Source organism: Protomyctophum parallelum (genome assembly GCF_964188405.1).
Source record: "Protomyctophum parallelum genome assembly, chromosome: 8".
Classification (NCBI taxonomy): domain Eukaryota; kingdom Metazoa; phylum Chordata; class Actinopteri; order Myctophiformes; family Myctophidae; genus Protomyctophum; species Protomyctophum parallelum.
Window position 1 is genome coordinate 15,535,848 of NC_139703.1, and position 271,839 is coordinate 15,807,686.

At 41.9% G+C, this 271,839-nt stretch overlaps 2 protein-coding genes across 7 annotated transcripts; one reads left to right on the forward strand and one right to left on the reverse strand.

Annotated features, from left to right (window-relative positions):
• Window positions 1-5,696: 5,696 nt before the first annotated feature.
• cadpsb (Ca2+-dependent activator protein for secretion b) lies at window positions 5,697-105,189 on the forward strand (the record flags this gene model as incomplete). 5 transcript variants are annotated; one of them, XM_083771521.1, is made up of 29 exons in its annotated part: window positions 5,697-6,038; window positions 24,120-24,233; window positions 26,311-26,643; window positions 48,776-48,856; window positions 49,945-50,178; window positions 53,321-53,442; window positions 61,443-61,554; window positions 66,413-66,552; window positions 67,028-67,094; window positions 67,731-67,839; window positions 67,997-68,209; window positions 74,853-74,989; window positions 75,231-75,418; window positions 76,383-76,484; window positions 76,760-76,823; window positions 76,921-77,044; window positions 80,633-80,701; window positions 81,694-81,726; window positions 84,224-84,330; window positions 87,633-87,789; window positions 87,898-88,039; window positions 90,551-90,706; window positions 91,128-91,275; window positions 92,825-92,899; window positions 92,993-93,076; window positions 93,205-93,237; window positions 94,026-94,133; window positions 102,638-102,742; window positions 103,688-105,189. In XM_083771521.1, the coding sequence occupies 29 exons, from the start codon at window positions 5,697-5,699 to the stop codon at window positions 103,862-103,864; spliced, it is 3,876 nt and encodes a 1,291-aa protein (XP_083627647.1). In that variant the 3' UTR covers window positions 103,865-105,189. The 5 variants fall into 5 exon arrangements, with proteins under 5 accessions (XP_083627647.1, XP_083627646.1, XP_083627648.1 ...); XM_083771520.1 differs by lacking the exons at window positions 80,633-80,701; window positions 81,694-81,726 and adding an exon at window positions 88,821-88,982 and having other exon boundaries at window positions 76,921-77,077; XM_083771522.1 differs by lacking the exon at window positions 81,694-81,726.
• Window positions 105,190-111,741: 6,552 nt separating this feature from the next.
• On the reverse strand, window positions 111,742-228,555 carry LOC310863092 (receptor-type tyrosine-protein phosphatase gamma-like). 2 transcript variants are annotated; one of them, XM_083771216.1, is made up of 29 exons: window positions 227,912-228,554; window positions 207,430-207,534; window positions 176,741-176,920; window positions 168,168-168,316; window positions 155,845-155,940; window positions 152,652-152,718; window positions 150,050-150,207; window positions 147,915-148,107; window positions 142,410-142,603; window positions 137,649-137,757; window positions 137,438-137,487; window positions 135,461-136,193; window positions 132,668-132,806; window positions 127,574-127,665; window positions 125,753-125,844; window positions 124,755-124,851; window positions 124,525-124,607; window positions 124,068-124,202; window positions 123,356-123,490; window positions 122,680-122,852; window positions 122,163-122,298; window positions 121,634-121,780; window positions 121,014-121,107; window positions 119,894-119,970; window positions 119,440-119,568; window positions 117,009-117,155; window positions 116,347-116,489; window positions 115,380-115,515; window positions 111,742-114,539 (listed from the first exon to the last, which is right to left on the reverse strand). In XM_083771216.1, the coding sequence occupies exons 1-29, from the start codon at window positions 227,994-227,996 to the stop codon at window positions 114,393-114,395; spliced, it is 4,221 nt and encodes a 1,406-aa protein (XP_083627342.1). In that variant the 5' UTR covers window positions 227,997-228,554; the 3' UTR covers window positions 111,742-114,392. The 2 variants fall into 2 exon arrangements, 1 of the variants encoding a protein (XP_083627342.1); XR_014569636.1 differs by lacking the exons at window positions 111,742-114,539; window positions 115,380-115,515; window positions 116,347-116,489 and having other exon boundaries at window positions 117,015-117,155; window positions 119,440-119,507; window positions 227,912-228,555.
• Window positions 228,556-271,839: the final 43,284 nt, after the last annotated feature.

Here is a 271,839-nt window from a genome sequence, read left to right on the forward strand (position 1 = left end):
TGTCAGATGCAATATTGTGTCAGAGCAGAGGTGAAGAAAACAGATAATCATCAGTATGCAGAGTGGAGAGGGCCAATGGGAAAGGAGAGGAAAATGAAAATATAAATAAAAATGGTTTTCACACGCACACATATGCACGCACGTGCACACACACACACACACACACACACACACACACACACACACACACACACACACACACACACACACACACACACACACACACACACACACACACACACACACAGTTGTGATATAGACAGACTGTTGAATATAGACAGATACAGTAGATTTGTATTTATAGTGTACTAGTCTCTCGAGACAGACTATTGACTCATCATGGGTACTGTTTTCCCTTTGTTTTTCAGATGGGTTCCCAGATTGTTAGTGTGTTGGCGATATACTGCAAAGAAGTGCATTACATCATTATAATAAAAATATCTAAAAGTGTGAATATTCCATATAAATCTGCATTTGTAACTGCTATATTATGCTGGTTGCCTGTCTGTTTTAGGATTTATTCCATGATTTAATTCCTCATTACTTTTAAGGCGCTTAATTGCCTGGCCCCTAATTACATAAGCATAAGCATTGCGGTCCAAAAATAAATAAACTGTCTCAGCGATATTGTCAGGGAGGTGTCTCTGTGTCGTCACAACAGTCAATCAATTATATTTGATAGCGTCTGTGTTTATAGCGAAATGTTAAATTATTCGACGGCAGTAACATTAGCGTTTTCTCTCATTCAGTTGATTCTTTATATGAGTCAAACCACCACGATCATTTGTTTATTTTGGAACACTGTTCTTATTTGACACGATATGAAAAAGCTGTCACTTTGGGGCTACCTCCGTACAAATAAACTTCTCGGAATGTACAGAAACAAAAGAATCGCCGGCGTGTGTGTAGGAGCCGATCTACAATAGGCCATCACATCATGTATGTGCCATGTCTAACATCCCTGTTCTGCTGTGTGTGCTTTGTCACCCTCTACAGACATGGAAGAGAGGACATAAGAACCTGGCCATCAGAGGGCCAGGTGTAGTTGATTGGAGGTTCACAGCTTTTTACTGGAATCCATTGTGGATTTCTGGATTGGAGGAGGGTGTGACTCAGTTTGGAGTGACATACTGTATGGACCACAGCAGTGAAAATGTTTGAACAGGCAGCAGCGCATTACAGCCATTGGTGAGAAATACAATCGTATTGTATAGCAGGTTCTTCTCTTCTGTGTATTTGGTGGTTGAATTTGAACACAGTTGGAGGACTATTGTTTGGTTGTTGGCTGGTGTTGTGTATTCTTGCTGTGAATTGTCCATGTTGGAAAATGTAAAAATAAGTGACAAAAACGTCACAAGCACAGACAAAAACAGAATGGATCAGGAGGATCAAATGGAGGAGGAGACACGGAGGACGGTCAAGCTCACAGTCAAAGCACTGGCTAATAAATTTGAAAGGATCAGAAAGACCGCCACTCACATGTGAAACAAATGAAAGAGCTCACAAGAAAAATGTAAGTCCTAATGAAAACTTATGCAGATGCAAAGGATGTTCAAAGCACAATGGGTAAACTGATACATGTGTATGAAAATGCAAAAGCAGCACATGATTCACTAATTCTATTGATTCCACAGGAATCTGATTCCATCAGAATGTGTGGTTTTCACGTGTTACAAAACACCATACAGATTTCATGGACTATGTGAAAGTGTGGTTTGTTAAGCTTGGAATGCCAATGCATGAAATGAGTAATGTGGATGAAACAATTGCTGCAAAATCAGTAGTAACTGAGCCAGTTACTGAATCTATGTATTCAACTGAAGAGGTGGAAAGTTAGACCGGGGGTGGGAATGAATGTTGGACATGAACAGCATATCGAAATGCCTGCTAGACAGGAGGTGGAAATATATGGTGGACAGCAGGATAAAATGCCACCTACTAATGCTCAAATGCACTCCGATCAGTCACAACAGGTAACTCAGTCACAACAGGCAACATCATAAAATTCGCAGACGACACAGCTATTGTTGGTCTGATTGAGGATGATGAGATAAACTATCGAAGAACAGTGGATGAGTTTGCCGGTTGGTGCAGGAGTAACTTCCTTCAGCTGAATATAAAAAAACTAAGGAGGTCATATTTGACTTTATACTTTAGAAATAGTCATTGGTGGGGATGGAAGATGTCAACTACATGCATGAGCTTGATATTGATGTATATGGAAATCACAATTCACAATAATATAGCTTAAATAACCATGTTTAAACTAAAGTGGATCTTTGTTTCTCTCATGAGTGAGAGACAGGCATGTTTGAACAGGATCCATGGGCAGGAGGGATTTTTAGGGGCCCTAAAAGATGGCTTGCTGATAGCAGCTGCAAGCAGCTATACCTACTGTGCTCGTGCTCCTGTTGTCCTTCCTGATGACCACTACCATATAAGGGAACAATTTGGGAGTGGGGGTTTGGGAACCACCTTTTGCCATTTCCCTTTGATCTCTTTGTTATGACCTGTATAAGACTCCACTGAAATGTCTGTAACTGTGTTATAGTCCCAGGAGCCGCGAGGCTGCCTGTTGGAGCTCCATGGCTGTGATCTGCTGTCTTTGTACTCTCTGATAATAAAATGGACTTGGAAACTTTCATTGGCCTGTCCGTCGTCAGACTCTTCTCTCTTAAGTTGCTAGGAAATATACGTCAATATGCCTTCTAATTTATTGATCATCATCAAGAAGTTGCCTTACCGTCTGAGAGACAAATGGAGAACTGTGGTATGTGATTTCCAGGAGAACCACAGCCGAAGAGCAAGCTTCAAGGACATTGTAATTTTTCTTGAAAAACAAATCAAGATTATTACAGATCCCATTTTTGGTGACATCAAAGACGATCCAGTGAACAAAGACACAAGAAAGTCCACGTCACAACCACTTCCCAAAATAAAAGGAAGTATCTTTGCAACAACTGTGACAGCTGCAAAGGAGAAAGGAACCCAGGAACCCAGTGTGTGAAGGAGAACATGCTCTAGAATTGTGCCCAGAGTTGGAAAAGAGGACACATAATGAAAAATTCACCTTTCTAAAAGAAAATGGAATATGTTTTGGCTGCATGTGCAAAGGACATGTCAGTGCAACATGTAGACGGAGACTCAATTGCAGCATTTGTGGCTTAAGGCATCCCAAAATGCATCCCAAAGACCCAGCTGAAATGAAGGAAATCACCAAAGACAAAGCCATAGCTTCTGTGTTGACAAGTGGTCTTACTGGCGCCGGTGAAGACAACTGCAAGCTTGCAATAGTGCCGTAAAAACCAGTAAAGGGAACACAAGTTACACAACAGTGCATACTTATGCATTCCTTGACCCAGGTAGCACGGCATCCTTTTGTACAGCGGGGCTAATGGCTAAACTCAACCTTCAAGGAAGATAAATTACCATCTTGTTGAGAACTATGGGTCAGAAGAAGGTTATTGAAACACACATTGTTTCAGGCCTAGAAGTGGCTGGACTGAACACCAATGACTTTTGTATTATTCCAGGCATTTACACACAGAAGGAAATGCCTGTAACTAAAGATAACATCATCAGAAAGGAGGATCTTTCCAAATGGCCATATCTGAACAAAGTGCACATCCCTGCCATTGATGCTGAAGTGGAGTTTCTGATTGGAACAGACACCCCAAAAGCCATGGAACCATTGGAGGTAATTAACAGCAAAGGAGATGGACCGTTTGTTGTGAGAACACATTTGAGGTGGATTGTCAATGGACCGCTTGGACATCACAACGTCACAGACACTGCCTGTCATCCAACTGTCCAATGCAATATAATTTCAATTGACAAAATAGAGCAGCTCTTGATCAGCCAATATAATATATATATATATAAAGACTTCAGCAAGAAGGCATCTGAGGATAAGCCTGAGATGTCAATGGAAGACAGGAAATTCATGAAATGTGCAAATAGTAGTGTAACACTGAAAGATTGACACTATATCTGGATTTGCCTTTCAGGAGAAATGACCTTATCATGCCAAATAACCGTTCAATTGCAGAACAGCACCTCCTAGGGCGCGTCCTCTCCTGAAAGGCAAATCCAGATATAGCGTGTGCGCGATAGTTCAGATTTTTTAAATGTAAGTTGTATGAAATACTTGCCATTAATATAATGGTTGCAACTGTATTAATTGATTGCTCGAATCCAACTGTATTAATTGATTGCCCGAGTCCCGTGGTGGGAGTGCTGCTCTTGGTGAAATATTAAGTAGTTAAGTCATTCATTTAGTTTGAATGCGTGGCCCCCTGTGTGCCCCACAAAATGACCGGAACTACTTAATGCAGGCATTTGAGCAATCAATTAATAGTTGCAACCACTATATTAATGGAAAGTATTTCATACAGCTTAAGTTTAAAAAAAATCTGAACTATCCCTTTAAGGAATGTCAGGACACACCCGTTCACCTGGCCGCACAATATATCAATGGTTTTTGGCTATTAAAGGTATATTTAGTGATTTCACTTAATTCAAATATCACTTATTTTTTTGTTTTGTTGTGATAATCCTCCCTACTATAGAGTGTGCTGGCCATATAAGGAGTTCCTCCCTGTCCCCAGTTAACCCCTGGGGGTCAAAAAACCTTAGGTTTCGTTTTTGACTCTCTATCCTGATTGGACGAAAGGCTGGGTCCCACAGCCAAAAACGAAACCTAAGGTTTTTTGAGTGAAATCACTGAATATACCTTTAATTTACATGCACTCAAAGGTGCCAAATCATAGACTTTAGTCTATAACCCTTTACATTTAGCAAGGTGCGTGTAGCTACAAATTGACTGCATTTATTTATCTATTTGTTTATTTGATTCTCATCAAGAACAGAAGCCGATCACACGCGGAGCCTATACCACAGTCCACACCCTTCAAGTTGCATGGTGATAGGGCAGGGCAGTTGCAATCTCAGAAAAATAATAATAAAATGCATGCCATGTCAGGTGAAACCAATGCTCGCATCCATGGCAATATTTACATTCTATGGCAGCCATCTTAGGTGTACCGCTGCAGAATATAGTATGATGAATTTACAGTTAAAGCCCATCTTTTACTGTGCTCATAGCTATGTTCAGGACCATGGCCAGCTCCTCGCGCCTGCTCCCTGAATTTGCTGGCAGCAAAAAGGCCATCCTACTTTCACTGGAAAAGCCACTCAGTCGCTCATCTCCCGTCCCCCCAACAGCGCGCGCACACGCACGCGCACGCGCACACACACACACACGCACGCACGCGCGCGCACACACACACACACACACACACACACACACACACACACACACACACACACACACACACACATCCCGTGCCCCCCGCCCCTGCACATCCGCAGCGGTGACTGGCGAGTAAAATACAGAAAATACGTAAGCATCGACGAATCTCGACGCAGGCGGAGTATGATGCTGTGCGTGCAGCGAGCTATCACAGACCTCTTCAAGCAGTGTTCGGGTTCCTGACATCGCTCAGCAAGCGAGTAGAATTAGGCCCATCTAGATTTCATTCATATTCTACTGTAGGCCTACCTGCTGCCTGAGGTTCGGACAAATCTACGGCAAAACTATCTTGACTTGAGGACATAGCCGAACCAAATCATTATTTCCATTAATACTAGGCTACTGCATCGGGACATTTGCAAGCGAGACTACTCTCGAGAGCAAGATGTTAGATCCATCATCCAGCGAGGAGGAATCTGATGGCGGGATAGTAGAGGAGGAAAGCAAAGAGGTGATGGCACCTCAAACCGGATCCCGCATTTCTCCGAGCAGGACCAGCGAGAGCTCTGGTGGACTTGCGCCCAGCAGCAGCCGCAGTAGCGGCCGCCCGACCAGCCCAAGCCCGTCGGCTGCGAGTGGCGAGCACGAGAAAGAGGAGGTGGAGAAGCTGCAGCGCGAGGAAGAGGAGCGTAAAAAGAAGCTGCAATTATATGTCTTTGTGATGCGATGCATCGCTTACCCGTTCAATGCTAAACAGCCCACGGACATGGCAAGGCGACAACAGAAGGTAAGGGACGTCACCTCTGTGCAAAGGTTAAAAAACAGGACAAGAAATAATGACCACATGCTGGCGAGCCCTCTTTTTTTACACGCTGTCATTGATGACCTACATAAGCCATAGCACTGTGTAGTTTTGACCGCTAGGCCTATTCAGTAGGGCACGCGTATTTAAAACTGGTTGTTTTAACTACTTTTCTTGACAATAAAATTTAAATTTAAATCATGCGTCCATACTATGTGACTGAGTGCCATAAGGACATTATCACGCTTCGAAGCCCTTGATTGTGACAGGAGACATGGCACTGCAGAGATGCAGACACTGTGCAGCCAGTGTCCCTCCACAAATAAACACAAAGTAAATCAGTTGCAGAGCTCAGCAACCCCATTCATTGATATAGGGCTTTCAAGAGATGTTGGATTGATAATACAAGTAGGCCTATCATTGACCTGCTTGCACATTCTCGTTAAAGTCTTAAGGTAGGTCTACCATTCAATTCGCCCCCATTAGGTCGGCAACGACCAGCCATATGCTCTTTCCTGTTGGCGGATGCACCCAATTCCAACAAATTTGCGCCATCATTTATCCAGTCATTTGTTTTTCTCCCAAGGTGACTTTTTAGGCACAGATCTTCTGGACATGGAAAGTCAAGAGAAAGGGAATGGGGGTATTTTCTACTCCAGATGATGTCCATTGATAAATGAGTGCACTTCAGGGTTGCATGACATTTAATCTGATGTCTGTTTGGAAGTCAGGCTGTTATGAATCAGAAGTTGCTCAAAGGCACAAGACAGGCCTTTGCTTTTTAGTTTTAGTTTATTACAGTAGGCAGTGGCTATAGATATAGCCTGCATATGGCATTTTCTTTACATTGTTTTTGTGAAACGTATAGGCCATGCTACAGTTATACAAACATCCATTAAACTCCTATGTCCAGCTTTAGGTATGTGTACACAAACTTTGTCCTACACAAACATTAAATCCCATTGATAATGAATGGACAATTCTGAGTGTTCGTGTAAACACAAACATTGAAGACGATGGTGCATGAGGACGCAAATTCTGATTGGCCGGAATGAGATGATGTATGATGATGTACGATGATAAGATCGCCCCTCACTTCACACAGGTGTGATTTTTAAGCAATAACCAGTTTGATTTATTACTAGCCTACTGCAGGCATGGTCCTATATTCAGGCCTAAATGATATGCTAGTATAACGTTGAGCAATATAGGCCTACTTTAGTCATTTTTCCAAGGTCGATAACTTCCCATTATTTTTGCTATTTGGGCCTATTCATTATATTTAGCTTAGCAACATTATCTATATAGCTTGGCAACATCTGGCTGATAACAACCAGCTATAGTATTCTGATGTCAAATAAATGTCTGCTACATCAGTGAATATGATTGGTCAAACTACTTAGCCTGTTATCACATGAGAGGCTGCATCACAGAGGATGTCTCCTTTCCAAGTTTCCATATGTGCTCCATATGGACCATTCAAGTACTGTTTCAGTCTACTATCACGTCTTATTGATGCAATGTAACAAAGTACATGCATGGCAAGTACATGGTAGCGACCAACTGAAGTTTGTTCTTTTTTAATCCAAAGAATGTTAAGTAATGCACTCTTAGAATCCCCATCATGATGACACACACGCATGCGCGTGCATGCGTGTGTGTCATCATGATGGGGACACACGCACACGCACATGCATGCACATACTCAAGTACTGTACAATTTTGAGGGACTTTTACTTTACTGAGTATTTTCCACATTTCTAGTTACTTTGTATATTTTGATTATTATTACAAAACAAACATTAACCACTTCAGCCCGATTTAAACTTTGGCTATTTGAAAATCGCTGCTTACCAGCTTGTAGCTTGTATTTAAAAAATATTTATATACAATTTGAACATATGATAACTTGTGAATTGGGAAATCGATACTTTAAGTAGGCTTATACATTTTTATGCCAGTACTTTAGTAGCCTAGTTTTACTCAAGTAAATTGTGATCACTGAACTTTTACTTGTAACAGAGTTACATTGCTATTGTCATAACCCGGCCCGTTGGGGAAACTTTTGAGGAGGACGCAGTAGCAGTGTTCAAAATAACAATAATTTATTCAGAAGAGATAACTAATATTAACTTAATATAAAGAATAATGCTTCAGATGTATGAGATGTGGAAGTCAGTAAGATCAGTGGTGTCAGTGTGGTTAATATGGTGAAGGTGTGTTGTAGTGTGCAAAACAAACAGTAAAGAGAAACAAGCAGAAGGGTGCTGTCATCTGGAGAGGGACACAGAGAATGGCTGGCAAGCCCTCTTTTATAGGGTTTCAGGAGCACTGATCAGGTGCTCCTAATGCACCTAATGAGGAGTCTCAAATGGGCCGACGCCCACATGATCTGTGGGAGAAACACACACAGGGCAGTACACTATATATACACAGCATAGGCCCTGCAGGCCAGGCCAAGGGGCCGTGACACTATACTAAGTAAAAAATAAGTTCTTCTTCCACCACTGAGAAATATGTAAGCAGGACTGCTGCTTTGAATTCAATTTTGGGCAAGGCTGACATAAGCAAATTAATGCAGGCTGTCTAGTTCCCTTTTTGAGGGAAACAGTTGATCTTTCTCAATCTGAGCCCTGTCGGGTGCATGCGTTTTGTCCGACATACCACTGGTCCGACTCCGAACGACAACCTATCTCAAACCCTCACTCTAACCCTAACCTCCCACGGGGCAGCACACCTAAACCTAACCATAACCCTCTCCCAACCCTTAACGCACCTCGGACCAATGTTCCTTCGAACCAATGATATGTCGAACCAAAGTATGCCTCCCAGCCCTGTCTCCACTCCAGCTGTTCATTGGCAATATAAGCCACTGTATCATAAAGGATGCTGTCCAGATGTTTTGTTGGTCACATTAATCACCACAATTATATTATTAAGCCTTATTTAAAGGTGTCATTTAAATACATACTACAACAACTAGTCATTGTTGAAATGTATGGCCATTATGGATTCTTTGATAGTCTTGCAATTTCGTCTTTGTTGATATACATTATATTTGGATCATGTTTATTCAGCCAATTTTATTTGGAAAACTAGTGTACTACACCAGTGGTAATTGTTCTGGTGAGGAACAGAATTCTTCAACTTGTCACAGCACCCGTTTTAACTGTCTGTCTTTGTCCCACATGGAGAGCTCTGTATCTTCCTGTGTGTGAAGAGGGCAAACTGACTGACTGTGACTGTGGTTAAGTAGGCTAATCAATTGTCAGGTGTGGGGTTGCCATGGCAATCAATTGGCTGAGGCAGAGGCTGGAAATTGCACAGGTGAGGGGATTTAGGCTGATTAGGCCCACTGGCAGAGCCTGACCAGAGCCTTTTGTGGTGGTTTTGGAGAACGGTGGGTCCGACCACCTCGAGTCCGGGCAATGCACTCCCTGCGGAGGTGTGGAACGTGTGTGTCAAATATGAAGTCGATGGGGCAAACGGTTCTCGAGTTACGTGCATTACAACCGTACACACACGCAGACATGCATGCACACACGCACGCAGATACGTGGAGCATATATAGTATAGTAGGATGAAAAAAATCACACATTTTCCCTTTCATAGTTTTACTGGGGTTTAAGTTTAGGTATAGGGTTAGCCTTTGTCGTGTTCAAAGTAGCTCCACTTCTGATACCATGTCGTGTTCTTGTTTAGAGGCAAGGAATACTACAAGAGCTTGGGTAAGTATAGTTTACTGAACGATAGTTTGCAGGCATCAAATCAACGTGTGTTACAAGTAGGTACAGCTTGTCACATAAAACCCCATCCGGGCACTTGAGTATGACGTCAACATTAATGTGTTCACCAGGTAATTACATTACACCACAGCCTTTAGGCATAGTTTTACTGAGGTTAAGGTTAGGAATAAGGCTAGGTTTAACCATTTAAGCATAATTTACTTAGATTACTTTAGGAGTACCAGTAGCATTTTGTACTAAGCAGATGAAATATGATACTGTACAGTGGTGGACATGTCATGTCACTGTCCAACTCTGTCCAATCGATTCACACCTCCTTGAATTACTAACACAAGTCAGGCTTTTTAAAGATTATGCAAATGATTCAGGGAGATTGATTTAACTGAAGTGGAACTACCCAAGCTCATTACGTTCATAAAAGATAGGGTCACATGCACAAAAGAGGAGAGTAATGAAGTAATGAATGAGTTTTCAAGTATGAAATCAGTGATTTGCACACGGGGAAGAGCTTTAAATATCACAACAACAAAAAGACAACAGTACTTTCAAGTGGCTAAAACACATGAATACTGAAATGTTTTTCTTACAAGCTTTGCTTTTTCAAAATGTTCACTGGACAAGGCCCAAGAGTAAGACACGTCCTCTTTACTGTGATTTTGTCTTGCTGATTTGTCTTCCTGCTACTCTGTTTTATAGAACAAAGCTACATCTGTCTGTCACTATTCATAACAATAAGGTGTGTGGTAGTTAGTTAATTACCGGGAAACCTATATGTCTGAGCCAGTGAATCTGGTGAACATCCACTTTCTAACAGACAAAAGACAACTCAATTAGGATAGATAAATGGAGACCACTGACAGTTAGAAATGCACTCAAAGAATGGAGGTCTTAACCTGGTTCTCAGTAAGACGGAACGCTCTCACACACAAAGCACAAATCAAGAGCTCTCTTTTGTAAAGAATACACAATTTAGCATTGGTGAACTCTATTTAGCTGAAGTGGAAAGATGCTTGGCAGTTTTTTCAGTCATGTAAAACAATGGAGAATAGTTATTTTGTCTGGTTCAGTTGTCAGTTGGGTAGAAACTTTAATTGACAAAACGTTTGTACTACAGTAGCTAGTGCTTTGTGCTTTAGAATTTGGTATTGTAGATGCATAAAGGCCAGATTACTGTAGCATTTGTAATAAAAGCCAGTGGAAATCAATAGGGATCAAATTATGTTTTTAAAAATGACATAACGTCTGCTGTGTAGTGTTGGGCAATGACTTTGTTGTTGAAATATTATACAATAGAAATTAAAATAATTCCTCTTGATTGCCAAACAGAATGATTAGCTAGACCCATGTAAGCTTAAGCCTAAACCCTAAGCTCTATATATACTAACTAACTATATATGAATTATCGCAACCAGGCGGCAAGGTTTCACTCTTGAAAATTAAGCCAATGCTGAAGTAATGAATGAGTATAGTTCTCATTAATGGCCCAGCAGCTGGCGCAGATTTCCCTCCTCTGGCTGCAAAATAATTTGCATTCCATCGAAGTCAATGGGAACTTGACACAACTTTACACATGGTTTTATTACAGTCAGGAAGTCATGAAGACGTTATGGTTTCAATCACTACAGTAGTGTCAATTGTTCTTTCACCCAATTGATACACGTGTCTAGGGCAGGGGTAGGCAACCTTAGGCACCAGTGCCAACATTGGCACAAAGGAGGGTGATCACTTGCAAGAGGTCAACAGGGTTTTGGGTCTTCCAACATCATACCCCTCACTCAGGCGACCTAGCCGGGGTTGATCAAATCCCGATTTACGTCCCAGTAGCTACCCTTGATCAGTCCATCAGGGAATGAGCAAGGCCACACAATCCTTTGCTCTGGAACTACTCTGCCGGTACTGGGAGAACCAGGACTAGTCGCGTGGAAGGACTAGTCTCTGTGGGTTGACTCCTGACCGGGCCCCTCCTACGTCTCACCAGGTCCACTCCTGCTCTCACCAGGCCCAGGACCTGTGCGTTGCACCAGACTCCCAGTACCAGGCACTGTATTTAGGAGTGGTGGATTATAATGGCCCTCCTAAAGGCCTCACCAAGGTTTGTTTCGGCTGTCACCCGTCTCTCCGGTGGTCACCAGACTATACCTGGTTGTCACATAGTCTATTCCTATGAGTCACTATAAATAGAATAACTATAACTAAAATATACATCACATGGATGCACCTGGGACGTATCTTATTTAAAAAAGGCAGTCAAATAAATGGCCATAACTCCACGGGTCCGCCTGCAGTCTCACCTCTTCAACGTTGGTGAGCTGCACTGGGGGCTTGGCCCAGCGTGCCACGTGGCCGGTTGGCCAATTGGAGAGCTGATCAGACTGTCACATGATCAGACGGCCCTCCCTCAGGATGGTAAGCGAGAGGGGACATCACATCCTTTGCAGCAAGGAGGAAACAGAGCAACAACACACGCACTAGCCACAGTAGACGTCATTAGACTAGTGCGGCATTGACAAGTGCTCAGTAGGCTGTCAATATATAGACATTAGTTATATATATATATTACCAGTAACTCACTAATATAAATATATATATGGATGTAGCCGTAAATACATACTACTTACTAAACAACATAATAAACTAGAAAAAGTGCCCTTCTGGGCACAGGTCTCCACCAGGATAGGAATGTAGGACATTGCAGCTTGCCTTCATCTGCCCTTCAAAAGGGCAACAAAAGTAAAAAATTCCAGGCAAAGGGTTTTCCTTGGCCTCTAGGGAGTTGGCATACAAAGTTATCCACAGATCCGTGCAGTTAGAGGTAAAAACACTTTTTGGCCAGTTATAGAGGCTGAGTTGAAATTGTTCATGTGGCATTTCGTCCTCGGCCTAGTGGGAATGTGGGTGCACAATTTCACGGAAATCACCCGATGTGTTCATGATTTGCAGCATTTTGTTTGAAACTGAGCACTCCTGTGAACTTTGGAAGCCAATCTTAACCAATCAGGATGGAGTCTGAGAAATCTGAAAGACTGGTTTCGTTGAATGGCTCTAGAGAGACTGTGTACCAATTTGCGTGATGTTTGGACAAAATCTGTAGGTGTATTGTGCAAAAACCTGTTTTGCACAAAGCGGCCTCCTGGTGGCGCTATAACAGGCCGTTCTGGAAAGTTTGGGGCAGAGGTTCATCGTTGGCATCCAGGGAGTGTGTGTGCAAAATTTGGCATCGACCGGGTTAACGGTGGCCGAGATTAGCTGCTCACGGACACACACACGGACGGACGGACACACGGACGGACGGAGTGCAAAACATACTCTCCCCCCATGCCTTCGGCCTGGTGGAGACAATAAATGCAGCCAACGGCTGTTACAACTTTTACTAGCTATCACTATACTGTAATTCCTAGCTGTCAGTTTTAGAGTCTTTTGGGAAGTGTATATGGGAGAAGAGTAAGTTAAGAGAAATATAATTTATGGCTAGAGTCGGATGATCAATCTGGCTTGTGTAGTTTATATTAGCTAATGATGCTAATCTATCTATTGCACATCTTTCCCTCATTGAGACATACAGATTACAAACAGCAGCAGTATTGAACAATGGGTTTGAATGTGAAGTAGAGAAACACGTAATTCAATTTCATACTTCAGAATATCAGACACATTCGACAAACAACACCATCATAAATAAGCCTCTTTTCTGCCTTATCATGGGTGCCGCATCTTCCTGAGCACAGTGAGCAGTGCCTTAAAAACAGACTGCTCACCTCACGTTAGCAACTCGACCTCAATCTGTGTCTGTGACCTTCCATCTTCCTTGAAGGCAGATGCTGGGTTCAATGTTTCTTCTGAGATCATTATCTGTGTCATCAAATGAAATCCAACTTGTTGACTTTCTCTGTTTTCTAAAGGTTTTCCCCTCTGTGTTTAAGGACAACACAATTGTGTCTGAATGCACAATGCATATATTAATATTAATGATTCTTAAACAAACAGACTCACATTCATTTTGCGGGGGCGGCAGTGGCTCAGGAGCTAGAGTGGCCGTCTAGGAAGTAGGAACCCGAAGGTTCCATGGGTGGTAGCTACAGTATGTGTCGAAGTGTCCTTGACCATCAGTGTGTGGATGTGTGGGTGAATGTGAAATACATTGTAAAGTGCTTTGGAGAAAAGCATTATATAAATGCAGTAAATGGACTGCAACTGCATTTATATAACGCTTTGCAGTAAAGGGTCAGGGTCAGGGAAATCTGGGAACCCATTGGCAAAAAAGAGGAAAAACAGCGTCCTCTTTATTTGGAAATGATGGAGTCAACACTGTCTTGAGAGACTAGGAGGGTAAGGTTTATCATAGCAAGTGATTGTGTATGGCTAGAGACACATCAGGTTGAATAGATAAGTTCTGTAAGTGGTGGATCAAGCAGCATGTTTCAAAGACAGTTATCCTATTTGTATGTCTTTATTAATTCAGCTGTTAACATTCAAGTTAGTACAAAATAATTTACGTATAGTCATCACATGTATTCATGTGTATTCTTTTTTATTTCCCTACCATTTCTTATTGATAAACATGCATGAAGCAACCTTTCATGTTGTTGAAGCCATATCAATCAAGGCTAACAGATTGGCACTAAAAAAGAAAATGCTCAAGAGATGGATAACCAACTTCAAAGTTGACATACTGTACAAGTAGACATAAAAAGCAGTAGATAGGCCATTGTGTGGTGGAGATAGAGAGAATCAGCAGAGAATAAGGAGTAAGTGGTGATTTGTGATTGGGGGGGTGTCAGGAAAGGGTACAATTTATTTTCTAGATTCTTGATGAGAGTAATGCACCAGCATAAGACAGAGGTGCCAATGCCCAGTCAGCTTTGTGTCCTGTGTATGGACGCATTATGGTATTGCACTGGCTACTCTTTAATGCAATTACTCTAGTAGAGCTTCAGGCATAGCTCTGTCAAGATTGACTCACACCAAAATTACTGTCCCAGCTACTTACCGTATATAAGGAAATGTCATAACATGTACTTTTCTATTCCATATCATGACTCATCTTTCATGTCTGCCTAGGTTCGGTGCCTTTTTCAAACTCACAATGAACAGAATTAAATTAAATTAAGCTTTAAGTGTGCGGTTCCTTAATAGTTTTCTCCTCAGGAGGTAGCCTAAGCCTGCAAAGGTTATTTATGTAACAGAATTTTTTTGTATTACTTTAACTTATTATTCTTTCAGTGACTACAAATTGAGCAATACTAAAATAAATGTAAATGTGCCAGTTTAGCATGGATAAATGATACCATGTCTTATGTTTGACTGTGTGTTTTAGATTATTGCACTCAGTTAATAAAATAAAAAATATAAAAACAAGTTCAACATAGTGTTATAGACAGTACATACTTTAATCTGCTTTCATGCCACAATTTGCCACACTGCCTTTCTTAGCATACTGGTGTATTTTGAAACACTCATGACCCCAAGACTTGAAATCAAATCAAATCAAAGTCAAACCTTCAACTTAGATCCCAAAGGATCAGTAAAAGTACTAGAAACCAACCAGTTGTTTCTGTTTGTTTCTTTAAGGCAGATGCTGTTGGCAGAGATATTGCTGTCTATCACATAATCATTAAACATCAACACATAAATCCGGTTTAAACCATCCTTACAGACCTGGTATACAGAGGCATATTTTCTGCTCAGTGAGCGTTATAAGGAATCAGCTGAGACTAGCAACAGCTTTGTAGCTGCTGCCTCCGACTCTGCAAGTCAGGTCTGTGAAGACGGAGGTGTCTAGGACTGAACACTGTTCTCCATATACAAGTAGCACTCCCATAGTGCCTGAATATGTCATCAACCTATAGGAGCTGATATGATTTATAATATCCCTCTGTCTGTATCAGACTCTAACCACTTAAACCCTCTATATACTTTGTATTAGTTCAGTTGACCAGGTTCGGCTCTCTACTACAGTATGTCCACTCTCTTTTTTTACACCAAATCTCTTCAACAAAAATAACCGATCTACAAGCTGACAATGCATCATGTCACGATGCGTTTTGATCTTGTAGATCTGCTATATTTGGAGAATGTTTCCCCATGAATAGGGATGCTATAGGGTTCAAATGGCTAAAGCAAAGCATACACCTGGCTTTTTGTTCACCCTTTGCAGGAGTTATTTACTCAGACAACGCTGTGTTTATGTGTCAGAACAAATATAAATGTGAGCCCTCTCTGGCTGGGGATTTTAGGCTATGTGCATCTCTCTTTGATTATGACCGCAGCTTTTTCACTCGAACCTGTGTGTTGTTCCTTGTTTGCCTAAACCTGCTATGAGTGTATTTTGTGCAGCTGCCATGCAGCACTTGTTTCCATACTTGTGTTTGCTGTTTACTCAGATGCTGGCTAGTGGTGTCATCTATAATGTGACTGAAATGTCCATTGTCTGGCTGCTGAAAGCAATAGCTGTGATCTGTACTTTATGGCTCTTTTCAAGCACAATAGGTTTACACACAATATAAAGCCTTTAGGTTGCATATTATTCTTGCTTCTGGTAGCCTGTTAACAAACTCTTGTGTTTCAATAGAAATTTGACTGGGGCTGGCTCTGTAGTCCTACTTCTCCTCACTTTCCCCCCTCAGCTATTTAACACTGTTTTTGGAGGTGCCTGTAGCTGAGAGTGTAGAGAGTCCATGTTTCCATTTATAGCAAAAATAAACGATCTACACACTTAGAATGCGTCACATCGTGGCACATTCTTAGCTTGTCGATCGGCTATTTTCACAATTTTCGCCTACTTTTGAATGATGCAAGTCAGGAACAATGCAAATCGGAAAAAAGCATGCCCCATCCAATTATGCAATACCCATTGTATCCGTTGTCAGAGTACCCGTTGTAGCTGTGCTGTCTGTGTTCCTTTTATGCCCATGCATATAGTGGAGATTTCTGAATTTGTTTGTTTGTTTGTTTGTACCATGACGTCATAACATCAGCGCATGTAGTCCATATGGAGATGTGCGTTTTTATCTGTTTTTGGGAGACCCGCTTCCCATTCGAAACATCGATGCATTCAGGTTCTCTGCGATACACACGGTGCATCAGTGGTTGCGGACTGCCTATTGACATATCGATCAAATTGGTGGTTCTGGACTCTGACTCTTCACAATCAATCTCATACTTAGAAAAGGTTAATAAAACAACTCCAGACCATTGTACAGGCTAACTCAAGGTTATATAACTACTGGAGAAAGCCTTCGTGTCTTAGGCCAGTTTGCAGACTTCATGGAAATGCACAAGCTATACTGCAATCAATTAGCTAATCACCCCACTCATCTCTACACTCGAAGAGGTAAAGGACAAAGTGTAGATATACTGCATATCACAACGCATGTACAGTATTACAAAGCATATGTTGACACATTTACAGAGATAGCTGCATGAGGCACTTATGTAACAGTCTAACAAAGAATGCATGCATGCAGCAATAGCCTATACTCATCATCACATGCACAGATAATCCACACACAAAGGAACGAAACACAATCAACCTCACATAAACAACCCACGCTCACTTCCAAACTCTGTCTCTCTCACTCACACACACACACACACACACACACACACACACACACACACACACACACACACACACACACACACACACACACACACACACACACACACACACACACACACACACACACACACACACACACACACACACACACACACACACACACACACACACACACACACACACACACACACACACACACACACACACACACGTTATGTTGATGTATCCAGTTTTTCGCATGCCAAAATGAACCCACCAGGATTTTAAACGCACATTTTGTTCCTTAACACCAACTATCACCCACATAGTGTTACCTCAGTAACAGAAACTATAATCCTTTTTAACGCCCATGCACATTGTAAACACCCTGATGTTACTGTATATTATATTAAGGCTGTGGAATGTATGTTTGTGCCCCCTGTGTTGACAGGTGAGGGCTGATTAATGTCACCGCCCACTTTATTGCACATCAATGAATCACTGGGTAACGTTGCAATCTTGATAAGAGCCAGAGAGAGGGAATCGATAGGAGCAAAGCAGAACAGCCAAGCTTGGGGGTCTAGGAATACTGATGAAAATGGAATACCCTCCCCCAGCCCCCGATCTATCAGGATGTTTACCAATCAGCAGAGTTCTCAAATCAATGATGGGCAGGAAGGACGTGAAATGAAGAGCATGTAATTGTGGAAAGTCATAAATATATTATGTTGAGTAGTCCTTTGTGATGTGTGAGCTGAGCCTCATTTTACCTGGTGCCATGTGAATATGTAGGCCTACTGGTATGTCGGACAAAAGTCGGCCTACTGTACCATGCTGTCTGCGGCCACTATACAATCTCTCTCTCTCTCTCTCTCTCTCTCTCTCTCTCTCTCTCTCTCTCTCTCTCTCTCTCTCTCTCTCTCTCTCTCGCACGTACGCACACACACACACACACACACACACACACACACACACACACACACACACACACACACACACACACACACACACACACAGGCTTTCTGGTGTGTCACTTAAAGCCAACACAAACTGTCAACATAAGCAAAAAGTATTATTAGATTGGGGCTTGGAGATAGACTGCAGACATGCAGTGTATGAATAGTAACTGTCTGCCACCACCATCTTCAGTCCCCATTATTAATCTCTTACAATCTCCAGGAAAATATAGCTGCAGGGGAGGTGATTCAGCTGGAACAACAGGCAGTCATCTGGTGGTTGTATTCAGTTTGTTGAAAGAAACTCATATTGCCTTCTCCCGTTTCTCTGTACAATAATTTGTGTGGCCTTGTTACATGGACTCTCACTCCCTGCCGTAATCCAATGGGAATTAATATAGTATACAGTACAATCAGGTTACATTGAAAAGAACATTGTATAAAATGCCTTACAATAGTGGATTTGTTTTTAATACAGAAAGGCTATTTAAAAATATATAGGCTATGTTTTGTATTGTTTCAAGATGTAGCATAATGGGATCCGATGGCAATTCCGACGGAGCAGACTACCACTCGAACATGCGCTGATCCCGTGCTTGCGATTATGGTTAGGTTAGGATTTGAGGTAGGTTGTCGGTCTAATGACTGTCGGACCAATAATAGTGTGGGAACTAAAGCCTGTACCCTAGCAATAGCATAATAAGAATTCTGCATCTCTAGTTTTCTATTGGATAGCATTATTCATATCTGGCAAGCCAGAGGATCTAAGGACTCATGAAGGAACATAAAACAACAGGGAATCTGTGATGTAGGCTAGCCCGGCTAACCCTAACCCATTGAAACCAAACAGTGTTGCCAGTTGGGAAATGTTGAACTATCATAATCAGAGGCTTAAAATTATCATATTTGAGAGAAATCACATGTTGTGTATATAAATGTAATTTCACTTAAAATTGCATTATTATAAAAGAAATTAAGGTCAGGTCAGGAGTAATCATCATCCATACTCCAAAACAGTGACACATGTGACATCACCATTCATATACAATGGACATGCGCATGCCATCTGATATTTAACATACTCATAGTCATTACTTTCTTACTGATTTATTTTTCCTTGGTCAAACAATCAACTCCAGCAGCAAGCCACAGAACTGGTAACTCAAGAAAACTAGAACTTAATGCAAATTACCGTAAATGACGTTTGATAAAGCAACTTGATAACAAATAATAACAACAACAACCAAAATACTGTACTGTAGGTCTCCAACATGTTTTTGCTGCTGCTGATGTGGCCATCACAGATATGTAAGCTAATATTATCACCTATTGGAATATTTAGGGAGAAAGCAAAGGCACAATAGTAACACCAAAAGTTACGTCTGAAACAAAAACTGTTCTGAGAGGCCAACTCATCTCAAGGGGATTTATGATGATTTCATTATTTGTATTGAATCCTGCACTTACCGGTAAATCAAGACAAGAAGAACCAGATCAGATGTCTGATTAGCATTAGAACTACAGTTAAGTCTCTGATAATATTAGGTACCTAGAGTTTCTGTCCTACAGGATTAGCTCTGAAACCTGACAGACATATCTAGATCAGAAGATTGTTCTCATTTAGAAAGATGTTTACTTTGTTTGGAGAATATAACCTTTTCAAGTATCTTGTTTAGACAGGGGAGGTTTGATATGGGTCTGACTTGTTAAATTGGTTCATGTCTTTTTTCAATCATCAGTTCAGCAAAGGTTTTGGTGAGTTAAGTTACAAAGGCTCAACTTATGTAAAGGTAGCTCCAGATAGCACAGACCGTCGGCTAGTTTGGAAGCGCCGCAAGCTTGTCGGTAGGAGACTCCCAGCAACAAGCTCCCGGTGCTTGCCGTCCATATCGACTTGCCGACGCGTTTGAACCAAGCCCCCAGTGAGGCTTTCCAACATTGAAGCACTGGGCCCTAGTGGTAAGAGGTGGGACTGCAGGCGGACCCGTGTAGTTATGATGAGGTAATCCCGTGCAGCTGGGGTTTAACATTGAGCGCTCGTTTGCACTTCCGCAAAAAAAAAAACGTTTGAAAAAATGCGGAAGTAGGCGGTTCTTCCGGGTGCTTCAAAACTCTATCCTTATATACTCTATGGTTGGAACCCGTTGATGAAGAACCGAACATGTTCGGTCGGTCGGCTGGCGACCCTCGGTAGTCGATGCTATCCGTGTTGTAGTGGCTTTGGCTATGGACCAGAGCTACTGTAGAGTGAATCTCTAGTCTGCTCGTCATGTTTCAGGGCTGGTAGTGTGAACTAGATACCATTATTCTCAATCTCAACTCTGTTTTGTTTTTGTTGCGGGATGCAGAGATTGCCAGATTCTTTGAGTGAAACAAGCGACCAGGTCTATTTAAAAAATAATCATGAAACCAAGCCCAAATAATAACTACCGGTACACTTCAGAAATAAGCCCATGTTACAGGAAAACTAGTATAGCCCAAAGGCGCTTATAATGAGCAGAACTGGCAAGACTGCAAACCAGCGATGCAGGCTGCTTTTTGCAATTTTCATTGGGATAAATAATGTGTCTGACATCGTTTCTGCTGATAAAAAAATTCTAGTCTTTTGTTTTAAGTAGTCTTTGACTAGTCTGAACAAGTTTGTTTGGTCTGAAGTCACCTTAACTTAGATAGCATTTTATGTAGATATATATATATATATATATACGTACATATGCATAGTTTCATAATATAGATTTTCCACTGTTACAGTAGGTTCTTAGCTTACGTATGATTCATGATGACTATTTTTATGTATATGATGTATTACCATGTTTTTTGTTCTTGCTTACTGTAAATCGGTCTGGATTAAGAGCGTCTGCTAAATGCCTAAAAGCTTTAACCATGCTTGTATCTGTATTCAAGGAGGCTTTCTGCGTGGGTGCTCTGGACTTTTGTAATTGAAAATCAGTTTTAGTACCCCCTTCAATCCAGTGTCCAAGGACATACACAGCAATTTAAGTCTTGGAAAAATGTATACCCATATGGACACATTTCTACACTAAAATAACTTTTTATCCAATTATTAAGAATGCAGATTCAATGTTTGATGTCTCTCATTGAAGTTCAGTTTAATGACGCTTCTCAGTTTGAATAAAAGGTGTTCTTAGAAATGTAAGGAGTTTGGAAGAGGAGCTTCGATCATAAATCAATTGTCTGTGTGTGCAACTGTTGTGTGCAACTGTGCATTATAGTGAACTATGGTGCATTAATTTGAAGCACGGTATTCTAGAGCCAAGGCAAGCAAAGTGGAGCCCATTAGTTGATAGTAAGGGCTGTTATTTGTCCTCTGTTCAGAAGATACTCCCTCAATTTCACAAGGGGACAAACAGCCAAACAAGCCAAGTTGTTGGCTTGAGCCTCTCAGTGTGGCCCAGACTGATTTGCATATTATGTGAATATTATCTAAGATTAGTGTTTTATGTCAGTTTGTATAGATTTATTTTGTCCTGGCTGGGAGTCATTGCAGTTAGCATTCGTATAGTGACTGAACAACAGCAGGGACCGTCAGCACATTCTCTCAGTCTTGCTGCTCCGGTACTGTATACAAATAAACTTGTCTTGTGAAGCAGAACCTGAAGTATTGATCTTTGATGTTTTCCTTCCACCTAGTTTGTCTTGCTTTGTTATTTGTTGCAAGATAGTGTTTTGTGTTTGAACATGACTTGAGAGTCACATGAGAGAGAGAGAGAGAGAGAGAGAGAGAGAGAGAGAGAGAGAGAGAGAGAGAGAGAGAGAGAGAGAGAGAGAGAGAGAGAGAGAGAGAGAGAGAGAGAGAGAGAGCTTACAGCCACATTACGTTACTGAGCTGAAATAGGTGGTGGGTTCTCCTCTCTGTGCTGCAGTATGGAATTTGAATTCTTCCATGTATTTAAGGACAGTTTGAGTGACAGTGTTATGCACTGAAAAGAACCCATTGATCTACAAGTAGATACAATGTAGATCAGCTATTTTCAGCACACCGTCGTACGGCAGAATACTATGGGATTAACTTGCCGTTTCCTTATCCGGTCTAAAGAGAATCAGTGGATGGATGGACATTGTTTAATTTGGTGTTAAAAGTCATTGGTTTCTTTCATGAGATTTATTAATACTCTCAGCAACTCATTCTTATTGCGCAAAATTAACTATGATTTTTCTCTCTGAGTTTTCATACCAACAACATGAATTTTGCATGATGTTCCATTTTTGTATTGAGAGTGCAGTAAGATACACACAGATGGTGATGACAGTGCCGCATAGGCACATTGATATGTGGTACTTTTCCATCTCACTCCCACACTGAAGTCTGTCACTTGAAATACTTGAACACATACATAAAGTACTGTGTGACCAAGGCCTTGTTCTGTGTTAACCAGCCCTATACCTACCTTGTCATACAATGAGATTTGTTGAAAATATCCTGACATAATGGTAAATGGTGCATTTTTATATAGCGCCTTTATCCAAAGCGCTTTACAGAGATTGTGCATTACATTCACCCATTCACACACACATTCATACACCGATAGCAGCGGAAACCATGCAAGGCACCAACTAGCACATCGGGAGCAATTAGGGGTTCAGTGTCTTGCTCAAGGACACTTCGACAGTAACTCTGGGGGAGCCCGGGTTCGAACTGGCAACCTTACGGTTACCATCCAGGCACTCTACCCCTGAGCCACCACCACCCCCCACATCGTTGCTGTCGGACAGAAACCATGCATCTCAAAATGTAAACTTTGTTTCTTTTCTTTTCTTTTTTAAGTAATGCCCTACAAGAGTGTTGCGCAAAAGTAGAGAAAATGGCAAGTGTACATCTGCTCATAATGCATTGTGAGCTTGTAGATAGATCTGACATTTTCACAATTTCATAAAGAATATAATAATGGAACGGTTTTGGACATAAGGTTTCCACCCAACAGCGACAACATGCATAAAACACATAGCAAATAAGCATCATGAAGACAGCACTATGGTCACTGGGTCACTGGCTCTACTAAACCATCTATGAATATCAGTCCAGGAACGCTTTCATCTTGATACATGTGAGTGCACACAGAACATGAAACACTGTTAAACCTAATTTATGGTTTGGAGGATTTTCAGGATGAAAATGTGTTGTTTTTTCTCGAGCAATGTGTTGTGTGTTCTTTCACTGATGCATAAATTACTGAACAGCAAATTGCCTTGCGAGTAAAAGTACGTGTCACCTTCAGAAAATAACATGCAGTCTTTAATGTATGTAATAATCAAGGACTGGTTGTTGGATGCTCAGGTTTATTTGTCATGTGTATAGAGTATAAATACAATGAAAATTATTTTGCTCAGAGCACTCTCAGTCTTACATACACAGGACATAAACAAACGTCTATAATGCAAGAAAAAGACAAAAAGAAAAACAGGGAAAAAAGTGCAAGTGACAAAACAGTGCAATACAGTTCAAGGTCAGCTGTTCAGCAGCCTGACTGCCTGGGAAGATCAAATATAAAATATTGAACTTTGTTCAGGTACAGAAAAGAAAAATCTTTATCAAACAGTCTTTGTTCATATCAGATGATTTGTGTGTATGTAAGTAACACAACACAGTAAACGTTTTATTTGTCTCCACTAGGCCGACCTGTATGGCACTCCGTCCGTGTGTGTGTGTGTGTGTGTGTGTGTGTGTGTGTGTGTGTGTGTGTGTGTGTGTGTGTGTGTGTGTGTGTGTGTCCGTCCGTTATCAGCTAATCTCTGGTCCCGTTAACCCGGTTGATGCCAATATGAAAAGGGTTGAAAAACATTGTTCTATGTGTCCTTGCTTCCACAGATCACTGAGCAGCAGCTCAGGCAGACCAACGATCGTTTCAAGGCCTTCCTCAATGGAGACACACAGATTGTGGCAGACGAGGCATTCATCAACGCTGTGCAGAGCTACTATGAGGTAAAACCATATTCTATAGGGCTGGGCAATATTTTTATCGATATTACATTGATAAAGTGATATGAGACTAAATATCGTCTTTTGGATATTATAATACAATTTAGGCATTTAGCAGACGCTCTTAATCCAGAGCGATTTACACTAAGCAAGAACAAAAAAGCATGGGAATACTTCACATGAAAAGCATTTATCATGAAACTGTCAGGAGTGAGGTTTAGATTGAATCCAGGATGCAAAGCCACAGTAGACAGAGTAGATTTAAGAATTTAATAACAGAAAATAGGCAAACTATACAGACTGAGGCTGAGAAGATGACGTCAGGTGGACGGCCAGGATGCTGGGACGAGGCAGCATCGATAGGGGAGGGGAGGGGAGGGGAGTAATACGAACATAAATTTCCCCTAAAGTATGGATTTAGGACAAGTGATTCATTATTGTCTAGCTGGACCTATATCCACTCTGGTTGCTTTAATTTTGTAAAGGTTGGACCAGACCAGAGTTTCCTGTTATATAGGTATGGAAGATGGACAGGTCTAGAACATACATATTTAGACCTCAAATGAAATAAACCCATGCCTTAAAAGTAGTTAATAAGTTACTGTAAGTCAAGTCAGTTGGGAAATTGGATCATTAATTTTGTCTAGTTAAACACAGTTATGGTTTACTGGTTACTTTGTCCTTTTCAGAACTGGCTGATCGACTTCCACTTCATGTTACAGTAGTGCTTCATTCACAAACTGCACACCTAATATGTGCTATCTACTGTACAGAGTATTAGGATTAGTATTAATTAACGCTGGACCCCCCCCCCCCTCCCCGTATAGACAAAAGAGTGCTGGAATAGATCTCTTTCTTTTACTTTGAAATTGTTCCATTGGGATTGTTATTTATGAATGATAGTTCGCTACTGCAACTGTAGAGGTTCCTCAGAAAATGTCCGCCCGAATGGATATTCAGACAGTAATTCAGAGCCCTATCAATGTCTCCCTTCAAAACAGAAAAAACACTTTAAAGTGAGAACACGGTAGTGCTGTCAAACCTGACTACACAGCAACAACAAACATCGTAAATTAGGCTTTGCTAACGACCTATAAACTAAGTTTTAGACCTTAGGTGAGAGATTGTTTTCCGACAAGGCCATCTGTCCTCACTTCACTTCCCTATTGGATAGTGAATGAGAAACACCCTTTCAGAACTCTCTCACAATGTTACGAGGAGTAGAAATAAACCTGTACGGAAGAAACATTTTTGGGCATCTTGATACATTTCTATGGCATCATATAATTTCTCAGCATGTGAAATACTACCAACTGCTTCTTTTATATCAGTTTTATATCACTACAAAGGAACTGCACTGTCTGGAGTGTCTGCATTAGTAAACTAACAATAAAGTAAGTAGCCTAAACTAAAATAGTCCTGTGTAGTCCAGAAAAAGTGTAGTCCAGGGTGGGACTATGAGGGGTACTTGGCTTCCAGTGGGTCGCCAGCAAAATGAGGAACCATTTAGTTTCACTTATTATTTTGTCTAGCAGTTTAAAGCCCAATTCAGGTCATATAGGTTGCACTCTCTCCACTGTTAGCCTGTTTTCCTCACCTGTAAAATTCATGTATTAAAACACATGCACGCACGCACGCACACAAGCAACGCACATTGGCCCTGCAATGCTCTGGGCTAAGCCCCTGATATTGTCAAGTCCTTGCTCCGCTCCTGCTTATTTTAATGAGATTGTACCCTCAATCAGTGCACAGAGCTTGCCATCTTATTTGTAGGTCCATTAATATTAATGGAATTTGAAGTACTGGTGACACGTTTCTTGTTTCTGCTTCTGCATATCTGTATTAAACTATCCCGAGAGTCACATTATGTAATCAATATTTAAGATGAGTAGTATTGAGTAAATCATTATGTTAGATGCCATGTTACAAATCATATTGTACAATAACTACAATCAAGAAATCACACCCTATAGAACCTAAACTCCTGCTTTGCCTTTGGCAGGATTCACCGTTGTTCTGCTTCCACATGAACTTGCTCTTGTCCTGAAACAATCGCTGACATTAGCCTCTGTCAATACAGGTGTTCCTGAAGAGTGACCGTGTGGCAAAGATGGTCCAGTCAGGGGGTTTCTCAGCCAATGATTGCAGGGAAGTGTTCAAGAGGCACATTGAGAAGCGTGTGCGGAGCCTTCCAGAGATCGACGGCCTGAGTAAGGAGACGGTGCTCAGCTCGTGGATGGCCAAGTTTGACACGATCTACCGGGGCGACGAGGATCCACGCAAGGCACAGCAGCGCATGACTGCCAGCGCAGCCTCCGAGCTTATTCTCAGCAAGGATCAGCTGTACGAGATGTTCCAGAACATCCTCGGCATCAAGAAGTTTGAACACCAGTTGCTCTATCAAGCCTGTCAGGTGAGTCCTGACACCTAGGTTTCACTTACGTAAGATGCAATGCATCTTTCTTTGTATATTTGACACAATTGTACGGTGACTATCTGTATCATTACAGCATCTGCCTTACTGATGCAACAGACTTATTCTCAAGAAAATCAGACCCGTCTGAACTGAGTGGTGCTGTTGGTTGGGGTGTCTGACTAGTGGTTGTCTGACTGGGGTGCATACTTAGTTTAGACTAGTCATTGGTTAGACATGGGTTAAGGTTAGGTTTAGGTGTGCTGCCCCGTGGGAGGTTAGGTTTAGGATGAGGGTTTGAGATAGGTTGTAGTTGTAGGACTAATGACTGGTCTAACCAATGACTAGTCTAAACCAAAAACTGTCTAAACTAAGTACTGCACCCGTCTGACTAGGGGGTCTGAGTAGTGGGTGTCTGACTAGTGGGTGTCTGACTAGTGGTTGTCTTACTAGTGGGTGTCTTACTAGTGGGTGTCTGACTAGTGGGTGTCTTACTAGTGGGTGTCTGTCTACTGGTTGTCTGACTACTGGTTGTCTGACTAGTGGTTGTCTGAATAGTGGTTGTCTGACTAGTGGTTGTCTGACTAGGGTTTGTGTTACTAGTGGGTGTCTTACTAGTGGTTGTCTGACTAGTGGTTGTCTGACTAGTGGGTGTCTTACTAGTGGGTGTCTGACTAGTGGTTGTCTGACTAGTGGGTGTCTGACTAGTGGGTGTCTTACTAGTGGGTGTCTGACTAGTGGGTGTCTGACTAGTGGGTGTCTTACTAGTGGGTGTCTGTCTACTGGTTGTCTGACTACTGGTTGTCTGACTAGTGGTTGTCTGACTACTGGTTGTCTGACTAGTGGTTGTCTGACTAGTGGTTGTCTGACTAGTGGGTGTGTTACTAGTGGGTGTCTTACTAGTGGTTGTCTGACTAGTGGTTGTCTGTCTAGTGGGTGTCTTACTAGTGGGTGTCTGACTAGTGGTTGTCTGACTAGTGGGTGTCTGACTAGTGTGTGTCTTACTAGTGGTTGTCTAACTAAGGGTTGTCTACTGGTTGTCTGACTACTGGTTGTCTGGTTGTCTGACTACTGGTTGTCTGACTAGTGGTTGTCTGAATAGTGGTTGTCTGACTAGTGGTTGTCTGACTAGGGTTTGTGTTACTAGTGGGTGTCTTACTAGTGGTTGTCTGACTAGTGGTTGTCTGACTAGTGGGTGTCTTACTAGTGGGTGTCTGACTAGTGGTTGTCTGACTAGTGGGTGTCTGACTAGTGGGTGTCTTACTAGTGGGTGTCTGACTAGTGGGTGTCTTACTAGTGGGTGTCTGACTAGTGGGTGTCTGACTAGTGGGTGTCTTACTAGTGGGTGTCTGTCTACTGGTTGTCTGACTACTGGTTGTCTGACTAGTGGTTGTCTGACTACTGGTTGTCTGACTAGTGGTTGTCTGACTACTGGTTGTCTGACTAGTGGGTGTGTTACTAGTGGGTGTCTTACTAGTGGTTGTCTGACTATAGTGGTTGTCTGTCTAGTGGGTGTCTTACTAGTGGGTGTCTGACTAGTGGTTGTCTGACTAGTGGGTGTCTGACTAGTGTGTGTCTTACTAGTGGTTGTCTAACTAAGGGTTGTCTGACTAGTGGGTGTCTGACTAGTGGTTGTCTGACTAGTGGGTGTCTGACTAGTGGGTGTCTGACTAGTGGGTGTCTGACTAGTGGGTGTCCTACTAGTGGTTGTCTGACTAGTGGGTCTGACTAGTGGTTGTCTGTATATTGCTTAGCAGGCAATAGTGCAACACTCTCTCTGTTTCTAGGTCAACAGTGCCACTTTAGCACTGTTGGTACCCTAAACATACAGACAGACAGACAGACAGACATAGGGTGGGACGGACATTGCTGTTCGTTGGAGTGGCTGCACAAATATATATAGCATCGCTCCCTCCTGATGTGAAGCACAACAGTGCTACATGGGGGGGGGGGGGGGGGGGGGGGGTGTAGGATGTTAATGGCAGGCTCTGGGGTGAATGTGTCATACTCATACATAACTCTCACTCTCAGATATCTCCATTAACAGCTTCACATCACTTTATGTGCATGTTGAAAGCACTGCTAATATATTCTCATTTCAGCAGCTTGATTAAGAGTCTTATCACGGCAGCGTTATAAGAGCAGAGCGTGGATGAATTTTCTTGTGCATTAGAAACCACACTTCTTTCTATCCAGAAAGAAGCTGAAGGAGTCGTTAAATTGATTGATTGATTAATTCATTGAGTACTTTTACATAAATGTGAAACAGCACAGAGGTACAGTATGACATTAAGGCTAAAGGAATAACAAAAAATAACTTCCATTGTGGTCCTAGCTATGTCCTGTGTTTTACACTACAGAACCGTTTTGAAAGAAACCAGTGTTTCACATCCTTTACAGAATGATTTCAGGGCATTCCACAGTAGTAGAATGTTTGTTCTAAATATGGAGGCACCAGATTGTGATTGCTCCCTCTGGTGTTTTGGTTGTGGGTGTTTCACTTTGGAGAAGTAGTTAGATATATGAGGACACTGTCCCCTTGAGTATCTGAAATCCCAATGATATTTGATATTTCCAGGGGCAGGCCGTCAGGGAGTCAGGGGGGGTTGGAGGTGTGGTGTCCTCATATTTTGTTTTTTTGCTGCTAGCAGTTAGCATAATTGTAGTTATCCCATTTTGACCTGAGATCAGATTCTAAAAATGTCTTCTACATCCTGACAGTTTTCTGAAAAAGCTATGTTTCTATGTCAGTCGTTCTTCGATTTTTCAAAACTAGCAGATGAGCTTGTAGATCTGCTATTTTTCAATAGCTAAAGCATAACACAATGCTAACATTTAAAAGGGGTTCCCGCCCCAAAATGGGTTAATCTGTGGCACAGCTGCGGCCACTTTAACAGGATCTATTTCCTCCCACTGCAACCATTTGCGTTCATTAGCATTATGCCGGGAGCGATGCGGTACAAAGTCACAAATGACATCCGAACTTTGGATGGCTGAAGATCCACCAAGGACAGCTCTCTTAGATTCCGACTTATGGAGGTTTGAAAATCCTGCTTTGAACTGTGGTAAACGGAGAGCAGTTGTAACGTCCCATAGCTGGTGGTGACGGAGGCGTTGCATAGCAACTGGATCAATGTTAAACGCTGCTGTGGGCCTCAACCATACACGGAGTATACGAGGGGGTATACGAACATGTTCGTACGTGGCTAATAACGTCCCATAGCTGGGGGGTACGAATATGTTCGTACTTCACAGATAAAGATTTAAGCAAAATGAGAATTAATTCAGTCTTATTTCATGCGTCTGGGGGTATAGATCACCCATAAAGAATACTTAGGCTATATATTTTTTCTATTAGGTTGATGCATAGAATGCTGAGGTGCAGCCCATCCTCAAAGTCTCCAAATCCATGTTTTTCTCCCCATCCTTTGAAGATGCTTAACCTACTTTTTATACGCTAGCAGCATGCGGTAGAACAGTGTCAGAAATCTGCATGCAGAACCTTCTGCCACTCCCCTGCACAGAGCAACTAGCAGATCTAACACCAGTTGTGCAATACCTAGAGTGGAGATTCCCATCATGTGGGCCACGAGGGTATTGTACGTGGGCCCCCAAAGAATTGGCAAAACACTAACATTTTTTATTATAATATAACATTGATATATACATACATATGTGTGTGTGTGTGTGTGTGTGTGTGTGTGTGTGTGTGTGTGTGTGTGTGTGTGTGTGTGTGTGTGTGTGTGTGTGTGTACATACCGGTGTGTGTGTGTGTATATATATATATACTAGAATTTCGCTCATCCTAGCGCATCCTCGATGCATGGCAAATGGGAAGAAGGCAATAGCGGGAGGGCGATGCGAGTGCTGTAATGTACCCCTTTGTACTGTACTGCACTCCTTAGTATTGTACTGTACTGCACTCCTTAGTATTGCACTGTACTGTAATGTTGTCCTCTGTACTGTACTGTACTGTACTGTAATGTACTGTTATTAGTGTTGTTAGTATTGTTGTTGTTATTGTTATTATTACATGGATTATTGTTCTGATCATCTGATGTGAGCTTGTTTGTAAATGAGTGAGTTTACAAAGAAGCTTATTGTTATTATTATGATTATTATTATTATTATTGTGATTGTTATTATTACATGGATTCCAAAATTGCTAAATATAAAAAATATATTTTTTATTATTGACATTTTTACAAACAAATAAATAGGCTAGTTACAGTAGCTAAGCTGCCCACTTAAGCACCCTGACCACACCCAGCACAATGACATTAGCACCCCTGGCTAGTTACAGTAGCTGCCCACTTAAGCACCCTGACCACTGCAACAATGACATTAGCACCCCTCCCCACCCCAAGGATGGCCTATAGGTGAGGAATGTTGTTTTTCCAGTTCTAGATGGGAGATCATTAAGATGCTGCTGCATCCTGTATTAAGATGCATCCTTACTTCCTTCCTTTCAAGCAATGGCATTTAATTGAATGCCTGGAAATGTACCATTGTTTAGTCTGTAACTATATACCCCCTTTGCCCCTCGTGGCGCCGGGCCTGCAAATCCAAAAGTAGTGTGAATATTTCCACAGCCTAATTACTAAAGGATAAACTATCAGTCTTCTCCGAAATCTGTCAATCTTTGTCAACTCAGCACGTGTTGACAACGCATTGTAAAAGTAGTGTGAATATTTCCACAGCCTAATTACTAAAGGATTGTGACTGTGGGGTGACAGACATACAGTCTGACATACAATAGGCTACACGTGTGCACAGTTAATAAACAATGACCTAATATGTCCAGAGTTCTTAAATTAACATAGTTGGATTTTAACAGAAAGACAATGCCATAAATCAGTCAAAGTGAGTGACAGACTCAACAGTAGCACACAGCATGCAAGGCAGCGTGCATGCAAACATGTTTTTCCAGCTGAGATTTAGTGTCTCCATCTCTCTCTGGAAGAGGTTGCACATGACCTATACGGCCACACTGAGGCGCTCCAACACAAACACATGAAGCTTCAGCTGACACAAAACAACACCATGCTGTTTGTCCAAAACACACAATAACTCCTGTCCCACCGACGTCATGTGTTCATTTATCTTTAGTCATATAGACTCCATTTGACCAATGCTAGCCTGTTTGTCCAAAACACACTATCTGCTCTCCATGTTTCTACTTCGCCGCAACCTAATGTTAGTAATAAATCTATTGTTGTAGATTGTGAGAAAGGGATGTCAGAAAGCCAAGCATTGTCAGTTTACTCACAGCACAGCACAGCACCATCACTCCTGTCAGCTAGGGTTGAGGTACAGGGTCGAGCTGCTTAACGACAACACTGTCTGTCAGGCATACTGTAGTAAATATAGGACCAGGGCTGCCATATTTCCGAAAATGTCAAGAGTGAGACTAGTGTCTTAATGTGTTCGACGCCGTCCGAAGGGCGTTGTCGAAAAAATTTGGCTTTTTTTAATGTCGATTTGGCCCGTTTTAACGTTGATATTTAACCTTAACACTGATGTCTTCACCTCCATGCCAGCTGCTCTCCCTGCACTGACAGCCTCCTCATGCTTAAAGTGGAAATGAAAAAGATATCTATCTATCTATCTATGCTCCTCAGACCCAGCCAGCCAGCCAGCCAGCCACACACATAGTGCTCAGACCCAGCCAGCCAGCCAGCCACACACATAGTGCTCAGACCCAGCCAGCCAGCAAGCCACACACATAGTGCTCAGACCCAGCCAGCCACACACATAGTGCTCAGACCCAGCCAGCCAGCCAGCCACACACATAGTGCTCACAGCCAGCCAGCCAGCCAGCCACACACATAGTGCTCAGACCCAGCCAGCAAGCCACACACATAGTGCTCAGACCCAGCCAGCCAGCCAGCCACACACATAGTGCTCAGACCCAGCCAGCCAGCAAGCCACACACATAGTGCTCAGACCCAGCCAGCCACACACATAGCTCCGCCACCACTCAAAAAATCTTCAAAAAACTGAAGAGGCTACTGGAGATTGGCGAACCTGATTTGGACATGATCTGATGCAGGACAATGTCACTATGACAGAAAGAGAAGATGGGTCTGGCCACATTCATTCACCCCATAATCTCAGTGGAAATTGGGGAATATGTCAGAAAACTGGAATGTGGGAAAATTCCTTATTTTTACATTTTCTTAGTTCAAACACATCTGTGGGCTCTCTCTCTCTATGAACAGAAACAAGTCGCGATGCGGCCCCTCCCCCTTCACTTCACTTCACTTCACACACACACACACACACACACACACACACACACGACTTTGTCCCTATAATGTGCACGGGCTATGGCACCGTTCCACTTCCTCATATCACGCAAGAGACGCCACACACCAGTATAGAAGAGAGATAGTCACAGGTCACTTACTCACTTGTTGTAACTTGTGGGGGCTATATTGTCTTGAAAAATATTTCGAAGCGATGTTAAACTCCGCATGGCTCATTTCCATGCGTCACACAGTCAGGGACCCTGCTGATGTTTAGGTCCACTGTTTACCCTCCTGCATAATATCAGCGCTGAATGCAGATTGGCTATTTTACCGTTTGTGAGGACGCACACATGAGCGTGCGTTATTACGCGGCGGAGCCGCAGAGAAAATTGTTATTTATCATTATAATGCGTGTGAAATGGCATGTGTGGCGTGGTGCGTGGTAAAGGGTTAAATTGCGTGACTGTCACACTCAAAGGGTGAGACATGGCAGCTCTGTATAGGACTATTATGTGCATGGAATGGATAATGTGTGAGTCTGGGTTCAGCGCACACTCGCAATTGCGGCTGGAGGGCGACATGACGGACACACACACACACACACACACACACACACACACACACACACACACACACACAGGGCGATGTGTGGATAAATCACTGAGAGTTGGGAAATGCGCACGCAAGAAGCACGCACAGGCAAATGTGTTCAGAAGTACAACGATTAAGCACGCACAGGCAAATGTTGTCAGAAGCATCTGTTTCGGTTTCGTTTGCGCAACGGTTTCTTTCGGATGGCTGGGCTCTGTACTGCTAGTGCTGCTATGGAGCAGTGTAGAGTAGGCGACAGGCTGCCTTAGAAGGGCGCGTTCACGACATTGAGGGGTAAGAAACCATCCCGGTCACGTGGTTCATGTAACGCGTGTCACTGTGAAGGACTGGCCAGTCTGGCCCCAACATGACGATTTTGACGTAGGCTGTTGAGCTTGCGCAACAACAGCGTGTTTCACAAAAGTAATTTCTGTGAAATAAATAAGACATTTGAGTAAATGCAATGTAGCCTAGAGAGATGTGTGGTAAAAGTGTGGTTCGGTCGGAGATAGAGCACGGATAAACGGCCATGTGCTCGTGTACCCCCTGTCTATTAGGGTAGCAGGATATATCTTAAAACCTTGACAAATGTGTCATGGTGATAAATAGCCAAATAGGAACTTAAAGTATACTACTATTAGTTCCATTGAAGTAGAAACACAATCGATTGATTGATTATACAAAATAAACATGCTCTGAAAATGCTCAACCCTGCCAGCTGCCGACAGCGTAGCACCAGGGGTAGCGAATAGCAATATGCACAAATGTATAACAGTATTTGATCAAAACGTCCACTCACTATACGCGAACGTATGAGGGGGAATAACTAGCATAACAAAAACAACCTTGCCAGCTGCGGACAGCGTAGCACGTGGGGTAGCAAATAGCCGTATGCAACACTTTATATAACAATATTAACCAAAAAACGTCTACTCACTATACACGCACGTATGAGAGGGACTAATTGTAACAAAAAACACACCCTGCCAGCTGCGGACAGCGTAGCACCAGGGGTAGTAAATAGCAGTAGCCTATGCACAAATAATAGCAATGTTAATCAAAAGTATACTCACTATACGTGAACGTATGAGAGGGAACAATCAGCAACACGAAAAACAAACCCTGCCGGCTGCGGACAGCGCAGCACCAGGTGTAGCAAATAGCAGTATGCAGCAATGTATAACAAATTAACTTAGCCAAAACGTCTCCTCACCATACGCGCACGTATGAGGGGGGATAGTAGAATAGAAAGTAACCAAAAACAAATCCCGCCTGCTGCGTACAGCGTCTGAGGGACTCAGTGGCTGAAGCAAATAAACAGCTTCTTCTCCCCTACTCACAATACACTCAGTATGGAGGGAGGACAAGTTAAAGAAATATCACCTTGTGACTCTACTAGAATTATACTAGTGTGGATAACTACATCGCATTGGGTACAACAATAACAAAAAAATAAAGTCGCCGTATCACGGCCGTTCCGCAACAAACGGAACTCTTAAGGTAGCCTAACTGAAGGGCAAAACCCTGTAGGCAAAACAATACAAGTATACAACAACAACAACAACAACGTGTTACAGTTTAGCTTTAGCAAACAAACACAGTAGGCTATAAAGTCACACAACACTGCAACCCACAGGGACACAAGGCGCCTGCACCGGGTTTCCAATGCAGTGTGGAAAAAAGACTACTAGCGAAACCAAGCAGTCAGCATTAACAGTATAGATCTCAAAGATACGATACCATCTTACCTACCGTAGGTCTCATGAGGCGAGAGAGGCAAAGAGGCGGAGCCGCTCTCACATTTAACTTATGTCCGGTGAGACCGCCTCCTACGGGTCATGTGGGCATGACATTTTTGATATTTGGTCTTGAAGAAGAGGAAGATGAGGGCATCATTCGTTGTTATGACCGTAGTGACGATCAGAGTGAGGTCGATATAGATCAGCAGCCCCTGGAAGAGACTCACATGCTGATTAGACAGCCAGAGACCAACCTGGGAAATGTTAACATGTTATCTGGTAAACATTAACAGATGAAAATATCACTCTAGCCTACTTCTGAATTTGTACCTTTTAGTTGCAAGAAAATATGATACTTTAATGACCTCTGCAGCAGAGTAAATAAGGTTTCACATAAAGGAGGGGGGGGGGAGAGACTTATCTCTTGGCATATTTTCTTTTGCAACAATAGCTCTTCTATTGTTGGGAAATGAGTAATTGGGAGATCATGAGATTAGGAATGAACCTGATTCATGAATGCTGTCTTTGTCAGAAACTGTGATGGGTTTTCTCTATTAGCCGCCCTGTATTTGAAAATACATGACTGCTGAGGCTACAGGCTTTTGATAAATGGTGAGGCTGCTGGCCCTCTTGGCTTATTTTACTCAATAGATGGGCTAAACGCTAAACAGTAAAAATGACATATTACTCTTGGGCTGTTGCATTTAAGTGCAGGATTCGGCCTTACTCTCTTACTTACTTCTCTCTTACTTACTCTGATATCTTCTTTTGCACAAAAGTATTGCTATTCCTCTTATGAAGATTATGCTCCAATGATTATAAAACCAGCTGTTACACATTTGGATGGTCTTAGACTGCTATCGGTTCACATGAGATTACTTCCAACTGGATTGTGTGTGTGTGTGTGTGTGTGTGTGTGTGTGTGTGTGTGTGTGTGTGTGTGTGTGTGTGTGTGTGTATCAATCTATAGATTGATAGATGGATGAGATGGAGATACATACAGTAGTTTAGTAATCCCTGTGGGGAAATTCAGGTGACATAAATATTGGTAGCAATGTTGATATTACAGTGTAAAATATGTTGCACTACAAAACTAGTTGGATTCAGCACCATGGACCAGAGCAAATAATACATTCTGTCTGTGCTCCTCCATTGCCCATGTGTGCGTATTTGGAAACTTCTGAATTTGCCACAGGGTTTGCCAGTATGAGTTGTAGTTTTCATAAGGGGAAAATTCCTCAAGTTGTGACCTACAGTAGTAGCCTACATAAATGTTCATCATGATTGGAATACTCATCATCACCAGGAAATGACTCCCTTCCCTGCAGTTCACACTAGACAAACAGTACGTTTGTTGACTTGGTTCATGATGTTTTGTATCAATAAAGACACACAAATCATTGTCCTCGACCCACACAGTCTTAATAATGCACATGAAGAGGGACAAATGAATTGATCCAGAGTTGTAATCATGAAATAAGTTAATGACAGTATTATATTTGCGTACAAATAAAACAAATTTACAAATTAAAGATCAATACCATTCCGCAGATCCCAAGCCGTGTGGCCTATGCATATATCTAAATGACGGAGCGGTTGTGCAAAGGCCCTGTTTAATGCAATTTATTTGTGCGAGTATTTTTGTTGAATTACTCATGACAAAGTTGTAAAAGTCAACAGTATGTATGTCCATAAAATAAGCAAGCAGCACCCTCAGACAATACACTAGTTCTTTCTTTCAATCATTTTGTTATTATTATTATTATTATTATTATCATATTTTCACGCCGGCTAGCCTACTTTCTAATGTTTTGATAATCTGCGCGACAGATGTATGCATATGACGGTAGAGTTTCAAACTATAGTGTATTTAAGAAGAAGATGATCAGGTAATATAATTGTGAAAAATAATAATAACAAAATGATTGAGATCAAAGAACTAGTGAATTGTTTGCTAGTGTGCTGCTTGTTTATGTTATGGATATACATACTGTACAACTTTGTCATGAGTAATTCAACATAAAATACTTATAACTCGCACAAATACATTGTATTAAACAGTGCTGCCGGGCGGGTGTTTGCGCAACCGCTCCGTCATTTAGATAGATGAGTGGCCTATACAGTAGGTCAGAAGCCTATCTCCTGTTTCTGTAGCTTGAGGTATCTTCATGTACAATTACACCTCCTGGACATGGCGCTAGTATGTCGCAGGGACTTACCCCCAATCAGCGCTTAATGCTGAGTGCCAAGTAGAGAGGCATTAGGTAAAATGTTTATAGTATTTGGTATGACTCGGCCAGGAATTGAACCCTAACCTCAAGGGGTGGACACTCTAACCACAAGTTCAGGTCCTACTTACCCTGACTCGCGATGATAACCTGCCATGTCCAGTGAGATATGCTGCGTAACACATTCATAATGCTGTACGATGCATGCTTGACCTGATTAGACCATCAGGAGGTTAAGGCATATGCGTATACTGTACTGTCCATATGTACAAATTGAACGCAGCGTGCAATTTATGTGGAATCTTTCACAGACTTTCCTACTAGGCTGAGGAATATATCCCACCATTTTCACATTGGCCTGTTATAGCGCCACCAACAGGTGGATTTTTGCAAAACACATTTTTGGAACAAAATGCCTCAAATCATCCAATTGCCATCCAAGGCGTGAGAAGAAATGGCACACATTTCACATTGGCCTATTTTAGCGCCACCAGGAGGCCACAACCTGACCTGCCCTGGTGGAGACCTGTGCCCCTAGGGGCACTTTATCTAGTTAATTTTGTTGTGCATAATTTACTAACAAATGTATCAAATATATCACAGTAATTCAAGCAGTGTTTTCACTTGCATCGCATCTGTTATCTACTCAGGCCTGTGTGCACCAGACAGTTATTACGTTTCTTGATTCAATATTTAGATATTTTATTTTAATTTGATCAGACCTGCCCCTGGCCTGGGCCCATGTATTTAGCAAGCATGGATCATGTTTAACTTGACAAATGCATCTGGTTCAAGTGAAAGTTTTAGGTCTAAAAAAAAAACCTGGCTGCTTTTGCATAATGTGTTAATGTGTGCACAGTAAGGTCAATTCAACCGTTTGCTCTATTTTCCTGGTCACAACAAGAACAAGAACAAGTCAATGACAGCTGGTGTCCAAATAAGGGCAGGCTGTGACTCATCCTGTGAATCTACACAACTCAAAGTAAACATCTTCACAGCTAGTGTCATCACTTACTTTCACGATATCACAATATCAAGTTACAGTAGTGAGTAATTATACTCACTGGATGCACCACTGCAACAGCTGTAGTTAAAAATGTATAAACTTTCTAATCGTTCAGCGCATTTAGAGCAATACACCTGGCTATCATAATGATTTTATTATTCAGTTCCTAAATATTTAAATACCGGTAAACGTATCTGTGGTTTTCCAACAGTGTGATTACTAGAAAACGTGGACTGTTGGTTGTATTTAGTTTGTACTTTCAAGGATGGGCACATTACTGATTAGATCTAAAGAAATCAGTCTCTGACAGACAGAAATCATTGAACTATCATTTTGGCTGTTTGACAAGGTGAATATAAGGTGTGTGTTATTAGAAGTGAGTCCAACACTGGCATGACGTCGGGCGTCAGCTTCTTCTGTCCGCGGCTGTGCGCTAAGGTGTAGCTGCGCTGAGAGTGTGTGTAAATTGTTGAATGTAATGCACATGGTAAAGTGCTTTGGATAAAGGTGCTATATACAGTAAATGCACCATTTACCACTTTGTTTATATAATGAAAACACATGCATACACACACACACACACACACACACACACACACACACACACGCACACGCACACGCACACACACACACACACACACACACACACACACACACACACACACACACACACACACACACACACACACACACACACACACACATACACACACACACACACACACACACACACATACACACACACACACACACACACACACACACACACACACACACACACACACACACACACACACACACACACACACACACACACACACACACACACACAATAACTTCTATCAGAATATAGAGCTAACAACACTTTCACTGAAGTGATCCCTATGTTTTGGAAACTATATTTAAAGAAAAAGCTATTCAACCTTATATATACTGTACTAGACAGATTCGGGACGCTACGCAGCCCTCACATCTAGAGTTCGGTCCACTATATTTTGTGTGTCTTAAAGGACCGCTTCACCACTTTTCAACCTATCTTCATATAATAGGTCCTCACTAATAAATAATAATGGCACAATTTCTTTCTACTCAGTCTGTGTCTCATAGGAGGGCTGTGTGCAGTTCAGAAACCCGTCCACCAGTGACCAGTGAAAAATTCATTCTGAGCATTCCTCAGCGGATCAAACGCTAGATATCTTCTTCAATCACGTGAAAATTATTATTTTTTATTTTCATCTGTTGTTGTCCCCTTCCTGCTTACGCTGCACGGCGTTTGACCGGTTTGAGACTGCCTACCTTTCTTTAAGGCGCACAGGGGTTCATTCATACATATGTACATTATGAATTACGTCATATGTGTCTGAGCAAATTGGCTGCCGGTATGTCGGTGGAAACCCTTGGCCAATAAGGGACCACCATTCTTGGTGACGTAACTAAGGTATGTTTCAAGGTTAGTATAAGGTCAATAAGTATTGATTAGAGCGCCCCTCACTTCACACAGGTGTGATTTTTACATTTCACTTTACTTAAAGCACACACAGTCACCACTATAAAGTGATTGATCCTGGCCAAAAGAAAGGTTCAGTGAGTGAGCAGCAATTATGTATTATACTTGACTTTATAAGTAATTATAAAAGGCTTTAAGGAATTATTAGTATGTATGACTATAATTATACAGCAGGGTTGTGAGTTGTGACAGTGACAGTGCCAGTAGCAGCAGGACGAAGGGGGAGAAGAAACATTGACATTTAGTTTACATCAACAAAAGCATACCAAATCAAACTGGAACGCTTCTTCATAGACATTGCAGTCAGTTGTCCTCCAGGCTATTGTTTGTGCATGAATCACACAGTGGCTGTCAGACTTGTGCGTAGGAGTCGCTATTTTCACAGATCACTCAAACTCAAGCAAGATTAAAGGGCCATCAACACAAATAATTATAACTAAATGAAGATAACTATAATGATAATGAAGTGAGAATCCAGAAGAAGCCATCAACACAAAGAATTATAACTAAATGAAGATAACTATAATGATAATGATTGTGTACAAATGTTGAAAATGAGTGATGTGTTGAACATGATATGTTGAACGTGACGCCCTGTACATTTTGAATTCACCACTGTTGTTGTCATTATTGTTGAGGTTTGGACTTAAAAGTATAGAATACAATATAGTGATAGTTATCTTTATCTTTATTTATAGCTATAATTCTTGGCGTGGAATAATGGCGTCCAAAAATAGTTTTTTTCTTTTCTTTTTTTAGCATTCCATTGTGATCAAATTGTCGTTCATATAACAAAGAATGTCACAGTGCTAACTGGCTTCATGAAGGCTACCTAGAAGCTATAGTAGTATTCATTTATATTGGTGGAAACACTGCTGACTGGTTGAAAATCCTTTATTTTTCATGCTCAGCGGTTGTGATCATGAATATTTATCCACATGGATGAGCTCTTATTCTGGCTGAATATATTCCCCAATCTCAGGTGGCTGCGCATTAAATTACTTGTGCCAGTGTGTCAGAATCACACTGGCAACTGAGCCAAGAATCACAGGCCATGCGGGCCCCCAGACAGACTATAGACAAATAAACCTTCCTATTAGTGAAGGCCCACCTTGTTTTCCTCTCAAATTTGCCTAGTCAGCAACTCTTAGTTAGGATTAGATTAGATGTGAGCCCTGTGCACACTGTATTGGGGTAAGGATCTAAACTCCTAAACCTCTAAACTGAAAAGGCTATGCCTGACAGCACCCGCTTAGCATGGAATCTGGACCATGTCTGATGTCTGTCAGAAAAATCAAAGAAAATCACTCCTTTTGATAGAGAAGCCAACGCTTCACCTAACCGCAAGGGCTTGAAATAATTACAAAAAAACAATTAGCGCATGCCTTGCATCTTAGACTCATAATAAAAGCAGGTCTCTCTCTCTGTGTGTGTGTGTGTGTGTGTGTGTGTGTGTGTGTGTGTGTGTGTGTGTGTGTGTGTGTGTGTGTGTGTGTGTGTGTGTCACACACACACACACACACACACACACACACACACACACACAGGACTGTTCAGTGTCTGTTCACACATACTGTAGCAAGTCTAAATATAGACCATTCCAGGTCTCATCCAGCTCCAAAAGGAGCGCTGCCTCCCCTATTTCTTGCACCCAAACAGGGTGGGATGCACTGTCTCCCTCTGTGCTGTCTGCAGCTAATGTCTTGTCCACCTGGGAAGCTGTCATCAGCTGTGCTGTTAACTACCCGCCTGCTTCTGTTCCAGCACCTTTGACCTGCTGTCAGCTTGGCTAACACTGAGGCAACGTCACCTTTATGTTAGCTGCAGTGATGCTGTCAGCTCCGTTAACATTGAAGGAGGTTTACATTTTAGCAGGGCTGGTGGTTTATGAAAATGCCTGTCCACCTGCATCATGCCAGTCGGACAGACGACAGCAATGACCTTTAGGCCTGCCTGATAAGTTTGGGGTGCTGTGGAGCGTACACAGCGACTGACCTTGGCTTTTGTTCTGTAGTGTACAACCTGCAAGGACCATGTCTGTTTCTCTACTGATGTCAGGAAAGAGGTGGAGTAATTGGAGGAACTGCCCACCCAAACGCACGCATGCACGCACGCACGCACACATTACATGCTACAAAGCCCCTCCTCTCATATAAGCTGTAAAACAGATAAGCAGCAGACATTCGTTCATTGCACCACACTGCTTGGTAGCCATGGTATTGGATTTCAGAATGAAAGCAACAAAGAGACAATTAACTTTTCCTTGGGGGGGTGTGGGTATGCAGCTTTGATGACAGGCCAAGCTGCTGGTCAGAGATCACTGGCAAAGCACTCTAGAGCTTGGTGAACGTTTTCAGGCGGTGCAGGATAGTAGTCACCACCACGCAGCAATGCACTCAGCACCATCAGCAGTCATAGCTCCCAAACCTGATGTTTTGGTTGTTGTTGTTGTTGTTTCTTTGCTTTGTTTTTCCCCTTCCTGCCACATAAGTCTCATGTCTTCTGAAGTCCCATTGTTTAGCAGAATTGCAGTCAGTATTTATGAGCTGAAAGTGCAGACGTTCTGCTGCAGCTGGTGGCAAAAGTCTGATTATGTGCTCTACTAAACAGGAACTCTGTGCAATGCAGCAGGGTGGCTGTTCAGTGGCCAAGACTGAAAGCACATGCACAGTACTGACAGTTCACACTGACAGTCTTCCATTTTAGATACCATCTGGCCAGCATCATTTCATTCTTTGCAGAACCAGTATGAGCAGAACCTGTATCAACAATTAGGTTAATATTGATGAACCACCCCCCCCCCCCCCCCCCCAAAAAAAAGAGAAAAGTGCAGCAGAGTGCAAATAATTCCCTCTAGGACATAGAAGCAAGGTACACAGGTGTTGAACTTGTCTTATCATTACCACATCCATGCATCATCCCGTGATGATGCAGCAGGTGCCATTTAAAGCTTTGTCGACCATTTCGGTGTGATATGATCTGCTCCACCTTGAGCAGGCATAAGCCCTACACACAGCGTCTGTGAACGCCGCGCGTCAAAACAGCCGCCTCCGTTATTTTCAATGAACCTATCCCACAACGGCGGCGTCTGACGCGCGTTCACGCCTCGCCTGACGCTCCGATACGCCACCGCTCTATTTTCCAGGCGTTGCCGCGCGGCAACGCCTGTGCCGCGTCGCTGCGCACCCGGTGTGTGCTGGGCTTTACTTGGCTGTGGAGAAACACGGTGCTGCTGTGGCAGTTGCTGGGACTGTTGATAGATCTGCACCGACCTCACCTCACTAAGAGTTGACTAGTTTGTGCAGAGTGTTATTGAGGGTGTTAACCATGGCTTTGGTGTTCTTATGATGGTTCTTGAAATAGAGTGTCCTGTACGTCGAGTGTAATAACCAAGACACACGGGGTGGTGTAGATTGGTATCCTGGGTTCCAGCCTGATTCGCTGCCTTCCATGATTTGTTTTGTCACTTTGCTACTCAGTCTGGCCAGCCTCCTGTTTGACTCTTTTTAATAACGTCACCTGTTACATAGCCTCGTTGTTGCTGATACGTCATCAGCCAGCACCACTCTGTCCATGCTTTTCTCAGCTGTTGAAAATAATTGCTCCAGTTCAAGACAAAAAAACTTGACGGCTGTGTGGGGTGAGTTTAGTGAATGATACTTGCGGTGCAGGGCAACAGCATTGGTGCACAGTGTGCATTGATACGACGTCAAACTGGTGGACCACAGACCAGCCACGGATCGATTATACCCTTTGTCCCTTTGTCCCACCTAATGTACCTCGGAGATAGGTGTCCAGACTCCAGAATGAGTATAGCGAGTGGGAAAACAAATCACGGAATGCAGCGAATCAGGCTGGAACCCAGGCTAGTAGATTGGAGAGTTTGTGGCCATCCCATGAGACATTGCATATTGCCTTTTTGATGTTTCAGGTTTCAGGTGGTTAACTTGTTACTATAATAGATTGACATATCTATGTCATATAGAGGGCACTGTTGAGGGCAGACTCTTCTGGAAGTCTTCTGGAAGCTCTAATAATAATAGTGACGTGTATCCAGTATGTGTTTGCACCATGAAACGGTAGTGCTGTCCTATCGTACTCCTCTCTCATTCTCTCTCTCTCTCTCTCTCTCTCTCCAATCATTACCTTGCTCCTTTTTCTCTCAGATTTCTCTCAGAGGTTTCTCAACTTTCTGCCCTGTCAATATGCACAAGAAATATATACCACAGCATAATCGACAGTTTTGAAAAGACATAGATTTCTGCATGATCAAAATTCAAAACAATTGGACCCAGGCTCCGTTTATCCATGGGACCGATTCACTAAGTATGTATACGCCCATATTTTGAACGCATAGGAATTTACGCAACTTCCCACATTAGTAGTCTGATTCATTAATGTTTTCTGATTACAGTGAAAGTTTTCTTTTAGAATGCTTTATTCTTCATGCAAAATCAATAAAAAATAGTACCAAACCTCAAATAACTGTATGTGCCCAGCATTTCTCAACACATTTAAAAAAGATTAAAAATATGTCAAACGATACTGTATATTGTTTGTAGCCTATGCATAATATACACATATTTAAATTTATTTTGTAGGCTATCAGTTGCATTTAGAGCTGAATTATGAGGTCCCTTTGCCAGTGTCGGCAGACTCAGCCAAAGTTTCATGTAATGATGACAATAGACATGCCTTAATGTCGCTGGAGGCACAGACACACCTCCAATGTCATTGTCCACATTATTAATTTATACTGTACTGTAAATTGATCACATGATTGCCCCTAATAAGTCTTAACATCTGAAGAGGAAACAGTGGATGGCTGAAGAAACCTAGCATATGTCCAGAATAGATCCATTCCCCATTCCGACGTAGGACAGTGATATCCAAAAGATGAATTTCTCCTCAGTAATCAATAAAGCTCTATCCATAATATAGCAGCGTTCCAGTATGCCCTGCTGGATTCTAGCATCATCTTTTTACCTCGCTATACTGTATAGGTGAGCAATATTCAGTAGAAAAGGTGGAGTGAAACTTTGTAAACTTCTTATTCTCATAATGAGCATCGTGCAATCAGGGACTTGCTTCCAGACAGAACAGATCTGTACAAGTTGTCAAGGTGATGCAACGCCAACAATCTGTTTATTTTTTTATTTTTTGACGAGAGACAAAGTTGAACTTCTTCAGCACGGTGAACTTTGTTGCACGTTAGGTGAAGTCAGCTTTAAGTTTCTCATTTGTCAGTCGATAGTTGCGTGGTGCTCCCAACTCTATGGGTGCTCCTAGGTGGATTTGACTGTAGATCCATCCACTCTTCCATCCACCATCCTGAGGCTGTTGAGAACCACTGTTCAATGTTGTAGCAACAGAGTAAACAATGTTCACTTATGGATAAAATCTTCACTGTTGTATGAAAGTAGCTTTAACTTTGATGGAGCAAGTTAAGTTGACTTTATGGGTAAGGAGTGACTGTATTTCCTGCTGCGCAGAGCCATTGTGTGCCATGTCACACACGCACGCACTGTCTGTCTGTCTGTCTGTCCGTCCGTCCGTCCGTCCGTCCGTCCGTCCGTCCGTCCGTCCGTCCGTCCGTCCGTCCGTCCGTCCACGTATCTTAACTATCAGGTAGAACCAAAAACAACAGCTTTCTCTTGGTTGCCGCCGCCCTTCCTGCTAACAGCCACACAGTGACTTCAGCTTGTTCTCTGTTACAGGGCATTGCTGGAAGGGGCAAGGAATCAATACAGTAAAGCCTGAGAGACAAGGCCTGTTAATGTAATAGGAGAGGGTGAAATAGCATCAGGCACAGAGAGGTCAGCTCTGGCTCCAGTCCCAACAGCAGGAGACCATAGCATTTTAGAACACTCTATCACAAAATAACAGCAGCTTGCTCATATAATATACCGTGAAATTCTGTCTGTCTGTCTGTCTGTCTGTCTGTCTGTCTGTCTGTCTGTCTGTCTGTCTGTCGTCTGTCTGTCGTCTGTCTGTCGTCTGTCTGTCTGTCTGTCTGTCTGTCCCTCTTAAGATCTCTTTGTGAGGGAATGTATGTAATGACTGTAATCACAATCAATGTGTAATGATGTTATGTCTAGTCTTGTAGAAAATCATGGAATAATGAGTAAGGTGACTTTTAAACACACAATTCCAAGAAGTATTGTATTTGTAATTGTCATTCCTGGTTGTAGTGTAGGCTAATGGTATTTGTTTTTGTTTGTCTCAAATCAGCTCAATTTCAATTTCTTTCAATTCCTTCAACTTTATTTGCCAAGCTTCTACAGGAATCAATGTACAACCGCTAGACTGTTAAATGGAAACAACAATATTATACAATATATGTATTTTTTTCCCCCAAGGAAACGAGAGATCTCAATTGATTTAATTGTCTCCTCCAGGCCAAAGGCATGGGGAGAGTATGTTTTGCACCGCCATTGTCGGTCTTGATTCTCAATATCATTCCTTAATATAATTTCATTCCCACTTGGTTGTGGCAAATCAGCGTATCTGTCAGTATGATACCATTCCTTTACGTTTCTATTTGCCAAGCTTCTACTAAAACCAATGCACTCAGTGGAATTGCTCTGTGGATTATTAAATACAATGTTGTTGGCTTGTCCAGGAGGTTTTTCTGCAGACTTTCATGACTCAAACTAATATATAAACATTAAACACACTAATATATATTTTTGTATTTAGTAGTATTTAGTATTTATTGTATAAGAAAGTGCATGGGTGAGAGTGAGAACCATCCATAGAGATTAGCATAGAGACAGAGAGAGAAATCAGCCCTTTCATCTCTTTCCCTGTATCAACTGATATACTGCACATTTCTCTCCATTCATTATTGATGCGACTGGGCCAGGAAGTTATTAGCTTTTCATTTATCTGAGCCAAAAATGTATGTCATTATAATTTTAGTTTTTTTTAATGCTCTAGTCTAAATAGTCACATAACTGCCATTTTGCTGTCAGGGAAAAAAATAAAATGAATCTATATCCTGTCATCAAGGCCACAGCAGCACATCATGAATGATAGTCCATTCCTCCATTCATGGTCTCTATGGGGATGGTAGCAGGATTCCTGTGGTGTTATGGGAATGATTCTGGTGTCATTGAACTGAAAATGTGCTCCTGGTTTGCATTGTGCACTGTGATCAGTGCAGTCACTGATCACAGTGATTCTAATTAGCCTCCATAACCTGTGACGTGCCTGATGTGTCTTAGTCATGACAAGACTGCATGGTCAGACAGACTCATAGCTGGCTTGCATGGTCACTTTTGTTTTGACCCGCAACCACTGCTGGTTAATTCTGGTTAATGTCACCCCAGGCTTCCATAATTGAAACCCTGCTACAACACTTAACCACCGTTTATGGTTGCAGCAACTATCTCGCCTCCACCTCCGTCTCACTCATTCATTCAAAAGCAGGCTGTTGGTGCACTGGAGAAATTATAGGAATTAGTGCTGCAGCCTCTCGCAGCCTCTAATAACAACATAAGCGTGGCAAGTGACACAAACACAAAGGGAAGCGCTGACTTCATGCGTTGTGTCAACAGGGCAACTTGTTTATTGCCTCTAGAATTAATCGTTTTATTTGCCCTCTGTGTATTCGTGGACAGCAGTTCTTAGTGCTTACTACACAGTGGATCTTCTCCAGAGGTCCACTTTCATCAAATTGAACGGCTCAAATTGAATTGTATGTGTCATGGTGCCTATGACTGGTTATTGTTACTGCATGGTAGCGCGTGTGTGTGTGTGTGTGTGTGTGTGTGTGTGTGTGTGTGTGTGTGTGTGTGTGTGTGCGTGTGTGCGTGTGCGTGTGTGCGTGTGCGCCTGCGTGAGTGCGTGCGTGCATGCATGCTGTATGTTCGGGGGAGGGTGAAGTGACAGGACTCAAAGTGACTGCTGCGTAGGCAACCTGGCCTGTGGTCTTGTTGGCTCTGAAGGACCGTGTTGGCATGGCCACAAACATGCTTTAATGCACTGAAACTCAGTGAACAGCAGCAGATGTCACAATAGTGGTCAATGAATGCATACTATTATTAATATTGAAAATGTTTCTATGCAGTGGATGACGTATACATTATTATTATCTCTATCAACACCATTTTTAAGTGTCACACCTCTGCATCAAATCCAGCTAACTCTTTGTAGCCTATTCTCTTGTTACATAGGCCAAACACTTTATTTTGTGATATACTGTACAGAGAGCCCATATATACTGTGTATATATATATATATATACACACCAATGTTCCAATCGCGATCACCGGATAATCACAACTGACCTCCGAACATCGGCGATTTGTTCAGTACCACGGACAGCGCCGTAGTTTCCGAGAAAAGCGCGTGCAAAGGCCGCAGCTAATACAGAAGCTAATGGAGAAGCAGAAGCAGTGCTGGGGCGAGGCCTTAGCAAGCGTCCGTAGCAACCGGAGCGCTTCCAAAAATGAAACACAGCATGGCTTTCTTATAGCGATATCAAACGACTTAAGACGAGCCTACTCGTCATAAGCGCCCTGCATAATTAATTTATAGGACGAGTATAACTGTCAATATGTGTTAACTTAAGATGCCTTTTGGGGCTTTTAGCCTTTATTGTTAGACATACAGTAGCTAGACAGGAAACGGGGAGAGAGAGGGGGGGGGAAGACATGTAGCAAAGGTCGTCAGGATCGCGACACCTAATTACCTAACATAATCTATTATAATTTTGACATATTAATGTGAATCTAGCTGTAATACCAGAACAAATACACAGAATACTTGGTTGTTTACATATTCTTTTCCTCTTTGTCTATGTGTAGCTGGACAACCTGGACGAACAGGCTGCACAGATCAGGAGAGAACTGGATGGGCGTCTTCAGATGGCTGATCAGATTGCCAGGGTGAGTCAGACATGGAAAATGGGCCCACATGAGTAAGGTCTGATATACAGTACATGTATACCTGATTGCTGTAGTCTAGCACGTTAATGTGTTAGATATCTCACTCTGAGTGAAACATATCCTGTAAAGATGTTAGAATTTGAAATCACACTGAATATGTAGTAAGTGATAAAGTGCTGGAGGTGTGTGTGTGTGTGTGTGTGTGTGTGTGTGTGTGTGTGTGTGTGTGTGTGTGTGTGTGTGTGTGTGTGTGTGTGTGTGTGTGTGTGTGTGTGTCGGGGGGGGGCATCAGGCTATTTACTCACCTTAAAGCACTATGTAACTTTCCTGTTTTACCCGCTTTCCTGCTGACATTTTTACCATTGAGCTAATAGTAGTAGACTTTGCTGCAATAGACCTTCTTGCTCTGGCGATATGGTCTTTTTAATGTTTGTTTTTAGCATGCCCACCCGGGGCATCATGTGTGGGGCGGCATGCCCCCCACTGAGTCAAGAATGGTGGTGTGTGTGGGGTGTTTTTTTCCATCCTAGCTCCTGTTCTTCTATACATTTTCAAGTGCTGTTTCAGTTTACTATTTCTTGTAATGCTTTTTCCACAAGTGAGCTTGTAGATCTGCTACTTTTGAGAAGCACTGTTCTAAATCGTTTTCTGACAACAACATTTTATTCATAAAAATAGTTACATACCGTATGAGGCTTCATGTACTGTACAGGTATTTCCTCAACTGACTTCCTTACAGTGCATTATGCACCTGCTTGTACCATGGCTAACTTGGGAAGTTAGCCATGGCATAACTGCCAAAGATATTTGACCATACATGGTTCTCGTTCATTCCTTCAATGTAGCTACAATATTTGTGTTGCCAGGTTGCTAATTACGAACCAGACTACCGGACTATCTATTCTCATTTAGCAGTTTGACAGACAATTAATGTAACATCAAATGTGACATGTCTCGATCAATCAGAATAGCGTATTTGCTGCTGGTGGTCTGTTATCTTTCAATTCCGTCGGTAGAACAAAATACATTTACCATTCACTGTGCATTGTTTAAAAGCTTTAAATGCAGTCCTTTCTGGTTCCTTACAGGGTGGAAAGTTCCCCAAATTTGTGTCCAAAGAGATGGAGGGCATGTACATTGAGGAGCTGAAGGCCTCCGTCAACCAGCTCATGGCTAACCTGGAGAGCATGCCCGTGTCCAAAGGAGGGGAGTTCAAACTTCAGAAGCTGAAACGGGGGCACAACACGTCTATCATAGACATGGGCCAGGAGGATGAGAACACACTGTCAAAGTCTGACGTGGTGCTCTCCTTCACTCTGGAGGTAAACCATGCACATACAAGGAATATGATAGATCTGCATGAAAACCACCATATAGGATCTTGGTATTTAACCATGTTCATGTGCTGCAAAAAACAGGGTTCATTTAATCTCTCTGAGCTGCGCTAATCTCTCTGAGCTGCACTACCGAATCTGTCAGCAGGGCCATTCAGAACGTGTACATACATTGTTGATAGTGGGAATGAAAACACAGGCGCACCACAGGAAGTGGTGGGCTGAGGGCATGCCAAAAGGGCCAACATCCTGTTATACACATTCTATTGAGGCCTGCGCCCAGAGGAAAATTCAACGGAAACAAACAACAGAAGGCGCCTTTCCCCCCCCATTTTTCCAATTGTGCTTTGGTCTAGCAGCACTACTAAAGGCAGACATGTGTAAAATAATGCATGTATTCCAAACTCTCAGTAGTATTCTGAATAAAGTGTTTACATGGTAAATATATCCTGATTCAAATGGTATATAATACCATACTGGAATGTATTCCAATTGTGGTGTTTACATCTATGGTTTACATGAGTATTTTTATTCTGAGTGAGCAGTCATTCTGAATACAAGTGGAATATATCTGTCCATGTAAACGCATGCAGTGTTTGTTGGTCTAATAATGGGACTTCAACAAAGAATATTAGCAATGCTCAGAGGCAGGAAAGACAAATCAATGACGCTCTACATCCCCTTAGTGTAAGAATACATGTGCATAAATCAGGCTTCATAAATCATGGCTGTCACAGGCCACCTCTCTACTCCAGACTAAATATAGGAACAGACAGCAGAGCTGCTTGGAGGTCTGAACAGAAGGTATGAGAGTACCAGACAGAGACACAGGAAAAAGCTCCTTAGCACAGGGAACGTGAGTCATCTTTGTTAACACTTATCAGCATGTCTGGAATGAGTTATCACCAGGGAAGCAGGGAAACATCTCACGTCTTGCATTACGATGCAGCGCTGTTTAAGACTCACAAAGAACATAACATGTATAAGGAATGAGGAATGCATTTCGGAGGTGTGTACCGTCCATTACACATTTCACAATACCGAGATGAGTTGCACTCCTCTAATCCAATAGTGTCAACTATGGTTTTGTGCAGTGGTGGACACTATATTTCTAGGAAGTGGATAAAGTACATTATGAATTAACCACTTAAGCCCTATTTTAAAGGACCTATAACATAAAATTCAACTTTTTAAATTTCTTTTGTGTTTTTTGGGGCTTTTTGGGGCTTTGTTTTCTATGCCCACAAATAACCAATCAGGCCTTCATGTCATATGGGTGTTTTAATGGAAATTGCTCTCAGGAACAGCTCGACAGATTTTGGCCTCATCGTGATGTCACCAATGTCACCCTACTTTGTATAATTCCTCCTCTTCTTCAGTCTTCAGTTCCAAATTTGCATTTCCACTTTGTTTACAATGTCCACCATTGTTGATTTTCCAAGCTGGCATGGAAACAAGCCTGGTTTTATCTAGCATCAGTATTATAATGACTCAAATATTAAATAATCTGCATATCAGCACCCCCACCACCTCAGGACATTGTGGTGCTGCAGCTAAAACTGCTTTCAAAGTCAAGAAATAAATGACAAGGCCTGGTTCAGAGTGGTGATTGAGGCTCAAACCATTAGAAATAACTTTGAGGGACATAGACAATATGATATTAAATATTAAAAGCAGTTTTAAAATGCATGTTATTTGCGCTTTAAGTAACATGAAAATAGCAGATACAAACTCGAGCTTGTAGGTCAGAGATTTTCACTATTCCTTTTTATATTCTTTGGAAATGTCATTTCATTATTGGGGGGGAAATGTCTAACAGCTACACATACATACATACATACATACATACATACATACATACATACACACACACACACACACACACACACACACACACACACACACACACACACACACACACACACACACACACACACACACACACACACACACATACACATAACATACACATATATAATATCAAAAAAAGAATAAAAAAAGACTACATGTTCTGTATCTCAGAGGATGGCTGTGGAAAGGCTGTGGAAAACCTTCCTACGAGCGACATCATCGATGGGAATCCAATCTAATAGAAACTGCAGGCTGACTCTTCCTGGAAAGTTAGCATAATACTGTATAATAGAAGCCATTGTTCTCACATTAACTAAATAATGTCACTGGTAGGCAGGTTTCTGAAATTTCTGAGTGAGTAGACAGAAATGGTACGTTATTATAATGTCTGTCCTGATGAAGGTCTAATCGACCGAAACGTCGACCCAATAAAGAGCAACATTTTGGCATGTGTCTGACAGTGTGCGGGACCCTTTCTTTGTTTTTCAAAGATACCCTTTTTACCTTATTATAATGAACATTAGTGAGGACCAATTATATGAAGATCGGTGAAGTGGTCTTTTAAGTATTTTGAAAAAGCAAGTACTCTTGCACTTTAACTCAAGTAAAATAAATAAAAAAATACATAATTAGGTCCCCTCTCCTTGGAGTGTTTTTGTCACTATGTATATTTGCACATTGTACAATTTACAATTTACAATTACAATGTAGGCATTTAGCAGACGCTCTTAATCCAGAGCGATTTACATTAAGCAAGAACAAAAAGCATGGGAATACATCACAAAAAAGCATTTATCATGAAACATGCGTAAGCTAAGAAAGTAACAGTGGAATATCTATATTATGAGACTATACATATAAACTATATATCTATACTACTATGCTATACATATGTACTATGGCGTGCTATGACTATATACAATGCAATTATAGTGCTGTCTACATAACATGCTATAAGTCTGTATCAAATGCTATCTAAGTGTACAGAAATGCTATCTAAGGGTGTAACCTACCCATCCTAAAGGAGCAGTGAACGTCATTAGTACGGCGCTTGGTTAGTGTCTTGCTCAGGGAGTGGGGACTTGGACACATTGCCATAGTACAACTTTGTGTACTGCCACACTATCAAAAGAGCTGCGCACGTTTTCGGCTGCGGACAGCCGAAAAACCGGGTTTTTAAACCGTTTTCCGCTTAGGTCTGGAAACGGGGTTTGACTGCTAAACTTGTAGTTGAGTAATACTCAATTTCTTCTTCTTCTTCTTCTTCTTCTTCTGGCAGGTGGTGATCATGGAGGTGGTGGGGCTTAAGTCTTTGGCCCCCAACAGGATTGTGTACTGTACCATGGAGGTGGAGGGAGGGGAGAAGCTCCAGACAGACCAAGCAGAAGCCTCCAAACCAACGTAAGGCCATTGGACGTTTTCAAGATTTCATTTAAATGTAATTTTAACTTACTCAATGATATAATAATAATAATAAGGGTAATAATAATAATAATTGTAATCATAATAATAATAAACTTTATTTATATAGCACCTTTTATGAAATAAATGCAGCTCAAAGTGCTTTAGAGGTTAAGACAGGTTAGACATAATTATTGTAGTCATATTTTATACTTAAAAATAGCAGATATACAAGCTCATGTGTGCAAAACTTTTTAAAGCAAACATTTTTAATTCAAATCTTTGCTTCTGGTGATCCCTGGACAAAAAATATTTTGGCCAAATATAAATTTTGGGGGTCCTTGACATGAAAACTACTGATAAAGCAACATACGTTTTTAGGATTTATAAGACATTTGTTTAATCGTTTAATATTTAAGTTTAAGGGCATGATAACTATATCATATAAATATATTGTCCGAATTTAGTTTGCAAAACTAATGCTTGGAATGGAATCAGAATCATGAAAAACCCCTAGTTTGACATCTCACATGCTACTTAAAGCATGATACAATTTTGCCATATATTAGTTGTTTATGGTGTGGTATACAAAAATGGCCATAACTTTTTTTCCCGGCAGAGCAGACCTCATGAGCAGACCTTAAAGGGACACTTCACCCTTTTTGCAAAAAAATATATGTTAATGACGTTTAGAAGCTTTAGAACACTTTCCTGGGGGTCTTTATGCATGTAATATGTGGTTTTAGATATTCCAGATTGTAGCAGTGAGCACAGTGTCTCTGATGTCATGGACACTGGTCTCACTACCTTCCTGGACTACAATTCCCACCATTCTTTGGTGCACTGCTCCTCCTTGTGGATAGGGGGAGAGCTGTCTTACTGAGACAACATGTAGTCCAGGAAGGAAGTGAGCCCAGTGTCCATGACATCAGAGACACTGGGCTCACTGCTACAATCTAAAATATCTAAAACCACAGATTGTATACATAAAGACCCCCAGGAAAGTGTTCTAAAGCTTCTAAACGTCATTAACATATATTTTTTTGCAAAAAGGGTGAAGTTTCCCTTTAATGACCAAGTGAATAGAAAGAACACAAATAAAAAGTATGTCATGACATCACAGGTTAATCTCTATTCCTTGAGTGGCAATGATAATGGTGTGAGTGTCCACACTAATAAACAGTTCTGTTCTGAAACAGTAGCACCAAACACACGCTGCACAGTATTGTATGTGAGCCTGTGTTAGAGCCCACGCGGAGGAAGAGAGCGAGAGATAGAAAGAGGGAGAGAGAGCCCCATCTCACTGCTGCTGAAAGACGATTGCATGGATAATAGGACAATGATTATTAATTCTAAGGAGGCAGTGTATTTGTTGCTGAGATAATGCCAGCTAGCCTAGTCTCCATATCTCCATCTCCAACATTTTCCGAGGGCGAATATGAGGAAAATTGCCTGTGCTTCTAATGAATTTTGAATGGCTGTCAAAATTTCTATCATTCATAAAATGTCTCTGAAAGTGATCAAAACTACATCATTTAGCCTACAACTATAGTTGTCATTATAGTTGGAAATGAAAGTATCGTTAAAGTAATCGTGCTTGGTTTGAACAAGGTAGGCAACTACTGGCTGGTATAGGCACCATTGTTTTTGTTATGGTTGTGGTGCGGACTCTGATATCGACTTGAGTTATGATTTTTAAAACAGTATCTTATAGTTATAAATGCTTGTGTGAATGGCCCTTAGTTTACACATGTTGTTATACAGAAAGTCATGCTATATTGAACTGGCAGCACATTATGCTGCCTGGCAGTACATAAAAGTGAAAAGGATTTCTGGATAACTAATTTTGCGTGCGTGCGTGCTTGCGTGCTTGCATGCGTGCGTGCATGCATGCGTGCTTGCGTGCATGCGTGCGTGCAAGTGTGTGCGTGCGTGCGTAGTTGTGTGTGAGGACTGAGAGGTTAAAAATGAACTGTATAACATTTAGACAGTTTCATTTAAAGGTGTTAAGTTGAAGCGCTACAGTATATTCTGATTGATTGTTGTTATAGACTATAGAGTATACTGCTAGTTCAGTAACAGTGGTTAATGTCCGGCTCTCTCCATAACATAACATATACATAACATAAAAATATATTTTGAGATGGGCCACCAATTTCACTAGGAAAGAACCCATTTAGAACCAATTCCAAATTTGACCAAATTTCTTGTTTCATGTCTTCCAATTTCACTTGGCCTAAGGAACAATGCTGGATAAATTTTGCTGGTTACAAACATAAACCTATTGTACAATATTGTTAGCTAGTTGACCAAGTTTCATTTACCCATTGAATGGGTCATGTTAGCCATGATTGCAGCAACAGAGAGATTTGCCAGGAGTCAGGACTCAGGACCCACCGCTGCCCATAAAGGTCCATTTGGTTTCATTTATACGCTCTCAGTTACACTACTTTTTGTTCACTGAGTTAAAAAAGGGTCCATCTGGTTCAATTTGAACACTCTCAGAGCTAAAATAACACTCAGAATGTGACAGTGTATACGTAGAAACCCCACAGGGGAACAGAACATTCACTGTGTAGGTTTTATTATAATAGTTTTGATTCATATCCGTAGACTCACACATCTTTATCCCCAGATTATTTCTGACTCAACTGATACTGTAAAACATCTCATTGTCTAATTATATTCTGAAGGATATTACTCACTACAGTCTTCTGAAAGTCCCTACAGTTGCCTCCCTACGATTCTGGGCGCTAAGGCCACCTCTACCAGATGACGATATAACACGGCTTGGCACGTGTTTGAACGATGGTGCTTGACCAGGCCTGAACGGGTCCTCCCATTTCAGGCTTCGGTGAGGCATATTCTAACCTTCCTAGACAGGGGTCTGGGTCTATCCTTCGTGAAGGTCAACTTGGCGGTGATTTCAGGCTACCATGTGAGTGAACACTTACTGATCCACCAGTTCATGAAAGGCATTGTGCGCCTTAGACCGGTCACCAGGTCACTGGTCCACTGTGAGCCTCAGACCGGTCACCAGGTCACTGGTCCACTGTGAGCCTCAGACCGGTCACCAGGTCACTGGTCCATTGTGAGCCTCAGACCGGTCACCAGGTCACTGGTCCACTGTGAGCCTCAGACCGGTCACCAGGTCACTGGTCCACTGTGAGCCTCAGACCGGTCACCAGGTCACTGGTCCACTGTGCGCCTCAGACCGGTCACCAGGTCACTGGTCCATTGTGCGCCTCAGACCGGTCACCAGGTCACTGGTCCATTGTGAGCCTCAGACCGGTCACCAGGTCACTGGTCCATTGTGAGCCTCAGACCAGTCACCAGGTCACTGGTCCATTGTGAGCCTCAGACCGGTCACCAGGTCACTGGTCCATTGTGAGCCTCAGACCGGTCACCAGGTCACTGGTCCATTGTGAGCCTCAGACCGGTCACCAGGTCACTGGTCCATTGTGCGCCTCAGACCGGTCACCAGGTCACTGGTCCATTGTGAGCCTCAGACCGGTCACCAGGTCACTGGTCCATTGTGCGCCTCAGACCGGTCACCAGGTCACTGGTCCATTGTGAGCCTCAGACCGGTCACCAGGTCACTGGTCCATTGTGAGCCTCAGACCGGTCACCAGGTCACTGGTCCATTGTGAGCCTCACACCGGTCACCAGGTCACTGGTCCACTGTGAGCCTCAGACCGGTCACCAGGTCACTGGTCCACTGTGAGCCTCAGACCGGTCACCAGGTCACTGGTCCACTGTGAGCCTCAGACCGGTCACCAGGTCACTGGTCCCGCTCTGGGATTTGGCCATCGTGCTGGATGCACTCTCACATGATCCTTTTGAGCCACTGGAGACGGTGGACTTGAACTTGAAGTTCCTGTCATTGAAGACTGCTCTGCTAGTCGCACTGACGACTAGTGACATGCGCTCTCGGGTAACACAAGTGGTAACGGCTCTAGGGCTCCATCTTGCGCCACCCTTATCCCTTATCCCTAAATGTATTTGGCATTTTTTACTATTTCGAAAAACATTTATTTGATAAGGGTTAAGGGATAAGGGTTAAGGGGTGGCGCAAGATATAGCCACTAGAGTAATGCTTAGACCGAACCTCTCGTTCCTGCCTAAGACCTTTCCTTCCGGTTGTACCCCGGTGGATTTGGCAGCGTTCCACCCACCTTCCTTCTCCTCAGTGGAGGACAGGAGGTTGAACTGTCTCTGCCCAGTCAGGGCATTGAGACTGTACAAGGACAGGACTGCTCCCTTCAGACAAGGCGATCACCTGTTTGTCGCATGGGGTTCCCAGTGGAAATGGAAACCCAATTCGAAGGTGAGGCTTTCACAATGTATTGTGAAAGAGGCATGTCTGCATCCTGGGCCCTTGCGAAGAGCGTCACTATCCAGGATGTACTGTACAGTACTGTATGTGCGGCGGCCAACTGGTCGTCCCCGTCGATCTTTGCCACGTATATAACCTCGATGTAGCAACTTCAGACCTAGGCCATGCGGTCCTGGGAGTTACCGCACGTTGAGTACCAGTCACTAGTACACTAAGCATTAACCCTGGGCTCATGAGATGGTTTGACCATCAGCCCATAAGGCAGCCAGAGCTGCCAGCTCCTTAGTTAGGGTTTCTTAGCTACCACGCCGATGGCCTGGTGGCGTGCATGCTGTGTACATGCTGCATGCGTGCGTCCCCTAAGTAGGGGGATCTCGGATCAGGTCCTGTCAGCCAGCGGTAGTCAAATGGGAGTTGTATGCTCCCCATAGTGACTCTCCTTGGAGAGGAGCTCTGTTAGAGCCATTTTCTATTTATGATGATTTATATTTATTCTGATTATTATTGCCTGCTTTATGAACTGTATGTTTTTTGTGGTTATTTAATTATCTAATTATGCTATGGATTTGACATGCTGAATGGAGGTTTCCCCTCCCCTTTTGAGAAAGGATATGTAGGTGCAGGACACCTGACGATAGACAGGTGACTCCCTGCTGGGAGATAGAATGTGACACAGACGGGGAAGCTCACAGTTTGTTGACCGCGCTCACAGTCTCTTTTTGTTTTATTTGAATACAAGTTTATGTTATGTGACGGAGAAATAAATATGATTTGTTCTGACAAAACAATAAGAAAGGCCACGATAAGCTCTTACTCACTACCCTTCTGCTTAACAAGACGCAGAAAGCTGGTTGGTAGGAAGGATGACGCAATGTGGGACCCCCGTTATATACCTGGGGGGCTGGGTCAGTGACCTCACCTTGAACAACAAAGTCACGGTCCGATAGAATTGTGCGTGAGAGTATGTAATGTTCTGTGTGTCAGCGCCACCTGGTGGCTGGACCCACATAGTGACTCTCCTCGAGTTGCTCAATTATTTTAAGGTCCAACGTCCTTCTCTTATGCACCTAATTCAAGCACCCTCTTATAAGGAGAGTAGGAGAGATGGAGAGATACATACAGAGAGAGATAGAGGGAGAGATTGATGGAGAGTCGTTGGGTAGGAGGGGTCTACGTAATTAGTGCGGTTGCCCTAACAGGGAGGGCAACCACACTATTGTTATTGTAAATGAGCGATACTACTCCTCCCACAGTTTTTGCCGCACGCACTGGAGCCATTATGTCAAATCGACCGGCTTCATCGGGAATCGTGTGCTTGCTCATTGCTAAGACATCCGTTGTATAGTTTAATTGATATTAATTAATTAGTTAAAGTTAGTCCATAGACTTATAATGGGAAGATCAAAGAATAATTAAGGCTCCAATTTAAGTATATTTTCCTTGCCATATTTACAAGATTTACAATAAGAGCCCACTTTACATTTTTCCCTATAACTCTTGAACTGTAAGTCATAAAATCTAACCCAATGAATCCATGGATTCCTTGGGTCATGAAGCATCTCCCCATATAGGCCACGCCCATTTCGACCTGCGAATAATTTCCACCAAATTAGAATTTTCTTCAAAATACACTTTTTGCTCTTCCACCTACAGATTTTGTCCAAATCTCACAAAAATCGGTACACTTGATCTCTGGACATATCCGATTAAAACCACAGGCGTAATGTTGGTAGTTCGTATCGTTCGGCCGTAATCGTCGTCCGAAGTTAGTGGGAGGGGCCTATTTTACAAAAACAAATTGCAAATCACGAACGGAATGTCCAATCCATCCCAAATTTGTATCACATGTCACGGGTGGTTTAATCAACGCAGAGCCAAAAGCTATTTCATTTTCATCCATTGGGGGCACCACAAATGTGAAAAATGTAAATGTAAGATTTTTGGGGGATAAATCCCCTCCTAATTACTTAAGCATGATCACAGGGGTGACGCAAGATTGTAATTGGCTGGCAAAATTAGTGGGAGGGGCCTATGTAAGCGACTGCGGCAACCACACTTTTCTAGTTTGTATTCAAATTATCTCTAGTCTGGACATGTCTAGGCAACAATATCATTTTTTATATACCGGTATATAATTATATGGAAATGAAGGAAAAGGCGGCTGTGCAGGTAGCACAATGGTATTGAAGAATCATTGCATCACAAGTGGAAGAGGTTGTCGGTCTAGATACAGTTTTGACTGTACTTGGTTGGTACAAGTACAACATAGTCTTATTAATGTATTTTTTTCGTTTTATACGGCTTATTTATTTGTTGATTAGATTCTGATGTTATTTTTACAATACTAAATGCCCAATAAGTATAAAAAAAAAAACTACATCATAAATGTACAACTAGCTCTATTAGCAATGCTCTGGAACCCTTTCTACTGTTATGTAACATTACAATGCACTTACCGGTATATTCAATTAATGATATAAGTGTCCTTGTGTGTTTATAGGGAGCTTGGGAGAGTTTATTAATTACTAGGGTGGATATTCCACTCCTGACAGTAGTTTAGTAGGCCATGGGAATTGTGGGGATTTGTCTGTTACAGTAAAACCCAAATGTCCAAAATATATACCTTTAATGTTTGTACAGTCTATCTGTGAATACACGACATGGAGCCAGGCACTGCACTGACTGATGTCACTCTTATCAAATTCTAACAGCTTTGGTATAGTGTTGCATGATGCATGTATCAGGATAGTTAGTTAGCACTGCCATTACATCACATTACAAGGTGTGATTTACAACCGTCATTATCTCCCTATCGACATACCTGCACATAAACAAATGTTTACTGATTAGTGCAGTTTGTGAAGTTAGCATTTATCACATTATTTATTTATTTATTTATTTAGTATAGACAGTGGTAAATTATTAGAGAATGCCAATGATCTGTTTTGTGTGAACATTAGAACTGCATGCTTTAAATAGGTTAGCAGCACCAGAGCTGTAGGTGAAATGCACTGCCCCATCCATTAGCAGACCGTGGCGATGATTTGATCCACAAGGTCACCTTCAATCCATAACAGTGGTTCCATCTGAAACCAGCACAGCCCACCAGAGAGCCACTGCCTTCATATAAACAGTGGCTATATTCTGATTCTAAAATGTCAAGTGCCCCCTCATCCCCCATTATAGATCATTTTCATACTGTTCATGCTCCATTACAATGGTAGGCTACAGCGGTTATACAACAATACAGAAAGGTAATATTGTGAGGTCGTATACATGACTAGATTACCTTAGAACTTGGGAAATGATGTGTTTCCTTTTAAGCCTTCCTCAGAGCATCCCCTAGTGGGGAGAATAGCAGGAACAGAAGCAGAAGATGACATGTTCATTCTATGTGCACCATATCTCTTTCTTATGTCTGCGCATTCACTCTCTTCTAATTTACACTTTGTCGCGTCAAAAATAACAGAGACGTGTTAACGCTTGTTACTTTGGAAGGCGATATAGTGAGACAGACTGTTGGATCTCAGCCAGCTTTTATCAACCTCACAGGAGTTACTGCTGTCCAGTGCTTGCTGGAGATGTTCCAAGCTGAAGTGATGCTGTCCCAGCAAGGCTGCATTATGGAAGATAACTTCCCGAGTGTCTTTTTGTTGTGTTTCAGTTGGGGAACCCAAGGGGACTTCACCACTACACACCCTCTGCCTGGTGTCAAGGTGAAGCTGTTTACAGAGAGTACAGGAGTGCTGGCACTGGAAGACAAAGAGCTGGGCAGGGTAACCAACTCTCTTATTTAACCACATTAACTCTGACATCCCTGTTTTGTGCATGGCATTAATGTTATTACACGTCATATCACACGTCATTTCATTGACTCACAGCTCGCTCAAATCTGGACCATTTAAAAAAAATCAACGTGCTGTGTAATCTGTAAACTGAAACGGTATCAAGCGAAAACGATCATTCGGGAAATCGGATTAATTAATCAGACTTACTGAACTATGGCAAAATCACATCGGAAATTACACCCATCTAGCGTTTAATTGCCTTTCATTTGGTTGACACAAGTATCAGCTACGTGTTACTGATTATGGGGAATTTTACATTATTTTTTAAATCCATTACATTGCTGCATAATGGGGTGATGAGGTGATCATGAAACTGAACGAGGGAATCGTGCACAGTGCGCCTTGGTACAAATCTAATAACTTCTTTGACTAGACAATTAAACACAATGAGCACAAGGAATTGACACTCTGCTGATTAGAGGGAAATTACAATCACAGATTTGTGGAGAATTAAGACGAGACCTGTGAATGTTTGTGAATGAATCTGAGGAGCGCATTATTCTATCAAACGGATTCGCATTACGGGTGGTTTGAAGAGGCTCTTTCCGTTGTCCTGAACTTGTCCTGAAATATAGGGAAAGCGCATCGACACGCCTGGAGACACCTCCACCCGCAAATATAGGTGTCTGCAAAATTAATAGTGGGTTGTGTGTCCGCAAGATAACGTTTACGCACAGTGGAAGCTCCTAAATGCGTAATTCACGGAAAATGTTTATTACTTGCGGATAAAGAATGGCACACGATCGAGCCCTAAGTGGTTAAACCATTTAAACCTGAGGCCGATTCTAAAAAACGTTTTCTCTTCGGAGCACAGTTCTCTGCCAGGGCAGGTTATTGTGGCCTCCTGGTGGTCCCATGTCATCAAGGTACTGGAGGACCATCGGGGGGATGCCCCTGTTTTCTAAGAAGTAACCGTGCATGGGGGGTTATGTCTGAAAGAACCCTGTGGATCTAATCTTTTACAGAGAAAAATAGTCAAGACGAAAGTTGTCTACACCCTGAATATGATTGAAACGGGGGGAGGCATGCTCCGTGGGGGAGGGCTAAAAAAACCAAAAATGCTTAAACGCTTGATTTAACCACCGAAAGGTCGAAAGTCGATGTTCAACCTTATCGCCCGTCAAGAATAACAGAGAATACTGTTTTTTTTGACAGGCGACGGTAAAAGAAAATGATGAAAATCACGAAAAACACGTTTTTCATGGTTTTCGATGATTACAAAATATATATTTAAAAAAGACTTTTGCTGCACAGGGTTCTTTCAGACATAAACCCCCACGGGTACTTTTACAAAACAGGGGGAGGGACGAGTTCCCCCGATGGTCCTCCAGTACCTTGATGACATGGGACTTGAACCAGAACCAGCCAACTGTCTGTAGCAGAGGTTGCAGAGATCAAGTACACCACACAGTGCCGGATTTACAGTAGTAGGGAAGCCGGGGGAAAAATCTTGGTATTTTGATTTAATTTTGGTATAATTTTGGAGTACCCAGCCCCCCCAAACAATGAAGAGAAACAGGCAGGCAGGCAGACAGGCAGGCTGCAGGCAGGCAGGCAGGCAGGCAGGCAGGCAGGCAGGCAGGCAGGGACAGAACAGAGACAGACAGACAGACAGACAGACAGACAGACAGACAGACAGACAGACAGACAGACAGACAGACAGACAGACAGACAGACAGACAGACAGACCATGGATGAATGCAGCCACTATGTGTCAATGTGTGTGTGTGTGTGTGTGTGTGTGTGTGTGTGTGTGTGTGTGTGTGTGTGTGTGTGTGTGTGTGTGTGTGTGTGTGTGTGTGTGTGTGTGTGTGTGTGTGCACGAGTGTGCGTGCGTGCGTGAAAGACCCTTTTCGTTTAATGGCTATATGGATGTGCGTGATGTTTGGACAAAATCACTGTTTTGCAGTCCCTTGCCCCTTATCCCTAAACCTCCATGCCTATTTTACTATTTTAAATATATTAGAAAATTGTTCAACTAGGCGATCTACATCGACACGTTGTGAGCTTTTAGATTAGCTATTTTAACTATTCAAAAAGGAGTTTAGGGATAGGGGGTAAGGCACTGGCGAAAATAGGGCCCTAGCTGCGTTTGTAGAACGTTTGTATATTTGGTACTGTATGCACTATGGATCAAGTCAAATCTTACTTGCGGCACAGTGACAGGACATGGCCACAACAAGAATGGTTCTTGAGGGAAGGGCTTCTCGATGTATTCAATCAATAATTATGCATGGGTGTTACAGAGTTGGGTAAACGCCAATGAAAGAAATGCTATCTTTCTTCTCAGCCTAAATGGAGTCCTTGCTTAATTATGCCTGCGATTGGTACTAATAGGGTTTCCAGGAAACAGATCCACGTCGTTGCTGTTGGGCAGAAACATTATGTTTTTTTTGTTAATTAATGTCCTACTTTGTCATACCACAGTGTCACAGAAAACATGAAAGTGGTTAAATCTGTTTTGGGGTTTTATAAATATTTAACCTATTCAAAGTATTCAAATGAGTGACAAAATAATAACTCTAGGCCGCGGCTGAGCAGTCCAGGGACCTAGGCCGGTAATCCAGCCTGACGGCATGTCGTGGGTTTGAGTCCCGAGCCCGTCAGCCTTTGCCGCATGTCTCCCCCTCATCTCTCTCCCCTTTTCCTGTCCAAAAATTACTGTACCAGTATCAATAAAGGCAAAAGCCAAAAAATTATAAAATAATAAAAGAAAATAACTCTGGATCCATTGAAAGTCTGTTGTGTAGAGTCTGTAGACTGACTAGCAGGACTTTGAAAGCAACGTATAGCCTATTGCTAACATTAGTATCTGCTCCAAACGCAAACCTACAAAAAAGTGGCTTTGTTTTAGTTTTGTGCACATGTTCATCTTAATAATGAATTAAATCACACAATGACAATGCGGTAAAGAAGTGACTCTCTTTAGAACACGTCCTGCAATCCAAATTAATTTATCTCGCATGCTGCAAAGCCCCTCCCTCACCACCTGTTCTAAACTAGGCAGGTCTCACCTGGGAGCTGGCCTAAAGAGCCAACCTGTCTCTTCATCTATCTCTGTCTATCTCTCTCCATCTCTTTGTATCTCTTTCTGTATAATGCACGCACGCACGCACGCACGCACGCACGCACGCACGCACGCACGCACGCACGCACGCACGCACGCACGCACGCAGGCAGGCAGGCAGGCAGGCAGGCAGGCAGGCAGGCATATACACGCGCGCGCACACACACACACACACACACACACACACACACACACACACACACACACACACACACACACACACACACACACACACACACACAGAGAGAGAGAGCACCATCAATTATGCTGACAGAGAGTCATCCATTTTTCCAGTATTTTCATTCAGTGTAATCAGATATGTTTACTGTACCACTAGACACTTTTAGATCTCAAGTCTTCTCTGTCCTCGTTCCAGTGTCTCTGTGGATGCTCATGCTTTGAGTTTAGGTCCAGCCAAAATCCCTTGTGACTCCTCTAACCTTGTGTGTCCTGGTTTCCACGTGGCGGTGGTGGAACGCAGGTCTGCTCTAACATGGACCGAAGCCTCCTGTGTTCAGTCACTTGGATGGGATTCAGAGATAACCTCCAGTAACAACAGGCCCATGCCATGTGAATGCATCCAATTTCCTAGCAAACGATTTCCTGTGTCCTGATTTAAACCACACGCCCTCTGTGTATTAATTATTCAAATGTGATGGAGCAGGAAAGATTCCTGCATCCTCCACTCGGCTCGGAAAAAAACCCAAGGCTGGCAGTCGTTTGTCCTACTGTTGGTTTTGGGAAGCGGCATCACGGGTCGGGGACTTAATTTATTCTTTGTCACATGGTGGTGTTGCTCACCATGTGTCAAAAATAACAGATGTTCAACGTTGTGAGCTTATAGATAGCGACCGACACTGTTGTACGCCAGGGTATAAATTAAGCATTACTCAGTGAGGAGAGCTGAGAGCTCCTCTTGTGAGAGGCAGAGCAAAAATGGTGCTCCACTTCTCTACACACTAACACATTATCACATGTCTCACACATACAGTGTCACACACATGCATTTGCAGGTGTGCAAGCATGAGAGTGTTGAGAGGTCTTATGGAATACTGTCAGTTATTGTTGAATATTTGTATTACACAGATCCAGGTCAGCTTAACCACTTAACCACTTAAGCTCTGTATAATTCTTCATACAACAAATAGAAGCTTTAACCGATCTACGGCACAAGCTCACAGCGCATTGCATATCGCAGCATGTTGTGAGCTTCTACATCTGCTACGCATTACCCAAAATAGGGACGCCAGGGTTAATGTTGTTTATACAAACAATAGGATGTCATGGCGTTGCTGCTGGGTAGAAACCTCGTATTTGCATATTTCAACTTTGTGTGTTTTTTTCATAAATTCATGCCCTACTTTGTAGTACAACAGTGTCTGACAAAAGTACTAAAAATAGCCTATTTACAAGATGCGCACGCCGTAGGCTTTTAAATAAGCAATTTTAGTTTTTCTGACAAAAGCGGTTAAGCATTTTATAAATGTTGAACTCTGAAAAATAGAAGAAGAGCTTGTGACTATTATAGTACAATCAATGGACCCATTGGAATGCAGTTATTTTTGTCTATTTCCTGAAACATAATGGTTTTAATAATGGTTTTGAACATGCAAGGTGTGTTGTGGTCGGGCTTCAACACGTCATCAAGTTCATGACAGCATTCTAGAGCCCCTAGTCTCTGAGGTGCTAAATTGTGCCATCTGTTTGATTTGAGTGCAGGTCGTCCTTCACCCGACTCCTAACAGCCCCAAGGCGTCGGAGCTGCACAAGATGGCTCTGACCAAGGCCTGCCCCGACCATGATCTCAGGATCAAACTTGTTTGTCGCATGGACAAACCACAGAACATGAAACACTGTGGGTAAGAGACTGGAAGCTTCTCTCTCTCTCTCTCTCTCTAAGCCAGTGGCGCTCTCTGCAAAGTCTCTGTGCGCTTATTCTTTTTCATGTATTTCTTATAGAACAGCAGCCCCTTCAGCTGCTTGGCCTAATTTCTAGGCACATACCGTGGAAAAATACTATGAAGTTTCCATGCTCCCCCTGGTGGACATCAATGTATATTTTAGGGTTTTTAAATCAGGACTGCAATTATTTAGGGCAACAGTGATGAACATGACATACTGTATGTTTAACAGTAGCCTATATATTCATTATGTTTTGTTTTGTTTATTACTGTCAACTAAGTTATATACGGTATACCAATGAAAAGAAAAAGAAGAAAAAAACATACTTTAGCTGTATAACAATTATATGGTCATGGTTCATCATGACGTGTACTTTCTTCTTTCTTGTTTGGGTTTAGTGTACCAACTTGTTTTGCACAATGTTTTTGACAGGTACCTGTGGGCTTTTGGGAAGAATGTTTGGAAGCGCTGGAAGAAGCGTTTCTTTGTCCTGGTACAGGTGGGTTTAATCCAAGAGCCAATGGCGAAATTGAGCATAATGGAACAAACAAACATTCTGCAGCCTAATTGGCAACTCAACTAGCGCTGACAATGAACACAAATTGTAGTGTTACTTCTCAGGTGGGAAGACAGTATGACATTGTGTCCCTGTCGCTGCACTAGCACCAGTTCAGTATAGGCCGTGTGGACCTGGGCTGGACCTCTGCATGTGTTATTATGCTCTCTGAGTGAAACCTCTCACTGTCACATGAAAAGAGACAGCCGGAGGCTCCATGTGTATCGCAGGAGGAATGTGGTTGTCACACATCCCAGGCCAACATTGGGGGTTGGCAGTGATAGGAAACATAGCAGCATACAGTACATTGGGGCAATTGGCAACATCTAGAATGGGGATCAAATTAAACCAATGGTAGAGGTTTATTTGCTGCATAAATGACTGCATGTATTTACAGGAAGGCATTCAATAGTGACATATTTTCCTCAATTGGATACAATCGATTATCTGGTGAAATCATATAATTGTTAGTCAACATAGCTTTTGAGCAAAGCCCTCATTTGAATAGAATGTAATGGTAGCCTATGCCAATTAAGACGCTCTGTGCAACTATTTTAAATGATGACCAATCTGTTTTAGGTGAGCCAATACACATTTGCCATGTGTAGCTACAGAGAGAAGAAATCTGAACCACAGGAGTTACTTCAGCTGGATGGGTACACTGTGGATTACACTGACCCCCAGCCAGGTGAGACAGCGCACGCACGTTATGCATGCACTGCACACACACACACACGCACGCACGCACGCACGCACGCACGCACGCACGCACGCACGCACGCACGCACATATACATACAAGCACACACAATTTTAACAAGAAACTGACACTTTCCTCCTACATAGGTTTGGATGGTGGCAGGGCTTTCTTCAATGCCGTGAAGGAAGGTGACACTGTGATCTTTGCCAGCGATGATGAGCAGGACCGCATCCTGTGGGTCCAGGCCATGTACCGTGCCACTGGCCAGTCCCACAAGCCTGTCCCACCCACTCAGGTCCAGAAACTCAATTCCAAAGGGGGGGCGTCAGCCCAAATGGACGCTCCCATTTCTCAGTTCTGTAAGTAACCCAGTACACAACAACGACAGCTAGACAGAAAACAGACTTCTGTCACAAACCAGTGAAAGCTGTAAACCCATGAATGTTGCACGCCATGCGCTCCACACTGCAGTCATAAACATGCTGGTAGAACTAACACACAAGCACGCTCCCCCCCCCCCCCCAGTATCCAATGGACTTCCACTCATTTTCACCAGTCACAGTGTTTAAAGGTGCAATTCTGTGCTACTTCACAAATCTGAGTACTAAATAACAACCAACCTCAGAAATGATAGGAATAGTACAAACCATGAGAGTGGAAACCACATGCAACAATTAAATAGGTCAACAAAACCGAACCGAACATTCAGTGCTGCTGGTGTTATATGGTAACTGAATGAAACTTCTTTAACTTATTAACAGTGTTAACTTGTGCTGCTCTTGCGCTTGTCATAGACCCATCAATAACAGCTCTAGACAGCAGCCGGGTGTCTCATGCTGAGGTAATCCTCAGGTGCTTCCCTTGTCAATGCATCCGTCTATCGACTGCCGAGTCAGACTTCTCTGTAGCTTTAACCACTCTGTCACTTTACTCGCACAGGTCAGGTAGAAAAAGTGAAGGTAAGACTGTCTATAGTAGTGTGGTATCTGTACCGCCTTCTGTTGTTATCCTCTCTTGTGTCCCCCCCATTAAAGAAACAAAAATCTCCTTTGCAGTAAAAGCCCTAACGTATGTGGGCAGCAGTTTTCTTGCCTTTACTTATAGATTGCAGGTGGCTTGTGACCAATGACTTAAATTATTTTCTACTAGTACTGTAGTACATTAGACAGAATGTCACGTGCAACAAACACATCATTCTCCAACAGTAACACTGGGAAAAAACATTGATCCTAATGTCACATACTACAAAGAATTCCACAATAATAGATCCTGCTATTCAAAACAAAACATGACTTTTGACTTGTGTGCATCTTTTCACTCTTTAGTTAACAAAATATTTATTTTACAACTCTATAATGACCAATGTTTTTGTTTTTTTCGTTTTTTCCTGGAAGGCTTGTAGGATGCATTGTTTTCCCAACATAATTGGCACGGCATAGCCATGAAAGATAACTCAATATTTTAATAATAATCGTAATAATCATAATAATAATGAAGATACAAATGTTTATTTCATTGTGTGTGTAAAATAAACCTGGGCATTGTAATAAAATACTGTGTATTTTAGTTGGGTCAATTAATTAATAAGGTCAATTATCTTACTCAAGAAATTTATCACATAAATCCATTGATTTATTTGTCTATTATGTGATCGTTCTTGTGGTTAGTTGACTCATTTGATGCCAGCTTTGCCATTCAACCCCCCTCCCCGCACAGTGGCACAACCCCTGTCCTCCCCTCCTGTAGCACACCATGCGTACATGTTTCCCCTTCCCCGGTGGTCTTGAATGGCACAGGGAGGGACCATCGCATACACACACCTCCCCTCCTGACTCTGCTGCAGTGGGACCGCTAGGGATTCCAGGAAGACTATGAAGGTCCTAAAGAGGTCATGGGAGGCTTTGGAGGAAGGACTTTCTGCTGCTCTCGCTCGACCGGCCAGATTGAATCTAACTGTAACTACAGTATACCCTACACTGTATGAGTCAGATATATTAGGAGCCTCTGTGCTCATATTTACTTGGACCGTGTCATTTAAAAGGAATGACATGCCCTATGTAATATATCCCCCCAAAATTAACAAAAATGTAGGATTAAGCAAGCAGGACACGCCATGAGCTTTAAATTATGACTTGTAACTTGGCACTACTGTAAACATTTTATTTTGAACCTATCATGGACCTTCATAGATTATTTCATGAGTGAAAAGGAACACTGGCATCTGCTAACACTTGAAACTGGAACTGGGTTGTTTTGGGGGTAAGTGCCTGCCAGTGTCTCTTTCATACACGGCAACAGGTGTAATGTAAAGATCAACACACCGGGTGATACCAGAATCCAGACTTAACCATCGTCAACCTGACATCCTTTTTTGAGCATGAGAAGGAAAACTAACCAAAAATAGCTCATCTAGAAGCTCACGGCGTGTTGCGATGTGATGCGTTGTGAGCTGGAATTGTAGGAATATTTTAACAGGGCTTAAGTGGTTAAGTACACTGCAGTAGACTGATGAGGATGTAGATTCCTCTCTCTCTCTCTCTCTCTCTCTCTCTCTGCTAATTTGTCTGTGTGTTTGTCTCTTTGTTTGTGTTTGTCCCGTTTGTCTCTACCTTCTGTTTCCATCAGTTCATCTTTGTCTTTCCAGCTAACTTAACACCTGTCAATCACAGTCACATACTGTATAGCCCCCTCCCACCACACACCACCCCCACACTTTCTCATCTTAGTATAGGTCAGTGGTTCCCCTTGAGGAGTGTACCTTTGTACACTCTCAGAGTTACTGGGGTCCTTGAAATGACACTAAAAGAGTTTGAGAGCCACTAGGTTGTTGCTGTTGTTGTTGTTGTTATTGTCGTTGTTGTTGTTGTTGTTTTTAGTTGTGTTTTTCTTCTTCATGCTTTGCTTGTACCCTCTTCTTCTTTATAGTGGAAATGCAGCTATAGGTCAGGGTCGTATTGCTAGTGGTCTTTATGTTATTCTGGTTCTGTCCCCTCTTACCCTGCTGTCTTCTAGCTGGACTCAAGGGTAAGTGCTTCCCTGTAGCCGGCAGAGCTCAGATAATCCCCGCCGATTATCTGACAAATGCAACGTGCTTTCTCTCTCTGTCTTTCTCCCTGTCCCTCTCCTCCTCTCAAGTCTCGCTTCATGTCTTAGAAATGTAGTTTGACGACCTTTTGTTTTGATCGGCCCCTTCTTATTTGAGGGACCAATGTACTTTTAAAGCATCAATTTTCGCCAAGTTAGGATGCATGTATTTTGATTAGAGTTTTATTATTTGACTCGGCAATGGTTAAAACTTGATATTTTGGATTATTGCATAATTGCCTTCTCTCTTTTATGCATATTGGTGGAAGCACCCCTCAGAGTAAAGCAACATATGATAGTCTATAGTGTTAATTGCAGGTACAGGTCGGCTACCTCTCAATATAATTGCACTAGTCTCAAATATTTTTCCACTACTTTCTCTACTTTGAAGATTATCTACATTTGGAAATTAACAATACCAATTAATTGATAGAGAATTGGAAATGTATTGATTACCATGCCCATTCAAATAGTGCCAATTGTGAAATATAGATGGATTTAGTACAGTCTATGAAGGTAGTATGAAGGTAGATATAAAGTATCATTGACCTTTAAATTCAGTTGATTGTTTGACATTTTCCAACCTTTGATAATAGCAAATAGCAAAAAATAGCAGATCTACAAACTCAAGTGGTGAGCTTGTAGATCAGCCTTTCCCCTATTACAATTTTTTTATCAGGGCTTAAGTGGTAAACATTGATCATGCTTTACTTACGAGGGCTCAATTGCTTTTAGTTTTTATTTCTTTCTGTTTTGCATCGCCTCATGAGAGTTGGCAAATATGTATGTGGAGTATTCTGAATGCCAATGACAAGGAGTAGCTAATGGTCCATTTATACTTCGGGGTACGACTTTGTCGCTCACTACAAAGAAGAGTGAACATCTCTTCTTTGTGGTGAGAGGCGCGGCTGTACGCCAAAGTATAAATTAGGCTTAATGCCGCCCCTTCTGACTATAAAATACTCCGGACCTCCCCCTCCCCCAGTAGATGGGCCTGTAGATAGAGGCTAGACCGGTTGTAGCACCTCCAGGGAGAGATATCATTTTGATTTATTTTGACTGCCCTTTGATTGCCTGAGCAGGAGAACACCTGTGTCGTGTGTCCATGGATTTACAGGAATCGTTATTCATTTACCCCTCATCTCCCAGAGAATGATACAGTTTTGCCTCTGTCGGCTTCCTGCTATATACCCATGTACTTGCACTAAATTGTATTGCTACCCTATTAAGGCTAATTCATACTTAGTCGCATGAGCGCATCGCTCGACAAAAAATACATATTTTCAACTGAAAAAACAAAACAAAACCAAAAACATGTCAAGCTCCACACTTTTCTTGGTTGAAAGTAAGTCGTTTTTTGTTGAGCAGTGCGGTCGTGTGGCAAAGTATACATTTGCCAGTAGCCTACTTTGGTAGTGGTATGCCTGTTAGTATGCTCTGTAGAGACCATGAATACACTGCAACATATTCAAGTATTGTCAACTTGCAAATACGTAGAGAAAAGGAATGCCAAAAAATCATTACATCCAAAATTGTTAATGGTTCTGAAGATGTGCATGACATTTGAACGCACACTGAAATGTCACACTGTCGTACAGCATGTGATAATATATGTATGCAATAGGGTTTGTTTGTTCACTTTAGCGTTTCAGTCTTTTTTGATGTTGATCTTTTAGATGATGAAGCCATAATCAACAAGCGTGGATTTAGTTTATAAAGTCCCCTTTTGGGATAAAAACCTAATTTCCTCATTGAAACCAAAGACATACTGTAGCCTCCTCTCACTCACTTTAACATAGACGAGCCTATGATATACCCTCTATTTCATTTTTTTTTTTTTTTTTTTTTTATCTTTTTTTTTTGCGGCTTGATTTTTTAAGGGACAGATAGTAGGCTGACAGGAAACGGGAGAGAGATGGGGGGATGACATGCGGTAAAGGCCGTGTCGGGTTCGGGAGTCGAACCCGCGGCACACCGCGACTGGATCACCAGTCCGGTGCCCAGACCGTTACGCTACGGCCTGGGCCTCTATTTCATTCTTTATGCCGGAGTTATACTTAGTTGCGTGCAGGACACAGGTGTTGCACGCGGGTGTCGCGCACTGATAATAGCAGATCTACACACTGAGCCTTTAAATCTGCTATTTCCGTTGCACGGCACTGGCGCACAATCAAGTCTAAACCACGCCCCCCTGTTGCTGGCTGTGTTCAAAGCTCTCTTGACACACACCGTGTGCATCTGACTTCGTCCGTACCTTCGCCCTTACATCCATCTTCGTGTCTCTGGTCGACCGATTTCCTCCCAATACTTTTTTCACAGGTTTTTTATTTCCCTACTTGATGGCTATCTCACCCACCAGATCTCCACTCGCCCCTCCACTCTCTTTCATCCAGCTGTGTGCTCACGACCGCTCACCACCAGGCTTCTATTGATGTTTTTAGATCTCATGTCACATCTGTCCTTCTCTTACATAATTACACCCCAATGACCCCATATAGTATCTATACTGTCTTGACCCCCCCCCCCTACACACACACAACCAATAGCAATCCCCAGTATGCACCTGAGTGTTCTTCTACGCCTGTCCCTTTCTAACTAGAGGAGAAAGTGCGGTACTTACACTAGTAGCCTGAGTGCTTCAGAGGGAGCACACTTTCCCTTTTCCTGTCAGTAACCTGAAGGCTGGTGATGGTGTTGCTGGTGTTGACAGTTGTGCTCTTTCTGGTACTCTCACCATGTTCAGCCCACAACGTACCAGCCCCCTGCACCCCACACCACCACCCCCACCCTCCCACACCACCCCTAACATCACTGTCACTCATCTCAATGTCACTCGGGCATGACACCTGTCACTCACACCGAGGACATGGCTGCATTTCTATTTCTGTTTCTCTCTATTTTGAGTCGCCCCTTATACGAAATCATTCCGTCTCTGACAGTATCCATTATTTAATGTAGGGTAGCATCAGGAATTCTTAAAATTGTTCCTGTCTTTATTCTTCTTTTTGTCCATCTACTACACCATGGGAGAGTAGACTATTCTGCCATTGTTTTCCTTACCGACCTGTATTTATATATGTTTCTTTCTTGGTTGATCAAGTTTCACATTATCACATTATTTTCTCATCATGAGTTCCACAAAAAAAAGCTATATAAATAAGTGTGTGTGTGTGTGTGTGTGTGTGTGTGTGTGTGTGTGTGTGTGTGTGTGTGTGTGTGTGTGTGCGTGTGCGTGTGCGTGTGCGTGTGTATATAGTATATGTACACATGCAGTACATATCTTTATACTGGACATTTTGTAATGAAATACTAATATTATTGAATTGAATTGAATTGAAAAAAAGTGCAAACTTTGGATTGATAAGAGGAGCCCTTTTACAATTACTTCTTTGGTCACGTGTAGAGCAACTCTTTTCTCCTATTTGTCTTCTTTTTTTTCTTTTTTTTTCAGCACACGTCCCAACATTTGTCAGGAACTGATTGACATTCACCAATCGCGAATGGCAGAATCTATTGAAAACATAAGCAACTAATTTAATCTAACAGCACTCTTTCAATTGTGGTTTTGGATCCATACAGACGTTTATCCCCTGTAAAGCAGGCAGGGGCTGTGACACAGCTAGCAAAAGAGATGCATGCACATACTGTATATTACAATGCACCCGCCTCACTGAGCTTAGCCACACAATCTTATTTTTCCAACACATCAGCTCAATTTACTCTGTCTAACACAATGCAAGTTGACAATGTAAGCTGTACGTGTTTATAATTTGCCCTAGAAGTAGCCAGAGATTCCCTATAGTGTTTTTGTGCTGTGATGAAGTCTAGACTAGAGACAGGCTGCTGGCCTGTTCATCAGTGATGACCGAGTCTCCTCTGAATCGTGTCCTTTCCCCCTGTGTGCCATTGGCCGGATAGATGCAGACAGAGCTCAGAAACATGGAATGGATGAGTTTATCTCCGCTAACCCCTGTAGCTTTGACCACGCGTCGCTGTTTGAGATGGTGCAGCGGCTCACTTTGGACCACAGGCTCAATGACACCTTCTGCTGCTTGGTAAGTGCCCTTTAAGCTCATCATATCTACCCTTTGCACAACAACGTCTCATTTTGGTCTTTAAAATACAAAGAGGGCAGTATTGCATGTGTGTTGATCGGATATGTTTGCCAAACGACACCATCATCCGATAAAATGGACAGATACAATAAATCTGGCACAAAAACAGTAGTTGTGGGCAAAGATGAAAGACTATAATGGCTCTTGTTCTTTTATTTTTCTGCTCTTTTGTGCAATGCAGGGATGGTTCAGCCCAGGTCAGGTGTTTGTCTTGGATGAGTACTGTGCCAGGAACGGGGTCCGGGGATGTCACAGACATTTGTGTTACCTGCGTGACCTTCTGGAAAGGGCAGACAACGGGGCAATGATTGATCCCACCCTTCTCCACTACAGCTTTGCTTTCTGTGCATCCCATGTACATGGGAACAGGTGTGGACTAATCCCATCTTGAGAGATATTGTGTTTTTCATAAAATATTTTTTTTTTGTCCTTTTACAAAAGGATTTCTATATTATATACAGTATTAAGGCCACTGGACTCCAACTGTCCAAAACTTAACATAAAGGTAACTGAATATTAACAGGACAACATGAAGAAAGCAAACACGACCAAAAGCATCAAGACATCGTGTGTCTTTGTGTTCTTTTTTAATTTGTGTTATTTTGCCATATTTTCTGTTATTTTCTGTACATTTTCTGTTAATTATGATGTTATTTTGTGTTATGTTGTTAATCAATTATTTGTGTCCTTGTTTCTATCATTTTTCTTTCCTCACTCTTCTCCTCTGTTATTTGTTGTCATAGTCTCATAATATCCATATTATTCATCCTCGCATGCGTCCCTTAAAGTCAGAGAGGGCAGCAATTACTGGGGTCCCCTGGTCGGGAGCGAGGGCCCATGGTCCCTAAAGAGCTCACAAAGTCCACATCCTGGCACTGCCTCTAAACGGGCAAGCAAATTCAAGTTTAGAAAGAGAAGGAAAACCAAAATTCCACTCTCCCAGGAGCCTGAAAGGTGAGATGTTGTCAATTATTTACATGTGTGATGCAATGGGAACCAGTTAACATGAAGAAAACATTGAAGATAATGTCTCACACAAGTTTACAGACAGTTCTTGGAGAGCTGAAAGCCATCAGCCAACATAGCAGGACAATCTGGAATGTTGATTTAACTTTGTTTGTTTGAACACTCTGGGTTTTACTGTATTGTGTTCCTTATCGTTGTCCAGTTGGACCCAGATGAGAGGTAGAACAACCAGAATAAATGCAAATGTTCAGAATAATTGGTTGAGTTTACGTGTGTGTGTGTGTGTGTGTGTGTGTGTGTGTGTGTGTGTGTGTGTGTGTGTGAGAGCGTGCGTGCGTGCGTGCGTGCACGTTTGTGTACTTCTCAGGCCAGATGGATTGAGCACAGTGAAAGTGGATGAGAAAGATCGCTTTGAAGAAATCAAAGAGCGGTTGCGAGTGATATTGGAAAACCAGATTGTACATTTCAGGTGACTGCCACTGCCTGAGCTGTACCCGGTGTACATTTACTAGAGTAGGCTACTGTACTTAAGTAAATGTTTTGAATATCTGAACCTTACCTGAGTATTTGTATTTTTGTAATTTGTACTTTTGATTATTTCATTGTTTTTAAAAGTAATAGTAGTAATATTTGACTCAATTGCTTGGGTTGAGTACTTGTCCATTATTGATTGTCGCTTCAAATCTTAAGATGTTTATAATTGCTGTTCACTGTTATTTATTCATTTTGTTTTTATTTTTTTAGATACTGTTTCCCCTTCGGTCGGCCAGAGGGTGCATTGAAGGCCACTTTATCCTTGTTGGAGAGGGTTTGTAATTTTTTATAAATAAAAAAAGCCTTTTGTAATGCTCAACTGTAGTATAATGGAAAGACGTGATATGATTCCCATATGATGTGCTCTTCAGGTCTTGATGAAGGACATTGTGACTCCAGTCCCACAAGAAGAAGTGAAAGGAGTCATCCGCAAAAGTTTGGAGCAGGCTGCGCAGCTCAACTACGAGCGTATCACAGAATATGCTCTAATCGAAGGTAACATTAGCCATATATCACAAAGACACAGTGGTGGAAAGCAACTGGCATTTACTTAAGTACTGTACTTAAGTACACATTTTGTATTTGTACTTTACTTGAGTGTGTCAAATTCTGTACTTTTAGTTCTACTCCACTACATCTATCAATTGCATTTTTATAGCGCTTTTCTAAGTGATCAAAGCGCTTTACAATGGTTCATTCATTCATACATTGGGACAACCTCTTAAGCCCTATATACATTTCGGCCATTTGAAAATAGCCGATTTACAAGCTCACAATGCGACGCACGACGCATTGTAGAATTTTTTAATATACTTTTATTCAAGTACATTTAGAATTCCGGACTTTTACTTGTAACAGAGTAATTCTACATTGAAGTATTGATACTTTTACTTAAAAATGTGAGTACTTTTTCCACCACTGATCACAAAGACACCATCAGCAGTCTCGGTCACACTACTGTGTGATTTCTTGTTTTCCCCCTGGTGGCCAATGACATTTCTTCATAATGATTTTATCATTGGATTTCAGTTTGACATCATATTTGATTGAATATAATCCAGCGATTATATATAGCATGGACTGTATGGAATCAAAAATAGTGAGAGACATTCTCATGAATTCTGTGTTAAAAGCAAATCAATTAAGTACCGTGCATAACTCCTGAAATAATTTGTCTCATCATAAGGTGCATGTTTTGGTGCAAAAAAATGAAGTTTCTTAAAAGGTTAAAGCTTTATATTTTCCAATAGCAATCACTTCTATATCATTTTTGTACAGTAACAGGTAACAGTAACATTTTTGTACAGTAACAGGGGTCTCTCTCTGTGTATCCAGCTCTTTGTACAGTAACAGGGGTCTCTCTCTCTCTCTCTCTCTCTCTCTCTCTCTCTCTCTCTCCAGCTCTTTAGTAACTAGAAAATACATTTTCCATTGGTGGTTATAATTTTATTCAATCAGGAAAGAGAACTCCACAAATGTTATAATGTCCCTGTTTTTTGTTTTGTTTTTTTGAGTGGTGCAACCACTCCTACAACCAGCAATGTCCGTGCCTATGCCTGTGCCTATGTGCCTATGCCTGGGCCTACAGTATGGCCCTCATTTATCAACCGTGCATACGCCAAAATATGGGTGCACGGCAAAATGACCGAAATTTTTGGCATTTACCATTTCCGCCAAAGCTTGAAATTGGTCGGGAGCTGTCGTACGCTTTGTCCTCACCTGTTTTACTGTCGTAGAACAGCGGAGCAGCATTGTTTGACCAGCTGAGAGGCTGTCACAGGCATCTAAACATATGTTTTCACTCCTAAAATTTATAAAACTAATAATAGCCTACATGTGAAAAAATATATATTTTGTATGTCATATGAAATTGGTAGGATATTTCCAAGTGTGCAAGCTTATTAAAATCGCGCAATTAAAAACAATGCTTTAAGCCATTTAAATAGTGTTTTGCATGAGCGCATACCGGTAGCCCCCCCGACCCCCCCTCCTAACTTCCATGACTGGATCGAGAGGCAATTGCAGTGCTGCAGCTTTAGATTTTCTTTTCGCAGATAAGTAAGCCTGGGACCGAAGCTATGCAGCTATAGTCAAGTCTACCAACCAACGGCAAGTGCAATCTACAGCCATGTCTTTCTCGCGTTACGTCTCGTCCTTTTAATTAAGGATGTCGCAAAAATGAGGGCGAGGCTTGATTTCATAGGGCGTGCCAGATAGATTTCAGCCGTCACATTTATTAATGTCGGAAAGAAATTAAGGAAGGATCAGCTGTTTGCGATCACTTTATAAATGCCGTGGCTGTACTACGAAACCTACACTCGAATCTGTGGCAGATTTTACACTCAATTGATAAATGAGGGCCAATTTGTCTACCTGCCATGAGCACGAGTATATGACTTATTTGTACCAGTAGGGGGTGCCAGAAACAGAGAGAGGGATAGTACTGCTGTGTTGCCTGCTAATGAGAGAGTGAGGTGTGGGGGGGGGGGGGGGGGGGGGAGTATCCTTTCTCTGTCCTGATTGGATACAATTAGTATCCTGATCCTGTGAAGATTTATTTTCTGTTTACTAATGAGCTGGAGAGGTGGGAAGACACTGTTACTGTACAAATATACTGTATCCAATATCCATGTCCTTAAGTATCATCATACATCAGTATCATGTCAGTATCAATGTTGTTAATATCATGGTCAGTTTTGAACACTTTGGAAGAGGTTTGGGTTGTAATTTGTATAATGTGTACGTAGCTTGTTATGATATAACTAATCCAATTGACAAGATATATTTCTCCGTTGTGCTGTTGCAACACCTTCTCATTGACTTTCATTGTATGGTGAAAAATCTCTCAAAGTCACTCTTTTAGCACATAAAGGAATGCAAACAAAACTGACAATAACACAAAGCACTGTACGGAGAATGTTTTAAAGAACAATGTAAACATCATTACAGTATGGTCAAATAGTTTTGCTATACAAAGTATCTCCTCTGTCCGTATTCCATATGAATTGTGACAAGCTGTCAGTCACTGTGTTGTGTCTCAGTCCAATAACTCTCTCCTTTGTTTCAGGCCTGCTTTAGCTCTGTGGTGTTCTATAGGTCAAGTTGGCTTTTGTGTAGAGGTGTGTGAGTAAAAATGCATTCAAATCCAACGCCCTGAAATCTGTTGTGCTGGTCTCTCATAGTGCCTCGAATACATAGTCAAACTGTGCAGCGTCCTAACCTCTGGTATGGACCGTTAAGCCTAATTCATACTTTGTCGCATGGCCGCTTCACTCGATGTTTGTCGAGCGTTGAGCGACAAAGTATACATTTGCCCAGAGTCGCTAAACGTCCTCTCTGACTACTAGCAAAATGATGCAACCCTCCCCCACCAACCCCACCCTCAGCACTTCTCTTTTCTGATTCCACCAGCTGACACTGTCCTCTTTACACGCTCCTCCTTGAAGTATACCTGCTCTCCTGTCCTCTCTGCCTTATCCTCTTGCTGAAGACTACTCTCCTCCTCTCCTGGCACCTCTGTCCACTCTGCTCTCTCTTCTCTTCTACAGTTGCTTGCCACAACTATCACTCTGACCACTTTTAATGTGATAATTAGTGGCTACTATGGAATGCTGGGAACCATGGTCCCCTGCATGTGCTATTAACACATAACGACAAGGTATTTCTTTATTGGCATGGACTGCTCAGTGCTCATTAACAATAATGTTAACTAAACAATGACTTGTACTGGTCCTGGTATACAGTACATCACGTAACCATCAATTGCATTGAATTGCACTGTGCATATATTTTCACAGTATATCAACTATATTGTTAGAGTTTATGCCTTAAAAGAAATCCCTCAGGGTGCCAAAGATACTAAGGTGTACAACCCTTACTATCTTGTATACCATGTGAATTCCTTGTGATACTCCTGGTGAAGGATAAACCATAGTAACCAGCATGTGGCTTTGTCTGTTGGGGCCTCCTGGCCCACCCAGTGTAGTATTCACCTGGACAGCCCCTTTTACCATCAGCTTCTGACCTCTAGCTTTCCCTAACCTCTGATCCCAGCTTCTTGCATGCCACGATCCTCTTTTATAGGGAAAAAGAGAGAAATGTTTGAGCACCCTGTCTACTGCTTGGCGTCACAAGTGATGGATTTAACCATCCGTGAGTACCTCCAACATCCCCCTGCGTAGCCTTGTTCATCTTTCATTCCAGCAGCAGTTCGTCTCATTCCACCCTCCTGCTTTTTGCTTTCCTCTGAGACGTTGCACCTGCCATGCTTTTTTTGTATCTGTGCCTAATGTCTGTGAGAGCGAATGGGGAGAGAATGCATCGGTCGAGAGGCCTTAGCAACGCACACTGAACTCTAGCCAGTCTGGAACAGTTAAGCCTAATTTCATGCTTTGTCGTACGACTGTGTTGTCCTCTGGAAAATAAGTTATTCTTTTGGTGAGTGATGAAGTTGCACAACGAAGCATAAATAAGCCCTTTCAGTTCCCTCTGCGATGGACATGAATGAGAGGTCTGGTCTTTAAGCTTCTTTCTTTTGGTTGGACACGCATCCCTTTGACTTGAATGCATTCTTACTTTGCTTCTGTCTGTGTTATCTTCTCCGGTCATCTGGTGTGATTATGTATGAAAAGTGTGATACAGGTAGGCTTCTTTTTTGCACTGTGGCACCAGACAAAAGCTAAAGTGTGACTTGTTGGTAGAGTCACTCTAGGACTGGGGGTCATAGCGGGGGGGCAGGGGTATTTCAATTTAAAAACAACAAACATGAAACAGTTCCTGTGTTGTAACTTCAGTTCTGTTCAACTCCAGTCACCACCAGTGTGTCCTGTCTTTGACCCTTACAGCTGTTCTGTGTTGTTTCTAACTGTTACTGTACCTGTCTGTCTGTTGACAAACATCCTGTTGTCACCTTTTACTTTCCAAACTCTCCACAGGAGGACGTGGTTCAGTGTCTCTGTTTTTGTAATGTTTGTCCGTTGCCTAGAAACCACACTCCCTGGAGCTGAAAGGTTGCTGGCAGAAGGACTCAAAGGGTCACATGACGATGAATAACATTGAGCTTTAACCCGTAACGTGAAAATAACCATAGATTACACACTAAATATCTCCTCTTCATCTCTCCTCTTCTCTTTTTGTCGCTGAAGTTGAGAAAGGTCAAAAGGATCAGAAGGATCCAGGTGAACCCATGTTTAACTTGTGGCTTAGGCACAGCGTGTGCACACACACACACACACACACACACAGAGACGCACACACAGATGCACACACATGTGCACGCACGCACACACACACACACACACACACACACACACACACACACACACACACACACACACACACACACACACACACACACACACACACACACACACACACACACACACACTCACACTGAACCATACACCGGTACACAGAAGTATGTGAATATACAATTATGTATTTCCACATACAGTATGTGTTTGCGAATGGCCACGCATGTTTTTAAGTAAGAAGTTTGTTAATTTACACTAATATTTTGTGGAGATTGTATTACTTTATCTACCGTAGTAGTAATTCAAGGCAGGCTATTTACTCCAGAAATGTAAAACATCTCATGTCAAGTCTTAAATTCATAGACATTTTCAGTAATCTCCTTGCTAGTTTGCAAGAAAGAATGTAAAGCAATACAGTCTCGTACAAAACCCATACATTATAGCTTTGCTATGTGTTGAGGTGAAACAAAACAGACGAAGATATGGATCAGTATTACTATCATCATTAGCACAATGCAAAGGTCCCACATTTTGGCACAGGAATGTATGGGAGTAGTTTAAGTTATTAATACCATATGTCATCAACACATGACCGCCTACATTACATTTAATAATACACTTTTCCTATCAGATCCCTCACATTTTGTAATTTAACTAAATAATAATCAACACAACCTCGATGTAGTTAAGGGTTTCTCAAACTAATTAATATCAACAACCTCACAGTAGATAGTTATTTACTATTTAGGCCAGTGGTTCTCAAAGGTTTTGAGAGTGTACAACTTTGAGAGTGTACAAATGGAACCAATTGGGCCTGTAAAGGTTGATTTGGTTCCATTTGTAAACTCTCTGACTTACAGACCTGTAAGGGTCCATTTCTAACCCCCCTCAAGGAACCCTGAGGGTCCATATGGACCCACTTTGAGAACCACTGGGCTAGGGAATAGTGAAATCTTTGCTACGACTGGCATTCTGAGGAAATTAGCAAAACATATAAACAATAGAATTGCAATACTCAGCTATTGCAGCTATTCACCTACAGTATAAGGTTGTTTGAATTCATGTAGCCTATCTTATATATGTGCTTTTGATTTGTGTCAGTCATTCAGTTACTGTACATGTTCAGATATCATTCCACATTGTAATGTTTAGGTAACCTCATTTCACCACATTCAAATGTCTATCAATTCATTTTGTCAGCACATTATGGATTTAATACAATTGTCTATATTAAGATAATTTCACCAATATTTCTGCCAACTTTAAGTAGGGCAGAAACAGCTGGTACATTTTGCATGGCTAACACCACTGTCTTTACACTGTAAGAATAGTCTCCAGAACCGTCACATACTATTACAATTAAAAGCTTTATTTTTCAGACTACTGGTTTGTTAGCTGCAATGATAACCCATCAAGGCAAAATAACAAACCACGCATTTACTTAATTTGCGCCTGTTCTTTTAAAATTAATTCAAAAGATGATCCTTGTATTTGAATGTCTGTTTTACCACAATAGTGATTTTTACCTGTGCCCTGCCACTACCAATAGGGTCACCACAATAAAGCTCTGTACATTCTCAAACAGAGCACAACTTGTAAAGCGTATTATCTAGTAGTCGGATAACAGCAGACTATTCTTACAGTGTATGTTTGCTGAAATAGCATATTAGCGTTCGATGGTTTGGGGCCATGCCATGAATCAGACCCTCATTTGTTTGGTTTATTCTCTGCACTCACTAGCTGCATGATCCTTGATGACTCACAGAGTCACAGTGCCACTGTTCTTGTGCCTGGTATTCTGCCAGCACAAGTGTCAAGGTCCCACTACAGACAATTCACTGTTGCGTCACTGTTTGCTTGCAACCCAAAATGCCCACACTAAAAGCATTTTGCTTGTGCCAATCACATAAAACCTACTAGCATCCCTATTCTGGGCATGTCATAATAGGCGAAAATTCTGAGAAAATAGTAAATTATCTTGTAGAATTGTTGTAAATCTTCTATTTAGTTTGAAGACATTGTTGTAGAGGGAAAACATTAGGATAGATGCCTGGGGGACCTGGACAAGAAGAATAATGGTATAACTTCTTAACTTGTGTTTGAGGGTAGGGTATAAGAACCTATTTTGTTCTTTGGCTATTCAAAAATAGCCGTTATGTTATGAACTTGATCTGATATTTTTGTAAGATTTTGTATTATTTCAATTTCATATTTGGAACATTTTCGTCTGTAATGACATGCCCAAAATATTGACACCTATAGGGTGAAAGTGGTTAACACTCAATTCTATCTATAATAAATCATATACAGATAAAATAGTTTCATGAATAGCGTACAAGAAATACAAATTATAATCTCCCCAGCATGCCTTTCTGTGCTTGACTAACCACACATTCCCCCCACCTTCATCCCTTTGCTGTAGAGAATGCAGGCCGATTAGTCACGCCTGCCAAAAAGCTGGAGGAAACAATTCGCCTGGCAGAGTTAGTCATAGAAGTCCTCCAGCAGAACCAGGAACACCATGCGGAGGTGAGTGGGAACCTTTTCCACCTCTCCTCCTCAAAACAGTCTCTCTCTCTCTCTCTCTCTCTCTCTCTCTCTCTCTCCTTATCTCCACCTGCCCAGCAGCGTGGAGAGTATGGTCTCATTTATACTTTGTCACACGACAGTGTCCCTCACTGAAAATAACTGATTTTCAACTGAAATCGTTCCGGTTCTCAGTTATTTCCGGCGAGCTGCCACTGCCATGCAATGAACTATAAATTAGGCTTTAGCTTTATTTTCAGATGTCTATAAATAAATCTGCTTTCATGCATGGGTAACTGAAGAGGGCCCCCTTTTAGACATAGATTACATTTTAAGAAGGCTTAATTGGAGTTGCGCAGTCCATAGCAGCGTGATATCAGAGCACAATCTTTGAGGAGACGAGAGACTGTAAATATGAGAGAAGTGATACAGTGTGTGCTGTTCCCTCCTCTGATTCATAATTCATGGCTCAGTGGTGCAATGTTACATAAACCACTCGGTGCCTTGGGAAAATGGTAATATTCGATTGAAGTAAGCGCGCAGTAGGTACAACGGTAATATCAAACTAGGTTATTCATAACTACTGCATGCTCTTTACATTAGCCCTTGTTTTGTAAAATATAGAATACTTTAATAGCTTATGATATCAAGATTATTAAATTCCTCCACAATGATCCTTTGTGCACCAGAGAAAAAAGCCACAAAATCGCTTTAAACATTACATTGATACTACAGTGCGAAACATAAATTGATAGGGAAGCATGACGAGCATGTATAGATGTATAAGGGTGATCCAATGCAGAGTCGTAGAGATAAAGCAGATTTATTGTATCTCTCTGAATATGCTTGACAGGCGGCAGTCACAAGTTCTGGAGATCAATCGGTACAGTATCATTATTTCTCTTTCTCTTCAGTCCCCATCACAATTCCCCCTGTATCGCATGTGCGTCAATAAGGCAAGAGGCACCTCCCAGGCAGGAACAAAGCAGTAGATAGGGGTGGTGGGGCAGTTTGGGCATAGATGTGAGAGAAATGAGTGAGATGAAAATGTAAACCATTGGAGCTTGCATAAACACATTGGGATCATATAGCATGCTCATGGGACCATGAAAAAAAAAGTTAAAAACAAAAATAAATCTTTCTCTCAGAGCATGCTGAACCGATAGTCTATCCCCGAAGTATGCTTCATGTGATCCTCGAGGTTGAATTCACCATGCATCTCTTTGAATCCTCCATCCAATGTTTGAGTTCACAGTCCACGCTCGTTACAGCATTATTTCCCAGCTTCTCTTCCATCAATACGCTTCCTCTCGCCTCAGTTTACAAAAGCCCTATGAAAGAAATGCCTCAAAGATACATATCTGTTGTGTACGTCTCTGTGTCCCCCTCCGTTCATATTGGTGACTGTCCAAGCAGGGAAAAGAGGTATGTAGTGAAAGCTGAATGAGAGTCTCCCCAACGCCATAATGGTTTGTGCATGTTCGATAGAGGGTGCCATATGCCCCCCTCAAGCATCAGCTAACTACTCCAGGACTGTTCCCTTGAAACCACTGCTTTGGCACAGCACCGCAGCCTGTCTGGCTGTCGGCTGAGCAGCAGGTGTGCTGTACAGCCAGGACCTTGTCTGTGCCCCTTAACAGCCGCCTCAGGGCTGAACCAGCCCTCTGCCTGTCTGCCTTTGTTCATGTGACCAATCCTCGCCTGTTGAACCCCCCCCCCCTCCCCCCAAACCCGTATATATCCACCCTGTCCCCAAAACCCACACAATCGCTCCTTGAATGTGATGGAGAGATTAGCTTCATTTTCTGCCTGTTGCTCTTCAACACTGTCGCATAGTCAGGCAAAGTGTGTGTGCGCATGTGTGTGTGTCTATGTGTGTGTGTGTGTGTGTGTGTGTGTGTGTGTGTGTGTGTGGGCGTGTGTGGGCGTGTATGCGTGCGTGTGCACGTGTGTGTGTGCGTGTGTGTGTGCGTGTGTAGGAGGCAGGTAAGTAGTCAGGTAAGTCTGGTTCCCACTACCATTCTAGATGATAAAGGCAATTAATGGATGAAACTGCAACGGAAACAAGAGCATGCTACGCAGCGCTAATGGAGAAAAGATTATGGCTTGATTTATAATTTGTTGCGCGAGTTGTTTGTCAGCTTGTAGATCGGCTATTTTCAGCATGCAACATTGTCACGCAACAAAGTATAAATTGGTGTCTACGTGTTTCCCCTCAGAAATTTGGCAACATGACAGTTTTTAAATGGAAAATGAGTCAAGCCAAGACTGCCTCCGTGCAACCTTCTCAGCTGCACGGAGCTGCACCACCAAAAATATTTATCTGAATGTCGTTACCAACTAATTGGATCTGCCACAGGAGAATACACTAGAGATGCTGTGTGCTGCAGTCTTTGGTGTGCCTATAGGCTTGATTATACTTTCTTGCAGTCTGTGTTGCGCACTGGAAATATAGCAGATCTAAAAGTGAATTCTGAGCTTTTACTGTAGTGTAGTGATATTTTATGGTGTGCGCAACACCGGCACACAACTAAGTAAGTCTGGCCTAAAACGGCATACTGCATGAGTCACATTCACATCAATTGAATAATGTGGATGGGTGTGTCACTAATGTGAATGGTGGAACCTCATCTCCAAGCTGGAAGGCAAAGCATGCTGGGAGTTCCACATTTGCATGATAAAAGCATTATTCCCTCTATTGATATGGTCATGAATAAAGCAAGGCACACATTCTCGACTCTTTTTTTTTACTTTATGTACAGATATGGATTTGAGCAAATGATGAGAAATGAGAAATAACCATGTACTTTGAAAGTTCTAATCAATAAGAGCTGTGGATTGATTCAAACTCTGAGCTTTCGCAGAGAGCGTACTGTAGTTGCTACATGACACAATGACATACGTGCACACACGCATGCACGGCGCACGCATGCACACATGCGCGCGCACACACACACACACACACACACACACACACACACACACACACACACACACACACACACACACACACACACACACACACACACACACACACACACACACTCTTATATGGCTTCTGGCAGTTCACTCAATATATGTAGACACGAATACATTTCTGACAAAGCCAGAACCCAGAGGACAACTAATACATGTTGAACTGGCGTAGGGCTTGGCAAAATCCCATTTGATTCCAGGAATTCACTGGCCTTTCCTTTTCAAATCTAATAAGCTCCAGTTGATTTTAGCTCAGTCCAACCTACAGCATACCTTCCATGTGTTCTGGGGGCTCCAGTTCTCACTCGCTTCCTCCCTTGTCTCTCTAGGCATTTGCGTGGTGGACAGACCTCATGGTGGAGCATGCCGAAAACTTCCTGGCCCTCTATGCCCTGGAAATGGACGCGGCCCTGGAGATCCAGTCTCCAGAGAGCTGGGACAGCTTCCCCCTTTTCCAGCTACTCAACGACTTCCTTCGAACTGACTGTGAGCTCTCGCTGGTGAACGCACACTGCACACTCAAGCCACTTTGTGTCACGATTGTGCATTCAAGTCAATGTTTCCTGTCTCTCTTTCTCTCTCTCTAATCAACAGATCATCTGTGCAATGGAAAGTTCCACAAACACCTACAGGACCTGTATGCTCCTCTGGTGGTTAGATATGTTGATCTGATGGAGTCCTCCATCGCACAGTCAATTCACAGGGGCTTTGAACGTGAATCCTGGGAGCCTGTGAAGTAAGGAGCCTTTTCTTCTTATTCTGAGCTCTAGCATGGTGGAAGACGCCAGGCTGAAAGACAGACTTCTGAGAGCCTGGGAGACGCAGTTGTTCATTCAATACTCCTCTAGGTCATTCTTAAAAAGTGAGCTAGATAGAACTTTTTTTTTTCCCTTTAAAGGGAGTATTTCTTTTTTTAATATTGGTATTCGTGTGGGACTCATGTAGCCTACAGAATGCATCTTACACACCGGGCGTTATGTTTACACATAATATTTCTCTGATTTTGTTTGTGAACTAACCCTATAGAGTGTTTTAACACGTTGCCAGGGAGAGACGATCTCCGGTCTGTTATCTTGACAGGTTTTTCAGCCTTGATATGCTTATTTATTTATTTTCTCATGGCTTTAACATTTTTACTTTTGCATTGTTTACTAAGATCAAGAAGACTGTAGGATGTGTTAAGCTAAATAAAAGACAGGGATTTAATTTATCTTAAATAATAATTATTAAATAGTAATTATGCTTTGAATAATTATGTTGCTTTCTCTTCCACTTCATATATGCAGTATATGTGTGTCTCTTGAGTCCAGCTGCTCTCTCTTTAGGTCTTTTTTGTTTTGTTTTTGTATTTGTATTACTTTAAGTGTGCCTTAGACAATGTCGGTTTTGTTTATGTGTGCTGTATTTTCTTTATGTGACTTCACCTGTTGTCAAATTTCATGACACATGGCTTGTTGCTGCTTCCATATTACCACTGTTATGGATTCTTTTTTTCTTTTTGTCTGTCTTTTCTGCAGGAGTTTAACAAGTAATCTGCCCAATGTGAATCTACCAAATGTCAGCCTCCAAATTCCCAAAGTACCAAATCTGCCAGTGCCAGTATCTGGACTATCAGTTAACCTTCCTCAAATGCCTAGCTTTTCTACCCCGTCATGGATGGATGCTATATATGCCTCTGAGTGTGTATTCAACAAGTTCACTGTAGAATTATTGCACAAGCAGAGACTGCCTTGGTATGAAGATGCATATAGCCAAAGGTCATTGTTAATTACAGAGGGAATTACAATACTGTCAAATATCTGTCAAATGTGGTACACACACATAAAAACATATTTGCTGCTCATTAAAATATCTGTCAATGCCAAGGAACCTTTTTTTTGGTATGTTACAGTATCGTATAAGTCATGTTCATGCCAAGAGCTCTCTAAGAGGTGCTAGAGTAGGTGGGGTTTTCTGCTTCTAAAATGAGAGGCTGAAGACCACCCTTTTTTCTCAACATGCATGTTGTTGAGCTGAGGTGCAGAGATACAGACCAAACGCAAAAGTCTTACTTTGAGCCTATTTGGGAATTGATTGTGCAGGATACCTGCCCACCCCCTCACATAAAAAAATAAAATAAATAAATATAATAGCAATCAACTTTCTGCTGAACAATATACGTATCTCTCAACCTTAGTATTAATTACTGTAAATTATAGCATAGATTTTCATATCATGGTCTGTCCCTGTCCTTGGCACAAAAAAAAGTGCAGAGCAGAGGCTTGTCTGATTGGGGTGCTATTCAAATGATGGTATAGGAGAAGTTGGAATATACACTGGACTGGGTCCATCTAGTTGCCAAACAGCCAGCATAAGACAGTAGAGAACATTCCCTGCTCCTGCTTTCCTCCCTAAATAATAACCCCTTACCCTCAACGCCCTCCCTGCATCACTTCTCCCCCCCCCCCAACCCCTCGAGTTCTGAGGATGGAAACCCCCTCAGAAATATCTGCATGAAGTGTTTGAAAAATACCCTCGGACCCCACACCCACCAGGGGTCATGGATGTTGAGAGAGAGCATGTGATGGTGATAAGAGTCTATTCGTCCATACGAAGTGATTTGGAGATCTGTTTATTTCATTTAGACAGAACACAATGTTCATGTGCTCTCCTTCAAATCTGTATGTCCCATTCCTTTGTTATGGCCCAGTGTGATTACACTGTATCTACAGTGATGTACTACCTACCTGTGATTACACTGTATCTACAGTGATGTACTACCTACCTGTGATTACACTGTATCTACAGTGATGTACTACCTACCTGCATCACTGCATGTGCTCAATTCACACTGGTCAATAATCATAGTCTACGCTGTTCAATACTGAGTGTTAATTAACAAATGGAAAAATTAACACTGAGGATTTGACTGTGTAAATGGCGTGGTTATTGATTTGTTTCAGTCAAATCCTATAGTAGCCTATACTCCCCCTCCACCCCCTATACACTGACTGCCTAAACGCCACAAATCATTGTATAAGTGGCATTGTGATTGTCCACTAGCTGGAACATTTTGGATTGGCCAGTCAGTGTATGGTCAGAGTACAGAAAGCTGGGGTGAGGTGTGGAGGAACAGCATCCTCCTCTGCAACTCCCTCCGCCATCCCTCCCTCCCCCCCACCTCCACTCCTCTTGTCTGGCATGGTGACCCTCAACTTCTGACCTCTGGGTGTGTTTGTGTGTGTATTTGTGTTTGGATTACTGGCAGCAATGGCTCTGGGGCGTCAGAGGACCTCTTCTGGAAGCTGGAAGCCCTGCAGACGTTCATCAGGGACCTTCACTGGCCCGAAGAAGACTTCGCCAAGCACCTGGACAACCGCATCAAGCTCATGTCCAGCGACATGATCGAGAGCTGCGTCAAACGGTGTGTGTGTGTGTGTGTGTGTGTGTGTGTGTGTGTGTGTGTGTGTGTGTGTGTGTGTGTGTGTGTGTGTGTGTGTGTGTGTGTGTGTGTGTGTGTGTGTGTGTGTGTGTGTGTGTGTGTGTGCGTGTGTGTGCGTGCCTGCGTGCGTGCGTGTGCATGAGTGTGCGTGTGTGTGTGTGTGTGTGTGTGTGTGTGTGTGTGTGTGTGTGTGCATGCGCAATTGCGCATGTGTGAGAGAGAAGGAGAGAGAGAGAGAGAGAGAGAGAGACAGATGTGTATGGAGAAAAACAGAAAGAAAGAGCCAAAGAATACGTACATGCACAATAGAGATACTGTGGAGAACACATCATTTTGGACCTTGTTTCTATCACTTCGGTATAAAGCACTATCATGTTACTGTACCTTTCTGATGACATTTCAGCACTCGGATGGCGTTTGAGAACAAGCTGACAAAGAGCAGCAGGTCCACAGACTTCCGCATCACCCCGACACTGTGCACCATGTACAACGTGATGGTCGATGCCAAGGATCAGTCCGCTAAGCTCTGTGCTATGGAGATGGGACAAGAGGTACCGTCCACTATTGGACCTTTTGACATGGCTCTCACATAATAACTTGTAAAGATTTGGCTTTTGGTGTTAGGTATGGGTATAAGGTTCTCAAAAAGGTATGCAAAATAGTAGTTACTATTGTGTGCTAAATAACATACTAACATTTTAGGAAAAACGAACAACTAGAAAGGCATCGTTTTCAAGATAGCGTCCACGATGGCTGCCATGAGCTAAAATACCTATAAAATGGGATTTAATTAATATTCATAACAATTATGCACTTGGTAACTACTTTTTGAATTTTGGTATGGTGTTAGGTATGGGCATAATGTTTTCAAAAAACATTGCAAACTAATTTTGCTCGCCCCCTTGTGGTCGGTTTACAATTAATCCAATAATAGATAGGTCTGGTTGAAATCCCAAATAATTGGTGTAGGAAATGGGCGTACAATTGAGCCTCTCCAGACCGTAATCTGCCGGCTACTATAGTCCATGGTCTCGGGCTGATTTTAGTCTTTTTTTTTAAATCAAAATTGATGAACGTCCAAGGCCATATGGGCTGAACTTGAAGGAACTCAGCAGGATTTGAACTCACAACCTCTGGCTCACATGGTTGTCATCTTAACAAGGGTGCCACCGAGCCCTCTGTGGTTTTAAGTTTTGAATTGTTCCTCTTGGTGTCACCTTTCAAATGGGGCCTTGGGATCATGTACAGAGCATTTGAATGGTGTTTGCTGTGCATCAAAGGTGTCTTTAGTGCATTTAAAGGTATATTCAGTGATTTCACTCAAAAAACCTTAAGGGTTATCGTGGATGTTAATCAGATAATAGAGGAGAAACCATGACAGAACCTGACAGAACACAGAGAGCCTTGTAGCGCAGTGTGTTAAGTGGCTGTCCACATGATCCAGACGTTGTGGGTTCAAATCCCACTCTCGTCTTTACTCTGAAACTTTACTTAAGATAAAACTGCACAGAGATCTCACTCAGTCAGGCTAAGGTTTTGATGGTGCAGTGGTAAAGGAAAGGGCTTTGAAGTTTATGCATCGTGGTGTGGCGAACTACTCGCAGGTTCAAGCCTAATGCCAGTATGCCACTAACTAACATGTCGTGATCCCACTGGTTGACCATGATCCTTGCGCAGTATTATATGGGAGTGGGTGGTGGTGCCCCCTGGTAATTTTGGACAATAAAATGAGGTGGGAAAATGATGCTTTTTAGTTGTTCATTTTTCCTAAAATTTTAGTATGTGTTGCACACCCAATAGTATAAAAATCTATTTTATCAATTATTTTGGTTTTCAACCATACCTATACCTATCTAATATTTGAGTCTACCCATACCTAACACCACCATTTTTTTTTTTTTAAGATATTAAATTGACACTTATTAGCCTATGGACCCCATAGATATACCAAGGACCCCCATGAGAGAAGATCTACTGTATACAGCTCTAGCAACCTCTGGGGGTTATATACTTGGTTGGCGACTTGGTGCACAATAAGTATAAATCAGGCATTATTATGATTGATCCAGATATTACATTTGTTCCATTCCTTCATTTTAGAAACAGTACCACACGCAGATAGATGAGCTGATCGAGGAAAGTGTGAAGGACATGATCCAGCTTTTGGTTGCGAAGGTACATTTACAGACATATATCAACAAAGAACTATTATTATTGCATGCCATGATGTAATGATGCCAGATTATTCCTTCTGTCCTTGTTTCTCAGTTTGTGGTCATTCTGGAGAGTGTACTGGCTAAGATTTCAAGATATGACGAAGGCACTCTTTTCTCCTCATTCATGTCCTTCACGGTGAGATTAGAGGTTCTGATATTCCATTGTCCCACTGTCTCAGAGTCTTTGATTCAGCACTTTATATAAAAGTTTTTTGTTAATAGGAGATGACATTTCTCAATTCAACATTTTGGTTCTGTTTGCAGGTGAAAGCCGCTTCAAAGTACGTGGACGTACCTGTAAGTATAACAACGGCTTGCGTTGTATGCATGATTCACAAACACATGCAGTGAAACTAATCAATAATTGTGATCTGATCATTATGCTATTATTATACCTTGGCTCTACCCTGCCTGTGATGGTGATGAGCTGCTGTATGCCATGATAACAGAAGCAACAATGAGTTTCTATGAGTTCACTAAGTACTGGGCTTAATTACTGTAAGTTTTCCTTTTTTGGTTTTCTCTCTCCTAAGGCCTAATTTATTCTCTGTTGTATAACAGTGTCCTGCGCCGAAAATAGCAGATCTACAAGTTCACAATTTGTCGCATTGCACCACGCTGAGAATTTTTTCAAGCACCTCATGGTGGCGCTATAACAGGTCGAGTCACACCTTTACCTATAACTGCACCGATCTGCGTAAAAGTGCCCTAGAGGCAGAGTAAAAATGTCTGGCCTGCATTTTTTCAAATCTTATAGCGCCACCAGGAGGCCAACTTATGTGAAACAATTATTTCATATTAGTCCTTCATATTTTGTCCAAATATCACGCAAATTGGTATAACACACTACAAGTTCCATCTACTGTAAGTCATTGTCTATTGGCTATTAATTGCTACTTGTATGACCACAATACCAAACAATGCACGCCCACAACAAATGTTCGGAGGAGCACTTTTTCTAGTTCCACATGTTTTTAAAAGCTGTATGTACCATTTTCTCGTAATTATTTGTTTTCATAAAAATGCAATCTGTATACCCTTCAAATCGTGACCCTTCCACGTTTCTGTCTGTGCTCTCATTGTAGAAGCCCGGGATGGACGTGGCTGATGGCTACGTGACCTTCGTGCGCCACTCTCAGGACATGCTGCGTGATAAGGTCAATGAGGAGGTGTATATAGAAAGGTTATTTGATGTAAGTAAGATGCCATTTCCTCCTCATCACAGGGGAGGGGCTTTCCAAAATGTGGCAAAACAACAGAGCAGACAGTGATAAGTTCCATTTTGAGACCGTGGGGAATGCACCTCCGCCTACCAGAAGAGGCCTGTTGGATTCTCCACATCTTTAGACCTTTCTCTTCCTTTTTCTATCTCTCTATTCTTTCTTCTATCCTCTCCGAACATTAGCTGCTGCCCTCTGTATTCTGGTGTGCAATATTGCCACTGTGCTTTTGGATCTTTGTCTATGAAATCATTGTTGTTTGCAGAACAAAGAGTCCATAAAAGCATCCTCAAGAAGGATTATCTAAGGCAGTGCTCTCTCTAAATAGAACAGAATTATGTGCACACCATGTGAAGCTATACACGTTAGCATTAGGATTTACAGGTGTTCGGCTTACTGCTGCACCCTGTGTGCTGTTGTCAGTGGTGAGCTGAGCTAAACCGACTTTTCCACTAGTTGGGCAGTCCTGCAGCATGTCATCCTGCTGAATAAATATGACATTCTGTCCTCTGACTGGAGTCATCACACAGTGGAACATATACCCAGAATTGTGGGTTCAGCTGTGCTAACTTAAAATGTTGAGTCCATGTTGTACACTTGTGGCTCTTTTCGAGTAGAAGAACTAAGCGAACCGTGTCGTTCCATTAATTGTATTTCACTGGTTCTGGGTGTGCTTACATACACTATGACTCGGGTTTCGGGTTTTTTAATGCACAATGGACAAAATAAAACCATCAGAGAACTCCACAGTTTCTGTAAAGTTACAGAAAGTCTTGTGGTCTTCGTAGATCGAAAAGAGACAAATTGTATAGAGCACCGAAGTCCTGACGTAACTCGCTCATCCCGACCATTCCCCTGGTTCGCGGAAGTGATTTCTCTATGGAGAATAACATGGGGTGATCTTAATATCGTCTACTATAAGCGTTGTGGTCCAAACATAAACAAGCTGTCTCGGCGTTATTGTCAGGGAGGTGTCTCTGTATCGTTTGCAACAGTCAGTCACTCATTTATGATACAGTCTGCTTCTAGCGAAAATCTAACTAATTCAGCAGCAGTAACATTAGCGTTTTCTCTCAGTCAGTTGATTCTTCATATCCATATGAGTGAAGCGGCCGGGGTGACATGTTTATTTTTTTAACACAGTTCTTATATGAGGCGATGTCAAATCGCCTCAATGGGGATTTCAATGCAACTAAACAAATACATGAACCTGGGGACTGACGCCCTCTACTGAAAGTGACGTCAGACTTCGGTGCTCTATAGGCAGGGGATGCCAGTGTAACCACTCTAGCAGTAGACCGACATCTGGGGCCTTGGCCAGGGAATCCCTCCTGACCAAGGGAGATATTAAACTACAGCCAGGACTATTCTGCTACACCACCCTCTTACCTCTCGATACCAATGACTGGATTCAAACCTGGGTCTGCCACATGGAACGCCAAACATCTAACACTCATCAAGGGGAATATTAGACGGTATAACATGAGACGAATATTAGATCAGGGTTACAGACTGCTAGTTACTAGTTTTACTACATTTGCTTACGTGGCATTTTATACATTATCACATGACTGCATCGCTGACAACAACAACCTGTTTCCGGGGCAAAATCACCTTTCTCAGATGAATTTCTGTCACTTTGCGTCGAACGACACAGTTGTGCAACAATGTATGAATTACCCGTAACCAACCTGGCATTCATAATTTGGACATGAGGAGAGAGGCAAAATATATTTTTTAATGTCAACAACATGTCAAAGCATTTCAAATATTTCAATTTTTTCAAAAATAGTGAAAATAGCAGATCTCTGCGGCTATTTTCACTCGCCACACAATAAAATATAGCCTGGGCTTAAGTGGTTAAGAGGCCAACATGCTGCATGCACATAGTACTTTCACAGCGTGAAGAGAGCACTGTCTTATGAAAACATAATCCTACAATGATACATTAAAGTAATGTGTCCTCCATGTGTGATTGAAGTACACATACAGCTGTGATGTGCTTGCTTTCATATTGTTCAAGAGACAAATTGGTTATTGTACACACCTGTGCCCTCACAGGTGTGCGATGGCTTTGTGTGGATGGAAGATGTGTGGTGCAGTGTGTGTGTGTGTGTGTGTGTGTGTGTGTGTGTGTGTGTGTGTGTGTGTGTGTGTGTGTGTGTGTGTGTGTGTGTGTGTGTGTGTGTGTGTGTGTGTGTGTGTGTGTGTGTGAGGGTGTGTGTGTGTGTGTGTGCGTGTGTGCGCGTGCGCGCGCGCGTGCGTGCGTGCGTGCGTGCGTGCGTGCGTGCGTGCGTGGCAGTATAGTGTGTGCATTGTACAATATATGTTTTAAAGAGGTGCTTGAGAGTGTACCGTCTTCCTCTGGTTTCAGCCCTTTTATTGGCTGGGAGCTGTGCAGTCCTGTGCAAGATATACAATATATACAAACAGTATATACGTATATATATATATATATTATATATATACATATATATACATATATGTGTGTATTTATATTTTAGAGCAAAGTGTGACACTGTTGTGGAGTGTGTTTGCTTTAGTTGTTGAGGTCCACACACTAGCTGTCTTGTCTCCTTGTGTTTCATCCTTGCTCCAGTGTGGAGCATCTCCTTCATGTGTCTTGCTCCAGTGTGGAGCATCCCCTTCATGTGTCTTGCTCCAGTGTGGAGCATCCCCTTCATGTGTCTTTCTTGTGATTCCCAAATGCATTCAGTTCCTACCAAGCTGCACACCATGTTAAACTGTTGTTAAGAATGCCTCAAACTATCAGTTTCAGTTTGGTGTTTCATATATATTTTTAATTGATTTTTTTGTGTTGATTCTTTATTAATATATTTATATTTATAATATATTTTGATGTCGCTACTCATTCGCATCTTTCATTACTAATATCATCCATTTTGCATGTATCTCAAAAAACACCTGAATATTGCATCAGCAGTGTACTGTTATCTCTCTGTCTTTCACTATTTATTTTACTTCTCTTGATCCTTTTCTTTCCTGATTAACTCCATTCCTGCTGCCTCTGTAAAAAAAAAGTGGCACTTATCTCTAAATGTTGCGTTGTTTTAACACATTATGTTGATTGGCATGATTTTAGAGTCAAATAATCTTCCTGTGTACATTTTCTAGCATGACCCTCCTTCTCAGAGTTCTGCCTCATTGGAGCATAAGCCTGATTTATACTTTGTCGTATATTGGTGTCGCACGTAGAAGATAGACAAGATAGACAAGCTTACAAAGGTGTCCCATCGTGACAAATTCTGAGCTTGTAGATCTGCTACTTCCTGCGTGGGATACTGGCGTATGATGAAGATAAAATTAAGCACTACAGTACTGTGCCTTAGAACCTGCCCACCTGCAATGTATGCATGCACTGCACGCTCAACTCCACTGAAGTGGGGACAGGCAACTGCTTATCTGGCCACAAGCAAACGCCGTAGGTCCATTTCGTCGCTGTCGAGTGGGAACCTTCTATGTCCAAAATTGTAACTTTTCAAGAAATGGAAAAATATTTAAGTGTTCCAATGGATAGTTATTATTAAGCTCTTGTTAATACATTTCATTGGTTTAACATTTTTATAAAAACCCACATACAGACTTAACCACTTTCACTGAAAATAATCACAAAAAATGCAAAAATAACAGATCTACGAGCTCACAAAATGAAATATGGAGATACAAGGTTTATGCCCGACAGTGGCGATTTGTCTGATGCTAAAACACACAGCTAAAAACACTCAAACCCAATCAGCCAGACAATCCTTGCCCAGTTTGGGCCATTTAAACCTGTTGTGGTCCTGCCTCCTCACGCTACATAAAGTTGACATTTTATTTCCCTTAATATCGGGGGGATGACAACTGTTTCTATCACTCTTGTGTGCTGTTCTCTTATAACTTGGAATCTGAACCACCTGGAGCTAAGCTCTGACCCTGAAAGGTTGTGAGAAAGTATAAGAAAATAGCACCAATGCCTGCCTGCTGACCATCTACTCACTCTCATTCTGTTTTTTGTTTTGCCGATTAATTCTTAGTCGAAAATGAGTATGGGTTCTTTTTTCAAGCACAAACTTTAATTATGGCTCTTAGTTAGAAGCCCTCATATATGAATTATCTTTATATGCATAGTTGCATACAAAATAATGACCCTGTGGTCATTTCAGTGACTTTCTATACACTTTCAACAGCACTTGTTAGAAGTGCTCATCGTGTGGCACTGGGGTAAAGTATCTGTCCATCATCGCAAAGCCGATATTTGTCCCTGCAAGTAGCAAGGGGCAGTCGCAACACAGAAATGTGTTAGCCTTGCATAGCCAGACAATATCACACTGCGTGGTAATTTGCATTGCAAAGGCTGATAAGTCTGGCTATGCGAGGAAATGTGTGGGGAGGATTAATTGGAAAACCAAGCGGCGGCTTGCAACTCACTATTGGATGCTAAAAATAAAAATAAATCACACCTGTGTGAACTGAGCGGTACAACTATGCTATACATACTGTACTGAACTCTGTACTGAACTCTACAGTAGTGCAAAAGCACTGTCTCCGCCTGTCTCTGTCTCTCTCTCTCTCTCACACACACACACACACACACGCACACGCACACACACACAAACACGAGAGAGAGAGAGGTTTGCGTGGTTCAAGAGAGCGTGCATTAGAGTACCCGTCACTAAGTACCCGTGCTAATACTTCTGTGGGACGCAGCTCTGCATGTTAAAGGGATGTAGCTGACGATTCTGTTGCCCTACACACAACAATCTTTTGGTCCCCCTTCAGCGAGGGAGAAACAACATGTTTCTCCAGCTGAGTTTTAGTGTCTCCATCTCTCTCTGGAAGAGGTTGCACATGAACTCTGCAGCTGAGGCGCTCCAACACAAACACTCTGACATGAAGCTTCAGCTGACACAAATCAACACCACGCTGTTTGTCCAAAACAAACAATATCTCCTCTCCCAGACTGCGTCTCCCACAGAAGTGTTCATGTGCCGTACAGACTCCATTTGACAGATCAAGACCACACTGATTGCCCAAAACACACTATGTCCTTTCCACGTGTCCTTCTCTTGTAACCGCGGGGAGGTGGGTTGGCGGGTGAACTGTCGAAACAAATGCATGTGCATTACACGTACACGTGGCTAGTGCTATACTGCCAGACTGGGGAAGAGGGAAGGGCGTTCTGCTGAGCAGAGCACTGTGGTTGAGTGTGGAAAAACAAAATAGGCTGCTGTAGCCAATCAGCGGCAGCTAGAGGCGGGATCAAGGCAGGACTATGTATGCCTTGATCCCACCTCTAGCTGCCGCTGATTGGCCAGGCCGTTTGGTGGCCGGTGCATCGACTCTGCCTGAGAGTTCCCAGATGGGAGCAGAAGGGGGGGAACCCTGTGTACTCTCTGCTGCCCCATCTGGCGGAGTCAGGTTAGTAGCCTACTAAATATGCGTGGAAAGGTAACTACCTTTCCGTGCATATTTTTGTGGTTCAACTCCTTTGAACCACAAGTTCATGGATTCGATCCCAGGCACCGCCAACTCAGTGTATGAGTAGCACGGCTTGGGTGCAGCAAAGTCGTGCGGGAAGTACTGGGAGCTGATGGTAGGTGTTGCGCTTCACCTCATAAATCCATCTCCCAGGGGTCTAGCGCATTGTAACGGGCACAGACTCCCGTGTGCTACTGGCTGATACCGACAATAAGGCACTCCCGACCTACTTCTTTTAGACCCGGTCCAGATCCTATAAACACTGGAAACAAAAAACAACAAAAAGCTAAAGGTAATCCAAAATGAAAACATTTGAAGACTAGTCTACAGTGACACAACCATCTCCCTCCATCAGCTTGATTACAGAAATGGCCAAATATCTGCTGTTTGTCCATTTTTTGAGCATTCAAAAGTGAGTTGTGAGCCCCCGCTTTGTTTTTCATGATTCTGTTTTTACAGTTTGGCTCGGCATCAAGAAACGGAGGATGTGCATAATTCTTTCTTGGGAGGATTAATTTGGCACATCAGCTAATCATTGCAGTTCAGGGTTCCCTTAGCTGGCATGTAATAGCATAGCTTTTCAAAAACATAGATTTTTATAGGTTTCATCGTTTCAAAAATAGTAGAATTGGACCCATTTGAGGGAGGCAAACGGTTTGGTTTGATATATTCTACTGTCTTTTGTTTCCTTCTTTTTCGTACAATGGTTTATTGAGGCAGCAAGGGAACTATCAATGCATTTTCTTTGCAATATTACTCTGTTCCCTTTAGAAATACTGTATACCGAGCTGAGACTGAGAAAATGATCCTCTTCACACTTCAAAATGGTGACATCACCGGATTTCTTTCAATCATTTGCCGCCACTTCATGGTGAAGTAGCGGCAAACGGTGCTCTGAGATGGTGCCGTCACGTGTTATGAGTCTATCTAATAGTGGACCTCTAACTTTCTATAGTTAACGAAAAATTGTTCTACACCAATGGATGTGGTTCTCAACCTTTTCTGGATCAGGACCCACTTGAAAATCTCAAAAGCATTCACGGCAGCCTATCATGCAGCTACTATATGATACTGTAAGTGTTCAGATGGATGGGCCACATGCATTTTCAGAGCATTCTTTTAATGTTCAATCAATATGAGCCCAGGCTCACAGGTTGAGAATCACTATTCTAATCTAAGCCACCAGGTGCCCAGTTTAGGAAAACGGGAAAGAGCATTGCAGCATTCAATCACAGAGAGGCGGTAGCTAGTGCTATCTAAAGTTTAGATAACATGTTACAGTATTTTGGACAGACCAGGTTCATTCAATGTAATGATTATTATTGTTTTTTTTATTTTTAAATACAGTATATATTATATTGTCTGTTTAGACTGATGATAGGTTATTGGTTTACTATTTTTATGCATTTGATGTACCTCGTGTTTACCTTGCTTACTGTAAATCGTTCTGGATTAAGAGTGTCTGCTAAATGCCTTGTAATAGATTTTCATATGAAGTATGGTGCTATTGCAAAGAGGCCTGTCTGGTAATCAGAAGGTAACCGGTTTGCATCCTGACCTTGGTCTACAGTAAGTGTCACTGAGTCCCCAATCTGAGAACCCATCGGCAAATAAAGGAGAAACAGCACCCTCTTTACTTCTACTAGCCTACTCCACTAGCTCTTTTCTCAAGTCAACAGTCTGTCTCAAGAGACTACTGAGTCCCTAACTGCTACTCCCCCATTGCACTTCTTACAGTATAACCAACTGATTAGCCATCTCCTGGATGAAGCTGAAAAGAAAACCTCATAAATGATCATAAATGATCAATTAATCAATAGATATGTGTAGATAGAATCAAACAATAGTAGAGTTCCTGGCAAAATAGGCCTACATTTTTCAAATCGGCAACCTGTCTTTTGTGGCTAAGGCTAGGGATCCTGATTGGCCAAGACTGGCTTCTAAAGTTTGCACGAGTGTCCCCGTTTTTACAAATAGATAAATAAATGCCTCAAATCACCCACAAGACATCAAGACCTGTGCTCCGAGCAGCACATTTTTCTAGTTTTATCTGATTTTCCCTCACAACATGTTGGTATTGGTAAAGATCACTCCCAAAACTGTATCGACCTGCAACTGCCGTCATTTCAGACCGCTGCAACTGGATGCACAATGCAACTAGTTGGGTTGTGAATCATTGGTGTGGACTGGGCTTATGACCCGAAAAAAGACTACGGTAAAAGCTGCTGGTCCAATACATCTATTTGTAATTTGTAACATTTTTATTTGCAACAATAGCATGAATGAATGACAATAGTGACTGTTTACAAAACTATTCATTCAAAACCTTTCACTCACTTTGGCAAACCTCGAAATCAGTTAGGTAATTAGGTAGGCTACACAATGTTACCTTCATAGTCAACCTAAATTAGTTAGGTGGTCTATTGTAATGTACTACAAATCAGATCACAGAGCAAGCCAAGACATTTCTTTTCACAAAGCCCTGGCACATTAAGTGGCAGCGCTTTGAAGCAAGGACCTTTGCATTTCTGGGGCACTCATATCTCCACCACAGAGGGATGGTGGATATTGATGATGTAAATATTTAACACCTGCGAAGTATCACCGTGGTGACAATGGTTGACCAATGCCTCTAGATGGAGACAAAGAATGCAGTTTAATCTGAAATGATTAATCTGAAGTGAAATCACATTCAACTCCATACATAAATACTTGATGTTCTTCCAGTTTACTACTGCAGAACCACTTGTCTGCAGTAGTTCCACCTATTATAGACCATTCATTTCAACCATTTTCTACAACCTACCATCATCTGGTAGAAAATGCAATCTTTAAACATACTTTGTGCCAACTGTTAAGTTTGTAGATTCAACAAATGTTTTGTTCACCGTATGTGTTTACGTGTTTACGTGCAGTACAACATGTGTTTAGTCTGTTTGAGTATGCATGAAGTGATTGTGTGTTTTGCTGGAGAGCGTTGTGTTTGTGTGTTTCAGCAATGGTACACTGCCACCATGAACATACTGGGAACCTGGTTGACTGAACGCATGGATCAACAGCTCCATGTATACCAGCTAAAAATCCTCATCAGGATTGCAAAGGTAGATATGCAGGCACGCGCATGCAGGCACGCACGCACACACACGATATGGCTTTCATGTTAATCTGATAATCTGGCAATGTCATGTTGGGGATGTCATAATATTGACACTGACAAGTTGCCTCTCCATTCACATCCAGTATGAAAGTATGTTTTAAAAAAGTGATAGGCCTATAGTAAGTAAGCCTTGCCAAGCCATGAGGCCCATAGGGCAGGAGCCTTCCTGATCTGTACACATGAGGCAGCTTGATGTACAAGTGCACCCCCTGGACATAATGCTATGCTAGTATGTCGCAGGGATTTACCCCCAATCCAACCGTTGATGCTGAGTGCCAAGCAGGGAGGCATTGCATTGGGGGCTATTTTTCAGAGTCGGACACTCAAACTACAAGGCCAGAGCTGATAGGCTAACCTCACCTCACCAGGCTTTTCACCTCGGAGGAAAGCCTGGTATCTGTTCCAAAAGTGCCGTGTGAACCAGTCTGGAACGGATGATATTGTTACGTCATGTTGTAGTATTGTTTTGTAGTCATCAGGCAAGAACAATCAAACTGAACTTCCTTTTCCCTCAAACCGGATGAATAACAATAAAAGCTCTCGTAGCCTGTAGCTTTTATTGAGAAAAATCGGTTTGAAGGAAAAGGAAGTTCCGGAAGATTGATGACTACAAAACAATACAACATGACGTAGCGATATGATCCGCTCCCGACCGTTTCATAAACCCGAAATGGAATGGTGCCCAGGCTAGGGATAGGCCTATCAGTGGCGTGCACAGACATTTTGAGGGGCAGGTGCTCAAGTGAAAAATGGGCACCTTTTGCGGCATGTGGAATTTTTGTTAGATTTTGGGTAATAATAATAATATATTAGCAGCTTTTTATCCAGAATTGGCATATGACATAACAAAATGGTGGGAATGATTGATAACTTCTCTTCCCACCTGTAGAAAAAGTACCGGGACTTCCGCCTGCAGGGGGTGCTAGACTCCACCATCAACAGCAAGATGTATGACACCGTGCGCACCAGGCTGATAATGGAGGAAGCCACGGCTTCAGTTAGGGAGGGAGGCATGGCCGGTATCTCCATGAAGGACAGTGATGAAGAGGATGAAGACGATGACTAAAGCACCTGCACAGACAATCCATCCCCACCCACCCACCAACTCCACCCATGAGCCCTTTTCCACTCCTATAGACCCCGCCCATCGCCCCCCCCCCCCTGCGAGTCCGACCCCAATCACACTTTTGACTTAGCCTGGTAACCAATGCATGTACCGACTCTGTTACTCAGATAGCCACTCTAGGACCTCTTTGTCAGCTCGAAATGCCTATGAAGGGACTATTAACTATAAAAATTATACTGAGGGGAAAAAAAGAAAATGTTGGAAAAAATAAACCATGATTGACAGTCTAGCTGTGTCATGATAAAGATAGCACCTATCTTTGACTCATTCATTTCTAAAAAAATCATTTCTGTGTTACTAAGCAATATGGAGTACCATTTGTTTTGACAATGTTGAGTGAGATTATTAAGTGTGTCCCTGTCCAATGCAAAACTATATGGCGCTTATTTGTCGTATTCTCCATTCATTAATGGTACATAGTTGTGATGAGTGTATGGACCCTTTTATAGCCTCGTTCATACTCTGTCATAGGATCGTGCTCCTGGGCTGAAAATAGCAGATCTACAAGTGTACACCGCGACTCGATGTGAGCTTCTGGATCTGCAATTTGCAGCACACGACACCACCCTATGACATAGTATGAATTAAGCATATTTGTCTCGTCTGTTTTTAAGTGAATGCCAACTGCTTCAAACTGAACACTAGACCTCTGTATATTTTCTTTCTGCTGTTAAGGATAAACATTTTCTTGTCTACTCACTGTTATCAACATCAACAGGACGTTCTAGACTTGCATTGTTATCATGTGTCAAAGCTATGTGATCTCATCTCAAACATTTACAAATTAGATATGGTTCAAAAGGAATCTTGAACCAGTAGGAGTGTATTCTAGAGATGCAATATTCTCATAGCTCCATTTTGATAACTTGGGAGATTCTATTTTTATTTCAACATTAAAAAAGGCCTTTAAACAGGTACTATTTTAATTGAGTTGCACTTTTACAAAGAAAAAGCTAAAATAATTTTCTTTTTTATTTAAAACAAAAAAATATATACAAAAGTTGGTCTGTCTTTGTTGTGTAACTGTGTAGAATGAGATGTGTGGCATTCGTTTGGGTCGTACTGTTGTTTTGTATATATATATAATGCTGTACATTGCATTCTGAGCCATTCTGCTGCATGCCCGTGGGTCTCCAACCTTCCCAAATGCTTTCCGTTTTCTGTGTGAATTAGCTGGTGGATTCATTCTTGCTTTTGCCTTATGAACAAGCCAACAGTTGTAATATGCAAGAGCTGTGGCCTCTAAATAAATTACTGTACATGTGTGTCCCTGGATGTAATTACTTACTGCAGGTTTTGTATGGACATCATCTCTGAGCCTGACCTATTAGAGGTAACTATTCCAAATCACTAAAACAAAAACAAAACATTTTAGTTTAGTAAACATTAAACAGGGCTCAAATCCATTTTTGAGGATTTGAAAAAAATGAAGAAAAAACGATGGATTATAGCCCATCGTTTTTTGAATTTTTGAAAAAACAATATCCTCGTTTTTCATCATTTTTGACCATGGGCCATATCGTACGGCATACTATAGCGCGCCGTTTTTCATCATTTTTGAGGATTTGAAAAAAATGAAAAAAACAATGGGTTATAGCCCATCGTTTTTTTTTTTTTTCTTTTTTTTTTATCCTAGTTTTTCATCATTTTGGACCATGGGCTATAGCCCATATCGTACGGCATACTATAGCACGCCGTTTTTCATCATTTTTGAGGATTTGAAAAAAACGATGGGTAGCCCATCGTTTTTTGAATTAAAAAAAATGTATCCTTGTTTTTCATCATTTTGGACCATGGGCTATAGCCTTAGAGTATATATGAATAGAGAAGGCACCCAGAGGAAACACTGAGGCGAAATGGACATAGTGGCCGAATTTGATATTGCAGAATGGCCCCAAACACATGAACGCGCTGGTCCGTTGACTATATCATTGTGCACGTTCACGACGGCAGCACGCTCGTGCGCGTTCAACGGCAGCGCGTTCATGTGTTTGTGGCCACTCACTATTGCAATCCATCCCAGAATGCACTCTGTTCCTACCCGGAAGGAGGAGTGAAATCGCCTCATGCGCTTTTGAGCAACTTAATGCAAGTGGATGGAAGGAGAACTCGGATGTCATCTCTATTCATATATACTCTAAGGCTATAGCCCATATCGTACGGCATATTATAGCACGCCGTTTTTCATCATTTTTGAGGATTTGAATTTTTTTTTTTAAACGATGGGTTATAGCCCATCGTTTTTTGAATTTTTTATTATTATAATTTTTTATTCTCGTTTTTCATCATTTTGGACCATGGGCTATAGCCCATATCGTACGGCATACTATAGCACGCTGTTTTTCATCATTTTTGAGGATTTGAAAAAAATGAAAACATGAAAAAAACGATGGGTTATAGCCCATCGTTTTTTGAATTTTTGTAGAAAAGAAAATAGCATGCCAAAGTTTGTGCTATTGCCATAGAGAATGCATTGGGTGTTTAAGTTAAATAACTCAGAAGCTATAAAACATTTCAAAGTAAAAAAGTTCCAGCATGTGTCTCCACAGTAAAAAATATATCCTCGTTTTTTACCATGGGCTATAGCGATCGTTTTTTGAATGTTTGAAAAAACAAATTATCCTCGTTTTTCATCATTTTGGACCATGGGCTATAGCCCATATCGTACGGCATACTATAGCACGCCGTTTTTCATAATTTTTGAGGATTTGAAAATAAATAAATAAACGATGGGTTATAGCTCATCGTTTTTTGAATTTTTGATTATTATTTTTATCCTCGTTTTTCATCATTTTAGACCATGGGCTCTAGCCCATAGCGTACGGCATACTATAGCATGCCGTTTTTCATCATTTTTGAGGATTTGAAAAATAAAAAATGAAAAAAACATGGGTTATAGCCCATCGTTTTTTGAATTTTTTTTAACCTTGTTTTTCATCATTTTTGACCTTGGGCTATAGCCCGTACGGCATACTATAGCACGCCGTTTTTCATCATTTTTGAGGATTTGGAAAACAAAAAACAAAAAAAAACATGGGTTATATCCCATCGTTTTTTGAAAATTTGAAAGTTTTTTTATCCTTGTTTTTCATCATTTTTGAACATGGGCTATAGCCCATACCGTATGGCGTACGTGGATGAAAAACGGCGTGATACTATAGCACGCCGTTTTTTCATCATTTTTGAGGATTTGAAAGAAGAAAAAAAAAAAAACGATGGATTATAGCCCATCGTTTTATTTATTTATTATTATTCTTTTTTAATCCTCGTTTTTCATCATTTTTGACCATCCCACTGAGCAATATCCGGCTATTAGACGTGTGTCTAAAAATGGGATAAAAAACGTCTAAAAATAGACGTCTAAAAAACTTCTAAAAATTGACGTCTAAAACACGTCTATTTTTAGACTTGTTTTAGATGTTTATAAACAGAACATGGTTAAATATAAGTTCCCGATTGCACCTCACATGCCAGTGTGGCACTGGGGATAAACCGGGGCTTTATAAACAGAACATTCAGGGTTCAAGACTCCTGAAAAACATTTTCACTGTCCATCTAAATTCTAAACGGCTGGTTAAATATAAGTTCCCGATTGTACCTTACATGCCAGTGTGGCTCAAAAGATAAATCTGAGGTTCGTAATCCAAAGGTTACTGGTTCAAAACTCAAACAAAACTAATACTCAACCAAAGCTGCAGTAATTTAAATTTTTCAAGGCTAGAATAGAAAATAAAAACTCAAAAGCACCAGGAGACATCTGCTGAATGCCCCAAGGTGCCTTGTGGGGCGGCAGTGGCTCAGGGGTAGAGTGCCTGGATGGTAACCATAAGGTTGCCAGTTCAAACCCGGGCTCCCCCAGAGTTACTGTCGAAGTGTCCTTGAGCAAGACACTGAACCCCTAATTGCTCCCGATGTGCTAGTTGGTGCCTTGCATGGTTTCCGCTGCCATCGGTGTGTGAATGTAATGCACAATCTCTGTAAAGCGCCTTGGCGCTTTACAGAGATTGTGCATTAAAGGCGCTATATAAATGCACCATTTACCATTTATGTTAAATTGGACATTTTCATGGTAAAAGGTTAGCTGGACAGGGTTCTTTCAGACATAAGCCCCAACCGTTACATCTCAGGAAACAGGGGGAGAGAGTCCTCCAGCACCTTGATGTCATGACATGGGACTTGAACCTGCCAACTGTCTGTAGCAGAGGCAACGGGTCAAGCGCTCCACACCATTGAGCCAAGGCACCTTTGGGCAATCAGCAGATGTCTCCTGGTGCTTTTGAGTTTTTATTTTTTATTCAAGCCTTGAAAAGTTCAAATTACTGCAGCATTGAGCTGTAGGAGGAACAGGACTTGAACATGGAATGTCTGTACTGAAAGCCTGATGATTAGACCACTGCACCATCAGTCAGACACTCTCAGGCAAAGTCTCCTGGTAATTTTGAAGTGATCTTTTGTGCGTTAGCCTTCAGTAAAGTTTAAATAACACAGAATCATATTAATCAGATGTTTCTTAGCGCTGTTGAGGTCTTCTTTTGTATGATAGTGTAACAGCCGGGAATCGAACCCTGGTCTCCCACGTGGAAAGCCAACATCTTAACCACTACGACAATTAGAGTTTTGAGGTAGTCAGGCTGAGGCTGTGAGCCACTGCTAGAATAGCAGTAAATGAAGCTCAATAACTAGCATTAAACTTTAGGAAGAGTGGGATTTGAACATGAACTCTCTGTGCTGAATAGCCCCTACTACACCATCACTCAGTAACATCTGCCTCTTTGTACTGTTGAAGCGATCTTTTGTATGTTAGCCTTCAGATAGTAAAGTTGAAAGAATCAAGAGTTGAACATAGACTCACGTTCATCAGAGTGTAACACCCAGGAATCGAACACAGGTCCCCTGCACTGAAGGCCAACATCTTAACCACTAAGCCAAAGCAACTGCCTATGGCTCAGGGGAGATATGAAACTTTTGAGGCTGAGGCTGTGAGCCTTCAGTTAATACACCTCTAAATGTTCAAATCCCTGTTCTCCTATAGCTTAATGCTGGAGTGTTTCAACTTTACTAACTGAGGGCTAACACACACAATTACCAGGAGATGTTCACTGTGTGTCTGACTGATGTCTAATGATCAGTCTCTCTGTATTCCATGTTCAAGTCCCATTGCTCCTATATATAGCACAATGCTAATGTTTCTCATCCTCAACTTTTAAGTATGTTGCGGTAGAGAGAACGTCATCATTTTGGACGGCATACTATAGCACGCCGTTTTTCATCATTTTTGAGGATTTGAAAAAAAAAAAATGAAAAAAACGATGGGTTATAGACCATCGTTTGTTGAATTTTTGAATTTTCTTTTATCCTCGTTTTTCATCATTTTGGACCATGGGTTTTAGCCCATATCGTACGGCATACTATAGCACGCAGTTTTTCATCATTTTTGAGGATTTGAAAAAAAGTTAAAAAAAATAAAAAAAACTATGGGTTATAGCCCATCGTTTTTTGAATTTTTGATTATTTTTTTTATCCTCGTTTTTTATCATTTTGGACAATGGGCTATAGCCCATATCGTACGGCATACTATAGCACGCCGTTTTTCATCATTTTTGAGGATTTGAAAAAAATGAAAAAATGAAGAAAACGATGGGTTATAGACCACCGTTTTTTTATTTTTTTATTTTTTTATCCTCGTTTTTCATCATTTTGGACCATGGGCTTTAGCCCATATCGTACGGCATACTATAGCACGCCGATTTTTTAATCATTTTTGAGGATTTGAAAAAAATGAAAAAAACGATGGGTTATAGCCCATCGTTTTTTGAATTTTAGATTTATTTATTTTTATCCTCCTTTTTCATAATTTTGGACCATGGGCTATAGCCCATATCGTACGGCATACTATAGCACGCCATTTTTCATCATTTTTGAGGATTTGAAAAAAATGAAAAAATGAAGAAAACGATGGGTTATAGCCCATCGTTTTTTGAATTTTTTATTATTATTTTTTATCCTCGTTTTTTATCATTTTGGACAATGGGCTATAGCCCATATCGTACGGCATACTATAGCACGCCGTTTTTCATCATTTTTGAGGATTTGAAAAAAATGAAAAAATGAAGAAAACGATGGGTTATAGCCCATCGTTTTTTGAATTTTTTATTATTATTTTTTATCCTCGTTTTTTATCATTTTGGACAATGGGCTATAGCCCATATCGTACGGCATACTATAGCACGCCGTTTTTCATCATTTTTGAGGATTTGAAAAAAAAGAAAAAAAACGATGGGTTATAGCCCATCGTTTTTTGAATTTTAGATTTATTTATTTTTATCCTCGTTTTTCATAATTTTGGACCATGGGCTATAGCCCATATCGTACCGGCATACTATAGCACGCCGTTTTTCATCATTTTTGAGGATTTGAAAAAAATGAAAAAAACGATGGGTTATAGCCCATCGTTTTTCGAATTTTAGATTTATTTATTATTATCCTCGTTTTTCATAATTTTGGACCATGGGCTCCGCGTCATCAGTGCCCATACCCGAGGCGGGGGTTGGCGATAGGGCTTTTCTGTGTGGAGTTTGCATGTTCTCCCTGTGTCCCCTAGGGTAGATACCCTCACAAAAACATGCCGTAATCCTGGTCTCTAAAACTACCTCCCCCTGGTCAGCCTGATGGAGGGGAAAGGAACTGGTCGGAATAATGTGTGTCCCTTCCACACGTTACGTCCGGCCGGGGAAATTCCCCTCTGTCAGGTGAAAAGAAGCAGCTTGGACTCCTCATGCATAGAATGGCATGAGGTCAGTCCACTGCCCCCCCCAGGTTGGCAGAGGAAGTGTAGCGCCCAGGATTACATTAGATAATTGGCACTGGGTGAAAAGAAAACTGGGTTACAAAATCGTGGGATAACAATTTAAGAAAAAAAATAATAGACGACTAAAAATAGACGTCTAAAACACGTCTATTTTTAGACGTGTTTTAGACGTCTATTTTTAGACGTTTTTTATCCCATTTTTAGACGCTCGTCTAATAGCCCATATCGTACGGCATACTGTAGCACGCCGTTTTTCATCATTTTTGAGGATTTGAAAAGAAAACCGATTGGGTTATATCCCATCGTTTTTTGAATTATTATTATTATTTCTTTATCCTCGTTTTTCAGTAGCCTACTTAGGTTCATCTTACGGTGGACATGTTTGCTTGAAAAGGAATATTTGAAATGTTTCATAGTTTTAGAAATATAGTGCTCTCAAATTTACAATGGGGCTCAATGGCAGACATTGGCATGTCAAAATTCACTTTCACCTAGAAACTCCATTCACACTTTTTATTAATCAGCTTACTGTGGAGACACATGCTGAAACTTTTGTACTTTGAAATGTTATATAGTTTCTGAGTTATTTAACTTAAACGCCCAATGCATTCTCTATGGCAATAGCACAAACTTTGGCATGCTACTAGTCCTACATAGCACACCTAGCAACCCCATTCTAGCCTACTTAGGTTCATCTTACGGTGGACATGTTTGCCTGAAAAGGAATCTTTGAAATGTTTCATAGTTTTAGAAATATAGTGCTTTCAAATTTACAATGGGGCTCACAAACTTTGGCATGCTACTAGTCCGTTGTATTCTTGAATGTTTCTACAGACTATATTACAATTAAAAAATAAACTGAAATTGAAAAATAAAACCAATTGAAAAATGGAAACTATAACCTTGAGCCTGACAAGTTCTATAATGAACAGCAGGGGGCAGTAGTAGGGTATTTAGCTTCACTGCTAATCTTGATTATGATCATGATCTACCCAAAAACGTTAATACCAGGATGCAGTACATCAAAACCCATACTTTATTTCATGTATAGCAATACAATTTACGTATTAAATAACACTATTACACTATGATATGGTACAGGTATATCACAGTATCATAGCAATACAACACTATGATACTATCATATAAACATGTAATATAACAAATGGACAAAAAAACCCATTTTATTATTCATTTTCAAGTTACAAAATAGAACTGCCAACGTGGCTTCAATGGACCGCGGCAAACTTACTGGCCCAGAAGAACGTCAGCAAATTCTAGGAACAAATCAGTATGAATCACAGGAGAAGATACACAATTTAGTGTGGGATTGATTTAGCTGACTGGAGATTTGGGTCATACATTCTCCACAAAAATATTAGTTATAGGGCCACGTTTCAAACCAATAATTGTATGAAAATATAAAATTCTATGATCACAAAGAAATAATAGATAGGATTCAAAGAGGTTTGTAAATGTGAGCATGGCTATAGAAACAAATTGCACTCATGTAAACAAACAGAAACATCAAACAGTTAAGAGTTCAATAAAATGGTTTGTGGTGGAGTTAAATTAAATCAGAAATCTGGGCTCTTCTCCAAATGTTGGAGAATTCTAACGATTTAGCATCCTCCTCTCATAGAGAAGTGGGTGTGAGCAGAAAAAAGGCCAGCTGTCACTATAGATGGAACAAGTGTGTAGGAATCAATGAGCGGAAAGGGTTGAACATGGGTTATATTTATAGACTGAACAGGATGGCATATCGGCTCAGATGAACAAAATAAAATAAATTACAGTCTGGACTTCATAGTGAACGCGAGGAAAGCAAAGCATGATGCACTCTTTATGGCGAGTTCCTGAGGATAGCAGAACAGATAAGAAATTTGTTTAACCACTAAAGCCCTCTGTTCTTGGTGGAACGGTCCTGATCTACAACTATACTTGGACCGCTTTTCTTTCTCTCTAAAATTTCTCTCCACATTTCTGAGCCAAAACCAGTCGATCTACAAGCTCATGATGCGACGCGCTGCGACGTATCGTTAGCTTGTAGATGGATGCTGGGGTTCAAGTGCTAAATCATTTTAACGATGGTGTCCCTATCGTAAGCATGTCATTATATGTGGAAATTGTCCAAAAATAGCCTAGGCTTATTTGCTTAATTTATACGCCTGAAACTCGTGTGTATAGTCTACTACAGTGTCACATAAGAGTAGCAAAAATAGCGTATCTAGAAGACCACAACGCGCTGTGTGTTGAATGAGGTTGTAGATCTGTGGTTTTTGCTATTTTTTGCTATTCATTTAAAAGTGAAAATGGATAAGTCTGTCTGTGAGTTTTATAAATATTTGAGAGAGCTTGATTCAACTTAATGATAACTACATTGGATCCTTTGGAACAGTTTCTTTTTCATATGTTGTGAAAAGTAACAGCTTTGGACATAAGGCTTCTACCCAACATGCCGCTCCATTATACGTACAACGTACAGTATGTTGCATGAATAAGGGTAGAACAAACATTAACATGAGATAAAACATAAAAGCTGTGTTTAACAAAGCTGTAAAACAATACAAATGGAGCCTTGTAAGCCATAGATCACAAGATGTAGAGTTTTCAATAATATTAATCCACGCAATGCCAGTGGAAGTATTCAAAAACATCGATTGACTAGTATGGATATAGCATATATTACAAAACAATACAAATACTTGTATGAAGCAATGAATACATGAGTTCATTCAAATAAAATAAAATAAAAAGAGCAGTGAGATATTTGGATCAGAAGAGTATTATGAATATTATGTTATTCAATATACTTAAGTCATCAAGTCTCTTAACTGAAAATAAGAGCCAAACCCACTTCTAGGGTAGTGTGGAATAAGTTAGTTTGACCAGATGACATAGTAATGCAGTGCATGCTTAGCTGTTAAAATCATTCCGTAAGTGTAAGGATTGACAATTACGGGCCCATTCTTACACTTTCAGAATTAACCACTTTAACCATGGCATGGCATCCCTATTTTGGTCATGCCATTATAGGCAAAACAATAAAAAGAAATAGCTTACAAAATGTTTCAAGATTTTATTCTTTAAATAGCCCATCTACAAGCTCACAAAACGCTGCGATGTGATGCATTGTGAGCTTGTAGGAACGCTATTTTGATGATTCTTTTGAGTGGTTAAAGTAACACTCTGGATTTTCCTTTGTGATGGGTTGTGTTGAAATATTTATGTCGTGGATCACCTGAACTCCTCTGGGTCTTGGTGCTCCTACTGTTATGTTTCAGGTGTCGCCTCAGTGCAGTCCACGAGCCAACATCTGTTGTGTGCAGCCACGGTCAAACTATGTCGATTTCCGCTCAGTCCATTTAGGCAGTAACACTGATAGTACAGTGCAAACTGGACAGAGCTGCTCTTTTCCCCTCACATCAACGTAAAACTGGTGCAAACGTTCAGCAGGATAACATTTAAGACAAAAACAAAAACTGAAAGAGACAAAAAATAAATATCAAAAAACTTTTTATCAGTGTAAAAAAGTAATAAGGTTATTCATTTAATCAAGAGTCTGGCAAAAAAAGGCCTCAGGAACATTTTCTTTTTCTTCCAAAGTTGTGTCTTTTCCGCTGTCACATGTTTAAGTGCCTGTTGGGTGAACCAGCGTCTTTAGACGAGAGATTCCATGCTCTCTGCTGGATCTGACTCGTCCACCATCATCACCGTCCCATTAGTGTCCATGTACATGGGGCTCAGCCCACTCTCTCTGGAGTTGACCAGGCTCAGCATGGCCTTGTACAGGTACTGGTACTGTTCCTGTGCGCACGCACGCACGCACGCACGCACGCACGCACGCATGCACGCACGCACGCACGCACGCACGCACGCACGCACGCACGCACACACACACACACACACACACACACACACACACACACACACACACACACACACACACACACACACACACACACACACACACACACACACACACACACACACACACACACACACACACACACACACACACACACAGATAAAACAATCCATTAGAACAGTGGTTCTCAAGCTTGTGTTTTTATTTCAGGGACTCCTATAACTTTGATTGTGAGAGATACAGGGTCCATAGTTGCCTTATTCGGGGGAATGCTATTATAATAGCAGTAGGTGTGGCGTGTACCTACTGTACACAATTATTTAATTATTATGATATTATGTCATTAATTTAACTTTTACTGTATAAATGGTAGTAGGAAACATGTTTGTATAGGAAATAACTAGTTTTTAGCTTAATTTTAGTCTTTGTAAACCTTCAATGTATGCCTTGAATTATAGGAGCTGAACCTAAAAGTTTGTTTTGAACAAGTATTCTGCTTCTACCCATGTTGCCATGTCTGCTTATAATAAGCGACTTTGAGGTTAGGTTTTTAAAGTGTATTCGCTAATTTGATATAGAGCCCCCGATCAAGGAAGGGCCCCACTTTGACAACCACTGCCCTAAATCAGTGTTCTCAACCTTATAAAGAAAGAAATGGAACGTAGAGTTGTTATCCGGTGTAAAACCATTCCATCTTATTACCATTTAATATACCGTTTGTGACACGTAATCGTCTTTTTCGGTAATTGCCAAGCCCTATTGTGTGAACGTCAACTCACTATATCAGTGAAGACTCCTGGCCTCATGAGGTTGATCATCTTAGCCACTTGATAGATGTCCACCGCACCCTCATTGTCCAGCTGTTGGGACAGGGAGGTGAGCGCACACAGCATCCCTGCAGACACTGCTCCGTACCTGGCAGGCAGTAGCAAGCAACAACATAATATGTCTGTCATTTCAAACAATCTAATATGATACTACGCTTGATGCAGGTTGTCACACCCTATATAAAGTACAAAACATTGTTGTGTTTTTCCTTTGGTTCAGTTAGCATTCCCACTGTACACATTGTAAACAAATGTCACACTTTCGATACTGTATTGGGACAGAATTTCAGAGAAAAACCTGCCGGCATTTCTAACGGACATTTATGCAATCTTGATGTTTCTAGTTTTGCTTTGATGTTCGTACACTACAGTTTCAATTACATATTTTTGAAGAATGCAAAACAATATGAACAGCTGACGAGATAGCAAGATGTCACGCATTTCATTATTCAAATGAGACACATGACATTATGTTATGGATTGGATTGTTATCCATTAAAAATCATATACTGTAGAAGTCTACAAATTGTGTGCAATGTTTAATGAATTTAAATAGCAAGTAAAAAAAACAGTGAATTAAATCTTTAAGACTTACTGCAATGAGAGAATATAATTGAAAATGTAAGTACATGCTCTATAAGCATCTATTAATGTTTTTTGGTTGACTCCCTATATTTGGGTTGGATTGAGTACCGGTAAACACTCTCTCTCACGCTCTCTTTCTCGCTCGCTCGCTCGCACGCACGCACACACGCACACACGCACACACGCGCACACACGCACACACGCACACACGCACACACACACACACACACACACACACACACACACACACACACACACACACACACACACACACACACACACACACACACACACACACACACACACACACACACACACACACACACACACTTACTCATCATGCACAATAGTGGGGCCATCCCGACTCATGGCCTCTTCCTTGATGACATTGATGAGTTCAAAGGTGCTGCTGAGAGGAGCGTCAGGGTTGGGCCATTTGGGACACTGGAAATGTCTCACCTCCAGGACATAGTCATCCTATTATACATGGGACACACACATACTGTACATACATGCACACTGGATGTACAGCACACACTTACAAGACCAATAGCAAGCATAATCACTATGCCAAGTGGTCCCAGCCACAGGCACACTGGACCCGTGATCTGTCCACGATGTAAACAAAGGCTGTCTGGCGAGGCGGATGATCACATTTGTTTTCACTCGGAAAATACATTTTGTAAACGTGATCATCGGTTCTTTAGTTACGGGCCGGTGAATTAGGTTGTTTTGACCAAAAACGCATTGTGGGAAAAGAATCAGAGATAAATCAACAAAAAAATCGACTGTAATTCTGATGCCAGGTGAAGTTTTCACTTCCGGTTCATTTCTGGTCGTCATACGATGGTGAAGAGCGCCATCTATCGTAAACCACCGAAAAGATCATAAGATGCAATATCGAGTGCTTGGCCGTCAAGCCTTGGATTTGATGCGACGTAATATGACATGCTTGGCAGTCAATTAAATGAGATCAGGTGAGGAAGACAGATGTACCTGCGTGGCCTCTAGGATGAAGTCATGGATGATGATCTGCTCCTCGTTAGAGAGGCACAGTCTGTCCTTGCTGATGAGGGTGACAGTAAAGGCAACACAGTTCATGGCCTCCTCTCGGCTTGGCCAGTAAACAAACTCATCCTCCGCCTGCAGACGAACAGTGAGACTCAACATCAACACACACAATGTGGTCTGTTTGAACCTTAACAGGTCGATTTTGAAGGTGCGGTTTACCAGGTCGTGATACATAAATTGGCCTCGCTCTGCGCACATTCGTATTATGAAAGGCATATCGGCCCGTGTTGAACGCACTCGGCCCGTGTTGAACGCACACACATTTGGCATACCGCGTCCCTGAATATTTTAGCATTGTGGGAGTGTCCATATGTTAATTATTCTCGCTTTGCGCAATTTGCTATTAAGCCCCTTGACCTAAAGACACTCAGCGCATAACGATTAGACGTGGGTCTGACCACCTCATAAACGCAAAAAGCACTGTTTGATTTGACACTTGAGCGGCTCTGGGAAGCTGGTAGAGTGTTGCCATGTCTGTTTATTATAAGCGGCTTATTTTTCTGTAAAGTTGCTTTCTGTGTAGTTGTTTTTCTTGTTTCTAAAGTGGTTATTTGGGCTTTTCTCCTAATGTTGTTTAAACCAGTGATCCTCACACAGCACATTCCGATGTCAATGATCCCCAGATGAATGCATTTGCCCAACTAAGGACAGCTAATCCAAAAATTAAATAAAAAGATTACTTTTGAAAATAGCAGATCTATACCAGCTCACAATGCATCACATTCATTCATTAAAACTATGAACTCTGACTGCAGGGGGATATATAATGATCATTATAACAATGTGCAAGAACATAATTTATTTAAAAAGAAGGAAGAACTTTATATTTGTGGACAATCAAAATATGTTTTTTTATTTTAATGTGGTGTCATTCAAATTAATCTGGATATGGCAGACTCACTATTTAGAAAATAAAAACATGGCACTTCATTTAAAATAGGTTACAGACCCCTGTTATATGCGCTTATTTTTATAGACCTATTTACTTGTTTCTATGAGACATGGCAGTTTTGCGTCTTTTAAAAAAAAATTAGAAACGGCCATAATTCTTTCATTTCTCAACCTTAAAAATAAATAAAAACATCTCCATAATCCGTGGGAAATGTGCTTTCATATGCTGTATCACACCCGATTCAAGTCTCCTTCAATAAAATGCTACGAGCGAACTCAGCGAAGACCATACCATCGGGGCCACAGCATTACGCAGCACGCATTCAACTCATTCCTTCGTCGTGACTTGAATGAAATAAAATATAATAAACGTTATTTTACTGGTGTTTTTCAATAGAAACAAATAAAGAGCGTGTGTAGGCTACTGTGTGCAAGTGCAACAGTGCATATACATGCATGCACTAGGCTATATTTCTTCCGTGTCGGGATGGTGATTGAGCTCTTCAAGTTCACAGCCCGTTTGGTCTTTCATAAAAAAACGTTGATATTAGCCTATAAACACTCATGGTTCTCTCATTTCTCAACCGTTTTATTAAATGTAAAAATCTCCATATTCCTTAGGAATCTTGCTTTCATTCGCTGTATGGTACATGGTTCTATCGTTATCGAATTAATTAATTAATTGCCAATTTGCCAATATGCTGCTATCTACTCGCAATTCCATTCCGATCTGAAAGATGGGTCTGTTCTTTTGAGGCATAAAGGTGACAGCATGCAGTGCAATAGGAATAATTAACCCAAATGTGACAAAGGCATGTCATGTCTTCTATGGTGCCAGCCTGAAGAAATGTCATACCACGACCCCCAAAGTGCGCATTCCGTATGTGACATCAGCTGACTGGTAAAGAGAATAGTACGGACATGTTGATTGGGTACGTCTCAAACACGCCTTAAACACACCCATGACTAATTCAAGGCCGTTTTGCGCACTCCGAGGGGTGTCAAAAGCGCTTCTTAACATGCCCAAAATTGCAATATGACATACTACACGCCCCCAGATCATAATACTGTAATTAGATTAGTAATATAGAAGTAAGTAAAATAGAAGTCCTAAATCGACCCCCATGTCTCAGATTTATTCTTTGTCGTACGGCAGTGTCACTCACCAATGTGACGCTTTGTGAGCTTACGTAGATCTGTTATATTCAGTGAGTGACACCATCGTGAGACAATAAATTAGGCAGTACTATATACAGTATGGGTTCAACAAAAAAAGTAGCAATTAAGCACAAAAAAGTTCTGATTTCAAAATAAACTGTACAATTCTGCTAGTGATGCTGTTGACATACAGCACTTATTGATATATTTACTGGTATATTTGGGAGCACTAAAGTAAAGCCTGCCCTCAAGATAAAGATAAAACATAAAGGTGGTAATACAGTAGGTAGTTCTATAGGTTACTCACCAGGCCCTGGTTGTCTGGCAACATAACAATGATCTGAGCATTGTGGTCCCATATCATTCTCCAGAAATCTGTAGTAGTGTGGGGCAAAGGATGCTGGGTAATGATGAACTCATTACTCCTGTAGTAGCCCTGTGGTGACAGAGGTTAGTTGTTAACAGCCTGCAGAGGCATGGATCGTAAGTAATTCTAACCATATAGTCGACTACAGTATATAATCATTACAGCTTTCCCCTATGGTGCCTACTGTGAAGAATTAATTCTGCAATTTACACCCGGTTCCTTTATCAACAGATGATACATCACAGTGACAGATGGCCATGGAGACAGGGCCTAATAGAGTGTTTAAGAAAACTAAACTTGGCTGACTAGCCAATGTCTCTGAAATGAAAGCTATGAGCACATGCAGTATACTGTAAGAAAGTATAAGCATGTACAATTGAAACTCATACTATACCATGATGTAAGATGCATTAATGTAATCTGTTCCCTTCATCCCGGGGAGTGGAGCAAGTCCTACCCGGGCACGCTCCGCTGTGGAGAGAGACAGCCGTTTACATTTTAAAACAAATATGTATTGGCTGATAATCACACAACAACTATATGTTCTCTCCTATTTGGATGGACAGCATTGTGTGAATTCATGTCTTTGTTTACACATTATCTTTTCTATATGTTGTATTTATGTTAATGTGTACTTTCAGACCACTTAATTCCTCAATACTTAGTAAACTTCACATTTGTCTCTGTACTTTGTCTGCTCTTTCTTCCCTCTACACCAAACCTCCTTGCCCGAAAATAGCTTATCTACAGTCACGCTGCGGCACGTTGTGAGCTTGTAGACCGGCTATTTTCCTCCAATGTTCCCTACAGAATAGGGATGCTACTGTAGGTTTCAAGTGGTTCATAAAACAAAGAAAGGGTCCCGCACACTGTCAGACACTTGCCAAAATGTTGCTATTTATTGGGTCAAGTGTGGCAAGTGTCTGACAGTGTGCGAGACCCTTTCTTTGTTTTTCAAAGATACCCTTTTTAAGTATGCTCTATTGCCCTACGCATCTGTCACTAGCCTTCTGAGGTGTGCATCGGCCTTTTGCTAAAAACCTGCTGTTTTCTTTTTTATATATATATTTTATCCCACGATTTTGTAACCCATTTTTCACCTGTGTCAATTATCTAATGTGATCCTGGGCTCTACACACCCTCCACCATCCTAGTCCCCATATATGGGGGACATGGGGAGAGCAACGGACTTGAACTCATGCTTCCTTCATGCCTGAGTGTCCAAGTTGCTCCTTTACACCTGACAGGGGGGAGTTTCCCTGGTTGGACGTAGCGCGTGGAAGGAACACGTTATTCCAACCAGTTCCTTTCCCCTCCATCAGGCACCCCAGCTGGCCAGGGGGAGGCAGTTTAGAGACCAGGATTACTGCATGTTTTTTGTGAGGGTACCTACCCTAGGGGACACGGAGAGAACATGAGAACCCATCTCGGAATGTGTCTATAGTAACTCAGAGGACCCGCTAGGGGTCGACTCCCTTGAAGACCCGTGCTGTATTAAATGATGCCATACTCACAGGGAACCACTGAGGAGTTTCGGTTCTTCTCCTTGTTGCAGTCTTTCTGGGCACTGAAGCACTCTATAAAGCGCACGTTGCACTGAGTCAGCAACTGGTGAGATAGAGGGCAAGGACGGGTCATGAAGTACATAACAGAACACGGCTCGCGGAGCAGAGCTGTCATGGAATTCTGTAATAAGGGATTTTTATTTCCGCAGTCCACAGTCTAAAGAATTGTTGGAGGTTGCATGCAAAAAAAAAAAAAAAAACTACAGCTAGTCTGAGATTCTTTATGTTTTGTGATATGCAGGCAGTGCCAGGCACCCACAATCCACTAACATTTATAAGATTAGCTGAGGCCCAATTAGTTCAGCTTCCCTGCTAGCTAGATGGAACTGAATGAAACATTCATCGGGGGGTTTAGGATAACAAGTCAGCAGTAGAGACACAGTCATGACTTAATTACAGCCAACAGCGCCACATCAGAGAGACAGACCCACTCCAGCTATGCATCGGTCTGAGAAGCGTCTGATTGGCTAGAAGGCATGGATCTCTCTGTCTGAGCTGCCCTCACAGATGGCGACGGGAGAGGAACAAGGCGAACAGGGCCACTCAGGCTCTCAGGGGGCATCACTCACCCTGAACTGCTTCTCCAGGCGTGTGCGACCTGACAAGCTGGGTGTGAGGATGCTGTTGACATAACCGTGGAGCTGCCAGGCGGGCACCTCCGTCTCTCTGCAGAGAATAGCCTCCATTAGAGTGTCGTGGATGAAAACGTATTGCTCCTACAAGGTGAATGAGAGGCCGTGTGGGAAACATGGGGATGAAGAAAGGAGTAAGTGAGTTACACTGCTACATTATACAGCAACACACAAGTGACGTGACCTATTGGTGAAAGACCTCCACTGACAACCATATTCACATGGCGGTCATTTTGCTCTTATGTCATATGATGTAACAGCAAAATGGGTGCCATGTGAATACGATCAATTAATCCTGTTTGATCTCAACTAATGTATACTGCAAGCTGTATAACTGCAGTTTGCCCTTTGTGATGTTTCTCGACTGAATGTCTGTGTTAACTTAATTGTAAATAATCTACTCTGCTTTGAACTGAAATGAGAGACTACATTTGTATTGAACAACAGTGTCTCACTCCCCCCATACCTCTGTCTGGACCAGGTAGTTGCGTTGTGTTCGGATATGTTTGAGGAAAGCCAGGACGTTGACTGTGCTTTTGTCTTTGATTTGTCGCAGCATGCTGTCGATGACGATGTAGGTTCCGGTCCGGCCGACCCCTGCACTGAAGAGCAGAGAAAACCACCAACACGTCAGACCCATGGGAGGAGCTGTTAAACAGGCGAGGACAAAAGGCTCAAGCCTGATTCATACTTTGTTGCCTGATGGTGTCGGAGAGGAAATACAGAAGACCTACAAGCTTGCGATGAGATGTGTCGAGAGCCTATGTCTGCTGTTTTGGGCACTGCTGTGCGACGAAGCATACATTAAGCTTTAATCCGTCCCTGGGGATGATTGACGATATTGACACTGTGGCCTTTTTCTCTTACGTCACACTTGAGGTGCGGTTGTGTGGCAGCGACAAGACATAATAGTAAAATGGCTGCCGTGTCAGTATAGTAAATTCCAGGTATCCTTCCTTCTTTGACTTGGTGTGGTAGCCTACCTGCAGTGCACCAGGACAGGGCCCATGTCAGCGGTACGTGCAGCTGAAGAGCGGTCGATGAATGTGAGAACAGGAAGCGTGTACTCTGGAACACCCATATCAGGCCACTGGGTATAGTGGTACTGGATCACTGTCCGCTCGTTTAGTTTCCCTTTAGGGTTGCCCTTCTGACCCTGAAACACATTACCGTGCAATGTGTGCATGCATTAGAGAAAAGAAGTGTCGGGGAAAAGCGGGGATTGAACAGCATCCTAGTTTACATTTTTAACTATAGTTTTCAGTATGAGACATTTCAAAGGTTCAACTCAATGAGCATAGGTCAATGTCGGGTTCAGATTTGTAACGACACAAACGTTCGCTCGAGCGCGTTTCGACATTCTGGTCTTTGTCAACGCTGACGAAGGTCAGAAGGTCAAAACGCGCTATTTTCTGTGCGATTGCTGCTGCAGCTGCAGCACTTTAAAGCCTTTAAAACGTTTATTTTGATGTCCGTAGCCTTTTGGTTTACCATTAACTCTGTGTATTATGTTGAAATATTGGATTATATTAGCAGAAGCACAGTCTCCGGCAGAATATATTATGTCGCACAAATATTTTTGCTGCTTGCATGATTAAGTGACAAATAAATCCCACTTGATTATCGATTCAGTATGAGGAATTAACACTCTTGGTTTACCTTTTTAACTTTAGTGTTCCGTATGTGGAAGCGGCGCAGTGTGTAGCAAGCGTACACTTTGGTGCTTTTCAGCGTCACCACAATGTTTCCGTATTGCTCGCTGCTCTCGGTAGGCCAATACTGGTCACATTTCCTCTGGAGGGGACAACACGCATACAGTAGAACATTGCATTATGTGTGAAATACAGCAGTGGTTTTTACCAGCTCAGTGGCCTTGTGGGTAGAGTGTCCGCCCTGAGACTGGGAGGTTGGGGTTCAATCCCCGGCCGGGTCATACCAAAGATGGGACCCAGTGCCTCCCTGCTTGACACTCAGCATCAAGGGTTGGATTGGGGGTAAGTCCCTGCGACATACTAGCGTCATGTCCAGGGGGTGTACTTGTACATCAAGCTGCCTCACGCTACAGAAACAGGAGATAGGCTCCTGCCCTATGGGCGTCATGGCTCGGCAAGGCTGCTTACAGCAGTGGTTCTCAGGAGGGGCCTCCCCAGCTAAATATGTTAATATAGCATCAAAATCAGTGAACCTTTTTAACCGTAGTTTATACTATTTGAAAATATCTGGGGATATTTTTGAAAAATCCCCAGATGGGAGTACGCGGCAAAACATATGTCCATTTTGGGGTCCTTGACGTAAATGTTTGACATCCACTGAAATAGAGTGTGGCACACTTTTCATTATTCACTGTGTGAATAAATGGTTGAGTACTCACTCTTCCTTTTTCCACCAGGTTGGTGATCATGACAATGATTCCGGTGTGCTGCTCCCATACCATCCTCCAGAAGTCCTCAAATGTGGACTTGAGGGGGCCCTGGGCAGCGATGTAGGCTTTGGGACAGTTGTAGCCCTGCAAGAGAGAGAAAGGGTGTGAGCCAGCTGACTTTCTCAAAAAGCCAAAATTCAGGAACAATTAACGTAGCGAAAATAGCCGATCTACAAGCACGCAATCCGTCGCGTTGTGAGCCTGACCTTGCAGTGTTTTCAGCATTACCATAGTCCATTACCATTATTATCTGATGAACTTATTGGCTTTCATAACACTGATTTGATGTCAATAAATCATATAACAGTACAGGATTGAAGAGAACATCAGATAAGAATAATCAAAAACACAGTCCAGCCTCAAAAGACTTCAGTTCAAATGTCAAGTCATGGTTACTAAGACTTACATCCACAAAGTTGGCATTCATGTAGTCACTGCGTTTTGCGTCTTTACCGGCCAAGGCTCGTAATTTCACTCGACTGTGGTCATCTAGGAGAGGAATTGTGATTCAACATGTTATTTGTGTCCATCATCATCAGCAAAAGCTACCCGGGAACAAAATTGCTCCTGTAGCAAAATACGTCACAAAAACGACATGACACACGTTGACTTGCGGTAGGAACAAAATGGACTCACAGGCCACGATGTTGATGTATCTGTTTTTGTGCTTCAGGTCAGGGTGATTGGAATGTTCCGCTGTGATCTTCAGATCTACAGTACAGCGCTGGACCTCCTGAGGGAGGACAAGAAAAGAAAGAGAGAAAGAGAGACAGAGGTCAAGATGTGAGACATTTCATTAACTGTCAACTCATTATTTTGATATTTTTAATAACAAAAATTCCAAAAGTAGCCATTCTACAAGCTCACAATGCACCGTATACTGTCGATTGGCTATTTCCGTTGTGTAGCGAGGCATTCAGGGCCTAAGTGGTTAAATAAACTCTTAGGCTATCATGGTTCAGCTCAGACTATTAATGCTTTTTAATTTTAATTACCTAATACAAACAAATAACAGCTCTTCACTGTGGCTACAGTGAATTTAAAGACATATACCGTATGAATAATGTATATGCGTACACCCCATGACCTTAATTAAAGTGGTTCTTCACGGGTAAATGTTTGCTTGGTTTCTCATACTGGTAAGACAGACAATGTGTTCCTGTCCAGCCAACCAGACCTCCTTTAATTACCCCCCCCCCCCCTCTCTCTCTCTCTCTCTCTCTCTGTGCCATCTGCTCAACCAAATTAATAACCGTACACAACACACATAATCACAAGCATAAAATAATATCGTACTGAATGCTCACAACCAGACAGCACATGCACTGTAGCTGGTGCACGGGTGTAGTTAGTAGTAGCCTACAGTATATGGACATATGGACATTTTCATTCATTCCGTGAACTCATTTACTTTCTTTACGTTCTACAGTCCTATTTGTTTAACCACTTTCATCCTAGCATCCCTGTTTTGGGCATGGCAGTATAGGTAATAATATTATCAAACATTTATTTATTTAATTTCTTTTTTGGAAATAGCCAATCTTAAAGTTCAGAACGCATCAAAGCACAAGTTGTGAACTTTACATCAATCCAACCCTGACCAGTATTGAAGCAGTGTATGTATGCCTGCATACCTCAAACTCTTCAGAGAAACCATGTAGATTGTTGGAGTAGAGCTCCATGATGTGCTTAACAAACTGCCTAACAGGAAGGGCCTCCATGTCATCTGCAAGAGAAAGAGAACAGCATTCAAAACTAGCTACTGGGATGTGTGTAAGCAGCATGTGCATGGCCATGTGTGTGTAATGTGTGTGTAATGTGTGTGTGTGTAATGTGTGTGTGTGTGTGTGTGTGTGTGTGTGTGTGTGTGTGTGTGTGTGTAATGTGCATGCGTGCGTGCGTGCCAGTGCACATTTGCAGATCAAAGTAATTTATCAGATTTACCAATTTACCAATATGACCCACGGGCTAATGTTTTAAGGATTTAAGGATCTAGCCACTGTGTGTGTGTGTGTGTGTGTGTGTGTGTGTGTGTGTGTGTGTGTGTACCAAAGTCATTTATCAGATTTTACAATATGGACCGAGGGGCAAATGAAATTCATGGCTTGCCTATGTCAAATCAGTCACTGCGTCTTAAATACACCCCCCCGCCTATACAAAATAGCCATTACATAAATTGTTTACTAATCTCTCACACAATAAGTGTAAAATTGGTACTTGGACAGTCAAATGCACACAGGGGAGCTGTGAGGATGGGCCGGTCACTGTCACACTGAGCCAACGGCACAGGGGGCCCCAGCTGCAATCCCTGCTAGCACCAGCTAATATCTTCACTAATACACCCTCACACAGCTGGGGCCACACAGCTCCTACTTGCTTCAATGATTACACAGTAGCGGTGATTGCTGGGTTTGTTCATTTATCAAAATGTCTTCACTCCATTCTCCCGCTCTGTATCAAAGGGCTAGTTGGTCAAGCTAATCAATTCATTTAAGTAAAACGGTAGGTAGCATTGTGGGAAATCAAAATGTATAAAGCAAAAGCTAATAGGCTATTACTCTTCATGGGAGAATGAAACCCGCAAATGTGTACTCCAACTGCACAAATGTACAGCAACCATGCAAGGTCAAACCATATAGTGCCAGTCTCATGTAATTTCTCAGTTAAATGTCCATTAACTAATAAAGGATTATACATTGCAGGACTCAGGAAGTAATCCTGAGTTCTAACAAAGCTTCTATTAAAGCTATGTGTTTTAAATGTTCACATGCATGTTTTTCTTTTTGTGTTTTAAACTAGGAAGTTTAGCAAAACACAACAATCATTGAGCTCTGCAAAGCTCTCCTATTGACTATATGGGCTATCTTGCGCCACCCCTTATCCCTTATCCCTAAACTAATTTGCCATTTTTTACTATTTTAAAAAACCTTTTAAAATTGTTCAAATAGCCGATCTACAAGCTCACAATGTATCGATGTAGATCGGCTAGTTACCCACTTTAAAAGGTTAAAAAGTTTTTTTAAATAGTAAAAAATGGCAAATTAGTTTAGGGAAAAGGGATAAGGGTGGCCCAGTTCCAACATTTTCACAGAGGAGCACTCCCAAGACATTACACGTTTGTGTATTATGTTTGAAATTGCATATCAAGGTAGCAAGCCCTGGACATGAACTTTTATGCATATAATGCATCTTCCTTATAAGGTGACAGTGCGCATGACTCCACATTCACTATGAATATATCAGTCATTCATTATTCATGTGGGGTTTTTTTTATCCCAGGGTCAGGGCTGTTGTTTTCCTTTGTACCATTTGATCATATGAAATTCCTCCTCCAGCCACCCAAAATCTATTCCCACACCAAATCAAACTGAACCGACGATATACAAGCATGTAAAAATAAACATTATCCTTTATACTGTTATTTCCGTGCAGCGAAGGGAGTGAGTTTGTCTCACCTGGGATCGGGATGATGGGAATGTTTTCATTCGCCACCACCCGTGGAGAGCTGCTGTCCTCCACATAGAAGTGTGCCGTTTGGAAAACTCTCCTGTGGGGACACAAAGAGCACACTGTGACTGGGCCTCCATGGCCGGTATTAGCAGCATGTGAGAAACCCAGTAAACACTATGTATGAGGCTTTTTCGTTCTGCGGACAACGGCACACATCAAACATCTGAAGGCACATAGAGTGAAGAAACCCCCAGAGTGGTTGGAAACACAGCTGATCTCTGGCAGGTACTGTATGACTCACCAAGCCGTCAGTAAGCAGCTCATCACCGCTGACAGGCAGAGACCTTGTATCTCCATATTTCAACTATTAATGTATTTAGTTTTTTTTTGTTGCTATCTTTCTTTTTTGTAAATGAATGCCCTACTTCATCATACTACTGCTGTGTCACACAAAAGTAGCAAAAATAGTGTTGACCACATTGTGAGCTTGTCGAATCTGCAACATTTTGAAAAGATTTTCTTATTTTGTTTAAGTGAGAATGTCAAAAAAGGGAAATACAATGCATTCACTGAAATGCGAAAACAATAAAGTCAGAGACTTCTTTCCTTGGTCTTGATTCTTGAACAAACAGACATAAAAGTTTTAAAGTGAAAGTGGTTATGGTCTGTCTGTGTTTTCTAAATATCGAACCAAATGAAAAGTATTAACAAGAGCCTGTGACTAAATGTCTGATAACTACATTGGAGGAATTTCTTCTACATTTCATGACAAGTAACACAGTTTTGGACATACAAGATTTCCAGCGGACAGCGACGTCATAGAGAGCACAGCATGAGCCCGACCACAGGGAGGCGGCAGGTAAACAACATGAGACGGCAAACAGCACGCCGCCACGTTTAGCCCCGATTCCAGATTGAGAACAACAAAACCGTGTCTACACACTGCAGTCACCGTGACAATATCCAATTCCAAACACGCCCACATCTCTGCAGGACAAAAGTTTCGAAAAGGAGAGAAAAGTACCACTTTTTCCTTCGGTTTTGTTTTTCTCTCTCAGGACTTATTACTGGTGTACTTTGAGCATCTTACTCAAAAAACCTCCAGTAATAAACAGACCTCAAACTCTGAAATCGAGGGAGAAATAGAATAGAAAGACAGTGTGTGTGTGGTCCCATATTTTTTGTAGGAGTAAGTCTATAACCCCAGAGGCCTGAACGCCTTACACACACACACACGCACACGCACACGCACGCACGCACACACACACACACACACACACACACACACACACACACACACACACACACACACACACACACACACACACACACACACACACACACACACACACACACACACAATACAATACAAGTAAAACAAACAATGGTCTCTTGTCTAAGTCTTACCTGTACTTGGTGCAGAGGAGGGAGCATATGCTATTCATGCTTTGTGTGAGAGAGACGGAAAGACCAGCAGGAGAAAAGAGGCTGAACATCATTTAAAACATCTTGCAGAGAGCAAGAAACAGAGTGAGGCAGAAGACAGAGTAAACAGACAAGAGGTGAAGGGGATGAGGAGTAGGGTGGGAGTGGTGTTCTCTCCTGGCTTGCGTCACAGCCCAGTAGTCCTAACCGAATGACTCCCAGAGGGGGCGGATGTGATGTGGGTAACTGGCTTCGTCAACACCCCCCCACTTACGTATCACACCCTCAGAAGAATGGGCATCTTTGCATGAATGGCAATTAGGCTGGAATAGGTTGGCTGTCTGTCGGATTGGATATCACTCAGATCACTGATGTGATCCAGTCAACATGGGCCTTGCAGGTAGAAATAGATTAGATGGAACACCCCCCAAACATCTGTAAAGGGGTTGATCAACTTTTCTTCCCCCAAACTGCAAGCTCGTAGATCATAGAGCTCGTAGATCTGCTATTTTTTAACTAATTACAAATCCGACTTTAGTTACCACCACCAACCACTTATGCCTGAGAGGCCTCCAAATGCATACATACTGTAGCATTAAACCAATTATTTGGCCTGTTTCACCTTGTGATATCGACTGACACTCTACTGTCAATTAGCGAATAAGAAACATAGGGAAAAAGGAGACAGGTGTATAGATTAAATATAATTTCACATCATCCAATAAAACTATAGCTTTAAAATCAGTAATTTGAAATTCAGTCATTAATTAGTAATGCATCACAATGTTTCATGAGGAGATTTTCCAAGTGATAGTAATCTGACAGAGAATGGCACAAACTGATACAGAGGGTGAGAGGGAGAGAAAGAGAGAGAGACTGGATGTTTCAATCTGGTTTTTCATCATGGCCTTGTCCCAAGGGGAGGCAGACCTGTGAACTGTCACCTCCACTCTGTTGGCCTGTTCAAGCCCCACGGCTGTCATTTCACTTTCAATCAAGCACCTAGCTTAACCCCAACTGAATTAGCCATCATGTCTGGTTTAAATTGACCTATTAATTACTCCACTGAGCTAAACCTCAGAATACCTCTACAATTATTCTATCCAGTGCACGCACGCACACACGCACACACGCACACTAGGAAAAGCATAATCTATGGTAGAGAGTGAAACCATTGACGACTCAGGGAAGAGCCATTAGTACAAAGACAGTGCAGGACTGGTCGAGGTGAGGGTCCTTTGTGCGCAGCTCATTAGCCAGTCGACGCATGCCAGTGGCTCTGCGTATGTAATTACTTGGGCAAAGCAGCACGGCTTGAACATCTCCATGAGGACACAGCTGGGATCCCTCCAGGCACTAGAAGGCCCTGGAGTCGGTCCCACACCCAGCTGCATGAGAGGATATATATATATATTTATATATATATACTGTACACACACAGAGTTAATGGGAGGGCGGACCACAACCACGTCACTATGACTCAGTCATAACCATAAACAAACCTGGACACGCCAATATGTAGGCATATACAGTATAGAGATCCGGTTGTCAAGCGCCACAGACCTGACCGTTATGCCCATATATGGTCATGTGCATATACAGCATGGGACCAAACTTGGCGGGCGCATCGGCAAGGACTCGAGGTTGTGCTGTGCCCGCCGTTCAGATATGCAGCTGATCCAACCAATGTGTCCATATATAGGCATATATGGACCCAGTTGGCCAGATCCTACCATGGGAATATACCGATGACATCAGGGATCTCCATATATGGTCATAAAAAGGACAAGGACTGACAGATACGGAGATATGTGTAGGGCACAAAAGGGACACAACATCTATAAATGTCACACACTATTAGGCAGCTGGCGGTTCCACAGAGCGCAAAAGGTGCCCTTTTATCACTTGAGCACCTGCCCCTCAAAATGTCTGTGCACGTCACTGTACGTTATTTAACGGGTACTCTGACAAAGCCACTGACAATTTGACTCCGACATGTTGGATCGGTGGTGCGACATATTTGAGAGGTCTGCATAGTAGCCCGAACTCAAACCATAGGAACCCAAACCTCTAGTAATATAAGATTAGTTTATCTGTGCACCAAGACACAGCTCTGATATCAACGACCCCCCTGAGCAAAGCCAAAGATACAAAAATCCATGAAAACAATACACAGTAATAACACATCAACACATGATTCAACATAATGGAACTACACAATCACAAACAATACAATTATAACCCATAACCCCTGGACTAAGAACTACAGGGAGGAGGCCGGGGAGGTGGGGGAAAATTTCCACGCATGCGCCGTACAAGCTGCTTTGACAGCACAGCATGAAGAATGAGAGAGAGCTGAGACTGCTTCAGAAGGCCGCCTGAATTGCACTGTGGGTATGAGGGTGTGGATGAGATAGCTCGTAGCGAATGAGTGAGAAGGGAGATGGCCTGGAGAGGCAGCGGATTTAAAGAGGCAGTATAGATCACTAGGGGGAATGAATGGGGGGAGAACTATGTTCATCATCTGCCTTCCGCGCCGCAATGAACTAACGCTACGCTTGATTTAAATTAGCATTCATGATTGTGCAGAGCAATAACCTCGGTAGCCAGGTTTGCTTTCTTAGAATGAAGCAAGCCTGGGGAATTTTGAAGTTAAAAGTAAATAGAATGGGGCCGTAATTGACAGTATGTGTAAGGCAGAGCCGTTTAAAAACCTAAACGACAGGCTCTGGTCCTAGCCACTAAAGCCCTGTACATTGTCATAATGGCAAACAGTGAAAATACCCAATTGTAATGCAACACTTGAGCTTGTAGATCTGCTGTTTTCACATTTTTTTAGATTCTTAAGAAAAAAGGAAAACTTAAATTGTTCAAAATGGCTCAGTGGTCCAGGCACCTTGTCTGGCAGTGTGCCGCGGGTTCGACATCTCTCTCCCCATTTCCTGTCAGCCTACTGTCTGTCCCTCCATAAAAAATATAAAATAAAGGTGAAGGCCACAAAAAAAAACATTTAAAGTTCCAAAAGTAGTACTCATTATTACTCATAATGCAGAATGTCCTGTTTCAGAAGTTTTCAAATGTATAAAATATAAAAAAATATTTTCAAAAATTGCAGATTTATAAGCTCACAATGCTTCACATTAAAAGTATTGGAAATACTGCACACACACTGATACTGCTGCGCTGCTGTCTGCTTAAACTTTTGCTGCTCACCCTCCTCCACCCCATGCTACCACCTGTCGTTTGGATCTGCTGTTTGCAGGATATTCGGAGTCCCTATGGTTTGGACTGATGCGCTTGATCGCATATATTCCATTCGTGAGTTGTCCTGACTGAAGAACTGTTCTTGAGTTTACACCAAGAACAGGGGCGGCAGTGGATCAGGGGTAGAGTGGCTGGATGGTAACCGTAAGGTTGCCAGTTCGAACCTGGGCCCCCAACGAGTTGCTGTCGAAGTGTCCTTGAGCAAGACACTGAACCCCTAATTGCTCCTGATGTGCTTGGTTGGTGCCTTGCATGGTTTCCGCCACCATCGGTGTATGAATGTGTGTGTGAAACTGTGAATGGGTGAATGTAATGCAAAATCTCTGTGCCTTGGATCAAGGCGCTATATAAATGCACCATTTACACCACTGCGCTATAGCGTTCATGGGTTGAAATGAAGAAAGCCTCACCTCCAGTACACCAGCACAGCCAGCAGCAGCACAAGGCAGAGCAGCGTGAGAGCAGAGACCACCACCAGAGGAACCATCCACATCATCTTACCCATCCCAGGGTGAGGGCCGCGGGTCATGTTGGATAAGTTGGTCCGATCTAGAGGACCACACAGTATGTCAGTCAACATATTAACGTATCCTAAAACCTGACAACGTATCCAATTTAAGAATTCTAAGTAACACAGCATAATATGTTTGTATGTCTGTTGTACTGTTTTACTGTACTCTATACTTGCTGAAAACCAAATTCCCCCCCGGGGACACTAATAAAGAACTTGAACTTGATGTTATGTCAATCAATACATAGAATTATATATTTTAGAACAATTGGTATGTTTTATTGTGTGTATAAGTTTGTATGTCCATTAATTCAGCCATTCCATTTTAATGAAAGATGATAATCTTGTTGATTCAGTTTTTATTTTCTTTTGTGTGTTGACTGTGTGTTTAACACAAACAGAAAAGTAATTTGTTTTGATTATACTGATTGCACTTTCAATTGATGAATGTAAAAACAATGAAAGCGCAAACATCAAGTGGAGAGGTGAGACGTTTCCAGTTGTGGAGAATGATTGCAAAATAACCCTGTTTAGACCAAGGAGGTAATTGACTGGGTTTACCCTAAGGTGCAAATCAAGGTTGGCTGAAATTGCTCCATTATTCTGCTGAAGAGGGACGTGTGTGCTATACTGTAGGGCTTTCCATTTATAAGAACAACACCCTGGCAAAGTGTTTTCACCCTGGAAGGCAACTATGTTCTGCAATATAAAGAATGCCCTAAAGCACCAGTGGCCTTGGGCAGAGTCCCAGTTTATGCCTTCAGGCCTTTGGGTTATAGTAAGATTTGATTAAGGTAGCTGAGTTAACTACTGTTTAAAATCAAGCTGGTGTTTAACGGAGTGTAAAAATTGTCAAAGTCAAATGAACACTTCGATATTTACTGAAGCAATATTAAGAGGCCATGTACTTCATGATTTTATCATGGCTGCAGGTAGCTGTGATTAGTGATGCACAATATTATCGGTAGCATATTGATAGCATATTGATAGCGGTCTACTGTATATTTCATAAAAAATGCTTTTCACCGATATTGACTGATATTTTCCAACTGATATTGAAAGATATCTTCACCGATATTGACCGATATTTCACCAAATTGACAGATATTTCACCTATATTGACGCAATATAATGTTAATGGCCTTGAAAAAATAACAATAACAAAAAGTATATATAAAATAAAATAAATCACACCCGTGTGAAGTGAGGGGCGCTCTTATCATCGTACATCATCATGACGTAAAATTGTCCATTCATTGTCAATGGGAATTTAACTCCTTGCCATACAAATGAACGAAATAAGCAGAGAAGACGAGCTCTTGTTGTCTGCCATTTGAACCGGAAGTAAAAGTGGTCCATTCCGGTGCAGCCACAGATCTCTGCTGGGTCCATCGGATCGGTGGTTTTATCAGCGCCATCTGGAATTCATGTTTTATCAAGCCCCGAACATCTTACTTTGTCCCATTATTTGGCATAAACAGACTATAGTCCGCATGCATGTGCGTGTGAAAGGACGATTGAGGATTTTGGCTGTTTATTCCATGGATCCTAGCGGTGGATAACAATGATGCTCAAAACAGGTGAAATGTATTTTTTTTTAACTCCGGATTAAGGCTAATTTATCATACCTCGTCTTAACGTCTTTGGTAACCTGTGCATTATTAAATAAAACTTGGCTAACCGTCTGTGGCGTCCAACCTGGGGCTATCACCCCTCAAATAATAGAACAAGGTTGGTTCACCCTCAAATTTAACCAAAAACTTTGTCACTAGACAAAAGTAGAGTAGCAGCAGTGGGTCGTCCTCATTATACAATGGAGAACTTCAGTATATTCCAATGGGGAGTTCTAATTTGACCGTATTATACTGTACGAGTTACCCTGGGCTCCTTGGAACGGTACGGTGTGGTAGAATGGCATGACGGATTGACCGAGAAACGTCTTCTGCTCATCTCATTATGTGAGCAGTTCATTTATCAACTGCATCGCACTGTCACTTATGTACACAATACCGACATGTGTTCTCATCTACTGCTATTTTAATGGCATCATTTTATTGCTAGTATATATTCCATTGCTATGTTTAACCACGCACCTTATTACATTTTACACTGCTCAGATTGATATCTGACCCTGTTGTTTTCTTTCTCATTATATTTCCTCTAGCCGAGTTGAGTTGGGTTCGGGGACCACCAGGGGTGGAAACAGGTCTCGAACTCTGAGAGAGTACACATTTTATATTATGTATAATTGTACATTTTGGGTCAAATTAACACTGTGGATTTTATAGTGTAGCTCGGGGTCCCAGAGATAACCCATTGTACACTGTCTGAGTTACAGACCCATAAAGGAGAGAACCAGAGCCATAAGGAACGCTTGTGTTTGGGAAGCAACATTTAAATGTAAAATAATGATTCATGATTACAGGTAACTCTGACCCTAAAAAAAACTCTTGAGAGTGTACATTTGTAAACTTGTATAGCAGATGTGACGTCCACATGTATTTCTCAAAGAAAATTATAAAACAGAACATTAAAAAAAAATATATATATATATATGTGAAGTCCACATACCACACCAGCTCCGACAAACGGTTCCAAATGTGATGGAACCGATTCCGGTTCCTCAATGTTGGATCTGGTTCCAGATCCCAACCTTAGATGTGGAGTGGCCTTCGAGAGACGCTCAACTCACCAGTGTGGACGGAGAAGGGCCAGAGACTCTTGTCCTCGCCGCTGGCCTTTGGGTAGAGAGTGGGGCTGATGGGAATCTGCATCTCTGCCGTGTCATTGCGAGGCTCCTGGGTGGGGGCTGCGGTGCTGTCTACGTTGACCTGTTGGTTGTCAGCGGTACTCAGGGACACGGTGGTGGCCTGGAGAGCAGGCTTGCCGTGTTCTTTCTCTTTGGCCGTGGATGTGGGGGTGGGGACGGAAGGCTCTTTGTTGTCCACGGTGCCGTTGAGTTGTTTCTCGACGTCGTCCGGAGACGTCTTGCTCTTCTGCCTCTTTTCATCCTCGCCCTCTTCCTCCTCTCCTTCCCTTTCCCCCTCCTCTCCCTCCTCCCCGTCCCGCGTAGCCTGGTTGTCGTCGATGGGCGTGTCCGCGTCAGAGCCCTGCGAGGCCGTGGGTTCCGTGCTGGCCTGCGGGGGGTGGGCCGGCGGGTGGGTGGCTTTGGGGCTCGCCTGAGGTGCCTGAGTGGGCCAAAGAGAGCCAGGTAGGGAGGAAATGACCCCACCGCTGAACCCCAGCCCTGCCAGCACGGTGCTAGTCACCACCGAGGCCACCGTGGCCTGGCTGCCACTAGAGGACGAGGGGCCCATCCCCGTTGCCATGGACACAAAGGAGAAAGGGAGGCCGGAGGAGGTCCACGTGGAGGAACCGGAGCTGATGGGAGCCATGTCGGCCGATGACGCCGGAGACACTGTGGGCTGGATGGAGAAACAGTGGGAGATGTTACAGAACCTCACCAGTCACTATAGAGGTGTTTTAGCACATCGTTTCTCAATGTCAGGTTGGGGCCACCAAGGATCCAAATGATGAACTCTTAACGTCCTTGCAGACTGGATGCATTTTTCAGAAAAACGGTGGAAAAACACAGCTGCAAATTGTGTGTGCAGAAACCGTGACCTTTAGTGATTAATTTGTGTTAATTTAACTCTGGGAGTGTATTGGAACAAAATAGACCGTTACAGACATGTAAGGGTAAATCTGGACCCCGTAGTGGTTGCAAGGACTTCATGTGGCCATTCTATGATGGCCGTCTATGATCCCATTATTTTGTAAATCACAAAAAACATTTGGAATTTTTTTAACTCGTATTTTTTACTACAAATGTATATGCTAACATTCAGCTTGAAAAATCACGTCACACAATTTAGGGGAACATATATTTACACAAATATGAAAGGACAAGGTATTTTCTTGGAGTGCATAAATTCACTCCTGTATTGGCAAAAATAGGGGAGATGGGATGGGAGCCGTGTGAGATAAGGTGGAGAGGCAGCATGGTAGTCCTATGGAATAGATTAAACAGAATGGCAGAGTATTGCCAGGAAAATCTTGAACTGGGATGTATCGGTAAAAGGTGCATGGGCAAGTGCAGTAGAGTAGAGGATACACTTCTAAGAACTGGGTTACATGACACTTTTCAAAATAACAGTATTGCAAACATCTCTATGGTTAGACACACTTTATAGTTTATATCAAAAGACATGGTCACAGGATATACTGCATAAACCAAAGTCTCAGCTTTGGTTTAAGCTGTATATCCTGTGACCATTTGTTAGATAGAAACGATATTGAGAATGAGTTCCATTTTATTTTTTACTGCCCTTTGTATCACGAACTATGCCAAAAACAATTAGTAGGTGTGGAAATCTGGATCTGATATGTTGGATGTTTGAACACAAGATATTCGCACTTGCAGAATACTTAGAGAAAGCGTGGGACAAACGGACAAAGAAAATATATACAGGTATGTGATGTATATTTCAGTTTTTGGTTATTAACCACATTTTTCTTGTCTTTTATTTTAGTGTAGTTTCTAGTTATAATAAGGGATGGGTCTTTTATCATTTCTCATCATGACAAGGCATGAAAATAAAATAAAGATTCATTAATTAATTCACAATACTTTGAGTCAGTGACACCAACACATGATACGTTAACTCACCATTCCAGTTTTCACAATACGCGACCCTTCGAAAATCCTTGTCGTATTGGCTGGGAAATATAAGGAGAGGTGAAAATAAATTGATCAGAGCTTGCCTTTGACTGCTCACATGAAAGATGTAGTGATGAATTGATGGTTTATTGAAGATATCTCTGAACAGCAGTGTTTATATGACAGATTTAGTGATGAATGGATGGTTTAGAGAAAATACCTCTGAACAGCAGTGTTTGGCTAAAGTCACTACGCAGGTCTTGTTGACACACAGCCTGCACTCTGAACAAGTACAGCATCTCGGGTGACACATTAGTTATCACTGCTTTCTGCAAGAGAAAAGACACATAAAAAGTACTCACCTTTTTTAGGATCCTACAATTTTTGTAACCCATTTTTTCACCTAGTGTCAATCATAGATATATATAAGAAAGCTAGATGGCTCACCCGCGCTCTGGCCAATGGAGAGCGACGTTGCTACGTGGCGGCCATCTTACCTCGGGGCAGCATAACATTGTGTCTATGGGGCATGTACTTTTAAATAACCACAACTTGCTCAATTTTCAAACGATTTTCAAACGATTTGGTTTGTTATAAATGTCGGAGACGTCCGCATACATATATGCTTTTATACGACGTTCATATAAAAAAAACTAAATTAAGCAGATAAGCGTCCTGAATCATAGCCATGTTGACGTTTGTAATAAACCAAACCGTTTGTAAATTTGAGCTGCCATTGAACATACTGTTACTGTACTGTAGCCCCGAAGTAAGATGGCCGCCAGGTGGACTACATCAGATTCCGCCTTGAGCCATCTAGCCTTTATATATATCTATGGTGTCAATTGTCTAATGTAAACCTTGGCGCTACAACAATGGACTGACCTCATGCTTCCTTCAAAGCATGAGGAGCCCAAATCGCTTCTTTTCAATAGACAGGGGGGAACAGTTGGACGTGGAAGGAACACGTTATTCCAAACAGTTCCCCTCTGTCAGGCACCCCAGCTGGCCAGGGGGAGGCAGTATAGAGAGACCAGGGTACCTACCCTAGGGGGGACACAGGGATAACATGCAAACTCCACACAGAAAATATATTTTGCCCCACCAGGGTATTGGCACTGATGACGTATATAAAAATATACTTAAAGTAAACAAAAACGTATTATGCAGAATGCAGAATTAAAGATGAGGTGCCGTGATTTTTCTATCTTTTTCATGTGTTTCTGAGGTGACAGTACTTCATTAGACCTCTTTGTGTGGTTGTTATGTGCAATGATGTCTTCCCTTGTATTTAGGGTTTCTTTCTGGAGGTTGAAACCTTGACAGTCAAACGTGTCATATAGTGACATCACAATATCATCCCCTCCCCTAACCCCTCCCCCTTTATCATGATACAACAACAGCTGTGGGTGCAGCTTCAGTTCAGGCGGATCACTACCCATCACCACCCACCAGACAAACCAGGCATACTTAATGAACTGGTGGGCGTGTCCAAATAAAAACAACATTTTAACAAATACTGTACTCTTTTTTTTTATATATAAATCTTCTTTATATAATAATACCTGATGATCATGTTTTAGGGTGGTAAAAAAATCACAGCACTCCATCTGAAAGTACAGTACTCAAGTAAATGTATTTAGTTACTTGACACCACTGATGACTATCACACATACAGTAACATAGGATCAACCATTTAAATTTGGATATATTATGAGAAAAAATAAAGGGAAGCTCTGCATATTGTTAAAAATGACAAAATGATGTCAAGTCATTGTTTTAATGTCAAATTATCGAGTGTTAAAAACGAGATGTCGGTAAAGTCCGAATCTATGGTGTTCAACGATTCTCCATTTTTGGTTAATATGCCAGTGGTTCCTCAAAATAACCCAGACAAAAAGGTGTCTGGGGAAAAAACTTGAAAATTGAAATGTAAATGAAGTGGGCAAAATAAGACAGAGGCCTGTGGGGGAGGGAGGGGGGAGAGCACTCTGAATTGGCAGAGGGGTGATAGGCGATGCTGATTGAGTCTAACCACAAAGAGATAAAAGTCAGTGGCACATCAATCACTCTTTCTCAGAGGGCTTTCATTCTGACGTTCAATTATATTTGCCTTCCACTTTTTTATTCATCTTAACTCATTACAAGTTTAAACAAAAGCCACCCACCCATAGACCTGTGGAACTAATAGTGATTTTCTTCAGAAATAAAATATTCTGAGGTGGGTACATTGTAATGGTTAGATCCCCCTTTGCCTTCACAACTGCCCTAATTCTTCATGGTATAGATTCAACAAGGTGCTGGAAACGTTCTGTAGAGATCCTGGCTTTGTCTTGATTTGTCAGTTTCAGGTGGACGTGATTCCAAATCCCAAAGGTGCTCTATTAGATTGCAGGCCATCTGAGCACAGCGAACTTGTATTTAGCAAATACATACAGTAAGTGTGCCATTAAATTACACAACCATTCTTGTTGTTTGCTAAATCGAAATTTCATAATATGAATATAAACATACAGGTATCTGTGAAAATAGAGAATACACTGCAATAAATAGACTACTGCACATTTGGGATCACAACAAGCCTTTAGAGGCACTCTGTTTGAGAGCTTGAGTTAATCCCGCAGTTTAATGCTTGACAAAATAAACCAATTTACAAGCTCACAACCCATCACATGCATGTTATAGTGTTGCATTTCATGCACTTGGCATGGTCTTCGCCCTCCTTATTGAAGTGCAGCCACACTTTTGATTCAATTTATTGTCTGTTCAGCATACTCGCGCTCCACTCGAGTGCGTTTCACACACTGCTCCACTCTCCGCTCATTCACGACGGTGATTTCACAGCCTCAGTCACTTGCACACAGTCAACAGATGCAAATTAAGGAAGAATACATACTTTCAAAGAGCAGCAACAAATTTGGGAATCGTTACCCATGAATGCAAATATGTTGGAACTGGTTCTGTTATCGCTACATTATCAAATTAATCAGTTACTTTTGAGAACAATAACTATAGTAACTGTAACCAATTACTAATTTAAAGTAACTTGCCCAAGACTGGCTGTCAATGGCTGTAAACTAATCACATCCTCTGATATGCGGTGCAGATCATATCTCAGGAGCCAGCTGTAGTTGGTCAGGTTTGAGCTAATCACTGTACAGTTGAGTAGAAGAAGGGACGTGGGGGTGCAACATAATTGTACACACAGAGAATTAATCTGGTTATTCTGCAAATGAGGAGACATATGGGCGTAGACGCCGTAGACTTAAAGTATACATTTTTCTTAAGGAATGTTAGGGATGACTCTCTGGAAAAGTCTGGGTTTCCGAGGCTACTCTCGGTATAGTGTTAGTAATGTATGGGTGGTCTCGAATTGCACGGCTCACTTGACTTTGCCTCAAGGCACAGTTTGATCTAAACTACCTTATCTTTTCGATATTTCACTCACTTGTCTGTATACGGGATGTCAGCATTGATCTGCAAATCTGCAATTGCTTTCTTAGCTGCATCATATCGAGCCAAATTCAGCGGGCACTTTGTCTCCCTCTTCCACTTTCCCTCTTATCCAGTGGTGTTCCTTTCACTTTGATTTTGCCTGGTGTTTGGCCGGTTATTTGAAAGCATTTCACCACAAGGCTATACAAAAGAAAGACTGTTAGCCTCTGTTTGATGCCGCTGCAGTCTGTGGTGAGTGGCAGCAGTGAACGGCAGGCGGTCGAAGCTCTTGTCTGCTGCAGCTGCATTTCAACTAAGAAACACTGGCATTTTGGCAGAACTTAATCAGGAATATAATGTGAAATGAATGGGTTGTACTGTTTTTGTGGGAACATTCTAAGTGTCCAAAGCAATTAGAACGTGTGGCAAGCTGGCTCTGAGAGTTTCAATAGAGCAACCGGGCCAGCTGGCCATTTATATACTGTAGATGCAGTACTGTATTTAACTAAGAAGATCTAAGGCCGATTCTACAAAATGCCTTCTAAATGAGCAGTTCTCAAACGTTTTCGTAATTATTTATTATTATTTCTTTTTTTTTCTATTTTTGTTCAAGAATAGCAGATATACAAGCTCTCAGCACGGCACAAATGTGTTGTGATGTGTGGTGAGCTAGTAGATCTACTATTTTTGGATAGCGATCAGAAAGAGAAACAGAAAGAGAAAAGAAAAGGGTCTCGCACACCGTTTGGAACTTGCAAAAAGGATTTTCTACGTTTTCTACTGTGTGTGTGTGTGCGTGCAAGCATTTTTTTGTGTGATAGACATGTTCTGCTGGGTTAAGTGGCTCACTACTTTCGCAAAAAAATGGTAAATGGTGCATTTATATAGCGCCTTTATCCAAGGCGCTTTACAGAGATTGTGCATTACATTCACCCATTCACACACACATTCATACACCGATGGCAGCGGAAACCATGCAAGGCACCAACTAGCACATCGGGAGCAATTAGGGGTTCAGTGTCTTGCTCAAGGACACTTCGGCAGTAACTCTGGGGGAGCCCGGGTTCGATCTGGCAACCTTATGGTTACCATCCAGGCACTCTACCCCTGAGCCACCGCCGCCCCAATCAGTGTGTCACAGTGAAAGTTCTGCTCCCAGCTAGGTGAGTGACAAGGGATTACCAGGGTCATCATATGGGCAAGCAGTCACATCCAGAGTGACTCCATCGAAACCTGTCACACCTCGTAAAAAAGAATAACCATTGAAAACCCACTTGAGTTCAGAAGGCTATGTTGATTTCTGGCAGCAGGTCTTTAAAACAAAAATGTTACCCAGCATACACAGGGAGTAGGAGCATAGTTTTGCAGCGGTGGACTAATACATCTCACTATGTGGTCTCTCAGCATGTGTGCTAGGGGTACTGTATAGTGGTCAGCTGATACAGTATGTTCCCATGCGGGGGGATGAGAGACATTGCGTGAATGCCTCTGGTCTCAAGAGGAAATCATGTGAGAGCCATTCATCGTGGTACTGTAGATATCTTACCATGCTCTGGTCTCCCGTCTTGACGAAGGTCTTCTCATTAGCCACGTCACTTTTCAGTGTTTTCACCCAGCTGTAGGACACCATGTAACTGCTGATAGGTGGGTGGTAAATGGCGCGTGGGCGTTCCCAGCTCACCATCAACGTGGTCCGGTTCAGTGGCTGGATCTTCATGCTCACTGGGGCACTGCTGCACACTGGAAGATCATAGACAACATGTTAGACCAGTGGTTCTCAACCTTTTCAGGCTGTGACCCCCCAAAATAATCAGATTTGAAGGCAAGGCATTCAATTTAGTTTCAAATGTGTGAAATTGTGAAAATAGCAGATCTACAAACTCACAACATCTTGCACTGCGATGCGTTGTGAGCTTGTATATTAGCTATGTTCATTCTTTTTGCCTATTTCTTATATAATTTGACAATTTGGCCGATGTTTGACCAGTTTTTATAATATAGTTTGTTGATTACTTTTGATGCAGCAATGGACTTTTCTTCTTTTTGTTTAGGCATTAAAAAGGTCTTAAAAGTCCTTAAATTGTCACTTCACTGTCATCTGGGAACCTCTCGACCCACAGGTTGAGAACCATTGTGTTAGACGGACAGGAAGGGAGATACAAAATGAACAAATAAACATGAGCATTAGGGAGAAATAGTGTTGCTGGTAGACTGCAGCTTTTTAACACACAGAAACACAGCCAACTAGAAAAAGTGCCCTTCTGGGCACAGGTCTCCACCAGGAGGATAGGAATATTTAGGAGTAATATAAACATGTTTTTTGTTTGTTTGTTCCAATCTTTGCCAATCAGGATGGAATATGGGAAATGGTGCAGGTCCGTGTTGATGGCACGCATGCACAATCCACCTGTTGGTGGCGCTATAACAGGGCAATGTGAAATGGGTGGGCTATATTCCTCAGCCTAGTAGGAAAGTGCGTGAAAGATTTCACGTGAAATTGCACGCTGCGTTCATGATTTGAGGTTTTTTGTTCAAAACAGGCCAATCCTGCAAAATTTGAAAGCCAATGTTAAGCCAATTAGGATGGAATATGAAATATCAGACACATCCGTCTTGAGCACATGACTATGGAGATACTGTGTAACGATTTGCGGGATTTTTGGACAAAATCTGTAGGTGTACTGTGCAAAAACTTGTTTTGCACAAAGCGGCCTCCTGGTGGCGCTATAACAGGCCGTTCTGGAAATTTTGGGGCAGAGGTTCATCGTTGGCATCCAGGGAGTGTGTGTGCAAAATGTGGCATCGACCGGGTTAACGGTGGCCGAGATTAGCTTGTCACGGACGGACGGACGGACACACGGACGGACGGACGGAGTGCAAAACATACTCTCTCCCCATGCCTTCGGCCTGGTGGAGACAACAAGACAAAACCAACTTTCGTTTTCGTTTGTGTTCCTCTCTGCGAGGGAGGAACACAAGAACACTGTCAACATTCAGACTCCAGCAGCTATGTGTGGTCACGACTACAAGCAAAACATTACGGGTAGTGTTCAGGTTTGTGAGGGCTTGATTGATTGTGCATGCCTCTACATTTATACTTGCTATACTGTGAACATAATGGAGGTGGCCAACACGGAGAAGTGAAATGTCTTCATTATCCTGTGCAGCCGACTTGCTCAGCTGTTGCCACTGTCATAACTCCAACAAGATATAATATATAATAATAAATATCCACCTCTCTTCCCCCATGTCTAGAGGGGGGTCAGACAGGACTTCTAGGGTAGGGAGTAAATCTGGACTGTGTGTTGTATTTGGGGCTTAATGCTAGCGTACCACAGAGAGCTCAGTTAGAATACCAAACAGGCATTATCAATAGCCTACATGTGGTACAGATAACACTGCTGCAAGCCTCTGTTTGTCCTGCTAAGAGTGCAATAATCAATGTTGTGTGAGGACATGGGTCGGTCACTGAACCTCAAGGTGGCAGTGTAGGCTGCAGTATGGCTATTTACTAAAGGATCTGCCAATAAAAGCCAGTGGAAAATGTCAAGGCAACAGCACTGATGCAGCCAGACATTACACCCACACAAAGCTCCCTGATACAATGTACAAATGACTGCTGTCATCCAAATTGCATATTGCCACTGTCGGACGGAAACCTTGTACTTGTGTGAAATGAGGGGCACAGCGAGGGCAGGTATCAGCCAGATGATGTCTTACTGTACGTTGTCATTTACGGCCAGAAACAAACATTAAAGTCCATAGACTTGGCTGGCAAACAACTGCCATAAACAAGCTCTAAACAAACATTAAAGTCCATAGACTTGGCAGGGGGGCGGGGAATTTATATATGGGGCCGGGCTATATCTTGCGCCACCCCTTATCCCTAAACTAATTTGCCATATTTTACTATTTAAAAAAACCTTTTAAAATAGTTCCAATAGCCGATCTACAAGTTTTCGATGTAGATCGGCTAGTTGAATTATTTAAACATGTTTTTTAAAATAGTAAAACATGGCAAATTAGTTTAGGGATAAAGGGTGGCGCAAGATGGAGCCCTTAGGCTCTAAACAAACATTAAAAGTCCATAGACTTGGCTTGCCTATGATGTAATTTTTCGGAAAGCCTTGCATTGGAGCGGCTAGCGCCCCCCCGAACCATTTTAACAAAAAAGAAAAGAGTCGACAAAAACAAAACATTCACACCGCCTTTAATTTATGTAAAAAGATGAAATAATGGAGAACAGTACAAGGTTTCTGCCTGACAGCAACGGTATGATGTATGATGTAGGCCTACAGTGTAAAGGGGTGTGGGATGACGAGGGCAAAACATCCAGAAAAGAACGATCAGCACGGAGGCAAGGTGTGAGGATAAGGTGTGACAGGTGTGAGATGCAGCATGGCTCAATGGAGGGCCTTTGTCAGCTTCAATAACTCAAGAGTCATTACTCGCCAGCCGGAGGCATTATAATTTTACGTCTGCCATCATCGTTATCACCACAGTTGTTGTTGTCACCATCATTTAGCACACTAGCCACGCCAACAGAGGCATCAAAAAACGAAACAAAAATAGCTCATGTCAAAAACCAGGTTTGAAGCTTGTGCTACGTTCACATTTTGTGCTGTTCTAAATGATTTTGAGATGCATTGTTAAAATGGCACAACGAAGAGAAGATGCTTGAAAACATATGAACATTTTTAACACGGTAATGATTAGGACGATTATGCAAAAATGTATTACGATTATCTCAAACGATTGCGATTTGGCAATGATATAACAATTGTGACAGGTAGGTAGGTAGATGTAGATGGGTTTCCTCCTATCTTCTCCAGAAGACCTCGGTCAGCGCGCACAAGAATCCATAGTAGCTGTCTTTATACTAGGGGTGTGACGATTCACATACCTCCCGATTCAATGCGATCTCGATACCTAGGGTGCCGATTCGATTTATATTGTGATTCTTAATTATACTGCGATGCAGTATAATTCAATTGTTTTTTACGATTTTATTCACCCAAGATACTTTGCTTTTTTTTACTACAACAATAAAATAATTAGAAACTATATAAACTATAAAATAATTAATCATACACTCCAATGCAGCCAGATAACATCAATCAAACCCTAATGGGCATATTTTGATACCACAACGACAAGCATATCATGAATTTCTTACTCCTTGCAGGTTAGCAGGATTCCCCTAAAGCAGTGGTTGTCAACCATTTTCATATCAAGGTCCATTATTTATTCAGCATTTGAGCCACGGACCACCATTTGATGACATTTAGCCTTGCAGACCCAAAACGAAAGAATATTTTGTTGTCGTTGGATAAGATTTTGTCCACAATTCCATGCTGTATTGTTGTTGGTATGATTAGGAGAGACAACAGGCAAACGTTGATCAAAATAACAATTCTTCTACATTCTCGAATTGTGTAGATTCTTGTAAATTAACTTAAGTAATGCAGATGTTAACAATAATTTACTCAAGAGTTAAAGATCTAACAATGGTCCATTTGGAACCAACTCTCCATCATTTAGCTGGTGTCCACCTGGAATCCACTGGTTGAAAACTACTGCCCTGGGTAATGCTTAACAACATCAACCCTAGCATGGTGAACCTAGTGGTTCCGTAACGCCCAGTTACGGAACTGACCTCTAGGGGACCCCAGTCAATGAAATATATAGGATTTAAGTGGTAAATCTGTGCTCCATCATATGTCAGTGTCTCTTGCCAGTAAGAACATAATTTCAACCTACTGTAACAGCTTGACAAACGGTTCTTTTTGGCAAGTCTTACGATGGATTATAAATTAAACTTAAGCTGTAGCTGGCAAAAGCACCTCTGTTGCTTCCTTCCTCTTGAGGTGACACAATATAATACATTTTGAGAAGACATAAAATAGTACAACAGAATCTCAAAGAAGAATAGAAGGTCCAGACAGACCCTGGAAATAGAGGTTGATTTATAATTGACTGGAGGAGAGAATGAACGTGCGTATTCCACAGCGATCTGTACTCCTATCAAAATGATGGTTATGCTTTCCTAATGGCCAATGATTTCTCAGAACATTACAAATGGCTGCACTGGCTGAAACAATAGAATACATTGTTAAGCCGCACCTCTCTCACCATCAACGGTCTTCATTTACTGTGTTACAATGAATAATTACGCAGCACAACCATTAAAATGATTGCGTGCTATACTGCAGATGTCTCCCCTGAATATGAGACGGACCCTTTCTACTCCTACTACCTCACATAAAAAATGATTCATATAAATTTAAGAGAAAAAGCAGTGTGTAGTGTGTGTGTGTGTGTGTGTGTGTGTGTGCGCTCACACATGCACGTGCACACGTACGTGTGCCATGTGTAAGTGAGAGACAGAGAGAGAGAGAGAGAGAGAGAGAGAGAGAGAGAGGGTGGGAGAACAGAAGCGTAGAAAAATAGGCGGACATTGGTCTATACAGTATACATGCCTACCGACATAATGCCACAAAAGCAATTTCACAACTTAATTTGTACGGGTCTATTTTAGCTGTGCTGTATATTAACGATGATTGCTGATCTGGCCCGTTAGAGCGCTCTAACTTCATCACGAGCATTCCAAATCAATTCTCCCTGCCAGACATCAACGAGCCCATGTTTTAAAGCAGAAGCAGATTTTTCTCGGCACAGTCTCCGGGGCTCCTGCAGAGCCCTGGCAAAGCAGGCAGTGGGCACTGCAACATGCACTCATGGAGCGGGAATACCAAACCAGGGCCAAAATGGCATTTGATCAAGATAACAAGTGAAAGTATGTTGCGTTCAAATACCACTTAATCCGTGTATACTTCATTAACCGGGATCCCCCAGGGCTGAATATTATGTCCACTCCATTTTCCCTCTATACTAAAAGTATTTGGTGAAAATAGCCGATGTCACCATGTGATGCGTTGTAAGCTTGTAGATCTGATTTGCGCAGAATCTTCACCTCAGAGTATAGGGACGCTAGGATTCATGTGGTTAATACATGACCCGGTGATAATATGCTACACAACTGAGCTCTTACCTCTAGATGCTTCTGTGCCATGGGGACTCCTCAGAAAGTCAGTCACATCTTTCTGCCAGGCGTCATTCACGGCAGACTTAAAGACGACCCTGGTGCCCAGGTCCTGTACGGGTCGGTAGTTGTTTCTCAGGTATTCCACAGATTTGACGTGGTCCTGCTGCTCCGTGGTGAAGATGGAATAGAACGCTTCCAGCTAGAAACAAGGGGTAAAACAACAAAGGAATGCTCCTCAGTGTTTTGTTTGTTATTTTACGGCAAACTTTTACTTGAAACTTGGTTATCGCAACCTTCTGAATACAGAGTTTACAATAGTTGCAAAGCTTATACAGGTAAAGTATACTGGTCCATGAGTTGTGTTCGAAGCATTCATAGAGTGTTGTCATACTAATGCTGTTTCAACTGCACAGCGAAAATAGCCTGGCATGGCTAGACTAATATCACTGCGTAGACATGAGTCTGGAACTTCGGCGTGAAAGATTTATTTCCAAGGGGCGGTTACAGATTCCAACACCACAGCAAAAACAGTCTCACTTTGAATAGTGCGCTCTGATTTGTCACCAGCAACTCTGAGGTGAGCGAAATGTAATTCAAACTGAGGAGTGCCAGACCAGGGATTTATTTTTCCTGTGGCAGATTCCAGGCTACAGCAAAAACAAATGCATAGATATTATTTTATTAGATGTGTCTGTCTGTTCATTATACTTTAGCCACTTGTAAGCCCTATTTCATACTTTGTTGTGCGAGTGTGATGAATGAGTGATGAGTGATGTATGGCAGAAATAGGTACAAGCTCACAATGCATCACATCATATGTTGAGCTTGAAGATCTGACCTCACTGTTTTAAATACAGTATATATATTTTTTAATGATTGCCTGTTAAATTATGACAAGGCCAAATAGCCATTCAGATTGAAAGTACATCTGCTTGCCTTGCAAGTAGCAGCACAGAGCAGACCTTCCTGTCCATTGTACAGGCACCAGCCTTAAACAGTGTTCTTGGGTGCCAGCAAGGGTGTAACTTTTCAATAGGGCAAATCTGCGGCTATCGATTGCTTTGACTGATCTCCTGCAGAGCGGTGTAATGACTGTACATTACAGATGGCCTGGAATCAATGTGTCCTACGGGTGCTTGGAGAAATGAATTACAGGTTCATAAAAGTCTATCTGTGCACGTCACAAACATTGTAGTAGTGGTCAATAATATCCTTGTGGCAGAAGCCAATTCAGAGCAAAGGATTTGTCTCCCGCAAGCTTATGGAAATTGCACTGAGCTCCACAAATGTCTTTAGCGCACAGCACTCCAGAGGAGCGCTGGATGCGTAACCCAAGCCTTGTATGTCTAACAGATGCACGAAGGACTGTGTTTGGGATCAGCAGAAGCACAGTGCATGATTTGGCATACATTATCTCCCAACAGCATGATCCCCCAACCAGCTGGGAGGAAATTGCGTACAGTGAATAGGTGAGTGGTGCTGGAAAAGCTAATTTACAGCGCATTAGGACAGTAAACCGTTGAGGGAACAATTCACCCCAAAATAAATCGTTGCAACAATTTTGGACAATCAAAGCAATCAGTATCTCTCAACGGCAAACTCATTCACTAATCGCATAAACTGCCTTTGTGGACAAAAGCAGTTACATTTTAAAAGCTTACAGTTACTGTCACTGAATGAGCAATACCATGATACATGTATCAGAGCAATCACACGCCCACCATCATTCAAAACGCCAGTAATTGGCTACAGCTACACCGTCCGGCTTAATCATCCACTATATAGGCAGTTAAGGTTTGATATGCAGAGAGAGGCGTGAGGGCGGTGAGGAGACAGGAAGAGGCGAGGCAGATGTTGGGGAAAATAGCCTATGCATAGACAAAGCGATTTGTTGGCTTTGTGCAAATGGGCACCGATTGTGTGTGTTGTGTGTATGCATGCATGTGTGTTTAGAGGCCTTAGCTTGTGTGTGTGTGTGTGTGTGTGTGTGTGTGTGTGTGTGCGTGTGCGTGTGCGTGTGCGTGTGCATGTGCATGTGCATGTGCATGTGCATGTGCATGTGCATGTGCATGTGCATGTGCATGTGCATGTGCATGTGCATGTGCATGTGCATGTGCATGTGCAACTGTAAACATATATACCTGTGAGTATGACAGATATAGCGGCCTGGAGAAGATGATCCACTCCACTACCTTGCTGCAGGGGGGGGTTGTGAGAGAGCCGGTGTATCTGTAATATGTGTCCAGCGACGACGGGAGCAAATCCCTCAGGATGAATGACCTGAGGAAGGTCTCCTTCTCTGCACAGGGCAAACAACAGGGGAGCAAACAAGAGTAAACGACTGTCTCTTCCGACAGCCAACACAGTCAGGCAGACCTTGTCACTTGCTGATTTAAAGAATCGTTCAAACTCCTGCGAACCTTGAGTTATACTTTACGGGGTACTTCCAATCGGCTCAATCAAGTGACATTTATAGCACTACCCTAAAAGCTTTATTGGAGGAATGATACTGGTCTGGCAGCATCTTAAAGTCTACCCCGCTGGCATCTGTTTGGCGACATCAGGGTGCTAAACTCAGGTTGAGAGAGGAGAAGAAAGTCGAGACAGATATTAATTATTGCTTTGACAGGTAATCCATGATTTGACGGTACTGTGGCTTAGAGTTCTGATTTGTGGTCAGAGAGAAATCCAAATAAATTATCCAAGGATCTGGTTTGTTGTCTGTGAATCGGACTATGAAAGACAACGTAAAACTAAATAATAACAAGGAGACATCAATTTGCGATTTCGGGCCAGATCATGTTTATCTTCCGTGGAAAGTGCTGAACTCAGAGTAAGCCCAGCAGAAATCCTAAGCCATCAATCACATGCCCATGTCTTAAAAACAGTGGTATAAAGTAGCCTGATTATCAGACTGTAGCTTTCTTGAAGCTTCACTCTGACATTGTCTCCTGTCTGACTTCTGAGTGATTTCAAGGGGTAGGGTATTAGAATTTCCCTCAACCAATGGTAGCCATTGTTGTTGTTTTTCCCTCCTTCCTCTGTCCTTTGATGTGTGATGACGCTGAAACGGGCCTCGGCGCTGATCTAAAGTTGTTGACAGTGCGCCCCACTGTGTCCTCACACAACACTGTGCTGTGCTGGTTTTGGGGTGTGGTGTACATTTGACAGGCGAGCGAGGAGACCAAAGCTGCTTCACGTGCCTCATTCGTGCCCTCTGTGCCCGTTTCAGTATTCACCGCCTCTCTTCTCCTCCCTCTTCAGACAGTGTACGTGCCCTATCGCTCATCGGCCGCCGACATGGTGACGGATGGATGGCTGCGCTTAACGAGCTCGCGGAAAACCCACCACCCTAACAGAGGCGGAGGCAGGCCACGTTAAGCAAGCCAGCAGGAAGAGGCTTCCATCACCCAAAAAACAACCGCACCCACACCAAAGCTCCCTTTCAGCAGCAGATAGACGCCGTTTTCAGCACGAACACCCCACCCCCACTCCAACGCTGAATGCAAAAAAAGGGAACCGTGTTGCCGCTCTACATAGCGGCAGCACCAGGTCAGCCTCCATTAAGCCGTCCCCCATTTGATCTTCGAGATCAGGGAGTAAAATGCTAAATGGGAGAGCGCCTCAATGAAACAGAGTGCTTGGTTTGTGAGATTTACCAGCCCAAGTAACGAGCAATCAGTTTATGGCCATATGCTTTTGGTTTATTCTCCTCCATTAACACATCCCCATCTATGTCATTGGTGGGTTATAAAACAAGTCACACGTGTCCGTGTAAACAGAGCTGCCATGTGCTCGGCCACAATAGGGAGGGCGGGTGGTTTGGGAAGGGAAGGGGTATATAGAGAAATGCTGAAAACGATCTGCATAACGTCTAGCGGGGACAAGGCGTAATAATTCATGCTTGCAGTGACACCAGACCATGCAGTGGCATCTGATGTGAGACAATACCTCATAAGGTAATAGTTTAACTGCCAGCAGTCTGACAGCTGTGGCCTATGGGAGTACGTGGAACTATGAGTGTCTGTGGGTTTGAAATGTGTTGACTAAATGAGGCTCATCTATAGCCCTATGTAGTCTATAGCCCTATGGAGGGAGTGGTACTATCTTGCATATTTTTGCTTCCTTATGAAGTGAAACTCTGTTTGCAGCATTGTCTTTGTACTTTTGGGATTAAACATGAAAGCCAAGGTTAAGTGTTTTAAAAGAGTTATGGAAATTCAAATTACCAGATGAGGGTTCCATTCCATTATTGTTTCCCAAACCGGCACACTGTAACCTCAAATTAACCTCATCCGAATACATACATACGCCAACATGTTTAGTGATTTCCATTTGGAGAATTGATTTGATTAGTAGTACAATAAAAATAGTATAACGATTCCATAAAGACTCTCACATATGACCAAGAAAACTGCAGCCAACAATGGACACATTCGAGAGAAGGGAAAAACATCAGACACTCTGAGCTAAAAAACAAATCCCTACAAATAGATATTCTGGTGGTTCTTAAGTTGCTATTTATCACAATGAAAACTCTTTCTTCAAGGTTTCCACGGAAAAACAACAACAAGAGTTTTTAAATCCCAGTATATATTTGCATATTAATCATTATATGATTATGATGATTATATTAAATTAAAATCTTAGTGTTTAGCCAATTATGTGCGGGCCCACTTGCAATACCCTTGCACAGGTTGAGAACCACTGTTCTAGTACATTGTTTATTCTGCTGTCACGTACCATGGTGCACCACTCTTTTCAATCCCTGGATGATGGGTTCCACAGCTGGATTGTCTTTCTGTCCCAACTGCAGCAAACGGAAATAACAAAAAACCTTATGTGTCACCAAAGATTACACAATGCAGGGGGGAAAAAATATAATAAATATTGCCAAATAAATAGCCATGATCACAAATAAAACATGTTTTTTTTCTTTTTGCACTTACAGTATAAAGTGACAAATCGGAATAATCATCACGACCATTACTGACACCTGTGCTGTGACTGTTGATTAGCCCATTAAGACAGAGGCCGATTCTACAAAATGTCAGTGTCAGTTTTCTGTGTCTATGTCAAGGACCCCCAAAATGATATGTACTTGGCTGCCGATTCCCATCTCAAAATATTTAACCCCAGAAGCAAGGATTTTAGTTGAAATGTTGGCTTTAAATATACATATATTCAAAGATTTGCCCAAATGTTCAAGATTTAAAAAACATAGCAGCTCTACAAGCTCATGAGCTTGTATATCTGCTATTTTTTTAACTCGAGAGCGTAAAATGAAACAAAAAAAATTGTTTAATTTTACACTCTCCAGAGTTAAATTATTGTTAAATAGCCTATCTACATTACTTAATTTACACAAGTCTAGAATAATTGTTATTTTGGGCGTGGCTCAAATGCCCAATAAATAATGGACCTTGATATGAAAAGGGTTGAAAACCACTGTGTTAGAATGACTGGCAGTTGTTGCATTTACCTTCACAGCCTCACACAAATATTCCCAATGTCCTACTTAGAGACAAGACTGGACAAAACGGTGTTGGGACGCAGGGACTGATCCTCTTTTGCTCAACATTAATTTAGGTCAGACAGACGAGAATAATTGTGTGGGAGCGAATGCTGAATGTGGATAATATGAGCAACTTAGAGGCCATTAACAGGCCCTCTGGGAGCACAAAAACAACCTCTCCTCATTGATTAGATTTGGTAAATCTGTGCCAATGTGTGAGCGTGTGTGTGCCCATTTAAAAACACCCTCGCACTGTAAACTGCAATTCAGCGAATTGCGCACGGTGGTGCTAATTGCAGTAAGCGATAGGGCTGTCAGGACCCAGCGGAGGCATTTAGGTCCTCATACACACATGGTCCGTCACTGTCTGAATGAAGCCCTACATTAGGAACACCTGTGTCCTCATTCCAGCGTTCCTCTGTTTGAGAAATGACCCATGCCTATATACTGATAAAGCTGAATATTACCATACAATGCTGCCTACCTGTTATCGTTTGCAGAGGTGTTGGTAATAGAAACAGGAAGTATAGCGGAGAGCGTGAACCTGCAGTATAGTAATTATTCCTGGTTCATGCTGGGGAATAGCTCACAAAAGGAACGTCTGGTGAAACTGGGACAATTCATGAGTGGTCATCAATTTTCATGGGGTTGGGGGAGGGGGGGGTTAAATGGCTTGTTTTAGTTCAAAAAAAGTTTCATTTTTTAATGCTTCTAGGGTCAAAAGACATACAGAGCCGAGAACCGTTTCAAGAAACAAAATCCATCATGATCACAATGTCATATTACAGGGTGCAACAGCACCCCCTATTGGTACTCACCGGGACACCGTCACATAGTCATAGGTAGGACATAGGTTGGGACATAGGGACAAAGCTGTTCTTTGGAGTGGTTGCACCACTCAAAAATATGAATGTACAGTAAACACAGTGACAATCGACAACCATAAAAAACATTACGCCGCTGCACTACGGAAGCATTTTCCACACCAGTGAGGACACAGACGGGGACCCACAACAATGAGGACATAGATGGCGAACTCTTTGGGGACAGCGGTGACGAGAAATTAGGTTTATGGGGGATAGCAGTTGAGGAAGCGTCCGCTCTCTGATTGGGTTTCTCCTCTGCCGTAATGGCTCCCAGAGGACACCAGGGCCAACGGAGCAGAGCCTGCAGCTATACTGCTTTCACTGCCGTAATACACAAGCACTGGTGGAAAGTAACTGGGTACATTTACTCTGCAGCTACTGCTTTCACTGCTGTAACACTGTGGGCTGTAACTATGGGCTCATACAGGGGTGGGAAACTTTGACGATGGAGAAGGCCACTATATTTCCACACTCACTCCAGAAGGCCACATTGCATAATGTCGTAGCAAAAATAGCCGATCTACAAGCTCAGAACTAGATAAGCAATCTTTGATATATTTGAATTGAAATCCTGAAAAGTTTAATTACAAATGCATTTAGTTATAGTTGTGTTAACTTTATGAACTAAATACTAATACATTAACATTGGATATCAAAAAACACAATAACATTTTAAAATTAGGCATTAAGGTACATACTTATTATTGATATCAATAATGATTTTGCCCTAGTGGGACTGATTGAGGGTACTAGCTACTGGGACGTTAGTCGGGACTTGATCACCCCGGCTGGGTCGCCTGAGTGAGGGGTATGATGTTGGCCTCAGGATACATCACTGAGGATACGTCCCAGGTGCATCCATGCGATGTATTGTGAGCTTGTATGTCTGCTATTTCCTAAAGTACATTTTACAAATTTGAAAACTTGTGAAATGGCCAAATGGGACATTATACTTTCTACTTTTAAGTACATTTTGCTACCAACACTTTTGTACTTTTTTTTACTCTGGACTTTTACATTTCTACATTGCAGCATTGAAACTTTTTCTTGTGAGTACCTTTTCAACCACCGGTCAATCATGGAGGTGTAGGCAAACGGTGTGTGTGTGTGTGTGTGTGTGTGTGTGTGTGCGTGCGTGGACAGGTACGTGCGCGAGACCAGGAACAGAGCAGGCGTGCGGCTCAAGAGAACAATCAATCACGCCGGTGCACACTTGAATGACTGCTAGCCTCTTTGCCTTCAGGCAGTGATGTACAGTAAGTGAATTTACTCAAGTACTGTACTTGAGTACAATTACTAGGTACTTCCATTTCTTGATACTTTTTACTTCTACTCCACCACAAAGTATTGTGGGTAATGCCACTTTCACTTGAGTCCAAAATCTTCTTCCACCAGCACTGCCTTCAGGCCTGGTCACATGCCTGTCAGACTGTACCTGTACCTCACATGCCTGTCAGACTGTACCTGTACCTCACATGACTGTCAGACTGTACCTGTACCTCACATGCCTGGCTGTCAGACTGTACCTGTACCTCACATGCCTGTCAGACTGTACCTCGAAGAAGACTGCTAACGCAGCGATGATGCGTCTTTCCTTGATGGCAGCGGTGAGGCTGTCGAAGTCGTCCGAGTTGTACAGGTAGATCTGCATCTGTGAGGAGGAACAAAGAAAAGAAAAGGCCTCAGCCACGACAGCCAGAGACTTTGGGAGAACTGCAGCAGCTCTCCCGTTATCCATCACTTAGACAAGCTGCCGCGGGATTTGATGAAAAGCTATTTCAAGGGCCACAAAAAAAGGGGGTTTATTTATCATCATACACATAAATCGGCCATGATCTCTGTAAAGGACCTTTCTTGTTCTACCTCTACACTTTAAGATCAATCTAAGTTATCTGAATATGATATTCCTGCATACTACTATCCTTACTGTGATGATCATGTGGAGAGAGGGGAATTAATGTGGGATTACGGTCGTTTCATGTAGTGTGATCTAACAGCAGGACCTGACTCTAATCGCAGCTACCAATTGCCTCTAATCAGTCACAACACACTCTCTGAATTTACAACATCATTTGGGATACGCATAAGGAAGAGTCCTGCATATGGCTGTTCAGGATTTATACTTAGGTAATTTCATTCACTTATGACAGAAATAGACTCAGTTGGCCATTGGTCTGCAAGCCATGTTTGAGTAAATTAGGCCTAATGTCACTATTTATAACCTAAATTGCCTGACCTACACCTGACAACTAGACCCCAGCTGGATGCACTGTGGAAAAGAAATTAACTTAAATAACCAGGCAAAATGTAATACTTTATCCTTTTCCCCCCCTCCCACCAAATATTTTCACTGAAAATAGGCAGTCTACAAGATCTCCAAGCCTGTAGATGTGCCATTTTCACCAAATGTGTGCCCCAGAATAGGGAGGCTAAACGTTCATGAGGGTAATAACTAATCAGCTTTGTCCTGAGCTGTTTTAACTGTGGTCTTTAATGGCACCAATTCGTTGTCTGCCTGAGAACTCAGCAAGTCAAGGGCACTGGTCATCCATCACCATTCAAATGTTATTAACTACATTAGCCAATTAGTTCCACCCCCCCCTACCCAGACTTCATTTATTCACATAAATTGGCAACATGACCCGCTCCTGTGGAGAGCACACTTGGCAAACTCCATTATTCAATTATCAAATACTTTCAAGGCAATAAAAACAGCACCTACAACCGAAGACATAGCCATGAATAATCAGAATGGCTTCATTCTTCATTTAAGTATAATAAACTGTGGCCACTTCTATCGCCAGAAGATATTATAATCCATACAAGGAGTACATACCCTATACTGTACAGTGCTAGACATTTTAATGTCGAGATCCCTAGTTTGATATGCATTAGGTCAGAGACACACACAGGGGAAAGGGGAGAAACAGCCATAAACAACCTTGCTCAGGTCTAATTACTGTCGGCCCATATGAGAGTGTTTTGTGTTGGGCAGATTTGCATGCAATGTAACTTTTGGCTTTTGCACTAAAAGCATGTACTTTCACCCCAAGTCCAATATTCACAATCCACAGCACTGTATGCACACGCATGCCCCACTGGGGTGCGATTCATAATCCATGTATAATTAATCTAACCTCGTGACATTCTAATATATTATTGTAGTAGATCTCCCTGAGGCCTCCTGAGGGGGAAATCACTCTTTCATTTTTCATTGCGCTGTTTGAGAGAACAGGTGGTCCATCTATCGATTTCCCCACTTCGCTACAGAAAAGACCATCAAGATTAATGTCAAGCTCAGGAGCCACAGGCCAAGCAGTCCATAGGTGCCTTACATGAACAATGAACATGTGGTAGAGGTCTTGTCCATGTATTTTCTTGCCTGTGTACGCATACTATGCTTGCATGTTTCTTAGTGTTTTTTAGTGATGCACTAAACTCACTGCACTAATGCTTCATTCACACCAAAGGAGCTAGAAGCAGCTTCTTCCTCGCATGTTTCTTAGTGTATCTGTTGTGGTTATAAATAGGCAAGGCAAATGTATCTAATCTATATGCGGTCATTTCATACTCAAAGGCAATTCAAAATGCTTTACATAAGGCATAATAATACATAATTAATACAAAAAATAAAATAGAGACATTAAATGGAAACGATAAAGCGCAGAGTGTAGCTTTACTTTCCGTACTTGGTCATGTTGCCATACTATCCCTTTAATCTCTACTGTACATTGACTTTTGAACCAGAATATGCAGATTCACCAACTAAGGCTTTACTAAGGCGGATTGCACATGTTTTGCACCGCAGGTTCATGAGCTAAAAGTGCAATGCACGTATCTTCTCTTAAAGTCAAAATACACCTGGTGGAATAGAAGCCAGGCCAGTTCACAACACCAGGGGTCCCAAGCACCATGGGTCTGCAGTGATCCCCAAACATTCTCAGACCATGAGCACACATTACGCCAACGGATGAGCTCCATCATTTGCATTCTATGCTGACATCCACGAGAACAAACATCCAGCCCAGAAGGTGGCCTCAGCCAGTGCATGGATAATGCAGTGAAGCCAGACTGACAAGCTGCCGTTTGGAGGTATAACCCACAGATACGGAGAATTAACAACCTAAGGCAACCTTTATCTAGTTGTGAATAAACAGATGTTGACTTCACTGGGCTTATTCTGTCTTCCTTTGTGATTCTAAACACAGCAAAACTAGCACTATATATACTGCTATTTACAGTGTGTGTGTGTGTGTGTGTGTGTGTGTGTGTGTGTGTGTGTGTGTGTGTACGCGTAAACGCTCGCTGAAAAGCTTGGTTTAGCTCGGCCGATACTTTGGCTAATAAAAATTTGCAGACAAGCTCACAGTGCGTCACTTCAAAAACAAATAATTTTGGGGGTCCTTAACATGAAAAGGTTTGAGTACCACTGATATTGCAACACAAGTTTTTCAGAAAACTGTTGAAAATATACACAATATACTGTATACACCTAGCAGATGATCCCCAAGACCCCTGGTGTTGTTGGCAGGCCCGGGGGCCAGGTGTATTTAGGCCTCAGGAAATGTATGCAAATGAGATTGTAGTGCACAAAAGCTACTGAGCGAAGCTCTGCACTAACTGCAAGGGCAAATTGCATACTTCAACTTAAGGCTAATTCAACAAAGCTGATGGCAAATGAGAGAATCAGCTACACACGCTGTATAAAAGTGGCCCGGCAATTCAGTTCATACAACTACATAATGGAATGGATGGATACTTAAACGTTATCTTCAGATTATTTCAGCCTCAGAGAGTTGAGATAGAGACACTTAAGCAAAGAATTTTCTCCCTCGGTTGCCTTACTTGATGTTGCTGATGTCTAGGGCTTTCAGCAATAATAGCCACCATTGCATTGCTTGAGTAGCATAAGTAGATTTTTACCTCGCCTTTGAAAGATTTGAATTTGCGTAACATTAGTTTGAAGGCTTTGTAATGACTTTTACTCTGAAACGGAAGGCTGTGTGCTTCTGAACCAATAAGAGCATCGCATCCCTTCAGGGTATGGGACGTAGCTCTGCTACATCAGCGGCACATGGAGTCTGTTTGTTTACAAGACAGACAGTCAAAAAACCATGTATTGCTACTATGTGGCTTATTTCTAAACTATAATGTTTTCAGATTAAATGAGATTAAAAACGGAGTAGTTCTGTAATCAATCAGCTGTGTTTGGAGGAACATGCAGCTATGGGAATCAAACAGGTGAATGAAATCAAGCTTATTTTGTATTCATGTGGGCCTCAACATGTCATCACGACTCACATTTATGGTCAAATGAAGTAATTAAAATTGGCTTTTTATAGACTTTTGATATACAAATACACAAAAATGGAAATGGAAGTTTTGGCATAGTTTGTTAGGTATGCCCATATGATGTCCACGGGTATGCTCAACTGTGAAAAACATATTTTAAATTTCCCTACGTCTTTAAGTCACAAAGGATTGATAAATAGGACTAGGAGTAGACAATTTCCATTTGTATGGCTTACAACTGTGGGTGTTAGTATCCTCCCGGTGCAGGTTAATGAACAGCATTTATATAGTGCCTTTATCCAAAGCACTTTACAATATTCACACATTCACACACCAACCTGCCCATCGGGAGAAGCTTGGGGTTTAGCATCTTGCTCTAAGACACTTTGACATGAAGCGAGAAGGAGCCATGGTACGGCTCCCAGACCGGCACTCTAGTCTATGGCATGGCAAGCCATTAAGCAAACCTGGTCATTTACACAGTTTGCACACTGCATACACACCTTAAGTGGCTCAAACGCTTACTGTATCCAGGCCTAAATGTTTTCTGTAAAGTAGAATGTGTTTCAGGGATGAATGTGACTCATACTGTATGGAGTGGAGAGATAATTAGATAGCATAATGGAAAACAGCCTCTGTTTAGCAGAGACAAATAAGCCATGGAGATAAGCCTCCAAGGTCATGTTGCTTCAGCCCTCAGAGAACTAAACATATACTCACAAGAATCACAAGGAATATGATCAGGCGTTGGATTCATAACATCCGCACATAATTACAGTTACGTACAATGTGCCATTAAATTACGGTATATGAAGCCTAATGATCATTAGGGTATGATACTACATGAAATCATTAATTTGATTTTGATCCGTTGAGCCACATCATATAGTTTTTACACAGTTTGTGTTGACGGTCGCGATTGAAATAATCTGTTAATTATGTAGGCGATTCATTATTATACGTATATTAACATATATAGAATTTTTATACTCTTTATATTATAAATATTTTAAATTGTCCGACTTTGTTTCTTCTCTATTCTTATGACTACACTTTGTAAATGCAAATCATAGGTCGTACAGTTTTCACTGGGTTGTTCTTCATTTACTAATAACATAACAGCTAAGCTATTGTTCACCAATGAGATGGGAGAAGGGCTTGGTGTCACCTGCAGAAAACAGCCATCCTGCACGCTGACAATGAGTCCTACTGTAGGTGCAGCGCATTGTAAATGGTAAATGGTGCATTTATATAGCGCCTTTATCCAAGGCACTTTACAGAGATTGTGCATTACATTCACCCATTCACACCCACATTTCACACACCGATGACGGAGAAAACCATGCAAGGCACCAACCTGCACATCGGGAGCAATTAGGGGTTCAGAGTCTTGCTCAAGGGCACTTCGACACCAACTCTGGTGGAGCCCGGGTTCGAACTGGGAACCTTGTGGTTCCCACCCGGCCACTCTACAGCCTTGTGAATGTGTAGTAATGTATATCTGCTTGTAGATCTACTTCAGTTGCCAATTTCAGACTGAATTAATTTGAACAGGTTGAATATTGTAAGACCCATTTTTTACTCCTATGGTCAAAGTCTCAAACAGATGCAAGTTAAGGGCATGTGCCTTTTGAACCGATTGATGTTTTCTGTTCACATTCGCCTGATTCTGGTTCTATTCAATAATTATGTAACTGGTATTAGAGAAACATTTGCATTACGTGCGAGTCACCATGACGATCACACTATGAATATTTATAGCTTCCATCGCAGGTGAGGAATTGGAAATTAATCTCACTTTCCAGCCATTATTTGATTAATGTAGATATCATATTCTATATTCTATGAGACAGGAAATGTGGGGAGAATTACATCTCCAACATGCCATAGAAGGCACAATGTTTTCATAGTATTCTACAAGTTTCTTTTGTGGCTGTGCATTAATATGAACATTTAACACCTAATTGAGATGCTGGAATGGGAATGTGGAAATAGCCTGGAATGGGTTTCAATAGGTTAATGTATTTTGTTTTGTACAGTAGTGAGAGATGGCAGCGAGGGATCGGAATGATTACAATTTACAATTTAGGCATTTATCTGACGCTCTTAATCCAAGAGCGATTTACATAAAGCAAGAAAAAAAGTATGGCAATATGTCATGCTTTGGTGATGATGGTGATGATACATTTGTATGGATTGGTGTCACATACCAACAATGAATGGCCCGCAGGCCACCAAAGGTGTCCGCAGACCACCAAAGGGTCAACGGACCCAGCGTTAAAATTAAGGAGCCCTGATTTATGGTAGGCCTACTATCTTTATGGTCTGGAATGTCATTATTTCTTTTGATTAAAGGGTAACTTGGTTCAACTAGGTGTCACGTGTGAATGTATCAATGTGTGAGTGGTATAAGCTGGCTGTATAAAATATGTTCAAAATAAGTCAAATTCGTCAAAACCATCTTCCACTGACACACATATTTTGTCTTTTTCAATTTCTGTAGACAAAGAGTGTGCTGTCTCTCCACTCATTCATTTCCATTTGGTTGTGTTTGTAGTCCCTCAGAGGGGAATGCTAATTTTGGCGTCAGGGGAGGTGGCCGCTAGATCCAGACCCTGGACCTTGGCTCTTGGCTTGTCAGCGGCGGGCAGCGGGCAGCGGGCCCATTTTATGCATTATCAACGCCATTCAAATAATATTAAAATGTATGTTGTATGTGTTGTCGGTTTATTTTCACACACACTTAAACAGTTTGACTGGTTTAAACGCGTAACCCGCATTTTAATCAACTACCCTACACTGCCGAGATTGTTGTATTACCTTTAGAGCATACGCTGAATTATTTGGGCTTTTAATCCGTGAAAATCCAGAAAAGGTTCCTCGGTTTGTTATGATCCGATCGCACAATCCACCATCTTGGTGCACCCGGAAGACGCACACAAGACCCGCCTCCATGAGGCGTTGTACCCCATTCATTTGCATTGGCCTCAATTTCCCAGAAGCCCTAGCAGCCCACAGCATGTGACGATTTCCAGTTTCGTCATCAAAACGAAACCATCTAGTCTCTATCTCCGCAGCAAAGACAGAGTTTATTTTTATTTATTACAATACGGCGGATTAAACACATAAAACAAAAGGCGGGTATGTCGTATATAGCAACGACAGTAACCTGGATTAAACCATTCCAGGCAGTAAAACTGTTTTAACTTAGCCTACAAACATAAAAAATAAATATCTCGAAATGTGCGTATGAACAGAGTTTCTCTGGAACTATGTCACTTTGTTCGTATTACTGTAGTGTGTATGCTGTTGCAGCTTGCAGTGTGGGAGGCCTTCTTTCTTCCATGAACGTGGCACTTCTTGTCTCTGAGCCAATATCCCAGGTCAAGGGATGTTTCCCTCACTTACTGCAACTCAATCACTGCCAAAAGTCAAGCCAATTCTATCCCGGCTCAATGTACTAAACAGGATGGCTGGTAAAGGAAGAGCGTTGTCTATCCTTCAGTTTCTCCTCTGTTCATCATTTCAATGAGACACTTCAAATGAGGTCTGACAATTCACAGGGCTTCCTCTCCAAGAAAATGTCAAAGCTATTTATTGAATACTCCAGAGTACAGAAGTCGCCAACACAACCCACAAACTAACAAATCACAGACATTACTACATAGATACTACATACTGACATTTTTTGAGGGGCGCTAGCCCTCCTATTCACAGCTGTGTGTGTCTGTGTGTCTTTAAATATTACTAGAGGCGGTCCTTACATCTAGCCCATCTACTGTATGTTGCATCGCGATCCAACCGATATGCCCATACATGGAGTCTGTTGACAGGAATACTGACAACTCACTTGCTTGCCCGTTTTTCCTCCCGGAATTTTCACCAGTGAGGGGGATAACTTTGTAATATGCTATTGGCTGTTTGTATTCTTTTTGGAAAAATATAAAAATATACTCCTGTGGAAAGGCTATATTATTTTACTTATATTGACCCTATAAAAAAAATAGTATTATTTAGTATATGTAAGGTTTTGCCCACTCAAATGGTACCTTGTCAGATAATCCCCACATATCCTACAACAACTTCTGTGAACAGACTTCACTGTAGTAGCTTTTCATAAATTATATTTGTACTTAGGCTGTCTGCTGTCATGAAAGTTTATAGTTAGAGAAATTCAGCTGTCTGCTGTCCAGCCTCTCCCACCCCTCACTGGGGAAAATTCTGGGAGGAAAACAGAAACGGGGTGAGTTGTCTTGTTATCGTTGACAGTCGAGTCAAGAAGTGCAGGGGGAAAAACTAAAATGGCTATGCAGAGACACAGACAGTAAAACAGATGAACCAAGGTAGGGCTCAGGCAAGTAAGAAACATAGGAAACTAGGAATATTTAACTTGTATTTTTACAATAGAAACCATGCCCAAATATGGAGTCATTACCGTATGTCATCATAGATATGTCATAGATGGCTGAGGTCACAGACTAGCCACGTGAAGCCATGACAATTTTTGACGCCAATGTTTTTAAGGCCACTGTGGCAGGATCTACCCCACAGATCAAGTAAGATAGAACAAAGAGTTTCATGTTAACTCCTAAACCTTTTCAGCTGAGACCCAAATCTAGTATCTCTCCGAGACCCAAATATACAAAAATACATCATGAATTAATGACTTATAAGCCCTATTTACAAGCTCACAACGCACCGCATTAATTGTGACCACGATGGAAACAAGCCCCCCAGGGATTTTTGGGTCGGAGACAGTTTTAAACTGTGTTAAGTATTCAATCACAGCTTGTAGATCCGTTATTTTCACAATTTCGTGACGGCTTATAACATCTAAGGCTTACTTATGTCACACAAAACACAAACTGTTAACATACATGCTCGCCTAACAATGCTAATTTTTGCAGGCAACCAGGCACAATCGCAATTTTGGTTATGGAACCGTTGCTCTGATCACACATTGGTGTCAATTGGGACACACAGGCCAAGTTTGAAGTCAATCGGTCGGACAATGTCCCAGGACAGACATACACAGGATTTGTGAATTAACAGAAAAGATATAGAAAGAAAGACAAGTGCTAATAATTAATGTGGAGCTGACTTAATGTGGCTAGTCTATGACATCAGTCATGTATTAAGTATCCATATATATGACTATATGACTCCATGACATGGTTTCAGCCAGATCCCACCACTGACTTCCATTCTAAATGTGATTTTAAAAAGTATAAAACATATGTGGAAAAAATGTGTGGAAGTAATTCCCAGGCCTGCTTCCATTGTGTACTAGAAATGTGGCGTTGATTAGCAGCATACATGCCAAACTTTGTTATGCTGAGACTGCTACAGACTTTAAGTCGGGAGATCAATGAGATGAAAGGTGTGAAAAAGATGAATGCAAGCTATCTACATGCCGCGCGTGAATCTATTTTGCGTCTGAGCTTAGACATCTTTCCGTGGTGGGAAATAATACAAGTACGGTACGATACAAGATAACTGTAACTTGTAACAAGGCAAATTAATATTGTTTATGCCGTTTGCCGTAATATGATTTGATTTGGGTGTGTTCTAAATAAAGTGTTTGTGTTGATTATTGTGTGAATTATTTGTATGTGTAAAGTTGAAACATTATTGCACTGTAAAAAGGTCTCTTTTCCCTTCAACTTTATCCTTTTTAGTATAATAGTATCAGTTTACTATAATTAGATTAATACACAATAATCAACACTAATACTTTATTTAAAATCAATCAAAGCAAACAATATTAGTTTGCCAAGCTGTCATTCTCTTGTATTATTTCTCACCAAGGAGTAACCTCGCGTCTCGGAGGACAGTCAAGACGGGCAGTGTCGGTAGGCCAATCAGAGGCCCGGCTGGGGCGTTACCATGTCTATGCTCAGACGCAAAATAGATTCACGCACATGCCACATAGACGGTCAGCTGATTGTTATGGTGACATTTGCGTAAAATAATTGTTACATAGAATTTATTTATTTATTTAAGTATTGCAATACTACGTAATCATTTGTGTAGGGTATTTGTTCAGTAATAGGCATCTCCCGGTCTCTCCAGCTCTTTATCAAACAGAAAATACATATTCACATAATTATTCACAATTTCCTCCAATCAGGAGAGAAGAATCATACAGGATGAAGTTAAATTGGAAGCGATGAAACAAAACAATCAGCAGACAAAATTGGAACTGGAACACTATAAATTTGAAGCTGATGAATGGTGATTTTCATTCTGATTTGCATGAAAATTGGTGACCCAGGAAATGTATTTTCTGTTTACTACTGAAAATAGTCCAGAGTGTATAGTTGGAACATCAGACTTCTGTTTCAGTGTACATATTTATGTTTAAAAACAGCATCCTTTTCCATGACAACTGAAAAGTTATCCAGATGTCAGTCTATACATCATCTTCTCTCTGAATTATATTGCAACCACTAGCTCAGGGGTGTCCACACTATTTTGACTTGAGGAGATAATTTCAAAATGACCAGCTCAACAAGATCTACCCACCGAAATAAATATGATCTCATTGCTGAAACTAGTTTAAAAAAGGTACCCGAGGGGGCTTTGGAATAGAAGCACTGGCATTTCAGTACATACGCACTTGGAATGGGAAATAGAGGGGGAGAAATGGAATTGTTTAATATTTGTGTGCAGCATTATCTAAAACAAATTATTGCATTGCTGGTTTGAGCTGACAGGCACTTTTTGATGTCAATCAAGTCACCTTAATTCAAGTGGCAGATTCAAGTGGCAGATGCCTTGTTGTTGCACTCGAGAGCTTCCTCCTTGCACACATTTTATACAAAGGGTGTTTCACCTTTACAGGAAGCAAAATAAATTAAATCTGCTAACCAAAATATATATTTTGTTTGCAAATTATGTGTTACAGAGGCTCTTCCTAAGGCCTCTTTTAGACGGCGACCATCTCCATATAACACGTCAAAGTCCCGTTGCGTTCTCATTTTTTTGGACCATTTACATGAGAACGCACACTTGAATGAACACGCTACAAAGTGCATGCATATATATGCCAGGTCGCTAGGTGGCGCGTGTCCTTGTGGGGTCCGTGTGACGCAGCGCTTATATAAACCATAGACATAAGTCACGCATGCGTAGAACTACTTCCGTTCTTCTTCTACACAGAAAGTAAACAAACGTCGCGTCCTCATCACACCTCCAGCAAACCGGACTATCCGACATGGTTGTTGTTGTTCGTTTCCCCTAGCAACTGACGCATGCCTATGACACCATGTAAAAACGTAGGACACGGGGCGAGCCGACCAGAGCTGACGTAAGCCATGATGTCACAAGTTTTGCGGATCCACCGTTTTGCCTGTTTATATGGAGACCATAGGAAACGGCGTTCTAAAAGATTTCCACTCTGGGAGGTGGTTTCACTTCGTTGCGTTTTCACCTCCTGTGAACACGGTTCTCGTCTAAATGACAGCAGCAAACGATACTTTATTTTGCCGTTTTTTATGAACACCATCCTCGTGTAAATAGCACCTAAGTCTATAGTCTAACATGTGGATCCAACACTGCCCCAGACTCTTCCTCACAATACTGTTAAGTCTGAGGCAGAGTCTGGTGGCTTGAAAACATTACACTTAATGAATACCTGCAAACGGGACTCGCACAACCAAACCTTTTTGGTGTGTGAATTCTATGTATTATTATTTATTGTAGGTTCCAAAGCCCGTGAAGCAGTAAGCTTGACTCCAAAAAATTATCCACGTCCACTGCACGTCCATTGTAGTTTAACGTTTTACTTGACAAAAAGTGTACAGAACAACAAACAACATGTGATTCTAAAATGGTCTAGTATGGTTTCTGAAGTGTCTTAATATTTTCCAACGTGGTTTAGTATTTCCAAAGTGGGTCAAAAAACTGTAGCTGCTCTGAGGCTTCCAGCTCTGAACTAACTAAAAACCTGCTGGACACAGCTGCTGATAATGCACACTGAATTAACTGGCTTGCTGGCTTCTGCTCCAATAGGCTGAATTCTTAATTGGCTCTATTAACTCAGTTAAGACTCAGGCTGCACAAAATGTGTAATCAAGAAATGTCCTTCAATATAGTACACACAATAAAATAACTCAAATACACTCATAGACATTTTCTGTTCTAAATATGGCTCTCACATTTATCATTCATTATTTATGATGAACTTTTGATCCAGCACCAAGCCTCGTAGAGCTGGGATGTTCGTGTATTCTAGGGCTTGGCGATATGATTTATCGCCCAGCCCTATTATTCCAATTATTTCAAACGTGTGCCTTTATGATTAATGAACAATTATTAAAAACAAATAGTGAAAATAGCTGGTGTAGAAGCTCACAACGTATTGTGATGTGACAGAAAAAAACTAACATTTAATTAAAATTGGCTAATGGGAGGGTGGACCGGCGGGCGGCCCTCTGACGTCACTCTGACAAGGCCATATCCATATAAGCAGTTCCATAGGCAACTACGTAAAATATAGAGTGTGTTGTCCTCCATCAACAAAAGATTGTTTATTTGTTTTTCAGTTAATTGCCCAGACCTAATGTCTTCTGTACTTTCTCTTACCTCTACAGGAAACCTCCTGCCGCTGATACTGTGCTCTGAGCCCACTGAGCCATTGCTCTGGCCCCAATGGAACTCCACCTTCTCCGCCTTAAAACGGCCAGGCAGGCCTGCACCTCTCACAAAGTAGTCATCCTTCAGCAGGATGGCAACTGGTGGGAAAAAAACAAAACAAGAAAGAATGGGTAATCATACCCATCAATCAATTAAGGCAACAAAGGGAATATAGAATGATGAACCACTTGAACCCCAGCAACCATATTCTGGGGGGGATAATTAGCCAAAAATAGCAGATCTACAAGCTCACAACATTCCGAGCTTGTAGATCGGCTATTTTTGCTGAAGAAAAGAGTAAGTACAGAGGTCCAGTTTACTAAGTCTAGTGGGTTTAAGTGATTAAAGTTTCAGCCACAAATGTCTACTCTGCTGATGTACCAAGACATACGGTATGTGGGGAAAATATTTATTGACTTCATGTCTCTTCTTTTTTTTTTAAGTCTGCATGCAGCTCCTGAACCAGCAACCAGTTTCTACAAACTCAATTCCGGGAGCTTGTGATTATGCAATGTCATTGACTAACCAACCAGATCCTTACCTTGACCACACTGCATAACTTTTATGTCTGTTCACTCTGTTGTCTTCCCGACGCAGAGAGGTAATTTCACCAATGTCGTTTGTTGTTTCAACAATAAAGATGAATCTTTTCATGAATTAAAAACAAAGTTCTTTTCAGTAATTTCATGAAGAAAATCTAATAAATAAATAAATAAATTAGAAAACAAATGTTTAGTAGTGAAAACAGCAGATCTAAGTTCACAACCAGGTAGGGTCCTGGGGTCTCTCCTGGGTTCTCCCCAGGACCCTACCGGATTGTGAACTTAGATCTGGTCTTACTGGTCTCTGGTCTCACTGGTCTTAGACAAGGAAGAAATGCCACCCTAGATTTGTCATAACAGCCTCATGGTGGCACTATAACAGGTAGATACAGAACATACAATGTCTTGGTCATACAATCAAAAAGATTTTCCCCATATCATTACTCAACTTTTAGTTTTTTTTTCCTTTGCAAAATACACTTTTTTTCTGCTACTCTTACAGACATACAAATAGACTTCTACTGTATATAGTCAAAAAGAACAGAACAGGAATTCATCATAAAGGAGGTAAAAAAGAAACATATACAGTGAGGGGAAAAGGGGATTCAGATTTTTACGGGGGCCAGTTTCGAATTGCAGACGTCCGTAGGTGCCCTTTGAGAGCGGTTTTGAAGGAGTCAAGGGATTCACATGTCTTAATGTTGGTAGGGCGTTCCACATTTTGGTGGCATAGGAGCGAAAATAATTTAGTCCCTTGTCTGTGCCGAATCTGGGTTCACTAGAGACTATCCAAGATTCTCTCAAGAGCAAATACAATTAATTTCAAGTACCGGTTACAAGGCAGGGTCAAGAACTTATTGGAACATACCTCTATTCAATAGAACCACTGCCTTAAGCATGCAGCTGTACTCTCTTTGCTATAGATGTGCGTCTGAATCTGATGGCTTGAGAAGTTACTTTAGATGCAATCTGACTGCTGCAATTGCTAAAGCTTGGCTCATGGCGAGTCATTCATGTTGGAACTTTGCAGTCTTCCGTGCTTCATTTCAGTGCATGTTAAAATACTAAATAGTTTAGGACACACTTCCTTTAATCGTTGAATTAGACACATCGCACAGAGGAGACCGTTGAATTAGACACATCGCACAGAGGAGACCGTGCCTCTACAGTACATTTGCCTTGAACTGTTTCTAAATGCAATTTTTAAACGCCTGCTTTTAGAGATTTAATCAGCAGTTCTTCTGAATACTTTAATTTCACTTGGCTTATGAAACACCATCGTGCCAAGAATTATCCCCCAGCTACACACAAGAGGTATATCTATTTAAAAATAATAATAATAAATGTGGCTCAATTTCCACAGTTTCAGAGTGAAAATAACACTCTGGGTTTGACTGTGTGGTGTGCTGACTGATACAGTGATGATCTATAAACTTTTACCACCTCTGCAGTTCACATCATTAGCCAGATTACATCCAGCACTCTGTTGCCTCATCCTCCCCTGTTATAGGAGGATTAAAGCTACAATCTGGGATTCATTTTAATGAATACAAATGTATTTGAATTCCGATCTGTACGCAGACATCCCATCCTGGAGAATCTGGTTTCATGGAGCATCCATCCCCCCGTCACGTCCTCAGTGGTGTAAAGTAACCAACTCCAATTTAGTACTATTTTGAGGTATTTTTTACCTTACTTTTCCAATTTTCAATACTTTTACTTCTACTCCACTACATCTCAGAAGTTAGAACACAAATATTGTACTTTTACTCCATTACAATTATTTGAAAACTTTAGTTTTTGCACATTTTGATTATTAATACAAAACCTAATTAATTAAAATAGCCAATCTACAGATTTTAATACATTTTATACATTAGAAAACTTGTAAAATGGGGCATTCTGCATAATGAGTACATTCTAATTTTGGGACTTGTACTTTTACTCAGGTAAATTTGGAATTGTGAACTTTTACGTAAGAGAGTATTTCTACATTGCAGCACTGATACTTTTACTTAAGAACCCTAAGCAATACCTCATCGATTTTCATATCATGTTTCATGACTTTACATGCAGCACCTTTTCCCTCCCAGGATTAATGTGGGAAGAAGTAATACCGTACTTAGCGACGGTTGGTAAACACAGATTAATGGATTACTTCGTTGTTATTTTGCAATGGTGAATTTGGTCCAAATTGAAATAAACAGGCAATTATCTTGCCTCTGTGGGATTTGCAGGATATTTTTTATAATTTGCAGGTGTCCATGAGTTGATCCCATATTCAAGAAGACTACTCTGGGAGGCGTTATGGATCCCACCACAGCTCTAGGCAAACCCCGCTGTGATTGACAGTTCTAATTTTTGCAATTATGCCTAAACTTGACCCTAACCCGAACCCTCTATGACCTCAGTAAAACTATGCCTGCCCGGGAGCCAATCAGATGGGTCTATCCTAGAGCTGTGGTGGGATTCATAGTCACGCTTCTGGGAGAGGTGGGATGTCTATGTGTGTGTGTGTGTCTGTTAAAGTATTAATGCAATATAGCGTCTGTTTGGAGGTGTTCCTCACCCTACTCTTTCATAGAGAAATGTCTACCCTGATGTCAGCTACAGTAGATTAGAACACCTACGTGTTGACAATGTCAGTGACTCACTGTATTTGAAGCAGAATCTGCAGCAGATTGGACACCGCACTAGATATGTTGCGGCTTGTTGCCATAATTAGTCCAGGCATCATTGCAATTATCTCCATAGGGAGAAGGAGACAACGGACATAAGATGTATGGATTGTAGCCCCCAAAATAATTAGTCATATCCCACCCTGATAAGCACTTGGAATGTAGGAGTTGAGGCATTCAGTTTAATTTGACTAGGTTCCACAGATAAATATGGTGAAAATAACACCTTGCTTATATTATTTTCAAAAAAAAATTGGCCCTTATATTATTTAATAATAATAATAAAACTTTATTTGTATAGCACCTTTCATGACATGAAATGCAGCTCAAAGTGCTTTACAGAGCAATGGAGAAAAAAAGAAAAGCAAGGCATAAACATTAAAAAACAAGCAGTAATGCAATACAGTGAGGACATGAATAACAAAAAGTGGGTCTTGAGCTGTGCTTTAAAATTTTCTACAGAGGCTGCCTGTCGAAGGTACAGTGGGAGTTTGTTCCATGCTGTCGACATTTTTTAGTTGCCATTTTTTTAGGCAAAGCGAGCAGGCCAGCAGTGGAAGACCTTAGGGGGCGGTTTGCGACATATTTAGGCAGGCAGTCATGTAGGTAGGAAGGTGCGAGACCATTGAGAGCTTTATACAAGTAAAATAATTTTAAAATCAATCCTAAAAACAACCGGAAGCCAGTGCAGTGAAGCCAAAACTGGAGTAATATGTTCTCTCATCTTAGTTGTAATTAAAACTCTGGCTGCTGCATTTTGGACAAGTTGTAATCTGTCAGTTGTTTTCTTAGGCAGTCCAGAAAAAAGTGCATTGCAGTAATCAAGCCGAGAATTAGCGGAAATTAGTGGATTAGTGTTTTTGCATCGTCCAAAGACAAATAGGCTCTGATTCGTGCAATATTTCTAAGGTGAAAAAAGGCAATCTTGGTAACATGATTAATGTGTGAATTAAAATTAAATTCAGAATCAATAATGACCCCCAGGTTCTTTGACAATTTGGCCAATGTTTGACTAGTTTTTAATAGTATAATGTAGTTTGTGATGACTTTTGATGCAGTAATGGTATTTTTTTAATATTAAAAAGGTCTTAAAAGTCCTTAAAGTGTCACTTCACTGTCATCCACAAAATCGTGTGGGTACCCCCCTGGGTGGTTGAGAACCATTGCTTTAACTAACCCACTACAGATGAGGGCCAACTTTTAATCACAGCACAAATCAAACCAGGAGAAGGGGTGTTGAGTACGAGCAAACACAGACTGTCAGTAAACACAGATGACAGTAAACACAGATGACGACAAGACGAGGAGCCTGCGCCAAGCGAACGGGTAGAATCGAGAGACAATGGACAACATGCCACAGACTGCAAAAAGAACAAATACAGAGAAAGAATATTGGACTAATCAAGGGAAAGATAAATGGGCACCTGGAGCGGGATGAATGTGAGACATGCACTTATATGTGAGGAGGGATTTGTGAGCAGTTGTGTCACAAGACAATAAATAATCCAGTATTAATAAGTGTTTCAGCTCACAGGATAAGGCCTGAGATGTATAGTAGGAGATTTTCCACAGCACACAGCATCAACCCCAATGTGAGAAATCACTACACAAAGAATTCACCATAACATGCACACAATAGTGTAACTAATTTGGACCCATACAGTAACAGAGGTTGTTAATAAAGGATTGCTGCTGGTGTTGTTGATGAGGTACTGTAATCCTATGTGGAAGACCGGGAGGGCTGGGCAGGCCGGCCGGCCCTGGAAGTTTCATTAGCAATGCTGTGCTGGAGAGCAGGAATTAGAAAATAAGCCAAAAAGACCTTGAATCACAGCCTGTGAAAGAAAGGGAGTCTGGTGTGAGAGTAAACCCTTGATCAATGCAAGTCTCTGGGGTACTAACTTCCAATTCCTCATGAATTTTCTTGAGGGTTGTTTGAAATTTGCCTGGGAAATGTTTGGTTGGGGGCATACTGGCTGGGATGGTGGCCAACCGGCTTGATCTCAAAGCAGGTCAGGACGCGAGGGAAAGCTGTGAAATCAATCTCAAGTAACTTTTAAGATCTATGGCCCCGGTGCTCAATTAAAATATCAGGTCTAACATAAGCTTGACCAATGAACTTTGGATTACTACAACACTATTTCCAGTTGAGTAGAGTTGAATCAGCATTAATCAAATTATTAAAGATCCCGCCAAGGACATGCATGGGATAAAAGTAAAATATTCTTTTAAGCCAATGTCTCTTCTGTCCTTCAAGGCATATGGTATTGTCCACCCGGCGCAGATGTTAAAGATGGAGTGGATGGAGTTCCACACATGTTCATCAGGTATTATTGAGGGGCGCTAGCCCCTCCTATACAGCTATAGTGTAGATTATGTCTTAACACAAACATCATGGCCCTCATTTATCAACCGTGCGTACGCCAAAATATGGGTGCACGCCGAAATTACCGACATTTTCGGCATTTACCATTTCCGCCAAAGCTTGAAATTGAACCTGACAAAGTTCAAAACTCACGTCTGGTCGGGAGCTGTCGTACGCTTTGTCCTCACCTGTTTTTCTGTCGTAGAACAGCGGAGCAGCATTGTTTGACCAGTTGAGAGGCTGTCACAGGCATCTAAACATATGTTTTCACTCCTAAAATGTATAAAACTAATAATAGCCTACATGTGAAAAAAATATATTTTGTAAAGGCATCGCTCCATGCAGACAGACACTGTAAACTACGAAATTAGGGCTATATTTGGTACTGTATATAGATTGTGCGTGTAGGCCGTCTCTATGGAAGGGTACGAAGCGAAAAGGAAAGTTTGGTAAATCTGATTAAACCCCATTTTCTGCTATGGGGTGATAAACTGAATGAGCAAATGGAATCGCGCACACCACACAATGCCTGGCACAAATAACTTATTTGACTATACAAACACAATGGATACAAGGAAGTGGCAGGCACTCACTTCTGCTGATTATAGGAAAATTACAAAGAGATGCATAGGAGAATAAGGAGAGATGACGCTGCCTGCACTACGCGGACATCTCCATGCAGGCGTGCAGTGCACGCCGCTCTTTACCAAACTAATTTGGCATACAGTTTACGGGTGCTTTTAAAGTCCACTATGAGCCTTCCCAAATGTGTGTGACCAAAATAGCAATTATGGGGAAGGTTTGCCAGCACGCCCATGACCACACCTCTAGGCGCAAATACCGGTGTCGGCAAAACAGATAGCGGGTGACGCTGGACCAAAATACCATTAAGGGACAGAGCAACCTCCTATATTCGTAATATTCGCTGAATTGTGGGCCGCGTCTCGGGTAAAGGTGGCGACAAAAATGGAGCCCTATGTGTGTGGCTGGCTGGCTGACTGGCTGGGTGAGAGCACGAAAACAGCATGGTTGTTTTTCACCACCTGTGCGCAACCTAACACACACAAACACACACGCACATATTAACTATATATGATGATTTTGGGTGCGACAGTACAGTACAGTGACAGTACAGTACAGTAGAGGGTACAGTAGAGGAATCCCCACACGGTAACTCTGTCATTTCTCAACTGTTTCGGACGTGGGGCGGCTCGCCCGAACCAGCCCGGCACCCTGGGTGCGTTCCTGTGGGTCTGGAACTACCGCCCCAAAATGTGGAGCAGGTGCAGGTGAGCCTTCTCTGATTGCATCCTCCCCTGGCTCTGGGTTCTCACCTATTCGGTCAATGTAGCGATGAAAAGGTGGAAATAGCAGCAGTCCAACACTATCTTTTGAGGAAGGCTGAAACGTGTTATAGCCCGATAGCAGCTGCAGAATAAATAACACAAGCAGCGGCTCGGCTTCCATGTGGATCTCGGACATCATGTTGATATTGTCACGCCATATTGTACACAAGAATGCTACGCACACACAAGTCCTTGTAGTGGTGGCAGTCCACGGGAGTTTAAACTGAATAGTCGTCTTCAAGGGACAGGAAAGTGGCCGCACACACTGGTGTGCCAAAGTGCCAATACTATCGACACACAGCTCTTATTATAGATGGCATGCCCAGTAAGAATGTGCATCTGCTATTTCCACCTTTTGGTGGATTTGTAAAAGCAGACCGAAGCAATGCTGTGCCGCCTGAGTTGCTGTGGTTGTCATGGTAACAAACAAGGCTCATTAAGATGAAAGACAAATACACTCTTCACGCTCAAGAGAGGAAGATCAGCAACACTTGGAGAGATCAGCTAAGGTCAGGACTTCAGCTCTCAAGGTCTATGGATGTTATATGCAGCTGAACTTCTAAGTGAAGTGGATGGCAGAGTTCAAACAACTATAAAAACAAAATACAATGGTGAACGATATAGTTATCTTCATAGTTATAGTGCTCGGTGTGAATGGCATTTTACCAAGTAAAAAAACAAGTTTGAAGAATCTTTCTGTGCATAGGGAGCCGAGTAACTATAGCAAAAAGTGTGATGAAAAATACATGATAAACTCATTTTGCAGGCACTGATTTCCCTGAGCTATATAACAGGACTACTGTATGTCTTTCAGGTGTAACGCTCTTGTGGAAACGATCCTTCCAACAAAGTTAACTTAAATTTGGATATTACTGTGATTATAAGTGAGACTGACTAAAATGCCAATTGTATTTTCACAATGAATACTTAAAGTCAAGTCAATGAACACATTGACTGCCAAAGGCTGCCATTTACGTCCTATCAAAGCCAATGCTTCACTGTGAAAGACGGTATTGTGTCCAATGGTATTTTGGATTATGGATTATGATAGATTGCGTTCTTTGCCGACGTATGAATGGTTTTAGGTTGCTAGGCAACCGATACTAACCGGAAATTAACCAGAAATTGAATGGCTACTCATTTCCTTCTAATATTTAAACCAATCCAGTCCTCGTTAACTATTGACCTCTGCGTTTGCCTGAATAATGTGCATTGTATTATTGTTAAGTGGTGCTATACTGCATGTCTGATGAAGCTCCCACTGGGACAGATATCCCTGTACAGTAGCCTAGCAACATGCCAAAGCATGACTACTAAAGGTCAACTGCCCTCTTGACTTCCCTGGTGCTGTGCCATGAGGTGAGGTGTCTGTAGGGGCGGATCAGAATACTTCGGAATTCCAGCATTAACGGGATATTTCATTAGTGCCTGCATGGAATTCCACCAAAACACTGCATTTGGTATCGATGCCAGATGTGATCAGAGATTCAAAATGTCATACAAATGTCTTTGACAAATGTCAAATGTTTTGAAAAATGTCAAAAGTGAACATGGGGAAATCAGCGTTTTGGTAAATTGCAGTAATACAGACCTGTCTTCCCAGTGTTTTTCATTGTGGTCGCGTTGGACGACTTGGTATTGAAGTTGTCAAGTGTTAGTTCCTGGCACTCTTGGGAGACCTGAGAATCCTCATCTACAATGTCCACAGGTGATTGGTTCTTCTCCCCACATTCCAGATAGGAGGCTGCCCAGCCTCGAGGCCCATGGCTCCCTGCACAAAGAGGAGACATGAGGTTACACAATGGCTCAGGACGAGCAGGCTGGTGCCTTGTATGGCTGCCTCCACCGTCGCTGTGTGAATGAATGAATACAATGCAGTTGGAAAAGGGCACAATATGGCAGACCATTTACACAATGTTGCCTAGTCCACAAGAGTTACAGATTTATAATTAGTTGTAGCACCGAAGATAACTTGAATAATCTCTGTGTGACTTCACCACCCGTGTACAGGGTACAACACGTTTTTGTTGAGTTGCCATGTGGGGGTCCCCGGGGGGTCCGTGTGGGGGCCCCCGGGGTCCCCGGAACAACCAGAGCCCCAGGAACGGCCCAAGGCTCGTACTGTAGTGTACTCTGTGCCACTTTACGCTGTGCTGTACTGTACTGGCCACTTTGGGTGTTGCAGCTTTCCGTGCTCGGACATACAGACATACATACGGATGGACATATTCAAAAAGTTAAAAGTTTGATATCAAAATAAATAAATAAATAAATATACAACTTGTATTGTTGTCCACCAGCCTTATCACTAGTTTGAGCTGGTGCACAGCTGAGGCAGTACAATTCCACAAAATGTTTGATTTGTTCATCTATACTATAATAGAGCGAATGTCTGAGTGTGTGTGTGAGTGAGTGTCCGACCGCATTATCTCCTCATTATCTCCTCATTGCCTGCACCAATCGCTCCCACTTTTCACACAGGCATTGACCATATGAATATGGAGGGCGTAACGGAGCCCTTTTTTCGATTTGACACATTAATGATTATTAATTAATTTATTAGTGAATTAAAAACGCATGCAGTACCCCCCGCAGCCACAGGGCGGCAAAACTCCTCTCCCCAGAAATCACGTGTCACCAGTGAATTGCATTTTGGGACGGTCACTGATTAATACTGGGACACAGTTTTCCGCGTAACTTGAGTTGTTTCGCCTGCTGTCAATTTTGCTCGAGTTTTCCGCCTAACTTCAGTTGTTTCGCCCGCTGTCAATTTTGCTCGCAATAGACAGCGGGCGAGCGATCGGGATATTTCCAACCCCCTTACGCATCGACACAATTACTACATACAACAAACAACATGCCACGAAGAACAGCCTCAAGGACCCTAGCGCATTCTTCCACGCACCTATACCCTTTTTCACACCGCCCTCAGCCAACACGGAGGTTGTGTGTGTGTGTGTGTGTGTGTGTGCAGACTACTTTCGCTGTGAGCATGTGTGTGTGTGTGTAAACTACTTAAGCTGTGAGTGCGCACGTTCGTATGTGTGCGCGTGCGTCATCGCGTGGCCGTTTTCACTTTTCAGTTAGCTATAAACACAACACGAGATACAACTGTCTTAATAAGCATAAGCCACACACACACAGCGTGAAGTGGCTACAGCGCACGCTCTGGTGAAAACAGCTAATCTACAAGCTCACAACATCACAGGTTGCAAAAGCCATGAGTTCTCTCAAGCCAAAGCTCACAATTGAGACCGTTTTGGACGCAAATCCACCTGCAAATTGGATCTGTGCGACTGTCCATATATAGCTGCATGTCAAACTGGGGGTCCTTGATACTTTTCAAATGGGGCTCTGTGGGCTAATAAGTGTAAATGCTGCGGTCCTTGCTCTTGCCATGAAAACGTTTCCCTACCATGCATTTGGAAGAATACTTTAATGTTATACTGCTGTTTTTATTCATAAAAAACCACACACACACACACACAAATATATTATACAAGTTGAAATATATCAGAACGGGTAAGGACTAGTTAACTATAATTGGGATGAATCCTCTTCCCTGAAAACCACATGCAAAGTGTACTCGTACTGACTGGTGAGGTCTGGATCCCACAAAAAGTTGGCATAATCTCTGCATTGGTACACACAAACTGGAGGAAAAAGAAAAGCCAGGCATAAATGCAGCATTAACAATTACGTAAAGGAACAGCTGCTTGCCGATCACATGTAGACACAAGGTATATATTTTAGATTAGTGGGAGTTCAGTGTATGCTGAGGAAAATAGGCCCCAGTGGCATATTCACTCTGTAGCCTCCATGTAGAAGAATTACCTTATTCTTTTAATTTAAAACTAATCATCTCCTATACTCCACCTGGTTTCTGCTAACGTAGCATTGAAAATATTGGGACCACCATGAACATTAGACAGTTTTCTCCCTTTTCACAATATAAGTATGCAGCGTGTATGCAGTGTATTCATGTATACATGTAGTATACATGAATACATGTACAGGTAAATTGGTGAATACATTGGTGAATATTAGATGAATATTCTCAGTTTACAAGTTAATATCCCTAGAATGTCTATGATATGTGTTCTGTGGATTCTCGCCACAGTACCACCAGAATAATTGGCGCGTTCCTATGACAACCAGACAAACGCCGACCTCTCCGACGCGTTCCGCCCACGGACGTGTCATAGACGCCATCTACTACCCCAGTGCGATCCTACACCAGCTGCGTCTAATGCGGCCGCCGCCCGATTAGCAATCAGCGACAGCCGCAACCTGTCAGCCGCGCCCTTTATAAACGCCAGTTGAACTTAGCCCTGACACTGGCTGGTTCACCCAAGAACGCTCGGACAATGTATGTCAGCAGCTTGGCGCTGGATGGCTTGTAGGAGTGGGGCTGAAAGCACACACGGGAGTGTGTGCCCCCCATAAATAAGTGACGAGTGGAAAGCCGCACATATACCTGGAAACCCACCTGACTCGGTTCGGGGACGAGTAGCAGAAGACGGGACCCTCGTATCGACTGGCAGCCCACCGCACGTTAAGGTAAGACAACTGTTCTCTCACTATCACACGTTTGGCTAAGAAGAGGCACTTACAGACGCTTGAGAAGCTAAGGATAATAATAAGAATTGTGAATGAAGAAAAGAACCTTGTTGATGTTTACCGAAGAAAGCATATTCTAGTTAAAGTGTCACCTTAACCCTGTGAACGAAGACAGGCCGTTTGTGTTCAGTTAAACCCTTAAAAGACTTTAAGTTGGCGAGAGCCCCTCCTTACTCCGGTGAAAGAAGACAGAGACTGTGATTAGAAATATAGTGCTCTTTTCTGTTAACCCACTGGCTGCCTTTGACGTACCTCCACGGCGACCCCAGTATATAGAGAGAAATCAGAGTATAAATGCTTGTGTACCTACCTGTTGGCCGAGCCTAAGGGGCCCTAGGTTACATACTCACCCGGTCCCGAACCAAGTACTTTTACTCTGATTACTCGCCCAAATGTATCTGAGTACTTCTACACAAAAGTACTCTTCTGTGCCCTGTGGATAGAGAAGACTACCTAACATCGTACCTACCTCCGGGGGAGCCTCCTGGCACCCTCTGGACCATGGAAAAAAAGAAGAGGAAAGTTATAGAAAAGTCTAGTTGGTAGATAGCCTAGACCGGAGTCTCAGGCCCCAACCCTGTACTTACCTTGTGCTCTGACCGCTTGCTAACACCCCTCTCATCCTCTGCAGTGACGATCCAATCCAAGGAGGCCTGACTTCAAGGAAGAATGTTATGTCATACATAATCTGATGTGATATTGACTTTTGTCTGACATTATCTGAAATAAAACAAGGGGCGCCACCGTGTGTCAAACCCTTGATACTGCATTCTGACTCCTGATTCCCACCCGACCTCCCACAGTTCGTTTTGGGGACTAGTTTCATCTAGTTCTGGGAGAAAACATCTAGAAAGATATCGCTACTTTTCCACGACACACGGACATTCTGAACTTTCAAATGGATAACTAAAGGATAATATCTGTCTCCAAATCTTAGGAATTAATTTCTGGGTGAGTACACATGCAGTGCTACAAGTTTAAATGCTGACGTGGTCAGTCTACTAACTGTGTGCGGATAGGACCGATCTATGGCTGTGTATTTGGAATACATGAAATGCATGTAAAATCACAGACATTCTAATCTAGGGCTATTGACAATATTGGAAAGGTGACTATTAGAAAAAACAGACAATATCCAGACAATATTGTTGGCTGCTAGGAGCATCACAGAAAAAGTGCAACCAAGAGTCACTTGTCCAACAAACACATGACATTTTAATGCACTTGTCCAGAAAGATAGGACAAGCCTTAATGTCAAGTCCAGGAAGGTCTCGTTATTTTTGCTGGATTGTGGCTATACACAAATAAACAAGTGATGTAAAAAACAGTTAAGTAAAAAAGCATTTAGCTAATTTGCCATCCAAAATAGATTTACTGATGGAAAGATAAGTTCGCCTTTAAAAAGGGAAGAGAATGAGTGGGGCTCAAATCTGAAATCTGAAGTGAGGATTGCACAGCAGCAGTCAAGGAATCTGTGTCAAATCTGTTTGCACACTGGGTACTCTTTTAAGTTTAAACTAATAATCATGATTCATGTGCTTTAAATGTTTCAGATGAATGTATGGTGCATCATAGAATCAATGGTATGATCTAAAATTATTATGTTGAAATAATGTATAAATGAGATATGGCTAAGATATGTCTCATTATACTAAACGATGGTTCATAAATTCCCAGAGATAGTTAGGGTTGTTCTGTATTTCTGACAGCAGACGAAAATGAAAGCCTGGGTATCGAGGCTACGCCTTCCCAAGCATGCAATGTTATTTATTTACAGTTATCAGTACCTGTCATTACAACAGAAGTAGCTTTGAGTTGTGATACGGCAACAAGATGTTGGAGTGTTTTCATATTTTCCTCTGAATATATTGCTATAATGTACTGTAACTCACTATCTCAGCCAGTGACTGTAGCTGATTTCTATAGACTCCAGTACTTTTTAGAAACACATTCTAATTAAATTCGACTAACCTTGAAGCCATGCTCACTGACATTTAGAAAGGAAAAATAACTGTTAAACTCAGAGTCTCCGACCAATCTGTATTCTGTCTGCAAATAACTTTTGTTTTGCATTGAAGACTGCAAGTGGACTTATTTTGTCTATATGGTACTGAAACTAAAGTTCTTCGTGACCCCTGAATAGGGCAATCAATCATTCTATCTGCTATGCTTGACTCCCACACAGGTCTGTTTAACACATCCAAATTGTACCAAAAAGCCACCACTCTGTTGGTATCTGATACACACTGATCATTCAGCCCTCAATTTAGCCCCTTTACTTTCAAGGATGCTGCAGCCATGGATAAATTACAGGTCTGAATACTCATCTTTCAGGCTTATGATGTGTAACAACATTGAGCTGGGAGGTAACATGCTGATGTCACCAGCCAGTGTGATTAGAACACTTCAAACTAAACATAAATTGCCACTCCCACACAAGGACTTTAACTTGTATTTTAATTTAGCATCAGAAACATTTCAGCTTGACAGCTATTCAGAGCTGTGAAGAGTGCATCCTAGAAACACATTTCGTTGATCCCTTTTACACAGGACAGGAAAAATTAATGGTATTCCCAAAAATAAAGTCTTTCAAGAGCCAGAGGAAAGATGCAGACTGACCTACCTATTGAAAATAATCCATCCTGGTGGACCTGGCTTTACTTACTTTCAAATTAAATTCAAGATTTTTAGGCGTGTGTCAAGTAACTAAGTGAACTTTCATGTTCAACGCAATCCATCAATTCACCCCATTCTGCTCAGAGTTCAGAAGTGCATTTACTTTAGCAAGCCTTGCTTGCTAAAGTAAAACAGGCACATGTTTCTCCCAATCTGGCCCCCTCTGTTTCAGGCGCCATCCCCATTAACCTTCAGGATAAATAACCTTGCTGGTGCTACCATGGTGATGCTGACAGAATGGTGATTGCCTTGTCATTTCCGTTTTGTCCCTCTGGGAGAAAACAGACACGTTGCATGCTGCCTGGCAGCCTTCCCAGCTTTAGCACACTGGCCCCTTGCACACACAAAAAAAGAATCTACCCCGATATGTCCATATGTACAAGCAGCCCTGACAACAAACAAGGCTGCCTGATTTTGAGTCACAGCGACAGCTTGATTGTTAAAGGACCACTTCACCACTTTTCAACCTATCTTCATATAATAGGTCCTCACTAATAATCATGATAAAATGGCACGATTTTCTGTGTCTCATAGGAGGGCTGTGGGCAGTTTAGAAACCTTCTTCCAGTGACATCATCATTAGGCAGATTATTTTTTAAACAAGATTTGTTTTACAAAAATGTTTATATTTTCATTATCGTGAGAACGATGGCTTCCATTTTCACATTGCAACTTTTCAGGACTAGAAAGCCTGTAGTTTTTATTAGCGTGTATTCCCCATCGATGATGTCACTGGAAGACGGTTTCTGAACTGCCCACAGCCCTAAAATGAGACACAGACAGAGTAGAAAAAAATTGCACCATTCTTTCATGATTATTAGTGAGGACTTATTATATGAAGATAGGTTGAAAAGTGGTGAAGTGGTCCTTTAAGGGTCAAACCTGTGGTCTGGATAAAGTGACAGACAAAAGTGACATGAAGTTTTTGTTTTTTATTTGGCATGTCTGCAATTGGATCATGCAAATAGTATTACTAATAACCAACAGTACATTTCCTTTCTTCTCCAGAATTTGGACACCTGTTATGAGCATGCAGATAGAGCTGCAGATTGTGTACACATGTGTCGTTTCATATCAAGTGTATGCTGCATAGACAGTTCATGAACTTTGTGATACCCACAAGGAGCTCCTCTGAGCTGTACACAACTACATGTCAACAATGAACTCATCTCAGCTGGAGCATACGGTTTCCAAGGTGCCAGTCTATCACAACAACAAAGGTGTTTTTCTTGTGGGGGGTATTTTGTAGCTCTATTTGAACTGCAGTGACAGACCTCCCTCCCTACAAGCCCAATAGACCCACACACTTTGTTCTGTTCTCTATTATCCTGCTTCTTCTTTCACCTCCCTGCATCTTAGTGATGTACAGATCTCTTGACATGCTCCCTGACAGCACTGTGGCCTGATGGCATGCAATGTAAGGCAGAAAAAAGGAACTGGGCTCAATACACCGCTGAGTCATCTGAGCTCACATCAGCTTTACTAACACTGTGCTGTCTACTGGGACCAGGGGCTGTCTGCTGTCTACAAGTCTTATCACAACTAGGCAGAGATCTAAACCTGTGTCTTTGTCATGTGGGATCTGGGGAGTCATAAGTTGCACAGCTTTCAAAATAAAATACAATAAATTAGTAATAATCCAAAATGAGTATATATAATAATATATATAAAAAACATCACCAAAAGGAACAGGTCAACTGAGGTCAAGTTCTTTGTTACCGTGAATCTGGTACTATTGACCATTAAAAACAAGAGCTATCAATAAGTTACTACTGTATGTGTGCATTTTGTAAAATCAACTGATACCGATACCAATATTGTAATAGAAGGGTTTGGTTTTTTACCAGCTCAGTGGCCTTGTGGTTAGAGTGTCCGCCCCTCCGACTGGGAGGTTGGGGTTCAATCCCCGGCCGGGTCATACCAAAGACTGTAAAAATGGGACCCAATGCCTCCCTGCTTAACACTCAGAATCAAGGGTTGAATTGGGAATCAAGGGTTGGATTGGGGTAAGTCCCTGCTAGACCCGTGTGCTTTAGACCCGCTGTTGACCTGTCTGTCTAGCATCAAATGTTGGATGAGTGAGAACTTTCTCAAGCTAAATGAGGATAAGACAGAAGTTCTCATAATCGGTTCTAGCGAGCAAAAATAATCAATAATTAGCAGACTTGGCAACCTGACTGTAGAAAGTAACAGTACAGTAAAGAACCTGGGGGTTATTATTGATTCTGAATTGAATTTTAATTCACACATTAATCATGTTACCAAGATTGCCTTTTTTCACCTTAGAAATATTGCACGAATCAGAGCCTATTTGTCCTTGGACGATGCAAAAACGCTAATCCACGCCTTTTTTTTTCTCGGCTTGACTACTGCAATGCACTCTTTTCAGGACTGCCTAAGAAAACGACTGACAGATTACAACTTGTCCAAAATGCAGCAGCTAGAGTTTTAACTAGAACTAAGATGAGAGAACATATTACTCCAGTTTTGGCATCACTGCACTGGCTTCCGGTTGTTTTTAGGATTGATTTTAAAATTCTGTCTATAAAGCTCTCAATGGTCTCGCACCTCCGTACCTCCGTGACTGCCTACCTAGATATGTCCCTAGCCGCCCCCTCAGGTCCTCCAATGCTGGCCTACTTGAAGTGCCTAAAAGAATGTGCACAAAAAAGTATGGTGAGGCAGCTTTTTGCTTCTATGGCCCAACAGCCTGGAATAAACTTCCATTCGAGCTCAGACACGCACCCTCTGTAGACATTTTTAAATCTCAACTCAAGACTCACCTCTTCACCCTTGCTTTTAGTTGAGTTTTACTATGCACGTTCCTACCCAGCCCTGACTGATTTGCTGCATGTGGTGTTTTTATTTGTTTTTATTTATTTTATGTTCTTATATTCAATTTTGTTCTCTGCCATTGTTCTATCATTTTAACTACCGGTACTTGTGTTTTATTGTATTTTATTTTTGTGTCCTGCCCTGTGAAGCACTTTGAGCTGCATTTATGTATGAAAGGTGCTATACAAATAAAGTTTATTATTATTATTATTATTATTACATACTAGCCATGTCCAGGGGGTGTACTTATACATCAAGCTGCCTCACACTACAGAAACAGGAGATAGGCTCCTGCCCTATGGGCCTCATGGCTCGGCAAGGCTACTTAGGGTTTGGTTTATTACCTGTTATACAGTAACTGTGATTCTGGGAGAAGGTGCAGATTTCCAGTGAACAGAGCATTCTTATTAGTTATTACCCAATTCATTGCCTACTGATGCACTCACAACAATATAAATCTAGTATTTTTATAAGTTTTACCAACTTGTTGGCCCTATTGAAAGAATCTGCAGCCTTCACTATGCACACCACCTCAATCTTAGATGACATTCCATCATTCCCATTGGGAACCATACTGCTCTCAGTTTCCTTTGAGCTCTTGCAAAGACACCAACTGTAGTGCTTAAAGGTCTGGCTGTGTGAGTGAGATAGCAGCTAGAAGGGCTTTGATAAGATAACTACTTTCATCCCAAAGCATTACCCCCACAAATCGAAGATCTAGCTCTAGTGACATAAAAAGCAGGCGAGCTCAAATCAACAAGATTATACTCGATCTATGTGCTATTCTGTGCATACAGAATCTTACTTCCTGGGAGTAAGATTCATTTTCACTGCTTTTCCCTGATCCTGCCAGTCACCTATTGACCTGCGTTACACAAGTTCAATTTAGAGATTATATAACAGAGAGGCTCTTACCGTATATTTTGACAACTGATGTGATAAGACTTAGATTTGCTTAATTGATTCTCCCCTTTCAGTTTAAATTCCGGGGGCCACATATCCGGCCCCCGTCTGCTTCCTGAGGTGGGTCAAAGTGGCCCTCCTTATTGCTTGGGCATAATACTGTACATTCATTAAAATATACTCTCTCATCCGTCACACCCCATCACTGTTCTGAATTCTGACAGCCTCTAGCATACAAAAAAACTTTACTATGTAGGAATATAATATAGAGTTAAATTTATACTCAGTCAGATGATTGACACTTTTTTTCTTTTTCAATTGAAAAATTTCAAATGACAGCTTTTATCATATTTGCGGAGCGACAAAGTGTCATGTGTAAACTAGACTTGCGTCTTCGTACACACATAAAGAGCAACTGTGCTGTGCTCTGCCTGTGTTTCATGGCCGCCCCAATGCTTTTCCAATGGAAGTCACGTGGTTTGACCAAACACTTGTGTTTGATTGCCCCCCCTCCCCCATCACACACAACTGTTTGGTCAAACCACGTGACTTCCATTGGAAAAGCATTGAGGCGGCCATGAAACACGGACAGCACAGAGCATGTTCGTCTGTACGAAGCCTAAGCCTTACTGCTACTTTATAGCCTCAAGGCTAATGAGGTCATAACATTAGAAAATTTGCAAGAAAGCTCATTTATATTTTGTCGTAAGACCAGGTCATTCAGCAAAACTAAATTATTTATTGAGTGAGTGAGTGAGTGAGTGAGTGAGTGAGTGAGTGAGAGAGAGAGAGAGAGAGAGAGAGAGAGAGAGAGAGAGAGAGACAGAGAGAGAGAGAGAGAGAGAGAGAGACTACCCATTCCACTGGTCAATGACAGTGTACCACTACATGAGCATGTACCGTTTGTGACTCATTTATTCACTCACTCATTCTGCTTCTAAGATATTTTTTAAATGCCTCCGTTAAATGAAGAGGATCTGACAGAAATGTGGTCAACTAAACAATAAAAATGTAATCAAACCAGTACCACGACAATTTTTTCTTCTTGGAAGGAAAAACTTCCAAGCATGTCACTGCAATCTGATAGCCAATTAGTGTGACTGGCTGACTGTATTGAAGAGAGAAGCGGACGGGGGCAAATATCTAACCATAACGACCATCTCGAGAGATGCAAGAATCACTTAACCTAGACATTACATGATGAGGTCATAATATATTTATGGACAGAAAAGGGTCTATTAACCTCCAAAGAGTTAAAGCCATTTTAAGTATTAACGTGGAAAAGGGACTTTGCCTTGAGTCTAGTGCTGCACAATCTTCTTCTTTCCTTCCCAATAATTGAGATCACGATTCTCACATGATTCTCATTTTTCCAATCAAAATATTTATTGTCTTCAATCTGTAGCTCATTAAAACCTGGAGCCAACTACTGTGGTTTTAAACAGACAACATTGTGTGCTTGACTTAAACCAATGCACCACGTCTCTATACAGTATGTCTGTCTGTGTGTACATCTGTAATGCACGTAACTCGAGAACTGTTCGCCCCACCGACTTCAAATACGACACGCGCGTTCCACACCCCCACAGGGAGTGCAGTGCCCGGTGTTGAGTCGGTCGGACCCACAGTTGTTCAGAACCTCTACAAAAGGCCTCTGCCCAGGCTCTGGACCTGATCTCCATATGGAGCTGTCCTGACATAATTCAGCATAGACTCCAAATTTGGGCATGCCTGACAAAGAACTCCAGAACTCAAGAACACAGACATAATACTGTAACTGGGTGGGGCATGAATTTCCAACTTCGTTCCAAGTAGTGTAGGTCAGAGGTCAGAGCCCAATGGGCGCTCTAGAGGCTGTGGACATAAAGTACTCCATATATGGGCATAAAAGGTACTGTGGTGGGGCATTCATTTCCAGTGCCCAACAGGCACCGCTCTAGTTATTTAAATTAATGGGTGCTTCACTGCTTACCGAATACTATTTTCTCTGTCTGTGCTATAAATGAACTGGTTTAATCACATTACCATTTCCAGAAGATATTTGTTTTACAGCTTTTGATACACAAAAACAATGGGGTAATGGGAAACCAATCAAATATAAAGTTGACTTTATATCCCCATCTAATTCATCGCCTGCCCTACACTACACACATGCACCATTACACACATAATTATTTTAATAAAGTTGGGTCAGTTTATATTTCGGGTTACATAACAGAAGAGGCCTTATCTTCTTTGCCCAGACTAGGTTCATTATGCAATGAATAGAGTGACCTCATATCCCTTTACCCCACCCAGCCATTCACAGCCCAGGCTGTGCTCCCAGTCCGTGTCTATGGAAGAGGGTGGGGGGACAAGCAGCCTCTCATTATACACAATGTCCATCAGGAAGTGTCTCAGTGAAGAAAGGGCACTGGGCAATTAATTCATGAGAATTACGTACAGTACAACATAATGCTCTGCCATTTCCCTTTTATAGATAGACCAGTACAGCTTTTGTATTTAGAAAATGATGAAGGATGATGCAATGCAGTTAGAGGATTCATCTTCACTTGAAATGAGACTTTGGTACTTCATTCTAACGTTAATGATGCTCTCATGCAGATTTTCTGAATAAATTATATATATATATCACTCATTCTTGAGATGAGGGACAAAAGTGGAAAAAACATGTCCCACACATAAGAGCCTTATTATTGTTAAAAATAAATAAATTTAATAAAAATAAAAGCACTTGCAAAGTTACATGTAATACAGTTGTGCATTATTATGCCATTCATTTCATTATAATTGTTTTCATATGCCATCTGAATTAGTTAAAAGCAGGCACTGTACCCAAAAACGCCTGTATTTAGCCTGTCCCCAGCAAGTGGTCATAATTTCAAACTGCTAAAAAAGTGTCTAATACTGTCACAATCACATAAATATACATACTAAATTAAAGTAGATTGTCAACAACATAGCAAACAATATACACAATAAATTTAATTTATTTTTTCCATTAGTTATCTCATATCAAATGTGTGTCCCACGTCTCCCGTCAACTCCGTCAGGTTTTTTAAAAGTCTTAAATTAATCAGAAAATATTGTCGACAGATTTAGCCTGAAGACTCCTTTTCCAAGTCCCGTTTGTATTTGTTGCAACAGTGGAGCACCTGGTCTGACAAGCATTCAATTGTTTGATATTTTAAACAAACAATGTTGATATCAGGGTGGTCACAGCTTTTACATGTCAACTCCGTCAGGACATTATTATGATCTTTGTTAAGAATTCCAAAATAATGTTTATTATTTTAGTTTAGGGTTAGGTTTAGCTAACAAATGAAGCAAAAACAAAATGGCTACATTGTACTACAGAGGGTTAAGATGAAAACAAATGACATTTTGTCAACTCCGTCAGACGTCAACTCCGTCAGGTTTTGTGTCTGACGGAGTTGACATGTATCTGACGGAGTTGACAAAAGTGTTCCTAAAACAATAAAGTTATAGTTTTTGAATAATGGGACGTATTCTAATTTGGCACACAGTTAGAGCATGCCTTAAGGAACATTTTTGGCTATAGGGCCATCACAGATTTGTCTCGTGGTGACCATGGCAGCCATTTTCCAAAATTGCCGCCACCTGATGTTATTTTACAATAACTCAAGTTCTACACCACCTAGGATCTTGATTCTGGTGACTAAGACTACATTTTCAAGGATGAGGGATACAGTGGTACAATTTAGATTTTCCCTGTGACCATGGCAGCCATTTTTCAAAATGGCCGCCACCTGCTGTTATTTTACAATAACTCAAGTTCTACACCATCTAGGATCTTGATTCTGGTGACTAATCATACATTTTCAAGGATGTGGGATACATTGGTACTATTTAGATTTGTCCTGTGACCATGGCAGCCATTGTTTTTCAAAATGGCCACCACCTGCTGTTATTTTACAATAACTCAAGTTTTAGACCACCTAGGATGTTGATTCTGGCGACTAATAATACATTTTTAAAAGATGAGGAATACAGTGGTACTATTTAGATTTGTCCTGTGACCATGGAGGCCATTGTTTTTCAAAATGACCACCAACCTGCTGTTATTTTACCAATAACTCAAGTTTTAGACCACCAAGGATCTTGATTCTGGTGACTAATCATTACATTTTCAAGGATGAACTTTCTCTGGGAGGGGTCAGGGCTTATTTCAGCTGCAGGTTGAGTTGCTACTGACAGGACATTAAAAGGAGGTGAGCTTTCTGGCCTTTGACTTGTCCCTTTCAGGTACACAAGACGCACAGTTTGACTTCACTGGCCACTGCAGTGTGGCGTTGTATCTTGGTGGCCTCCTGCCAGTGTTTCTCCATCCTTCTCATGAGCTCTGTGTTCTGGGGCTCTGTTATAGTCAACTTACATTGTCTTGGCTGGAGATTGCTTTCCTGCAGGGTCCAGCCCAGTCTTGTGCAGATGGCTGCTGGCCCACCTGGAGGCCCCAACCTCACTTGTTCGGTTGGTGTGATTAGGTGGGGTGGTCTTCCCCAATCAGGATGAAGGGTTTGACCCTTTCAAACGGCAGTCTGGCCAAGTGTCTGTATTTAGTTGTGAGGCTAGATACAGGATACGATTGCTCACCCAGCCCCAGGTGACTTGAGGTGAAGGCTCCTTTGATTTGGTAACATTGCTTTGGTTGACATGCTGGGGACACAGAACGACACTGATGCCTTCAGTGTCTGCACATCCTGCCTGATAGTCCTGAAGGCAGATCTTCTGTCTTCAGTCTTTCGCTCACTGTTCACTGCTCACTGTTCACCTCAAGCAGGTCTTCAAGGTGTTTGCCTTTGCACAGGCTATATGGCTAGGACTCGTGCTTCAACCACTCAGAGAACTCCAACATGGTGTTGGTTGCTCCTGGGCCGCAGAGCATTGTGCGGCAGAATTCAGCTCTCATCTCTGGTGGCAGCTTTTTGAGGAGTCGTGCAACATTTGAGCCGCATCAAAGTTCTGTGTCTCCCTCTGGGCCTAGGGTAGACACTTGCTATTTTCCGTAACACTAATTGGTGGGGCTGTCCAAACTTGTTGTTTAGGTGTCAATCGGGTCTTGTTGGTGAAGTCGGATCTAGGTGGTCTAGAAGATGAGTTAGTCAGGGGATTATTAATACAATCTGGTAATAAATTCCTTATCAAGAATTTTCTTCACCAATGTGTTTGGAAGGGTGTCTACTAACATATCCGCTGAAAGTTGGGGTACCATCAACAACCTATATAAGGCAAAATGTTCATTATGCTTTAAGTAGCATGTGACATGTCAAACTAGGGAGTTTGCATGATTCTGAATGCATTCCAAGCATTAGCTATGCACGAAGAACACTCCTTGGGCTGAAAACGGCCATAGCCGTCATCACAAAATGAGGTCAGCACATTTGGGCCAGTGGATATATGGCCGAATTTAGCCGAAGGGGTTTGACCCCTAGTTTGGCCATAGACTCCCTAGTTTGGCCATAGCCACTTGGTATGGTACCCAACTTTCAGCAGCTGTCAAAAATGCCCCTAGGGTGGTTCAATAGAAACCAATGTGGGATATGTTAGTAGACACCTTTACAAACACATTGGTGAAAAAATTCTTGGTAAGAAATGTAATCACAGATTTGACATTATTCTGATAATATTCCCTGACTAAATTGGTAAAATAATAGCAGGTCCACCATTTTTGAAAATGGCTGCAATTGTCACAGGATAAATCTAAATAGTACAACTGTATTCCTCCTCCTTGAAAATGTAGCATTAGTCACCAGAATCAAGATCCTAGGTGGTGTAGAACTTGAGTTATTGGGAAATAACAAAAAGTTGGCGGCCATTTTTAAAAATGTCTACCATGGTCACAGGACAAATCTAAATAGTACCAATGTATCCCACATCCTTGAAAATGTATGATTAGTCACCAGCATCAAGATCCTAGGTGGTGTAGAACTTGAGTTATTGTAAAATAACAGCAGGTGGCGGCCATTTTGAAAATGGCTGCCATGGTCACAGGGCCAATATAAATAGTACCACTGTATTCCTCATCCTTGAAAATGTGGGATTAGTCACCAGAATCAAGATCCTAGGTGGTCTAGAACCTAAATCAGTTAAACTTGTCAACTCCGTCAGATGTTCGTCAACTCCGTCAGACGTTCGTCCCGTGATGTTTTTGTTAATTTCCAAAGAAATAGAAAATTCGATGTTAAATATTTTGTGCATATGTATTGAAACACCAACTGAAATGATACGTAATGATGATTTTTTTTTTTTTTACATGGTTTTCATGTTATAATATTGAAAATAGAGGTTGAAATGACGGATCTGAGAAATTGGATATTTCATAATAGTGTGATATTGGAAAAAAACAATATTAAAATAATTGTATTACTTAACTTGATTACTGAAAGCCAGTATAAGATAACTGAGGACTTTATATTATTGTTGAAATTATCAAATTCAATTAAAAAATATTTTAGTGTGTCTGACGGAGTTGACATGAATCAGGTATTAAGTGCATAAATGTCCCATTTTAGAAAGAAATGTTATGCGAAAAACCTGTTCCTTCTCAATATTGGTAGTTGAGACCTGTGTCTACAAATACATCCATTTGATTTGAATGTATCTTAAAAAAAAAAAAAATCCAGTTTGAAAAAAGTTTTGTCCCTTATCTCAAGAATGGGTGATATATATATATATATATATATATATATATTATTTTTTTAATCATTAGGTTTGAGTTTTAATTTCTGCATATCAATTAAAATATTAATTGGCTATTGGCTATTTAATGGGTGCTTAAGCCACAATGATACCACAGTAAAATCTTGTATACTCATTTAACTCACCTTTACAGGTCAGTTTACATACACAGAGGATTTTACTGTGTACCATCAGGCCAAAGGCTTCTTAATCGAAACAATGAAAAACCTTTGAAGTCACACAGCAATAAATCTACATGCATGTTTATCATGCCATCAAAACCTGACAGCATTACAAGCTTGAAACATTTCAAAATCAAAAGCACAACTTCACACTCGGTGGATGACGTGTTTACTGGATATTTAAAAATTGCCACATCAAACACACCTATTTGTCAAGTTGCTGTTGCCAATAAGCGGTTTGCTGTGATGTCAGGGGATATGACAAAACAATAATTACACTTAAACAAAGCATTCTAAAAGTATAGATTATGTGAATCCATTGATTGGACGTTGTCTTGAAGAGTCCTGGACCTCATGCATCTGATAAGACTGGCGCCATGGCCGTCTGAATTAGCTCCATCTTTAATCACGGGTCATTGTGTTCAACACAGCAGGCTCAAACACATAAAAGCAGGTAAAGGAAGTGGTAAATCAAACAGCCATTGGAGTCTAATTGACCACCAGAATAAGCTCCAGCCAAAATATTGTTTTCCCATGGCGCTATCTGCTTCCATCTCGTGGACTTTCATAGAAACTGTGGCTTCCTGTTCTTGGGTGTTGGCCACAGCACATGTACAACATCCCATGGTCTGCAAAAATAATCTCCGGGCCCTTGTGTAAAGAAAAAGGAGGCCAGAAATACATTCAGCCCCACGAGGGAGGAGAACCAAACACAACTTCCTTTCTTATCTGGCAAATGGCCAATGAACCAACAAAAGCCCCAGATGCCTGTAGGGTCTGGAGGGGCTCGTGGTCAGAGTGTCCTCTTAACCTTCAAATGATGAGGCAGTCAACACAGCAGGAGAGAGGAAGGTCAACGAAAGGGATATGTGTCGATCATGAACTAATTGTAAAGATGAGAGGCAGTGCTACTCTTTGTAGGTGATGCTGCATTTATAAAGATTGCTATTTCCGTTTAGGAAAGGAGACAAAGCTTCACGATTAGTCAACATGCCCAGTTGCCCACAAACTGATAGTTTGTAAATGAAGGAAAGGGTTGTGCAAAGAAAAAAGAAGAAGAAAAAGGTCTATTGCCATTTTATTTTTCACAATACTGTATTGCTTATCCAGACCCTCAAATCCATATGTATACATGTCTTAAAGTTCCCTGGCACTGCGCTGTAGACATTTTTGTCTGTCACTCTGGCATATGGGAGAAGTTTGCCTAGAGGGCTTTCAGTCAAAAATCGTCATTGGATTGGTCGTGCCCGAAGTGCTTTCTGTCAGCCTTTCCCAACCCCACCAAAAACATGAATGTTCTTAATCATTCCAGTGTCTAACTTTAACTAAATAACCTGAACTTTTTTTTTTCTTTTAATGACCTGAACCTAACCAAGCAGTAGTAGTGTGGCAACAGAATAACCATTGTGTCACTAAACATTGAAACCACCACTGGTGTGTCCATCAAACAGTAGGCATATGTCATATCAACTGAACCAAATCATAAACTATAATCATTTGATTGGTTGGGGGCCAAACCAATCAAATGAGGCTTCTTACCGAAGGCCCTCAGGAGGGCAGTAAGCACGTCACACAACTGTCTCATTCCCATAGCCTGCAGGGACTCCTTTCCAAAGTGTGAGTACTGAGGTTCCAAATGTTAATCAAGACCGAGGCATTTAGAAACGAATACAACATGTATGTTATTTATGTTCCAATATCTACGAGGGACTTTGGCTGTTTATCCAGGGACGGTGGTGTGGGTAGGCGGTTTTCATATAGTGAAATTGGAAGGAATTGCATGCCTTTTGATATGTTAGACCCAAGAGATTAATTTGAGATTTGGAGACCTATTATTCAGAGTTCAGTTATACTACTAAATTATTGAGAGTTTAGTGCTGCTGCTACTACTCCGTGATTCAGCTGACCACGACCATCATCCGAGAACTTCTGGATGTGACAGGTCTTAACAGAGGTGTGGACAGTGAACAGGAAGGGTGACAGCACAGTGCCCTGTAGAGACCAACATCCCTGCATTCTCTCACATACTGCGGTCTACCTGTGACATAGTCTGTGATCCATGCCACCTACCCTGCAAGCTTCTCCGCTAGCTAAAACTCTATTACTGCTTTATTCAAAATAAATAAAAACTACCATGGTTTGCATTTTTGCATGACTGTTATTTATTAGAGTACACATTTTTTTTTCTTCTTCAAAACCAATTAGTCCGACTTCTTGTTTCTGGTGTGCATTTGTTCTGCACTAATTACGATTGTTCACAGTAAAGTGGTGATTGATTCCACAATGGTTTGGCTTCATTCAAAGACCCTTACAATGTGCATTACATTCTCACACTGATGGTGGAGGCAACAAAGTGAACCAACCTCTTCAGTAGCAGTTTGGAGTTCAACGCTAAGCCAGCAGGGAATCAAACCGGGAACATTCCGGGCCCCAGACGACCGATCCACCTTCTGAGCTGCCCAAGTGTCACAAATGGACTTTTAAAAGTAATAGTTCTTTAAATCAGCCACTCCTATTTTCATTTTCCAGTATTACCGTACACAGCCCTACTTTGTTTCAACAACAATTAGTTCTTACAGACAAGCTAAACTATATGCAGTACCATTATTTAAATTATAAAAGTTCATCTTTCTTGGTATGATAATGAATTGTGTAAGGTAATGAACTCTATGTACATCTACAGCAGCCTTCACTGCACTGACAACACAGGCTTACAGTAATGTACACAAAGAAAGGGAATATTATCCAGTTAATATTCTTTCCGGCAGATGGAATGTATAGCCGTGGGCCAACTCAGTAGGCGTAGGGCACCTGGACCTAACTGACATGTTTAATGCAGATGGGGCTGTGTGTGATAATTTGGTGTTTGGTGATTTAATGAATTTAGCTTAGTGTTAAAAACCTTCTGTTGGCCTGTCACACTACCACGTTCTAAGGAGATAATTATGCACAGATGGTAAGGCATAATAATAATAAAACTGTATTGCATTTGTTGAATAACTAAGGCATATTAGTGCAGACCCATACACAACTACATGTCTTTGAAACACTTACTAACACTGTTACTAACACTGTCTTAGGCTAAATAAGAACATTGATAAATCCAATTTACAGTACATTACAATATACAGTAGGCCTATAGTACATTATTTTGTCTACGAATCTATTCTACAGTATGTCGGGCCTATCTCTGAAAAAGCTAATTACAATACCACAAGAACATCAAGTCTGGTTTATCACTTGACAGCAAAATCCTGTTAGCATTTGCTGGCCTGGGTAAAGTCCAAACCCATACATTGATGCCACAATCTGCACATGATCCATCAGACCCATACTGTACGTTGCATAAGTACAAACTACCACCATAATTCCCATTTTAAATCAACGGCAACCTCTTATTCATTCTAAACAGGAGAGAAAGAGGTGAAGACTCTGTGAAGCAGAACGGAGATCTCCCATGTAGAGAAGCACTGATTAGTGATGCTACATTACTCCTCTCTGTCCAAGGGCAACTGTTTCATATCAACAAAGTCTTGAAAACATAGCAGCTAATACCAGCATTTACACTATCCTGGGTACTCACTTATCACGAACAACAGGTGATACCTTACCTGCATAAGAAAACAAGTATAAACTGCAAGTAATCTTACATACATATTCAAAACCGAGAAGCATAAAGCTACAGTTAAAGTACATAAAGCAATGGAGAACATGACTAAATGCCAAAATTAAAGTACTTGTAATATCTGCCGGGGTAATCACGTTGTATGGGATATTGGGACACAATTGGGTGCACACACTGGTAACATACCTGTAACATACATGATGAAACTATCCAAAGAGGATTACATGAAAAGAAAAAAAGATCACTTGCGAGTGCGAACAGATGGGAGCTGCAGAACATTTACATATATCTGAAACCAGGGCAGTGAAAGGGAAATGTTTCAATCTGACGATTACAAGAAGATTACAAAAGGGATGTGAGAGTCAGAGTGGCAGATGGAGACTTCACTCTCTGAGTCTCCGTTATGGACCAGCAGATACACGCATCAATCAGGTTTACAGGTATAAGAAAAATAAGTGAACACTTTACTTTTCACCATGCTATTGTGAAAACACACATGCCAAGTTTAAAACTCTGACATTCTGACTACACAGTGTGCAAGTAATTTTGTGGGAGAAATTGTTTCTGTGCACTCTTACATCATATTATATTTCAGTTACCACCCACGACTTGTTAACAAGTCCCCACATTATTATATTTGAGTTACCACCCACAGCTTGTTAACAAGTCCCCTGGTCCCTGCTTCTTGTCCCTTTGTGCCATCTGCCAAACTGCACTGCTGCATCTTTTCAAATAGCTGAGGGGCAAAAGCTGAGAGGGGGCACTGCACTATAACGTTCAGCAGAGCTGCCCATCAGATGGGGGAGGGACGGTGCCTGGGATAGGAAGACTAACTGGGAGGACAATGACAGGACCATGGGTCAGCGGAGAGCCAAGGGAACCTGAAGAGTGGCAGCCCACAGCAGGCATAAAAAGACAGACTATGTCCCAAGGGGGAAAGAGAGGTGTTGGGACACATCAGCATGTCACACTGCTGTCATGTGACAGTGCATGTACACAGGGATTGTCAGAGGTCAGGGTGACCCCATAGCAGGAGGTGACCACTACACAGATCATCAGCCACATGTAGCTTGACAGGCGACAAATTCCCATCCATAGCAGTGGGATGCTGTTCTACAAATGATGCATCATGTAGAGCAGATTTGCTCAAAAAGGACCAGATTCCGCCATTTCATGAGGAATACTTGTTTTCCTGTCTGACTTGCATACAGTAGTAGCAACTTTAGTTTTCACTATTTAAAATAGATACATTTCTGTAGATGCATGCGTAAATTGTTCATAACACACAGGATGTGATAGGATGAGAGAGAGTATGCCTTTAATGCGCACACACACACACACACACACACACACTATTGGCAATTTGACAGTTAACATGATACGATATGTACCCGATACAGGAGTCACATTAGCATATGTACAAAATACATTGAGTTTGCAGATACGATGTATATGACCGTGGTGACGCATGTTCTTTGAGAGTGGCATGGGTAAGCTTCTGTTTCAGTGACATTTTGAGAGGAAATAGTAGATATCCCAATCCGGTAGATAAATAGTCCAGGTATTTAGCCGAAGGACCCGGAAACGACTAATTAGGCCACAAATCACAGAACTGCATGACCGTATGCCCGCCTCGCCTGAGTGTTGAGCTTAGTACAGCGAGCAGCCATTTCAAATCCAGCCTTAATCCAGCCTGCCTCCCCCTTTACTCTCTCCCCCACAGGCAAACCTCTGCTCAGAATCCAGATGAGGCCAGCATTAAGATAGATGAGAAGGGCCTGTGAAATTAAAGATATATCGGGAATGGGAGGAGGAGCGAAGGAGAGGCAAGGTGCGGTGGTGCGTGTGTGTGTGTGTGTGTGTGTGTGTGTGTGTGTGTGTGTGTGTGTGTGTGTGTGTGTGTGTGTGTGTGTGTGTGTGTGTGTATAGCATATTGGAATGGCAAATTGATTTCAGAAGAGATGGGCGTTCTGTCTGAGAGCTGTTATATTCATGTCACACTTGAATTAAAATTGTACCAACTTGTGATTTATTTGCAATTACAATGTTGTTTGCACTTTTGCATATTTGAGTATGAAGTGAAAATCAACAAGGATTCAATATAATGTGACACAAACAACAGTTTGTTCATTCATTATTCAATTATGTAATTTTAAACAATCATATTTACAATAAGAAGTTGATAACCTAGGAGTTAAAAACAGTTCTGCTTTAAAAAAAATCTCCTTGTGTGCAGTATACACTAACTAAACCATTCACCGAACCTGAAGCTTGAAGTCATAATTTTGTCTCAAATTCCACTGTATGTTTTGGTTATTACGAAGTTAGTTAGTACGAAGTCCGGCTAACTGAATTAAGATTTTAGACAGTTGCTATACAACCAACACTGGCCCACAATGGCAGTTGAGGAGGTTTTGCATAGGACTGGACCTGTGAACCAAGTTTGTAAGCCAGATGTTCTCGTTAGAAAATACAAGGAACAGAAAACATTTGTATGATTTGTTAACACCATGAACGCCCGGGCCGGGGGTATTTAGGACCATTAAATCAGAGCGCCCAGCGATTTGCAGCAATGGAGCACATTTAGCGACGCACCAGACGCTATCCCGGATGTAGCTGAAGTAAAGTTCTCAACAGGGCCCAAAGATTACGGCCCGACCCTACCCTAACTGGGTCAGCCCGAGGCTCAACCAGACCCTAAAAATTACCATAATATTAAGCCTGAAGCCCGACAAAAGACTGACAAAAAAAAGAAGAAAAAAAACGCCACTAAATGGGGGCACGGCGGCATCGTGTTTCAGTGTGAAAGTGAGAACGGAGATCAACGGACTTATTGAAATAAAGGATGTATTGTATGAGAATAGGCTATTAATGTTCCATATCCAATCATTCTAATGGATTCCATACAGTGGTTGTGGTGACTGGTGAGTAAACACGAATAGCAGCTGCAGCTCCCTCCCTTAGTTTCCTCTGAAGTGAAGTTGCTTTACGTGTAGCGTTTAAGTTATATGACCATGGATCGTTTGGTGACGTTGATTAATAATTAGGTTTTATTCATCGCAGATAGCTGGGTTAACGAAAACCTGATGCTTCAGCTATCGCGTGATAATCTGATTGATTTTATAAAACATTTAAGCATATGGCAACTTGGCAAGTTTACTGGTGGTACTGGTTAGTAGCTCGTTTGGTGCGCAAACCAGAGGGAAACCAGCGGTAGCAAGCAAGTTGAAGTCTCACACCGTTCACTGTTCTCTCTACTGTACTGCCTGGTGCCTGCGCGCATTGCAGGACTGCGGGGCGGGCTGCATCATGTTGCTCTGGCCTCGTACACACATGCCGGACGGACATGATCTGTTCTGTCTGTGTTTCATGGCCGCCTCAGGCTCAATGCTTTTCCAATGGAAGTCACGTGGTTTGACATGTGTGTACGAGGCTTCTGAGTCTGAAATGCCAGTGCGATGCGCCCCCCGTCTCCAGTCCTCCTCCTGTCACAAGTGAATCGCCTAGCGCAGCCCTCTTCATAATAAATACATACTGTACATGTATACACAATCACATTACACAAATAACAGAATTGCTATTTTTATTATAATAACACTCTTTAAAAAAAAGAAAGAAAAAATAACAAAATCACGGAAAACCCTGTCAGGCACCACCATTCACTGCGAGTACGTCGCGACACCCCCACTCTCACAGATGGGTGATTTCATCCCCCCCACCCCCCACACTTTTGACCACCCGACTGAGTGTTTTTTTTTCCACTTGGACGTCAGCAACAAAGTTCTGTTTCCCCTATAAAAGCCTATTGGCCCATTTAAGATTGATTGAACGGCGACTGTGCCATTTTTGTCTAGCCAAAGCATGCCTACCTGGGAATTTTGGCTAGGAATAGGCAAAAAATAGAACAAACAAAAATAAAATGCCAAATTTGGCGCGCGTGCATCGTCCCCTCCCCATGCTCTTCCCCCTACCTTCCGATACCCTGTGACACCCCTGGGGGGAGTCTGCATTTGTATTGCTGGGACTCACAAAAATACGTCTCTGTGTGACTGAGACACGCACGCACGCACACGGCCCAGAGTTGGTTAGAGACGTTGGAACATTGCAAAGTTGTCTGTATTATATCGGGGAGGTAGCGAAAGTGAAGTGAATCCACGTTAAGTTTTCAGTATGGCTAAAGGCAGGTTAGAGGCTTGGGGACTGAAGGTGCGTGCAAACCTGAAGATATACCGTATATGTTTTCAGTTACTTCACTTTGTTTGTGCAGGTCAGCGTTTCCATGCAAGAGTTGTCAGCTGTGTCCCCCCTCCCTCGTGTGGTGGATTATATTATAGTTATATAATGATACAACAGATATAAAAAGTACACAGTAATTCAACTTTGTGAGTGTATTAAACCAAATGGACCCGCGCCAGCTCACGCGTTTCCATGCGAGAGCGAAGAGCTGTGGCTGTCTTTCCCCTCCCTCAAGTGGTGGATTTTATTATCGAACCAAATGGACCCGCTCATTCCATTGTGTGGTCTTGAAACACCTTAAAGGGCAGTCCATACTGTCTCCGACCACCGAACTTTTCGTCGGAAAGATCAGACTTGAATTTTTTCTCCGAAGTAGAGTTCGGCGAGTCACAACATATGGGAGTGCAGCTTTCAGAACAAAAATTCGGAGGAATGCGTTTCAGAAGTTGCGAGTGACGTCATGTTGTAGTTGTACCGGAGCTTTCCGACGAAAAGTTCGATGGTCGGAGACAGTATGGACTGCCCTTTAGGCTACTGGGAAAGTGATCAGCAGTGTGTCCTTCGTGAGCACCATGTGGCCAGGCACAAAATTGTATAGGCCACTGTTTGTTGTGTTGCGGCTGTACCGCTGTAGCAGAGGAAGCGTGACAGTGGGGTAACAGCGAGAACGGTGGCCTGTGATGTGTGTATTCAGACAGTAAATTCTGATGATGATATATCCTATAACTACATTGTTTGCAGTATATTTGCATCACTGCCAGCTAGTGTCATCAGTCATGTCTTTTTCTCTTGTTTCGCCCTGCACAAGACACAAAGTCAAAAGGCAACATTAGGCCAATGTAGTAACAGAGTAGAGAGTACTAAAGAAGAGGGAAAGGCTAGAACCACTCTGAGCTATTGCCATCTGAGCTCAGCTTCCACTGCTCAGCAGCATCCATTACTCTCCTATGGTGCAGTTGTTATGCAAGCTAAGCAGGGGCAACAATGGCCTCAGGTTTACGCAACTAGAGTCCTTATAATTTAGAATCCAGACAGAAATCAATAATTAGTGGTGTAATTCACTTAGCTAGAGATAACAGTGTAGGAGAGAGGATCTAACGAGCAGCAGAATCTCAGTGATCTAAAAGGGGATGCAGCACTAAATCCCCGCCAGCGGTCGTTTCCTTACAATTCCAACAATGCAGATAAAAACTGCACCGCCTTGTGCAGACAAAAGAGTTATTACTTTTGATCCTATAATGCCTTGCATAATATATTTAAGTGTGACAATGTGGTTGCTGCTACTGTATACAGACTTTAACAATCTTACTAAGATTTGAAGTTGACTAGGACCATAACTGGTCATGTCATTGGGATGATGATATATCATGAAACCCTCACAGCGGTTGATGATAACGTGAAGCATTCCACACATCTTCAAACGTTTTGCCGTCATGCACGTGTAAAGCAAGGCCTTGATACCCACCAACAGTGTAACAAATGCTATTTCTTCTGCCCCCCTACAGTTCAGCCATCACCTCTGGGAGTATATGTACTCATTACAAAGTAAGTTATCATCATTATGAGTTTAAAAATCTGCTGAGCTGCTAGCTAGAGCATTCCAGCTCATCAGCATAACAACATTAGAGAGGAAACCTGTGGGCTGGCAATCTTACACTTCCTCAATATTACAATCCCAGCAGGCAGACCATGTCCACATCCATTAAAGTAGATCTGAGCCACCAACCAGGCCCAATGTCCTGCCACCCAGGAAACACAATCAGTGCCACTTGACACATTAGCAGAAATAAAATCAATTATGTCTAAACTAAAAACATGCCTGTCTGATGAGTAGTAGCAGAAGAAATAGCCAAACGTATGTTGGCGTGTGTTTAGCTGAGCCGATGTGCACTGGTGGTCACTGGTGTTGCGCATATTATATTGGTTTGATGTGCCCATGGCATCACTGCAATCAATCCTGACACAACAAAAATCCTGACATAATAGTAGCTGAGCTTTCAGAACTACCTACATTTCTTACATGTTCAATATATTCACCTCCTCTAGGGAGAGGCGGCAGATTTGGTTTGGTGATTTGGAAGCTCAATTCAGCTCAAACTGGTAGCTGCCAGCAGTGTGATACATCATCGAGAATTAAGAGGCCTCTCCCCAAGCACACAAGTTAGGCAGCCATATTGGCACATCTGTCAGTGACCCGCCCCCAACAGAGACAAATGGACCAATCATGGCCCATGAAGGCTGATCCCAAATGCCAGCAATAACCAAGATAAAGCATGCGTCAGCCTATGCCCTGGTGAAATTCATTTTTAATAATTAGCCTTCCTGCACCTCTAATTTCCTTGGGAAATTATCACAGGTAGAACTACAGGTTGATACATCAGCCGACAGGAGGGATATGGATGATGTTGTGTTAAACTTAAAGCCCCAATCATCAGTGAATGGGTGTTGTCTGGGACAGGTGAATATGTCTCTACTCTGCACTGCAGGGATAAGAAAATGTATCATGTCCAGACTGCAGGGTGGAGGAGAATGTTGGACTGAGAAGGAAGAGGAAGAGCTCAACAAAGTTCAAAGGACCACAATTTCTTCAGGCAGTAGAAGCTGAATATATTATCATCTGGTTTTGTATTTTTATTATTTATTGTTTTGTAATTGAGCCAGCAAGAAATAAACAATACAATTAAATAAGCAGGGGAGAAAAGAATGTACATTCAAGTTTTGTTGTTCCTAGACAATAAAGGCTACAGTATCTAAGTGAAATCTAGTCTGCCACAGCATTGTCAGCAATTGCTTTGCCTTGGTTGAACAGTCCACGTTGTTACTTCCGAGAAGAGGGGGGGGGGGGGGGGGGGGGCAAACGAGGACCAGGCGTAAATAGAAGGGTGGAAAGTGAAAAATAGGAGAGCGAGAAGGAAAACGATAAAGAGGAATAGATAAACAAACCTACGCTGTGGGGCCAGTGTCATCTGTGAAGTTGTAAGCCTTTTAAGGCAGAAACCTTTTATCCATGGTAAGAATTCAGTGTGCTGTCAACGCATAATAGAAGCTTTCATCATATCTTTAACTTTAATCATAGACAGTCAACAGGAAGAAATGTCCTGACCTACACCATAGAGAATATAAGGTAGTGTTATTCTAGCGATAGGGATAGGGTTATTCCTAAAGCCTCATTTATAATTGCATGTTGCTTGCCAAAATAACAGATTTTTAAGCTCTTAGCTTGAAAATCTCTCCTTTTCGACACAATCGTTCGATTGAGGATAAAATAAGTAATTAAGAGTCCTTTTCAGGCATAGAAGTACTACTTACACAATGCCTGGAAGGGTACCGGTAGTATGAGTTTAAAGACCATATATTTTTTTATAATCATTAGTGCAAAATAGAATATCTTGGCCATCGATCCATCGATTAAAAAAGCCACTCTAAAATGCCTTCTCTATTAAGGCTCATTCATAGTCTGGATTTTCGGTGGTGAGGTGACCACCGGAGCTGAAATAACGTTGAGCGGTGGTGAGTAAAAACAGAGAGAAGGGCTGAGGGCCTGAGGTGGTGGTTTGCTCTTCACCGCGGCTCGTGACGTCATGTTGTAGTTCGGTGGACACCTCACCACCTAAAATCCAGACTATGAATGAGCCTTGCCCTTTATGCTCTCAAAACATCTTAGAAACAACAACTATGGAGTATTTTTGATTACCCGTGGAGCCCCTGTAGCAAGCCTCTAAGGTAGTTCCTCTCCCTCTTTGCACCCTCCCAGGAGCTTAGCTCTAAAGTATTTTTCCTAGATGAATGTCTAGCATGAGAAATCCTCTTTTCGAGTCATTAACCCCCGGAAGCAGAGCTCCTTCTGTGGGGTTTGCACTACTATTTTCTCTCTTGGTGAGAGGGAGTACACGGTTATTCACAGCCAATTAAAGGTTCTAGGAAAATGTCAGGTGTAAAATGTCATGCCTAACTTCCCAATTTGATGTAGAAGCAGAGCAATGCCTGTGATCATTCCACAAGTGTAGTACACTCCATCGAAACATTATTGCATGACACAATCTCACACTTTCTTAGCCATTGTGGGGTTTTTTCGTTTTTTTTTTTTTGCATTTCTTAGTTATTATAATTACTAGTACACCGTCCAGGGGTTAAGAACAACCAAACGAACACACATGCAGGCACATGCACATTCACCTCCACGAACTTGCTGCAGTTCCACTTTTCACCAGTAGGTAGTGGCAGCTTCACCGTTGGATAGCCTTACTGGGGGCTTGGTATTAGTATGTGAACTATGCTTTTTATCAGCTCAAAATATGCCCAGGTTTTCCCCCTCAACAACAGTGTACCAGTCACTTCATGGCATTGCTTTGGCATACTGTATATGGTAACAAATCCATTACAAAACTAGAAATGCACTCTGTCGAGCTGCCAACTTGCGCATTGCACACAAGTAGGCCATGTTTGGCAGCGCAAGCAGAGAGCGCCATGAGGTGCGCTCACCACTGCTGTACGACAGCTGCTAGGTTTGAAATACAGCAGTGGTCAGTGGTCCCTCATTGTTAGTGTCGAAGTGGCCTTGAGCAAGACACTGAACCCCTAATTGCTCCTGATGTGCTGGTTGGTGCCTTGCATGGTTTCCGCCGGCATCGGTGTGAATGTGTGTGTGAATGGGTGAATGTAATGCACAATCTATGTAAAGCGCCTTGGATAAAGGCGCTATATAAATGCACCATTTACCATTTTATACTTGGTCCCTGATTGGCCAACGGACACCACTAACGGGTGCAATGACGGGTGCATTCCAAAGGTTGTGGAATAATTAAGACTACACAGCAACATATTATTAGTTATGTGTGATTCATCATATACAGTAAATGCAATCAACCCAAAGCAAACTTCTACATACAGTGGCTCAACAAAAAAAAAGAAAAAAGACAATACGATGGAGAAAATAATGGAAAGAATGTGGGAGAAACCTGCAGATGTAAAAGGAGGATAAATGATGCATAGCCCTTTTTCCTGTGGGTGTCTTATGGTGTGTACAGTACTTCATCCCTCATCATCATGAATAGCGTGCGCGCGTGCAACACACACTGTGTGTGTTGGTTGGTGGGTTTTAGGGTAAATTGGGTTCCAGTTCAAAACCAAAGCACACAGGAGTTTTCATACTATGACGAGAGCTTTCATAACATTGACTGCCTTATTGTTCATTGCATTTGGCTGTGACATCTAAAGTTATCCATTTTCTTTACCATATTAAAATACATTCATGTATTTAATCATTGCAAGATAAATGTGAAAAAGGATTAAAGGATGTTTTCCATTTCCATATCTAATTGTATAACATCTGCATACACACTAATTTAAACTTCAATTAAAACGTGCAAAACGTGGTTATTACCCTGATTTAGTTGAGAATACAATGATGTTCTGTACAACAGAGAGCCACTCTGTTTTGCTACTCTGTGGTGTGTCATTACTTTTGCTTCAGTGAGTGTGTTGTTTTTTCACTCGTGTTGGCTCATTCCCAAGAGTTAGCAGCTCTCTTCAGGAGACCTGTCGACATCTGACAGCTGGATACTCTATTCAAAAGATGTAGAGAGGGAGCACTCTTGACTGGTGAAATGAAGGGTGGTGTATTGCTCATGTGAATGTGTGTGCACTTGTGGCACACAGACATGGAGTCAGTCCTGGACTTGATACCTTCACAGCTTCAGCCTTTACCCTGGCTGGCTGCGTTTCCATTCACACCCCTGCTCACGTAGAATGCCCTTAAAAACCATTTAGCTGCGAAGGCACGCTTGTCTGTCCCCCATTCACAGCTCTAGACACTAATTACTTTTCTGAAGCAATGGACAATTCTGTGTTCCCTCAATGCTTCTATTTTTCTCAGTGCAATGCCAGCTGACTGGACGTCAGGACTGCAATGTACACATATAAAATATTAAGCGTGTTAAGGTTACATTTACTTTTTTCAATATCCCACCCTGGAAACAATGCAGCTTAAGAGAAAATCACCAACAGCAACAAGGGCCGCAGAATTATGTAGAACAGAAAGGTCAATAAATAGTTTATTAGTAGTATTAAGTTAAATAGTATCATTTAACTAAGAGTATACATTGAATTATGTGGGCAGAATAGAATACTATTCTATTAGAATACTTCATGAAACTTATTATAAGTCGATTAACATATTTCTACATTGACAGACAATGAGAAGAAAAGGACTGCTGTTCGTGGTTATGAATAGCCATGACTGTGTAGTACGTCACACTGTAAATCGCAAAAACATGTGACTTAATATTTTGAGGGCAAAAAAAGAATACAAAATAAATAATTAGAGCATAGCTGTGATCATAATATGGACATACCTAACTAGATATATTTTATTTATGAGTGAAAATGTTGAGCTAAGGGGAGATGAAGGCTATAATACAAGATGTTGAGTAGAGAGGGACATGGAATAAACAGGAAACAGAGAAGAGATGAAAGAATAAATCAGAGCAGACAATGAACACTCACCGGAATACGCCCAATAGGAGTCACCTGCCGCCCTCTTCCCCCTCATCCCAAATGTTGTTTCATGATCTCCAACTCTTATCGAGTAAGGCTGGTCACCCAGTACAGCTGAGGGGAAACACATCATGGTTAGAGGATCCACACACAATAGAATTATGAGTACCTATTCTGGGGGAACATTTGCCCAAAACAGCAGATGATCTACAAGCTCAAAACGCGGAGCAACGCTTTTTTCCCGAAGGTTCAGTCTGAAACTGAAGCCTGTAGATTTCTGAACCAATCAGAAGGTACCATCCCCCTGGGCTATGGGAAAGGCATTTGCCAGAAAAGGCTATGTTTGTAGCCTGCATCTCACGCAAGTCCGAAGGAGAAAGAGGGGGGCAGTGTGTGAAGAAGCATGTTTATGTTACTACGTTGCTTCTAACCTAAAATGTTTTCAGATACATATTTAGTGTACTGTTTGATGTAACATTTTGGAGGGGTAACAAACTGTTCTTCAATGGATCTAACAAATATGGAAAGGGATGGGTACTACACAGTAAAACTAGATAAAGTGCCCCTCGGGGCACAGGTCTCTATAATAGGCCAATGTGAAAAGAGTGCCATTTCTTCTTATGCCTTGGATTTGAGACATTTTGTTCCAAAAATGTGTTTTACAAAAATCCACCTGTAGGAGGCGCTATAACAGGCCAATGTGAAAAGGGTGGGATATATTCCTCAGCCTAGTAGGAAAGTCTGTGAAAGATTACACGTAAATTGCACGCTGCGTTCATGATTTGAGACTTTTTGTTCCAAACGGGCCAATGATTTGTGTAATGATTTGCGGGATTTTTGGACAGAATCTGGAGGAGTAACAGCAAAAAAATTGTTTTTCAAAAGTCGGCCCCCTGCTGGCGCTATAACAGGCCGTTTTGGATAATTTGGGGCAGAGGTTCATCGTTGACATCCAGGGAGTATGTGAGCAAAATTTGGCATCGACCGGGTTAACGGCGCCGGAGATTAGCTGGTAACAGACAGACAGACGGTGTGCAAAACATACTCTATCCATGCCTTCGGCCTGGTGGAGACAATTTATCAGTGTTTCTGTTGGTGTAAAAATATAACCAAATGGACATGCAACATTTGTACACCATCAGTTAAATCAACACAATTTTTCAGTGTATCAGTATATTTTAACATTCCAGTTATGAGCTTTTTACATGTGATTCTACTTGGCCAGGCAGCTGCTTGCGTGATTGGCTAAGCTCACAGGCTAACCAGTAACAAAACAGCAGCAGCTAGTGATGTAGGATGGTCCCCTAAATGAGACCGCTCCACTCTCAGTCCAGGTGTCACTGTTTGACACAGTGACTTAATGGGATGTGATGATCTTCCCCATCACCTGGGGTCTGTGGAGAACAGAAGGTAACTATTCCTCATACAATATTCTCTCTCTCTCATAAGTCACCATTCATCATCTTAGCTTTATAGCAGCAGCTATACTTCTGAAATTGATTTAGACTAACATAATCAAATCACCAGGGTTCAAATACCCAGGGTTGCTTTCTGAAGGAGTGAAATGTCTTTTTATGCTTTGAGGAGAAGCTCATTCATATCGCAGCATCGGGCAGTGTCTTGAAAGACCACTTCACCACTTTTCAACCTATCTTCATATAATAGGTTCTCTCTAATAATCATGATAAAAAGGCCAATTTTTTTTTCTACTCAGTCTGTGTCTCATAGGAGGGCTGTGGGCACTTCAGAAACCCGTTCTCAAATTTCGTTCTGATTGTAGGTTTTCTGTAAGTCACCGCCGTGAGTTATGCAATGAAATAAACTCAGTCCCAGCTTCTTCCGTTTTACCTCGACTCTCAGCAGCTCTTCTCTATGCCACCTCTACGCAATTATCGGATAATAAGGATCAGGGATCACAGAGTCCGAAGATTCAATGAAACCAGAACAGCTTGCGTATGCCCAAGTTTGTAAACATGTTGTTGTTTGCCAACTCCATTTACAAAAACAACATTCACATAGACGCTGAAAGACGGCCCCAAAGGGTACACAGTTATCATTCACTGCTTACAGGCAGATTACAAACCTCGAAGAAATCAAACGCTGAACACAATTACGTACACTGAACAGACAATACCCAGAGCAGGCACAGTACGCAGAGCAATTATGATCCCTAATCAAAGTCATTGTGTAACACATGCAGTACATTGTTACATTTGTTGTGTAGGCTACACTTCTCCAGGGCAGAAGTACTGTGAAGCCATTGTCAAGTGAATGAATGAAAAGTAAAAAATAAAAAACAATATACGCCTTTATTACAGGTGGCTTGAAAAGCCAGCTGTCGACATTCACCCAGAGAACTAGTAGCAATATTTTCATGATTGGCTAGTCTCTAATCCAATGGGAGACTAACAGCCATTGGGAGACTAAGCCCCACGGCCAATGGGACACTAGCAGCTCTCTTCCCGGGTAGACAGCGAGAGGTGTCATGCTGCGTTGTGTGTGTGTGTGTGTGTGTGGATGCGCAACAGTGACACGCATTGCTGCGGATATAAATTATATATAAAAACGCTGGCCAGTGGCTGTGTAGACTGTTCTAGAGAAACTCTGGCAGTGAATGTTAACAAGGCTACTGTGTTAAATGGTCAGATGGGTGTGCCGCGAACACCTATTGATATTTTCAAATGCTGATCCAGAAAAGGTTGGGCTACCACAGTTGTAAAGCTCCTTTAGACAGTGAGCTGTGCAAAAGAAATGCAGTACACTCACCCCTACTGTATTCCAAATATGCGCCCACCACATGCATACTCACTCCCACTACAGCTACTCAAGCCTAGCTCAGCTCTTGCTTACAGTTGCGTCATTACAAAGGGATGAATTACCCTAGGCACAGCATCAAGAGGACTCTCCTCCTGCTTCAGGTGACACAATCTGCTCATCACAGCTGGCAGCATGCACATTTACCATATTATTTACTTTGGGCATGTCGTAGGCAAAAAATAAGTTATATGGTTAATGTATACTCTTATGCCGGTGTTGCGCAATGGTGATATTATAGCAGATCTACAAGCCCACAACTATTTTTATCATGTGACAATTTACACATCAATTAAATACATTACAAGGAGAGAAGTCATGATTAAAGCCATGAATGCCTTGCCTACTATAATAATATCAACTGTGGATGACAGTGACAAAGTTTATTTTAAAATGAAAGGACAACAAAATTATTTGGTACGAGGAAAAGAGAGAGGCAGTGGGCGTGTCCATGGGGAGAAGAGAGGCCTATTTAAAAGCAGGTTGTTGAACAGTCGGCTGCTCCATCTTTGATCAGAGCGCAGAGGAGACAGCACCATGTCAACAGTTTATACTCCCCTGTGGGCACTGGATTAAAGTCACAGCCCTTCTGCCAGAGCAGACAACAGTGCTGGGGGAGAGGAAGACGAGACAAGAGCCTGATATACAGTAGAGGTAGGATGAGGCCAAATTGAAAAATGTGAGGTTCTTCATTCCATGGCCTACTGAGAGTATTTTCTATTTTTCTCTGTGTCGGGATTTATTAAAATAGACCAGTCACCCACGTACAAGAAGAAGAACCAGGTATACCCCCCTTCACGCAACCCTATCAGGGTTTTGAATGACACTTCCAGCGCACGACGGGGGTGTGGCTGTCGCTTGCTGCCTGCTTTCTACTAACACATCGAGGTGACAGACAGGCTGACAGGCAGCCCAGAGCATGCAGGAAGAGCGCGCCACGGGATGGTTATATATTTCATAATACATTAGGCTACATAAACGCTGCTGCCACGGTGCCACCCATCAGGCATTTCATTTACATCATGGTTTTACATTCACCATCGCTGATGAGCAGCGCAAGCTTGTTAGGAGGGAGGCTTGTTCATTGTAGGAACTAATAAACATGCGTTGTAACTTGTGAGCCAACGTGAGCCAGGATGTCATAGGTTTTGCGGATTCGCCGTTTTGCCTGTTTAGATGGCGACTCGAGGAAATGGCGTTCTCAAAGATTTCCACACACAGGTGGTTTCACTTTGCGTTTTCACCCCCCCCCCCCCCCCCCCCCCCCCCAAAATGCTGTTCTCGTCTAAAGGGACCCCAGCAAACGATACTTTATTTTGCCGTTTCCTATGAACACCGTTCTCGTGTAAAGACCACCTAGATGGCCCAGGCCGTAGCGTAACGGTCTGGGCACCGGACTGGTGATCCAGTCGCGGTGTGCCGCGGGTTCGACTCCCGAACCCGACACGGCCTTTACCGCATGTCATCCCCCCATCTCTCTCCCATTTCCTGTCAGCCTACTATCTGTCCCTTAAAAAATCAATAAAAGGCGTAAGCCGCAAAAAAAATATCTTTAAAAAAAAAAAAGACCACCTAGATACCGAGATATAGCTGTTCACACACAGTCGGACAGACTCCCCATAATAATAATCCCCGCCCCCCCAAAAAAAAAAAAAACATGGCTTCAAGTCTTTGGTTTCCCCAGTTATCCCAAATCCAACTGTATACATACAGTTGGATGTGCATTTCGTAAGCATGAGGATGTAAAACGACACAAATTACAGGGCATTTTTGCAACATTATATCATTGATTTCTTCACATCAGACAGTGATGTTTTAGGTTGGAAACCTAAAAAGCATAAATGTTTTCCTTTAACGCTGAGGATTTTACTGTGCAAAGGGGCACAGTATCCCTGAACATGGAAACACAAAAATTGCCAAGATCAGCCAAAGATGTGGTACAGAGGGAGGCAAGGCTGACACCTCCAACATAAACCTTAGAAATAATAAAAAACAAGACCTCAATTCCCAATGCAGACATTTAGGCCGCCACAGACAAAAAGAAAAAAGCTGTTTCAGCAAAACCAACAGTTTAAGAGCACATTACAGTAAAATTATGTCCATTACTGTACAGCTACAACAATTCACAGAATGACTCAACTGTGCAGTTACAAACATAGCCCTTGATTTAAATGTCTCTCCTCCTGAAGACTTCCTCCATAGCTACCTAATCACTTGCCTTCACAGTGCTGGATTTATTATCTCCACTGGGCCGAATTATCATTGCAATTAATTGAAACACGGTAATGTTCAATCATAACACTACTGAGAAAGTTTCATCTGTATGATAATGTCATAATGAGCACTTCAAAGTTACACAAATGTCAAAACATGTGAAATGTCATGTGTGAGAAACAAAATTAATTAAATTATTACTTACTAAATAGATAAGTCAATCAAGACAAGTGACTAGGAAAAGTCAAGAAAACTGGACAATATGCACGATTGATTCTGCTGCTGCATTCACTTTACAACATGCGTACAATTTAATTAAGTGCAAGAGGCTGCTTGAATCCAATGAATTAAAACATTTACATTGTTGGAGGCAATTATGCACAGCTGTTGCAGAAACTGCAGTTGTTAGGATTGCATGCCATCTCTGTTTAGAATAAAGCACTTAACATGAGGCAAATTTTTGATTGAGTAGTTAGTTATGATTGGATGCTGGATGCAGCAGGAAAATATTATTGGTTGTTTCAGTACAAACTGTAAGAAGAAAACCATGCAAAATTCTAACCAGAATTTGCGTGAAAAGCAAAAATGATCTCACTAAATCAGACACCATAATGTCTAAATCTATAAATGTGTTTTCATCTCTGAAACTAAGTAGATGTGCATTATACAGTAATTAGGCTTTTGTTTTATTTGAAAAGCAATGCCAAGTTAATTTGGTGATAAATTAAACCTAAATAACAATGTGATTAATAGCCCATTGTAAAATCATTCTTCAACCATTTGTAAATGGCCAGTATGCTAAGTTTGTGCTTATAATTAAAAAGAAAGGAGTGGGGGGATATTCTTCCATTAAAAACATGCATGCACCACACACAAACACACACACACACACACACACACACACACACACAATATATAGGCTAGCAGTCATTGAGGAACCATTGTTCTATTGTCTGAGTTCAAACTGTAAGACTTCCTGTGGAGAAGCCCTAGGCCTAGGCTGAAACTACACACCAAGCAGCAATGGCCAATTTTCATACTTGTTAGTCATCTGTAATCATAGTCTTGCCCCTTTCTGTCTTACCCAATGGTAGTAAAGTGAAGTACATACACCAGAGGGTCTGGCTTCGCTTTGGTTAAAATTAAGCCCCTGACCAGATTAAACACATAAAGGGTTAGTTATCTGGCTGTCACTTGAGCCCATCTATAGTTAACACACAAAAGGGTATCTGAAGACACAGACACAGTAAATATATGCTCAGGAACTCGATGAACTGACTTTGACAGTGGTTCAGTTTTCATCCCTTCTATTTGTCTGGTAGAAAGACATTACCAATAATTATGATTGGATTTGCATGAACCGTTGTGTAACGTTTGGTCATGGGACAAGGAGGAGCTGATTAAAGGCCTTTTCAGACGGACAGCGACTGACGCGCAGAGTAATTCATTTTCAATGAGAGGCGTGCGTTTATTTTGGACGCGCAGAGAAGTTGAGGGGCGATTACATCATTACGCAAGCGTATTTTCGTGGCCGCAGTCCCGTGAAATTGGCACGCGCGTACTCGTTTCGTGCACACATGTCCCAGACCTGGAGCAGACCTGTCGTAAATCCAGGCGACAATGCCTGTGTCACCCGTTGCCCATCTCAAAAGGACCTTAAGATGTTAGAAGGTTATCTACTATCCTACTGTACTGCTGATGTAAACATAGGGCAAATGACTCAAAGCCACACAGAAAGAACACTTTGCATGTGCCACTTTTAAACACCTTCTCTAGCCTGCCCTGGGAAATACCGATACAGGCAGTCTGCTTTCCTCATTAAATACTCTTTGATGTTAGTAATCGATACTTCAATGCTTATTTATATATATTGAAGTACAAAAAGTGAGGTAGTACCTCTGTAATATTGTCTCTGCATGGCAGAAGGTACAGTATAAGTGTCACCATTCTTCATGTCTTTCTCAAAACCTAAACAAGAGCCAAGCACCAAATCCAAATGATACTATTATGTTCTATAGAAACGTAATGACAGGCCTAACACCATCACACATCTATCCATTCAAGTGGAAATAATCTATGTTACATTTATAAGTGCATTAAGATCAATCAGAACAGGATAAAACAAAGCCATAATAAAACCATGTGTCATCTTGCTGTAATAAGTTAGGAATGTGCACGAAGTGATGCACTATGAGCTTGCCTTGTATATCTGCAATTTTTTAAAAGCCAAAGTATAAACTGACACAGATGCATTGCCGGTTTTAATGGGTTAATATGTATACTCATGATACCCACAATACACTAAATAGTGTGTTAATTGTGCCATCGATGGCTGTTACAGAGCGCTAGGGCCGACTTGATCGCTGTATCTAAATGAAAGAATAAGCTTAATTAACTGAAAAGGTACAATCGTTGTTTACTCTGTAAATCAGTGCAGATAAAAAATAACTCAAAAAATAGGGCTGGAGGACACAGGAAAAACACAGTGAAGAGTAATCACTGGCAGTTACATCACAGCTGAGGAACAAATCTCTGCAGTCACATGCTTCCGTTTCCCCCGTTGATATAATGCTACAGTATGCGTATATTAAAGATTATTTGCCAATTCTGCTGAAATGAGCAACAGACTGAAGGATGTCTGCTTGTGGAAGAAGCCAACTAACTACTTAAGTGATTTAAAGTAATTTACATTAATCCACTTTCTGTTACGAACCTGTTCAATTACAACCATTTTACCATTTGCCACCAGTAGCAGTCGACGGCACCATGGAGGAATCAACCCCAGTCTCCAGTGGGTCTCCAGATTTTACACTAGGGACCCATTTGCAAAACAAATGCTGCAAATCATGAATGCATCATCCAATCTGATCCAAATTATAACCCCAACACCAAATCAAATCATGTATACCCCATACGTTTGCCAGTAGTTAGATTCCCAACATTGTGGGCAGGGCCTATTTCTTACAAATAAACACCATATCGTGAATGCAACATCTAAGAACTAAAAAACATTGCATGGATGCACCTGGGACGTATGATGTGATGTATCCCAAGGTCATCGGGGTTTCGGGTCTCGCAACATCATACCCCTCACTCGGGTGACCCAGCCGGGGTGATCAAGTCCCGACTTAGGTCCCAGTAACCACCCACGATCAGTCCCATTAGGGAAAGACAGGGCAACACAGTCCGCCACTCCCGAACTACTCTGCCAGGACTGGGAGGTCTGGCGCGTGGAAGGACTAGGCTCTGTGGGTTGACTCCTGTCCGGGCCCCTCCTACGTTTCACCAGGTCCACTCCTGCTCTCACCAGGTGCAGCGCAGGACCTGTGCGTTGCACCAGACACTTCATTCAGGAGCGGTAAAGTATTGAGCCGCAATGGTTCCGCAGGCTTCACATCCAATCATGCCCAAATTGGAATCGCATGTCGAGTGGCCTCTACCGACACCTCAAAAAGCACTTCTGCTCAAATGGGGCACCACAGATAGTATCACACACCATTTGGCCCCACAGCCTCCTCATGTCCTGATGGCTGCACCCAAAACAAATGGTCTCTCTTCAACAAACTGAGACAGCAACATAGGAGCGAGTAGGACACCTACAGGTTGACAAGTTAATTGACATGTCAATAAAGTTATTCGAGGCACACTAGATGTAGTCTAGTAGTCATTAGTCAAGACTTCAGACCTTCTTTTACTTTACTTTAAATTACTTTTCTACGCCAGGAATGTAGGACAGCAGACATGTACACTTCAGTGTACTGTATGTATTATGTTAATAGATTCAACTATTTGCTATGTAAACTTAGTTAGCTAATCAAGTAACTGCCATTGTTATAGGATGTTAAATCACCATGGCATTCACAGCATGAAGGAAGAACATGTATCATTATAGTCAGCAGCATTGAGAGATATTGATGATGGTACAGGTTTCATTTGGTTATGTTTGATTCAGTGTGGCTAAGTCTCCATGGTTACCACATGCAGACCACTGCTATTTTGTTTTTGCATGAAGCAGGGAGAGATGCCTGAATTCACATGCCGCCAGAGTCCCATCTTAAAAATATTTTAGCATTGTATCCAAATTTTCTGAATTCTTTAAGAAATAAACTAAAAAGTTGTAAAAACATAGGTTCCTACTTTTCAGAATTCTCTAAGAAATAACCAACTAAAAAGTTGTAATTTGAACAGTCCTATTTGATCACTTTTTGTCTCAAATAGAAACTTAAAAACTTACTTTAAACTGATATTAAGTACTGTATCAAAGCAAGCAGCGTGGTAGAAAATTATGTCGAAAACTGATCACATAAGTTGGTGCCAATGTTCATGTTTATTTTTTTAGACTAGACATTATGTTCCCGTGACGAGATTTGTTTTCAAAGCCTGAACTATTAACTTAAACTGTAGGCCTACCATCTAATACAGCCCCTGAAGATTAACATTGGGAATTACGATAACGTGCCATGGTATTTAACAAGATGAAGAGTCTATGGCCAGGGCAGGGCAGGGTAGTACCCGTCCACGATTGTGCATTCAGCTATAAACAAACACAATTAGTCGTGTTCGGGGTAGGGAAGCCGGACATGGGATGGGTCAGCTCAGCCTCTGTCTGTCAGCAGCAGAGGGTTTTGAACAAGATTAGTGTAGCAGATTACCCTGCCACTGACTCATCGAACAGTTTGTTGAATGTTTTCCTGGGTTCTCCCCTAAATTATGTTTAATTATTATTATTATTATTATTATTATAATAATAATTATTATTATGTAGAAATAAGGTCACAGTTCACACTGGGTTGAAATCTCACCTTTATTATTTAAGTTAAGTAAATCATGTTGTTTGGAAAATGTTTGACATGTGTCTTGTTACTGAGGTGCTTCCTGGTTCTGGCCAAGGTATATTAAATGGAGGTAAGGTCACCAACGTCATTTTCGCTATCATGCAATTCCAGGCAGCAGATTCGTCGCACTATGGGAGGCAAACTACCCCCGGAAGTTTGGCAGAATGCACTGGAGTCATGAGAGCTCAGTGACCAGCTCATGAACACTATTTCTGAATGACAGATCTTTTGTAATCGCTTCTGGAAAATAACAGAAGACATATAACACATTATTGTCTGCTGTGTTGCTTTTCAATGTGTACACTGTGTAATTTTATAGAGGTATCTAAAGAGCAAATAGTATGTGTCTGAACGTGCCAAGTATCGCGAGACTGTCCACCGTTTCCTGTCTGGCAGCCAAATCTCGCGATACCCCCGGAACAGAAACGATACCTGCTGCTGTTTAAATCCTCAAATAAGATGATTTACTGTGCACATTGAAAAGCAAGTGATTAGAAAACAAACTGTGACAGTCCTCAAATATTTGGAATCACTGCTTCCGGCATCACTCCAATATGGCGGTAACGCTTTGTCTATGTAAACACCTCAAACATGCACGTAAACATGCACAGTCACGTGCATACATGCATGTGCACATGCACCCTTACATTCTGAATGAATAGTTACTAATTAGTAACTATTCATTCAGAATTAGTTACTAATTTCTGCTTTGATCCATTCATAAATATTATATTATATATATACAAAAACGTTTTAATGTTTTTAAAGCAACCAGAGTTACGTCATCACTCCAATATGGCGGAGGCACTGTTACTATGGGACTTAATGGGAGTGTCACCTCTTTAAATAGAATCTCTTTGCTTTCCTTCTCTAAACTTCCTTGGTTCTGCCCAGTGGGAAAGGAACCTATTGTGGCATGAGGCTGCCTTTTATAGTGCCTGACTCCATTGTAGGGAGCATGCTCAGTCCATCACACTGGATCAGACAAACTGTATAGTTTTTGTAAATAATGTGAATTATTGTGGATAATATGTAATGATTTAAATGTGATTATAGAAGTGTTAAATGTGATTATGTGTTAAAGTATTGTCTCTGGGCATGGAATAGGCTTAATTGTGGAATCAATTAAGGTTGGTACGGTCCAGGGGGAGGGGCCTAGCCTGTTTAAGAAGGGGGACCTGCCACTTTCGAGCAGTCAATGTAGGGCTGAAGTGGAGTGAGGACCAACCTGGCCAGTAGTTGTAAATAGTGTTGCTGTATTCTTGTTGGAACACCATTTTGTTGCACTGGACACTTTGGGAAAGTTGAATAAAACAGATTGCTTTTGGCATAGAAAGGACTCCGACTTGATATTTTCTGTATTCTTGCTGCTTTTGAGTATTCCTGCAAATTTGAACATTTGAGTATTTTTTATACTTGAGTATTTTTGGGAGTATGTTGAATGCTCAGTGCCTTTTTTGTGCACACACTACCCTCAATCAAGGACAGTGTGACAGGATGAAGGCACTACTTTCTCCTGATGGGGGCTCCTCATATCACTGGCAGGAGGGTACCAGTAGGGTACAATAGAAGTGATTGTGATGTGGCAAGTTGCAACATAGAAGTGTGAGGGGGCTTAATTGGCATAATGGTTAAATTGGTATAAGAAAATTGGCAAACATTATTGACTGCTTAATATTAATAATATAAGAGTTGAAAAGCCCTGAGCCCCAAAGGAAAGGAAAGGAAAGGTACTATGTTTACCCAGGGTAACTGGACTAAGCTCAATAACTTGTTTACAGCCAGGACCTGCTCATAGAACATTTCATGGTAGGGGTTCAATGCCTTGTCCAAGGGCACTTCAGCGGTGGTAATTTTAACGTGCCGGTCCGGGGATACAAAGTAGCGACCTTCTGATATCAAGACCGCTCCGCAAACCGTTCGGCCACCGCTGCCCCGGTCACAGGTCACTCTGCTTGTAACAGTAAGTCTGTGCTAAATCCCCCTTGATAATATGCATGCCATTACGTTATTCCTCCTCTGAACTCCATTGAATTGGCCACTCCAGGATATAAACTCACACATCACCAGTCTTCCGGCAGTATGTGGAAACTCTGGGTTCCATTTACTGCTCTGTTGTGTGCCAAGATACGAACTAGAGCCAACCTACTGTATCTGGTATTCTGCAGTACGTATAAGCAGTAAGCACACATACAGACCCTTTCTGTATCCTCTCTAAACCAGATCACTAGCAAAGTGCAGAGTGAGTAGCGTCACAAGCCAGTCTGTTTCACTCACTTAGCATTCAAAATAAAGCCTATTTTGCAAATGAAAGTTCAGGGCCAGGCATTCAGATCCAGGCCTATGCATGTGGCAATTTAGCAAAAAGAAGAAGGCTTCCAGTTCTCATACAAAATGTTTATGACGTCATAATAACACGTGTAATCTCATATTGAGTAGAGAAGTCATTTTCCACTCCATTTATTTCCAGCAAATATAGGTTTATGTGAACACTCTTCATAGTGTTTTATGGCCCCACACACTGCAGTTTTTTTGGCACTCGCAGACAAAACCCCCAATCTGACGCAAGATCAGGCGTTGATCGCAGAGGTTTCGCTCAATGTGTGTGAAAGGCTCTGCGAGACGATCCAAGCGCTCGCTGATGCCTTCCCGAGTGTTTCTGAATATCTAACATGTTTGATATATGGCTCTCTCGCCGACTGAACATCATACAGTATGAACGGGGTTGCGACTGCATCCCGAGAAGGTCTGTCTTACAGCCAATGAGAGCACAGGACAGCTGTGTCTGTGAAGACAGAAGATCTGTCTGCCTGTATCGATCAATGGATATAACCTTTATTCTGTGAAACCATATAGGTAAATGAAGGTGTCATACTTATTCCTTGGGTATTCCAACTGTCAAACATATTGATATTGGTAGCTATATTAGTCTAATTTAGCTGTTAAATAGTCTATAAAACCACTTGAATAATGTTGATAAAACAGTGTCAGAATCAGAGAGAGAGAGAGAGAGAGAGAAAAAGATAGACAGAGAGAGAAAGAGATCCTGCACGACACATACGTGAGACGTCAAAATGAATTGGAATAAAAACAAAACAAATGTAGCCTATATGTATCGGGTCTGGATTGCATCTTGGCGAACTCTTGCAGTGTGTGATCCCTAGTCTGTTATCAATCGTTAAATGTGAAAGCCAAAGATATAATGACAGACGATTTTTTTTTAAAGGTAGTGTGAAATACATAACGATCTGATGACCTGGACAGAAACACACACAGGCCTATTCAAAATCAATTTCTTGAAACACTGCTGTTTTTAAGTTTTTCTTAATCCAGAATCTTATATTGCACACTCTGTCAGTCCCTTATGATGTAACATAGACAACTAATACATTTCATTGAAACTTTCTTGACACTGATTGCTTGCTCATGTGTGACCCATCTCAGAGTAAGAGGAATCCAATCGCTAACACAAAGGCTATCCAAAAGCTAAGTGCAAACAAAGGCGGAAGAACAGCATTCAATAGATACTTGTCTGACTCAAGGTAATGATTCTGTGACTCAAGGCAATTATGTGATATTTCTTTAAGTTGCAAATCAATTCCCATTATGCATGCCTAACAGCATTATGTCTTCTTTCATCTTTATTATGGCGTCATGCTAGCCTTTCTCCTTTTGGTGTAGGAAATTATCATCAATTTAGGGATTAAAATGAGAGAATAAGGACAGATAGTAACTGCCTAGCCTGACCTAAGCAGAGACATTTCTGGCCTAGATGGGAGGGTCGCGTCTCAGAAAAGCGCGCACCCTGATTGGATCTCATCGATCTGTCCATCACCCCGGCCCCTCCTCTCCCCCCTAGTGCAGCGCTACGTCACATCATTTAGAGCGACGCCTACGCGGAAGGGTTGACTCCCACTTTTAGACTGGTTCAGCCCACGGCTTTTTCCAGGCTTTCATCTTTCGCGCAGACGAAATGAAAGCCTGGGTATCGAGGCTAGTAACTGCCTAACTGGCCAGTTAGTTTTAGTATTTAACCTGCGGGTTATTAGGCTAGTACTTAATCATTACTATACTATGAATAGAAATGCATCGCAAAACTCAATTAGCTACATTTACTTTCAATTTACTACATTTACTCTACCGTTTTCCCAATGAATTCATAATAGGGGCAATAATAGTGACAACATGGTAATAATTGATTACAGAAATGGCATAATATTTAGCATAATATTATACAAAACATCTTAATTACTAATACATGTCCATGTATATCTGTGTTATCTGTAATCAAGAAAGACTGCTGATAACTATAGGCAAGAAAATCTGTGGGTCAGCTATTGTGTCAAATTTAAATGGTCCTTCCACAATTTGTCAGGATTACATAATTATCCTAATTATAATAATTTCACTAATATCGTGAAGGCCTATTCAACACTTTTTGCGCAATGGCACAGCTAGAGAGCCTAGAAAGAGACACTTTCCTGTGACATTTTTTTAAAGATAATTGTGGGGCCTTTCTGCCTACGGTATATTGATATAGTACAGTGTAGTATTGACAAGAAACGGGGCAAGAGTCAGGGAGTGACACGCACAAAGGTCAGTCGGACTCGGGAATCGAACACGGAAAATCTCAGGATGTCAGGATGCTTCACAGAGCCTATACCTGTATGGTACATGCCTTAACCACTAGGCCATCGGCGCCCAAGATCCCGTGATTCTTGCGGTGTTAATGCGCTCTGAGCTTGTAGATCGGCTATTTTCGATGTGCGACACCGATGCATAACTAAGTATAAATAAGCCTTGAGGCCGACGAGGAAGAGAGTTCCAACCTCTGTCTTGAGATGGCTGTTTACTGCAGGAACAGATGAGCTCTAGAATCCCTAGATGATTAGTGGTTACCTGGGGAGAAGTGCTCTCAGCTGTGATAAACACTGGTGCTGTGAGGTTTAGACTAGCCATGACAATAACAAACATCCTTCGCAAGACATCAAGTCTTTAGGAGTACCAGGTATTTTGTATTCCTCAGGTAATTACCCATCCTTCTTTTTGAGTGGTGCAACCACTCCTACATCCAGCAATGTCCGTGTACCTGTGTACCTGTTTGTTTGTGTACCTGTGTGAGCACGAGTGGTGTGCGCATGCGTGAAATTGGAGAGGCTGCGCACGCAGCACAGAAACAGATCACATCTTGTGCTAAATAAATAGCGTCAATGCTAGCGAGCTAAAATATAGCCATCCTTGCTCTAGAAAGCACCAATGTTTCCATCTAGACCACCGGATAATCAGCAAAGACCTCCGAACATCGCGCTAATTGACCAAACCATGGAGAGCTCCGTAGATTAGGAGTTATTCAGCTTTTAGTCTGCCTGTATAATGGGAGGTAGATGGCAGCTCGCATGCGCGATCCGGTCTAGGTACGCTAAAGAAGGAAAGGCCGACCCCCGTGGACGGCAGCTCGCATGCGCGATCCGGTCTAGGTACGCTAAAGAAGGAAAGGCCGACCCAAAATAATAATGAAAAAATAGTTCTCAGCGACGCGGATTGATATCCATAATAAAGCTAATCTGAGAGAGAGAGAGAGAGAGAGAGAGAGAGAGGGGGGGGGGGGGAGGAGAGAGGGGAAAGGGGGGGGAGGGGGAGGGAGAGAGAGAGAGAGAGGGAGAGAGGAGGGGGGGAGAGAGGGGAGTTGCACCACTCGGTTCACACAGGTGTGATTTTTTGTGACGTTAAAGGTTTTATGACATTCATTTTCATTTCTTTTTCTTTTTTCTTTTAGGTTTTATGACCTCAATTACACCCAAAAAACCTGAACTTTGAACATTCAGTGGATTTTCTGTGGTCTGAAGTTTTCTTTGGGGTTTTTTGGGCCTTTTGAGCTACAATTAAAACAGGCAACACAGTGAAACAGTGACATCTGCTGGCAAATCCCATTGACATATATGGGATTTGCAGTAAGTGATGTCACTTACTGCCGGCAAATCAGAGCACCTGTTTGAGCCAGAAAACCCCAGATCACAGAAAATCTACTGAATGGTAAAAGTTCATGTTTTTTGGGTGCAATTGAGATTAGAAAACCTAAAAAAAACAAGAACAATTCCAAAACCTTTTTTTTTAATGTCACAATCCCTTTAATGAGCACCAGTATGACTATGAGTACCAGTAGGGGCACTGTTCTGCCAGAAACAGAGAGAGAGAGAGAGATAGTATTAGTGCTGCACTGTTGCCTGCTAATGAGAGAGAGAGAGAGAGAGAGAGAGAGAGAGAGAGAGAGAGAGAGAGAGAGAGAGAGAGAGGAGAGGAGGGGGGAGAGAGGGAGAGAGGAGAGGAGGGGGAGAGAGGGGAGTTGCACCACTCAGTTCACACGGTGTGATTTTTTTCTCTCCTTTTATTAAATACAATAGTTGTCTTTGTTGAGAATGCCTGAAAACATGTCATTCTGAAATATGAAAATGTCAAATAGCGAAAGGACATGTTATTCAGATCCAGAGTTAATTACGGTTCCACTAACAGGGGGGTTTGAATGTTTGCATTGAAGAATGGAAACATTTGCATTACCCAAAGGGAAGCATGTCAACAGGATCGATAGGGCAGTCTGTAAGCCCCTGTTCTGCCTCCAAAACTATCTAACTCAGCATATCCTCCCATTTGGATTTCTCAGAAATTAGCTGGGACAAATATGTTCACAGCAGAAACTACTGCCATTTGTTATAAAGCCATAGTTACTGGTGGTTTAGTTTGGTCAAATTATAAAAATAAGGGAAAGTATTAAGCTTTTTGATATACACTGGGCAAATGAAAGATCAGAGACATACTGTTCTAACTGTAGGCTATGCTTTTTTTGTATACAAACTATGAACAAACCATAAAAATACCTCTCATGATGCTCTGTGTATGTCTGCTAAATGCCTACATTGTAATGCTCTCCTATTGCTGTGAGGACCAAGGTGTTCAAAAGAATAATCTACCAGTTTCAAGGTTATACAGAGGAATCTGCGTGTGAAAAGTGAAAGCATCTCAAACTGATCTCTCAGTGTTAACTGAGAAAAAAACAAACATCATCTCTGCGAGGGTTTAATGAGGAGTGTCTCCGCTCGTGCTCAGACACCGGTGGACTGTTAGAATCACCTCACTGCTCTGTGCCAGGCAGAAGAGTGAACATCAACTGCTACTGCTTGCAGAGAACAATCTATTATCTATGAAAGTTTATGAAGCTTCAAATCAGATTTGGAAGTTTATTTCATTACAAACAGCTATCTTCATTTAATTGAGCAAAAAGAACATTTTAATGCTAATAAGGCATAAATCTCAAGTCTGTAATGTTGAGGTTGGGTGCAGCTGCTTTTTTACAATCTGCCATGATTTAGTGTTCCAAACATAAGGATAATGATAGGACAAATTAATCTACTTCCTCCATATTTAATTGATTCTGCCATATTATCTACTCAACCTCATGTAAACTGAAAGTTATTTGTCCACGTGAAAGACAGGGACATTGCCAGCACAATTGCTGGGAATTTTCACCCGCACAATTATATTTTCATAATGTTGCTACTTGCTGATGTCTGAGGTGGGCGGGTCTTTCTGTACCTTCATGATGATCAGTGACATCATAGAAGGTAGGTTTATAGAGAAAAATCCCATAAACCCACAATAGACTTTTTTTTGTTCGTTTTTTCCCACGTTTTTTCTTTGTCCCAGGAATCGGTGGACTCCCAGCTCCATTTCTTTTTTTTAGGAATATTTTTCTAAATAATATGCACCTTTTTCAACAATTTTTCCCACCTAGGCTATGATAGGCCCTCCCATGATATCTATTTTTTGTGAAAAAGTCACGATGAAATATATATACAAAAAAAAAAAAAAAAAAAAAAAAAAAAGAGTACAAAAAAGGTATGTTCAACTGTTTTATTGTTGAAACGTACTACCAATATATTACATTGGGTAAAATATACCTGTGTTTAGTGATGGTGTAACACAAAATATGTTTAGTGTTCTAGGGTTAATGAATTACTATTAATTTTGTAGTATGAATCGGCCTTTACAGTCCATGCCTTTTCAAGAAGGCTTAGGCTGCAGTAACAACAATAGGGACACAAAACTTCAGCCAGACAATATATAGTCTGGGCTGTTCTGGGAAATCCAGACCAGCGGCCAGCCCTTCCTTTACAGAATGGAGCATTGACCAACTAACCATGTTGTGAACTTAGTTGAAATAATCAGTGGAAAGCCATGTATTGTAATTAATGTACAATTGAAGTGAATGACGTTGAATACAATTTGATAATTTGTAATGTCACCTTGACACCTACTGTACCACTTACACAAACCATGGCTACAATGTATCCCTTGAACTTAATGAACCTAATGGACCTAACAGTCAAGGAGGATAGATCTTGTTTTTCTTCAACATATGCCAAACAGATAACTCTGTCTCTCTCAAGGTGATCTAACCACTCTTTTGAGCTTGCATGGTATCAAATTATAATACAATGTGAATAATCATGCTCTGATTTCAATTGAAATAAACCAGCTGCAAAATATACCAGATAGACATGGTACAACAAAAAGAAAGTTACCAAGCAAGGAGTCTTATATATGAGCACTTCAATTTGTGTCAAATGGTGGTCATAAGAATGCATACAAGCATCAGCATGGTGGGAAAGGCACACTTTCTGTAAATGGTATATTCCCTAGATGGTGAATGACGGCATTAAGCAATCCTGACATAGCATTACACTTCAGAGCAAGCTTGTTTAAGGGAAACGGGGGTGAGGTGATTGGAGGACAAGGACATATTGATATGGCCAAGTCCTTCAGTGTAGCATACGTCCTTCAGTGATAGTGCCTTATTGCGAGGACATAAATCACTATTGTCATGAAACACAGGAAAGTACAGTCATTTGTCCAGCAGCATTTCTCGTTTCCCAGTTCTCTCCCTCTCTCTCTCCTCTCTCCCTCTCTGAAGACAGGTCTGCCTGAAGCTACTGGCCACTGTGGCCACTGGCCAGCATGTCTTTTTTGGTTTGGATGCTGAGCTAGACAGAAGAAATGATGTGGACTATAGTATAGTTGCTATGGGTAATATTGTTAAGCAATCAATTATCATGCTATACTGAGACCAGCTCAGAGTATCTTCAACTGAAAGGCAAATATGATCAAAACAAAACAACAAAAAACACTGAAACAGTATGATGAATGGACTTGAGATAAGATTAATTACACTGTAAAATAACACTTCAATGTGATCATAAAACAATAATAACCCGATGCCAATTTGATCTGCACATTAGGTCTACACTCACGCGCGCGCACACACACACACACACACACACACGCAAATGTTCACCAAATTAGATAAGACTAATGTATTGTTATAGGATCACATATGTGTAATAGTGAGTAGGAGCCTAGATTTGAAGAAGTTACACCATATTTCTCAGCTTGACATTGTGCATTATGACCTCTTAGGTGTGTTGCAAAGTTACATGTGGGAAATATCGACCTCAATCCATCCACCTGCATATGCTCAACTTCATTTGAAGAATGACAAAACACACCATATGGATGTGTATCAACAACAAAAAGAAAATGAAAGGCATCAACAGAGGGATCCCAACAACAAATACATAGCCTAATATTTGATGATTTCCACAAGTTAGGATGCCTCAATAATATTCCACTTTCAAATATAAATAACATGTTACAAATATTGAATTTAAAACAGACAAAAAAGGTGGGTTTTCTTTACTGAAATGGATATGGGATGACAAAAGGCCTATTAACTGTATGAACCAAAAGGGGGAAACATTTGTGATGTTGCTCTCCAATAAGAGGTTGTCAAATATGTGTGAAATGTTCTATTAAACAAAGCGAGAAAATGGATCTGTAATTACTGCATGCCAGCGTTAAGGTCTAAAGCTCCTGCCTACAAATGTCACAGGTCTGTTGAAACATGCCAGGAATAAACTGTATGCAGTACAGCCTGCAGAGGAAGGGTCGGAAACGGGGGGATTGGGGGAGAATGTGAGTGTATGGGCTTCTGTTGTTCCATCACTTCCACTGTACATCAACTAAACGACACAAATGTCATACATCGAGTCAACCTGTGCAGCATGGCCATGCACAATACTTCTAGAAAATAAATTGCATTGTCCATAATAATGTGCAATGGGTGCGTGACGTGCGTCATGTCTAACTAAAGATTAAGTCTAAGATTAAGTTTAAATTGGTGCACGCAGTGAATCGACACCGTTGTACACTATGAATAACTGACCATAATAACGCTGACAATGTTAACACTTTAAAGCAGGACTTGCAATGAATTCTGAATTGCCCTCTAACAAATTAATCTGGGGGGCACAACGCTACAACTAAACTCGTCAAAATACCGTAGTCTTTGACTCTTGAAAGGGTCGCTGACTATATTATGGTATCATGGTATGAGTACTGGTATGAACTGATTTCTAGTAGCACAGTAGAAATCAGTTCATAATGTCACACTGCAGCTGACATTTCTCTTCCTTTTAATTTAGGATATCAACCATCGGCTCGCCCTTGATCAAATGGCATCGCTAAAAGGTTGCATGCATAGATGTAGCAAATGGTCATCAATTTTGATAACTACTTACCAGGGTGACAGTCTATGTGTTTGGGCAAGGTTAAAAACATTAAGGATACGATCCACCAGTAACTCGGTTCCCGTATTCTCCGCATGTTAGAATACTCATCGAGAGCAACAAGAAGGCAACGGGTGACAAAGTTTTGAGGTTTTAAAATCACATACGCTCAACGGCAGCTTGAGGTCAAGTTGACAAAACGTTCGAATGCAAGGTAAAATAAAACAAAACAAAATAAAGGTGTTGCGTTTAAGCTAGCCTAGTACGACAGTCTCCGTTTGAATCCCAGATCAGTCGTCTCCAACCCCGGCTGAGGAGGCATCTGCTTCGAGGAGTAGACGCAGACCCGTGCGAAAAGAGTTCACAAGCAGTTCGCCTCGACCTTGCACGGAGCGAGCTTCTACATAGCGAAATTCCCAAAGTCAGTATAGAGTCCGTCGGCGATCAATCGCCCTCTTTAACTGCAGAAAAAAGTGGTCAAATAGTATCGATTAGACCGCGCGGTCGTTATTCAGTGATTATCCTTGCCGTCCCCGCACGTCGAAGAAGGACAACGTGGAGAGTACGAAGAAAGCTGTGTGGGAAACGTCCCATTCTTCCATCCAGGAAGTAGACTCGCGGTCAGGCATGACAAGATTCCTGGCCACCGATGCTTTCTATCGGACAGATGCATGAAGGGACCCTGCATGGGGCGGGAGGAGCAGGAGCGGGAGGGGAACTGGGCTGAGTGGGCTCTTGATTTGCTGTATACCAGACCATGTGTGTTGGAGTGAGATGACTCGCAATGCATTAAATTAGGCTGTGTTATGGTACAGCATCGTAGTCGGCAGTTATACACTCTAATTAAATTCACGTTGGATCACAAAATGAACTGAAGGCTATAGTAGGCCTATCAGAACATATCTCTGTCAGCATTTTCTATTTGAGTGGTGCAGCCACTCCATTACTGAGCTTTGTACGTGTCCCTGGCTGGCTGGCTGGCTGGCTGTGTCCGAGCACGTTTGGTTTGTTTTCAATTTCACACAATCAAGTGTCACTGTTGCGCAGCCACACACACACACACACACACACACACGCTACCATGCAGTAACAATAACCAGTCATAGGCACCATGACACATACAATTCAATTCGAGCCGTTCAATTTGATGAAAGTGGACCTCTGGAGAAGATCCACTGTGTAGTAAGCACTAAGAACTGCTGTCCACGAATACACAGAGGGCAAATAAAACGATTAATTCTAGAGGCAATAAACAAGTTGCCCCACATTATTAACTTATAATGATTTTGGGTGTGACAGTAGCCTACAGTACAGTGATAGTACAGTATAGTACAGTAGAGGGACCCCCACACGGTAACTATCATTTCTCAACTGTTTCGGAATTCGGACACGGGCAGCTCGCCGGAACCGGCCCGTCCCCCTGGGCGTGTTCCTGGGGGTCTGGATGTTCCGGGGACCCCCACACGGTACATAACTGTCATTTCTCTACCGTTTCGGATGCGGGCGGCTCGCCGGAACTGGGCTGGCACCCTGGGCGCGTTCAAGTTCCGGGGACCCCCACACAGAGTTGCACCACTCACTCCACACAGGTGTGATTTTTTATTTATTTTGCATTAGACATCGTGAAACACAATTTGAATAACTACAGTGACACTTGCAGGTGAAATATTTGCAGACTAAACAAAATTAAATCCTATATATTCATTGTTTTTGCACACAAATCTAATAATGAATCCTCCTGTGAGGCTGTGAGTGCCATTGTGTTGTTTTGCTGATGGCTTCCTTCCAGTCGAGTCTATCCTCTGTGGCCACCCACTGTGGTGGTCCCTTTGCCTCCCGTCAGCAGAACTGTGAATGGAATAATTTAGCAGTAATCATCACCTTGAATATAATCACATGAGTTTGTATTGGTCTGAGAATTCCATGGTCACCAGTGACACAAATGTAATGAGGAGAAGTTGGGTATACGGTTTGGTCAGGGTTCTTGCTGCAAACTATCCAGCTGGACATTTTAATTTGAGGAATCTGATTACATTTTCATTTAATTACCCTGTTCTCTGTGGGGCTGTTGAAGACCATAACAAGGGCCCTTTCCTTTTAGCGTGAGCCATCTGCTTCCTCTCCAAAACGCCTACCTATCAAAGCCTCCCTAGACCTTTGGGCATCCTGTCAGGCTGTCATGATCCTCAGGTTTCAATGAACACATTCAAAATTGTAAATGTGGCTTTGCCCTCAGTATACCTGACTAATCACCTCCAAAAAGTGAGCGACACCCACAGCTACAATACTAGAGGGAGCGAGAACAACGATCTTGTACCACCCACTTATAAAACAAACATGGGTAAATTCTCCTTCTGCAGCACTGCCACCCAAGTGTGGAATGCCCTGACACCTTCCCTCAAAAAATACAGATCACTGGCTTCCTTTAAAACAGGCCTGAAAATCCACCTTTCAGTTCACTTTTCCCTTAGACAGGTCATCACCCCCCCCCCCCCCTTCTTATTTTTTTCTTCCACTCTGTTCATAATAGTGTTTTATTTTTGTGATGACATGAATTTTGTTATTTTGGAAAATGCTCAGTTATAGCCAAGATTAAAGATTGCATAATAAGAAGAATCTCCCCCTAAATGTCATCCTAGCATTGTGTCCGACAGCTGACAGAACTGTAGTAGGCCTACCTCAGATAGAAGAGTGTTTACAAATAAATTATTCTGGTCCAGTACTCCCCCCCCCCCCCCCCCCCCCATGCCCCTCTTTACCTTTTTGAGAGTCATATTTTGTATTATTTATGCATTTCTGTTGACAGTCAGCATACAATGTACGACTGAGTGCATCAATTATGTAACATAATTCAGGTTGACCATATCTAATTTATTTGATTCTCCCAATATATCTTACATTATTTACTTGAAGGCTATTTTTTACCATTACCACACTTTTCCCAAATAGTTTATCTTTTGTTGGCCATGTCGTCTAGTTCTCCCGACTAAAGTGGCATGCTACTATATATCCTACGGATATATTGTATGCATAGCCAAGGGCAGAGCAGAGGCATGCAGAGTCTCTCAGGGACAGGGGCAAGAACCTACGAAGGGCACTTCACCACTGGTGAGGGGAATTGATAAAAGGGGGGCGGGGGTCCACAGGGCATACACTAGGACGATTTCTTTTTTCTTCCCCCCCTGCTTAACTGCTTTTAAAAAAGCAATTTCCAAGAAGCACATTCCACTGCTTAAGGGTAAGGAAGGATTAACCTTTGGCTTCCGGGGTACTCACAGCCAGCTTCTTAATATTCAGCACCCACTACAAAAATAACATAAATCTATGTGCTTATACATTTTAATATAAAAAAAAGAAAAATGTTTTTCACCATATACAATTATTACATTTCATTTTGTTATGACCCTGAATCTCAGGACATATCAGGATACAAATTCTACAGCTTTGATGAAGCTAGGTACAGGACCAGGCCAAGTGTTGATGAATCAAACTAATTGATGTTCAGTTCTGTTCATACAACCACAGCATTGATTGGCTCGGATATACTATGTATATTTCTTATCTTTATTATTGTTTCATAAACTAAATACTCAGCGAAGTGCGCTGTGCTGCTTTACTTCTCAGAAGATGCTAACGAAGAACAGCTATCTTAATGTCTAGTGGGCATATAAACAATTCTCATGCAATAAGAGACATGATGAGCTTGTTCAATCCTTCATGAGGCTGAGTGGATGATTTTTCTGATGGGTAAAAATGAATTAACCATGAACCATTTTTTGTCAACATTCTTGTAACTGTATCTCCATGTAATTAAATATCACCCGTCTTGTGCATGTCATACCTCAGGCTCATACTAATCAAATAAGAATTGCATTGGCAATGAAACAGCTGAACAGTCAAAACAGCATTATTGAATAAATAGCAATATGGATCTTTATATGCATATGACAAGTCCCTTGCACCATCTGTATTGATCACGTACACTGACCTGATGTCATTGAAAGGTTTCTCTCACATCAAGAACACAAAATATTGCACCTCTTCCAAGTCATCCATTGTGCTTTGAAATTAGACTCTGAAGGTTATCAGCAAAGTTTGGACATTATTATAAAGTATACTGTACACATGTGTAACCTGAACACTGCATTGTCACAGGTACAGATCCTGACCAGGGTATGAGCCATGCAATGCATTATGCCCCTCTCGGATGCAAGCAAGCAGCCACCATGCTGAGATTTTCAGAAAATTTGTTCAGCACACTTAGGCCTGTTAAATATTTGACATTATAGAAGAAATTACATTATAGAAGAAATTAAGAAATTATAGGACAAACATGATTAGTATAGAAGAAGAATCAAGGAGGGGGGACTGTATACTACTACTGTACTATCTGAAGCCATAGTAGAAGGTGTCTGGAAAAAAAAGAAAAAAAAGAACATACCATAAATCACTTCAGTAGTTCCAGTCACCAAGGACCATCACTTAAGTACCAGGGGAGGTTGTAAATTCATTGGTTGAAGAAAGATACTGGACAGAGTCATTTCATGAAACAACAGGGGGAAATATCTTCTGATGATGTAGCAACGTAGTCCTGCTTGAAGCCCAGAATCAAACATTTCTCCTTTGGCCGGGGGGGGGGGGGGGTCTAGATACCCTTTTGGATGGGAAGTAGATGTTTTCCCATGTGGGAATGTGAAACCAGGTGGTTATGCACAAAAATTATATTGTTCAAGGCAAAATAACTTTGGTGTTGGTGTCTATAAAGAAAGACAAAACTTCACTGCTATCCCTGCCAAACTGTTGACTCATAGGGGAGCAGATCAGCTTCTGGATCAATTTTCCTTTCACACCAGTGTGTGTTGATTTGCAAGTCACAATGGACTGCTGCAAGATATCACAATTTAGCTACATTGACACTGGCATCCCTAGGGCAATTGTCATTAAATGCGAACATTTTCCAAACGTTAAAAACAGTGAAAATACCAGATCTACAGGCTCACAACATCTTATGATGCATTGTGTGCTTAGATATGCTATTTGTGCTGTGCATCAACATTGTATGACAAGTATAAAACAGGGCTTAACAATTGATTGATGCAAGCTTGCTGGAGCGAAACTAATTAAAGGAAATAAGTATTCCTTGAAGCTCTTGAATGTTCATGGGATGGGACAGTGGGCTGATTTTGGCATTTGGCTTTGTATCTATGTTTGATTTAATCAGGAATGCTTACTTGGAAATATACAGTAATACACTAAATGGTGAGGACCACTGACCACACAATGCCTATTTGAAGGCATAATGATATCATCATGAATCTACACTCATAGTAACAGCACCACTGTTTCAGTTTCAACTCAAACATATGTTGTGTCCATATGCATATTGTAATTGTCTCCACCAGGCCGAAGGCAGGTGGAGAGAGTATGTTTTGCACTCCGTCCGTCCGTCCATGTGTCCGTCCGTCCGTCTGTGACCAGCTAATCTCTGGCACTGTTGGCTTAATCGCAGCCATACTCTGCACACACACTCACTCCCTGAATGCCAGAGCTGAACCTCTGCCCCAAAGTTGTCACATTGGCCTGTTATAGCGCCACCAGGAGGCCACTTTGTGCAAAGAAAATTGACAGTACACCTACAGATTTTGTCCAAACATCACGTAAATTGGTACACAGTCTCTCTAGAGCCATTCAACGAAATGGGTCTTTCAGATTTTTCAGACTCCATCCTGATTGGCTAAGATTGGCTTCCAAAGTTCGCAGGAGTGCTCTGTTTCAAACAAAATGCCACAAATCATGAACACATCGTGTGATTTCCATGAAATTCTGCACGCACATTCCCACTCGGCTGAGGAAGAAATGCCACTTGAAAATTTTCAACAAAGCCTCATGGTGGTGCTATAATTGGCCGATTAGCGTTTTTACTTATAACTGCACCGATCTGTATAAAACCTTGTATGCACACTCCCTTGAGGCAAAGGAAAAACCTTTTCCTGGAAATGTTCACATCTGTTCTTTATAGCGCCACCAGGAGGCTGACATATGTAAAACACATTTTCTAATATTACTCCTTCAGATTTTATCAAAGTTTCACGCAAATCGGTACACATGCTCTCCATAGTCATGTGATCAAGACGGGGTTGTTTGATTTATCATAATCCATCATGATTGGCTACGATTGGCTTCTAAAGTTTTCAGGAGTAGCCTGTTTTGTACCTGTTTTGTACAAATCGCCACAACTCCTGAATGCAGTGTCCGATTGCGGTGAAACTGGATGCATATTCCCACTAGGCTGAGGAAGAAATGCCACTTGACAGTTTTCAAATCAGCCTCATAGTGGCGCTACAACAGGCCAAGTCGCATCACGGCACACACACACACACACACACACACACACACACACACACAGTATAATGCTGTTAATTTGAAACTCAAGTGTAGAGGTATAACTAAAATGACCCTTTCCTTTGTTTGCATGTGTACACTCTCAGAGTTAAATGAATTACAATTTACAATTTACAATTTAGGCATTTAGCAGACACTCTTAATCCAGAGCGACTTACATTAAGCAAGAACAGAAAAGCATGGGAATACATCACATAAAACATTTATCATGAAACATTCGTAAGCTAAGAAAGTAACAGTGGAATATCTATATAATGAAACTATACATGTAAACTATACATCTATACTACTATGCTATACATATGTACTATGACGTGCTATGACTACATACAATGCAATTATAGTGCTGTCTACATAACATGCTATAAGTCTGTATCAAATGCTATCTAAGTCTACAGAAATGCTATCTAAGGGGGTGGGGTAAGTGCTATGGGCCATGATGGAGTCTGAAAAGGTGGGTTTTCAGACTACGGCGGAAGATTGGGAGTGATGCTGCAGTTCTGACTGCAATGGGAAGTGCATTCCACAGTTTTGGAGCCAGAAGGGAGAAGAGTTTGGGACGTGTGGAGCGTTGTCCCGGCGTTTTTAGTGAGGGTACTTCCAGCTTCCCTGCGTTGGCTGATCTGAGTGCGCGGGAGGGTTTGTAGGGTTAGATCATACTTGCAAGATATGGGGGAGCCATACCTTTGGTTGCTTTGAATGCCAGCATCAGAGTTTTGTATTCTGTGCGGGCAGCGACCGGGAGCCAGTGGAGGGAGCGGAGCAGGGGGAGACATGTGAGAATTTTGGCTGGTTGAAGACCAAGCGAGCTGCGGCATTTTGGATCAGCTGGAGAGGCTTAAGTGCACATGCTGGTAGGCCAGTAAGGAGGGAGTTACAATAGTCGAGTTTTTTTTTTTTTTTTTTTTTTAAGATATTTTTTTGCGGCTTACGCCTTTTATTGATTTTTGAAGGGACAGACAGTAGGCTGACAGGAAACGGGAGAGAGATGGGGGGATGACATGCAGTAAAGGCCGTGTCGGGTCCGGGAGTCGAACCCGCGGCACACTGCGACTGGATTACCAGTCCGGTGCCCAGACCGTTACGCTACGGCCTGGGCCAATAGTCGAGTTTTGACAAGACTGTTAGGAGCTGATTAGGAGCTGGGCTGATTCCTGGGTGAGGAACGGTCTAATTCGTCGTATGTTATAGAGTGTGAACCTACAGGATCGAGTGACAGCTGTGATGTGAGTTTTGAACGAGAGCTGACTGTCCAGGACAACACCAAGATTCCTGGCTGTTGGGACAGACGTTACCAGGGAAAGGTTATCTACGGAAATAGTTAGCTCCCGCATAGGGCAGGACTTAGCTGGGAAGAAGAGAAGCTCAATCTTGTCTGGGTTCAGTTTGAGGTGGTTGGAGGACATCCACTGTGAGATGTCAGCCAGGCATGCGGTGATGCGCTCATCCACCTGAGTGGCAGAGGGGGGGAAGGATAGAAACAGTTGTGTGTCATCGGCGTAGCAGTGATAGGATATATTGTGAGCAGAGATGATAGTGCCAAGGGATTTAGTGTACAGTAAGAAAAGGAGGGGACCAAGTACAGATCCCTGTGGGACCCCATGAACACTGCTGATTGTTCAGTAGTGTTGTTGGTGTCGTTTTTGTCACTAGCTAGGGCTGGCAGATGTTGGGACACATGGACACACAGCTGTGCACAATAAGCTGTCAGGCTAAGAAAGCTTGTTATAGGGGCGTCAATAATGACACAGTTATTTGAGGTCTGCTGAGCTGAGGAGCTGAACATCATCATTCAAACCACCAGGTCTGACACTGAACTGAGCAAATTGCTGTTCTTCACTCTCCTTGCTGTCACATGTATGGGTATGGTCATCATGGGACAGTGCTGCGACCTCTCTTACAAATGTACGTATTTGAGTATTTGATTTCACAGCCTTAATCTGCCCAATGCTGATTTGCTGTATTGCATAATATTGGTAGATCTGGTCTTATCGCTACATGCAGCTATATATTATTATTTGAGGGGCGCTAGCACCTCCTATGTCTAAGAGTGCCCCTCATTTCTCACGGGTGTGATTATTATCAACTAAATCATCACACACTCTCTCAGCTAACTGAATTGAATTGAAGCCATATTACGTCCAGCCCTAACCTCTCTTTCTGTCACTTTTCTTCCTCTGTCTTTCTCAGGTCTCCCTGATCCATATTGGAACAAGGAAGAGCTTCAAGAGCTTTGTGACTGCCTGAGAGGAGAGGGAAAAGAGGAGTCGATTTGCGTTCGCTGCATTCCATCTCCTGCAAAACATCCAATTTTGAACATTTGCATGAAACACAAGGAAATACTACGCCACATCTAGACCATAACATTACTATGTACATTGTGACACATGTACATTGTACACACTACGCTACATCTAGAGTTAGTTAACAGTATATATTGTGACACTGTTTTATGGAAGCATTGGACGGTTTACACATCTCACATGCCCAGATGTTTCTTTGAATTCTATCACGCTTTGCTTTGACAATGTGAACTTATAAGCATCATTGGGGACAGAATTTCCTAAATAAATTATGTCTTTTGCAGTTTCAATTTGTAGGCTACATAATATCTCACAGTCCTGTGAAGATGTCATCATCTGTGTACTATAGTACAGCTAATCATGCAGGCAGAACTTATGAGCTAGTTCAGGCATATTATGCTTGAGTGGGTCAAATGCATGCACACCATGTGAGGTTACATTATGTAAGTTACTAACAGTGACATGTCAAGCAGCAGACCAATTTGGGAGTTTATTTAATCTCACCTCATTTCACGGTTGCTCCTCTTGCCATCATAGCTTCTCTGCACCCACGGCCACTGCTGCCAGTCCCCCACCACATCTACACCAGTCCACTGCTGCCAGCCCGCCACCACATCTACACCAGTCCACTGCTGCCAGTCCCCCACCACATCTACACCAGTCCACTGCTGCCAGTCCCCCACCACATCTACACCAGTCCACTGCTGCCAGTCCCCCACCACATCTACACCAGTCCACTGCTGCCAGCCCGCCACCACATCTACACCAGTCTGCTCCGTTTACTCTCTGTGGGTTTAGGTTCCCCCTGGGGGTTTGTTATCTCCCCTATGTTCTTTGTTAATTTTGTACATATCAGAGGCTGAACGACAAGATCAAATATAGCATTTAAACCTGTATTTACATACATATAAATTATAAACTCATGGCTACAGACAAAATGTTGGCCTGATGATAAAGTTACCTGAGTTACTGCCCCTCATGAGGATGAGATGTCATTCTCCTGTCTACAGATCAGTCCAAATAAACACTTAAACAGATTTCTTTGAACTCTTAATAAGAATGACTTGCTCCAACTTAGTAGTCGAGTCATGCATGCGTGCACAAACACACACACAATTTAACTCCACTAATCCCACAGGATGAAGAACAAAGGACATGGTTTCCACTTAGTTGCTTCCAGGGATAGTATTGAAAATGATGGAACATTTAGTCAGTCAAAGAATGCAAATATATGCAAAACTATAGAGATAATGAGAAGAGATGGTACAGATGGATATTATATATAATAATACCTTGTATTTCTCTGAGCAACTGTAAAATTGCCCACACTAACCATAACCTGAATACAGTCTGATAGAGAGAATACAGAATATGTGCTGCTGGGCAAGTGCCCAGTGTTCTATATCCCTTGTGGTTTAGTATTGCAGTTATTAAATTGAAATTATGCAGAAGAACAAAAGGATAGTTATTGTGAATATGTCATTGTCATCTCTCCTTGCCATGCAGAGTAAAAAGGAAATAAATAAATCAGTATAGTCTCCAGATGGATAAACACAGGATAATGGAGAATCCTTCAGCTCCACAGCTGTGTGCCACAGGCTTCACTCTGAGGTCTTTCATATCCCCCACATAATGTACCCGCATCATTTAGAGCCAATGCATTTTCTGGGTCTAAAAATGGCTAGTAATTTTATAGAGGGGTTCTGACGCAACATCACAAACTAGCAAGGTGCATGAAAAATGTCAGGGGAAACTGGCAGAATATATTTTCAGAAACACTATAGCGAACAACTTCCTTCGTCTGGGTTATTATTAAAAGGACTTGTAAAACAATTCTATAGGCCCGTCTGGTCAATGATTATGGACATTTCTTATAAATAACAGCCCAGTTAATGAATGGAAAGTCCCTGTGCTTCCAACAGGTGTCCATTGAGGCATGCTAAAACAACACTACACTATGAAGAAACGAGTCCAGGTGAAACCTGGCATATAGCTGTGTGAGCAATGAGAAACATTGTGGGCAATTTTCTTGAGGAATTAATAGTTCATTTGAGGGACAGTCAGTGTAGTTATTTACTTTACTTTGTCTGTTTATTTGGAAGGGATAATGCACATTAATGGATATTCAATACATGAACTTGAAATCAATCATCTGAACATGATCTTACTGTATGTAAACATGCCGGTTTAACTCCGCAAACAATAATCAAATATAAACATAATAAATACAGAAAACAGCTTGTGGTATAGTGTCCATAATATGAATTCTTGGTTATGCAATTTTCTGTAGTGGACCTAATAATTTGGTGTCAAAGTACTAAAGTAGCACATGACATAGCAAAAAGCTAAAGGTTTGATTACAAATACATGTATAATGAAATACAAAGGAGAACTAACCCCAACTCTTTAAGCTAGCTAGTTTTCGAGATTAGACCACACTAATTTCGAATACATAATTACAAATTACATTGACACACAGCATCAACAATTTACACTGATAAGCATTAGTTGTTGCTACATTACCGTAACCAGACATCCCCTAGGAATAGGGTTTTATACTATGAAGTTAATTAGAATTGACCGACTGGATGTGTTTGTGACACTATCCATTAGATGGACAGAGAGAGAGATTAGTCTCAACCCATGCACACAATGTTTCCCATGAGTTTTCTATTCAGACATGTTAACAACTTAAGTCCTCGGACTAAATCTTTTGCTCGGTGCTCCTCAGAGTGCAGATCCCCACCAGGCAAAGTTGTCTAATTTTGGTGGTAGATCTTCCTTGGCCTACTGGGAGTGTGCCTGCAAAGTCACACATGCGTTATTGTCATTTTGTGCAAAAGTCATATAGCCAATGGGAATGGAATAAAATAAATCTAGTCAATGTTGACCACATGACTACAGAGATAATGTGTGTACCGATTTGCATGAGGTTTGGACAAAATCAATAGGAAAAAAATTTTTGTGTGCAAAAATCGGCCTCAGGGTAATGCTATAACAGGCTGATTTGAAAACCTTGAGGTCTTCCTTGGCCTACTGGGAGTGATCTTCCAAAGTTTCATGCCAATCAGTCCAGCAGTCAAAATGCACACAACACAACACTACTCTACAGTATTTGAATTGTTGTCAGTGGTTAGAAATGGAGCTGTGTAACATGTACAATCTTTCTGTAATTTCTCTCTACTGTAGGTCATCCTCGGACAAGTCCTCCATCTGCATCTTTCCTTCCTAGGTTGGTGTGGATGCCCTCAAGATCAATGTCAGTGTGTTGCAATCCACAGCAAAGGTTTGCTGGCTGGGAGTTCCCGGTGGCAATGACCTGCCAGCCTATAGACCGATTCCGTAGCGGGTCTCATGGTCACAGCCTACGTATTTCCTGTAGGCGGACTCGACGTAGCTGCAGGGGTAAAACCCTCACCAGGCGCATCTCTTCCACTACAGTGAACGGCAGAGTGACTGATGTTAGTTTGCCTCAAACTTTACTCCTTTACCTGCTTTTTTACTAACACTAACATTACAAAGATGCCCAGAACATCGAGTTGAACCTGTGTAGTTTATGGCTGCTCCAACAGTAGTGGCAACATAAAAAATAAAATAAAACGGAATGTGTAATATCCACCGTGGTGGCTGAGACCCGAGCTATAGAGTAATGGTTGAGACGAAGCAGTGAAAGATACATAACGCCAGTGTACTTTATACCTCATACTTTAAATGCTTAGTATGAGGTATAAAATACAGCAGCCTTGTGTTCATAAAACAGAAAGATTTGGTATTGGGTAAGACTGGCGATATATATCTTTCCCTGCTTTGTCTCAACCATTACTCTATGGCTCTGGTCTCAGCCACCGCGGTGGATATTAGACATTCCGTTTTATTTTATTTTTATGTTGCCACTACTGTTGGAGCAGCCATAAACTACACAGGTTCATCTCGATGTTCTGGGCATCTTTGTAATGTTAGTGTTAGTAAAAAAGCAGGTAAAGGAGTAAAGTTTGAGGCAAACTAACATCAGTCACTCTGCCGTTCACTGTAGTGGAAGAGATGCGCCTGGTGAGGGTTTTACCCCCGCAGCTACGTCAATTCCGCCTACAGGAAATACGTAGGCTGCGACCATGAAACCGCTACGGAATCGGTCTATTGGTTACATGTTCATCCTCGTTGATGTTTGGCATTCTATTGTAGCACCCATCCAGGGCCGGGTGCTTGCTATGCAAACAATAGAAGATAGGCTATATAAGAACAGCTTTTTGTGACCTTTTGCACAAAACATCCACCAAAGTAAAGGCTAGTAGATTGTACACACATAAATGTCTTTGTCTACATAAATGTATCCATTTTCCGAAAGTGTACTAGCATTTAACCAAATTTGTAAATCTCTCTGACATTGCATATCTGCTCTTAATTTCTTGTGATCCTTCATCTAATATTTACATAAGCCACAATGATAAAATGCTGGTATTGATGGGAAATAATTTATGCTTGCTTGCTAGCAGGTTTATGTAACTGAGATCTGCTTTCCTCTCTTAAAAACTATTCAGACTCGTATCTCTGCTTGTTTTGCAATATGAGACCTCAGGGGACCCTCAGTTGAATGATTGCTAGGTTAATTCTTGCAGGATATTTTCTGAGCTGGATGTCTGTGTAGTGGCAGGTGTCCAGCGCAGGCTTTGTTTTAAGGCCCATGAGGGAAGATGGTCCAAATCAAATGCAGAAGAGGGATAGAAACATCCCTTACTTGCAGGTGCCAGGATTCTGATTTAAATTAGATTACAGTACATTATCATAATATGTGTGGTGCATCTTCAAATAAATGATGTGTGTGTGTCACAGTGTGCGTGCATGCATGCGTGCGTGCGTGCCTGCTTGCCTGCCTGCCTGCCGCGTGTGTGCGTGCGTGCGTGCGTGCATGCGTGCATGTGCGCGTACAGTACAGTACAGTACAGTACAGTACAGTACAGTACAGTACAGTACAGTACAGTACAGTACAGTACAGTACAGTACAGTACAGTACAGTACAGTACAGTACAGTACAGTACAGTACAGTACAGTACAGTGCAGTACAGTACCACTCAGTTCAGACGGTTCTGATTTTTATTGCTAGACTGGTGACCATGAAATGACTGAAATATAGATTTTAAGAACATCCTCATCCAAACCAAGGTTGCTTTCAAGTACACCAAGAAACATAGAATTAATACTAATAATATTGTCTCCAAAATACTGTATCAACCAAGCACATTGCAAGCATTCCTTCATTCATTCCTTCATTCCTTCATTCCTTCATTCCTTCATTCATTCATTCATTCATTCATTCATTCATTCATTCATTATTCTGTGAAATGGCAGCACATACATATAAGGCAAGACAAAACACAGAGTCCTGATAGTCCACAAGCTGTGTATTATATTTGTGTGACCTCGGTGTAGGATTTATGCTAGACTAAAAATGCATCAGATGCATCCCCATGTCCTCAGCAGAACAGCACTCATGGGACAGCATTATGTAGACCTTTATGAGAGCTAACGACCCATGGCTTTTAGTGTCTCACAACCATCAGCATAATTAGGTTCAATGGCTGTGCCCAACATTTCATTCATGTGTCCTTGAAGCAAAACAAAAAAAAGATTGATATTGACAAATGGAGTGGGGGAGGGGGGTCATGCTAACACCTTTTGTAATATATTTTTAAACAGGTGAAATCATTATTATAGCACACGCAGCTTAGCTTGGGGGCTGTTTTTATTTTATTTTTTGTAAAAGGAAGTATTAGTTGTTATTTTATTCAATTGTAATATTGTGGTAAAACAGTTTCACATTTTATTCACCTAGCCTATAGGACTATTGTATATGCACAGTTATTTGAATAAAGCCATGAAGGTAGGCGGCCTACAGTATTTCTGCTCACATTCTCAACTCAAATGATACATTAGATAGAATATGAATAATGGATGTTCTCCTATGTGACTGGTTTTATCCCCACAAGAAGAAGAAAAAGATAACAACAATTAGCACCTTTCACTAATCTGGGTGGTACAACGCTGTGGGAGATGCAACAATTTACAATGCATATTTTCCGGTTTGTTTGACAGACTGAGATAAAATGCTCTTTGAATATATTTAAGGCTTTTCTTTTCCCAGAAAACTATGACTTAGTGAAACAAAAGATAATAACAAAAAACAAACTGGTTAGTATTCATGCTTTTTGAGAATGTATAGTGGAGACTTATGCCTAATTTATGCTCCATTGTATGACGGTATAAGAATAAAAAGAGTCACACCAACTGCTGGTAACGTTTCGAGCCGACCAAGGTCTTCCTCAGACTTTCTAATTGCGATGGTAGGTCGCATTTACTATAAAAACCTGCATCTCCTGTCCGTCAGTTAGTCACCCACGCCTCCATATATGGTCACGCCTCGTGACATCACACCTCCATATATGGTCACGCCTCGTACATCACGCCCTGTGACATCACGCCTTGTGACACGTCACGCCACCATATATGGCCATCTCCATATGAAGATCACGACACTGACCTCATCTAACCCTGGATAACCATACATGGAGAAGACTGGATCATCACCTAGATCTGCATATGGAGCCGGCCAGCAACTCTATATCTGACCTCAAACCTCAAACCCTTAGATCTCCATATATAATATATGTTGATCTGATTGATTGATTGATTGAAATATTTATTAACAGTTTGTAGAATTTACAGTACATTTTAAGCACAAACTCAATACAAAGACTGTCAACTGTGAGTGGACGACCCAATTAAGCATTACACTTGTTTACAACAGGGTCCACATTGTTCAATTCATCAAAACATTTAAAGACATACAGACATTTAGAGACATACAAATAGACATTTCTATGTAGCTAAAGTACAGAACAGGAATTCATCATATGGGAAGCAAAAAAGGGAAAAGATACAATATACAGTGAGGGAAAATGGGGGGGGGGGGACCTCATCAAATTCTGCACACTCAAGACAGGCTTCATATATGGCCAGTACAGAATTAATTCCATATGTTGATCTGACCCCCAATGCTGTCACCCAGGTGGATGCGTGCACGCGACCTCAGGGCGTCTTACTGGTATTATCTGTACTGTGATAGGTACAATGTGACGTTATCCATAAGATAAATCTGCTGTTGACAAAGAACATTATATTTATGTAGGCTACATTTTTCTTTTTTTTTGCGAAACCCTGTACACTAAATAATTCATTCCATAATGTTGATCTGACCCCTCATGCCAAAGCACCAGTGGTCGCCCAGCAGTTTGCTGTCACCCAGGCGGATGCGTGCACGCGGCGCTTCTCGCCCTCATATCATATGGCGTCTTACTCGTTAATAATTGATTCATTTATTGAGAAAATACAAAGAATGATTGCTTGAATTAATAATTTGCTGCATATGCACATTCTTTTATGTCTTTTTATTGTATCACATTCTTGTATCCTGAGGCTGATATTTCCATTGGTGTTTATGCTCAGCTCCCCTCCATTCAATGCTGTCAAATTAATTCACTGCAATTGTGGGTCGAAATAACATTTCCAGTTAGTGGTTGGTGAGCTCAAAGCTGAACTCATGCTGACAGGCCGTCAGTGTAATGGCATTCTTAATGAAAAGACATCAAACTATAATGAAACTGTAAAAGACATCAAACTGTAATGAGAAAAATGTTCAATTTCCCTTGAGTTAAAAACATGAAAAAAATATGATTACTTAGTTGCTACGTATAGAACCAAAAACCACAGTTATATTAATATTTTTAAAGGTTTGTTTTCTATCTAGCAAGACAGAAGCATCTGCTAAAATGTGTGAGCCTTATAATGTTGATGGTGCATGTGACATCACTATCAGAGAGACAGAGATCATGCTGTTATGGCCGGGTACAGATATTATTGAATTGGATATAATTAGCTGGAGTTTGGACAGAAGTGAGATCTTGTCTGTTTATCTATGGGGGTCAACACTAGCCGACCCACTTTGAAAAAATTAAATAAAAATCACACACAAATCTTTCTTCTTCTGTAGTTGTGGTGCTATAGTCACGGGGTCACCAAATGTAAGTAGCGGTCCTCCTGCAATCTGCCCAATAGTTAGATATCCTGAAAAGTTGACCTGAGAAAATCATAGAAGATATGAGGTGATAACACAATCACAAGAAATCTTCAATAAAATAAACAAATAAAACAGTACGAGACTTTTATTTTTGGACAGCATAAACAGAAACAAATACTGTAGATTAATTTACAAAGTGAGAAAAAGTGACATTTTGATACTTTACCACCACCATCAGCACTGTTTCCATGTTTCCCATGTTGGCTTTAAATAGACTGGATCAAAATGTTTGAAAACATTTACTCTGTAATTACTAATTAGCATGGCCTATTAGAGCTATAAAGCTTTTTTTTATTATTTATTTAACTACTTTCTAATGTTTGCTGTAACTGATTGAGGGGCTGCAGGAGGATGAAGCTTATACAGTAGTATGTTTGTGGAAAAGCTTTCACAAATTGACAAGTATACTCGAAAGGAGCACAGCTGTGATTTATTCTGTTCCCCACCGCCCAATCCAATGATTATGTCACTTTGCTGGCGCTGCGGCTAGGCCTTGTAACACCTGATCCAACAGCACCATTTTGATTCTAGAAAAAGCTTGCCAAAAACGTATCACCCATTTCATGTATTTATAATTTATGTCAAGAACATTTTGTAAACCTTTCTATTTAATCGTATGCCGAGGCATCTAATGTTTTCTCTGTCCGTGGTAAGTGAAGTTGCTAAGCCAAGGAGAAAGCGAGATGATGGAGAGATGGGGATAAAATAAAATAAATAAAAACACTAAAGCTTGATATATGGCTAGTTGGCTACATTCTGTGTGCTCTTCCACACAGGCTACTCCGGCCATATCCTTATTGTGTTGGTCGGGCACCATCAGTGTGTTGGTCGGGCACCAAATATGGTGCCCAGGTCTCGTGACATCATGTGACATCATCAGGGATGGAGATGTGTATCATGTGGAGACCCTGATGTCATAGTAACTGCGACCTGCTGTCGCAGTTAAGCCCATTGAGATCCCTGATGTCATCAATATTGGCCAGCAACTCTACATTTGACCTCAAACCTTAGATCTCCATATATGGATATATGTCAGAACCTGTTCTGACATTCCATATGTTGATCCTTCCCCATCCTTCCTCTTCGATGTCTCCCTTTTGTCCATTTCAAATTTCAAACTCTAGATGGGCCTGCTCCAAAGTTATTAGTACCGCTGCTCAGTACTCAGAATGCCCCACCACCCTTAGATCTCCATGCATATACTGTATGGAACTGACCTGTTCTGACATTCCATAATGTTGATCTGACCTCATAAAACCCTGTACTCAAGACATGCTCCTTATATGGCCAGTACAGAATTAATTCCATGTTGATCTGACCCCCCATGCCAAAGCGCCAGCGCTCGCCCAGTAGTCTGCCGTCAACGAGGCGGATGCGTGCACGCGACCTCACCCTTGAAGGCAAGGTGAGGTTGCTTCTTGCCCTCAGGCGTCTTACTGGTATATATTAAAATTGGCTAAAGGGATGAGGCCAGTGGATCACGGCCTGTCGGCCACATCACTCTGACTCAGACAGAACCATCAATTCACTATCAAGGACCACACCACCAATGAGGACATTTAACAGATTTTATTGAAGATGGAGTGCCACGATTTTTTTCCATCCTAAAACATCATCAGGTATTATTATAATATAAGGAGGAAGAACTTGTTCCAAAAAGTGTACAGTATTTGTTCAAATCATGCTTTTATGTGGACACGCCCGCACCAGTTCATTAAGTATGCCTGGTTTGCCTGGTAGGTGGTGATGGGTGATGATCCACCTGAACTGAAGCTGCACCCACAGCTGTAGTTGTATGATAAAGGGGGAGGGGTTAGGGGAGGGGCTGTTTATTTCATTGGCCTGTTTGACTGTCAAGGGTTCAGCCTCCAGGAAGAAAGCCTAAATACAAAGTTAATACACCATTGCACATAAAACCGACTCCAGGGTGTCTAAGGAAGTACTGTCACCTCATAGACACATGAAAAACTGGAAAAATACAAAAATTGTGGCACTCCATCTTTAACGAAAGATGCATGACACGATGAAGGAACGAATAATGAACAGAACGACCCGCGACGGGTCATCTGGCCGTCCAGCTGCATGACATCGGGTAATTTAAGCCGAGGTGGGGAGGCTTGAGGGATCTGCCGTGCTCCCGGGCACAACAAACCCACCTTAAGGACATGTTAGGAGATGTTAGAGGGAGTAGGATGAGAATTAGGGTGGGGGGAGGGGTGACGAAAGTGAGAACAGAGGGAGAACCGTGGGTTGGATTGGCTTTATATACAGGTGGAGGTGACCCGATTGGATGTGGCTTGATAGGAGGTGGAGGTAGCTGCGTTGGAGGTGTGGTCCTGCTCCTGAACTTCAGTTATGAGCTCCATCAAATTCAACACTGATGGACACATATAGGCATGTCACTATGACTCAGACATGCACACAAACCAACCCATATGACCATATATGGCAGATATATATGGTTTTGGTTTATTTATTTATAGCACATAGTATAAAAAATAGACAATAGATATCAAAGAACAAAAATACAATGCAAGGAAAGGAAGAAGCCAGCTGGCATATTTGGAATCCTTTCCTATATGGAAGAGGTCATTGATTAAGCAGATTAAAAGTTCATTAAGAACAATACAAAAGACTACAAGTTGGCAAAGGGGAGCAGCTGTGCAATAAAGAAATAAAAACACAGAGACTGCACAAAAAGGGGAAATAAACAATACAACAACAAACACACAAAAGAAAATATGACACATAAAATGAAATCATGTAATCTACAGAAAGGAAGAAATAAGATATTTCTTTAGATGTTTCTTTTTCTTTTTTTTATGATTCAAAATTGTATTGCTTTTTCAGTTTAGTCACACAAACAATTAAGACAACAAATGAAACAACTAGACAAGAAAATAATAAATACATTACACAACTAAATCTTTACAGAAAAGATAAAACAATTAGACAATACAATACAATAAAATAATAATAAAAAAAGGAAAAAGAAATGCCATTGCACCTGGGTAATATTATTTACACTGTATTCAAGGAAAAGAAGAGAGAAAGGGATGTTGCGCTCACACCACAATGGGATCTCTGACAGCAATATGCAATAGATGCATTATGTATCCTCCCCATTTCCGGATATATTTGTCCAGTCTGTCGGACCTCCTATATGCCATTTCTTCGTATGCTGCAACCTTGCTTATCTCCACAAACCAGTCATGAAACGAGATACTCCCTGACGCTTTCCAACCCCTCATCAGCACCTGTCTACCAATCATGTTTCTTGAATATTGGCAAGGATAATGAGGATTTAAGTGAAGCATCTAGGGAATTCCATAAATGAGGGCCTCTAAATTTGATGAATGATTAATGTTTGGAAGTGCGACAATAGGGTAATTCAAAATCATCTCTTTGCCTTGTGGGGTAGGAGTGAATGTCAGAAGTAACACAGAAAAAATTGTGAAGGAAGAACAAATGGGAAGATACAGTATCAATATGTTGTTTCCAATTTAAATGTTCATCTATAATGACACCCAAAAATGTAGTATGTGGAACCTGAAGATCCGTTCTCCAGGACCGCAGATCTGACCACTATGCACATATGAGGTTGTGCATATATGGGACCGGCCGCATCAGCGTACATTGGCGCGGTTGTCCAGAACCTCCAATCCGACCGATATGCCCATTTGATTGGTTAGTTTGATTCCTGGCCATTACGGTGGCCACTACACACCTGCGTTAGGGGGGTGAGTAGCAGAATGGCTCAGAGCGGCTCCGCCTGCATGATGAACAAAAGCCTAATATCTATGAGTAAATGTTCATGTAAGCCACAGTGTCCCATCTATATTACGTATCTATAACTGTGAGATTTAACAGATTATTTTAAGGCGCTTGACATATTCAATTAAATGACACTGCTGTGGTCCTCTTATCTATTGCAGCAGTTCACAGCAGTCAGACAGTAAATCATCAATGAGATTCAATGATCATGTGTGGTGTAGCCCAGCGGTTCCCAACGTGGGGTCCGCGGACCCCTAGGGGTACGCGACGCATAGCCAGGGGGTACCCAAGCCCCCTCAAAAAAAAAAAAAAAAAAAAAAAAAAAAAAAGGGTTTTTTTTTTTTTTTTTTGAGGGGGCTTGTGAATCATGGTGTGTGTGTGTGATATGAAATGTCCAGTACCTCCCCAGTGCCTCCCCAAGTGCCACCCCAGTGTCTTCCCTGCAGTGTCTGCCCAGTGGCTCCCCAATGTCTCCCCAGTGGCTGCAGTTTCTCCCCAGTGCCTCCCCAGTGCCTTCCCAGTGCCTCCTGCAGTGTCCCCTCAGTGCTTCCCCAGTGCCTCCCCAGTGCCTCCCCAGTGTCCCCCTGAGTGCCTCCCCAGTGCCTCCCCAGTGTCCCCCTGAGTGCCTCCCCAGTGCCTCCCCAGTGTCTCCCCAGTGCCTCCCCAGTGCCTCCCCAGTGCCTCCCCAGTGTCCCCCTGAGTGCCTCCCCAGTGCCTCCCCAGTGTCCCCCTGAGTGCCTCCCCAGTGTCTCCCCAGTGCCTCCCCAGTGCCTCCCCAGTGCCTCCCCAGTGTCTCCCCAGTGTCCCCTCAGTGCCTCCCCAGTGTCCCCCTGAGTGCCTCCCCATGCTCCCCAGTGTCCCCCTGAGTGCCTCCCCATGCTCCCCAGTGTCTCCCCAGTGCCTCCCCAGTGTCTCCCCAGTGTCTCCCCAGTGCCTTCCCAGTGCCTCCCCAGTGTCCCCCTGAGTGCCTCCCCAGTGACCAGCCGAGTGCCTCCCCAGTGCCTACCCAGTGTCCCCCTGAGTGCCTCCCCATGCTCCCCAGTGTCTCCCCAGTGTCTCCCCAGTGCCTCCCCAGTGCCTTCCCAGTGCCTCCCCAGTGTCCCCTCAGTGCCTTCCCAGTGCCTCCCCAGTGTCCCCTCAGTGCCTTCCCAGTGCCTCCCCAGTGTCCACTCAGTGCCTCCCCAGTGTCCCCCTGAGTGCCTCCCCAGTGCCTCCCCAGTGTCTCCCCAGTGCCTCCCCAGTGCCTCCCCAGTGCCTCCCCAGTGCCTCCCCAGTGTCCCCCTGAGTGCCTCCCCAGTGCCTCCCCAGTGTCCCCCTGAGTGCCTCCCCAGTGTCTCCCCAGTGCCTCCCCAGTGCCTCCCCAGTGCCTCCCCAGTGTCTCCCCAGTGTCCCCTCAGTGCCTCCCCAGTGTCCCCCTGAGTGCCTCCCCATGCTCCCCAGTGTCCCCCTGAGTGCCTCCCCATGCTCCCCAGTGTCTCCCCAGTGTCTCCCCAGTGCCTCCCCAGTGTCTCCCCAGTGTCTCCCCAGTGCCTTCCCAGTGCCTCCCCAGTGTCCCCCTGAGTGCCTCCCCAGTGACCAGCCGAGTGCCTCCCCAGTGCCTACCCAGTGTCCCCCTGAGTGCCTCCCCATGCTCCCCAGTGTCTCCCCAGTGCCTCCCCAGTGCCTTCCCAGTGCCTCCCCAGTGTCCCCTCAGTGCCTTCCCAGTGCCTCCCCAGTGTCCCCTCAGTGCCTTCCCAGTGCCTCCCCAGTGTCCACTCAGCGCCTCCCCAGTGTCCCCCTGAGTGCCTCCCCAGTGTCCCCCCCGAGTGCCTCCCCAGTGCCTCCCTGAGTGCCTCCCGAGTGTCTCCCCAGTGTCTCCCCAGTGCCTCCCCAGTGCCTGCCCAGTGTCCCCCCAGTGTCTCCAATAGCAATACAAGAGCAATAATACAAATCAATCTTAATTTATTAATCTTATTCATTAATTATTGAATCAAATTAATTAATTAATCAAAATGTTCGACGCAAGAAGGCCCCCCTGCGGCCTGCGCCCAGCACCATGCCAAAGCTTTTTCCTGCAGGAAACACTGCTTGTGGTTGTAAATATATTGTTATCTGTGTTGCGAGGATGAGGGGGTACCTGGAAAAATATCTACCGCAAAAGGGGTACCTGGTCCAAAAAAGGTTGGGAACCCCTGGTGTAGCCTACTGAATCCCCGCACTCAGAAGGTGAACCGCAATGCTGGCTCACAAATACAAGAACGCTTGCCCCAAAACACTTGTATGTGAACAAATGTGGGAGCTGCAGTGCTGTGACATTTAGTGTTGACTATATCCTCCAGTAGAGCTACTGTACTGTATAGCAGCAGAAATCACAGCACAGTTCCATTAGATTGATGACTGTTGTGCTGTACATCTTTCATCTCCCTGTTGTTCACTGCTGACAGCAAAGCTACTTCTCCATGTAATGTCTCCATGTCTGAATAAAGTTTTGCAAGTCTAATGTATGCCCTTCCTATGAATTACCATGGATATAACCATACTGTACAGTGTATCTGCATCTATAGCATTTCATATTTCACTGCCAAGGGTTGTTAATCATGTATCCGTTTAATAGGAAACGTGATGCAGGAAAGCTGTGGGAGGGCTTCGATAGGGAGATATGCACGTAAATCACTAGGGTAATAGTCTGCATTAATTACAGAAGGCTACACATCGCATTTTTATAATCAAAAATACAAACAAATGCAAAATTGCTATTTGATATATCTGCAAATTCTGCACTTTGCAGTGCAAAAATATGAAAGAAAGGGCACAAGAACATATTCATTTGCCAGCTTGTTCATCTCTCCCAGCTCTTAATTCTCTCACATAGTGTTAGTAAAGACAACAAAAACTGCATTTCGCTATGGGCCACTTTAGCCAGAGTATTTAGCACCATATAACACCCACAGCTTAATTAGCTCTGTCAGCATCATCTCTGATTCAGAATGTTTTCACAGCTTCTCTTTGATGCTTGTGTAAAACACACATTTTCCTCATAATTTACTTGGCTTCGTGTCTAACGATTGTCAGATCCGTTCTTTCACGTCAGATGCCAGTGAACTCTACTGATTACTGACGCCTGTGCCATGACACAAACTGCAAAAGACTTGCGTGGCACAGATTGTGACAATGATTCACGGGCACAATCTAATTGTTTCTTTCTCATTTAGCCTTATCTAGTGTCTGGTCGTCTAAGGGTGACCCTAATTCTTTCTGTCGTTGTGCTGCCAGTTGATGAAGATATTATATGAATGCCTGCTATTCTAGTCCCTAATATTTTTAGTTCAATGCTGTTGCATGATGCTGATGATGACTCAATGTTTTCGTGACAGCATCTATAATTGTTCATTTTTGTTGTAGTATTGGAATATATTAACTTGGTTTTTGACTCATCGACTAGCTTACAGTATGTTGCATGTAGGGTAAATGATTTGCGAATGAGAAGTGAAATGGCTCATGAATATTTAAAGGATAGCTGTTCTAATTATATTTTAAGAATAAAACAAAAGAAAAACAACGGATGACATCCAGTCATGCATGTTATAGGCCTACCACTGAGCCACATAACTACAAAACCACAAAAAAGAAGAAATTGAAATGATTTAGAAAATAACTGATCGAAAAGCTCACAACACATTACATCACTTAAACTAGAGAAACGGTTGGATGGCACTTACACCCGCCTTCTAATGAGAGCGCAAAATCTGTCTTGGAAGAGCCACCCATCGACTAATCTAATATACGGCAACCTTCCCCATGTTTCTTCACTAGTCCAATCCAGAAGAACACAGTTTGCCGGCCAGTGCTACAGAGCTGACAATGAGGTTATATCTTCCCTTCTTCTCTGGAGTCCTGCCTCAAAGCAGACCAGAGGTAGAGAACTGTCCAATCCATGATCTCGACCGCGGTCGAAAAATGATGATGATGATGACATCACTTTGTGAGCTTGTAGATCTGCTGATTATCAAAAATGTGTGCCTAAAATGACACTCTGAGAGAGAAAGGACAGCTCAAGACAGAGATGCCTGGAGAACACTTGTTTGACAGCCTATAATGCTCCAGAAGCGGTAATATAGGTGTAAGTAATTATCACACACCCAAAAATGCGGATTCCAGTGTTAAAGTGCTTAAGTATTTGATGTATTAAAGTTGTTTATTTGCATTTGTATTTTTCTCATAAAATTACAACAGATGGTCATTGGCTCCCTCTGCTCAGCAGCCACTGCACTGTAAACCTCTGTTACACTTACAGGTCAATTTTATGCTCACAGAGACAGACTTAAATGGACACTCCAGATATGTGTACCGTATGTCCATCTCTCCTGAGGTGTCGCTGAGCCACTCCCAGTCCCGCCAGCTCCAGAAGTACAACCACTAATGGAGGACTCTGTAGACTGAGCTTTCAGCGAAAAGCGTAAATGTGAACATTCAACATGCAAAGAAACTAATTCCTAATCACACACAACCCACATTCTCTAAGAAGAGAATGCCAGGCTTGTCTTGTCGTATAAGCTTTCCTTTTTGTTTCATTAGGAAAGCTGTGGAATGCCCGAGAAGCACATCTGTCGAGTTGATGTGCCTAGGTAAATCCTTGATAATCTTTCCAGTTCTGTCAGTGCCTGATTGTTCCTTTGTACCTGCATTGAGGGATTTGTATGAGTATTTATTTGTTATATGCTAATATTGTGTTATATGGCGTCTGCATTTCATTATACAAACATGAAATGTCCCCAGGCTCATTAGCTGGTGGAGATAAATCCTAGACCATATTTTGGTCTTACTAATGCTATGTCCAAATCTACATCAAAGCAAAGGGATTGGCACAATAATAAAGGTTTCTCCAAAGAAACATATTCATTGGCTTTCATTGACTTTCAAAGATGTATCTCTCTGGAAAATTAAATTATAGATATGGAGTGGGCTTATTATGGTTTGGGGCTTGGGCTAATGATTTGAATGCAACACATATGTGTGTAAAGTAGTATTCTCAGTCTATACAAATACATACATACTGTAAAGTTGAGGGCAAAAGGATTTGAGTTCACATAAAATTTACTTTTACTTTTTAAGTAGTGTTGTTGTTCTTTGTCATGTGTCTCATTCCTATTACACTGTGTAGCAGAGCAAACATTCTTATGGGACTTGTTTTCCCCATACGAATACGAATACGAATATGTTTGCTCTGCTACACCTTCAGTTTACACTCACAAATCCACTTGTTCTTGAGGCCTTCAGACAGATAGCCTGTGCATTTTTGAGTGGTGCACTCCCTTACGGAGCTATGTGTGTGGGTGGGTGGGTGGCTGGCTGGGTGGGTATGAGCACGAAAACAGCATGGCTGTTTTTCACCACCTGTGCGCAACCTAACACACACACAAACACACACACACACACACACACACACACACACACACACACACACACACACACACACACACATATTAACTGTATATATTTTGGGTGCGCCAGTACAGTACAGTACAGTACAGTACAGTACAGTACAGTACAGTACAGTACAGTACAGTACAGTACAGTACAGTACAGTACAGTACAGTAGAGGGACCCCCACACGGTAACTCTGTCATTTCTCAACCGTTTCGGACGTGGGGCGGCTTGCCAGAACCGGGCCGGCACCCTGGCCGTGGTCCTGTAGGTCTGGAACTTCCGGGGACACCCACACGGAGTTGCAACACTCACTTCACACGGGTGTGATTTTCAAAACAAACTTTGTTTGTCAAGAGAACAAAATAGTCACATTCATATTTGTACTATTTGCCAATGTATTCTTCCAAGAGAATATCTACCGCCCATTCCAGGATTAGGTGGGTTATTGCTCTGAGTGATGATCATTACATCCTGAAAATATTTCTAAGCTTGTTATGTGTATCCTATAGGATACATACAGTACTATACTGATTTTAATTGTCCATATTATATATATACTGTAGACAATGAAAATCAGTCACAAAAATGTAAACATGGCACATGGCACACGGCACAGTACAGTACAGTACAGTATGATATGGTACAATACGGTACAGTACAGTATGGTACACTACAGTATGGCACAGTACAGTATGGTACAGTACATTACGGCACGGCACAGTACAGTACAGTACAGTACAGTACAGTACAGTACAGTACAGTACAGTACAGTACAGTACAGTACAGTACAGTACAGTACAGTACAGTACAGTACAGTACCCAAATAGTCTGACTGAACAACTGGCCACCTGGATGTTGTGGCATGGCGCTAGTTTTATAAATGACACCAAGGAGACTTAAGGATTATGGATAGTGAGGCAGGCAGGGCTCAGAAATAATAAGAACAGTCCAACTCAGCAAAGACATGCAAGCAGAGTTGGAACGCTCCTCCAAAAGCCCAGCTATCAGCTGGCTTGACCCATCTGGAGCTCTCACCAGGCTATTAATGAATAGACCTACAGAGTATATATAGGTCTGCTTAAGAAAATACAAACACAAAATGTAAATATAGCAAAGATTATGTAATTAAAGATATGGAGAGGTTGGTCATTGTATGTCAAATGCACAAGATGGTTAAAACCATGATAGGAAAAGTCACTAAATCCACAATATAGATGCAAAACGTCGGTTTTGTTTATTCATACTGTGTGCATTTGATAGTTAGTTAATTACTTTATTGACACAAATGTATAAAACATTGGATCCAAACAATAATCGAAAACCCATGAATAGAAACTTAAAAAATACATTAAAATATACAATACACAACACAACACAAAATCCCTTTACACCAGAGCTTTCTGTTGCTCCAAAAGTGACAGGCAGGCATAGCATACGCAAATTATCTCTGTTAGATACATAAAGATAGTCACTCAGCTAGACAGACAGACAGACAGACAGACAGACAGACAGACAGACAGACAGACAGACAGACAGACAGACAGACAGACAGACAGACATTTCTAATTGAGGGTTCCAGTGAAGCAAATCTATATGCTCTTTGTAGATTGTTAAAGCACATGGTCAATGTTAAATAAGTTGAGCTGCAGTGCAATCTATCCTCATTAACTATGCTATCACTTCATGATAATGGCTTAAATGTTCTATTTTTTCTTCCAAGAGAATAAGGAGAATGTTTGTAATTAAACCATAAAAGCCTAGGAAGACATAATTATTTGTAAAGATCACTTAACGCATGCTTTCTCTGTCACTGTCACAAGATCAGAAGCAATTAAATGTCCTTGGTGAAACTAAACCCACAATATTAAGTAGTAGCAATTGTTTGAATTGAATTGTGCCAAGATGAGGCTAAGTCTATCAAACAGCACCAGATGCATGACTGAGATGTGTTGTGTGAAAACAGCTTGTGTTTGACCACTGAAACAGATGGGAAGCAGTCCTCCCTCATGGTGCTGGGTAGGGTTACATACAGTATATAGATGGATTACATAAGCATGGTTATGCTTACACAAGAGTGCATGCAGCAGAGGTACAACAAATTACTGTCCCCTGAAAATACATTGTTTTAACCCCATTTATATAAAAAGTCAGGATTTCTCTGGTGGTTTGAACACTAAAATATACATAGAATAAGTCACAGAGGAAATGCGTGCGGTGCCGGTATCTGGGCTGCTTTAACTTATTAAAGCTGTTGCGGCTCGAGAATCCACCATTCCTGAATAAAGTGCCTGGTGCTGGGAGTCTGGTGCAACGCACAGGGCCTGACCTGGTGAGAGCAGGAGTGGACCTGGTGAGATGTAGGAGGGGCCCGGACAGGAGTCAACCCACAGAGTCCTTCCATGCGTCAGAATGGTACCTCCCAGTCCCGGCAGAGTAGTTCAGGAGGAACGGATTGTGTGGCCCTGGTTTTTCCCTAATGGGACTTAACGAGGGTAGCTACTGGGACGTAAGTCGGGACTTGATCACCCCGGCTGGGTCACCTGAGTGAGGGGTATGATGTTGGGAGATGACCCGATGACCTTGGGATACATCACTGAGGATACGTCCCAGGTGCATCCATTTATGTATGTATTTTGTTACATTATTATTTAAGTTATGGCACCATGCAATAAAGCTAATGGCATCAAAATGGGCTAACATTACCTAACCTACTCGCAAATTGCAACACAAGAAAGTGGTGGTTCATTTTCGTCAACATTCTTTCACATATAAAGTGTATTCAACCACATCATTATTGAATATTTTCTGCGGAAGTGACATGGTACCTGGGCTCTGTGACCACTCATCCATTAAATATCCCAGCTCCCAATTCTCTAGTGGTTGACTTGCTGCTGCAGCTTTGTAAGTTATTAATAATTACTAATATAATTGTTCAGATTAAGCCTACTGATTGTGAGGAGTCCAGGTTAGATACATTTAATGAGCTTATGGGAAATCACATTTAGGCCTCATTCACACATACAACACCAATGAAGCAATGTTTGGTCGTTTAATTGGGTTTTTTGGGCCACCACAATGCTTTTCCAATGGGAGTCACATGGTTTGATCAAACATTTGTGGTTGATTGCTGATTGCTCCCCCCTCATCAAACAAAAGTGTTTGGTCAAACCATGTGACTCCCATTGAAAATGAATTGGAGCAGCGATCAAACAGCAATCAGACATCGCACACGGACCGGACATTTGTTGTGTATAGGTGTGTACGAAGCCCTCATGTTTCCTTTCTCTCACTGTGGGATTCATCAGTGGTGGTCTGGTGGAAGTAAGTACAATTACTTAAGTTCTGTATACTTCAGTACAACTTAGAGGTATTTGTACTTACTTGAGTATTTCCAATACTACATGTCAACTTTAGCTTCTAGTTACTTTGTAAATTTGGATTAGTTACTAAACATACAGTTGCACTTCAGCCCTACATACATTTCGGCCATTTGAAAATAGCCAATCTATAGCCAATCAATGCGTACATTAATGCGACGCATTGTAGCTTGTAGATCTGATATTTTCAAAATCTTGTTAAACATTTGAAAACTTGAAATGGGACATTCTGCATAGTGAGTACTTTCTACTTTTGGTACATTCAGTACATTTTGATACCAATAGCCTACTGTTGTACTTACTACTCAAGTAAAATGGACATTTACGTAGTTAAAAAGTAGTTCTACATTGCAGAATTCTTACTTTTACTCAAGTACAAACTTTGAGTATGTTTTCCACCACACTGCCAGTACAACAAGCTGGGTGGCAGTTTGTGTCTCAACTGAAGGGCCACACGGGCATTAGCAAAACCACAACCACTATGACGAAAGTAGTGTTCTTGCTTGACTGATTGGATACTCCAGACCCACATGACTGTCTGATTTAAATGCAAACGAGTATCCAGCTCATCTTCACATTAGCTTTAATTAATGGCAACATTAATGACTCTGACCTTCACCATTTCCACTTATCAGCAGGGAGTTGCTGTGCATACATGTACTTCCCTTAACCTGTTATGAGACTGACTGTCAGAACCGTCAGGACCTGCATGTGCATTAGATTCTGTGGGGTTACTGTGTGTGTGTGTGTGTGTGTGTGTGTGTGTGTGTGTGTGTGTGTGTGTGTGTGTGTGTGTGTGTGTGTGTGTGTGTGTGTGTGTGTGTGTGTGTGTGTGTGTGTGTGTGTGTGTGTGTGTGTGTGTGTGTGTGTGCGTGCGTGCGTGCGTGCGTGCGTGCGTGTGTGTGCATTTTTTGTTTGGTTGCATATTCACAATGGTGGTAGTGAATTGCAATGTTTCAAAGGGCACACCTTATAGCATTGCTTCATATATAAGTTATGCTTGTTACAGAGAGAGTGAGATTATACTACTGCTGCTGCATAACACCCTTACAATCATTTGGTTTGTTGTATAGGACTATAGGTGGCTCTGAATAAAATAGAAAATGCTTTGCTAGTAGAAGAAACTAGAGGCAATTATGTTACTCCTCACACTCAATCAGACCAAATTGGCTTGAACCAATCAAGATTGTCATCCTTTAATTGCAATAAAATAATTGTGTCGCTTGAATCACAGGAGCAGTGTTGCTTATCATGTTGTGAATTGGGTCATGTATAGTGTGTTGTATGTATGTTTGTTTGTTAAGCATGGTAAAACGAGCGAGCACATGTTAAGCCTATGGTTATAGAGACAGACAATTCTCTCCCTCTCAATGGTCCGTTGTTATACCATTATACCGTATCTCAGGAAATTCACACACAGCAACAAGTTACAAACTACATCTCCAACTGAATCCTGTATCGGCTGCTTCTTTATTTTATTCTGGCATAGAAGCATGGTCTTGTAGTGGGGGGGAGTTACTGTACATTTGGTCACCAAAATCAGGCTCATTGTTGGGATGCATAAATGGGCTCAGCAACATTCATGGCAATCCGCTTATTCGATTCATTTGAGACATTTAATTGTCAAGTGAAATGTTTCAGCTCTAGGCTAGAGGAATTAAGGCTTATCAAAATAAGTGGTATATTTACTAAGGAGGAACTATAACAAAGCCACAGGGTCACCAAAATCTGTACAGTTCCGGGAAGCATGAAGGTGCACAACAAATGCCAGTCTACCAGTAGTTGTTAAAGGACCACATCACCACTTTCCAACCTATCTTCATGTAATTGGTTCTCACAAATGTTCATGATAAAATAATAATAATAATAATAATAAATAAAAAACCCCAATCTACTCGGTCTGTGTCCCATAGGAGCTAGGGCTGTAGGCACTTCAGAAATTCGTCCACCAGTGACATCATCGTTAGGCAGATTGTTTTGCATGTATATATATTTTTATTATCGTGAGAACGATGGCTTCCATTTTCGCATTGCAACTTTTCAGTAATAATTATACTGTAGAAATAGCCTAGCTAATAAGCCAGACCGAATCAGCCGTTGGCAAAAATAATTTCCTGCCGGCGGGTTAGTCTGGCTTATTAGCCAGGCTACTGTAAAAAGCCTGCAGTTTCTATTAGCTTGGATTCCTCATCGATGATGTCACTGGTGGAGGGGTTTCTGAACTGCCCACAGTCCTCCTATGAGACACAGACTGAGTAGAAAACAAGAAATGATCACATGGTGATATTTGTCGGGTGAAAGAAGCGCTATTTCCGTTGTGTTCCCCACTTCCCCCCCATATTAGTATGATTATTGCGTGTATGTTTGTGCCTTGTGGCAGTTGTTTGTGTGCGCTGTCTCCATTGTGTCCCCCCCCCCCCCCCCCATATTAGTCTGATTATTATTTTAGTAACGTGTATGTTTATGTTTCACAACCTCGCGCCTCGCAGCCGTTTCAGCCGTGTTTGGTTTGAAGCTATATCGAGTACTATTTATATCGATACTCTTCCTTCCCTGTCACCCCGTGAGTGTTGAGCATGCTTCTTTGCTGCGTGCGTTGCTCTGCACTGTATGTATGTGTGCAGTCTGCGTTGTGGCTGCCAGGGATATTTGACCCTCCTCTTCCCATTGGCCAGAAGGCAGCATTGCCGTTGGTTGGCAAGACTAAAATCATGATATTTCAAAAAAGGCCCAGCCGCCAAAACCACCAATTTTTCCTAAATACAATCCCACTAGAACAAACTAAAAACTATACCTACCTTGGCCTAAACATCAGCAGCACAGGGAACTACAACCAAGCTGTAAAGGACCTGAGAGACAAGGCAAGAAGGGCATTCTATGCCATCAAAAGAAACATCAAAATAGACATCCCAATTAAAACATGGCTTAAAATACTGGACTCTGTGATAGAACCAATTTCCCTCTATGGTTGCGAGATCTGGGGACCATTAGCAAACCATGACCTTGAAAAATGGGATAAACACCAAACCGAGACCCTACACACAGAATTCTGCAAATCCAGTCTCCGTACCCAGCGAAAAACACCAAATAATGCATGCAGGGCAGAATTAGGACGATACCCACTCATAATCAAAATAAAAAAGAGAGCACTTAAGTTCTACAACCACCTAAAAGAAAGTGACCTAGATGCACTCCATAACAAGGCACTCACACACAGTGAAACTCTAGAGAGATGCCCCCTCAGCCAGCTGGCCCTGGAACTCTGGGCACAAACACAAACAGAGCCACGAGATAGAAAACCCATTGGACTAAACCAAATTATAAAACAGCAAAAGGAAAACTATCTGACACACTGGAAAGAAGCAACACAAAAGCAGAGTAAACTAGAATGCTATCTGGCCCTAAACAGAGAATACACAGTGGCAGAATACCTGAGCACTGTGACCGACCCAAAACAAAGAAGAATCTTAACTAGGTACAGACTCAGTGAGCACAGTCTCGCGATCGAGAAAGGCCGTCATAGGCAGACCTGTATCCCGAGAGAAGACAGACTATGCACCCACTGCACACTAAATGAAGTGGAAACCGAGCTACACTTCCTAACCATCTGTCCATTGTACCAAGACATCAGAGACACATACTTCCCACAGATTACAACCACACACGGAGATTTTGAAAACATGACCAATGACAAAAAACTCCCATATCTGCTGGGCGAAGTACAACAATGTGCAAACACAGCAGCAAGATTTGTGAGTTGCTGTGATAGGAGGAGGATATCAAATGGAACACAACCACCGTAAAGACTAATCATTGTGTATATTCCTGCACTATACCTGCATCGAGTGATCTTGGTACATACGTAGAAGTTGATCTATTGAAGATTCTGACAAAGTACATAATTTTTGTTTTGATTGTATTGCTGTATTGTTGTATTGTTCTTTCTGCTTTGGCAATGTAAACGTATGTTTTCTCATGCCAATAAAGCCCTTTGAATTGAATTGGTTGGTGTCCCATTGGCCAGAGGAGTCAATCAGATCAGTCTAACTAGGTGGCGAATTGTTGAATTGGTCGCTTACATTTCATGAGTGATGTTAGGTCAGGTTTGAGTTGACAAAAATTATGTTATTTTATCATGATCGTGGTAGTCGGTAGGCGGTGCCATGTCATTAGGATGAAGGTTCATTGTTCTGAAATTACTAACCCTATCTCTAACCCTAACCCTAAACATAATTGCAAGCACGGGAACAGCGCATGTTCGCCAACCTTAATGCATGTTCGCCAACCTTAATGCATGTTCGGACTAACAGGACTTCGGATCTATGGTCAGTTCCCCGGTAGGCAACTACAGAAAAAAAAGAAGAAAATAAACTAACAAAAAATTAAGTTTCTTTTCTTCTTATTATTTTTTGCATGAATTGACTGAGAGATTGGTAGTCGATCAGGCCTAGTTGTTGTTACAAAATGTTGGAGGGACGGATGGACAGATCGACTGCCACCCTGAGCCCTATGCTGCTAGCATACAGTAGCTCTTAAAAGTGGAACACATAATTCCAAGCATAACTGAACAGAATTATGTGCTTTATGTGGGCTGTATGGAAGCTCATATGTATATTGTATGAGGCTTTATACACAGATGACTCTTTCATGAATAATGTGACACGGATCAGTAGAATGTTCTGTGGAAAATTGCTTATTCACCAAATCGTCACATACAATGCTTTGCCTAGTACAGTTTGCATGTACAGTAGAAAATACCAGCTTTCTACTCATCTTTGTAGCTTTGGCTGAATTAGCAATCCTCTTACAGCCAGGCATGTGAAACTGAGCATAACTGTGTCAGGGAGCATAGAGAGATGCCATCAATGTTTGTAGGGGCGTGCATGGTGACTGGAATAGCGTGTCTGTGTCTCCTTCAGGAGACAACAATCATTAGCCATGTATTCCTGCCTACACCAACAACTGTCAGAAGCAGCCTTTTCAAGATGTTAGTGATCAGCATTGTGTGGCTTCCTCTCTAAGGACTACTCACGCGGAGCCTACAGTAAGCCAATGGCAGCATTCATCTTACACTAATTAGCATTCTAACCACACAAGGCCAAGTCAGAGGTGGCAGGAGGCAAGGCGGGCAGTGAAACAGGCAGCACACCAATGGACGCATAGATGTCCACTTTTCCGATGACCACACATGCCCCTTCAACCATCCTCAGAGTGTCATAGCGTAGTCTCAACCATGGATGCACAGCCTGCTGCTGACTCACCCACTGGCTACAATGCACACAAACAACCCTGTGATAAATGATGTGCGTGCGAGCTGGTAGGATTCTATCTTTTCCATTTGAGTTATTTCCTCTGCAGATATAACAGTGTGGCTGCAAGTTGCAGGAAGTAACGCGAAAGAAACAGCCAGAGAGAGGGGGAGGGAGACAGAAAGAAACAGCCAGAGAGAGGGAGGGAGACAGAAAGAAACAGCCAGAGAGAGAGGGAGGGAGACAGAAAGAAACAGCCAGAGAGAGAGGGAGGGAGACAGAAAGAAACAGCCAGAGAGAGGGGGAGGGAGACAGAAAGAAACAGCCAGAGAGAGGGAGGGAGACAGAAAGAAACAGCCAGAGAGAGGGGGAGGGAGACAGATTATCCATACAAGACTAAAAGAAAATCACACTTGTGTGACTGTGAAGTGAGGGGCATGCAGTGCACCCACTGTATTTATTTTGGCCACCTGAAATCTCACGTCATCAGTGCCCTAAACAAACTAAAAGTCCATAGACTTGGCTGCCATTCAATATGTTAAAAGTCCATAGATGTGGATGCTATATGACAAAAGCCATGCATTGGAGGGGATATCGCCCCTCATAATAATAATATAAATAATACAGATTTTCAATTAGTTATGGTCATACGACAAAGTACAAGTGTAGCTCAACAATCAGAGGCTTCAGGGTTGTCTCTTGACTGATTTGGAGGCTATCTGACAGAGGCCTCCACTTCTCAGCAGACCAGGGAGCAGCTGTTTGGTGTGCGCCACAGTTTGATTGGGTTATTTTCACTTAAAAAGGAACCGACCTAAGAGGCGACAACTCCTATATTATTTGAGTCAACCAGTTGGCGGTCATGATCCAACGTCAATCTTTTTTGTCTTCTCCCCCCTGTCCTTTATGGTGGTGTGGGAGCATTTCACCCTACAACTCTTGTACATGGAGTTCACACTGGTTAGATATGCTATTCAACAGGGGAATACAGCAATAATCTTCCCCTTCTTTTGCCTTTGGGCTCTAAAGGAAAAAGTTGTAAAGTCTCAGGGGAAATGCATAAGGAGCTGAGAGTGTAAGATAGTGTATGTAATTCATTAAATTCCAAACTGAATGCTGATTATCAGATAAATTATGAGGTGGTGGGCGTAATACATTCCTAAATGAAAATGTGTGTGTTCTACTTCAGCATTAACTTTGATCTTTAATTGCAAAGTACTTTTAAACAATTAATTCATTTCTTAAGGGACAATATCTACCCATTTTATATGCAATGTTTTCTTTGTTTGTCAAATGCTCATTAAAACCTGGCCTCCAGGAATAAATAATACAGGTACATATGGTAGAACAACAGATCTGATCTGTGTCTCTCTCTGTATAAATAATCAACACAGAATAATTCACAATGTTTCCATGAATCCCTATCAATTAAAGGAAAATAATACATTTGTTTTGCAAAGGTCTTAAGGTGAGTCACGTCTCAGGTTCTTATTACAAAACCATGATCAACCCTGGATTTTACTGTTACTTTGTAATGTTCGACAAATCCATGACTGAGGATGTCAGATTTTATTGCAGCACAGTTTGGGTTAAAATTGACTAATGAAGTCAGGACTATATCCAGTCATGTTTTAAAAGTAATCAGTAAAATCCCCAAAAGACTGAATGGTTTAATAGCCCATTACGTTCAGCAAATGAAAAGGACCTGCTGTAGAAACCAGTGCTGGCACGAGCATCACAGTGTCTCAGATGATAAAGATACTCAGTTCCACTATTCATTTGAAGGACACAATTGTTTTCTGGGGCTTTGGGAGTTGTCAGAGCTTTGTTTAAATCCCTTCTTTAATCGTCTTTCCCGCTTGGAACTGGCAATGGTTCCAAGTGCGATCACACCAGGGTCATAAACAGACCTGTTTTAATGAGGCATGTTGCCTACAACTCCACAGGGGTCCGACAAGTGACTTTCTATATTATGGCAAGTACCCTCTGAGAAACTTCAGCAAACAAAACATTTGTGAGATGTCATAATACACTTCTATGGCTATTGGCTAACATTACCTGATTTACAAATCTGTTCTGCCTCATGCAGAATAATGTAAACCAAAATCAATATGATCAATATGGACAAATCCTGTCATGAGTCCTCAAGGCTGATTGAAGATAATATGTATATTTCCAAGCGGCAAAAATAAAGGCTTAAACTTGCACAAATGGCCAATATTATATCTCATACAGAAAATCTAAAAGCATAATTTAAGTTCATGAATTGTAATCACTAATTGCTGGGCTCATACTTGCATGGAGACTGTAGAAGCCTCATGCCACTTACAAATCTGCTCTTTTCCATTTTCTTTTTGGAGTTTCTAACTGATAGCACACCATTGCATTGTTAATGTCTTAAATATCTATATATTGTAATCACATGATTCATCACTATTTGCAAATGCTTTCGTTATTGCACTGTGCACTTAATGCAACAATGAATAACGAACATATTTTGTTCACTTTGGTGTTCCAGTTTCATCCCTGGTTCCTTTACTTCAGGTTCTTTTTCGTTTCTTTTTTGTTGCAATTTGACCTAAGTCATTATGTGACAAGCTGTAGCTCTGATCCATAGTTCTAATGTGTTGCATTTAGAGCTACGAGCTGTATGTTATGTTAATTCGATTTCCGGGGATCGCATTAATGCAGACCAGCCTCTCGTCTTAAAACAAGGTTTTGCTACTCACCAAAACAAAGGCGGGTTGTGTCATTAGAAAGCCTACTTTCCTTAGTGGACACACTCTGATCCCCCCACCACAGAAGGCAGCAGTGGCCGAACGGTTTGCGGAGCGGTCTTGATATCGGAAGGTCGCTAGTTCGTATCCCCGGACCGGCACGTTAAAATTACCACCGCTGAAGTGCCCTTGGACAAGGCATTTAACCTCTACCATGAAATGTTCTATGAACAGGGCCTGGCTGTAAACAAGTAGTTTAGTAGGCTAAAAAGTAGGCTTTCTAATGACACAACCCGCCTTTGTTTTGGTGAGTAGGTGAAATGTTCTTTTTATTTACTCTAAAGACGAGAGGCTGGTCTGCATACATGCGAGCCCCGGAAGTCGAGAGTAACATAGCTCTAAATTAAACGCATTAGAGTTATGGACCAGAGCTAGACAAGCTGACAATGCCTCCCTTTGCGAGGCATTGGAGCATTATAAACATTGAAAATAAGATGACCTAAACAAATGAAGGGAGACTGTTTGGGGGGAAAAAAATCCTAATTTGTCAATTTTGTGTGTGTGTGTGTGTGTGTGTGTGTGTGTGTGTGTGTGTGTGTGTGTGTGTGTGTGTGTGTGTGTGTGTGTGTGTGTGTGTGTGTGTGTGTGTGTGTGTGTGTGTGTGTGTGTGTGTGTGTGCGTATGTCCATATTGGTGGAGTTACTGGAGTAATACTATCTGTCCAGTGTGCAATACTGTATTATGAAAAGGCTTCAGGAGAGACTACCCAAATAAATTATACCGGAGCACTCGACTGGTCTGCACGTTTTTTATTGTTTTGCAGGGGTGACTGACCTTTAGACCTTCGTCTTCCGTAGAGTCAAACAAACAAACTCTAAACCCGTTTGACTCTGAGGAAGTCACCCCTGCAAAACAATAACAACGTGCAGACCAGTCGAGTGCTCCAGTATATTTTATTTGGGTAGTCTCTGGGTAGTGCCCATGCAGGTATTATTTTCTCTGAAGTTGTCCCTGTTGAGCACAGACGACTCAGAGCCATTCTACCTTCTGCTGCCTGAAGCGTGCAGATAATATAATGCTATCATAACTGTATTATGATAGCATTATATTATATAATGCTGCGACTATATAATTTATATAGTACTAGTAGGCTATACCTGATTTATTCGATTGAACGTGTAAAACAGACCACTAAATTGCTTTTCAAGTTGCCTACAGAATGTCATTTGAAGATCAAGGTTGACTTTGAAGATGTTGCTTTTCTCATCACTCACTCCAAGGACAAAGCACTCCATGGGGTTTTTTATGCAGCGTATTCAAATCTTCTTCTTTTTTTGTGGCTTTCGCCTTTATTTTTATATATTTCTTTGTATGGAGGGATAGACAGTAGGCTGACAGGAAATGGGGAGAGAGTTGGGGGGGTGACATGCAGTAAAGGCCGTCGGGATCGGGAGTCTAACCCGTGGCACACTACTGACTGGATTACCAAGGTGCCTGGACCGCTGAGCCACGGCCCAGGCCACATATTCAAATCTTAATGGAATAAGAAGTTAATAGACTTAGGCAAAGCTATTGGTCAAAGTTTATGTTAAAGACACCGGCATAATTTATTGTTCAGGGAAATGCAATTCTTAAGTGTGAAACAATGCATTTTAAGCCCTCAGAGGTACACAGCTGTTCGATACATTTGACATCCACCATGTAAATTCCATCATCTTTCCTTGTAATTGGAAGTCCCTGTCTCTCTGCACCCGCAAGGCAGCAGCAGGGTGAGGCTAATTTGTTCGATGCTAATGTGATGGAAAAAAGATGAGGTCAGCAAAGGTATGGGATTCACTAGGGTGGGATTGATTCCAGATCAGATCTCACTTACGTGAGAAACATGGGTTTAAACGTATTGATTGTGAGTCCTCAATCCCTTTCGCTAGATTAAAAGCGGAATGCAGTATAGTAGCTACCGTTCTCCTCTGGCCTTGTCCTTCTCAGAGTCAGACGACATCACCACTTCAGTAGATGTGCTGCTGTCAGCTCTCCCCAGCACTGGCATCGCACAATTGGCCATGGCCCAGGTCAGCTTTACTTGTAATCAGGGACTCTCAACGTGTTTAATTAATAGCTGGATAATATACTTTATCTGCAGACCCGCATTGACCTTGATATGAAAATATCAAAGCTGTGCGATAGGGAATTAAGATAAAAAACAAACACTGTGCACTGAAATCACTTGATCCCTTAAACTCAAAATGATCACTTGAATACATTGTTTTTTTCTTTAAAATATAAACAAATAGCCATAACTTGCCCTCAGGTCTTTCTCATCTTCACACATATACCTTGGCATGGAAGTCAGACATTACTGTGATCGGTTGTGTCTGTCTTTCTCAGGGGGGCAGTCAGACAGATATTTTGTGAAGCCTGAAACTCCTGAAAGTTCATATAATGGCCTGTTGTGGCGCTGTCACTGGACCCAAACCAACGGAGAAGAAGGGGGGAAGTCCCGCCTCGTTGTCTGGGCAGCCAATGGCCAGCTGGGCCCAAACGGAGCCAGCCAATGGCCAGCTGGGCCCAAACGGATCTAGAAAGATGGCGACTTACAGTGCAGGAATAACAGGCTTCATTTTACGTCCATGTTAGACCCGGGGAACGCTTTGTCCATATTTTTTACAGTCTATGGTCTTTCTGTGTGTGTCCGCAGCTAATCTCCAATGGTGCTCTATTGAGAGCACCTTTGTAGTGTTCTTTATTAATTCGACTGAATGGAACTATTAAAGCGTATAGGCCAGGGAATAAGAGCTTTTGATGGACAGAGTATCTTCTTACAAGGAGGGGAAACCAATCTAAAACTCACCATCACAAGTCTATATATTAATCCACACTTACATACATCACTGATTATGCCCACGGAAGGAAAAGCCCACTGGGAAAACTATCATGCCACTGAATGAAGAGGGAAGAACATGAAACAAACAAGATTAATAATAGCCTGTGGAACTCATCCCTGGGGCCACGCAGCTAACAACTCTTGACAAAACACGGTTTTGAGCAGCAGATGAATTGTCTGCAGAAATGAAGGGATTGTGCATTGGGGATGTGAGGAGAGCGCTGGGTGCAGACCTGTCCCACTGTTCCCTTGAGGTTTTCGAGCAATTAAAGAAAACTGTGACAGATCTTCTCATCCATGGCTTTCACCTGGGGAGGCCGACCAGTGACCATGGCTTCTTTAGTGTGATAATCCTTTGTTTTCTTTGAAAAGGACATTCAAAGCACTGCCGGCTGAAGAGTGATGGTATAGGAAAACAGATAAGGAAGGTATAGAGTTCGGCAACCTGTCGTGATTATGTGTGATTATTATTGACTGATACTGCAATCTTCAGTGATCATCACATGTAAATCTAAACGTTAAAATCAAATCCTTAGGATTTGCATGCCACAATTCTGGATTTCACTTTGTAATTTGAAAAGTAGCACCATGTCAATTTCTTATGACAACAATAGTTTGAGGCATAAACATTTTACACAAGGAATATTTTTTTTATCCACATGCTGGCTGTGTCCACAGCAGTGATGGGAATTAAGGGCAGATCCACACACGAGCATCTTTTTTTTATTTAATACGTAACTCTTACTCAGTTAATGCTTCAGTTACTTTTTAAGAACAATTAACTTTAACTAATTGCTCATTTTAAGTAACCTGCCCAAAACTAGTCAAGACAATTACGTGACTTTAACATAAAGGCATAACTGCTGATAATCTGCCCATGATCAGAGATCAAATTCTTTGGCTTTCAAGAGGCTACATCCAGCCAAACTCAGTGGGGAGCTGGCATCACTGTGAGATGCCGACTACAACCTGACACATTTAATCAAGTGAGTGGGTCTACGTTTACACAACCATGGTCCATGTGGAGCTGTTCCCAAGAGAAGAAGGTCATCACGTCAGAAAGAAGATGAGCAAAGGAGAAATCAGCACAGATCCACAGCACGTGTGTGGCAAAGATTGTGCATCATCATGATTGTTTGTTTTTCCATGACATGGGTTTAAGGTTGGTCAAGAAGTAGGTGGCCAGCTGGGGCACCTGATGGAGGGGAAAGGAACTGGTCGGAATAACGTGTTCCTTCCACGTGCTACATCCACCCAGGGAAACTCTCCCCTGTCAGGTGAAAAGAAGCGGATTGGACTCCACATGCATAGAAGGAAGCATGAGGTCAGTCCGCTGCCCCCCCAGGTTGGCAGAGGAAGTGTAGTGCCCAGGATTACATTAGATAAGTGACACTGGGTAAAAAAAAGGGTTGCAAAATCGTGGGATAAATTTTTTATAAAAGAAGGTAGGTATTGACTATGTGTTACACACATACAAGGTCACAGGAGGTGGCACAGCTGTTGTCCTGGTGCAGTCACAACAACCCTAGTCTTGCGTAGCCAGACAACTATTCCACAATCTTTGAATGCTATATAGAGTCTGGAACTATAGCCCCCATGAGCTGAGTAAGGACGCTGCCATTTCCGTTCACGAAAATATATTTTAAAATAGCTTTAGAGCTTATTTTTGTATTTTCTTTTCTGCTGAGCAACAAGCTATGCTAGTATGCTTCCTTGTGGAACGCCACAGCTCACTGGGAGGGGGGGGACACAGTGTTCCATTCACCTGTGCTATCACTATTTAGCTTGTTAACCATTATGGTGTGGTTCACGGTGTCAAAAGCCTTTTGGAGGTCCAGCATGACCATGCCGCAGTATTTGCCAGCATCCACCTCGTGTTTGATGTGTGTCAGTGGAGTGGGATGTTTTGAAGCCAAGTGGAGATTATTGTGACTCGCTGTATATATTTTTGAGAGCAATATATCAGGTCAAAGGTCAAATGTCTTATGTGACCTTCTGATTCCCTGCAAACTGATGACCTATTTTGATGTATTATATGAATTTAGTCAACATTATGTGATTCAAAAGCCTTTGTGCAAATCTTTAATAACCGATTAAACACGGAAAACACTTGGATGAGATATGCATACTATGCAAAAATGGGGGTATACAGTAAAACATGTATGCAACTGTAATGTGCAGTTCAATATAGGGCTATGAACAGATTCTCAGCTGGTTGAACAGTGAAAGCCGCCGTGTGTATACACAATCTATAATTGCATGCAGACATACTTTCAAACTCCATTGATTTACAAATTGTTAAACAAACATCAGATGTGCCTGCCTGCCTGCATGCCTGCCTGCCAACCAACCCAAATTTGCCGTCTCAATAACTCTGGCTGTGCCTTGGAATAAAGGGACCAAAACTCACCCTTGATTGATTGATTCTGAATGTTTTCAAAACCATACAAAACTCCTTTCAAAATAAAAGCAAAAAAAAAAAAAAAAGAACTCAAAACAAAGGGATATAGACTTAGGGTTCCATCTTGCGCCACCCTTATACCTTAAACCTAAACTAATTTGCCATGTTTTACTATTAAAAAAAAAACCTTTTGAAATGAAATAGTTCAACTAGCCGATCTACATCGAGACATTGTGAGCTTGTAGATCGGCTATTTGAACTATTTAAAATATAAAAAATGGCAAATTAGTTTAGGGGTAAGGGTTAAGGGGTGGCGCAATATAGCCCTTAGTGCTCAAAGCACTTTACAATGGTTCATTCATTCATACATTGAGGAGAAGCTGCGAACAGTTGACGCCAGCGTCCTCACTTCCCACATTCACACACCAATGGTGGCAAGCTCGCACCGACCGACACATTGGAGGCAATGTAGGGTTGGGTCAGTGTCTTGCCCAAGGACACCTCGACATGTAGACAGGAGGAGCCGGGATTTGAACCGCCAAACCACAGATCATTGGACGACCTGCTCTACCTCCTGAGCAACAGCCGCCTGTGTTACACCGCTGTTCGTATGATCCATTGGGCCACCCGGGCCATGGCCCAGTCAGGTTAGAGTTAAAAACAAGAAAAACAAGAAGAGATAGCCTACAGTAGCCTACATTGGCAGCCCTTCACCCCCTGTGCATGCAAATTTCTGTTAGTAGCGAACCACAGCAAGCTGTCTTTGTTTTAAACTAGACCTGTACGTGCCACCTGTGACCTGTTATCATGTGTCTATTTAAGTCCTGTGTTTGCATTGTGTTCTTGTTGGTTCGTAGTTCCCTGTTGCGTGAGTTCCTGTATTGTATGTTTTTACCTGCCTTTTGCCCTTGTATGGAAGTTCCTGAGTTTAGTTAATACATATTCCTAAGTTACCTGTTCTGCCTCCTGTCGCCTGCATTTGGGTCCTCATCCCTACTCATCATAACAGTTTGTGCCCCACATGTAGATCTCTGTATCTGTCTGTCTGCCTGTGTGTGAAGAGCGCAAACGGACTGTGAAAAGTGGACTGGTTCAATCAATTGGCAGGTGTGGGGTTGCCATGGCAATCAATTGGCTGAGGCAGAGGCTTGAAATTGCACAGGTGAGGGGATTTAGGATGATTAGGCCCACTGGCAGAGCCTGACCAGAGCCTTTTGTGGTGGTTCTGGAGAACCGTGGGTCCGACCAAGTCGATACCGGACACTGCACTCCCTGTGTGGAGTGTGGAACGTGTGTGTC

What these genes read in the sequence shown, in the direction of transcription:
- LOC310863092 (XM_083771216.1), bottom strand. Translation starts at nt 227,996, where the DNA reads ATGCGGAGAATACGGGAACCGAGTTACTGGTGGATCGTATCCTTAATG. An exon ending in GAAAAACACTGGGAAGACAG is followed by an intron (nt 168,317 to 176,740) that starts GTCTGTATTACT and finishes TTTTCCCACCAG; the next exon opens with TTGCCATCCTGCTGAAGGAT. An exon ending in TGAATGCCAACTTTGTGGAT is followed by an intron (nt 124,203 to 124,524) that starts GTAAGTCTTAGT and finishes TCTCTCTTGCAG; the next exon opens with GGCTACAACTGTCCCAAAGC.